General features: G+C 37.4%; 1 protein-coding gene and 1 long non-coding RNA gene across 5 annotated transcripts; one reads left to right on the forward strand and one right to left on the reverse strand.

Annotated features, from left to right (window-relative positions):
- The first annotated feature begins 8,706 nt into the window (after nucleotides 1-8,706).
- Nucleotides 8,707-239,251, forward strand: CTNNBL1 (catenin beta like 1). Of its 2 annotated transcripts, XM_007474362.3 has the most exons (17): nucleotides 8,821-8,916; nucleotides 54,253-54,314; nucleotides 58,230-58,418; nucleotides 64,052-64,158; nucleotides 66,663-66,802; nucleotides 81,325-81,422; nucleotides 88,575-88,668; nucleotides 90,964-91,055; nucleotides 122,425-122,497; nucleotides 122,757-122,815; nucleotides 123,896-124,044; nucleotides 143,197-143,378; nucleotides 194,602-194,699; nucleotides 196,165-196,245; nucleotides 225,135-225,272; nucleotides 225,375-225,447; nucleotides 239,030-239,251. In XM_007474362.3, the coding sequence occupies exons 2-17, from the start codon at nucleotides 54,312-54,314 to the stop codon at nucleotides 239,116-239,118; spliced, it is 1,665 nt and encodes a 554-aa protein (XP_007474424.1). In that variant the 5' UTR covers nucleotides 8,821-8,916; nucleotides 54,253-54,311; the 3' UTR covers nucleotides 239,119-239,251. The 2 variants fall into 2 exon arrangements, with proteins under 2 accessions (XP_007474423.1, XP_007474424.1); XM_007474361.2 differs by lacking the exon at nucleotides 54,253-54,314 and having other exon boundaries at nucleotides 8,707-8,916.
- Nucleotides 76,697-194,666, reverse strand: LOC103096362 (uncharacterized). Of its 3 annotated transcripts, XR_008915227.1 has the most exons (4): nucleotides 194,561-194,666; nucleotides 144,805-144,929; nucleotides 91,889-91,960; nucleotides 76,697-77,046 (listed from the first exon to the last, which is right to left on the reverse strand). It is a non-coding gene; the product is annotated as an uncharacterized LOC103096362 (long non-coding RNA). The 3 variants fall into 3 exon arrangements; XR_008915226.1 differs by lacking the exon at nucleotides 144,805-144,929; XR_458037.2 differs by lacking the exons at nucleotides 76,697-77,046; nucleotides 144,805-144,929 and adding an exon at nucleotides 83,154-83,720.
- Nucleotides 239,252-288,358: the final 49,107 nt, after the last annotated feature.

The raw sequence follows: 288,358 nt of genomic DNA on the forward strand, positions 1-288,358 counted from the left end.
CTAGATAAATTTTTAAGTCATGTTTCTCCTGCCATGACTTTTTGTGCCCCCCACCCCCACCCTACAGCAAACTCTCTAAGGAGTTGCTGCCCTACTTCTGCCAGGGTTTTTCCCTCCTACTGTTTGCTGGTCTCCTGCCCTACTGGCCCCAGCTGCTTTAGTTTGAGGGATGTACTTGGGGACTCTTGATGGAGAGGAGATGGGCCACTTCTCTTGCCCATTTGCTTGAGTCACAGTTCCTCAATGCTGTCTCTGGCATTTCTGCTGCTGATCCCACTTGTTCCCATTCCTGCTCCTGCTCCTGCTCCTGCTCTTGCTCCTGCTCCTGCTCTAGTTCCATCGCCAGCCCTGACCCCAGACCCAGCACTTGTTCTTGCTGCTGTTGCTGTACTTTTTGGTGCTACTGGTTGCTGCTGCCACATCTTTAGGAGTGCTTGGAGCTGCTCTCTGGGCAGCTGGTAAGAGCTGGGATGTGTTTTCTCAGGCAATAATCAGCCTCCTAACTCCCTGTTCATGTGGTAGGGGAAGCAAACTGCTCCCTAGGGTTTTACCCCGGGGGGAAGGAGAAGGAAGGTTATTCTTCCAAACAGGAAGTAAAATTGCAAGCATGGTACACTCTATGAAAGACCAATACCTTACCTATTTCAAACAGCTTCCAGTTTTAGGATGTTTTTTCTTCTTACCATTCCTTGGTGCACTGGTCCTTTCAATTATCTTGCCTGAGATTCAGAGGAAAAATTAATCTCCCTAAAACCCTTTGCCATTTGTGTCTTCCCAGTCTCTAAGATACATCCAATTTGGGATTCCTCCATACCATGTTCAGTTAGGAATTCCCCCTCACTACGACAAAAGGAATCTAAATGGATAGGGAAGGAACTTTAAAGAGTCTGGAGGTAACAGTTTTAAGCCTTTACAGACTCCATTGTTTTATAAATATCTCTGGATCTTATTGTATTTTACTGATGATTTGCTTTAAGATTTAATTTTGTTGTTTTAAGTTTATATATTAATCTGATCAATACTATTCTGTTACACTGAATCATTTTAATCTACTGTATTTTGGCTTTTAGATATATTCTGTTACCTTTCCCCTGTGACTACTGAACAAATATCATTATAAAAGCCCATAAATGGTATTTTCTTCCATTTTGCCTTTGTAAATTGTCACATAGATGATGATCATGGATGGACTTCATCAAAACTGGTTATAATTGTATACAACTTTTGGAGAATTTAATGAGCTAAATATCTCAAATTTTTTTAAGGTGTCTTTAGACATGATTTTTAGATTTTTTAAAAATAGCTTTGACTGATCATCTTGCCTGCTTCTGAGTTATTTGTAACAAGCGGTAAAGGGTCCATTTAGTAGCAGAAGTACAGCGCAATTATAATCCCCACCTCCACATTTGTAAAAATATAAATGGATGAGACATAAGAGTCTCATACTAGAGGAACTAGAAAGTTGTTCCTAGGGTGTGGTACCCCTGGATGACTCCCAAGAGGGAGCATCTCCCATTTGTAATTCTTCAGCTGACTCTACGCTTTCACCAGAATAATCTAGATTTTAGACCCAACACCAAAAGTACAGAGGTTTGGGTTTTTTCTAGATTCCTCTGCCCCATTTTATAATGATGGCAGTAATAGATTAAAAAAAATCACAGCCAAGGTTGAAAGATTTGCTACACCTATAAAACTTGTGACAAGTATCTATTAGCTTCTAAGGTTTTGTGTTTTTTTTAAAAATATCACACAGCAGATTCATATGAATTCTAATGATAGAGGTTTGTTTGCTATTGTAATTAACTGCGCTATTGTGAATTTTGGGGATTTTGGAACTTTGTGAATGTGCATTACTACTGTTCTTTATAAAAAACAGTTACTTTGTGCAAATCATTTGCACTCCCATCATGGATCATGGCCAAGTTAAAAAAGGAAATGGATCTCATTTTTGGGTGAGAAACCTTTATATTCTACCTTTCCTTGGCTGACATGGTGTGTTACTGATTGTAAGCTATATACTTTTTATTTAAAATTTTTTTATCATTATTGTTTTTCTTTGAATGTGCGATATAGTATTTGAGTTTTATTTTTCTCTCATTTTTATATTATTTGAAGCACATGTCACCAGTATTGAGAAGATTTTCTTTAATTTTTTTTGATTTTGCAATTATATAAGTATAAAATACACTTGCCCTAATGTCGATGCATACCCAAAAAGCTTTAGACTATAAAAATGATGCCATTGACCATTTAAAAATGATGGGACTGGGGGCAGCTGGGTGGCTCAGTGGATTGAGAGCCAAGCCTAGAGATGGGAGGTCCTAGGTTCAAATCTGGCCTCAGACACTTCCCAGCTGTGTGACCCTGGGCAAATCACTTAACCCCCATTGCCTAGCTATTACCACTCTTCTGCCTTGGAGCCAATACACAATATTGACTCCAAGATGGAAGGTAAGGGTTTAAAAAAAATGATGGGACTTTGCTTAATGATTCTGTCTGATTCCAGGAGAAGGGAATATTAAAAGAGCCCTTGCCTAGTGCCAAAGAAGCACAAAGCTACCTGCATAGTGCCAATCGAGCACAAGGTCAAAGAGACCAGACCAACCCTTTGTGGATTGATGACTCTCTGCTCAAAGAGTACAAGGACTTGATCATGTGTGAGACTCAATGTTGTGGCTGTTTTAACATGTGCTAAATGTAAGACTTCCTTGTACCACATACTCTATATCAAGTATATAACATCAATTATTCTGGCTCCATACTGGCTCTCATTTGCTGCTAAAATCTAGTCCCTTTTCTATCTTTCATAGTGTGGCAAACTTTCTGTAGTCCTGGCTTCTGATTGGGTAAATGCATAATTGCTTAAATCATTTTAATTGGGCCCTGGTTCAAGGACCTGTTATAGGTTTATTTTCCTTTACTTAGAATTTTTATACATACGACTTTTGATATTCTATATTTCATCCACAAGTTATTTTTTCTTTTTATTTGGATTTTTTGATGTTTTTTTTATTTCTCTTGCTAACTGATTCATATTCCTCATAACTCAGCCATACATCTCTAAGTGATCCCTGTGTTTTTCAACATCCTCCTCACGGAGGAATGTATTATTATTCTAAAATGCAAATTTAAATTCTTTGGAGATTTTTCAGGATAAGAAACATGCTACCTCTCCAAATCCAGCAAGTGAACTGTTTGGAGAAGGCGCCATGAAGATGCCTCCAGAGGCTACACACTGCACCAGAAGATCCAGAGTAAACTTTGGGAAGTGGTGATTTGAACTGTGGGGGGGTTGAATGCATTTGTTTTGTATGTATACTCTTATGCTAAAAGGGACTGCCCCCCAATTGGTTTTTTGTCACTGTGTCTCGCAATCATTAGTTTTGTTCTCTTTTCCTTTTAACCCCCTAATTATTGTCATTTAAAAGTTGGTTATGTTTACAAGATCTATTGGAGAGACCAGTCTTCCACATGGATCTCAGGGGGAATGTATATTTAGAAATCTGTTACCCTAAAAACTACATTTCCCAGGAGCCCGCTGACTTCCTGTTATTATGTACTTCCTGTAGACAGGGGATATTATGGAGTGGGGTTCCTGATCCCAGCTCTCTTTGCTTCCTGTCATGACTGTGGTGGTAATCTGGGGTTTTGAATAGGTTGATTAGCCATGGGCATATGGTTTTTTTATTTTGTTACCTTTTTATTCCTTTATTTCTAATGATCATTAATAAATCTCTTAAAATATTATATTTTTATTATTTGATATTAATTTTAATTTCTATACCTTTGTTTATGCAGTTGTTACTTTAATTGCACCAGGGCTGGCTTTCTTCTGCCACCAGCATGCCTGGGGTCCAGAATCAAGGAATTCCTCACATACTCTTTTTGACCCAGGATTCCTCTAGAGACATTGGGGTTCCCCAGGAGACGCTGCATTCCCATTCCAAGTGGATTGAGAGACAGCCAGATCTAGAGATGGGAAGTCCTGGCTTCAAATGTGGCCTCAGACACTTCCCAATTGTGTGACTCTGGGCAAATCACTTAACTCCCAATGCCTTAAACTTACTGCTCTTCTTCCCCCCCCCCCCCTTTGAACCAATGCTTATTATTGATTCTAAGACTTCTAGAATGTAAGGATTTTAAAAAGAAAAATGTATCATAAGTTTTTGGAGAGTAGGTTGCTAAACATTTAGTAGGGTTATCTTATCTAAACTTTGTATTTCCAGCACACACTCCACAATCTAGTTACACTGGCCTTTTCACTGTTCTTCAAACACAAACCTCCATCTTCTGATGGTACCTTCTTACTGGCCATCTCCTATGCCTGGAATGTTCTTCTTCTTTACTTCCATTTCTTAATTTCCTTTAAGACTTGGCTCAAATTTCCCCTTCTTTAAGAGTCCTTCCTTGATCCCTCCCTGCTACTAATATATTCTCTCTGATATTAAATTCCATTTTCTCTGCATATAGCTTATATGTAAACAGTTATTCATATCTCCTCCTTTAGAATGTGAGCTTTCTTTAGCTTTCTAGTACTTAGCACCATTCCTGGCATATAGTAACTATTGATAAATTGAATGACTGGGGTAGTGCTCTGCATACTGTAGTTGCTAAATTGATTTATTGAATGAAACAAGGAGAAGAGTAACTATGGTTCCAAAATATTCCCAAAATTATGGGAAAGAAAGTTATCTTACTTCATTACTGCTTGAAGACACAAGAAACTTTCTTGAGAACCTTCTGGATAATACCAGTGTTTTAGATGGAGGACTTTGCCCCCCAGGATGTTGCTAGTTGGAGGGAATAGTAACCAACAACAGTTGCTGCAACAAGTTTGCTTCCTTTCTTTTTGAAGATGGAAGCATTAAAATTCTGTAAGATTTCCTTTTTTTTTCTTTATATTGAGGACAAACCTATGGAAACTTTTTTTTTTTTAACTTTTACTTTTGTCTTAGAATGAATACTAAGTATTGCTTCTATGGCAGAAGAATGGTAAGGGCTAGGCAATGGGGGTTAAGTGACTTGCCTAGAGTCACACAACTAGGAAGTGTCTGGGGTCATATCTGAACCCAGAACCTTTCAACTCCAGACCTATAGCACTGTATACCTAACTGCCTCAGAAACTTCTTTAAAAAGGAACCTGCTTCCCACCTATAAAATGTTCATTCTGAGCTCTAATGGGCTCTGCCTATTGAATTGATATTCAATTCAATTTGGCCAACATTTATGAAGGTCTCAATATATGCAGTGAGAGCCCTATTCTCAACTCTGGGGGACAGAGGAAGTTTAGATAAGATAATACCTGCCCAACAGGGAGCTCATAATCCTGTTGAGAGAGGACACAAATAAAGGTAAATCTAATACATAATAGTACTCAAAATTGAACCTCAACTACAATTTAGTGCCTTATCTATCATCTCTGTCAAAAGCTACTAACTGTTCCCTTAACTCAACTTTGTATTTCTTCCCTCTGGCATTAGGTGAAATTATGCCCCATTTCTAGACTTGTACTACTTGCTCATTTCCATGTCTTCTTTTTCTTCTTTCAAGTCTCATTTCAGATGATAATTCTTCCATAAAACCTTCTCTACTCTTTGGTCAGGTCTTCCTTTCTTCCTTCCCAAAATTATAGCCCCCATAATGGAATATAACCTCCTAGAGTTCAGGGATTTTATTTTTATTTTCATAACCCTTTTGTGGGGGTCTATGTAGTACCTATAATAAATGCTTGTCAATTTGAACTTAATTGGATAGAATGCAGTTAGATCCAAAGGGAAACATGTTATTATCAAAATACATGTGTGGAATGAGCAAAAACATAATAAAGTAGAATTTTATTAGAATTTTTAAAGATAAATGGGGGGAGGAAGGACATTCTAGATGGAGGGACCAGTATTAATCAGAAAGGGAAGAGACTGGTAGCAATGAGATAGCAATAGGTTTGAAGCCAGAGGATTCTCTGCCATTAATTTACTATATGACCTGGGGAAGATGACTTCTACTCTGGACCTATGTTTCCTTATAACAATCACTACCATTTACATGGTATTCTAAGATTTCCAAAGTGGTTTACATCCCTGGTCTTATTGGATCCTCACAATAATCTTGTGAAGTAAGTACTACCCGTATTCTTTTTATTCCCATTTTTACAGATGGGAAATGGAGGCTCTGAGAGGATGTGACTGGTCACACAGCTAGTATCAGAGCAGAGATTCAAATCTTGACTCCTTGTTTAGTTCTTTTTTTCTGCTGCTTGATGGATGCTGTCCTCTATATGGTGAGGAGGTAGATTATCTCTGAGGTCTTTTCCAACTTTGACATCCTACATTATAAAATCTCTTTTAGGCAGGCAGCTAATGATATGGTTTGTCAAATGGGGGAAGGGGAAAGGAAGGACATAAGTATTTATTAAGCATCTTCTATGTACCACACGCTGTGCTAAGTGTAGTACAGATATTATCTCAGTTTTTCCTTCCAAGAACCCTGTGAGGTAGGTGCTATTATGATCTTATTTTAAAGTTGAGGAAATGGAGGCAGATAGTGGTAAATGACTTGTTTAGGGTCACACAGTAAGTATCTGAGATTGGATTTGAACTTATGTTTTTCTGACTCCAGGGAAAATGCTACTCTAAGAGCTGCAAATACAAACAGAAACAAGATAGACTTATTTCAAGGTGCTTATACTCTAAAAAGTAGAGTGATCATACATAGGAGATTCAGCAGCAAATCATATAAAAAGACCCCATGCTTTTTAGAAGTGCAGTGGCAAAACAGATGGTAATGCATTTTCTTTAATGCAATTTTAATTTTAAAATGTAGATTTTTTCTTTTCTTTTTTTTTAAATAATGTTGAACCATTTGAAAATGCTATGAACTTTGGTGAGCATTTTCTTTTCCCGATTTCCTTCAAGTGTCTGCTAAAATCCTATCTTTTTCAAGAAGCCTTTCTTGATCCCTCTTAATGTTATGCTAGTGCCTTCCCCCTAATATTATCTCCAATTTATCTGGTATATATTGTTGTTTGCATTCCATCTTCCCCATTAGACTGTAAGCTCCTTGAAAACAATGAGAATTTCTTTGTCTTTATATCTCTAGCTTTAGCACAGTGCCTGACAGATCTAGCATTAATAAATGCTTATTGACTTGACTCTAGGTTTTCAGTAGCTTGTGGCTGCTGGGGAGCAGGTTGCATTATTTCAAGAGGCATGCACTAGGTTCTATCTCCACAGAGATTGTTTCACTGGATGATATCTTCTGAAGCTGGGATGGGAGTCAGGCTGTTGGTCTAGGGACACTGCTAGTCCTGAGTCTCTAGGGTTCGAGGTCCTATGATGTCTCCACCAGAGTCTGAGAGAAAATGGTTATTTTTTTAAAAAGAACTATGCCTATCACTAAAGTAAGTGACAAGGATACAAAGACAAAAAATGAAAGTCTTTACCTTCATGGACTTTGCAATCTACAGAATAATGCAAAGAAGTGCTTTTTGTGGAAGCTAGGTATTCAAAAAGGCAGAGGTGAAGGTGAGCATGCAAGTAGGGGAGACAGCCTGTTCCAAGGTAGAAAGCAGGGAAATGGAACATCCTGTATGAGAAACAGGAAGAATGAATACATGAACAAATAAAGCTTTAAGTGTTTACTGTATACAAAGCACTGATCTCAATGCAAATAAAATCTCAATACAAATAAAAAGACAGAAAAACTTAGCTTTCAAGAATTCACATTCTAATAGGAAAGACAACACATAAGGGAAGTTTCAGCTCCAAGTTAGCTGGAAAAGTCTCATCATCCTTAGGGTGCAGTGTCAAAGCAGATGTAACTTTCTCCTTGAATGTTATTTTTGCTGATAAAAATAATATAATTTTCTGCTTAGCACAGTACCTGGTACATAGGAGGCACTTAATAAATGTTTACTGATTGACTGATGTTGAATTACATGACAGTAGACAAGAACTTTGGTGGTAATAACTTTTCTTTCCATCTTTAGTGACTGTAGCCCCTGCAGGAGCAGTTATCAGACAGCATCTCTGTCAGGGTTCTCAGTATAGTGTTTGAAGATTCAGAGGCAGAAGTAAAGGTGAGAATGCCCATTAAGGAGGCCTGCTTGTGTGAAGGCATGAAGTGGGGAAATGGAATTTCTGTTTGGCTATCCTTCCTATTCTATATTCTAAAATCTCTTTTAGGTCTGCAGCTAATACACTATGAACATTGCTGTTCCCAGAGGCTCTTGGGTTCAGAATCCTGAGCTGCCCATGAGGGTACAAAGGGAGAGAGATGGTGGTCAAGGTGATGTTGATGGTGGTTTGACTCCCCAGGCACATTCCGCCCCCCCCATCTCTTTTCACGGTGCTCTGCTGCTTCACCTAGGCTGGCTGGTTTGTCTTGTGTGAATGTCATATTACACATAGGATACATAATACGCCGCGGGGAGAAGTGTGAAGTAAGCCTGGAGGGAGGGATAGTTGGAGCCAGATGGAGAAGCTTTAGATGCACAAACAACTCTATTTAGCATTTTGAGCCCTTCATAATTAGGCCTTCAACAGAAATATCCATTTCTTATCGAACTTGGGAAAAGCAGCCATTGTTGTCCTCCAAGAGGTGGTGAGAGCCCTAAGACTTACCCTCTGGTGAGTCTCCCTTTCCCTTCCAGGGTGGTTTCAAGCAGGTCAAAACTTAGCAACGTTGGGTTGTCGTAAAGAAGGACACACTTTCCGGCTGGGCTCCTTTTTACTGCAGTGTGGCACACCTCCTTTCCCACTCTCCGGGCGGCGGCCCGCGATGCGCGGCGGCGGCGGTGTGCTTTGCGGCAGTGTGGCCCCAGGGGCAGCGGCGGAAGAGGAGAGGCAACGTTGAGCGTTGAAGCGGCGGCGGCGGCGGGTCTAGGAGACCATGGACGTAGGCGAGCTTCTGAATTACCAGGTGAGAGGTGGCCTCAGAGAGGACTTTGGGTGAGGGGCCGGCCGGTGGGTTTTCCTCTCTCGTCACAGAGGAGGCCTCCGCGGCCTGGCCCTTCCTCGGGGGGCCTGGGACCCGGTGCCTAACGCTCTCCTTTGCCATTCCCTACCCCAAGATCTGGCGCACGAGCAAAGGGGTCCTTACCCTGAGGTTTCTGGCCCACCAGCTCCATAGGCTCTTGGAGAACTGGCTCATCTCTTGCTCAGGACCTCCCCCTGAAGAGGCCATGCTGTCAGTAATTACGGAGTAGAAAGAGCCTTGGATTTAAAGCCAGAAGATGTGAACTCAAGTTTGTACAACTTTACCACATGTTTGACCTTGGGCAATTCATTTTCCCTCCTCCCCACTCCCCAGTAAAATGTGAAGATTGGACTAGGGGTTTTCTTCCTTTTTGTCTCACCGAGTCACTCAGAGCTTTGCCATCAAACCCTTTCAGCTCTCACTTCTACCTGGATATTTTGATCTCCACAAGTCCCAGACTCATTCCCCTATCAAACTAAAATTTCTGTTGAAAGCATCACCATCCTTTCAATCGCCCAGTTTTCAGCCTTGGAGGCATCCTTGACTCTTCTCATTCCTTCAGCCCCAGTATACTGGTCAGTTGGGGAAGTCTTGTCCATTCTACTCCCATTCCTACCATCTTAGTTTCAAGTCCTCATCACCTCTGCTCTGGACAATAAGAAGCTATTTTCTACAACTGCACCCAATCTTTCATCTGTTCAATCCATCCTCCACAAAACTGCCAGTGATAATCCTAAAGCATAGTGTAGCCTTGCCATACCCTTGTCAGGAAGCTTCAGTGGTTCTCTTGGCTTTAATAAAATACAAATGACTTGTTTTGGCATTTAAAGGCCTTCATAATCAGACTTTGGATCTACTTTTCCATAGTGTTATTATACATTATTTCCCTTTATGAACCTTATGTTGTCTGGAAATTGGCCTTTTTGTGGTTTGTCATAGGACAACTCCAGTTTTCCTATGTAGGTGCTTTTGTATTGGCTATTCCCCATGTTTGGAAGGTGCTGGGGAAGATACAATATTTAGATAAGATATAGTTTTTTGTCCTCATAGAGCTCACTGACAGGAGGGAGATAAGATATAACATATAGTTGATTCTGGTATACCACATTAAATGTTAAATGAACAAACATCCAGTAATATTTGTTTTAAAGCTCCTTTCTGCTCGAATATTTCATATTTTATGTCCTAAAGTTCTTTCCAGTTATAATCTAAACATCTGTGATATAGTCTGTGATATAGTCAAGAGTGCTTTGGTAATTCAGTTCATGCTCTTAAAGAATTTTATTTTGGTCCAAGCTATATTTGAGTAGGAATTCTAAGCAATAAGGATCATTCAGTCTCATCTTCAATGAAGTTTTTTTGTGAAAGGGAAGTAAACAACTCTTCATTGTCCTTTCTACTTTTAGATAGCTCTAATACATAGGAATTTCCCCCTAATTGATATTTGAACTAAGTTGAATTGAATTTGCCACTATTTTTTTTAAACCCTTACATCTTAGAATAAATCCTGTGTATTGGTTCCAAGGTAGAATTGTGGTAAGGGCTAGGCAATGGGGGTGACTTGCCCATAGTCACATAGCTAGGAAGTGTCTGAGGCCATATTTGAACCCAGGACCTCCCATCTCTGGGTCTGGCTCTCAATCCATTGAGCTACCCAGCTGCCTCTTCCTGAATTTGCCACTATTGAACTGAATAGAATATAAAATTGAATATAGACTATATATATTTGAATACTCTAAAGAATAGAAATCTGCCACTATTATTTCCAACCATGTGAAAGCTTCCTGAAGGCAAGGAGTATTTATTGTTTCTATTGTATCACCAGTGCCTAGTACAGTGACTTGGGCATAATAGACATTGACTAAATACTTGTTCAGTATCATATCAAGTTGTCATTTACATGGTGTGGCAATATAAGGTTTGCAAAATGGTTTAGAAGCATTACCTCTTTTGATCCTCACAACAATCCTATGAGGTAGATAGATGCATTAATATCATTTTGCAGATAAGGAAACTGAAGTTTAGTGAGGTCAGGTGACTTTCCTCTTGTCACACAGTAGGTCAGTGGTATGATCTAGGCTCAGGTCTCTCCTGATACCCAGGCTAGCACTCTTTCTAAACCACCACCACCACAGTGTGTTTACTTCTGTTATTTGAGGAAAAGTATTGTTTCAGGCATTTCTGATTCTGCATGACCCTGTTTAGAATTTTATTGACAAAGATACTGGAATGCTTTGTCATTTCCTTCTCTAGCTCATTTTATAGACGAAGAAACTGAGGCAAACGACTAGTTAGTGTCTGAGGCAAGATTTGAAATCAGGTTTTCCAGACTCAGGCCTAGCACTCTATCCACAGCTCAATGTAGCTGCCCCTAGAGGACAAGTAGAATAAACTAAATTCTCCTACATTACAACTCTTTATTTTATTATTATTTTTTAAAATTTGAATTAATTTATTTAGTCAATTTAGAACATTATTCCTTGGTTACAATAATCACATTATTTCCCTCTCTCCCCTCCACCCAATCTCATTGGGTATTATTACTTGTGTCCATGATCAGAACCTATTTCCATGTTGTTGGTGTTTGTATTAGGATATTCATTTAGAGTCTATATCCCCAGCCATTTCCCCTCTACCCATGTGATCAAGCAGTTGTTTTTCTTTTGTGTTTTTACTCCCACAGTTTTTCCTCTGAATGCAGATAGTGGTTTTTCTTGTAGATTCCTCCAACTTGTTCAGGATCGTTGCATTGCCACTAATGGAGAAGTCCATTACATTCGATTGTACCACAGTGTATTGGTCTCTGTGTACAATGTTCTCCTGGTTTTGCTCCTTTCACGCTGTATCAATTCCTGGAGGTCATTCCAGTTCCCATGGAATTCCTCCACTTTATTTATTCCTTTGAACACAATAGTATTCCATCACCAACATATACCACAATTTGTTCAGCCATTCCCCAATCGAAGGGCAGCCATTACAACTCTTTAGATACTTAAAGAGAGTTGAAATCTACATATAAATTTTTATTTTTTAAATTCATTTCACATTATTAAACTTTGATAAATAAGAGGCACTGTGGTACGTACTAGGAATAGAAAAACAGTAAAAACAGTTCCTTACCACTTTGGGTTATACTATATATAAATAATCAGGTATGTATATATGTGAGAATTGAAGGTAAGAGCACTTTAGGCTAATTAACACTAGTTTCTTCATTGGGTCTTTAATTAGCTAACATGAACCCAGGGACCCTGCTCTACTTTGACTCAGGTCCACTACCCACTTTTGAACTATCTTTAGGCCAGGATGTAGCTGTTTACGCACACCATTTAGGTAAGCAGGAAGTCATCCATTACAATCCTTTCAGTGATATGGGGAACTCCATCCTGCCATTATTCCTTATGGTTCACTGGACCTCCAGGCATGTTCACCTGACCCCACCTTTATTCCTAAGGTTTTCCTGGGCTTTGCTGTCTTTCCTATTGCTGTGACCCAAGGACCATCAGGATCACCAGATAAAGTAGTGATTAGTACAGGCAAGAGAAGTAACTTTTACTTGGTATGATCAGTGAAGGCTTTGTGGAAGAGTGGCACCAGAATTTGATTCGAAGAGATAGATTTTAAACAGGCAAGAATGAGGTATCCAGATATATGTATTACGATGTGAGATCCATGACCATTTTGCAGAGTGGGAATAGGAAACCAAGTATGGAGGGTAACACTACTATGTGGGATAGAGGTGGATAGTTTGGCTGATCTTTTGGATTGGAGGACAGTACAGTTGAGATGACTTATCCATAGATGGACTGGCAAGTCTGCTCAGATGTAGATTTGGTTTCAGGACCATCCTTCTTTATGTCAGTAATTGTTTTCAGAGTACATTGCTTTTATTTGAGAAACCTTTAGAGAATTTTTATCAAAGTAGTTTGTTGCCCATTCTTTTTTCACTTATATATAAAAGGAATGGTGAAAAAGGCCCAATTTAATGATAAGAGCATGGAAATCAAGCTGAGATCTTGTTGTGGAAGTATATCTGCAGTAAGTCCACCAGCTGGATGGTTATGGGTATGCTACTTAACTCTATGCCATTGTTTCATCTTCTGTAAAATGAAGCCAATAATTATTTATCATTTGAAATGGGATTCAAAGGAAGAAGGGAAGTTAGGTGGATATGAGGGTACTCTAGGTTCATCATCTAGGGTCTTTCCTTAAGGATAGATCTGATCAAGTCACTCCCCTACTCAATAAATTCCATTGGCTCTTCCTATTGCCTCTAGGATAAAATGTATACTCCTTTGTTTAGTTTTAAAAAGGGCTGCATAAACTGTCCCCAACTTGTCTTTCCAATCATAAGTCTTAATGAATATTCCTCCCCACATCCCCCACATGAATTGCCAAATTTGTGAAGTACTTAGCACAGTGTTTGGCACATAGTTGGTACTGTATAAATGCAAGCTGTCTTGATCATGATCCATCCAACTGGCCTTCTCTCTGTTTTTCACACGATATTCCATTTTTTGTCTTCATTCATTTACTATCTGGTGGGAAGGTGCTCCTTTACCTTAGTGTCATAGTAGCCTTTTCTTCAAGATACAGATATAGGCCAAGCATTGCCTTCTACATGAAGCCTTTCCTCAGCCCATAATAGCTAGTGTCCTCTTTCCCTAGCTACTTTGTATTTAGCTAATTTGTATTTTTTGTTTATTCTGTATATACATATATATTCTTGTTCTCTCCCCCCTTCCCCTGCATAAGAATGGATGCTCTATGAGAGTAGAAATTGAATTTTAAAATTTGTGTCCCATGTGTAGCACAGAGCCTGATATAGAACAGATGCTGAAGAAATGTTTGTAGATTGATGTGAGGTCACAGTTTTTTCATGAGTGCAAGATGGCCCCAAAGAGGTCCTTGTTTTTAGTGATCCTCTCATTTAAACTGTTAGTCTTTGTATATGTTATTTTATTGGATTTGCTTGTTTTACTCTGTACCACTTCATGTACATCTTAACATGTTTCTCTGAATTTCCAAAATTCTAAATTTAAATTTTCATTTAAAGTGTAATAAATTAAATTTCTTTTTTAATGAACAAAAATTGTTTTTCTTTCCTTCTCCCCCCATTGGTGTTTGTGTGGGAACTCCCAAAACCTTTTAAACAAAAATGCAGTTAATAAAAAAAAAAAACTTCTGCATTGGCTGTGTCCAAAAATATGTCTTATTCTGTACTTCTATTGGGAGGTAGGTAGCCTGCTTTATCTTTGGCCCTTTGAAATCATAAAATGGTCATTGCATTGATTAGAATTCTTATAATTTTCAGAGTTGTTTGTTTTTATAGTGCTAATTGGTATTTTATACATTTTTTTACTGGTTCTATTTCCTTTATTGTGCATCAGTTCATACAAGTCTCAGGTTTCTCTGAAATTGTCTCTTTCATAATTTCTTATGACATAATGGTATTTATAATTTCTTATGACATAATGTTATTCCTTTATATTCACATGCTATAATTTGTTCAGCCATTCCTCAATTAATGAGCACCCAGTTTCCAGTTCTTTGCTACTAAAAAAGGAGATGTTATAAGCTATTTTTGTAACTCTAAATCTTTTTCCTCATTCTTTATCTTTGGAGGGATTAGTATTCTTAGGATGCTTTCTGAATTCCATTTCAAGGCATTTACATTATGATGAAGCCTTCCTTTTACTATAAAGGTGTAATTCTTAGAGGAATCAAGAAAGAAACACTCCAAGGTTAGTATGGTATAACAGAAAGAGTATTGGATTTGAGAGCAGAATTATTAGTTTAAAATCTTGGTTCTGATGTACTTGATTCTGATGTGTACTGGATATGTTATCTTGTGTAAGTCTCTTAAACTTCTCTCAACCTCAGTTTCCTCATCTTTATTATTAGATGCTTTTTAAAATCCCATCGAACTCTTGACATTTTATTATTCTTCTATCTCTGACTTCTATTAATATTCTGTTGCAATAACTAGAATATGTAGCTTTGGAGCAATAATTTATCATCAGGAGGTAGTGGAAAGGACTTTCAAAAGAAGACTGTTCATTGTATGGAAATCTAACTTTTTGATGCCTTCAGGCTTAGACATCTCATCAAAAATGTGCCCAGCAATTTCTTGTTTGAAGAGTTTCTGCTGCATGTGCATGTTTATGAATTCCAGGGCAATCTCATTAATATCAGCTCCATAGAAGCAGGAAAAAGTTAGAACATATTGGATGAGTGGCCATTTCTTGATGTTTGACATTTGAGGAACAGTTGTTATGTTAGTTGAGCTTGTACTGATCTCTGGTTTTAGCTGTATATATAAATTCTCAGTCTGATAATGCCATTTATTAGTATTTTAAACTGGCAAGTTCATAGGAATTCTTCAGTCTTGATATGTAGTTATTGTCTTCTTTACTCTATCTGAACTGCCTGCCTCTTTTAAAAATACTACTAGATAAGACTCTTAAAGGAGTATCAGTGGGTCATTGATAACCGTAAGGAGTGGAATATTCTAATTGAATTCTCAAGGGGTATATCTTTGGCCCTGGGTTTTTCAACCTCAGTGACTTGAAGGCAACGATGATACTTCCCAGATTTGTAACTGACCCAAAATTGGAAAATATATTTAACATATATTGTTAGACAATAGATTCAAGATTCAAAACAGTTTTATAGTTTAGAACTATGAGCCGATTCTAATAAATTTAATAGAGATAAATGTGAAGTTCTATACTTGAGTCCAAAATATATTAATATAAAATATGGTGGACAGACTAGTCATGATGGTGTAGTAGAGGGAACTTATATAGCTGTTCTTTGCCCTTCATCTACTCCACAATGATGTAGAAAATATTTCAGACTGAGTCCTTATCAGAAATCCAAGAAAAAAAATCACAGGGAGTCATTTTTTCCAGTTTAGGTCAGCATAGAGAGACAGAGATATTTCTGGATACATCAAATGGGGTCTAGCCAGGAGTGCTTGTGTGGAACATTTATTTGCAGGAACTGAATGAAGACTTACTTGTGGCTACACACCAGGTTAAGAAAAGGACCTAGATCTGGCATAGAGGAGACTTCATACTATTTAGGGAGCAGAAATAAATCACAACTGGCAGTTCTGTTACTATCCACGATTTGGTCACAGATCCAGTTCTGACTGAGGATGGGACTTGTGCCTGTGGGTGGTGGTCCAGGGCAAGGATTGATCATGGGCTCTAGATTGAGTGATGAGTAAGTACAGAAGCAAGCAGCAACTGTGAGGCTCTGACTTTGAGAACATATTGAGGTCACATACCCATTCTGAAGTCTGCAGTGGAATAACTGGGGCAGGAATCCCAGATTAAGGGGAGCCTGTAGTTATATTACTCAACCAGAGAGCTTTTCAACTGGTTGAGTTCAGCAGTAGTCTCTTAGAGCTTCAGCCAGTGACACACTCATAGTTGTGTTGCTCAGACCCAAATCCAGCAAGTTGCACAGCTCAGACTAGGAAGGTAGGTCTCACACTTTGCTCCAGATCAGACTGCTTTGGGTACTCTAAAAACTTTTGGTTCCTTGCCCAAGTTATTCCCGAGATACTAGAATAACACAATATTTAATATCCCTTCGAAAGCTGCAGAAGTCAAGAGAACACAAAATAGGATCATGTATAATTTAGCCATTCCCTTCATTCTTCCAGAAGTGCTAGGCTTATAGCTTTCTCTTCCAGAGTCATCAAAGTCTAGTGGCAAGACAAAAGTCAAGATATCACCAATTGACTTTTGACTTGCCATCTGTGACTCTGGAAGAGAGAGTGAGGCTGATGATATTCTGTAACTTTGCCTCACTTAAAGCCAATTTACACACATCAAGATGTTACCTCATGATATCACTGGTCCTCTTTGAAAACAAAGGTTGAACAACAACAAAAAGTCCGAAGTCAGTTTTATTGGAGAGATAACAAAAACAATTATGGTACAAATAAGATATATATAGGACAAATTAGAGATAGAGAGGAAGATACTGACAAAGTAGTTCTAAAATTTTTTGGTCTTTTGACTTCTTTATACTCTCAAATTATTGATGGATTCTCCCTACCCCCATCAAGAACTTTGTTTATGTGGCATAGAAATGAAAACTTAGTATTATTATAAAAATAGTTTTGATACTGCAGATCCCCGAAATGGTCCTCCAACCATACATTTTTTAAAAAATTATTTATTTTTAACAGTTTTTTTTTTCAATTTTGAGTTTTAAATTCTCTTCCTCCCACTCACTGTGAAGGCAAGTAGTGATATTGATTACATATGTGAAATCCTGCAAAGCACATTTCCATTTTAGCCATATCACAAAAAATGCAAGAAAAACAAAGTGAAAAATTATACTTTAGTTTGCACTCAGAATTCATCAGTTCTTTCTCTGGAGGTAGATAACATTTTTTCATTCTGGATTCTTTGGAATTGCCTTGAATCATATTATTGATCAGAGCAACTAAGTCTTTACTGGTTTATCACCATTTCAGTATTACTGAAATGTACAATGGTCTCCAGGCTTCACTTTATGTCAGTCTGTACAGGTCCTCTCATGGTTTTCTAAAACCATCCTTTTCATCATTTCTTACAGCATGATAACACTCTCATCACAATCATATGAAAAAATCTTGTTCAGTCATTCTACTGATAAGGGATACATACTTCTATCAAATGAAATTAGGAAAGTAAAAATGCTTCGTAACTTCGTATGTATTATTATATACTAAATTACTTGCCCATAAATTGGACTTTTCATATTCCCTAACCTAGACCCAGATATTTTAGGATTAAAATGAAAAGGAAGGATTTAGCATGCAAGTCAGAGTAGGGAGATACAATATCTATCTATCTATCTATCTATCTATCTATCTATCTATCTATCTACCTATCTATCTATCTATCTATGTGTTTATGTCTGATTAAGATAAAAAGTAAGGCATAATTGATTTTTAAATTGTTTTTTCTTTATTCATATCCTTTATGCCTATTAATATAGCTAACTGAGAAATGAAATGAATTTTTTATTTTGTGTCGTTACCTCCCTTATTAAGGATCTTTGGGCTCATATATCCTCTCTTTTTACATCTTTAACATATTTTTTTTCCTCCTGCATTTTTTTTCCATTTGAATTAGTTTATTTAGTCCATTTAGAACATTATTCTTTGGTTACAATAATCACATTACTTTCCTCCCTCCCCTTCACCCACCCATCCCGCAGCCAACGCGTAATTTCATTGGATATTACTTGTGTCCTTAATCAGAATCTATTTCCATGTTTTTGATATTTGCATTAGGATGTTCATTTAGAGTCTGCATCCCCAACCATATCCCTTTGATCCATGTGTTCAAGGAGTTGTTTTTCTTAGGTGTTTCTACTACCACAGTTTTTCCTCTGAATGTGGATAGTGGGTTTTCTCATTGATCCCTCATCTTTAAGATATTTAGTATTGCTGGCACATCAATTTTGTTTATTGATGTAGAGCATGAAATGCTTCTCCTCCCCCTACCCTACGTTTTTAAGGTTCCTTAAAGCTTTTGATCAAAAAATCTATTGTAGCTACAGGTTGTCGTGCTATATTTAAGGTCTTCTGGTTACCTCTCTGAACATTAATGCTTCCATTGGGCCAGATAATAGCTTTTCAGAATGGATGACACCTTTGGAAGCTTCAAGGTTAGCTATTTATATATAGAGAAGCTGAGGTATGAGTGTGGGGGATGAGAGGGTAATTGGCCAGCAGGAGCTCAGTTAGACCTCACTAGGAAATCAACAAAATGCAAGAGCTTAGCAATAAATGAAGAAAGTACAGATTGAACCATTCATTTTATTGTGGTTGGATGAGGAAAGAAGTCTTTCAAAGAAGTTTCTTTAAAGGTAGTAAATTAAGGTAACATTTCATTGATCTGATATCATTGGAGAATGAGAGGTACAAAATGAATGAATTTTTAACTAATGAAAACTTTAAATCTCTTTTTATCTCTTTAAATACTAAAATTTTGTTTTATGTCAGCTTTATAGAATCATAGCATGTCAGAGGCAATATATGGCAAATGCAAAGAAAGGAACCAAGAGACTTGGGTTTAAGTCCTGATTCTGAAATTTGCAGGTAGATCATGTCACCCCTTCCTCACCTGTAAAATGGGGTTAGTATTAATTTCTTCCATTTATTTCACAGAATTCTTATGAGGAAAGTGCTTTGTAATCTCTTAAGTACTATGGAAATGTATGCTATTTTGGAAGGGACATTAAAAGATAGTGTGAGAGATGGAATGACCTTACAGATTACTTGGCTTACACTCCTTATTTTGTATTTCTAGGAGGAAACTGAGAGTCAGATAAGTTAGGTGACTTGCCTTAAATCTCATAACTAGCTAAGTTAGTGTTTGGACCCAAGTTTTAGAATCTTAGACTCCAAAAACTTGTGTTTCTCTACCATACATAATACCTTTAATTCTCAAATTTATCGTACTTTTTCATTTTTCCCTCCTCAAAATGGGTATGTTTTAAGGATTTCATTGATGTATGTTCCCCCCCCCGCCTTTTTTTTTACCATTATAGTTCACAATTTCTCTATAGAATATAGAAGACCTTACATATGATCTTAGAGAATGATTATGGATGGCTGAAAAATTTGTACCTATTTGCTAAACTTGTGGGAGCCTCCCTGATTTCAGTTAGGCTGATCCCTTAGATGATGGACATACAATTGAATGTTGGAACCATACAGAAACCTTTCCAACTTGGTGTAGGGTCTTGCTAAAGCCTGTATTCTGTTAGTGGAGAGGACTCAGGATTACCTTCTCTCTGTGATGAATATATTGAGTAATACTTAGTTTTTCATGATGTTTTGAATGCCAGTTATGAGGATAAGAAATTACATATGCACACCTTTCTGCTCAGTGTTTTGTTGAAACTTGTTCTCAGCTCAGCCTTGACAAACTTCTTGAGCATAATGTCAGATGGAAGGGTGGAAAGCAGGCCTAATTTGTCATAAATAATCCACAAAATAGATTAACCCATGTGTACATAAATGAGACTATAATACCACCTTAACTTTATCTAACACTTTATCTCCGTTATAAGCATGATGAAGTGTTGCCTTCAGGATTTATTGAGGTACGTGGGACTGTTTGTTCTTATGATAAATGACCTCATATTACTACTATGCTTTTTGGATTCTTCTGTCTGCTTTTTATAGTTTTTCTCTAATAATATTTTATAATACTTCTTTGTGTATCTGAGCAACATTCTTTTTCTCTTCTCATTTTATAACTTGATGGCTAGAATTCTTTAAAATAAGAATGAAAAACTCTTTGTGAAGGGACTCGCCTATGAGCCAAGTACATCAAGTTCAGAATGTAAATTTTGCTTTCTTCCCAGTTCTCAGTGGTGACCTGAATAATTTGTTATCAGATAAGTGATGTCTAAGTAGATGAGGTATTACCATATTTGAATAGTATTATTTTGGTCACTTTAGATGACTTTGAAATATAAAAATTTATTTGGCTAGCATGGTACTAATACTCATAACTAATACTAGTAACATGATACTGTCTGATGGGCCATTAACATAGGCTTTCCTTCCTTTAGTATATTTTTACCAGGAAGGATAGAATAGCTAGGTTAGGTGGCACAGTAGATAGAATACTGTGCATGTAGTCAGGAAGACCAGAGATAAAATTCAGAGTTAAACACTTTCTATCTGTGTAACTCTGGACAAGTCACTTAACCCCATTTGCCTGTTTCCTCATTGGTAAAATGAAATAGAGAAGAAAATGGCAAACTACTATAGCATCTTTGTCAAGAAAACCCCAAATAGGGTCACAAAGAGTTAGACACAACTGAACAACAAAAACTAGGGAGGATAAAGGAATTTCAGGGCTTCTTCATGTTTAGAATAGTACCACTGGAGGGAGCAGAGTTTTTCTGGCTTATTTAGTTTGTAACACAAAGCAGGAGACTACCTCCAACCCAGTGCCCTCTAAATTCAGAGCTTCTAAAGGAATGTAGCACTTCAGTAAAGAGGTATTTTCCCCTGACATCTCTGGAGTCATCCTATAGGGGAGATTTCTTAGAATCACCTAGGAAGAGAGGTCCTCATCTCTTACCCAGAAGTTTGCCAAAGCAGTTTCATGTTTCTAATCTTTTCTCCCTTTCCAATCACCTGTGCTTTTCTGGTCCTTTGCCAAATGCTGGCTAAGAACCATGGTGTACCGTTACTTCATAACCAGTATATATGTGCCACTATAGTAGGTACCCTCACAGCCCACTCCTCTTTTTTGACCTTTTAGCCAGTTCCAATTGTTGAGGTTAGTAAATTTAGAACATCCAGTTTAACCTGACAAATTAGAACTACCAAGAATTGTGATATGGAAAGTCAGATTAACTGCTGTTACTTGCTACCTGAAGTATGAATTGTATCAGGCTGCTTAATGTAGTTCCCTGGAAAGAAATAGTGAATCTATAATGGTGGTTATAAGTAGTATACATGACTCCTGAGTTAATCCTATGAAGATATATATGAATGATAGATAATCATTTGCAGGATTTTTTCCTGCCAATTTTTTTTCTTCAAAGGGATAGCTGTATTCCATTGACCAAAGGCCTGACTAACATAGTATATATTTATATATTTATGTGTGTGTATATATATATAAATAATATGAAGACATATTTGCAGGTATTAAAAGTTTGGAGGGGGCAGCTGGGTAGCTCAGTGAATTGAGAGCCAGCCCTAGAGACGGGAGGTCCTAGGTTCAAATCTGGCCTCAGACACTTCCCAGCTGTGTGACCCTGGGCAAGTCACTTGACCCCCATTGCCTAGCCCTTACCACTCTTCTGCCTTGGAGCCAATACACAGTATTGACTCCAAGACGGAAGGTAAGGGTTTAAAAAAAAAAAAGTTTGGAGCCAAAATTTACATAGAATTAAAATGGTAAAAGAAACCAGATCCAGATAAATGGTACAAAATCACTTTAATTCCCAGACCTTTGGTACACAGAACAAATTCTATAGTAGGACTCTTTATTTTGATTCTTGAAGATAGTGATATTCTTGATCTATTGTGAAGATATTTAGCATGTATGTGGAGAGGGAAAAAGAGACAGAGGAGTGAGACCTGTTTATCTGTTAACTCTGCCTGTATTTTGTTATTATTATAAGTCATTAAAAGTCAAGTTTCTAATGCAAAGTATTATTTGAATTCTCATTTTGTTGAATAATGATTTGCACACTTGCATGTGACATAAAATATGATCAGTTATTTTAATTATGGAAGTTTAATTTATAGTCCTATTTTCAAAGAAAGATTTACACAAATTATTGGGGATAGTCTTCAAACTATTTCTAAAGTCAGAATACCTCAAGTTTAAGACTATATATATATATATATAAGCAGCACATTCTTTTGAGAGGAATATTGCTAACTCTTGAAAAATTCGCTTTTCTCTGGACCTCAGTTTCTTTATCTGTAGAGTTTATGGGGTTGACCTAAATGATCTTGAAGGTCATGCCCAGCTATAAATCCTTTGATGGTATGGTGATAGTAACAATCTTAAGTACTTGGTAAATTATTACTACTATTCCTCTCACTTTTGAATAGTCACTTGACTGCTCAAAAGCCTTTGCTTATTGATCATAGAATCATAGGATTTAAAACTGAAAGGGACCTAAGGGCTGATCTAGTCCAGCCCCCTCTTTTTATAGATGAGGAAACTCAGATTCTGAGGACTTGTGTTCCTAGGATCACACAGATAATGAGAAGTAGAATCTGTATCTAATCAAGCTTTCTGATTTCAAATCCAGCTCTCATGGTGCTTTTCTGAATTAAATTGTAACCCCTCAGTTTAGGATTCCAGACCTTTCCTGATATAACTTCTGTTGTTCTTGATAGTTTTCCTTTTTTTTTCTTCCAAATACTTTAAAAATTCATATCCTTTCCTCTAACTAAACAGTGATAATCGCTGTTCTTCAAACTCTTTAGTTTCCCAGTTCTGTGTTTTGGCTTATTCTTTTTCCTTTGCCTATTCTGTTCTTCTTAATAATCAATCCTCCAAGGAGGTGGAGTTTGAAATAATCTTTCAAGACTTTATCTCCCATTGATGATTCATCTTCTTTGGAATTTAACTGATACTGTTTAGCCTTTACTAAGGCCCTTGTAGTCTGCTTTATATTAAGATTATTTCTATACTTTTATTTTTTCTTCCTTTTTCATCTGTCTTCTGCAAAATTGGAAGCTCTTGAAAGTAAGTATTATATCTTATCTTTGTAATTTTCTTTGTTTGCTGAACACCTGGCCTTAGCCTTAGTGGGTACTCAAATATTAATTGAATTGATTTGGATTTGGACCATGGTTATAGCTCTTATATAGATTCCATTATAGTAATCTATCTGAAACTTTTGGGTCATTGCAAAAATAACAGAATTCATCATAATCTGTGGTGCTGAAAAGCCTCATGGCTGAAGCCTGTGCTCTACCAGAGATAATTACTTTCCCACCTAGGTTGTTTTCAAAATCTCCCAGTTCTAAACATTTAATCTGTTTTTTGGCTTAATCAAGAAGCAGAGCTTCCTTAGTGCCAGAGTTGGCATAGGAAATGTGGGCATGGTGCCTCTCATTCTGTACCCTGGGCCTTGGAGAATGGAGAAAGCAACCCCTAGTGGCATAGGGAACAATGCAGCTGACCCCAGCACCTGGCAGTCTGTAAGGAGCTATGGAATCTGTAAACTTTCTGCACTACTGCCTAACAGTTGCAGATGGTCTGAACCGATGATTAAATATTGCTGCTGTTTTGCCCAGAACTGCTGTGGCCATACCCTCAGTGTCTGGTTTTACATTCCAGTGGGTAATTAAAGGGGCAGAGCCAACTCCTGTTACTTCCAGGACATCTCTTTCACTTGGCTTAGGAATGATTTTAGTTTTTGCCAATTGCAAATTCTACTGCAATGAGCAAGGGCTATGAATGACCACTTTTTGTTTTGAAAAGTTAAAAGCTGACTTAAAAAGAACAGTCCCTAATGAAAATGAATAATTGATATAGGTTGCTCTCTCAGGTTGGTGTTCTGTCTTCAGACTTGTCAAGGACATTTGGCAATGGATTTTTCTCTGTAGTTAGCACATGGCACTCTGAATGGACAGAGATAACATAAATTAGAGAATGTTACAATCATATCTGCTGAAGGATAGATTTCCTTTAGTCTAGGGATGACATATGTGGCTATCACTTTAATACTTGGTGGATCTCTTACAGGTAATGAGAGGGATTTTCAGAAAATAAGAATAATTCCTAAAGAATTACCTGAACTGTGTGTGTGTGTGTGTGTGTGTGTGTGTGTGTGTGTGTGTGTGTGTGTGTGTGTTTAAAGAGCCTCAGGCTATTAAGAAACCTGCTGGTAGTAAATGCCATGAAAATGATACCACATTAATTCTTCAATGTCATACCTCAGTTCCTTATACCTTAGCTAATATAATGACCTGAAGAAGCAGAAAATTCTGATTATTTTTGGCAACAAAGTTGTTGTCTACTCCAACAAAACCTGCAAAGGCACAGACACTCAAGAGAGTGAGTCATGTCAGTTTCCTACCTGACATGATTTGTGACAGTAGCCATATGGAAACCTGATAATGATGATTGCAATTCATCCTTGTAGACCCTATCTAATGATTAGAAGATTAAACGTTTTGTTTAAATTAGCAATGTTTTCCTCCCTCTTCTGAGTGTTAAACTACTATCAGTGCAGGATAGAATTTTCTTAACACTCCTTTATTGGACTCCCACTCTATGGTTGTGATTGTCAGCATGAGGTTAAGAAAGTCTCATTTTAATTAAAAAAGCAATTTTTAGCAATAGTTGAGATTATGTGTGTGTCAGAAGAGGCACTTCTGACCATGTGAACTCTGATTATGGAGCCTTAGTATAGCTTTCTTCTGGAGCATGACAATGAACCTAATAGGAAAATATTGTGATGTGTACATCTAGGCAAGAGACATTGCCAGTGCATTAATAACAAATTTTTAGACCTGTCCTTCAGTTGGTGGACTTTGCTTGTGTGTGGGTAGAAGGGGTTACAGAGATATGATCGTAGGTTACTTATGTGAAATCAAGGAGGAGGGAAATAATCTATAGTGTTTGTGATATATTACATATGTCTTATTCCTGATCAAAATACTACATTTAACTATTATTTAAATTATGATGCATTTATTTCAATTGAATTGAAATATTTCTTCCCTCAGAATAAAACCAATTAGGAGATGCTAGGCTAACTTCTAAAGGAAATAGCCTACCTTTTGTGCAGCAAGTTAAATGAATGTTTCAAATGAAAATCTAGGATTTGGGTTGATATTATGTTGTGTCTTTAAATCCCTGTTTACTCCTCTCCCCACCCCACCTCCATCTTATTCCCTTAGCAGTAGTTGCTTTGTTACAACAGAATCCCAGGCTGATGGGCTCAGGGGAGACTTAATTACCTTGGACTCCCTTAGGGGAGCCAGGTTGTTACTTGCTAGAATTTTAGAGCAGAAAGGACTCTAAAGATCATCTGACTCAAACTCCAGAAAGAGAAAGTGACTTGTCCTAGATCATACAGCAAGTAAATGACAGAACTGGGACCAGAACTTGTCCACTACCCCACACTGTTTCCATTGCTGACTAGACCCGATTTCTTTCTTTCTTTTTTTTAATTTGAAAAACTTTATTTAATTAATTAATTTAGAGTATTTTTCCATGGTTAAATGATTCATGGTCTTTCCCTCCCTTCTTCTCACCCCATCTCCTGTAGCCAAAGAACGACTCCACTGGGTTTTATATGTGTCATTGATCAAGATCTATTTGCACTAGGGTGATCGTTTAGAGTCTACATCCCCAGTCATATCCCCTTCGACCTATGTGATCAAGCAGTTGTTTTTCTTCTGTGGTTCTACTCCTGTAGAACTGTAGAAAGAACTACAGTTCTTTCTCTGGATGTGGATAGCACACTTTCTCATAAGTCCCTCAGAATTGTCCTGGATCATTGCATTGCTGCTAGTAGAGAAGTCCATTATGTTCAATTGTGCCACAGTATATCAATCTCTGTGTACAATATTCTCCTGGTTTTGCTTCTTTTACTCTGCATCAATTCCTGGAGGTCGTTCCAGTTCACATGGAATTCCTCCAGTTCATTATTCCTTTGAGCACAATAGTATTCCATCACCAACATATGTCACAATTTGTTCAGCCATTCTTCAATCAAAGGGCATCCCCTCATTTTCCAATTTTTTGTCACTGCAAAGAGGGCAGCTATAAATATTTTTGTACAAGTCTTTTTCTTTATTATCTCTTTGGGGTATAAACCCAGCCATGGTATGGCTGGATCAAAGTGCAGACAGTCTTTTAAAGCCCTTTGGGCATAGTTCCAAATTGCCATCCAGAATGGTTGGATCAATTCACAAGCAATGCATTAATTAGACCTGATTTCTTAAATTGATCTTAATCCAAATCCTGATTCCAATGCCACCTCCTCTAGTTATTATGGCCTACTGATTTTGTTTTCAAATATTACAAATAGTATTGCTTTGAGTATTTGTGTAAATGGCTTTTTTTAGAGTAACCAATAATGGAGTTGAAAATCTTGAGGATCTGGTCTCAGGCATTTCCTTTCTAACTGTGTGACCCTAGGCAGTCACTTAACCAAATTTACCTAGCCACTTGTCCTTCAGTCATAAGAGTTGTTATTAAGACAGAAAATAAGGGTTTAAAAAAAGAAAAGAACAGAAAGAAACTCAAGGAAATCACTGTGTCAAAGGATAGCAAGATTTTTATAAATTTTGTTGTATCATTCCAGAAATTTTTGCTCTGCACATTTATAGCCCATTTCTTTTAGGAATTTGAAGCTAACTAAGTCTCACTTGGGTTTTCTTAACTCACTTCCATCCTTGTGTTTTCTGACAACCCTTCATATTGGCATGTTTGGTCAGGTTTCATTGTTTTGTTTGGAGGTTATTTGTGCTTCTCTGTAGTCTCTGATTATGAGAAGTAAGGCTAACTTCCAAAGGAATTATCTTTCCTTTTATGTAACAAGTCAAATGAATGTTTCAGATGAAGGATTTAGGCTGATACTATATTGTGAATGAGAGGACAGTCATTTTCTTTTTCTGGAATCAAATGAGGAGATTGGGTCAGATGATCTTTAAAATCTTTAAAATTCCATGAAATGCCTGGTGAATTGATCCCAAAGATGAAACAATAACCAACAATGTAACACACAGAAGGGAGTTTTATTAACCAAACTGCAGTTTGGAGCTCAGCACTTAAAATGGCTGGCCCCGAGTCTGGGGCTTGCAGGCTTTTTATACACTTTTGGGGTAGAGGTAATGCAGAGGAATTCCTGGGGTGGGGGGGGAGTGAACAGGAACTCCTGGGGCTGGGGTCCTTATCAGTTCAGAAGGGGGTGGGACTCCTGGGGTTAGGGGTCAGGGAGGGGAAAGAAGGGGTTTGGGAGCTGGTTCTTCATCCATAACCCTGACAACCTTGAATTTTCCATGTCTGTTTTCATTGCCAGTTTGGTGGATGAGTAAGGTAATAACCTCAGATATGTTTTAATGGACATTTCTCTGCTTAATGAATTCTAGCAGGTGGTTCTCTTTTTAATAGCACTTTGCCTAGGCAAGGGATTATTCTTTTTTTTTGAAGCCTTTGGATTCAGAATAATGTTTTTAAATGTATAAATTAAAATAAATTAAATTAAAATACATAGAATCACAAAAGAAATCAATTATATATAGATAACCATCAAAATATTAAAAACAAAAAAGTTTATAATTCTTGGCTTAAAAACCTGGTCTAAGGGGGCAGCTGGGTGGCTCAGTGGATTGAGAATCAGGCCTAGACATGGGAGGTCCTAGGTTCAAATATGACCTCAGACACTTCCCAACTGTGTGACCCTGGACAAGTCACTTGACCCCCATTGCCTAACCCTTACCACTCTTCTGCCTTGGAGCCAATACACAGCATTGATTCCAAGATGGAAGGTAAGGGTTAAAAAAAAACAAACCAACAACAACAACAAAAAAAACTGGTCTAGACTTTTCTTTACCTCTAGTGCAAGGTCCCTTCCACTTCCAAATCCTATGATCCTATAAGTGATATGATTAATACCTTTTATTGTATTCACATACATGGTAGAGCACCTTATCTCCATTATACTGTAACTCAACTCCTTGGAGGCAGAGAGTATTTTTTTTTAAACCCTAACCTTCCTTCTTGGAGTCACTACTGTGTATTGCCCAGAGTCTATTTAAAAAAAAAAAAAACCCAAACACTTTGTTTTACCAGTGTCAAGCATATGGCTCCAAACAGGCAAGTAGTTCCTTAATAAATGTTTGTTGAAATGAATTAAACTGAGAAGCTACTGGGCCTGGATGGGACCTTCAGGTCATTAGTTCATTCCCCTGCATTAGTGCAAGATAATTTAGGAACTATTGGTAACTATTCATCTATCCTTGTCCCAAGACTATTTTTTTACTGAAATTGATTTATCTTTTTTTTTTAAATCCTTACCTTCTGTCTTAGAACCAATACTGTGTATTGGTTTTAAAGCAAAAGACCAGTAAGAGCTAGGCAATGGGGGTTAAGTGACTTGCTCAGGGTCACTGAGGCTAGATTTGAACCTAGGACCTCCTGTCTCTGGGTCTGGCTCTCAATCTACTGAGCCACCCAGCTGTCCCCTGAAACTGATTTATCTTAAAACAAGTTTAGTCCCCTTTCACTATTTCTACTTCACCAGACTGATAAAAAAAAAAAGCAGGCAACACAGAACCATCAACTCAATTTTTGTTCCTGTTTATTCTTGAATATTTCATTTTTATTCATTTGGCATGTCCGGATCCATTTGTTTATGTTTTAATATTGAAGTGGTAAACTCCTCATGCCTTTTAAAAATGTTTTATAAATTAACTGGGACATGAATTCTAAATCTTCCTAATGGGTTCTGTGATCTTTAAGGAACATCCAGGATATACTTAGGGCTGTGGCAAAGCCTTGGTACCAGGCAGGGCAAGGGCAGGATGGTATTAGGGCCCTTTTCTTAAGGAATTGAATGGAGATTGGACTTCTGATTTTCCTTATTTATGCTACCTGCTCTTCTAACCTGCCACTCAAAAGCAGAGGCAGTGAATTCTTTTGTGCAGAATGCTTTCAGTGTGTCTTGTGCATATTTACTAGGACTCTCAAATTCCTAAGCAATTTCAGCCTGAGATAGCTGTTGCAGTAGGATTCATGTCAGGCTGCTTTAACACAGGTGTTATAAATAAGATTAAGAGGTTGTTGAAAAGATATCCTGGAGCTCTGGGGCTGCTTTCTCAAGTCATTCTAAATTGACAGCTAATGGGTAGTTTGCCTTGATGACTCTTTCTAGTTGGTTGAAACTGACTTGAGATTCATCCACAGAGGAAACTGTTGCTTATGAAGTTTCACTTTTCATTCCTTTAACAGATAATGTCTGAGTCTTTTAGTAACAAGATTTTATTTCCTTTGTATCACAACATTTGCCTCTACTAGTGTTGGGCTATGCACCATTTTATAGGTTCACAGATTATTAGAACTGGAGGAGACTATCCAGATAAAGTCTTCATCTTACAGTTGAGGAAACTGTGACCCAAGTGTAAAGTGACTTATCCAGGTGATACAATAAGAAGCAGGTTTTAGTGTTTTTATTTTTTAAATTCTGTACCTAAAATTTTTCCCCCTCTTTCTACTCTTAAAATCTTGGGACAAGAATTTTTTTCATCTGTTTAATTTAGGGAGACATTTATAGACTGTAAACCATGTCAAACAGTAGAAATAGCCTTGAATTTGGAATCAGACCCTGAGTTCAAATCTTGCCTTTGTTGTTCTTAGTGCCTCTGTGATCTTGAATATGTAATCACTCTGAGCCTCAGTTTCTCATCTGTAAAATGAGGAGATTTTGAGATGGCTTCTAAGCTCTTCAGCTCTAAGCCTATTGTACTGGGACTTGAAAGTTATTTACACAGGCAGTTTCTTTGTTCTCTGTTAATGCCAGTTGTCATGCTGTTTTAAGGGCCTTGCCAAGCCTTTTCCTTGTGACATCAGGATATTACACAGCCCTTTCTAAGGTCACAATTGGCATTGGAACAATATTTTTCCAGGACTGTAGTTTGGCATTTTTACTTCACATCTAAGCATGACCACATTGTCTTCCTACTATCAGTAAATGTCATGACACCTAATGATTCACATTTAGGTGATGAAACTGAGTCACCTTAAGAGTTCCTTTCTTTAATGTGTGAAAATACTTTAAAAGGTGTAGCATTTGATACCTGCTCTATAAAATGAGTTGGAGAAAGTGAATTCTTCAAAGCACCTCCCTCAACTATTTTTCAGTTTTGTTCAAAGAACATTCTCATAATTGTGCTTGCTGATGCATTACACTGATGCTCTAGTAAAAAGTATTTGCGAACTCTTGGGCTGTGGAAGTGAAAAACCATTAGTCCAGAATCACTTCAAAATCACTTTATAGTTTCTTCCTGAGAAAGAATTGTAATTGTGACTGAATTGACTTTGTAGGTGGACAAGAAACATCTGCCTGGTAGTATCAGAGAATCTGTTTTGTTGATATTCTGAGTTGTATCTGCTGTCAGAGTTCCTTGGGGGATGGGAGATGTTCGTATTATGATTTTTTTGATCATAGTGTTTCTGATGCTGAATTTTCAAATTTGAGAGTGAAGCACTGGGTTAAGGATTTTTGTTTTTCTGACTGATAGAATTTGCATAAATTATAGAACCTTTGAATTGGGGAAAGTGACATTTGACTTGAGTTGACATGCAGTCATCTCTTTATTGTTATTGATAAAATACTAGACACTTATTTAGCTTAGCAAAATGTTGGTAAATTAGCTTGCATATATTGGAAATAAAATTAATGCAATCATTCTTACTTTTCAAATGCCAAAGAATTTTTTGTAGTATTTGAAAATATTATTTAAAAATGATGCTCAGTTAAATTTTCATATAATCAGTCCTTGGAAAAAAGAGCTGTTGCATCAAAATGTGAACTGCTTTTTATGTATTATTACATTTGATTAAAAAAAACTTTTACTTTCCATCTTATAATCAATACTCCATATTGGTTTTTAGGTTGAAAAATGATAAAGGCTATGTTTGAAGGTTAGACTTGCCTAAGGTCCCATAACTATGAAGTATCTGAGACTAGATTTGCACTCAGGATCTCCTTTCTCTAGGCCTGACTCTTAATCCACTGAGCCATACCAACCTTTGCAAATCAGTAGTATAATTATAATAATCCCCATTTTACAGATGTGGAAATTATGCCTTATGGAAGAATATGGATCCTGAGGATCTGAGTTTGAATAACAGTCCTGCCATATATTCTTCATAGATCAAAAAATTTATTACTGAGTTTTTAGGCACAAGCCTGCCAGGGATGAATTTACTAATTAAATTATTTTAATTCTAATTGTAAGAATCTTTGTTTTGAGAAACAAGAAAACATTCAAAGGGACAGAAATCTCTATGACATACATCTTTTTAAAGTCACAGTTGATATAGCCTCTCCCAACAAAACAAAATCTCACAGTAAGACAAAACAGAGTTTATCAAGTTCAGTGAGTCCAGTTACAGCTTTGTTTCATCCACCATGACATTTAACCACTTTAAGTTATCGGAATATTCTGGAATATTCTTAAACTAATCAATTAGATCTAGGGTAGAGATAGATGATAATTTTTATTAAAGTGTTTTCTCTCTCTCTAAAGTCTGCTTACTAATGCCCTAACCTAATCTAGGAGTTAAGAGAGCTGTAAGTAAGCTTTTATTCAGGTTTCTCTCAGAAAGCAGTTAGACCTTTGGTAAGGGGAAAGAAAAATTTTAGGATATTTGTTTTTTTCTTCCTTGAAGTCTTCTTCCTTTTGAAGTATGACTAGGTACTAATAAGGTTTTCTTCATTCAGGTAGGTCTAGAAAGGACTTTAGCCTGGGCTACTGAAAATATGATTTTTTAATGTTTCTCAAAAAAGGGCAGAAGTTAAGAGTGCCATGCCACGTGTATGACTTGCACAAGCCTTTACCTATCCTCTCTAGGCTCCAGTTTCCTTGTTCGTAAAATTATGACTTGGACTAGGTAATCTTCAAGGCCTCTCCCATTTTGCACATGTTCACATTAAAAATCTGATCTGAGACTTAAACCCAGGTCTTTTGACTCTGAGTGATCTTTTTATCATACCAAGTTGCCTCTGTGTGTGTGTGTATATGTATGTGTGCACATGTATATGCATGTATGTATGTGAGGGGGTATGTGGGTATATATATGTATTTGTGTGTATTTGTGCCCATGCATGTGGGTTAGGCCTTAGTTAGACAAGGATATCCACTGCATTTACTCTAAGTAGGGAAACTTAAACCATTAATGAATTTTATGAGTATTTGCAAAAGGCAAAGTTCTGAATTTCATTTAATCTCTAATGCTGAAATTTATGAAGGACCTTTCTCTGCCACATCATCTCTTGATCTCTACATTGGTTCTGAAGAAAGGCATTTTTTTGAGTCCTTGATAGGTTTTTGACTAACCTCAGAAAAAACCTTTGAAAAAAGTAATTAAAGGATTTCTTGCCTACCTTGTTAAAAATGAAATAATTCCTTGCTGGAGGCAATAATCCACTAGCTAGACTATCTTCTCTGAGTTATATATATATATATATATATATATATATATATATATATATATATATATATATATATATATATATGTGATGAAAAAATTTGGTAGTGTGCCTGCTGATTGCTGGATGCAGCAATCTTACTTAAGATATTCAGAGGAAACATGGAGTAAAAACCCAGAAGAAAAACAACTGCTTGAATACATGGGTCTCTTATTTACCTTTTCTTGTTTCTTTTGATTTTTGTGTTTGGTAAATTTTTGTGTTTGGATATCAAAGTTTTTCCACTTAGTTCTGGTCTTTTCTTTAGAAATACTTGGAAATCTTCTATTTTTTTTGAATGCTCATACTTTCCCCTGGAAGTATATAGTCAGTTTTGATGAATAGGTGATCCTTGTTTGAAGACCCAATTCTCTTGTCTTTCTGAATATCAGTTTCCAAGCTTTGTGGTCCTTTAGTGTCAACACTGCCAGGTCTTGTGTGATTCTGATTGGTGCTCCTTGGTATCTGAATTGTCTCTTTTTGGCTTCTTGTAGATTTTTCTCCTTAGCTTGAAAGCTCTTGAATTTGTCAGTTAGATTCCTGGGAGTTGTCTTTTGAAGATTTAGTGTAGAGGGTGTTCTATGAACTCTTTCAATGTCTATTTTGCCCCCTTGTTCAAGAACATCAGGGAAATTTTTTTGGATGATTTCTTGTAGTATGATGTCAAGATTTCTGTTTATTTCTGGCTTTTCAGGTAGACCAGTGATTCTCAGATTTTCTCTCCGTGCTCTGTTTTCCTGATCTATCATCTTGTCAGTGATGTATTTTATGTTTTCTTTTATTTTGTCAGTCTTTTGACTTTGTTTTATTAATTCTTGTTGTTTTGCAAGATCATTGTCTTCCAGTTGCCTAATTCTGATCTTTAAAGATTGGTTTTCCTTTTCAGTTTGGTGTGTCCTGCTTTTTGTGGCTTCCAGCTGTTTCTCCAATTGGGAGTTTTTGTCCTTTAAACTGTTATGTTCTCTTTGAACTATTTCCCACTTTTCTGGCCAGAAGGCTTCCATCTTTTTGATAAGCTCCAACTTAAATTCTTCAAGAGCTTGTGGACAATTTCCATTTTTTTAGGAAGGTTTTGGTGCATTCATTTGAATTTCCTCTGTAGCCTCGGTTTTTCCTCCATAAAAAATTTTCAGGGTCAATGCCTTCTTTTTGTTTTTCTTGGAGGGAGGTTGTTGCTCCTGGGAACAATTTGCCATAGCTGTGGAGGTTTTTCCTTCCCCCCTTTTTAGTCAGAAATCTGAGTGAGATGGGCAGGCTCTCTGTGTATAGAGTTAAGGAGAAAGGATTTTGCCTGAGGCAAGCTGTCAAATCTCTGCAGCTTCTGCCATTTGCTGCCTTCACTGTGCTATCTTCCCGCAAGCACCCACAGTCTGCACTCTTCAGCTTGTTGGGGTTTCAGGTGTAGCTTCTCTCAGGGGTAGGTCCTTGGTGGTCTTAGCCAGCTCCCAAGGACCTAGAGGTGCCCCTCGCTCACTCACTGATTCTGGCTTGCTCTGGCTCTGACTCTGGCTCCTTGGGTAGGGTGGGGGAGGGTAGATAATCTTGCGCTTTGGTGGGGGCTTTTTCACTCCCTTATAGTGTGCAAATGCCCAAATCTCATGTACCTTCAATGCTGTACCCTACTGTAGAGTCCCTCCGTTCTTAAGAATTTGGTTTTTTTTGGTCTTTTGATGTAGTCTGTATCGGTGGGTGCTGAAGAGAGGATGAGTCTTGAGTCTAGACTGCTGCCATGTTTACCCAGAAGGCTCCAAGGCTGTGGATTTAATTGCAGACCCTGCTCTAGTATCAGAGTTACAGAGTTGTAGGTTCACCTCTGTTCCACAGTCTTGTTTCCTTGAAACTTAATCATATTTCCTAGCCTTAATCTAAGCTAGATCTGCCCCAGCTCTTTCACAGTTGGAGCAACACCTCTGTGGACTCACTCCCCTTCCTTTTGTTTGTACATGTATGTAGGCCCCAGCATAGTCCCCATACTCAGGAAGACTTTGCTGATCTTCCTGGCTAGACACTTTCCCCAATTGCAGCATGTCTTTGGCTATGCCACTGCTGTATTGGTCTCAAAAATGACTCACTGTGGTTTTCCTCCTTGGATTTCCTGCTCAATACTTCATCTGCTATTCTTCTTCCAACTTTGTTGGAGTAGGTGACTGCATTCCTCCTGTGTCTTTCCAGTTTCTGATGTTGTTCAAGTTTTTAAATGCTTTGAGCATTCCTAGATGAGCTTACCTGTAACTTTTATGTTAGAGACCTGAATAATAGTTATGAAACAAGGACAAACAGGTGAAATATCAAGATGATTCTAGACCCAGCTTTTGTACCCAATAAGAAGTAGAATTTTTGATTGCTGACATGAATGTAATTCACCAATTAGAGATTCACCTGGTCAGTTATTCATACTTTAGTGAGAATTACTTTAATCAGTTGTATTAGATTCCTTTCCTGTTAACAAATCTGTGTATAAAAATTAATTTATTTCTTCACCTAGCATGCTGAAGAATAGGTTTCTTATTCCATTATGTAATGCAGCCATATATATATATATATAGTAGGGGTCATGGGGGTGGATCTTGGATTTTCCAAGGCTTTAATGAGAGGTTCGGACCACCAGACTGGTATTTTTGTCATCCAAGGACCACTGGCCTTACTAATCAAAGAGGCCTGTCATCAGGTTGCCTGTGTGGGGATGAATTTTTGATCCATAGCAATTTTCTGAGACCAGCTGCCAAGTTGTTGATGGGCTATGGTCTGTGTTAGTGGATGGAGTGCTCATCTTGATGAAGTACAGAGGAACTGGAAGTTTTTAAAGAAATGTTTGGGTGTTGGCTCCTTAACTGACTATAAAGAAATGCCAGAGACATATCTCTAATTTTTGAAGATGATGTCATGGAGGATAACTGGAGTTCTCCCACACAGTATCCTTTGGTTCTACCCTTCCATAGAGCAGCTATGCTGAGTGGCTCTTGGGTGTGACTCATAGTAGTGTTGCTTAGTTTCTTAATTTCTTCCTAATTTGCATAGCACTATTTTATGTTGCTGCATTGTTTATATGCTATATACTTTATACTAAGGGAGGACAAAATGGCAGACAATTCACAAGTTACTTATAGATGGTTATGGAATGTGTTTTGAGCTCACACACACACACACACACACACACACACATATATATATATATATATATATATATATGCTTAGTATTCTGGGAATCCACTTCAAACAGAATGATGAAGTCATTGTGTAAACCCTTGACTTAGGAAGTTAAGAGAGAAGTCCATTTTTTTCCATATTGCTTATGTGTTCAATATTAGTTATAAATATGATGAAACTGATACTATTAGAATATCATATCAAATAAAGATGGAGGAAATCATCCTTATATTAGGATTCATCAGAAATGATAATCAGTTTTGAATAATAGCCGTTTCAAAATAATTTTCTTAACCTTTGAGCTGATTTATCCTAAATTTAGGAATAATTTGGAAATCAAGAAAGCTTTTATCTTTTGCTATTCTCTCTCTATAATAATAAATAAGCTTTAAAAAATAATGGCTGTCAAATAACATGCCAAAAAAGTATTTTTTCAGTGATTGTCATAAACCAAGTAATACTAGAATATACAAATGAGGACAAAAACATCAGTTTTGTTCCTGCCCTCAACATGTGCACAGTAGATCAATGCAAAGATGGCAAATGGTATTTCATGTGAAAGAAATAGCCAGTAGCCTGGTACTGTTGGGTTGTAGAATGAATGGAGGGAATAAAGTATGATAAGACTGGAAAAAAGAAGGGGCCAGGTTGAGAAGTGCCTTAAATGCCAAGCAGACTATATATTTGGTTCTTCAAGTGATAGGGAGCCAGTAGAATTCATTTTTTGGGGGAGGGAAATAATATGATCTCACACTGAAGAAAAATTAGCTTGGCAGCTTTGTGGGGAGCATATTGGAATAGAAAGAGACTTAAGGCAGGGAGGAAAATAAGGCTATGGTAGAAATCTAGGTGAAGGGTAGTGGGTCCCTAAATTAGGGTAGTGGTTATATGAGGGGAGAGTCTGTCTGTCTGTCTGTCTGTCTCTCTTTCTCTCTCTTGCAATATATATGTATATATATATATATATAAACATCCATCTTTTTAAACTAAGGCTAGTGAAGGCTTCGCAAAAGAACTTGCAGTCATTTGGGACAAGTAGGTGATTTTATAAATTTGAAATAAAAAAAGACTTAAGACATAAAGAAATCCAGAAGTAGTAATGAAACAAAAAAGTGACCACAAGAATTATAAATATATTTAAATCTCGGACCTGGAGAATGGGCTGAAACCAGCCTTCTAGGGGAGAAGTGCAGAGCCTTTTATGTTCTGACAACACTTCACTTTGAAGGTAGAAATGACAGGATTTGACATTGGAGTGAGAATGAGGCATTGAGGGTGACACCAAGATTGTGAATCTGGGTGACTTGGGAGAATGATGGTGCCCTTGACAGTAATAGGCAAGTTTGGAATGAGGACATATTTTAATGTTCTTAAATGAATTCTGCTTTGGACATGTTGAATTTGAAACTCCTATATAGCATCAATTTCACAGGATGTCCAAGGTCAGTTAGAGATGCATAATTGTAGTTCAGAGCAGAGACTAGGGTCAGGTACTCAGATATCTGAGATGGTTGAACCCTTGGGAGCTGATGAGCTTGTCAAGTCAGGTAGTGTATATAGAAGTCCAGGACAGAGTAGGTAGTGGGAGGAGCACTCTGTACCTATAGTTAGGGGAGGGATAGTAAACAAAGGTAAGAGAAGAATTGAGAAGGCAAAACCATGAATACTAAAAGAAGAAAGTGTATCCAGTACATTATTAGTAGTGTCAGATACTGCAGAGAGATGAAGGATGAGAATTGGGAAAAGACCAGTATATTTGGCAATTAATAATCATTATTAACTTTGGAAAGTTATTTATTACAGTTGATTAAAAGAGGCCAGAAGCCAGATTGCAGAGGGTTTAGAAGAGAGTGGGAATAGTGCAGTGGAGATTACTTTTCCAGAGAGTTTGACAGAGAAGGAAGAGAGAGATAGAGTATGATAGTGAGGATGGCAGGATCAACTAAGGGCTTCAATTTATTTATTTATTTGTTTGTTTATTGACTAAGGGTTTCTTTTCTTTCTTTTTTTTTGAGGATGGAGGAGATATGGTGTTTCTGGTCAGGAGGAAAGAAGTCAGTAGGTTGAAAGTTTAAAAGATTGGGAATGATAAAAGAACAATTTGCTGGGGATATGGTCAGGGGCAAATGAAGAAGGATTGGCTTTGGAAAGAAGGGCTAATTCTTCATTAGAAACTGTACTAAAAGATGTTAGTTGGGGATGATGTCAGAGGGATTTGTCAGGAATCACAGTAAAAAATGTTAGTGGGGGATGATGTGAGAGGTATGTGAGATTAGGAGAATGAAAATTTGGAGTTTATGGCTTCAATTTTTTCACTGAAGTATGAGGCAAGGTCCTTAGCAGAGAGGGTGGGAGAAGAATGAATTCTGTGAGAGGGTTAAAGACTTGTCACTGTGATGACTGAGATTGAGAAACAATAGATTGCTTTGCTATTGTGGCAGTTAAAATAGTGGAGGCCTTTCACTGTAGTGATTAAAATAGTGGAAGACTTAAATTGTTGTAGATAAAAGAGTAGATGAGTAAATTGTGACCGCAGAAAATTTGTTTTCACTACGGTGTCTTGTTTTTAAATCAATATATAAGGTGGTCACCAGGGAAATATTCCCAATTATGAATATATACCCGAGTCAACTAGGTTTTATAGGGATTTTAATTAATTAATACAATGAGGAATTAAAGAAAGAGCAAGAAAGGAATAAGTATGAAGGGCCTTAAGCCAACATGGCCTAGACCTGAGTCTTAAGAGAGAGAAATCAGTCAGTCCTTAATCACTCACCACAAGATCTGTCCAAGCAAGGATTCTAGTGACACCAGGCCAGCATCATCTCAGCTGCCTCCACCAGCTCAATCCTGAATCTGAATCTGAATGTGAATCTGAATGTGAATGTGAACTCGAATGTCCCCGAAAGAGACCCTTCAAGGCAGCCTTTCCCAATTGACTGTCCTGAGGGAGACCCGAGAGAGACAGAGTCTCCTCAGAGGGAGTTCCAGCCAGAGTCCTCCTCAAAGGGAGTTCCAGCCAGAGACTGCCCCAAGAGCCTGTTTCCAGAGCTCTCTCCCAACAGCCTCCTTAGAGACTGTTTTTTTTTTTTCCTCAGATTTCTTATCTCCTTATATAGGGAATTTTCTCCTATGTCACCTCCCCTAAGTTCTTCCATCTACCAATCACAGTAGACATTTTTCAAAGGACAGACCATTCTTAGTCCACACCTAAGAAGGTGTAAATTTTGGAGTAATTCACACCAGGAAAGCTCTGAGTAAGTTTCTCAGCTCTTTGTTCCTTGTAAATTCACAAGTTGCTTGACCTTTATAGGTACTTATCTTAAGAACTTTTTGCCTTATTATAAGTATGGGTTTAAGTACTTTTCATTGTTCAGAAAAGAGTTTACAACTTTATCTTCCCCTAGGGCAGGCTTAATAGGTGAACTAGAGTTCTCACATTCCTGATCTAAGTAGAGTTCACTGCCCAAATGGGGAATGGTCTTAATCCAATCTTATAAAGTAGGGTCTGGGAATTTTTAAGGTTCACACTATCCAACTGAGAGATTAGATAGATTTTAGTAGGTCCAGGCAGTCTGGTTTCTTAGCTTCTAGAAGTATGTGTAGATGATTGAAGGAACATAACTGGAGTAATTGAGGTTTGAGTTTTGTTAAGGTGTGATCAGCCATAGAATAAGGGAGCAAGAAATTCTAGAGTAGGGAATTAGATAGAGCTTAATTTGTTTACCAAAAGGCAGAAATTGGAAATGAAGGAGAGTTAAAAGACTTTGAACCGATTAAAAGAACAAGCTTTAAGCACCTACTATGTGTCAGACATTGTGCTAAATGCTTTACAGATATTAATTTATTTGTTCCTTGAAATAACCCTGTGAAGTAGGTGATTTATGATCCCTATTTTATAGTAAGGGAAACTGAAGCAGAGGATAAGTGATTTGCCCAGAGTCACAAAGCTTGCAAGTATTTTAGGATGGATTTGAATTTGGTTCTTCCTTAGTGTAGGCCCAGTGCTGTGGCCATGGTTCCATTCAGTTGAAATGAATTTCAGAACTGGGAACATGGGACTAAAATATTTGCTAGTGATCCAGGTTGTGATAATTTCTGTGTAGCTGAAATGGAGTTGAGGAATAGGTCATGGGAAGTGAGTAGATTGAGCATAACCCATAATTTGATGTTTCTCATTGTTGATTTTACCTATATTAAATATTAAACCTTTAATAATTCACATTTGTAACTAGTTAAAATTCAAATATGTAATTATTCAATTTATTTGCTTATTGAAGGAAGAGTATGTAGAATTTAGGAGCTTTATTGTTTTAAACAGCTTATATTTCTTATTTTAGACATTTATTGATGAGACTGGTAATGCTTTTCTATTCATTTATGAAAAACACATTTTTAAAGCACCCCTTGTGTAGGGACATAAACCCATAGTCTCTGTCCTCAGGATACTTACAGTTTAGAATTTCAAATAACTTGAATGCCAATTAGGACCTGATATGTACTTTGGAGGTGTATAAAGTGTTATGAATTTAAAGGAAGGAGAGAACACTTTCGTCTGGGGACTAATCAAAGAAAGACTTACCTTGTACCTACAACAATAAGCAGTGGCTTATTAAAAACTTGTTGAATAAAAGATATTTGTATCCTGATACAGCTGGCAAAAACGTTCCCCAAAGTATCTATGATTACTTTTAGTGAAGACTTATTCTGATAGATCATGCTAATAAAGCACAAATTCTGACAGATCTTAACAAGGTGGAAAGGAGGGGTGATGAGCTGAATGTCTATTTCCTGAAGACTAGTCTAGCTAAGTCTGGAGAGTCACTTGCTTAGAGAGTTGGATACCTGGTCACCTATTTGGTCACAGCAACTTGTGATATATGAAATGTGGAGAAGGAATACTGAGGTGGCTCATAGATGTTAAAGTTCTTGTCATGGTTTATCTGCTAACTTTTTCTGTTTCATTTACTTTACTTTGGAATAATCAATCATTTGTGATTTCATCATGACTTTTCAGAACTTCATAGATAATCTTTATGAGTTGGCTATGATAAAAAATGTGTACATCCTCTCCTCATTATTCTTGGGTAGCCAGTGTTCAGGTGATGATCCTCTGAGCAGATAGGTTAATCTTCAAGGGACAGAAAGTACCAAGCCTGGGCCTCCATTGTAAACCTTTCTAGTTGGATTCCAACCCCAGCTTTGGCTTAATCTTCCAAGAATTCAGAATCCTTTCCATGCTTTGTTGAGGAATTAGAGAATAACCTTAGTGGAAGATAAGCCTCAGTTAGCTTCAATGCCAATTTGTCATTTCATTTTCTGATAAATCTACAAAATTAATCTAAAAACAAAGTAACTTCTTTACTAAATATAGTAAGTACCTTCTAAAAAAGAAAGATATAACTTTCTAGGAGTTGGGAAGAATATGGATTGTGGACTAAAATATACTTTTTGTAGGAAAAAATTGATAATGTTGTCTTTGTGATTAATGATTTGGATGATAAACCCCAATGATAAATGTTAGCCAATCATATTATAGATTTATCTAAATCTTTAATTTTGATTTTTGTTATAGCAGGTGTTTTCTGTATTGGTTTAGACGCTGATAAGTATCTTACCATGTGGGCAATCATGGCTCTCATATACATAAGACATAGGATTAATTATTTAAATAACTTTATTTTTACTTTAAAACTTATAGTGAGTTTGCTCTCTGGTTCTTTTTTGTGACAGAGCAAATGATAATTTGATTCTTTTTCCCTCTTTCTCTGTCATTTTTAAAAATTTCCCTATTCTTGGTAACTAGCACTAGGAGTGTTATGTAGATAGGTGCTTAACAAACAAAATAAATAAATAATTTTGAGTGTAAAAATTAAATTAGTCTCTATTGATAAAATATATTTTTTGAGGTTTATTAAAGATTATTAGAAATCAAGGATACAAAATAATAAACATGTGGCTAGGGCTGATTAGCCCATTCACATTTTACTTACTACATATTGCCATCACTGAGTAGAGGAAGAGAGAGGCCAAAGTAGGCGTTACAGCCAGTTTAAATACAAATTGTGATCTCCCCCAGGTGGTGACTCAGGTGATATTATAGGGAATTCTGGGAAATACCAAGGACTTCTGGGGATTGAAGTCTAGGGTTCAAATCTCCACTTTACAAATGGGATAGAAATGACTATAACTCATTGGGTTCTTGTGTATGTTTTTCATTTTTCTCCTTTAAAAATATGGATACTATACTATTTGGTGCATAAATGTTTAGCATTGATATTACTTCATTGTTTATAGTACCTTTTAGCAAGATGTAATTTCCTTCCTTATCTCTTTTAACCAAATCAATTTTTACTTTAGCCTTGTTTGATATTATGATTGCTACTCCTGCTTTTTTTTTTTACTTTAGATGATGCATAATAAATTCTGCTCCAGTCTTTTTCTTTTAATCTGTGTGTCACCCTGCCACAAATGTGTTTCTTGAAAATAATATATAGCAGGATTATGGTTTTTAATCCACTCTGCTATCCGCTTCAGTTTTATGAGTGAGTTCATTCCATTCATATTCACTGTTATGATTACTGTGTATTGCCCTCTGTCTTATTTTCCCCTTTTGATTTTACTTTATTCCCTTTCATTCCATTACTCCTCACCAGTGTTTTGCTTTTTATCACTCCCCACTTCCTACTCCCTCCATTTACCTCCCCCTTCCATTGTCTTATTCCCTTCCTACTTCTCTGTAGGGTAAGAGAGAATTTGATACCCCAGTGAGTATATTTGTTATTCCCTCTCCGAGTCTGTTACAATGAGAGTAAAGAAAAAGCATTGCCTGTCACCAGCTTCATCCTTCTCTCCCTGTAATAATTTTTCACACCTCATGTTATATACTTTACCCTATTCCATCTTTCCCTTCCCTTTTCTCTGAGTGCAATCCTCTACCTCTTAATTTTTTTTACATATCATATCATCATAATCAGTTTACTTTTCCACCCTCTTTCTAAGTATATTCCTTCTATCTGCTCTACTACTAAGAATGATGTTTAAGAATTACAGATAATTTCTCTTTCTTATTTACCTTTTTAGGCTTCTCTTGGGTCTCTTGTTTGGAATTCAGATTTTTTTGTTTAGGTCTGGGTTAGTCCTCAGGAATGTTTGGAAATCTTCTATCTTATTGAATGTTCATATTTTCCCCTGAAAGAATATACTCAGTTTTTTGGATAGGTGACTCTGGGTTACTGTGTATGTTTTTCAAATGTTTTAGATGAAGTACATTTGCATATTAATATATATGATATATAACAATGTACAGTGAGGCAGCCTTAAATATAAGATTAGTTTTTTCTTATTGTCTTTCACAGTTCTTATTTTTAATTTGGGTTTTGGGGCTCTGGTTGTGTTATATTAGGGATTTACAGTTGGTACTTTAAGCAGATTTGCAGTGGAACCCTAACTGTTAAATGTGGATGATTTTTTTTCTTTTAACAGCAAATATTGATGAAGACAAAAGTCCTAGTTGCAAGGTGTCATCAGTGAATACATACAGCAAAGGAAAGGGAAAAACTCATTATTGAAGATCACTTGCAACTTCTGGGTCAGGCCGTTCACTGCAGTCTGAAATGAATGCTTATAACCTCTACTTTAGTCTGACAAATGGTGATAGGAAAAATTAACAGTAAATGATTCTTGAGCATTTCAAATTTTGTTAGACCAGTGACTCTTAAACATTTATTTGTGACATTCTATGTAGCTTCATTTATTTCAAGGAGCATCTGGAAATTGAAAATAAAATTCCTCCAACCTCCTATCAAGTTTGATTTAAGTTTTTATGCCCTGTATGTATGTTTATTTTATGTATATGTATATAATGTGTTATGCCATTTGGCCCATTTCAGATGTTACAGTGATATCAGGAAATTAAATGATAAGGGGGTGTCACAAATGCAAACAAATTTTGAGATTCTCAATGAAAAACTCAAAAATTCATCTTCATTGCTCTCTCACGGGGATAGTAAACCTTATTTAAAGGGAAGAACCCAAATAATTATTTGTAGCTGTCTCTCCCTTTCCTCTCCTCTTTTCAATTTATTCCTCAGAGCATTAGCATGTCCTCTCAACATTTGTAACTTTAAATCTGTGATTTTTAGTTCATTTGTGTACTGCTCCCTTTTTACATGTCTTGAATTTTCAGCTTTTTTTCTTGAGGTAGTTTGGTGTAGTGGAAAGAATGTTTATAGAACTTGGGAGTCAGGAGACCAAGATTGTAGTCCTTGTGACACTGTTTATGACCATCTTTAGGCCTCTTTTTCCTAACTGCTAAAATGCAGAAGTTAAACTAGATAATTTCAAGGGTTCTTAATTATTTAAACAAAATAAATCTTATTACCTAGTATTTGGTTCTTTTTCTTTGACTTGTCTGAAGTTGTTTGATTTCCTATAAGACTGTGGGAACACTTTATGTCTTTAATCCCTCCCCGCCCCCCCAGTTTCTTCATATAATTTAGTTTATTTTCACATATAATTCTTTACTTTCAGAGTTTTAAGGGACCTTAGTAGTAATCTAACAGAATCCATTATGCATTCCCACTCCAGTTTTCTTTTATAGTCTATCTGACTAGTGGACAATCCATTGTTTTCTTTCCTTTCTCTGAGGAGGGAAACCCATTGCATCATAAAGCCTTTATTCTATTTCTGAATAGTTCCAGTTATTGGGACATTTTTCCTTTAATTAAGCCTAAATTTGCCTCTGCAATGCCCACCAATTCCTTCTAGTTCTTGCTAGGACCAAGCAGAAGTCTTCTTTCTTCCTCTTCCACAAAACAGTCCTTCAGATATTTGAACACCCCTATTGTTACCCTCGATTTTTCCCCCCCAAGTCAAACAGTCTGATGAATTGATTCTCATTAATGGCATGATTTGAGGTCCTTGGCCCACTTGATTGTGTTCCTTTGGATGCTTTCTAGTTTGTCTTTGTCCTTTTTAATACATGGTTCCTATAGTTGAATATGTTACTCTAGATAAAGTCTGATCAAGGAAAGGTATACAGGGATGATAGTCTTTTCCTTTTTCCTGCAAACAATACCTCTCTTAAGGTAACCTAAGAACACATTAGCTTTTTTTGGCTTCCATATTGCATTGTTGACTCAAGGTGAGGTTGCAGTCCACCAAAACTTCTATATAATTCTCAAACTGCTATCTAGCCCTCCCTCCTTCATTTTTTTATTTGTGAAATCAAGTTTTTGAACTCAAGTCTAAGACTTTACATTGATTCCAATGAAATTTCACTGGACTCAGTTCAATGTTCTAGTCTGTCAAGATGTTATTTTTCTTTTAAAAACATTTTGGTTCTGATTTTCTGTTTTTATTTCATTGTCATTTTTCAGTATAGTACATCTCTTCTCCTCACCCACCTAGAGAAAGAAATGACAATGAGAAAGAAAAAAACAAAAAACAGTTCAGCAAAATTAATGAACAGTCAAATCCAATAATATTCATGGTGTTCTATCCTGATATTTCTCTACTTTGCAAAGAAAGGAAGGAGGTACATTCTCATATGTTCTTTAGGACTAAATTAGGTCAATATAATTGCACAACATTCAGTTTTGGTTTTTCTTTGTTCTTTCCATTGACATTTTTATAGTCATGTATATTGTTTTCTTCATTCTGTTTATTTCACTTTTCATTAGTTCATAGCAGCTTTCTCATGTTCCTCTGTATTTTTTTTTTGTATCTTGCATTTCTTCTAGCTCAATTATATTCCATTGCATTAATATACCACAGTTTGACTGTTCCTTAGTCAGTGGGCATCTGTTTTGTTTTCAATTCTTTGTTATTACAAATAGTGTTGCTGTAAATATTTTAGAGTGGATAGAATCTTAAAATTTTTTTTTTAATTTCCTAGGGTGGTGGTGGTAGTGGTAGTATATGGACATTTTAATCACTTCTTTTTAGCATAATTCCAAACTGCTTTTCAGAATGGTTAGACCAACTTACCACCATCATTGTATTAATGTGCCTGTCTCTTGACCTAGTTCCAGTTTTTTGTCATCTTTGTCTGTCAATTTGTGGATATGAGGCAAAATTTCAGAGTTTAAAAAATTTTAATTTCCCTTTATTTTAATGATTGTGGAGCATTCTTTCATATGGTTGTTAATAGTTGGCATTTCTTTTGAGAACGTCTGTTCATTTCTGAACATTTTAAGAATGGAAGACTCCTATTCTTACCTATTTGCTTTACTTCTCTTTATGTTTTGGTAGTCAAATTCATTTTAGATCTGGCTTTGTTATTTAGTACATTATACCTTTATCTAAACTATTTTAAATAGCACAGAACCAGGCCTACGGTCTTGGGATACTCCACTGGAGACCTCCGTCCAAATTGACATGAAACTGTTAATGACTACTTTTTGAAACTGTGTTAATCCCTAACATGTTTAAATGTAGACTTTTCTACAATTAGTTTTAAAAGATTGACTTTATAACATAGGGGAAACATGGCTAGACAGTAGTTACAGAAGATCTGAGAGTTTTAATGGACTCCAGATTTAATTTGAATTAGCAGTGTAATCTGAGTGTAATTAAGAAAATAAGTACAATATTAGACTACATTAGAAAAATCCTAGCTTTCAGGAAAATGAGGTAATGAGTCCTACTATACTTCCCCCTAATCAGATTATGTCTGGATTATTCCATGCTCTGTTGGAAGAGTCCTGCTAAACTGGAGAACATCCAGAAGTAGACAACTAGGATGGTGAACTGTTTCATATTAACATATAGAATTAGTAGAATCACTTATTTAGAGTCAAGGTTTTTGAGGCCAACCTTCTCATTTATAAAGATGTGAAAACGGGCCCAGAGGGATTACATGATTTGCCCAGGGTCATACAGCTAGTTAGTACTTTGTGGCAGAACTTGAACACAACCCTTTCTGACTGACAGTGATCTCTCTGCTATACCATGCTTTCTTTCATATGAAGATTGATTAAAAGAACAAGATGAAGAAGATAAGCCAAGGAGACATGAGAACTCAAGCACTTGAAAGTTTGTTCTGCTTGCCCCAGTGGAAGTTGCAAAGAGGCAAATTGAGATTTAATATTAGAAAAACTTAATCAAACATTAGAGCTATCCTAGGGTAGAATGGGATACCTTGAGAGGTAGTTGGTCCCTCACTACCTACTTGAGAACTTTAACCAAAGATGTATCTGAGGATGTCATTCTTCTGGACCAAATGACTGCAACTTTCAAGGTCATTGAGGTGCTCTCTTATTCTGTCTGCACTCATTTGGAGCTTCAGCTCTCCATTAACTATTTTTGTTCTCTCAAATCCGAAAAACAGAAGCAAAATAAGAAATGAGCTACTCCACCTTCCCAAAATTGTCAGTTATCATCCTTTCTTCCATCCATCCAGAATAATAGTCCCGTCTCTCCTTTGGCCCTCCATGTTTTTCCTCTTATTTTATTCTTTTTGTGGTTCTTTGCTTTCCTCACCATATCATATGGCAAGTGAGGAGGAAAGTAATCAGCCAAGAAGTGACAGACTTCTTCATTGCTGGTAACAGGTCAATAAATATGTGTTATTGTATCCCTCAGTTATGAGTCAGTAACCACCACTAATTTTCTTTTCTTGCTTTGACCTTTCCTGGATGATCTCTTATTTGACAGAACATGTGGGTCTACTTTATCATTCCTTGAAGGACAAGTGAGACTCTCCTCAGAGAATCTATACAAAAGCCTAAATTTTATTGTTTTTAAGTTCCAAGTATTTAGTTTGTTTCTTTTTACAATTTCTTCCTCTTCTATTTGACATTTTTTCTGTATCCCAATCTGTGTTATACTCTTCTAATCTTTTATGATTTTTTTTCACATTGAAACCTCAATTCATTCCATGAAATACAGAGAACCTTCTCTTCTACGAAGGGTATACTTTGTTTTTATATCTCTTTTATTTCCAAATATGTCCTTCCTCTTTCCCTACTCAGAAAATCATCACTTTTAAATACACGTATAACCCAGTGGAATTGCTTGTTGGTTCTGGGAGGTGGGGGGAGGAAAGGGGAGGGAAAGTACATGAATCATGTAACCATAGAAAAATACTTAAAGAAAAATTAAAAAGAAAAAAAAATAATCACTTTTAGCAAATAATAAAAAAGGAAGGAGGAGGGGAAGCAGTTCAGCAAAACTAAAATATCAACTGAATCTGACAGTATATGTAATGTTGCATATCCATAATTTGCCTCCCAGCCCCTCATCCACCCCTAAAAAGAAAGGGAGGTGTATTTTTCCATTACTTTAATGAATTATAGGGGGCAACTAGATGACTCAGCAGATTGAGAACCAGTCCCAGCGATTGGAGGTCCTGGGTTCAAATATGATCTCAGACATTTCCTAGCTGGGTGACCCTGGGCAAGACACTTCACTCCCATTGCCTAGCTCTTACCACTCTTTTGCCTTGGAACCAATACACATTACTGATCTAAGATGGAAGGTAAGGGTTTAAAAAATATATACAAAAATAACATTCAGTTTTTCTCCATGTCCCTCCCCCCATTTGCATTGTTGTAGTCATGTATCTTTTCCAGTTCTATTTGTTCTATATCAGTTCATGTAGGTTTTCCCAGCAATCTGAGCCTCAGCTTGCCTGGGATCTCTATTCTAGCCTTGCCTAGGACTTAACCAGTTGAGCTGAAAAAATTGGTGTGAGCTCAGGAGATAATAAACTAAAGTTTAGAACCAAAAGAAGAAGAAATGTCTGTGCCTTTCTGAAAAATAACATGTACACACATAGCTGTGATTTCATCCACATAGGGAAATCCTATCACATGACACTCCATCCTCCAATTTTGTGTGTCATTTGATGGCCAGCTTCCAGATCTGGAATTCTTTCCTTCCTTGAGTGTCCAGCCTGCTCTGGCCTTCTTCAAAACTGTTCAAATTCCCAGCTTTTTCTCCTTCCTCTTCATGGTTTGCTTCCCCCTAGTGCCTTCCCTTTGAGATCACCTTAGAGATTTATATTTTATACATCTCCTACATACCTGTGATGCTTTTTAATCTTTCTTTATATACTCAGCACTTTACATAATGTCTGACATATTGTAAATGCTTACTAAATATTTATTGCTTGTTTGCTGTTTTTGCATTATCTTCTTCATTAGAATGTCTTCTTTGAGGGCAAAGACTGTGTTCTTGCATTTCTTTGAATCACAAGCCCTTCCTGCAGTGCTTGTTACATTGTAGATAGGGGAAAAGGACCTACTTGTACAAAAATACTTATAGCATCTCTTTTTGTAGTGGCATAGAATTGGAAACTGAGGAGTGTCCATCAATTGTGGAATGGCTGAACAAGTTGTGGTATATGTGGTTGTAAGGGAAAACTATTTTGCAATAAGAAATGACAAATAAGATGATCACAGAAAGCCCTGGAAAGGCTTGTATAAACTGATGCAAAGTGAAGTGAGCAGAACCAGAATTGTGTACAGTTACATATTTTGTACAGTGATCACCTATGAAGGACTGACTAAACTATTATAGCAAGGTGAGGTTCCAGAATATTCACAAGGGACTCATGATGAAAAATGCTCTTCACAGCCAAAGAAGGAATTGTTGGAGTCTGATGATAGATCAAAGCATGCCATCTTTCATTTTATTTCCTTCATGAATTTTTTATTGTATATGTGATATGTATCTTCTCTTACAACACGGGGGATATGTAAATATGTATTGCATGACAGCACTGGTATAACCTATATCAGATTATTTCCCCCTTTTTGTGGATGGGGGTGAAAAACCGAATCACAAAAGGTCAGAAAAAAATTGTCAAAAATCATTTGTACATGTAAATGAAAAAAAAAGTGAAAAAAGCTTGTTGTTTACTCCCATTCTTCTCATCTTTATATTTATAGTTTCTTTTGACATAGAAATATTTCAGTATATTCATGTACAAGAACTTGTTTAGATACTCCTCACATTGGTGGATGTTTGCTCAATTTCTAGTACTTCTCTATCAGAAAAAGTGTTACTGTGGATATTTTGTTGTATATCTTCTGTCTTTGACTTTTGTGAGAGGGGGGACTTAGCAGTGACCTCTTTGATAGACATTTTAGTCAGTTTTTTAAAAAAAGTGCAACTCCATATTGCTTTTCAAGATGTTTAGAGCATTCATAGCTCTTTTATTTTATTTTATTTTATTTTATTTAAAAAATTTTTAAGGGGGCAGCTGGGTAGCTCAGTGGATTGAGAGCCAGGCCTAGAGATGGGAGGTACTGGGTTCAAATCTGGCCTCAGACACTTCCCAGCTGTGTGACCCTGGGCAAGTCACTTGACCCCCATTGCCTACCCTTACCACTCTTCTGCCTTGTAGCCAATACACAGTATTGACTCCAAGACGGAAGAAACCCTTACCTTCCGTCTTGGAATCAATACTGTATATTGGTTTCAAGGCAGAAGAGTGGTAAGGGCTAGGCAGTTGGGCATTAAGTGACTTTCCCAGGGTCATACAGCTAAGATGTCTGAGGCCAGATTTGAATCTATGATCTACCTCTTGACCTGACTATTAATCCATTGAGCTATCTAGCTACCCCCTAAAAATGCTTTTTTAAAAAGAGGAAAAGGACCTATGTGTAGAAAAATATGCATAACAACTTTTTGTTGTTGTTCTAGCAAAGAACTGGAAACTCTTAAGGGGGGTGCCCAATGATTGTGGAATAGCTAAACAGATTATAGTACATGCATCTTACAGAACAATATGTTATCAGAGGTGTTTAAGGGGATGGTTTCATAAAAGCTTGGGAAGGCTTGTATAAACTGATGCAGAATAAAATGAGCAAAACTAGAAGAACAATTTATGCAGTAACAACTTTGTAAAGACAAACAACTTAAAAAGACTTAAAAATTCTTCTCAGTGTACTGTAGAACTATGATTCCAGAAGCCTGATAGTGAAGCTGCTCCTCACTTCCTGATTGAGAGTGGATGGACTTAAGATGAAGAATAAATCATATCTTTTCAGTTATGGCCAATATAGGGATTTTTTTTGCTTGGCTATGTATATTTGTTTCAAGGGATATTTTTTCTTTTTTCTTCCATTTCAGGGTGAGATTGGAGGCAGATGAGGAGAGAGGTATATTCTAATAAACAAAAAATGGGAAGAAAATAAATGGATTATGGAGGGATATTTTATTTATATATATATATATATATATATATATATATAATATACATACACAAACATACCTACATGTTCATATGTGTGTATATTTAAATGTGCAGAAAAGGATACAAGGAAGGCTAGATAGAATTATAGGCTAGAATGGATTTGGAAGTTGTATGTTGAATTTATTATTTATTTAAGAGACTGTACTAATAGAGATCCAGAGTATTATTATGTACAATCCCCTTGTTATATTTAGTATATGAAAATACCCATTTTATGTAGTATTAAAAATCAGAATAAAAAGTAAAAAATAACAAATTATTCCTGCCTTTTTGTGAAAATCAAAATGCCCTTGTAAGTATGCCTCTTCTTTAAAATACTTAGTTTACTTTTTTTAGAAGTCAGCATTTAAATAAAAATCAGCATTATATTAAGAATATTAGCAGAGATTCATTGATTTTTAAAAGTACCACATTGTCGATTAATACTGTATAAATATAAACACTTTTATTGGAGGAAGCCATAGAGATACAGAAGGGTTGGTAAAATTTTCTTCTGAGCTTGGACCCAGATTTTCCTCTTTACTTGTATAACTTTGTATTGTATTAATTTTAGACTTCTTTTCTATCTTTATTCCTCCATATTATTACTTACAAAGTTATATTCTGATACAAATGTGATCCTTGTATTAATAATTATGTTTTGTGTATTTTCATAATTTATCATAATGATATTATATATTCTAGAAATCTCCCTTTTCACACACCCCTTCCCCAAATTGTAAATGAGGTCGAAACAGATCATAAATGGGGATAATATAGATTGCGTACTCAGAGGAAATAGAGTTGGTTTCATAGTGAAGTTTTAATTTAGGATTCGTTCTGGTGATGTAGCCTCTTCCTATGGTACATTACTTTAAACCCAATATAACTGCATGCTCCTGTAGCCCCTCATTATCACTATAGCTTCTCACTGCTTTTTAATTAAAAAAAAAAAAAAGGGAAGAGACATAGAAATGAAAACCTGGTACTTAGGTTGGATATTGTGTGGGTATGCAGAGAGTAGCTTAGGCAAATAAATGCTTATTTATTTTTTAACTCTTTCAGAGCTTTATATGAGAAGTCTTGTTTCTGTTTCCTGTGGGAATATTTTTTATAAAATACTTTTAGTTTTCAGCAATTATGAAACCTCTCTTGAGCTTTATCCATTTGGGAATCTATATATCCTGGAAAGTAGACCCTCTGAGGTTGGAACCCAACAAATACTCGACAGATGTTATCACTCTATAATAGTTTTAAAATAGGGAGTTAAAGAATCCTGTATGTCTAGGCGTAATGTATATAGACATTAACAGTTAATTATTTTTCTAGTCTTGTGGGTAGTGGAAGTAAAAAGATGACTTTATTAAAAACAATTTCTCCTGACATTTCTTTATCTTGAAGATTTCCAATCACTTTGCAAAATACTAAAAATAAATCCTCAAAGGTGACTAGTATGAATCAATCAACCAGCATTTATTAAATACTTAGTCTGTACTAGACACTGTAATTGGAACTGGGGATATAAATATAAAGAATGAAAGTAGCTCTTCTCTCAGGGTCTTAAACTTTTTGGGGGTAGTTCTTGTAAAACAAAGTAAAGGGACAGATGGTAGAGCCATCGACCCTTCTTTGGCTCTTTTAGTGAGAAATAAAATAGTTTTGATATCTACTTCCTGCTACTCTTTAGTTTTTTTTTCCTTTTTCTTTTGGAACTGGTATTTCCCTTATGATGGCTTCTGGATATGTAGGATTTTAGAATATATTCTTGTGTAGATTGCTACTGTCGATGGCTGGGTTTTCTTTTTGGGGTGGCAGTGGGGATTGAACACAAAATGTTCTAGAGCTAGAATGAATCTTCAAGATTAAATCCAACCTTCTCTGTTTACATGTGAGAAATTATAGAAGAAAAGTAATAGATCTTAGAGTATAAAATTCTACTGTATTGTAAACTCATCAGAGCAGGAACTATGTTCTTTGTATATGATCTTTGTTCTGCACTGCCTAGTATAGTTCCATGTAGCTGCTTAATAAATGTGTATTAAATTGAATTGCTCCAAACTCTTCATGAAATGACTCGGGGTCTAATATCAAAGACTTTGGAGCTAGAGACTTTAGAGATCATCTATATTAGTCTCTCCATTTTATAGATAACTAGGACACAAAGAATTTTAATTGCAGGACTTAAAAGGTCTTAAAGTAGTAAGTGGAAGAACTAGATTCTAATTCAGTTCCTCTGACACCAATCTTTTCCTATGATTTAATGTTGAATGCTATCCTTAGCCCTGAGTTTTGGTTGAATCCCACTAATGGTCTGGTGGAATGGAGTGATACTTTACTTATTCTTATCATTGAATGGACACTTATTTCAAGAGCATCAAAAAGTTAATTCTTTTCTAGATGATTTATATATTGCTTGATAGGACTTAGGACTCTATCTTTTAAGGCTTCCTTTAGTTCTGACACTGATCTTTTGTTTAAATTGACCAGGTGATGACAGGGTTTATATTTCTATCACCCACAGGATGCTTTCCAAATCTTCTAGCAGTTAGTGCCCTCATTTCTCCTGATTGTTGTATTTATTGATATATGTATGTACATTTTGTATCTGTACTGACATATTTATGTCATTTCCCCTGATAAAATGGAAGTTCCTTGAGGGCACAGCCTATTTCAATGAGTTTGTCTTTGTATCCTGAACTTCTGGGACTTAATTGGGGATTAATAAATGCTTAATGATTGATTGATGTGTTTATGTTCTTTCCCCAAATCCCCTTACCTCTATTACTCTGCAGCTGGGTCTATTGGAGTATGGGTTATTGGAATCATTATTGATTGAGTCCTCACTAGAGAGGAGCTTCAGAAACTCCTCTCTTTTGAGGACCCATCAGATCAGGACAAAGTATAGTTAGGAACTGGAGACTTTTGGATCTTTGTAGTAGCCCTAACCATTTAATCTTGAATATGCTATTTCTCCATTTGTAAATAGAAATGGTGTTACCAACTCCAAGATTGTGGTAAAGATGAAAGGACCTACTTTAGATCCCTCAGAGGAAGTTGCTATTTCACTAGATGTTATTAGAGGTAAAAAATCTTTTCTAGGTATGACTATGAAGTATATTTCAAAGGAATGAATTTATATGTGTGTTGGGAGATAGGTCTAAAAGAGAGGTTGTCACTCGGCATCCATTTTGTATTTCATGATTATAGCACTATTTTCTTTTTTCTTTTAATAGTAGTCCACTGCCTTCTCCCTCTGCCCCCAGTGAATAAACAATCCTGAAATCTGCTTTTCATGGTGAGTCTGCCTAACTTGGCTTCTGCAGCAAGCTCATGCTAATCAGAATCACAGCAGGCTTGGTTTTATGAACCTAAAAGAATTAGTGCTCTCAAGGGGATGAAATTCTTACCTGCTGGGGAGCTGCAGGTTTCCAGTTTGAAGACTACACTATTGTGGGATCAAGCAAGTTTTCCCTCTTTTTTTCCCCCCCATATGGAAATTATTTCATACTTTTTTATAGTCTTAAATTATTGTCATGTTTTCAACAATTTTTTTTAGGGTCGATCTATAATGACAGTAGTGAATTTTTATACTTACAAAAATAGGTTGTGATCATATCAAATTATTATCTATTCCAGGGAGACTGGGAATAGAGTGAAGAAAAGCAGGTGGTGCCCTACAAACCAAATTGTATAATTTGAATTTGCTAAGAAATGTCATATGCTTAGGATAGCTGAAGCACCTGGTATGTGGAACTTCAAGAAGCTTAACTATAGAGGGGAATGGTCTTTTACCCCTAACATATTGGGGCCTGTCATTTGAATGCTCAGTTACAAGTCAGATATTTAATAACATATATAGTGGACATTTATCTATATTACCAAATCACTTACCTGCTCATCTGTTTAGTAGCAGTTTGCTTATAGTACTGGCACCCTCTTGTTGACGGTCATCTATAATGGCAAATATCAAAAGGAGGGAACTAATAAAAATTTTGTATCTTAGGGAAGATGGATGGTGCCATGTTAGTTTCCATGTGGAAGAAAATTTTTATGCCTTATTTAAAAATTTTTTTAATCTTCATTTTATTTCAATTACAAATTTACACATAAATTTTCCAGAATTACATGATTGTTGTTGTCTCCTGCCTCTCTTCCCTCCCTGCTCCTGGGGTTGACAAGCAATTCTATTTGGTTATGCATGTATTATCACTCAAAACATTTCCATATTATTCATTTTTGTAAGAGAATAGTCTTATAAAACCAAAACCCCAAGTCATATGCCCAGATAAACAGGTGATAAGTCATATGTTTTCATCTGCACTTCTATTCCAACAGTTCTTTCTCTGGAGATGGATAGCATTCTTTTTTCATAAGTCCCTCAGAATGGTCCTGGATCATTGCATTGCTGGTAGTAGCAAAATTTTATCACATTTGATTGTCCCACAATATTTCAGTTACTGTGTATAATGTTTCCCTGGTTCTGCTTATTTCACTCTGCATTATTTTGTGTCGTTCTTTCCAGTTTTTTTCTGAAATCATCCTATTCCTCATTCCTTATTCCATCACCATCATATACCACATTTTGTTCAGCCATTTCCCAATTGAAGGACATTCTTTTAGTTTCCAATTCTTTGCCATCACAAAAAGTGCAGCTATAAATATTTTTGTACAAATAGGTCCCCCTACCCCTTTTTAAAAAATATCTTTGGGATATTTTTTATCCTAGTACTGGTATTGCTGGAACAAAAGGTATGTGTATTCTTTCAAAGGCCCTTAGGCATAATTCCAATTGCCTTCCAGAATGGTTAAATCAATTCACAACTCTACCAGCATTGCATTAGTGCTTCAGTTTTACTACATCCTCTCCAATATTTATTCTTTTTCTTTACTGTCATATTGGCCAATCTGCTAGGTGTAAGGTGGTACATCAGAGTTGTTTTGATTTGCATTTCTCTAATCATGAAAGATTTAGAACATTTTTTCATATGATTATTGATAGTTTTGATTTTTTTCATCTGAAAACTGCTTATTTATATCCCTTGACCATTTGTCAATTGGGGAATGATGTGGCTTCTTATAAATTTGACTTAGTTCTTTATATATTTGGGAAATTAGACCTTTATCAGAGAAATCTATTATAAAAATTTCCCCAGTCTGTTGTTTTCTCTAATCTTGGTTGCATTGGTTTTGTTTGTAAGAAACCTTATTTTAATTTAATATAATCAAAATTATTAATTTTATATTTTGTAATGTTCTCTATCTCTTGTTTGCTCTTAAATTCTTTCCTTTTCCGTAAATCTGATAGGTAAACTATTCTATATTCACCTACTACACTTATAAAATTACTTATATCACTCTTTATGTTTAAATCTTATATCCATTTTTTTTGGACAATGATACTTGTATAACCCAGTGGAATTGCTTGTCAGCTCTAGGAGGGGGGAAGGAAAAGGGGAGGGAAAGAACATGAATCATGTAACCATGGAAAAATATTCTAAATAAATAAATTAATTAATTCTTAAAAATCCATATACCCATTTTGAACTTATCTTGGTATAGTATATGAGATATTAATCTCAACCTAATTTTTTCCATAATGTTTTCCAATTTTCCTAGCAGCTTCTGTCAAGTAGTTCTTATTGCCAAAGTTGGGATCTTTGGGTTGTGAGATTTAAAATAGTGAAGCCCATAAACTGTAGTGAGTTAAAATGGTGGAAGATATAAATTGTGATAGATATAAGAGAGGGTGAGTAAATTTGACTGCAGAAAATATGTTTCACTACAGTGTTTTGGTTTTAAATCAAATATAAGGTGGTCATCAGGGAAATATTCCCAATTATTCAAATATCCTAGTCAACTGGGTTTTATAGAGATTTTAATTAATACAAATATGGAATTAAAGAAAAGAGAGAAAGAGAGAAAAAGTAAATAAGTATGAAGGGCCTTAAGCCAACATGGCCTAGACCTGAGTCTTGAGAGAGATCAGTCAGTCAGTCTTTTAACACTCACCACAAGGTCTGCTTAAGCAAGGATTCTAGTGACACCAGGCCAGCATCATCTCAGCTGCTTTCACCAGCTCCCTCCTCCATCTGAATGTTTCAGAATCAGTCCTTCCTCAATCTGAATGTTTCAGAATCAGTCCTTCCTCAATCTGAATGTTTCAGAATGAACCTCCTCAATCTGAATGTTTCAGAAAGACTTCAGCTCTTCTCTGAGCTCTTCTTAAGGGCAAAATCTCCTATGTCACCTCCCCTAAGTTCTTCCATCTACCAATCACTATAGATGTTTTCCAAAAGACAGCCCATTTTGAATTCAGAGCTGAGTAGATTAATCTCTTTAGTAAGTCAGAAAAAAAATGCTGCTGTGTCCACTAATTTCATTAAGAAAAAACCTCTGAGTAAGTTTTCACCTTTTAGGTCTAAGTAGTTTACAAGTTGCCCCACCTTTATAGGCACCTAGCATCCCATTGTATCAATTCCAAAAACAGGCATGGCTCAAAGAACTCCTTTCCTTTATAAGTATGGTTTTCAAGTACTTTCATTATTTAGCAAGGAGTTTTCTGCCCTAAAGCATTCTTAAGTAAGGGTGGAATTGAGGTCCTCCCATAGCAAGGAGTTTTCTTACCTAACGCAGTCTTAAGTAGGGGTGGGGTAGGGATACTCCCATAGCAAGGAGTTTTTACATTCAAGTAGAGTTCTCACTATCTGGTAGGGAATTATTTCAAGTAGGGAATTGGAGGATTCCTCAATGTGGAGTAAAATTTTTAACATTCATAAGACTGTGAAATTTTAAGGTTTACAGGGTTTATCAAACACTAGATTGCTGAGGTCATTTACTCCATGTCTATTCCATTGATCCACCCTTCTATTTCTTAGCCAATACCAGATTGTTTTGATGGTTACTGCTTTATAGTATGAGACTCATTTTAATAAATGCTATTTATAAATTGCCATCTTCTGACTTTTAAAATGGAAAAAAAATCTGAATAGCCAATGTGAGGGTATAGAACCCAAAATCAAGTTTGGTTGTAATAGTGGAAAGTGCATTGACTCAAGAATCAAGAGCCCTGAGTTTAGTTTCAGGTCTACCACTAAATAGCTTTCAATGCTTTGTTGATCCGGTATTTCCTCATCAGTAAAATGAGGGGCTAGATTTGGAGATTATTAAGGTTCCCTCCAGCTTGATATGCAGTGATTCTGTTTTCTCTTAGCCAAACAGGGGCACAAAACGGCCCCGTGATGATGAAGAGGAGGAACTGAAGACTCGGCGTAAGCAAGCTGGAGCCCGAGAGCGAAGTCGTTATAGGGAAGAAGATGGGGCAGCAGTGGAAGAAGCTGATGATGACAAAAAGAAGCTTCTTCAGATGATTGACAAGGAGGGAGAGGAGGAAGAGGAAGAGGTGAGAGTGAGGGTTGTGGGAATTTGGAAAACCTTGTCTTCAGAATTGAATTGTGATGAAAGAATAGTATTTGTTACAATTCTTTTCTTGAGACAGATAGATGTGTTTGAATCTCTTAAAGTTCTTTGAAAATGTCAAACTTTTCCCCACCATAAGGGAATATAGTCTTAACAGAAATGCATCACTGAATTAAAAATGAGACAAAAACAAACCCTTTATCATTGCTATTTTAAAAACTTTATTTTTAGTTTATATGTTATTCCTCTGTGACATTTTTGCTCAATTGGGGGTTCTCATATACTTGAATTTAATTATTATTGAGCACCCACTATGTGTGAGGTACTGTGTTTTGGTAGGATACAAAGACATTTATTGCCTGAGACTGCACTTTAAATATAGTCATTTGGTGGGATACAAAGATACAATACCGGTCCTCAGAGAACTTATCAAAGGGAATAATGGCTTTCATTTTTACGTGCCTAAGGTAGGGAATGACCTTGAAGGGGCAGATATTTTTCTAGATCATAGAATGATCAGATCACAGATTTAAAGCTGGAAAAAATCTTAGAGAGCTTCTAGTTCAACTATCTCATTTTATGATTGAGGAAATTGAGGCACAGAGAGGTTAAATAACTGGTTTTATGTCACACAGCTAGCAAATATGAGATGAGATTTGAACCTAGATCTTCCTGACTTTCATGGCCAGGATCTACCTGTTAACTATGCTGTGCTGCTTTTTTCTCAGAAATGGAAGGTAATTTGTCCAGGGTCTTTTAGCCAGTAAGAGGCAGAGGTAGAATTGGAGCCTAGCTCTTCTCTCTCTAACATGTACAGTATGCAAGTATGACAGTACAGTATGCAAGAGAGTTTAAGGGCAAGGGCAACCACTCTGTATTGAGGTCTGTGTTGAGGCTATGGGTGGGGAGGGCATCAGAGATGGTCTTTGAAGTATGAATAGGATTTTAACTGTCTTGCTTTGTGATTTTAAGAACATAGAACATTCCAGTCATCTTTGTCTAAATGTGAACGAAACTAAAAACTAAGCTGCTGAAAGAGTTTTATTTTTGTTTGCCATCTCATAAAAACCTTTCATTAGCCCTAAATTTTGGGCCTGAATCTCCAGGGATGACATTCTGAAAATGTGTGGTGGGAAGTATTTTTTGGACTTCTCACAGTCCTTTCAAAATGTAGCAGCTCTGTCAGGGGTTAAGTGGCATGTAGTACTCTTCCCTCCTGCCTCCTTCTCAGTTCCTCTTCAATCTGTTAGCCCTGCAGCAACAGTTAATTGGCAGGAATAATTCCCATGTAGGGCAAGGCCCAGACTAAAGGATTAGGATAGTAGCTGTCATGGGTAAGTGGTTTCAAGGCTAGGAGACAGAAATCTAATGTGGGACTAGCCTTTCTGTTAAGGGACAGGGGAAAAGAGATCATTTTGTAAAAATGACACATGGATGGCTACAAGTTCAGGAGTTATTTTCTCCCTGCCACCAAAGTCCTATTTGTTGAAAAACAAGTGATATTTGCCACTGTGGAGTCATGTGACCTTGTAAAATATTATTGTCCTTTTTGTACTGCATCACCAACATTCATCTTTCTGAAATCTCCCTCTGGTTTCTGATGTTGAGCTATTGGTGATGCTGTTGTGGCTGATGGCAGAGACTGATAATTCACTATTCCCCTGCTGCTTGAGAGAAATTAAGGGAGGAAAACAAAAGCCTTGGAGAGTCTAGGAATTTGGGAGGCTTTTAAGCTGTCTATATTCTGGTGTGTTCTTCTCTTTGGGTTTGGCTTAGCTAATATTAAGCAAGATGAAGAAAGCCTATCTTTATCTGAGCCTCTTGAGAATGAACCTCCCTCAACAATCTGAATAATTTTAGTAATATTCAGTGGTGGTATTGGGACATCTCAGTGGCCAAATAATAGTTTGTTTTGGATATATAGGTAGTAGCAAATTACTTGAGACATTTAAGTAAACAATTGCTCACAAAATAGTTTTGTTAAAATGAGTGTATAGGTAGAGGTGTCCCCCCATTTTAAGAATAGCTAGCTAACCAGATCAGAATTGGAATTTACAAAATTGGAGAATGTGATGATTTGTTTTTTCAAAAAGACTACTCTCAGGGTTTTCTAAATAGCAATTCTTGTGCATTTAAGTATGTGCTATGGTCAGTATGCTGCTTGACAGTGAAACTTGAGGTTAAAAAACAGTAGGAGAGATAATGGGAAGGATTGGAGCAAATGAAACATGAACCTTATAGAATAGATATCTTCATAAAAAGCACAGTTCAGAAGCTGCCTTCTACATAGATCTTTCCTATATGCTGCCACCTGCCCCGAAGTATTTGGCATCCATTCCATCTTGACATTAATTTGTATTGCTACTTTGTATAAATTTTGCATTTACCTTTCTGTATTATATAGTTGCATCCCCAGCAGAATATAAGCTCCTTAAAAGGGACTGTTTTATTTTTGTCTTCATATTTCTAGAACTTTGCACAAAGTAGGTACTTAAATATTTATGGAATTGAATGTACATAGTAAGATGGAGGAGTAGACATTTTCTTTGATCCCTATGACCTTTCAGACCTCTCCAAAACAGATACTCTGTGTTAAAGATATAGCAAGTTCAGCTGTCTCCATACCCTAGGATAGTCTGAATCCAAAAGAATTTAAAAACCTTGGCACCTCTCCTCCACTTCCAACACTGCCTCCATCAGACTCAAGGTTTTGACATACAGGTCAGGGTTTGCAACAAAATCCAACCCCACATCCACGTTCCCCATCCCTCTTAGTGCCCTTTCTAGGCTATGGAAATTTGCTTCAATAGCCACAGAAAGCTAGCAAGGTAAGTGGCAACCCTTCAGGTGCAAGAACCTATTGGAGGCCGCAATGGTAATAGCAGTAGCCCAGAGCTAGCAGGACAGGACACTCTTTGTGTGTGTGTGTGGTGGGGGTATGGAGTAGTATTGATAGTAGTGATCACTACTTTTCAGCACTTGCTGAAGCCAGAGGGAAAGAGTATAGCATCCAGTTGAAGACATTTCTGACCACCCCAAAACCTTTCAAGCTAGAGAGACCTAGGCTGGTTAAAGTGAATTGCCCAGTGTGGGAGAAGACTAAGGTTTTGAAATCCAGCCAAGGAAAACACTATCAGAGGGGACAGAGTCAGAAAGTGAATAGGAGAAAATCAGAGAGGAAAAAAAGACTGAAATTACCTAAGATATCAGGAAAAAAGAAAACTCAAAGGCCCTAAACATAAGCAGATAAGCAATAGGGAAAACATTAACAAGGGAAGATAATATGGCCTCCTGATCTAGTAAATTGAGTCCAGGGCATCTGAAAAATAACTTCAATAATAAAGAGAAATGAACCAATACTTAATGAAATAAGAGGGTTCTATGGATTGTGAAGAGAAAATAGCACCAGAACACACTGTCCCCAAGTAGTTCAAAAGAGAAATGAGAATTATGAGAGGGGCCTGCATAGCAAAAATAATGGACGCAGTAGAGAAACTAGAATCCACAATGGCAAATCTCACCAAAGAAACAAAAGAGAGAACAATAAATTGAGAATGCAGATATACAGAAGTGAAGGATTTAGAAGTAGGGAAGCAAACCCCCCCCCCAAAATTTAAAAGGAACTGAATTAAAGTAAAATAAAAACTAAAGTGAAATGGTTGTTAGGAATCTCTGTAATAATTAAAATAGTTGAGGCCATAAACTGTAGTGATTAAAAGTGGAAGACTTAAATTGTAATAGATATAAGAGTGGATGAGTAAGTTGTGACATCAGGAAATATGTTTTCACTACAGTGTTTTGTTTTTAAATCAAATATAAGGTGGTCACCAGGGAAATATTCCCAATTATTCAAATATACCCAAGTCAGCTGGGTTTTATAGAGATTTTAATTAATACAAATGAGGAATTAAAGAAAAGGAGAGAAAGAGAGAAAAAGGGGAATAATGAGAAAAGGATAGGCCAGCTCAGGGTAGCCCTGGCCAACCCAGGCCTAAGCCCTTAAGAGAAAGATCAGTCAGTTCTTAATCACTCACCACAAGATCTGTCCAAGCAAGGATTCTAGTGACACCAGGCCAGCATCATCTTAGCTGCGTCCACCAGCTCAATCCTCAATCTGAATGAACCTCTGAATGAATCTGAGCTCCTATTTAAAGGGCAATTTCTCCCCTAAGCCCTTTATATCTACCAATCACAGTAGACGTTTTTCAAAGGACAGACCATTCTTAGTTCACACCTGAGTAGACTAATCTTTTGAGTAATTCACACCAGGACAGCTCTGAGTAAGTTTCTCACCTCTTTGTTCCTTGTAAATTCACAAGTTGCTTGACCTTTATAGGTACTTAGCACCCTTTTGTATTAGTTCTAAAATAGGCATGGCTTAAAGAACTTTTTGTCTTACTATAAGTATGGGTTTAAGTACTTTTCATTATTCAGCAAAGAGTTTACAACTTTATCTTCCTCTAGGGCAGACTTAAGTAAGGGTGGAGTAGAGGTCTCACATTCCTGATCTAAGTAGAGTTCTCACATTCCTGATCTAAGTACCTTCACTGCCCAAATGGCGAATGGTCCCAATGGGGAATTTTTTTAAGGTTTACAATCCTAACCTTATGAAGTAGGGTCTGAGAATTTTCAAGGTTCACATCTCTAAAACGTTTTTTTTTTTTTATCACTGAGAAAACGGTTCAATTTACATATATTTTATTGATCTACATCTTTAGAAACACATCTTTCTAGTGTCCCTTTGTTGGCTTTCAGCTGTTTCTGCTTTTGGGGCTGCTTTGAGGGGTAGGTGCCTACTTGGTTCTTGGCATTGTGACTAGCAGACAACTGGAAAACAGTGGACACATTTCTGATAAATCACCAGTAGTAACATTGAAGAAACAGTGACTTGAGCCAGTTTTATAATTATGTTTATTTTGAGTATAAAATTTGAATTACATCTTAGCTTTTACCTTTCATAATAGGAGACATATAGTAGGGCACCAGCAGGAGAATCAGACCTTATTGTTAAACTTAGCTTTGCTAATTATTATATGAATGACCTTAGACAAGTCACAAAACCTCAGTAACCCTCAGTTTCTTCACTTATGAAAAATTATCTCTTTTTCCTTCACATTCTCTGGTTCTGTGAATTTCACTGTTATAAATAAATAATTAGCTTACTGATTTGATTCCCATACTTCCTTTTTGAGCACTTACTTGCTTTAAGTGTTGGAGAGATTTAACTAAACAAGATGTGGTTTTCAACCTTCAATAACTTGAGTTGTTTGCTCATTATTATCTGGAGACTGGAATGGGGTTGTTCAAATCTTAAAGTTTCTTTTTCTTGTAATTCTTCTCTTTTAGTTAACATATTTGTACCTATAGAGGGTTTTTTTTGAGGTGCTTTAGGAAATTCAAGGGAGTTTAAAATCTGATTCTTGTCCTCCAGGACTTGCATTCTAGTTTCAGAGACAAGATATACACTTCACACTAGGCAGACAACAACTTAAGGCACGCTATAAGTTCCAAGTGAAGGACAGATAATAAATGAAAGCTAGTAGAGTTCAGAGAAGGAAGATATCAATGAGGGCTAAAGTTGTTGATATTTTTATATTTGATTTTTTTTTGAACCAGGATGAACCATTAGATGAAAGCTCAGTGAAGAAAATGATTCTTACATTTGAGAAGAGGTCCTATAAAAACCAAGAGCTACGGATCAAGTTTCCAGACAATCCTGAGAAGTAAGATATCTCTTACTTTACTGTTGCATATCGTACATTGTTTATTTCCTTCCAGGTGTTTGCTTCCCTGATTCATTTCTAAGTCTTTGTTTTCTAATAAAAGCGGTATTCCTGGTATTTTTTGATTTGAAGGTTGAATTTGAAAAAAAGTTTTATTTTAAAATTGATATTACCTATTAATGGTGGTGATGATATAATTCACAGCTGGAACTGTTAGAGACCCTTGAGGGTAGACCAGTCTTTCTTCCTTCCTCTTGCATTGATCTATTACCAGTGAGACATTTGAAAAACCTATCTGTTTTCTAAATTGCTTTTCCTACATTGGCAGTTCACCATAGCTTAACTTGTTAATAGGGTGGATTTTGATGTAATTGGGGTCTATTTTGGCCCTCATCTAAATCGATTTGCTTACTGAAAAGGCTTTAGTAGAGGCCCAGCAATAAATTGTCTCTTGTAGAGGACCCAGCTAGCTAAGTATAGAAGAATTTTGTCATCTTATGGTTGGTTACCAGGTAAGTAATTTTTCAGTGATAGCAGTTCATGAAACATGGAAGGATTGCAGTGTGCGTTATAGAAGGAATCAGTGAAATTTTTTTTTTCAGAGTTCAATGTAGTCAAGGAAACTAAGGTAGCAATTTAAAATTAACAGAATTAAAACTCACATTTTCTCATTCCCAGATCTGGGATCTCCCTGTCATATCAGATTGTCTTGAAATGTCTGGTTATAGTCCAGGCTTGCATATAATAAACTCAGTGATCACACATGAAAAGGTGAAATTAAAAGAGGCCTTCAGAATATGATCACTTTTGACTGACAAAACTGAAAGGCTTTCAAACTCCAACTTACTTATTCACCATTTCACTCACTAGTGTTGTTTTGAAGGTGAGTGCCCCTGTTGTATCTTATGTGATATGGGGGAGGGAGGGGTGGGAACTGCCTTTGTTGTGTATAACACTTAAGGGAAATTATTTCTAATGAAAAAGGTCTTTTAAAAAATCACACCCTTTCCCATTCATATAATATATTTCCTTTTTAGACATTTGAAGACCAAATTTAAATGCAAAAAATATTTTTTGATAAGTTAAATGCTGTTCAGAAACTCCATTGTGTTTTAACCTTGAGCTTTTGAATTCTTACTGGTGCAATGTCTTTGGTAATTCTGTCGTCTCAGTGAGGTGCAATTAAGATGAAAATTGCTTGAGCATATTTGAATGAGGCTCTCCGATCAAGATTGGAAACATTCAAATTTATTTTTCCATAGATGCAATTGTCATTTTGATCGCATACCCAGAAATGCCTCTTTTCATTTGGCTGCATTTAAAATACAATTGACAATTCTCTTTATGCAACCATCACTTTTCACTCTGTGCCCTTTCCACCCAATACCATCTTCCCCAAGGGTACATTATTTGCTGTTAAAACTTTGGGTAACTTTGTTCTTCCCATCGATGTATTGCTTGTCTTTTTCAAGGTTAGAGTTGGATTATTTTATTGGTTGCAGTGATTTCCAGTCTGTCAGAAGTTCTTGCAATGTTTTTTGTTTCTGTGGTTGGAGTTAGTACTTACCCATTGCAGTTGCTTTGCTGGTCACTACTGACACTTGAATTAAGAAGTGTTTTTAGGCATTTGGAAGAAAACCTATCGAAGCAGGCAGTTAATACAATCTCTGTCATACCAGACAGTCATTGACTCCTTCATGGCCTGTCTGACTATTGTAATATATAGCCCTATTGCTTTGCCATTGTCTTTTCATTTACCGTCTACTCATTGCTGGATGTGGACCTAATGCCCAGAAACAGTCTTCTTAGGAATAGGTTTGAGTTTTGTAGAAAATACTTTATCTAGGTATAACAAGATACTTGAGAACAAATAAGAATCACCACTAGTCATGGATTTGTAAACTTTATATTGTATTTACATTTTATTTTTCCAGGAGTTTGTTAAATTTCTAAGTTTTTAGTACTAGATCATATATTTAGGGAAGGAAGATATGACTTTTATTGTTCTGTGGGACTGCCCTTCTTTATGACCTCAGAGGTAGCTCCTCCATAAGACTATAAGATAGAGAACAGAAAGTTAGTGGGTAAGTCAGATAATTTATGTCCAAGATAATGGATCTGATTGCAGTCCTGGGGAGTAATGATATCTAGCTCACAGGACTGTTGTGAGGTTCATTTGATGTTGGAAAATGCTTTAAGATCCTTTGAAAGGTAGTTTGTGACTGTTGGAACAGAGGAATACAATGTAATGAGATCTGAATCCAGGATTGATTTTTGTAATGAGGAGATTGATTTTCCAATGGAATTGTGTGACAGTGTGATGTTTGAATATACTTCTTGGTTGGTCTGTTGTGGACACTTTGACAGATTCTCCTTTTAGGTCAGTGTAGATATTTCTTCTTCATTACTAAAAGATCTTTTGCTACATTAAAGGGTGATAGGATATGCTTTTTTTTTGCTGGGCCTTTCCACTAATGTTATACTTTTTTTATTTTCATCCACAGGTTTATGGAATCTGAACTGGATTTAAATGACATCATTCAGGAGATGCACGTGGTGGCAACTATGCCAGACCTGTATCACTTATTAGTGGAGCTGAATGCTGTGCAGTCTCTTCTCGGGTTGCTTGGACATGATAATACAGATATCCTAACATTTCTGTTGTTAATAGGAAACTGGCTACTTTTGAGGTGGCTACATTTAACTTCCTCTTTTGTCTATCTTATCTGATTTTTTACAATCTGATATTCTGAGCTCATACTAATTATCTCCTACCTTGGAATTTACATTGATCTTTGTTCATTTTTAGTCTATTAATAAATCTCAAATAGTCATTCTTTTTATACCCATTAACTCTTGGATTTTCTAACATCTTTTTTCATATGATAACTAGCTCTATTTTTCATTGTTACTATTTGGGGATTCTTAAGAGACAAGTGAGACAGACTTGTAGTTCTTTTTCTGCCCACCAGGATGCTGCCCTCCCCTTGACTGTCTGCTTTGCTGAGTCCTTGTATGTTTTGCCTCTCAGAGTGCCTGCCTTGTGAAACTCAGTTGTGTGCTTTTCATCTGCCTGTACAGAAGGGACTTGTAAATGTACAAAACCTTCAGGTAGTTAAAAAAAAATATGGACATGTGTTTGAGGATTAGATAAAGTTCATCAAATTGCATTGTCTCCCATTTATATTTGAATCTTGATTTTTAGAAGTGGGAAATGAGTAGTTAGCTTGCTTGAGTAATATTGTTGGGTGAATCTGCTGCTTCTGCAGCTTATGTTCATCTTTCTGGTAATCTCTCTCATGAGACCATGTCTAAGTAGATTCTTTCCTGAATGATTATTCTCATCAAAATTTAGATCAGTGGATACTCTTAATATAAGCTTCTTGGGAGAGCAATCTTAAGACATTCCCATTGCTTCATCTAGACTTTCAATATGACAGCATTAAGGATCATTTTACAGGTTATAGGATCACAGTATAATAGATTTTGAGATGTTAGGGGATTTGGAGGTATTCTAGTCAAAAGGTATCAAACATGCTGAATTGAGCCCTTAGCATTGTGGTATGGGGCCCAAACCATGTATAGAATATAGTTGGGAAACACATAACAAAATAAATACAAATGCAATAAAATCCTCATATGTTATTTTCTAAGTCTTTATACTGCTGCAGGGAGCCTTATGTATGGTTTAATGACTTCCATTTCTGTTAGAGTTTCATACCACTGTTCTAGTCCTACACAGTCATTTTACAGATTAGAAACTGAAGTCTAGGAAGAGAGGTCAAGCGACTTGACTAAGGTCTCTTTATGTAGTAAGTAGCAGAACCCAGGAATTGAACCCAATGTCTTTTGACTCTAAATCCAGGTCTATGTTCTTCATTATGAAATAGGTTTCTAGTTGATATCAATGTTAATATAATATGGCCTCTAAAGTATGGCCCTCAAATTAACCTATAGCTATTGAGTACATTGTTTGCAGCAATTTGGAGTAAGAGACATAGTTTAGAATCTACATTTGAGCGTTTTAAGTAGCCATTACAGTTTGGTGAGGGAAGGTTTCTGTTGTGAGCACCTGTTTCACACCCCAAAACTTATTTATTGTACTTTCTTGTCTGTAGGGGATAAATCGCTAGAAAATTCAGTGTATGCCCCAAAAGTCCTGTAGTTCTTTGGATGGCCTGTGTATTACCACAAATATTGCCAAAGTAATTCCTAGAAATACGGTTCTAAATGTTTTCCTTTCCCACTTTTGTGAACTCCAAATAATGGTAGCCGCTTTCTGATGACAATAACATTTTGCTGATTCACCAGCTTGGTTCCTGCTGGGAAGAAGACTGACATAGGAAATGCCATTCTATTTTGGCATATATAGGAAAGGCAAGGGCACAGATGTTCAAAGTTGTTAAGTTCTGGTCTTTAAAAAAGAAAAAAAAAAGTTATCCTGTAATAACTTTGATAGACTGCTGTTTTCCTCCTGCTTTCTGATAGCAGAGCTATTTTCCTCCCTGTGTTCTAACCTTCTCCCAACTGCCATAATAGTATTTTGTTTTTAAAAAAAAATCTGATTTTTAATTATTCTCTCCATCACATTTAAAGCTTGGTTGGATTTTTTAATTGCCTTAACCTTTATAATTAGACGCTGCAATTAGTATATATCTCATCCCAAAATGCAGTTTTTCTTTAAAACAGTTTCCGAAATGGATACCTCTCTTAACTTGCCTCTGACATAATCTTGATTGGCTGGAACAAGAATCTCCCAAACACAGCATACTCTGATTTCTTGTCTTAGCCATGATCTATAATGGAAATGATTTTCCAGGCAGCACTTGTTAACAATTTAATGTTGTACAGCTGTAACCGCCTGAAACACCTAGTATGAATAAACAATTTCATGGCAGTCATGACTTAATTTTTTTAACTCTTCATCTTTCAACTAGGACTGTACATGGCTGGTTATGTTCTCAGCAGGCACAGGTCATCTTGGTGTTGTCTTTTTCAGGGGAAACATAAACTGTGGGGATTTTAATTGGTATCAGAGGGCTGGTTTGTTGTGACCTTAAGAGCTAGAGAATATAGGAATACAGCTTGTGGCTTGTCCTTTCAACCATGAAATGCTGCTTCAGTGTATTCAGCTGTTTTACATCATTGCTGCTGCTGCTGCTGCTGCTGCTGAGGGCTTGTCAGCACTTCTGTTATTGGCCCCTCCCCTTGTAAGACTGGAGCTTAACCATCATTTTGCTTCAGGGTGGGTTTTTAAAATATATAGGATAACCCTGGAGGAGAGGGGAGGAGAGGAACACCCAAATTTTTTGGTGAATCTTTTTTTGGATGCTATGGCAACTTTGCACAAGGTAGAGCTGTGCATCTTTTTTTTTTTTTAATTTTGCTGATTTAAAACTATCAATTTCCCAATTTCTCTTTAAGATGTATCATTTAGATGCATCCCCTTTGTGTGAACTTTTGGGGATGCTTTTACCGAATGATAAAAACAAAGATACATTTTAAGATACTCTCATAAGGTAATACTAAACAAATAGTTATTCTTACTTAATGCAAGTAGAACTACCACAAGCACCTAATTTAGTGAGAGGGATGTGATAAGAGACAAAGAAATAGCAATGGCCCAGACAACATGGAAGAAAAATATATATGTGTGTTTTGTTCTCCTTGCATATTTTAGATTCAACTGTGCCAATCCTTGGTGTTGTATCAAGTTTTCTGTGTGGTGTCCTAAACTCCACATCTCTAATTTGCATTATAAAGAAATCCTAAGTTCAAGTAATTATTAACTGTAACTTTGGGCATATTTCTTAATTTCTGAGAGCTTCTTTTTCTTTACCTGTACAAGGGGGATAATCATACTTAAGACTCCCTGCTGCCATTGTGAAATAAGCACTTTGTAAACTCTAAATTGCAATATGAGGCAGGATGTCGGTAAGTATTATATAAGTGACACACACAAGGATTATAGGATTTCAGTAGAGGCAGTAGTCATTATGGCCTGGGGGTGATTAGTGAATGGTTCTGGTGAAATTTCAATTAAAACAGTGAATGGGGTTATAAGTGTAGAAAAGGTGCTAGTATTTGGCTTGGTCCTCTCTGAATTTGTCAAGAGATTGGTTCTTTGAAGGAACTGGACATTTCTCTCTTCTCTGAAATTGATGAATAAGCCAGGGAGGAACTATCTTTAGACTCTTCCTGGTTGTTTGTAAATGGCACAAACCCATTAAGCAGTCCACAGCTTTATTCAAAACAACAAAATTTGAAGATGTAATCTTTTCCACTTGACTAGGTGCCTGATTCTTTAATAAGAATATTGGGTAATTTAAACTTGGTTTAGGCAGTTTTTCTTTAGTCCATTGTGATTCAAATTAATGAGGCCTTATTTAATTTTAATCTCTGAAGGCAACCTGCACTTTTGAAAGTTGCATGATATTTAGGAGAAAACAATTTTGTTATATTTGTGGTACAGAGTGCAAAGTAGATAGATACCTCTTACTCTTTAGGGAGTCATTTGTTGTCTCTGATAATTAGGAAGTAAACTTTGGCTTTTATTTATTAGACTTTATGTTAATAAGTGGGGAAGCAGGATGTTATAGAAAGAATATTGATTTTGGAAACTGAAATCTTGGCTTCCACTCTTAATAATTTTATATTGGTTTATTGTAAGGAAAAACTATAATCTCTGTATTGACTTCTTATTTTTTTTTCAAACCCTTAACTTCTGCCTTCAAATCAATACTGTGTATTGGTTCCAAGGCAGAAGAGGGGTAAGGGCTGGGCAATGGGGATTAAATGACTTGCCCAGGGTCACACAGCTAGGGAGTGTCTTGAGGCCGTATCTGAACACAGAACCTCCTCTCTCTGGGCCTGGCTCTCAATCCACTCTGTATTGGCTTTTAAAATATAAGAAATGACTTGCCCAAAGAGTCAAGTGAAGTCTTGTATTGAAGGTTTAGTGAACTCCTATCAGTGATACTGTAGAAGAGAATCTCATTAAACTGGGGTTAGAATAGATGGGATCTTCTATTCCTTCCAACTCAGAGGAGATACTCTCTTTCTTGCAGTGTGATCTGGTGTAATCTTGTCATTTAACTTCCCAGAGTCTCAGTTTCCTCTCCTGTCAAAGAGGAATAATTATATTTTATGTGTTAACCATAGCGTTCTATTTAAATGTGAATTGTTTCCTAAATATACCAGACTAGAGAAAAAAAAGAGAGATTGATAGAGAAAGGATAGACAATGCTATCCAATTATGATCTACAATGAAGAACCTTAGCTATCAGAATACTTCGTAAATTTGACTTTCTCTCCTATACCTATGAGTATCAAGGAAGCTATGTTTATTATTCTTTTTTAATTCTGAGAATAATAAAAATGGATTTAGCAAGAAGGCATATATCTGACCTTTTGGGGGAAGGGGCAGGTATCTTGTGTTACCTTGTCCAGTGCTAATGACTGAGAATTGAACTGGCAATACTTCTCTGAAACCATCCCTTAATTGGACTGGAAAGGAAGTGGGCTATTACTCCAGTCATTTCCTACCACATGCACCCTTCTAACAAGGCTTATTATGAGCATTTGTACGCCCAGTTGCTATTTTCCAACTTAGTGTTTCCTGTTATCAACAGTGCATTGGAATAAAATGCTCTTTCACTCTTTACTCTTTTCCAGACAGCTGTTACACCCTGCATTGATAAGTAGCTCATTTTACTTGAGCAACTCATTAGCCAATTAAACATGCTATGATGAAAGGCAAGTGTCAATAGGAAACTGCAGAATGTTGGTGCAAGAAAACACATCTTAGTGTTGCAAATGTTTTGCATATAGGCATTTAATTGATTTTTAAATTAAAAAAATTTTTACCTGTTTATGAATTTCACTTGACTTTTGTGTCTTTGGGAGTTAGGGCTATTCATTTTGGCACACTGGGGATACATCTTCTGGGGACACCTTAATACTGCCTTAAATTTGTTCCTCCAGTTTCCTTTAGCAAAGGATTGCTTCACGCAGGGACAAAGATGGACAAAAATAGATTCCAAGTCCAGTCTGAATGGTTATATTGCTAAAGAGACTATCTTTACTTTCCAAAAGAAAGTATGCAGTCTATGTATTGATCTCCTACTAGGTGCCCAATGCTATACCATATTCAATGGAAATTGAAAACAGAAGATAATTTCCTGCAGTGGATCAGTTGTATCACCTTTGTATATATAGTGGTTCATTTTCCTGAAAGAAACCTCTTCATTATAACTGTACAAGTCACCTGTGTATTTCACCTTGTTTTTCTTTTTCTATCTTTTTTTTAAAAGACATTTTGTTACATTGATTATATTTTAACCCTTATTTTCCATCTTCGGTCTTATGTATTGGTTCTAAAGCAGAACAGGAAGGGTTAGGCAACGAGAGTTAAGCGACTTGCCCAAGACCACACAACTAGGAAATATCTTAGGCCAGATTCCTATCTCCAGGCTTGGCTCTCTATCCACTGAGCCACCTAGCTACCCCCTACATTGATATTTAATGAGATTAATGTTTAGTTTTTGTATAGAGGCTCTAAAGGGTATCATTCAGAGGAACAAATAACTAAAATAAAAACTTAAAAAATCCCTGCTATTTCCAAGAGATATTATGTAGGACATTCAGGTACAGCTTGTCTTTTCTTCCTTTCACTTATTATAATAGCTTATTGTCCCAGTGGTAGATAGTTAACAAGGGGAGTGAGTGGGATAGCCTTTTTACCTGACAAGACAAAATAGGTGATTCAAAGTGGTATTCTAGTAATTTGCTGGGAGACAAGCTGTTGTTTTCTATTTCTGACTGGAAGACCCTTTTACCTTGTGAAATAAAATAGTAAGTACAGTGGCAAAGCCTATTGCCCTTACCCACATCTACTTACAGAGAAATGCTAGATGATCAGTGGGCTGTAATGAACTTTCTCCTTAAACTTGAGAGCTTTTCAACCCTTTGTCTGATTTTTTTCACTTTTGTTTCTTGATTTTCTTCAAATGACTGTTGTTCTGGGTCCGATTTTATTATCCATGAATTGGTGATTGTGATTACTGACTAATTGCTACCTTCTTGAAGTTCTGTTTGGGGAGCTTAGGGAATTTATATGAGATTAGTTAGTGGAGGGATTGATTAGGAATCTTCTAGGCACAGTGGGTAGCTGATAGTTTGCTAGATTTTTTACTTGAGGTTAAGAAATTGGGTAGGAGACATACACTGGAGCATTCTAGGGAAAAAATATTACCTAGAAAAATTCACAAGTTCACCCTTGCCCTCTATACAGTGATGATAATGTTGGTGATGATGATGATGATGATGTTGATTATTATGATTGTCAAATGATGATTGCCTTGTTTGGCCAGGGGTGGTTTTTTAAAGTATCTACAATATGTTTCTTAACTATTATGTAGCACCAATGAGAGAAAGGCATGCTTTCCATAAAAAGATAATAAGGGCATATGGATTTAATTGATATTGATTTGTATATAGTTATGAGACTGACATGCGAAATTACAACTTCCAACCTGTTGTGTCCTAGAATGAAGAAATGTGGGGTAGTTTCCTAACTTACATTTTAGAATTCTGAGATTTAGAGGAAAATGAACAAAGTAGTAGACATTTTTACTTTTTAATTCTTAACTATTTAGGAAAAAGTTCAAGAACAGAAAAAGACAATTGTCAATTAGCATTACCAGCAACTCTAGACATCAATTAGCAGTATTAAGTATCTGAAGATGATGATATTTATAACATTGTAAGGAGGATAACAATGACATTTTAGTACCCAGTAGTTTGTTTCTGATTCTTACTTGCCTAGTGTGTATATTTTTCTCTTTAGTACAAAATGGTTTTGATAATTGATATTTTATTATAGTCTGAGGTCTGGAAATGCCATTCACATTCTTACTTTTTTATTACTTCCTTGATATTTTAGGTCTTTTTTTCCCCCTTCAGGTGAATTTCATAATCATTTCATTTAGCTCTGTAATATCTTTGTGGTTGTTTGATCTAACAATAGTTCCTGTATAAACTAACTTTGGTACTATTGTCATTTTTATTATATTGGGATTGCCTAGCCACTAGTACTGAATATTGGTCTACCTATTTAAATTGTTCAAGGAACTTTTTAAGGAAAATTTTGTAATTGAATCTCTATAAGTTTTGAGTATGCTTTGGTAGATACTCCCCCAAATTTATTCATTTTGTGGTTATTTTGAATGAGACTTCCTTTGCTATTATTATCTCTTGGATTTTGTTGTGGGTTTATTTTGTAGCCTGCAACTTTACTGACACTATTTTTTCAGTTTCCTTTCTCATTTCTTCAGATTTTCCAAGTAATCAATCATGTCATCAAGAGATTGGGATTATTTTGTCTCCTTTTTGCCAATTTTATTTCTTTGTTCATCTTTTTTGCTGTTGCCAGCATCTCTAGAACTATATCAAATAACAGTGGGAAAAGGGAGAATCCTTGCTTTACTCTTGTATTTATTGGGAGAGCTTCTATGTTTCCCCATTGCATATGCTATCTGCTTTTATTTTTTTATTTTAGATTTAATGTGATTAATTATATTGTTTTCCTTATGCTGAGCTGTCCTTGGTATAAATAAAACTCAATTATAACAGATTTTTTTCTTTATAATTTATTGTATTTTTTGGCATGGATTTTGTTTGAAAAATTTGAATTGATATTCATTAATGATATTTGTCTATAGTTCTCTTTCTTTGCTTTTCATTCTCTGGTTTAGGTATCAGAACTATATTTATCTCATAAAAGAAGATTCTCAATCCTGGAGAATAGTTTATGTATATTCTAGGTATTAACAGAATGCTCCTTTAAATTCATCAGGACCACAAGTTTTTTCTTTAGTAGTTCTTTAATAACTGGTTTTCTTTTCTTTTCTAAGGTAGGATTGTTTCTACTTGGTGTGTATTTTATATTTTGAAGGTAATCTTATTGCATGTGTACATATAGCATATGAATGTACATGGTATGTTGTAGTATTAAAACATTTTTTTCTTCTTTGTTTCTTTTGGTTTTGTTTTACCAATGATCTCTTAATTGCCAAATCAGAGAGGTTTTTTCTCAGTCTTCATTCTTGGCATATCTGCTGCTTTTGACAGTACTTTCTACCCTTTCCTCCTAGATACTTTTTCTTCTCTGTGTTTTTCTGACATTATTTTCTTCTTTTTTCTCCTAATACCTGTTTCATGGCTCCTCCTTATCTCCTTTATTTGTTCATCATTCATATTATAACTATTAACTGCAGATGTTGCCCAAGGGTCTGTCCTGAGCACTTTTCTCTCCTTACAGTCTCAGTGACTGCATAACCTTCCTTGGTTTTAATGATCATCTTCATTAATAGATTCCCAGGTCAATATAACTAGCCTCACTGTCCCTTGTAGTTTATTTTTATATTACTAGTTGCCTAATAGACATTTCATACAAGATGCCTAGGAGACATTTCAAACTTCATATATCTGGGGTAGCTAGGTAGCATAGTAGATAGTTACAGGTCTGGAATCAGAGGGATTAGGGTTCAAATCTGGCCTCATGTAACTTCCTAGCTATGTGACCCTGGGTAAATCACTTAACCCCAGTATCTAGCCCTTGTCCTCCTGTCTTAAGAGTTTTTACTAAAACAGAAAGTAAGGGTCTTAAAAAAAAAAAAACCCTTAATATGTCCAAAATGGAATTCAAGATTCTCTTCCCTTGCCTTATTGTACATTATTCCCACTCCCAATATTTTATTTTCTTTCTTTCATCTCTTTGCCTTTTCTCTGGTTATCTCTTGTGTCTGGTACTCAACTCTTCACCTACACTTCATTGAATGCATCTTTTCCTTTCTTGTGTAACTCAAATGCCTCTTCTTACCAATACCTTTCCTGATCAGCTCTCTACTTCCTACAAACTGCTAGTTCCCTTTCTCCTAATTAACCTTATTTTAACTTCTTTGTATTTATTCTCTCTGTGTTTTGTTTGTATGCATGTCTGTATAATACATCTATTTCTATATCAATATGCACAGTATGCAGAAGTTATATATCCTTGTAGAACCTAAGTTCATTGAGAGTTAGGGATAATTTCTTTCTTTGTATTATATGTGCAATAACTGGCATTTTGCCTAGCACTGAATATATATTCGACTGATACATCAGCTATGACATATGATGATGCATCACTGGGAAAATGTTGTCATTTAATAGATGGATCTTTGTTTCTGTGAGAAGCTTAGGGTAATGAAAAAACCTCTGTATCTCAAATGTAGTCTGGTCTGCTTGCCTCCTTCATTCTGGACATTATACTTGATTTCTTCAAGTCTGGCAGAACTTTCTAAATGTTTTCCATAATTTGTCCAAAGAATTTAGGGCACTAACTGACACAGGAGAAGCATAGTGGTTACAGAACACCCGGGGTACCAGCTTTGCTCTGTAATTGGATGCTGGTCTTTGAGTACAGGTATCTTGGTCACACACAACAGTTGAATAGTGAGCTAGATCCCAAATTGAATGAAAGGACAATGGACTCGATTGCATTTAGGAAGTTCAACAATATTTATTATTGGGGCTGTGCTGGTGAACCTATGGCATGTGTGCCAGAGAGGGCTGCTCCCTTTCCCCTTTCCACGAACAGCTGAAGATATTTCTCATATCACCCACCCCTTTGCCCAGCAGTCCAGTGGAAGCACTTCCTTCCTCCCCTGTCTGGGGTAAGGGGGTGGGGTGTCTCACATGTGGTATGAGGGTTGCAGTTGGGGCACTTAGTCTTTAAAAGGTTCGATATCACTGCCTTACAGTGTCCTCAGATGCCAAAACCCATCTTTTTTAGCACTGGTGATGCTCTGTGACTGCAAGTCAAACATGGACAGGTATATAAAAATCCTAGAAAAGCAAAAATTAAATATATATATGGGCAGTAAAGCATTTATTTTATATATATGTATGCTTACATACATACATATACATACATACATACATATATATGTCAAAGTGAGGAAAAGAAACAGTAGTTTAATAAATTAAAGTATGGTAAAAAGAAACATTAATTCTCAGTTTTCCCCTTGCAGGCCTAATAGTTTATCTTGGAAATAAGTGTCAGTTCAGGGTCATAGTAGGTCTGTATAGCTATCATTTGTCTGGATCTAGTCTAATTTAAGGCTTCTTAATTCTCCCTTTTTTGAGTTCTTTTAGAATCTGTGTCCAATCCATAATTTTCTTTTGGATTGCATGTGTTTGCTTTGCTTTCACTGTCCTCTTCTGTGTCTATACCTTGCTCTTTGTCTCTATAAGAAGTCTTTAGTTAGGTGCTTTTTTGTTGTTTGCTCATTTTTCCTATCTATTTTGTAGGTAGGCTCTGTTTTCTGGGAGGTTAAGTTGTCCTCGTCCTTAATGCTGCCCTTAGCTTATTTTTTTGGGTTTCTGCCTGTTTTAGTTCTTTCAGGGTGGTATGATGGCCTGAGGGCTGGGAGCCCTGAGGGCCTCCTCCCACTGCTGATTCAATTATCCCCTGAGGTGCTGATAGCTTAAAGACTTGGCTCAGTCTTAGGCATAATCTTTTGATCTCACTCTCAACTTGATGAGGTCAGGGGCTGATCAAATTCTAGCCAGTTGCTTAGGCACAAGTTTTTGGTCTCACTGTGTATTTGATCCAGTCAGGGACACAGTTGATTGCCTTGCCCTGGAGCTCCTCTCTGAGCCCCTGGCAAAAAGACCCTGATGACCCACCTTGGGTCAACCAACTACCCCAAGGGGGTCTGTTCTCATCATAGCCTCAGACTGGGACTCCTAGCTTCCTCTGAGCCTACACAGATAAGCCCACTGTAGCACAGACTGCCCTGGGCTGGGAGTCTGGATTTCACCACAGGTTTGAAACCTCAAGGGGTGCGAGTTGGCTTGGGTCTCTATTGCCTAGGCAGGGTCTCAGGATCTGAATGTTGTCTTGGGCTTAGGTTCCAAACCTGGGACAGCAGATGTAGGCAGAGGTGTGTAGCTTGTTCTTGACTTGCTCTTCACTCCTTGCTATAGTCTTGCCGACTGTGCTCCCCTCAGTGTCCCAGATGTTCTCTGCCTACCTTTTAAGTCTTTCTTTTCTTGAAAGTTGTTTCTGTCTGTCTCTTTGTTTATTCTTTCATTCCTGTATTCATTTTCTGGCATTTTAAAAATATTTATTGGAGGGGATTCTGATGGTAACCTTGAGCTGCTCTGCCTTACTCTGTCATCTTGGCCCTACCCTCACCCCCACCTAATTCTCCTTTTTTCGTCAATAATTTGAGTCTGAGAGTGGAAGAATTGTATATACTCACTTTTTATTCAGGAGTTGCCCTTAATTTCAGGGTTATGTGGCCCATTTGTAAGTGACTCAAGCAGTTTACATATTGTGGTTTATAAAATATCAGGTATGAACAGTCATCCTCAGTGTCAGCTACCTTTTGATTACTTTTTATGATAAGCACCACAGGCCTAGAAGAGATTTCATACTAAGATCTTCAAGCTCTTTGTATCCTGAATTTTAGGCATTTATTCCCATAATAATTTGGGAAATTTGGGCTACTTCATGTGTTGTAGAGAGCTTGCTGATACCTGGAACTTCATTAATCACCTCGCAATTTTACCTTCATATTATTTGTGACTTTTGTCTCTTCTGTTTTGACCTTTATTCACTTCATGCTTAGCCTTCTTACTGACCCCTCTTCTTTTTTCTGTCCAATCATCAGTCATGCCACTGTCAGAGTAATCTTTATAAAATTGTAATTTCATCTTGTTTCTGCTTAATCAGAAACATTCAATAGCTCCTCATTACTTATAGCATAAAGGCAAACTTCATTCATGGACCTCTTGATTTAATATAATTTTTCCTTTCTAACTTGTTATCAACTTTTTCTTTATCTAAAACCTAAGTTTACCTCTTTGTTACTACTACCTATTGTTTATAAATCTATCCTTTCAGGTCAAGTGAACAAGTTTGTTATTTCTTCCACAAAAGAACTCTTCTATTAATAGAAGACAATTCTCTCCCCTGTAAATCTTCTACAAGGGGTAACATAGCATAATGGATTAAGAGCTTGTTTAGGAATCAGAAAGACCTGAATTTGGGTCCTATCTCTGACACCTAATAGCTGTGGTACTGGGTGAGTTGCTTCACCTTTCAGTGCATCAGGCAACTCACTTAGACTATTAAGTTGCTGATTAAATGCCAATTTGTCTTTGGTAAAGGAAATTTCTCACCAGGAGCTTCTTATACCAATGAAATTATAGGACTAATCAGAAAACAAGAAAGACAAACTCCAGGTTCACCATCCCTACTTCCTTCAGCTGTTCCTGGTAATGGGACAGTTCCGGAGCCATTCATCAAGCTGGATGTCCTCCTTTGAATGTGCTGCAGCATAAGGAGCTGGATTTGGAATTAAGAATACCTGGGTTCAACTCCTTCCTCAGACATTAAATCTATGATCTAGGTCAAGTCACGTATCCTTGAGTTTCTTCATTTGTAAAATGAAGGGGTTGGACTCAGTAATCTCTAAGGTCCTTTTTCTAGCTCATGATAGGTATGTTCTCATAATTGCAAATTTGGTTGATTTTTGTCTGTATCATTTTTGTCTTCTGCATCATTTGGTACTATTGATCAATTTTTGGATACTTTCTTCTCTAGGTTTTCATAATGCTGCTTTTCTTTACTTGCTTAACTTTTCCCTGACTCTTTTGCTGCATCTTCATTCATGTCATACCCCTTACTTGTGGGTGTTTCTCATTGTCCTGAGCCATTTTCCTTACTCTCTTGATCTCATATACTTCTCTGGGGTCAGTAATCTTTGTGCATCAATCTTTGTGCAATCAATATATTAATTTTTAGGCTTTCTGCTGAGTTTCAGCCCCATAATATCAATTGTCTTTTGGACATTTCAAACTAGACAGTACCATAGGCATCTTAAACTCAATATGTCATTTACCTATTTATGTATATATTATTTCTCCCATTTGAAAATTACCTCTTTAAGGTCAGGGACTATTGTTCATTCTTTATATTCCTGGTGCCATTGCTTGGCACAAAGAGTAGGCACTTAAAACTAGCATTTTTTGTAGAGCTTTTTAAAATTTGCAAAATACATTATGTTTTGTCTTATTTGATCTTCATAATAATCATGGGAGGAAGATGCTATTATCCCTGTTTTATAGTTGCAGAAACTGAGTCTGAGAAAGGTCAAGGGATTTGTCCAGAAATCACATAGAATTGTCTAAGTCAGGGTTTGGACTCATGTCTTTCTGACTCCAGGTCTAAAATTTTATCTGTTGTACTACCTAATCACCATACATGTTTGCTTGTTTAATTAGGTGTCTTATGTCCTCAACTAAATTCTGAGCTTCTTGAAACTTCCTAAACTTTTTCTTTTATACAGAGCACTACAGTTTTTTGCATAGTAGTTTTGTAATTGTTTAGTAATTGTTGTTGAACAAGAGAAGCAGCGATTTTTCTCCATTTGATGATTTTAGCTATATGTTTCAAGTTCTGAGAAAGTTTAGATTGTGCTTTTTCTTTCTTCCTCTTTCTTCTCTACTTTTGCCCATTATTCCATTTTAGTCCAATTCTCTTTAATCCAAAGTGGTATGCTAGAAGGATAAGGTAGGGAGGGGGGTAGCTGGTATATCCAGGACTGATAGACTGCATGTATGATGGGGAGGAAGGCTCCAATTACTTTTTTCCCCATCCTAGTTTAACCTAAATCCATTCCATCCTACATGGACTTCGGTGAAATACTTTATGAAGCACCAGGCATCACATCACAGAAATCATTATTGCCTTTGAAGGTGAACTGTACAGAGTAGTTAAGATTATACTGAGTTTCAAGAATTTAAATTATGTGCCAAGGTTAAGGGTGTTGGCCTATTTCTCAGATCACTTTGAAAAGAGACTTCTGACTGATTTATTTGAAGTTATGAAATTTATGAAGGCATAGTGAACATATGCAATAAGTTACTAAGGAAGTTGGTGTAAAAAAAGAAAATGAGTCTGTCAGTTAACATTTATAGAACACCTACTGTGGACAAAGCACCATTGAAGATGGTGATGAAGTGATTAATTAGAATACAAAAAGGAGCCAGATTTTTAGAAATAAAAAGTCTGTAGGATTTTCATGTATAGTTAATGCCCTTAACATTTTTCACATGTGTCCATAGCTGTGGTTGATTTGCTGCAGGAATTAACAGATATTGATACACTCCATGAGAGTGAAGAAGGAGCTGAGGTTCTCATTGATGCTCTGGTAAGTTGCAGATTCACTCTGCCTTGGAATTCCTTTCATTTTTCATGAATTGGTAACTGTCACTGTCATTTTAATCAGTTAATTATTAAGTTGAATACTTGGGGATTTAAATCAACTTCAAGCTCAGGATGACTCAATACTGGGATATTGCAGAAATCTTGGGCTATTTCAAAAGAAATCTTGTTTCCAAAGTAGAGCTTGAAGAGTGGGCCAATTCTGAAATTATGGGACATTGGACTTAAGTCCATTCTATCATCATACTGGGTGCTATACTTTGGGTTTAGGCTATTCATCAGTATTAAATCTGACTGTAACCTCTGCTATAGTGGTGTCAAATTCAAATGGAAACAAGGACTGACCATTCCATTCATAAAGATCCTTGAAGGTACATGTTGACTTAGAAAACCACAGTGGTTTTCTATGTTTTTATTTATTTTGCTAAATATTTCTCAGTTGCATTTTAATCAGGTTTGAATATTCCTGGGGGAGTAGGTTATATGTTTAATACCTCTGTTCACTAAATATCAAGAGAATGAAAGTACAAATTATTGAGATTTCTATTTACTTAGCCATGCAAAAGACTTAGGTGTTTTCTCATTTGATCTTAGACAAGTAAGGACCTCTCACTAAAGCCTCTTTTAGTTCTAATGTCATTATTCTCTTGACACAGTGTGAGGTAAGGAATTTAGAGTCAGAGGACTTGGATTCCCATGCTTATGATTCCCCTGAATGACTTGGGGCAAGGCCCTTCACCTCCCTTAGCCTCATCTGAAAAATGAAGGAATCACACCTGACAGACTCTAAGGTTCCTTCTGGCTTTAACTATGTGATCATTTTTGTAGATAAAGAAGCTGAACTCAGAGAGGTTAAGTAATTTGTCTAGGGTCACACAGCTGGTTTTTAGTGGTAAAGATATCAGTATCCAGGTCTTAACTCCTGGCATAATATTCTTTCTCTTTTATAGGTTTTTCTGGTTAGTCTTTTTCTGAAAACTTCAAATTAATGGTAATTTGGTTGAAGCCCTTATCTCAGTGAGCTGGATCTTTGTCAGTTTCACTGACCCAATCCTTTTCTCTTCTGCTCTTTATACTAGACATTTCCAATGCACCCTTGTTCCTCTTGGTATTTGGAGTGAGTGGAAAGTTCATGAACTGAGTTGATATGAAGAATAGTATCTTAACATAGAAAAAGGTGTCCAGTAGAGCTGATAGCAATTGAGTATGATGAAAATTCCTATGGTGATTTTTCTTTTTAGGTTCTTCCTGGAGTGACTGGCCACTTTTGTAGAACACAGGATTAAAAAAAAAAAAATTTTTTTATTGGGGTTTGGAATGATTGTGTTGAGAGAAAAGAAATCGGGTGGGCTTTTGTTTGGAGGGTGTTAGGGGAAAGCAGTTGCACTTGCTTTTCCATCAAGTCCCTGTGGTGTCATCCACATAGGCTTACCTTCCAAAGGTTAATTGCAGTGGCCCGGAATGTATCTTTCTGTGTAGTCCCTGTGCTGTTTTTAATTACCATCCTTTTCCTAGAAGGTTGTTGCATGAAAAGGATTGAAGAGAAAGGAGCAGGTAGCCCGCCTGCTGCTTGTAAAAATGGACCTGGAAACAGCCATTTGAACAAAAGCCCCATTTTTGTTTTCAATGTTGCCAAAACCACCAACAAAAGCTGAATCTTGCAGATTTTATTGTTCATTTAGAAAGAAACAGTTCATCCACAGCCTGGGGAGTCATTAGGAAGTTCCTGCTTAGGGGCTTTTAATTTTTATTATTATTATTTTTAAGATTTTGGCACTAATCTCTTTATTCCAGTGGGATTTATAGGTTTCACAGGCAACTGAAAATTTCAGAATTAGGATAGATTATTTGCTTGTTTGTACAATGGAAAAGACTTGTTAAATACTAGGGGTTAGGGAAAGGTAGGCTTAAATTTATTTTTGTTTCCCCATTTTTACTCTTTAGTAGGAAACATAAGAATTCTTAATATTAAAAAGATTTCAATGTCTTTGTAGTTTTAATTTGGGGCCAATATCAAAGGCACGAAATGACACAAATATCAGCTAGAGGGCATCTGGTAGAATTTATTGTGAGATACAGTTTGTAGTTATTGCCTTTATCTTTTCCCCAGTTGGAAGTTATAAGCTTTAGAAAAGCCCTGTTGGGGGAAAGAGTGCAATATTGGCATTCTCAGGGTTCCTTTAGGTTTTTAATCTTGGTTACACAAAAGCAGAATTAAATAGCCATCTTTCGATATTTACAAGGCCACCATGAGTAAAAGATTTAGACTTGTTTTGCTTTGTATCTGGAAAAAAAAACAAACCTTAATGGGTAGAAGTTGTGGAGAGGAAGAGTTGAGTGTAAAGAAAAGCTTGCTAAAAAAATTAGTTATCTGCTATCCACCTCTAGAGAAAGAACTGATAGAATTTGAATACAGAGCAAATATGCCATTTTTCCACTCTATTTTCTTCATGTTTTTTTGGAGTGGAGGTAGTGTCTTCTTCCACAACATGATGAGAATATGGAAATATATTTTACATGATATCATATCTATAACCTATAGAATATTTCTTACTGTCTTAAGGAGGGAAAGAATTTGAAACTCAAAATGAATGTTAAAATTGTTTTAACATGTAATTGGGAAAAAAGAAAATATTCCTGAAATTTAAAAAAATTAAATTTAAGAATTAGTTATTTAGAAGTAAAACTTCATTCCTTGGGAGATGATGGGTTCCTCATTATTGGAAGTCTTTCAGTGGAAGACTGGATGAATGGTTTGTTGGGAATTTGTAGAGACAATTCTTTCTCTCAGGTATAGGTTGGAATAGATGGTCTTAAAAGTCTCTTTCAACATTCTAGTTCTACAAAGACTTTTCCAAGACTAGCAACAATGTAGGTAGGATACTTAAAAGTTCCTAAATTTTAAAAAAAGAGAGAAATTCTCACCCATACCATGTTTTTCAGACTGTGTTCTGAGAAAAACTAGTGTTTTGGAAACTTGTCAATGTGTCATAGGAACATCTTACAAGTTGTTAGTGTTAAATTCATTTAGTAAAAAATATTTATAAACCTATTAATTGTTAGAGCTGAAAATGATTACTTAATCTAAGCCCTGAATTAAAAAAAAAATCAACCACTACTGCTACTGCTATTGTTATTTTACTTTAAGGAATATAAAGTGCTTCCTTCATAACCTTCATGAAGGAAGGTAATATCAGTATTATCAGATGGGAAAAGTGATACCTTGCCAACTTTGATGACTGGTATAATAGTCACAGGGCAATCTAAAATCTTAGATGCTTGTTGAACCCAGTATTAATGATTATTCCTGCAGTGTTTTATTATATCTCACTACCCCTCCTATTAGGAGATTTAGGTATTTTTGTGGCATGATTGAATTTCCCCCCTTTATTTAGACAGTGTGAGGATGTTATTCTAAATCCAGTTCCTTCAATATTTATTTATTTTTAACCCCTTACCTTCCCTAGGCAGTGGGGGTTAAGTGACTTGCCCAGGGTCACACAGCTAGGAAATATCTGAGGCCACAATTGAACCCAGGACCTTTTGGATTTAGGCTCAGCTCTCAATCTACTATGTCACCTTGCTACCCACTTCTTTAATATTTAAAAGTTCATGGGATCGTATACTTAGTGCCTAAAGAACATTTAATGGTTACTTGGATGACTGACACCCTCATTTTGCAAATGGAGAACTGAGGAGATAGAGGTAAAGCGACTTGATCAACTTCTTCTGTGGGTATATATTAGTTCCAAATGAAATCTAAAACTATTTCTAAAAGCAAACAGGTACAAATATTTCTTCTCATAGCCAGGAATTGGCTATTACATTTGTTTTTCCTAGAATTGGAATAAGCAATATAAAAAGAAAAGAGAAATTTTCTTAGAATTTCTGCTCCCTTCTCTGATGCTGCTACTGAATGATACATTTATTTATTTATTTATTTGTTTATTTATTTATTTATTATTTTAAACAGCCTCTTTCCCCTTAAATATTTGTTTCTTTGTTTTAAACCCTATCAGATTTGAACCCAGAACCTCCCAATTTTTGCCCCCAGCTTTTTAATCCGCTGAGCCACCTAGTTGCCTTCTTACATTTTTAAGTGGCTACAGTATATATTTAAAATTATAATTACTATTGCTCTAATTTATAAACATTTTATAGATTGCTTTGTAACCTTGGGCAAGAGATTTTTCCCTCATAGGCTCACCCTCTTTATCTGAAAAAATCTGAGCATTGGTCTGCATGTTCTTTGAATGTCCCTCTCCAGCTCTTTTGTTCTATGATTCTAGCTTCTAAGACTCCAGAAATTGTACTTTCTTGGTCTAGATAGGAAAGAGAAAGTATGAAAGCTCATTGGAAGGTTATCCATCCTTCATAGGAGAAGCCCTTCCATTTCCTTTATCTTTTTCTTATCTCACCCTTTTTGGACAAATAGAAAAGGTCTTCTGACTTATATCCTTGTCTCTGTGGAGGCTGCTGGAGTGTCATTTGGGAGACCTATTAACAAGTGGAGATAACCAGTAAACTTATCTGAATACTTCAGGCTGAATTCATCCTGATTTTACAAACCAGAATTATTCCCTTCTCCTCTGTGATTGAATTCCCAGGTTTCATTTGTTTTTAGTATCAGACTTAGCCACAGCCCCTGAAAATAGGGATTAAGAGAGATGGGAAAAATACCAATTTATGCTGCTTACCAATAGATTTATAGGACTAAACCAAAAATAATTATTTTTTCCAATAGTTCTTTTAAGCTAAATCCATTTTGATTTTGTTTTTGGTCCCATCACAGTTAGGTAAAATTGCATTTAATTCAGCTAAACTTAAAAGTTTTACTCATTGCAAGTACAGAAAAGCAGACTGCTCTACAAGAAATAAGATTTTTCTTTGGTGTGACTCCCATCATATATATAAATATAGTGCAGCTCTTGGATTTTCACTTATTCTTCACAGTAGCTGTCACTGCCACTTTTTAGACAGTAGAGATGGAAGACATAACTAAGAATCAAGGGGGAGGAAACAATGCAGATAAAATAGCAATGAGGAATTGAAAACTCTAGTGAGGTGACTTGCAGAACTGCAAAGTGAGTGATGCCTGGTGGAACTGGGATGTTTGCTACTTCAAACTTCAGGGAGATTATAAATCAAGGTGCTTTAGGGAAAAGAAAAGAGTCATTTTCCCCTTTTTCCTCTCCTTAAAGTTTTTCTGTTTTGTCCCACTTATCAAAACTGTCCAATTAATTAAAAACATTTTGATAGGTTTGCTTTGTGAATGAAGCCTTTGTTGGTGATGAAATTCGAGAGTAGGCTTAATATCTTAGTCAGAGGTAGAAACCACCCAAATATCTAGTGGAACAATCACTATATGTAGGGCCAAAATGAACCTAAGTTTGAATCTTAGCCCTTCTACTTACCATCTTACTCTTACTACCTGTGATCTTTGGCAAATCACTTAACATTTCTGATCCTATCTCTAAAAATGAGGATTTTAGATTAGATGACCCAGTGAGTTGTCCCTTGCAGCTCTAAATCTAGATGATCCCATAATCTTTATTTGTTGTGTTTGAACACTCATACTTTCATTTCAATGTTATCTGGGAATGTCATATGGGAAAAAAGGAAAATCAAAGATAAATTTTACTCATTCACCAGTAACATTTATTAGTAGCTTCAGCTTCATCTCTTTTTTGTTGTCTTTCTTAATCTCTAAGAAATACAAAACTAACTAATTTAAGCCCCTTTCTAGCAAATGCTGGACCATGGAAATCACCAAAAATCAATCAATTCAATTCAGCAAACAGCAGTAAGCACCCATTACCCAGGGCACAAAGTATTGTAGACTATTTGTATTTCTGGGAACATGAAATAAAAGAAGGACCCTACTCATATGTAGCTTACAATCTATAGCTTCTAGAAATTCATAGACTCTTTAAGGTAGTTAAGCAACTATTCATTTGCTTCTGTATCAAGTGAGATAAATGGCAGTTTTGCTGAATCAAGGAGAGATTGAACAGGGGAGGCAGGCACCCGGGTATAGGGGGAAAGGGAAAGCATTGCACTAAGAATCACGTGGATTCTAGTCTTAACTCTAATTAGCTGTGTGACTTAATGGTCTATTACTTTACCTGTCCAAGCCATAATTTTCTTGACTATAAAATGAAGGCAGTACCATATCTTCTCTCCTACCCATGTGGAAGGGTTGTTTTGAGGGTGAAATGTGACAATAGATATGAAGGTAGTTTGCTAAATAAAAAAGTTCCATTCACTAACATCATATGTTCCATGTTCAATTAACAGATGAATAGGGCTCTTAAAATACAGTTAAGTTTAAGAAGGATTTACATATATGGTTATGATTAAGTTATAGAGGTAGGAATATTTCCACTATAACCCTAGGCTTTTGAGGTCAGTGTTTGGAGAAGACCTTACTATACGTTTCCATCAAACATCTTTTGATGTTGCTCCCAGAGAAGGAACCTTGGACCTGTTGAACAGTTGAGGTGATCCTGTGTGAGCTTTCTCATCTTCTTAAGTACTGTAATAATTTATGATACCAAGTGGTAAAGTATAGCAGTTTATAGACTCTCAGAGCAAGAAGGGATCTCAAATATCATCCTGTCCAATACCTTCATTTTATAGGTAAGTAAACAGGTTCAAGAAAGAGAAATTACTTGTTCAGGGTTACCCTACCTAATTAGGAGCAAAGTAATGATTCACACCTAGATTGCTGAACTCTTGGTCTCCACTCTTTCCAAGACATTCTTTTTCTGTTGAGGGAGCTTAGCACATTTGGAAGAATAAGAGGAACGTGGTTCACATTCCCTTCCTGGGCATATCACTTAACCTAACTAATTTTCTCATCTGCAAAATGAGAGGGTTAGACTCCATGACCTCAAAGATTCCTTTCTTGTCCTGCTTTATATTTATTACTAGGCCATCTCAAAAGTCTCTTCCTGCTGATTGGTTTTTCTCTTTCTGGAGGTTTCTCCTTAGAGAAAAGGCAGGGATATGAGAGTGGGGAGGGGATTCCTTTAGGTTACATAGGAAACAGCAAGGGGGAGGTGGTGGTAGTTCACGTGAGGGATGGTTCAGAGCCTTTTCCATCTCTTATGTTTTGCTTCCTTTCTGGATCTTGCAGGTAGATGGTCAGGTGGCAGCTTTGCTTGTTCAGAATTTAGAGCGACTGGATGAATCTGTGAAAGAAGAGGCGGATGGAGTCCATAACACACTGGGTAAGGGGATGCACACATATTATCTCTTCGCTCTTTGTTTGTTTTCTCAATAATAGAGTCAACAGCTGGATGTTTTTTCTTCCTGCTCCCAAACTGCCTCTTCAGAAATAAAGGCCCTTGTGTAAATTTCATATAACTGCAGCTTGGATTCAGCTTGCAGGTAATAAAGCAGAAATCCACTAAATAGGTAACCTTCTTACACTGAAATCATAGATTCTTTTTAGTAGGCCTGCACCAGGAAAATTCCAATTATGATGGAAGAACTCTACTGGGTGACATTTTGGGATTTGGAAAGTATTCATTTTGTGATTTTATTCCCTTAATACATTAGTTTTCCTTCTGACTTTCTTTCACTAGAATGGCAAACTTTTGAGCAATTGTGCTCTTTTATAGGACATTTTATTTAGAGAAGCTTCAGTATTTCTTTCTTTATGTAGTTTACTGTACAAACTTGGAATTGAAATATTATTTTTAACTTGTCTGCCTCTTTCTTTTTATGTCCATTTAAAGAGATTCCTTTTCAGTCTGTATCCTCATTTTCCTTCAATTTGCCGCATCCTTCCTCCTTGCAAAGATGTTGAAATTAAAGGCTACTTAACACAGTGCTTTCAAGTATTCCTCTTGATCACTATAGGTTGTCTTATAAAAACAAAGCTTACCCATACCCAGAGCCTGAGAAATGAATGAGACTCCTAGAATTAGGTTTTTATATTCCTTCTCTTTGCTTATAACTGATTTCTCACCTAGTTTCAGAGTCTGTTCATAGGGATTATTATAAGGGAGTTGCAGAAGTTAGAGAGTAAATGAAAGGAGAATAAAACAAGATGGATATATAGGGGTTTGCTGTCATTATTTCTAGAAAAAAATAATTTTTGGTTTGGACATTTTCTACCCCCATGGAGAATTTACCAGGATAGCAATCCTAAAATAATCCTGTCAGTAAAAATTAGGCAGTGCTATGAAAAGAGCAGGGTGATGATATTCAGAACCCTGGGTTTCCTGGGTCCCAGTGCTGTTACTAACTGTGTGATTGTGGGCAAGTCACTTCCCCTTTGGGGGCCTTAGTTTACTCATTTGTAAAATAAGGTAACTGTATTAGATGATCTTTTTGGTTCCTTGTTCTAGTTTCCTGAGAATTTAATCTAAAATTACATACTAATAAGTAGCTTTGGCTAGAGTAGACTCACTGGAAATGGAAATGAGTTTCTACAGAAATAGTTTAAACAGTGAATAGGACAAAGTATTTTCATAACCAAAAAAAAAAAAGTCATGGAAACTGTATTTAATTGAATTGTCCTTTTCCCCCCCTGTTCATTGAGAAAGGAGGAGAAAACAGAAAAACTAGCACCAAAAATCATTTTTTGGAGCCACATTCCCTGACTGGAGAAATTGTGGCTGGAGCCTTCCTGATGGGAATATTCTGGCCCAAGGTTACATAGCTAGGGATTAAATGAATTTTCTAAGTCTTCTCTTGTCTTGCCTTATTTCTGTCTCATAATTCAAAACTTCCTCCATTCCCCAATCTACTGCATTCTCTTCCCCCACTTCCAAAGCCCCAGGCTTTATTTTTACCTCTTTTTGCTCTTCCATAGTTTAATGTCTGATAGGTAGGGATTCAGATAGATGCCTCACCATTGCCTCAGCAGTCTTTGAGATACCCATCACATAAATGTAAAAATAAGACTTTTAAAGTGGCACTTTCGAGATAGTGGACCTATTAATATTTACAGTTGTATACCAGATATTTACTTCAACTGACTAAATTCTGTTCTTCCTCTTATGCAAAAATTGTTTTAGTTAGTTAGGAAAATCATATTTTCCTTTAATGTAATGTATTCTTCTTAGTGATCTATATATAAAGAGAATGAGAAAGGGACCAGACATGTATGGAAGGAAGGCTCTGTTAACCTACTCTTAGACTCTTACTCTTAACTATTAAATTCCTGGTGCCCCAGTATTAATCTGAAGGTCTGGAAGAGAAGAAAGTCTTAGGACAGCTGTCTTTCATTTTGTTTTTTCTAAGGCCATGCTGTGTTAGCACAAAGAAACCCTCAATATTTACTACCAACTTAATTCTTTTTGACTTCTATTACTTCCAGTTTTGTGAGATTTAGCCACAAATGTAACTTAAAAAAAAAAAAAGCCTTAGGAATACCATAGATCAGGTAAAAATGCTTATAGCATCTGACTGGGGAACTAGTGAAAGAAAGATATGAATATTGCAGTGAGTTAGTATACTTAATAGTAGAAATAGAATTACTATTGTACATAATTGATTTTTTTTTCTTCCTTCAGCCATTGTAGAAAATATGGCTGAGTTCCGACCAGAAATGTGTACAGAAGCTGCCCAACAGGGCCTCATGCAGTGGTTGCTGAAGAGACTGAAGGTGAGTTTTTGAGTATTGGTATAACTTCTGAAAGGCTTTGTTGAACATTATCCCTTCTTCAGGCATTGTGGCATCAAGAATATTTTACATTTGGTTAGTCAGTGAAAATATAGCTATCTTTCACTGATTCATCAGCTATTTATTCAGTTCGCAGCTCTTAGTTTTTGCTTTCTTGTTTAGACCTTTGAACCATTTTACTGTACTTTAGTGCCTCTTTCAGAGGATGAACAAGGGGAGATGAAATTAAAATCTGTTTCTATTGCTGGTTCAAAATGACTAGCTAAAAGTTTGAGGCAACTAGGTGACACATCTTTCTGAATTCAAATCTGGCCCTCATGTAAATGAGCTAGAGAAGGAAATGACAAATCATCCCAGTGTCTGCCAAGAAAATTCCAAATGGGGTCAGGAAGAGTTGGTCATGACTGATTGTGACTAAAAACCAAAAAGTTTGAGGGAGTTCAAATTGATGCCATATATCACTTAGAGTTCTTAGAGGAGGGGCCCAAAACTTTTTGAGAATGGGAACCTACTTTTTAGTTTTCTAGAGCCTTGAGATCTTTGGGTGTGGAAATTGTTGATGGTAGGGAAGAGGGAGGAAGAAAGGGCTAAAGGCAGAATCTATGCTGAGAGTAGAGATCTTGTTGAACTGCCTAGAGATCCCTGCCTGAGGTTAATATAGTGCTAGACCCAAGGGAAAGCTGGAACAAAGTGGAAAGGGCATTTGATTTGGAGTTCTGATTCTGCTGCTTATGAGCTACCTGATCTTGGGTTCATAACTTATTCACTTAGCCTCAGTTTCCTCTTCCATAAAATAAGCATAATATTTTGCCTACCTCATAGGGATGACAATAATTTCTCTCCACTGCTACAGACTGTCACTCCTCACATTTCTCGTGTTGCCATGCCTAAAATATAAGACAGGTGGTGAAACTTTATAGTCAATCTTCTTACAATGATTATTTTTGTTCTTAGCAATCCTACTTCTCAGAAAGCAAGCACATTGAGTCCAGCTTGATTTCCAGCTTGGGAGAAACTTAAGAGTTTGCATTCTGCTGAAATAGCCTTTGAGAATCCAGAATCACCTTAATCTAATATTGTGTATCCTCCAGGGATGGGGCATTATTATCCCACACTGCCTAGAATGATTTTACAGGAAGGAAGTTCTTCCTTAAAAGAGCTTTTTGAGGAGTGTAGTGGTCTTTTGAATGAACAGTAGTAACATTATTCACATAGGAGGGTGAAACTCTGCATTCACAGAATGAACCTGGCTAATTTATCCATTGCGGCCAGATTCACTTAGTGAGCAGATAATATCATTTAAATGGAACCAAAGAAATGTCATCACTATAGTATGTGCTTGTGTCTGTGTGCATGCATGTGTATGTTTTAAAGTAGCTAGTGATCCAGTACATTGACTCTGTAACTATGAAATATTGTCTTTAATAATAAATTTTGCTTACAAAAGTAGATAATTTTTCTTTTTAAAGATATAAAATCAGTATTATCTGTCATTAAATTGGTTCTTGACAAGAAATTGAGATCATGGAGCATATGGGTTAGTGAATTGAAAATTAGCTAGGTTGTAATGTATGTATGACATAGTGATTGTAAGTCATATGTTCTTATCCTCCTGATACGGGAAATTGTTTTTTTACAGAGTAAAATCTGTTTTAGCAGTTGCACAGGGCTGTAGATATGTCTGAACAGGTCCTTTGTGCTCTAAGTAACCAAGAGTTTCTGAGGAAGTGGTAGCATTATTCTTGTGTCTCTTTCTTCCAAAATCACATTTTCTTTTCTTTCCCTTTTTCTGGGGAAAATAAGGATGAAATTTAATTTATTCTATTCAAGTATATGCTCAGTGCAAATCCACTCTCTGCTGTTTATTTCCTATGATACCTATAATATTTTGAATTCCAAGAAGTAAAGGGAATTGGGGAGGAACCAGATAAAATCCATTTCATTCAAAATTCCATTGGTAAATATGGAAAAACCCAAGCTGTTGTGACCAAGTCCCTCTGTTTCTTATTTCTGACACAATATCTTCATGGTTTGGGAATTGGGGTTAGGTGTTGAGTACATTGAATTATAAATTATATATATGTATACATAAATAGCATAAATTATCTCTAACTATAATATAGGCATAATAAAATCTTTGTCAACTTTTGCATTTTGCAGATCCAGAAAGGTGATCTTTTTCTACTTTATATATTTTCCTTTTTCTACCCACTAGCTAGAAATAATTGGTGGAAGAGAAGGATAATGATTTATCATCCTTATCTTTAGTTATTCCCTCTTCAGATGCAAACTTCACGCTTATTATCCACAGTGGTAATTCCCAGCCATTTTGGTGTTGAAGAACCTTGTTATTGTTGAATTTCATGATGGCTTTTTATACTTCACTCACTACTTTGATAAGTATATATTTAAAAAAAAGTAGATGGACATAGAATTTTTTTCAATATTTTAAAACTGTAGCATCATGGTTAACATATAACCAACAAATTAAAGAGATTAGACATTTTTCTTCATGTCTCATGAACTCTCAGGAGTTATATGCAAGAGATAAAGCAAGAGATAAAGCAATTTCAGCTATCTCCACAGTCTAGGAAACTATTAACCTTAATAAGGTAGCAAATCCATGAGCTAACAGCAGAGTGGCTAATTCCCAACCTCCTAACATGTTCACTTTTCACCCTCTTCTTCTACCATCCACAATGCTGTCAGTAGGACGGTACCTGACTTCTAGATTTGCAACAGAAATCAGCCCTTCCCCTTGCCCAATGCTCTGCCAGTGGTAGCTGTCCCAGACTGAGGCAGCAGTATGATGGTGCTTGTACTTCATCAAAACTCAGCCAAAGAACTGAGGAACTGAGAGAATAAACTAGAAATAATCAATAGGGGAAAAAAAGCACTAGAGGATCTTTCTGTACAAGGTAGAATTTTAGCTGAGATTTGAAAGAAACCAGGAAGGGAGGGGATTCCAGGCATGAAGCCTCACCAGGGATAAGACCCAGACTTGGGAGATAGAACATCTTGTTTGAGTAACAATAAAGACTTCCTTCTCACTGAATCAAAGAGTGTGTGGCCAGGGGTGGAGGTCATGATGTCTAGGAAGACTGGAAAGGTGTGTATGAGGTGAGCAGGTTATAAAGGACTTTGGAAGTCACCCAGAATTTGATATTTGATTATGGATGTGATTAAGAATTACTAAAGTTCACTGAATAGGGGAATGACATTGTCATACCTGTCCTTTTGGAATATCACTTCAACAATTGAGTGGAAGATTGATTGGAGTGGGGTGGGATTTGTGGCAGGCAGACCAGGAGGTGATTGAAGTAGAGTTCAGATGTAAGGTGATGAGGGCCTGCACCCTGGTTGTAGTGGACAGATGTGTGTGTGTGTGTGTGTGTGTGTGTGGACAGATGGGGATAAATGCCAGAGATATAATAACTGTAAAATGGAGAGACCATGGCAAAAGACTGGAAATGGAGGGGTAAGAGTGAAGAGACAGAGATGAATAGATACTAGTAGAAGGCTTATGGGAAATGTGAGATGAGGAACAAGAAAGAAGAGGGAACTCTCTGAATAGTCTCTTTTTTCAGTGGAATATGAAGTAAGGTTCTCAGCTGGCAGATTGTGGAAGAAGGAGCTTTGGGAGTTTGGAGAAAGGATCAAAAGCTTTAGAAAGATCACTGTGGTGAGTGGTTTAGTTAATCAGTTAGTGAAAGGATTGCTATGCAATAATGAGGGCTCATTTTAAAAAATATTTTTTATTTTTAAAAATATTTTTCCATATTTCCATGATTCATTTTCTTTCCCTCCCTTTTCCCCTCCCCCATCCAGAACTGACAAACAATACCACTGGGTTATACATGTATTACCACTCAAAACCCATTTCTACATTATTTTTGCAATAGAGTAATCTTTTAAAATCAACCCCCCAAATCATATGCCCATATAAACAAGGGATAAGTCATATGTTTTTCTTCTGTGTTTCTATTTCCACATTTCTTTCAACATGGATAGCATTCTTTCTCATAAGTCCCTTGGGATTGTCCTGGCCTATTGCATTGCTACTAGTAGTAAATTCCATTACATTAGATAGTTCCACAATGTTTCACTTTCTGTGTACAGTGTTCTCTTGGTTCTGCTCATTTCACTCTGCATCAGTTCATGGAGGTTCTTCCAGGTCATGTGGAAATCCTATAGTTAATCATTCCTTATAGCACAATAGTATTCCATCACCAGTATATACCACAATTTGTTCATCCATTCCTGAATTGAGGGAAGGCTCTTCATTTTCCAATTTTTTGCCACCACAAAGAGTGCAGCTATGAATATTTTTGTACAACCCTTTTAAAAATTATCTCTTTGGGGGTACAACCCTAGTGGTGGTATTGCTAGATCAAAGGGAAGGCATTCTTTTAAGGTCCTTTGGGCATAATTCCAAATTGACTTTCAGAATGGTTACATCAATTCACAACTCCCAACAATGCCTTAGTGTCCCAATTTTGCCACATCCCCATGAACATGTATTATTATCCTTTACTGTCATGTTGACTAATCTGCTACATGTGAAGTGGTACTTCAGAGTTGTTTTGATTTGTATTTCTCTAATCAAGAGGGATTTAGAACATTTTTTCATGTGATTTTGATAGTTATGATTTCTTTATCTGAAAACTGTCTCTTCATGTCCCTTGACCATTTGTCAGTTGGGGAATGTCTTGATTTCTTGTACATGCCTTATAAATTTGAGAAAATAGACCTTTGTCAGGGCTTTTTGTTATAAATTTGCTTCCCTTCTCATTTTGGTTGCATTGATTGTACAAAACCTTATTAATTTAATATAATCTAAATTATTCATTTTACATTTTGTAATGTTTTCTATCTCTTGCTTGGTCTTAAATTCTTTCCCTTCCCATAGATCTGACAGGTATATTATTCTATGTTCACCTAATTTACTTATAATTTTACTCTTTATATTTAAGTCACTTACCCATTTTGAATTTATCTGTTAATCTCAACCTAATTTTTCCCATACTATTTTCTAATTTTCCCAATAGTTTTTGTCAAACAGTGGGTTATTGTCCCAAAAGCTGGGATCTTTGGATTTATCAAACACAAGTCTGTTCCATTGATCCACCCTTCTATCTCTTAGCCAGTACCATATTGTTTTGATGATCATTGCTTTATAGTACAGTTTATGATCTGGTACTGCTAGGCCTCTATCCCAACATTTGGTTTCTATTAGTTCCCTTGATATTCTTGATCTTTTTGCTCTTCCAGATGAATTTTGTTATAATTTTTTCTAATTCTATAAAAAAGATTTTTGGTAGTTTGATGGGTATGATACTGAATAAGTAAATTAATTTAGTTAGGATTGTCATTTTTATTTTATTAGTTTGTCCTATCCATGAGCAATTAGTTTTTCCAGTTGTTTAGATCTAGTTTCATTTGTGTGAAAAGTGTTTTATAGTTGTGTTCCCATAATACCGGAGTTTCTTGGCAAACAGATTCCCAAATATTTTATATTTTCTAGAGCGATTTTAAATGAAGTTTCTCTTTCTAACTCTTGCTGCTTATTTTTGTTGGAAAAATATAGAAATGCTGCTTATTTATATGGGTTTATTTTGTAGCCTGCCACTTTACTAAAATTATTATTTCCATTATCTTTTTAGTTGATTTTCTAGGATTCTCTAGGTATACCATAATCTCTGGAAAGAGTGATAATTTAGTTTCCTCATTGCCTACTTTGATCCCTTCAATTTCTTTTTTCTTCTGTAATAGCTATTGCTATATTTTCTAGTACAATATTAAATGGCATTGGTGATAGTGGACATCACTGCTTCACTTCTGATCTTACTGGGAATGCTTTTAATTTATCCCCATTGCAGATGATACTTGTTTATGGTTTTAAATAAATTCTGCTTGTTATTTTGAGGAAAGATCCTTTTATTCCTATAATTTCTAGTGTTTTCAATAGGGTGTTGTATTTTGACAAAGGCCTTTTCTTCATCTATTGAGATAATCAGGTGATTTCTATTAATTTGGTTGTTGATATGGTCAGTTGTGCTGATGGTTTTCCAAATATCAAACTAGCCTTGCATTGCTAGTATAAAGCCCACCTGATCATAGTGAATAATCCTTGTGATAACTTGTTGTAGTCTTTTAGTTAGTGTTTTATTTTAGGCTTTTCCATCTATATTCATTAAGGAGATTGATCTATAGGGTTTTTTGGGTTTTTTTTGTCTGTTTCTGGTCTTCCTGGGTTGGGGGAATCAGTACCATATTTATGTGATAAAAAGAATTTGGTAAGACTCCGTTGCTTATTTTGTCAAATAGTTTGTAGAGTATTGGGATTAGTTGTTCTTTAAATGTTTGATAGAATTCACTTGTGATTCCATCTGGCCCTGGGGACTTTTTTCTTAGGGAGTTCCTTGATGGCTTGTTCAATTTCTTTTTCTGATATGGGATTATTTAGGTATTCTATTTCTTCTTTTGTTAATCTAGGCAATTTCTATTTTTGTAAGTATCCATTTTGCCTAGATTATCTTATTGTCATATAATTGGGTGATATAGTTCATAATAATTGCTTTAATTTCCTCTTCATTAGAGGTGAGGTATTTTTTATTCATGATACTGTTAACTTAATTCTCTTCTTTCTTTTTAAAATTAGATTAACCAATGCTTTATCTATCTTATTTCCTTTTCAAAATTCCAGCTTCTAGCCTTATTTATTAGTCCAATAGTTTTTTAATTTCAATTTTATTAATTTCTCCTTTGATTTTTAGGATTTTCAATTTGGTCTCTCTCGGTTTTAAATTTGTTCTTTTTCTAGTTTTTTAGTTGTATGCCCAATTTGTGGATGTCCTCTTTCTGTTTTTTGTTAATAAAGGCACTCAGGGATATAAATTTTCCCCTGAGTACTGCTTTGTATCCCATAAATTTTGATATGTTGTCTTCTCATTGCCATTCTCTTTAATGAAATCAGTATTTGCTTCTATGATTTGTTCTTTAACCCACCAGTTTTAGAAAATTAGATTATTTAATTTTCAATTAATTTTAATTTGCTTCTTCATGCACCCTTGCTAATTATAATTTTTATCACATTATAATCTAAAAAAGCTGCATTTATTGTTTTTGCTTTTCTGAATTTGTTTGCAATGTTATGCCATAGTGCGTGGTCAGTCTTTGTATATGTATCATGTTCTACTGAAAGGAAGGCATTCCTTTTTATTCCTATTCATTTTTCTCCAGATATCGATTAAATTTTCTAAAATTTTATTCACTTCCCTAACTTCTTTCTTATTTCTTTTTTGGTTCAATTTATCTAGATCTGATAGGGGAAGGTTGAGGTCCCCAACTAGTATAGTTTTACTATTTTCTCCTAAAGTTCCAATAGTTTCTCCTTTAAAAATCTAGATGCTATACCATTTGGTGCATATATATTGAGTACTGATATCTCTTCACTCTCTATGCTGCCTGTTATCAGGATGTAATTACCTTCCTTATCTCTTTGAATAAGATCTATTTTTGCTTTAGCTTTGTCAGATATCATGATTGCTACTACTGTCTACTTTTTCTCATTTGATGCCCAATAATTTCTACTACAGCCTCTTACCCTGTGTATGTCTACTTGCCTCATGTGTGTTTCTTTTTTTTTTTTTAAACCCTTACCTTCTGTCTTGGAGTCAATACTGTGTATTGGCTCCAAGGCAGAAGAGTGGTAACGGCTAGGCAGTGGGGGTCAGGTGACTTGCCCAGGGTCTCATGTGTGTTTCTTATAAACCACATATGGTGGGATTTTGTTTTTTAATCCACTCTTCTCTCTACTTCCATTTTATGGGTGAGTTCATCCCATTCACATTCAGAGGTATGATTACCATCTGTATATTCCCTGTCATTTTGATTTCCTCTTTTAATCCTGCCCTTTCCCTTTTCACTATTTCCTGCCACACCACTGTTTTGCTTTTAATCAGTTTCCCTTTTTCCCACCCTTATTTTACTCTCCTTCCCATCCCCTCCCTTCTTATTCCCCATCTATTTTCTTTAGGGTCTTTTACACTTGCCCCCCCTCCCACTTTTCCCTTTTTTATATTACTCCCCACACCCCTCTTCCTTATTATTCTCCACTACTTCTCTATAGATAAGATAGGATTCTATACCATAATAAATCTAGCTGTTCTTCATTCTCTGAATTGATTCCAATGAGAATAAGGTTTAAGTATTATATGTCACCATCCCCTTCTTGTAACCATATTCTCCTCCCCTCTATGCACCTCTTTATTGTTATAATTTATCCCCATTTTACCTCTTCCTTTGCATTTCTCTTAGTACAATTCCCTTTTTCCCCCGATTTAATTTTTTTTACATATAATCCTAAATATCTTAATACCACGTCCTCTGCCTTTGTATTTTTATTCTCATATACTATAATAATGAAAATGATTTTTAAGAGTTACAGATATCAATTTTTTCATACAGGAAGTAATTTAATTTGACCTTATTGAAGCCTTTACATTTTTTCTTTCTTATTTACCTTTTCATGATTCTCTTGAAATTTGTATTTGGACATCTAATTTTCTGTTTATTTCTGGTCTTTTCTTTTGGAATGCTTGGAAATCTTCTATTTTATTAAATGTCCAGACTTTTCTCCATGAAAGTATATAGTCAGTTTTGATGGATAGGTGATTCTTGGTTGTAAACCCAGTTCTCTTGCCTTCTGGAATATAATGTTCCAAGCCTTGCGGTCCTTCAATGTGGAGGCTGCCAGATCCCGCTTAATCCTGACTGAGATTTCATGATACTTAATTGTTTACTTCTGGCTGCTTGCAGTATTTTCTCCATGGCCTAGAAGCTCTTGAATTTGGCTATAACATTCCTGGGAGTTATCATTTGGGGATTTAATGTGTCAGGTGATCTGTGGATTCTATCAATGTCTGTTTTGTCCTCTTGTTCAAGAATATCAGGCAGTTTTCTTGGATATTTTCTTTTTTCTTTCTTTTTTTTAAATTATTAAGTCAATTTAGAACATTATTCCTTGGTTATAAGAATCATATTATTTCCCTCCCTCCCATCTCCCCACCCTTTTCGTAGCTGATGTTTAATTTCACTGGGTATTACATGTGTCCTTGATCAAAACCTATTTCCATGTTGTTGGTGTTTTCATTAGGAAGTTCATTTAGAGTCTACATCCCCAACCAAATCCCCATCGACCAATGTAATCAAGCAGTTGTTTTTCTTCTGTGTTTCTATTCCCACAGTTTTCCCTCTGAATATGGATAGTGTTTTTTCTCATAAATCCCTCCAAGTTGTTCATTATCACTGCATTGCCACTAATGGAGAAGTCCATTACATTCGATTGTACCACAGTGTATTGGTCTCTGTGTACAATGTTCTCCTGGTTCTTCTCCTTTCACTCTGCATTACTTCCTGGAGTTCCAGTTCACATGGAATTCCACCACTTTATTATTCCTTTGAGCACAGTAGTATCCCATCACCAAGAGATACCACAATTTGTTCAGCCATTCCCCAATTGAAGGACATCCCCATATTTTCCAATTTTTTGTTACCACAAAGATCACAGCTACAAATATTGAATATTTTCTTGTAATATGATGTCTACACTTTTTTTTTCCATCATGGCATTCAGATAGTGCAATAATTCTCATAGTGTCTGTCCTGGATCTATTTTCCATGTCATGTGTTTTTTCCAATAAGAAATTTCATGTTTCCTTTTTCTTCATTCCTTTGATTTTGTTTTATTATTTCTTGATTTCTCGTGAAATCATTAGTTTCTACTTTTCCAGTTTTAGTCTTTAAAGATTGATTTTCAGCCATGATCTTTTGATTCTCCTTTTTGATTTGGTCTCTTCTGGTTCTTATGACTCCCTTTACATCATTGGAGTTTTTTGCCTGTTCTTCCAGCAGGTCAATTCTGGTTTTTAATCTTATTATTTTATTTGCTTTCTGTGTCTTTCCATTTGGCTCCTTTCACCTTTTAAGCTATTATTTTCTTTTTGTATTACTTACTTTTCCCTACTTTTTTTTATTTTTCTTATGTCTTACTTGGTTCTTCAACTCTTTTGAATTCTTCCACAGCTTGTGACCAGTTTCCTTTTTTTTTTCTAGAAGTTTGCCTATGCTTGCTTGTGTTTCACACTCTCCTGTTGCTTCTGTTTTTTGTTCTTTTTCTCTTTAGAAATTTTCCAGTGTCAAGAGCTTTTTTTGCTGTTATTTACTCATTTTCACATGCTAGGACTGGGAGTCCTGCATGTTGCTGGTCATTTCTATCTTAGCTTTTGTCTCACAAGGCTTTGCCTTGGTGCTATCTTAACTTCACTGTCAGAGGCTTGAGTGAATCTGGTATTATAGAGCTCTGATATTCACCTCCAGAGCCTAGTATTTCCAAAGTTAGGTCTGAAGTGTTTTTTTTGGTAGATGTATCACATTTTGAGGTGTTTTGCCCTGAGGATATCTTCCCTGCCCCTGCTGTTACCTCTACTGCTGTACTGCTTCCTCAGCTACCACTTCGAATTTCACTGCCAGGGCCTAGAGCAGCCTCCAGGGGGTAAGTCTGAGGTGATTTTTCTTCAGAGACTGGCCCAGTCCTGGCTCTGACTCTGTTGCAGTCGGTAGTGGGGAAGGAGTATTCAGCTTACATTTTCCCTACAAATTTTTGCTCCCCTATAACATGGAAATCCCTCTTTCACACTGTGTCCAGTGAAAGAGCCCCTTTGCTAGTCCTGCTTTGACTTCTGTCCTTTTTAGATGCTTTGTAATGGTTGGTTTGGAAGGAAATTCAGGGTGGTTCCAAGATTTTCCTGCTACTATGCTACCATCTTGGCTCTGCCCCCCAATGAATGTACCCATTTAAGGTTTGTAATGAACCCATTCAGAACAGTTTGTGATTTTATTAAAAGGCATGAAGCTGAGGAGGAGATTTCTGAGAATATTGGGGGGAAATGATTATGGACAAGACAAAAGTTAATAGCAAAATACATAGTCAGTGACATAAGAAAATCCCAATAGTGGGGCAATATTCTCTATAACCTGCAAGAGTTTTTTTCCTAAGAATTTCTAAGAATGAGGCACAACAGAAGAAGTTAGCAGGGGACACAATCTAGAAAGCTATGTTTTAATAAAATTAGGACTCTGGTCCTTAGACTTTAGTAAAATTTATTAATAGTATTTGGATAGGTAGAAGATGTGAGAGAGAGAATTGGGGGCCCAGATAAATTCCTTGGCAGTACACCAGAGACCAAGAGAGAGAGAGAACTTCCTCCTTAACGTTTTTTATAACCTTCTGGCTCCCCTTTGTTCTGTCCTTGCCTCTAGGTCAAGTTCAGGTGCATGTATGCTGGTCGAATTCACCTGTGCAACCCCAGAAAGGGGAAGGGGGTGGGTAAATTTCCTTTACCCACTATAATACAGAAATTATTTAGAATAAAGAAACCAAAAGATCTACTTAGATGTTTTAATTCTATTACAACCACAAAGACTAAAAAGCACTAAATAAATATAAGCACCAGCAGCCAAAGATAAGTCTAGAATAGAAAAATAATGAAGTTGAATGAGGGAAAGGAATGTTTTAAAAATAAAGGTGCAGAAAAGAAAATTAAAAAAACTAACAAGTAAAATTAATTGAAAGGAAGAGAAGGGGGAATTTATTTTAATACTTGTTTAAGAGAAAAAAAGGGCAAGAATTAAATAACTAGATGAAAAAGAAAGAAAAAAGTGTAAATAAGTTAAGCAAAATTTCAAAACTAGAGAAAGGGCTAACAAAGAAATGAGGTGGGACATAAAGGTAAAGAGAACAGAGCCAATGGGAATAGTTTGCTTTAAACTAGATTAAGCAGAATAATTTAAGAGCCATAGTACTGTCTTTACAAAGGAAGAGAGGAGAAAAATACTAAATGGGAAAAAAACCAAAACCCTAATAAGAGACAAACAGAAGAAAAGAGAGGTAGCCGTTTCATATTGCAGGGGATAAGGGTATCATACTTCCATGATCTGGAAAATTCTTGTAAAATTTTTTTGGCCCTGTCTTCATACTGAGAAGTCTGAATTTTTTTTTTCTTTTATGGAAAGTTTAAAATATCTTAATGTAAAATTTGGGTTATGTTTTTGGCAATAGGTCAATGTTGAGTAAAAACGTTGTATGAAAAAGAAAATTTAAAACATGAAATATTTATTAAAATTTTTACTTTAAAAATCCTGTATATTTATGGCATTGAAAGGCAAAATATTTTGATATCTAATAATACTTTAAATATATTTTATGACATTTCTGGGTTTTAAAATGTTTTCTCTCTTGCCTTCTCATATCATTTTCAGCTTTTACAGAACTCCCACAAAATTCCCACTTAATTTCTTATGCCAGCCCAAAGATATGTCAAAACTACAATAAGGATAGTCACTATGAAAGGGATGCCTGTATAAACCTACATAATTTTAAATGTGAATGGTTTAAACAATACAACAAAATGAATAAGAGCAAGAGATCAGATAAGAGAAAAAACATCTATCAACTTACAAAAAATACATTTTAAAACAGAAAGACATAAAATTATTCTTAAAAACAAGTAACTGGAAAAAAATTACTCCCAACATAGAAATGATAAATTAAACTAAAATCTGGTTCATAGGACAGACTAATAAAATTGATAAACATTTAGCCAACCTGGAAGGCTAAATAGAGATCTTAAGTAACTCAGTTTCAGAAAAGATTAGAACTGTACTAAGTGAATCCAAAATGGGGGGGGGGGAGGGGTTGCAATCATATTATCAGATAAAAGCAAATATTTACAACCCAAAAAGGGCGAAACAAGGAAATTATGTTTTGCTGAAAAGAACCAAATGAAAAAAATTCATAAAGGAAAAATTAACACATACAAGAAGGAATTAATAGTATTATAACAGTGGCAGTAAATTAATGTCAATTTTTTATAAATATAATGAAGAGATAAACAGTTGGGAAACTATAGAACTGAACGAATTCCTGGAGATACTGTAACTAAAAGAAGCTCTGGGATATAGCTGAAAACAGTCCTCAGAGGGAAAATTATATCCCTATAAAAATACATTTAACAAAATAGAAAAAAGAGATTAATGAACTGAATAGGCATAAAAATGTGAAAGCTAACAAATAAGCTCCATAGTAGTAGATACTGAAAATTAAAAAGCATAAATAGATAAGCTGGAATACCCCCTCACCCCAGAAAGAAACTCCAACATAGAAATAATAAATAAAACTAAAATCGGGTTCTTAGGAAAGACTAATAAAATTGATAAACATTTAGCCAGTCTGAAAGACCAAATAGAGATCTTACATAGCCCAATCTTGGAAAAGAAAGTAGAACTAGTTATAAAAGAACTAATAAAGAAAAGAATCCTGATCCTAATAGAATCCCACGAGAAATCTGTTAAACTTGTAAAGAACAATTAATACCCATACTAGTACCATAGTACACAAATTACTGTCAGAAACTGACAGAGTACCCTACCAGAATACTTTCCTGTAATAAATATGGTTCTAATAACTAGAAAAGGATAAAGCATAGGAGGAAAACTATAGGCCCATATCATTATTGATTTTTGATTAAATATTTCAAAATAGAATTCTGTCTCAAACAGGCTACTGTGGTTTATCTAAGAAATCATTCATTGTGACCATGTTGGATTCATACCAGACATGAAAAACCCTTCAGCTTTAAGGAAACAATCAGCACAATCATATTAAAAATGAAAGCATCTCAAAATCACATGATTATCTTAATAGATGTGAAGGAAAAGCCTTTGACAAAGTACAACACCCACTCGTTCTAAAAACAAGTAAATTAATCCTAAAAAGCGTGCACATAGAAGCATAAATATCTGTGTAATATTGTATAATATAATCATAAAATGAATCAATCAGTAAACATTAAGTGCCTTCTGTGGCCAGGCATTTTGCTAAGCTCAGGGAGTAAAAAAAAAGAGGCAAAATATAGTCCCTACCATCAAGGAGCTCAGTGTAATAAGGGAATCAACATGTAATCAATACAAAGTAAGCTATCTATAGGATAAATAATAAATAATTAACAGAGGGAAAGCACTGGGATTAAGATGGTTTGGGGAAGACATCCTGTCAAAGGTGGAATTTTTTTGGAATTTGAAGGAAGCCAGTGAGGTCAGTGAGAACTGAGGAAGGAGAACATTCCAAGCATGGGGACAGCAAGCGAAAATACCTGTAGGTAAGAACTGAAATGTTGTTTTTTGGAATAGCCAGGTGACCATTTCTGGATCAAAGAGTAAATGTTGGGGAGTCAGGCATGGAAGATTGGAAAGGTAAGAAGCGGCTAGATTATGAAGGACTTTGAATGCCAAAGAGAGCATTTTTTTTTTTTATTTGCCCCTCCTCTAGGCAATAGGAAGCTACTGGAGTTTTTTGAATGGGAATAAGAATATGAAGGAAGGTGTGACATGATCAGATCTATGTTTTATGAACATAACTTTAGTGGCTGAATAGAGGATGGATTGGTGTGGGGAGAAAAGATTTGAGGAAGTCAGATCCACTAGCAGGCCATCGCATTAATCCAGGTGGGAGATTATGAGGGTCTATAGTAGAGTGGTGTCAGTGTCAGAGGAGAGAAGGGAATGTATTCAAAAGATGTTACAGAAATAAAATTAACTGGCTTTACCAATACCTTTGATGTGGGGGGTGAGATATTGTGAGGAATCTAGGATGACCCCTACTAGGTTGTGAGGCTGAGGGACTGAGAAGATGATAGTGCCCGCTCTTAGGGAAGGTGGGAGATAGGATGGTTTTAGTTAGAAAGAATGAATTTTGTTCAAGACCTAGAGTTTTAGATGCCTACTGGACATTGAGTTTGAGATGTGTAAAAAGGTAATTAGACATACAAGATTGGATGTCAGCAGAGATATTGAATCAGCAAAGGTAGATTTGAGAGTTATCAGTTAGACATGGTAACTAAATCCATGAGAGTTGATACAATCACCAAGTGAAGTAGTATAAAATGAGAAGAGGTTCTAGGAGAGAACACTGAGGGTCACCTCTGGTTAGAGGGCATGGTTTGGAGGAGCATTCAGGAAAAGAGACAGAGAAGGAATAGTTAGATAAAGGTAAGAGGAGAACCATGAGAGTGTGATATCCTGAAAACCCAGAAAGAAGAGTGTCAATGAGGAGAGAGTGATGACTAGTATTAAAGACTGAAGATAGATCAAGAAGAATGAGGAAAGACCATTAATATGGCAAGTAAGAAAGATCAACAATAACTGTAGAGAGAGCAGTTTCAATGGAATGATGCAATCAGAAGCCACATTGAAGGAGATAGTGATAAGAGAGAAAGTAGAGTCTCCTATTGCAGATGGCTTTTCCAAGGAATCTACAAAGGACAGTGAAGATATAGGACAATAGTTAGCAGAGTTGAAATGATTGAGTGAGAGGTTTTTCAAAGTAGGAGAGATATGGGCATGCTTGTAAGCAGTAGGAAATGAGTCAGTAGAGAGAGATTGAAAAAAAGTGAAAGTATAGATGACATATAGGAACAGTGTATTAGAGGATATAGGATGGAATAGGATCACTTAAATAAGTGGCGGTATTAACCTTGATAAGTAATAAAGTCATTTTATCATGTGAGATAGGAATGAAGGACGAGATAGTGAAAGAAAGTGCCTGAGTGATAAATGAGAAAGAGGGGAGAAAGTTCCCAGGTAATGGCCTCAGTTTCTTTCTGTAAAATAGAAGGCAAAGTTCTCAGCTGAGAGAGTAGAACAGTTAGTGAGCCATGAGAGGTGAAGTAGTAGTGCCACTCTGGAATGTGGGATAGTAAGTTGATAAGAGAGGTATAGTAGGATTGTCCAGCAGCAGTGAGAGCCCATTGAAGTTATGTAACATAAATTTATAGTGAATTGAACCAGAATGACTACATGATTTTCTCTACTTTTGTTCAGTAGGACATGTGTAGGCATGAATATGACACATGGTGGGAATGATTCAAGGCCGAGGTTTGACTGGGCGTATTCAGCAATACAATAAAAGGGGTGGAGATTCACAAGAGGAGGACAGTCTTATGCAGTGGAGAAACATTAGAACCTTTCCTAATCCTGGAACAAAATAATGATAAAAAAAAGAGGAGCTAAAACTATACCTATTCACTGATGATACTTAGATACTTAGTTTTACTTAGAAAATCCTAGGTTATCAGCAAAGATACTAATTAGGGAAATAGCTTCAGCAAAGTTTTAGGTTGTATAATCCTCAAAAACTAACACATGTCTATATTACAATAATAAGGCAATAATGGAAAGAGAAATCCCATTCTAGATAACTATAAAATATCTGGAGATCAAAATATTTGGGAAAACACAGAAAATACATATTTTGATTCTATTATGAAGTGCTCTTTTAAAAAAAAAAAGCAATTTAAAAAGCTGGAAGAATATTCAGTGCTCATGGCTAGGCCATACCAATATTATAAAAATTACAATACTTTAAATTTATTTTTAATAATAATAATAATTTAAATAATACATTAATTAGTTAATTTTTACTTTTAATGCTATAACAATCAAATTACCAAAAGAATACTTCACAGAACTCAGTAAAATATCTAAATTCGTTTAGAAAAATAAAAGTTCTAGAGTAATCTAAGGAAGTAATGAAAAGAGGTAAGGACAAAGGGGAGAAAGCACTTTGAGATCTCAAACTCTATTATAAAGCAGATGTCCATCTGGTATTAGTTTTAAAAATTTAGAGGTAGATCAATAGAAAAGACTAGATAAGGGAAGGGACTATTTAAGATAGATAAATTACTTTAATATTAACAATAGAAGAACTAGCCATTAATTGATGCAAAAATTTAATTCTAGTTTTACTTTAAATATTTTCATCCTATTTTCTTTGACTTAATAAAAAATGTAGTATCACTCAACACAGCTTTGATCTTCAAGGTATTCTTCTATTTTAGTCCTTCTAGTATTTATGGATTAGATTATAAAATAATTAAAAGGAAATCAGATCATATGCTTCTCATAGATTTGGGTAAGAAATGCTATTCTTAATCAAATATGAGGTAGTAAAAGATACAAAGATAAAATAGATAACTTAGATCATATGAAACCTGAAAAGCTTCCATAAGAACAAAATTAATGTACCTAGAGAAGAAGAGTGTGACAAGGAAATCACTTTAAAAGACTGATATATATTAATTTAAGGTCACCAAGGAATTCAGCTATGTAATTCCTAAATGAAAACTCAAGTCAGCCGTCAGCGTTTTATAGAGTTCAATTACAAACAGGACGAAGAAAGGAATTAGAGAGAGAGAGAGACAGAGAGAGAGAGAGAGAGAGAGAGAGAGAGAGAGAGAGAGAGAGAGAGAGAAAGGGGAGAGAAGGGAATAGGGCTTAAATACCCCTTCTGTTTAGGCTGGGCCAAAAGGCCCAAGCCCTTAGATAGCTGGGGCAAAGAAAAGAGATCAGTCCCTATTACTCACGTGACCAAAATGGAGAAACAGTCTCAAAGGCCCCCACCTTCAGCTTCCTTCAGAGCAAGCTTCTCAGAGCACACTCCAACCACTCAGACCAACTCCTCAAACCCCCCCTGAGTCTTCAGACCCCTCTATCTTTAAGGAAACCATCCAAGTTCCCTCCCCTCAGTTCTCACATCTACCAATCACTGTCCATCAATTTCCCTGTGCCAATGGAGGCTTTAGCTTAACCCAGGACCGCCCAGAGGTCTCTGGCTTTGCACATGTCTGTTGAAGGTCATATTCTCCAATAATTAAATCTTTGATCCTTTGCTACAGCCCTTCCTAAATCCTGTTAACCTGAGTAGGGTAGAGATTAGAATAATTAAATTTTGATCTATGCTGCAGCCCTTCCTCAATCCTGTTAGGACTGAGTAGGGTGGAGATTGATTCCAAGTATCTCCATTGTATCAATTCTAAAATCAATCATGACTCAAAGAAATTCCTGTTCTATGCTTAAGCATAGGTCAAAGTCCTTTCCATTGTTCAGCAAAAGGTTTCTGTCCTAAAGTAATCTTAAGAAGGGAGGAGGAGGAACCTCCCATGCCAATGGGGTTCACATTCCAATAGACTATCAGTAAGAAATTTTCCAAGTATGAAATTTCCCAATGGTGAAATTTCCAACATTTATAAGTCTAAGGAATTTTAAGGTTTACAAGAGAAATGGTGAAATGGGGTGGGGGTGGGGAAATCTTTTATCAAAGTGCTTTCATAAGAGTTTATTGTCTAAAACATATAAATAACAGTTATTTAAATAGTATTACAAACATCTTAGTGACTTTAATCTTTAGTGGCTCATATGTAAAAATTCAGTAAACATTTATTAACCACCTGTGCCAGCTACTGTAATAAGCCCAGGGAATACAAATATGAGCAAAAAAGAAAAACAGTCTGTGCCCTCAAGAAACAGACATTCTAATGGGGAACACAACTCAGAAAAAGAAGCAGGGAGGGAGAAAGTCCTGGAAAGGGAAGCATTATGGAAAAGTCCAGAGGAGTACTATAACCTGTTAAGAAATTAAGAGATGGCTGAACTGGTCTCCTTTCTCACTAAATGGAGATTTTTGGAGGATCCTTCTGTAAGAATGAGATTAGTATATACATATATTTGATAAAAAATAGTTTGATAAATTAAGAAATCTGGAATGTTGTCTCAAGGACTGCAGAGAGGCTTATGCAAGGAATTCTGTGGAAGGTTTTAGAATGTAAGAAGGAAGGGGAAGAGAGAGGAGAGTAGTAGCAGTTAGCCCTGGATAAAGAAAGGGTTAGCTGTCAGTTTTTTCTCTTTTTCTTACCACAGACTTGGGTTTGAGAGGAAAGAAGTATAAAAATTTAAATTATATCTCACTAATAAAAGATATATTTTAGGAGGTTTATTAAATGATCATTAGAAATCAAGGAATGACAAGGATACAAAATAAAAACCTTGTGCCCATGGCTGATTAGCCATTTCAAAATCCCCACCTTACCACCATCACCACTGTTTGCATGCCAAAAGAGAGGCAGAGCCTCAACGCCCACTCACTTTATCCTTTGTCTATAGGAAGTACATAATGACAGGAAGTCAGTGGGCTCTCAGGATATTTTCTTTTTTAAGATAACAGATTTTTAATTATACAGGAGGAAAACCTTGCTGTATCATAGCAATTTTCCTTCAAACACTTTGGAAAACACTAGGAAGAGGAATTTGTTACCATCTACTAGTGACACAATGGTTGATTTGAAGAAGACCAAGGAGATCCATTAACATATGGGTAAGTTTCCTATACAAAATGTGATAGACTCAAAAACAGGCGATGGCCGCAGTGACTACCAAAAGGCCAAAAAAACCAAATTCATATGAACTAGGGGACTCTACAGTAGGATGCAGAATTGAAGGTATGTAGGATTTGGGCATTTCCCCACTATAAGGGGTTGAAAAAGCTTCCACCAAAATGTGAGTTGATCTGCCCTCCCCCACCCCACCTATGGAGACAGAATCAGAGCCAGTGTGTGCTAGAGTCAGTGAGTGAACGAGGGGCACCTCTAGATCCTTGGTAGCTGACTAAGACCATCAAAGACTTACCCTTGAGAGCAGCTAGACCTGAAAGCCCAGCAGGCTGAAGAGCGCAGACCTTGGACTCAAGGAGATAGCACAGAGAAAGGCAGCAAATAGTAGAAGCTGCAGAGACTTGAGAGGTGGCCTCAGGCAAAAACCTTGCTCCTTAGCTCCATACACAGAGAGCCTGCCCTCCTCATTCAGATTTCTGACTGGAAAGGGAAGGAAAAACCATCATGGTGATGGCAAACAATGCCCAGGAACAACTTCCCAATACGAAGAAAAACAAGAAGGGTTTGACCTTGGGTAATTTTTACGGAGGAAAAATCCAGACTACAGAGGTGGGATTTGCAAAATCCATATCTACCCTTTGCTCTACAGTTGGCCAGCTAGTCACATTGCTGTCAGATCTTGTCTTCTCCAGAAATTGCCTCTGTTCATGGGGGCTGAACAGTTCTGACAATAGGAACTCTACATCTTCGAAATCCAGATCAAAGATCCTGAAAGCCCATTTAAGCGCCTTCTGAGATTTGAAGGGATTCTCTACAAATTTAGGGAAATGGCGCTTTATGGATTCAAGTTCCTGTGTGGAGAATTGTCTATGGGCTTTGGAGTGTATCACACCAGCATTACTAGTTAGCTTAGTGACCTCTTTCAAAGGACAGATTTTTTCATGTTCACCAGCAGCCATGTTCTCATTGTCACCTTCATTTTCCTGAGGTACATACTCTGTTTGCCCATTGTCCTTGCCCTTAACCAGATCTAACCTTAACCTTTTTTCCTTAATCCATTGTTCAAACACAGCCTTAATTATGCTCTCTAGGTTGGTATCCATGGCCATAATCTTCTCTGCCTTGAGGGGAACCACAAATCTAAAGATCTTTTTATGTTGGGTTAGAGTCTACAGGATAACCATAAAGAGTACATACACTTGACCCAGACTTGCCAGAGTACCAGTTCATTTTGGAATGGCAACTGCAAAACAGACATTGTAATGTTGCCAACATAATCCAGAATTTCCATTAACATATGGGTAAGTTTCCTATACAAAATGTGATAGACTCAAAAACAGGCGATGGCCGCAATGACCACCACTCCAAAAACAACTTGTCTGAACATTGTTTCCTTCTTATTCTACTCTGCTTGTAAAAGGATTGTGGGGTTCACTCAAACTTTAGGTGCCAGTTGTAATAGAAAAGATAATCTATGTGGAACTATTTCTGGTTGTAATAACTGGATACTCTGGCTTGAGACTAGAGAGCTGCTAGGGGACACCTGAGGCTGTCTATTTTAATGGAGATAGAAGTACTTCTGAGAGATGGAGAGATATAGAGAGATGTTGCTAGAGGGGTTGCTCTGGGGTTGTCTATAGATCACTAATGGCTTATAAATCAAGCTACTTCCTGCCTTCCACCCTTTACCTCCCAGTCTTCTATCCGAAGCCCTCCTGCCATACATGTTATTCATACATATTATGTAATAATTATTAAATTATAAAATAAGTAATTCAAGTCCAGACTCTGTCAAAACCCACAAAGGTTTCTCTCCCTGCCTAAGTCAGGAAATCCAGCCTCTTTTGATCAGGAACCCAGAGAAGAGATTTCTCCCCTGGTCAGTCACCCCCAGAGAGAGCCAAAAGATCCAATTCCTCTCCTCTGGGCAGGCCTCCTCCTGGGAACATTCTGTTTGGAATCTTCACCTTGATTTTGGAGATCAGGTTCCAACTTAGTCTGCATGCCTGGCTTGTCCTGCAAATCCTCTTTTTCTTCATGCCTCTTCCACAAAGGGAAAAATCTTTTTTATTTAAACTTTTTTCTTTAAGGGCTTCAATTAGATCAAATTGTTTATATTAATATATGGGGAAAATGTTATTTGTAACTGTCAAAAAATATATTCACTATTATAGTAATTAGAAGAATCATTCAGAGGAAGAGATTGGGCTAAAAATAGTATAAGATGATATGCAAAAATAGAAAAAGGGAGGAGGGAATAGAAGAAGAAGAAACTTGAAGAAATAAGATAAATAGGATAATCTATATCACACAAAGAGGCACATGGGAAGGGGAGAGGAAGAATACTCTTATAAGAAGGAGAGGAGGAGTGTGCTAATAGATAATACTTAAACCTTACTCTCAATGAAATCAATTCTGAGAGGGAAGAGCATCTAGATCCATTGGGGTATTGAATTCTATCTTACCCTACAGGGAAAGTGAGAAGGGAAAACTAAGGGGGGTAGAGTGGGGAGTACAAAAAGGGAGGAAAAGAGAGGGGAGAGGGAACTTAACAGACCCTAAAAAAAAATAAGAAGAAGGGAACAAAAAGGGAGGAGGCAGAAAGGGAAGCATATTAAGGGTGAGGATTAGGGGGACTGATTAAAAGCAAACAACTGGTTTAAAAGGATATAGCAAAAGAAGAAAGGATTGAACTAGGAGAGGATATCAAAATGTTGGGGAATTACAAGTAGCAATCATAACTTTGAATGTGAATGGGATGAACTCGCCCAGAAAACAAATAGCAGAGTGTTTCAGAAACGAAAATCCTACCATATGTTGTCTATAAGGAAACATGCAGGAGGCAGGTAGAAACTCACAAGTTTAGAATTAAGGGTTGGAGCAAAATCTGTTGGACCTCAACTGAGAGAAAGAAGGCAGGAGTTGCAATCATGATACCTGACAAAGCCAAAGTAAAAATAAATCTGATTAAAAGAGTTAGGGAAGGAAACTACATCTTGATAAAAGGCAGTATAGACAAGAGGAAATATCAGTAATCAACATGTATGCACCAAATGGCATCCAAATTTCTAAAGGAGAAACTAGTGCAGTTGAAGGAGGAAATAGATAGTAAAACTATACTAGTGGGAGGCCTGAACTTACCACTATCAAATCTAAATAAATCAAAAATGAAAAAATAAATAAGAAAGAGGTAAGAGATGTGAATGAACATAGATGCAAAAATCTTAAATAGAATACTAGCAAAAAGACTCCAGCATGTGATCATGAGGGTTATTCATTATGATCAGGTGGGATTTATACCAGGAATGCAAGGATGGTTCAATATTAGGAAAACCATTCACATAATTGACCATATCAACAAGCAAACAACAAAAATCTAATGATTATTTCTATAGATGCAGAAAAAGCATTTTCTCCCAAAACTCTTTTTGGTCTGTTTTCCTATTTCTTTTTTTTTTTTTAATTTAATGAAAAATTTTTTTCAGTTACATATAGAAACTATTTTTAACAATTATTTTTTGACATTTTGCAATTCAGATTCTCTTTCTCCCTCCTTTCCTCCTCAAGGTGGTAAATAGTCTGTTATAGATTATACCCATGCTTGCATGCAATACATATTTCCTTATTCTCTATTCCCTATTCTGTGGAAGAAGACATATCACACATAGAGTAAAAAACTCACAAAGTAAATAAAGTGAAAGATGAGCTGCTTTGATCTGCATTCAGATTTCAACAATTCTTTCTTTGGCTGTGGATATCATTTTTTATTATGAGTCCCTTGGAGTTATTTAGGAACCTTGTTTTTCTGATAATAGTCTAGTCCTTCACAATTGATCATCGTGAAATATTTCTGTTACTGTTCTCTTGATTTTGCTTAATTCACTTTACGTCAGTTCATATAAGTCTTTCTAGGTTTTTCTGAAATCATTCTGTTCATTATTTCTTATGGCACAATAGTAATCCATTACAACTATATACCACAACCTGTTCAGTCATTCCCCAATTGATGGGCAACGACCTCAGTTTCCAATTTTTTGCCACCACAAAAAGAGCTGCTAAAAATATTTTTGTGAAGTGTTCTAAATCTGTCCTGATTAGAGAAATGCAAATCAAAGTAACTCTGAAGTACCACCCCACACCTAGCAGATTGGCCAATATGATAGTAAAGGAAAATAATACATTTTGGAGGGACTGTGACAAAATTGGGAGTCTAATGCATTGCTGGTAGAGTTCTGAATTGATGCAACCATTCTGGAGGGCAATTTGGAATTATGCCCAAAGGGCTTTAAAAGAAAGCCTGTTCTTTGATTCATCATACCACTACTAGGGTTGTACCCTAAAGAGATAATAAAAAGGGTTATACAAAAATATTCATAGCTGCACTCTTTGTTGTGGTAAAAAATTTGGAACATGAGGGGTTGTCTCTTTATTAGGGAATGGCTGAACAAATTGTGATATATGATGGTGATGGAATACTATTGTGCTATAAGGAATGAGGAACTGCTTGATTTCTATATGAACTGGCCATGAACTGATATGGAATGAAATGAGCAGAACCAGGAGAACATTGAACATAGAAACTGAAACATTGTGGAATGATCAAATGAAATTGACTTTACTACTAATAGCAATGCAGTGATCCAGGACAATCCCAAGGGACTTATGAGAAAAAATACCATTCACGTTGAGAGAAAGAACTGTGGGAGTAAAAACATAGAAGCAAAATATGATTCATCACTTGTTCATATGTATATATGATTTAGGGTTTTGATTTTAAAAGATTACTCTTATAAAAGTGAATAATATGAAAATATCAAGTGATGACATTTATAACCCAGTGGAATTTCTTGTCAGTTCCAGGAGTGGGGCGGGAGAAAAAATGAATCATATAACCATGGAAAAATATTAAAAATTTTTTTTGTACAAATAGGTCTTTTTGCCCTGATCCTCTGGGGATGCAGACTCATTGGTGGCTTTGTTGGGTCAAAGGATATGCATAGTTTTATGGCCCTTTTGTCATGGTTCCATATTGCTCTTCAGAATCATCTTATCAGTTCACCATTCCTCCAATAGTGTATTAGCATCCCAATTGTCCCATGTCCTTCCAACATTTATCATTTTCCTTTTTGGTCATATTAGCCAATCTGATAGGTGTGAGGTGATATCTCAAGAATTGTTTTAATTTACATTTCTCTAATCAATAGTGATTGGAGCATTTATTCTAGTTTTAACTTCTTCATCTGAGAACTCTCTGTTCATATCCTTTAATCATTTCGGGGTCTCTCTTTCTTTTGATGATACTATCATCCTCATAGTAATTGAAAATATAAATCTATTTGATTTTTTTCTGCTCTCTTCACTAAGGTGACTTATATAAACAATTAGTCTTTTGGATTCTACCTCTATAAAATCTCTCCCATCCATCTATTCTTAATCATTGTCACCTTTTTTTTTGAAGACTTTTATTCTTTCCTCAGGACTATGGCCTCTTAACTAATTGGTCTTCCTGTCTCTAGTATATTAGAAAAGTACCAAAATATTTTTCCCAAAGCATAGTGACCACGTCAGAATCCTGCTTAAAAATTAGTGGTCTCTCCCAGTTGCTTGTAAAGTATATCCAAACTCTGTAGTCTGGTACCTGAAACCCTTTTACAAGCTTTTTCTAACTTATCGCTTTATTTTACATTATTCTCCTTTAAGTACTCTGTGTTTTTGTCAAAATAAACCTCAAATTATTTCTGGAATTTTTCATACTACCCTCTTCTGTGCATTTGTGTCTAGAGAGCCTGGAATAGACTTCTTCCTCATTTCTGCCTTCTCAGAATACTTTTCTTTTTTTAAGTCTCTAATTAAATACTACCTTTGTGGATAGCCTTCCCTCATTCTAGTTTCCTACCTTGCCCTGCCCTCTCATGAAAGGGTTCTCCCTCTCTGTATTCTATAGAGCATTGGCGTATCTGTGTGTCAGTTAAAGAGGTAGTAATTTAATGCACAGCTTTGAACCTATCTCTTCTAACTCCAAGTTAACCCTCATTGTACAATACCAAATCGCCCATTAATTATATAGCCATTGCTTTAGAGAAGGTTATGGTCTAAACTCTAGTTGGGGAAATTAAATTTGTATACAAGATATAGCGTTCATAGAAAGGCAAGATCATTTCTGGCTTGGGGAATAAAGGAAGACTTCTTGCTGGATGTAGAATTTGGACTAGGTCCAAAAATATGAGTTATATTTCAGTAGTCTGAGGTGCTGGGAAGAGTATTCCTGGAATAGGGAACAGAAAATGAGCCACAGTTTAAGGGGGCGAGAACTCATGGCATGGTCTGTGTTCAAGAAATTGTGAATAGTTCAGCTTTAATAAGTTTGAACTTTCTGTTAGAAATCAGGTTTTCTTTGAAGGCATGCCTCAAGTTGAATTTAGCTTTTAAAAAATTACCTAGTGCAAATTATGAGCTCATCTAGGCATATACCCTGAGTCAGTGCACATCAGCTTTCAGTTTGTAGATCTCATAAGTTAATCTGGATCATACCTGGCCAGAATTCTGAAAACTCAATGGGTTATGTCTATATTTAATATAGAAAATATACTAAAGAGGTATTGCATGTGGAATTTGTGGTGTAGGGGCACAGAGGGAACTTTTTTACTTAATATAAAATTAGTGATTGAACCTTGAGTTTTAAACATTAAGCTTGTAGATAGATGGGCAGTTTGGTGGATTAGAGTGCAATTGGTAGAGTATCAGACCTGGCATCAAGAAGACCCGAGTTCAAATTGAGCCTAACTGGTTTATACTTACTGGCTATATGACCCTGGGCAAATAATTTAATCCTGATTGCCTCAGTTTCCCTATTTGTAAAGTGAGCTGGGGAAAGAAATGGCAAACCACTCCAGGATCTTTGCCAAGAAGACCCTAAATGGGGTCACAAAGATAGACACTACTGGAAAATGATTGAACAAGCTTGTAGAAGCTCCAGCTCTAAGGTGATCACTTCCCTCATCATTTTCACTTCCAGAAATTAGTTTTCCTTTTGAAAACTGGAAAGGGAGGGACTTGAGTTTGCTCTAGTTTAGCTGACATGTCCTATTCCAGAGATTGCCTCATTTAAAAGACCATAGGTAGTAGTAGTAGTAGTAGTAGTAGTAGTAGTAGTAGTAGTAGTAGTAGTAGTAGTAGTCTCTCGGTAACCGAGGATGACGATTGTCTTTGTGTGTTTTTGTGCACAAAGACACTTGTGCATGAAGATTTAAGTGGAAAAGTCAATGCACAGAGACAGTCCCACTCTTTCGGCGTTGGAAGCCTGGGTCCATTGGCACGAAAAGTCATTATATCTGGAGACTTCCTCAGCTGCATTGGATGGCTGTGTTGTCTTTTGTGCTCCAACACGCCCTAAGCACTCCACAGTGCTTTACTGCGTCGCCCTCTCAGCCATTGAACCTTCTTATTGGGTTCTTCCGCCTGTTCCGCCGAAGCAGTCTTCACATGCTAGGTGAGCAAAGCCCTGGTTCACCAGGGGTCTATGACCCAATGGCTACCCTCACAAGGTTTAGCCGGCCTGTCGACGCCGTTGCCCGGGGTGTGGCCGCTGCCGCATGCTAGCAGCTACTAGGAGCCACAAGTGAGATCTGGGTGTCAGGTGAGGGTCAGAAGCTGGAGAGCTTCCCTAGGAGGGCACAACAAGCCTTCCATACCAAAGATAATATTCCTCCCTGAGCACCCCATACACCCCATAGGTTCTAGAAATAATAGAACATTGATGAAACTCACTCAGTTCTCCACACCTAATAAACAAGGGTTTATTAGTTGTTTGTTTGTTTTTTTTTAATAATAGTGAGCAGTTTAGTTCTTGGTAGCATAGTAACAGTATAGATCAAAGTAATTTCAAAACATAGATGAATCCTCATCGTCATTGTTATCTCCTCTAGGCCTGGCTCTCAATCCACTGAGCAACCCAGCTTCTCCCCAATAGGTTTATATTTTAAAATTAAATTCTGAGCAATTAAAATATTTTCCCCCAAAAGGAATAGTTTTTTCCTTTATAAGTATTTTTGATGAAACTCATCAAACTAATTAGAATAATTTTCTTTCAACATAACTAACCTGTTAATTAATTTGTAGTCTAGTTTTATGCTTTCTTTCTTGACTTAATTTCATACTTGACTTGAAGAAGCCTTAGACTTTGTTAGCCATTTTTGCTACCTTCTTTTTTATGTTTTCACAAGAGAAAATACCAACTTGAATTTTTTCAGTCATCTCCTCCCCCTTTAATCTTTAGTTTCTCACTCTCTCTGATCATCTATAACAGCACTGGCAAACCTTTTAGAAAAACGTGCCCAAACTTCACCTTCAAGCTGCTTATGAGTGGCAATACACCCCCCCCCCCCAACCCCTTACCCCCACAAACACACCCGGGTATTATCCCAGACAGCAGAGGGAGGAAGTGCTCACATTGGGCTCCTGGGTGGAGGGGCAGGGCATGTGAAAATTGTCCTCACGCATAGTGAAGAGGGTGAGGGGAGCAGCCCCCCTCCCTGCTGCCAGGGCATGTGTGCCACGCCTTCAACAACACAGACCTCACAGGGACTTCCTTACCCTCTCCTAGACCCACTACATAGTCACATGCTGTTCTTCCCCATTCTCCCTCCAATTTACTGGTTGTTCTGGTAGAGTTGGATTACTTTTGCCACTGTGAGGCTCATCCTTTATCACTGTCATTCAGTATCCTCTCCTTTGAAATTCATTTAATTCATGTTTATCACCTAGTTAGGATTATGGCAGCTGTTTTTCCTAGATCTCCAGGACTTTTTTCAATGAGTTCAGTATCTGACTCATAATGTTCTATCCTTCCCTAATACTAGGGATCTTCAACTGCATGAAATATGCAAAAACGTGTTACTATTTTAAAAGCCAAATGGCTATCCACTGTTTTTCCCCTGAAACAACTCTATACTGTCCTCTTTTTGCTAGTCCTTTGGCCCTTTGTCCTATTGAAGGTCTTGCCTTTCTAAACCCTTGTCTTGGATTACTCTTAACATCTGCTGCCTTTACTCCTGATTTTCTATTGAATGAAGTTGGAGAAAAACCACAAAAGTGTGCTGACTGGTTCCATTTCTAATTTATGCTACATAATCTCAAGTGGGCCCTCGCTGCAGTACAGCAATCTTTGAACACCTTTTACATTTCCTTAATTGATTCAAGGTTGGGGAGGGAAGGGGAAAGAGAGAGAGTAAGTATATTACTGAGGCTATTCTCAGAGAGATCCCTCTCCTTTCCTGTTCCTTATCACTTAGATGCTTTTTGCCACTATCCCATTCACCCTGTTTCACTCACACTAAAGGGTGGCTCTTCTCTTTGCCAAGACAAACCCTTCTAACCTACACAAATGATTCCATTCCATCTTCTCTAATAGATTGCCTCCTCTGTCATCTACATTCTGTCACTTATTTTCAATCACTGACTGTTGGCTACTTCACTGCTATCTGATCACATGCCCATATCTCCTCACCCTAAAAAACTCATTACATGATCCATGTCTCCCTGTTAGCTATAATCTTATATCTCTTCTCTCTTTTATGACCAAACCCCTCAAGAAGGCTGACTACAATAGTGCTTCCACCCTCTTCACTCTTTGTACTTTGCAGTTTGACTTCTAAACGTATAAATTAACCCAAACTGTCTTCTCCAAAGTTCTTAAATTGCTAAATTGATATGGCCTTTTTTCCTGTCCATATCCTTCTTGACCTTTCTATAGCTTTTGATATTGTTGATCTCTTTTCTTCCTAAGTCACATTGTCACTCTTGGTTCTTCTCTTACCAGTCTTGCCACTACTCTGTCTCCTCTGCCAGATCTATATCCTAATCATGCTCACTAACTGTGAATGTTCTCCAGGCTCTCTCCAGGGTCCTCTATACTGTTTTATTTAGTGATCTCATCAGGTCTTAAAGTTACAGTTATCACCCCAATGTAGCTAACGTTTAGATATATTCATTTAAGCCTTAATCTCTCTAACATTCTTACATCTCCAGCTGCTTATTAGACATCTCAAACTAGATGTCCTATAGCTTTCTTAAAATCAACATGGCTAAAACAGAACTTATCTTTTCCTCTTAATACCTCTCTTCTTTCTAACATTGTACTTTTGGTAGAAGATACCACTATCTTCTCAGTTAATAACTCAGGCTATCATTAAATCCCTATCTTTCTCCTTACATTCAAGCCAAACTGGCATTCTTTTTGTTCTTTACGTTTGGTGTTCCATCTCTCATCTCATATCTTTGCATTAGCTGTCTCTCATACCTGGAATGGACTTCCTCTTAACCTCCACTTCATACTAACCTTCAAAACACTCCACAAATATGTCTTAATCAATACCTTTTCTCCTTCTCACACTAAAAGGTGGCTCTTTAGTGCTATTGCCCCCCCCCCATTTATTTTGATTTTTTCTTAACCCTTACTTTCTGTCTTAGTAACAACTCTAAGACATAGAGATGAAGATTAAGTAGTTGGGGTTAAATGACTTGCCCAGGATCACCCAGCTAGGCATATGTGTTGGAATCCAGGCCCTTCTGACTCCATGCCTGGTTCCCTATACACTGAGCCACCTAGCTACCTTTATTTCATATTTTTTTTATTAAGGTTTATTTTTTCATGAACAAAAATCCTTTTTTTTTCTCCATCCTACCTCCCTACTTCATGAAAAAAATAGACAAATTTATTTCTTGTCCCTGTTCAAAAAATGTATGTCTCATCTGCACTTTTGAGTCCATCTCACGTCTCTATTAAAAGATGAACAGCATTGGTCCTCTGGAATCATGGATGGTCATTGCATTAATTATAGTTCTTTCAGCTTTCATAGTTATTCGTTTTTGCAGTGTTGTTTTTAAAATTGTTCATTTTTAGAATATTGATGTTAGAAACTAAGTTGTTTTTCTATTTCTTTATGGTTCATTCATACAGGTCTTTTTGTGACTCTTTGAAGTTATTTTTCTCATTTCTTATACCACATCATATTTGTATGCCATAATTTGTTTTACCATTTTTATACTTAGTATATTCCTTATTCTGTATATACTTTATGTGCCTGTTTTTTTCCCTATAGAATGTGAACTCCTTGAGTGGAAGGATGGTTCCATTTTTTACCTTTAGATCACTAGGATCTAGCATAGAGCCTGGTACATAGTAATGAAATGCTCATTGATTGATTAGCTAATAAGGTTATTGTTTTGGTTTATGGTTTCCCTAAATCCTTCCTGATCTGTAAGAATGAATACTTCTCTGCTCACCCCAAAACTGTGGTATTAGTTATATGAGGGTCAAATATATGCCTAGTAGAATGAATGAATGAATAAAAAGTATTTTTCTTTGCTCGCAATATCAAATGTATGGTGTATTGTTGATACAACATTCTTCTGCTACAGTGCTATGAAAATTTATTGTCATTTGGGAATAACCCTGTGTTGCTGAGAGCAAACAAAAGGACTCCAGATGGGCTGTGTGTCTCTAACCTAAAGAGTCTAGCTTACTAAATGCAGGGAACCTCATCCCAAGAAAGGTAGATGGCTGCTAGGTGATAATTTTTTTTGGTCTTTACAGTTAATCAAGATTACTTCTTAGGATATGGAAGAGGGAACACCTATACTAATGAAAGTGCCTGAGCTTTTTAAGCACTTGAGTCACATGGACATTAGTCATCTTAAAGAGCTCCAGTCTGCCCAGAAAGGAGTCATATCTGAGCCTCACTGCTTTTTAGTGTCTAATGTTATCTTCATTTTGGCCTATCAGGTGCCATTCTCTCTCCCCGTCCCCCCAACCCTTACCCCATGATCACCAAATTCCCTTTGAAGCAGATAACTTTTATTCTGGCATATTCATCTCTTAATCATTCTTTGATTTATCATCTAGCATTGGATGCATAGTGGAAGGTAATTCAGTGGTTACCAGTTCTTCAACCCTTAAATAACTCCTCCTTTTCTCATTCCAAGCATTGATTTTGGCAACTGTGAAAAAACTTGTCCTGTTGCCTTGATATCCCAGTTATGATTTTCTTATTTCTCATATTTCCGAACAGGCAAAAATGCCTTTTGATGCCAACAAGCTTTACTGCAGTGAGGTGCTAGCCATTCTGCTACAAGATAATGATGGTAAGATATCCCACCCCTCTCCAACTCTCCACCCCCTACCGTATTGATATTCTGTTAGATTAGGAGCAAGACTTGTTTCAGATCATGACTGTGCTTGCCTGTCTTTGGTGTCCCCTTTGCTTTTTCTCTTGCTCTCTCTGCCACTTTGTACTCTGTCAGGCTGTATTGATTTTGTTTGCTGATGTATCAGTGTTAGATGGCTGTAAAATCTGACAGTTAGCTTCATTTTTTTTCTCCCAATATTTTTTTTTCTTTTTAGACAACAGGGAATTGCTTGGGGAACTGGATGGAATCGATGTGCTTCTTCAGCAGTTATCTGTGAGTAATTCTCATGTTTCCTGCCTGCCATTAAGATACACAGCCTAGTTTAAATGGGAGGTGGGGCCAGAAATAGTGGCAGGAGATTTATGACATGTGATATAAGCAGGTTTTGAGATGTGTTTAATAGACTGAAGATTGTTTCCTGCAATCTCATTGGAGCCTCATGCTTTGCCACTACTTCTGAGCTATTCGCTCTATAAGCTATACTTGCTTCCCTGTATTTTGTTTTGACTATGATATTCTAGTTAGTATATGCACAAAAAAGAGGTGTGTCTCAGCCCACAGAAGATCAGCTGAAATACCACATTGTTTTATTTATTGTGGGCCTGCTTTTTATATTTACATCCCTTCTTTCTTACCAAGATGAATTGCATTGATGCAAGTTAGTAAAGGTTTTTTTCTGGCAAGAGGAATGTTTTAAATTCTTTGAAATGGACTGAGTTGGGTGTAGGGAAAGAGTGATATTTGGAAAATGGTTATAGTAAGTTGGTGATTGCCACCTGTAAACAGTGAGACAAGAAAAGGAAGGATATTTAAAACATTGGTACTCTGATAGCCTCAAACCCAGTAGTTTCCAAATACTGGCAAGATTTCTTCTGGCAGGTCTCATTTGAACTACTCTGAAAACAGAACTGAAAAAGATCTTTTGGATGAAATATTGTGGTTCTTGGGGATTTGCTGGGTTTCCTTTGGGAGTTTGCATACAGCTCCATTCTTGGTGCTGGCAGAATAAATGACTTGGCTTTACTCTAGGAAAGATCTGCTAAATATCCATAAATTTAACAATTTTGGAAGATGCTTAGTCATATTCTTGACAGATTAGATTTATCTGTAGTAGATCATGTTAAGTGTTCATATATTACTGCATCATTTTCCCCCTAGTTATTATTTCTAACCAGTGGGCAAAACCAAATAAGGATCAGTTTGACTGAAATGGAAATTAGCTCATAGCAGGTAGTACATTCAGATGATCATACTGTGGAACCATGTAAGACTAACTTGAAGAAGCTTTCAAGGTTATTTACTGAAAGAACTTCTCTTTATGAACATGAAGTCTGCTTCTGTTTGGAATTGCAGGTATTTAAGAGACACAATCCTGGTACAACAGAAGAGCAAGAAATGATGGAGAACTTGTTTGATTCACTCTGTTCCTGTTTAATGCTTAGTTCCAATCGTGAGCGTTTCTTGAAGGGAGAAGGTCTCCAGCTGATGAATCTCATGCTCAGGTGTGTTGGGATGATCATCTGGCTTGCATCTTTCCTGCCCTCTTCCCAATAGTTCTCTCAGGGTAAAACAGCCAAGGACTGTGACTAAAGACTAAAAGTCCCATGAGCTTCTTCACCTTGTAACATGCTACATTATTTCTTTATCCTTTCGCCTCCCTTTTCACTCCTAGCTCCCACCAGGATGGTTGAATTTCTTTTAACAGCTTCTAAAAGGCAGACATTTTGAGCTGTTTATCACTCATCACTACATCTTACTCTTATTAATCCTTTATCAGCTTTGTTGATACTTGGTGTCTTTCTTTTCTTGAATATAATAGTGTTTGGAAATTCAATAACTGATCTGCTTTCTTAAAGTTAGATCACCCTCTCCCTATAGTGTTCACATCTATTTTTGTATTTTTGCCACTAATAATATATTATGCCAAGCAAGGTGGTACAGTGGATAGAATATTACATTTGGATGAGGAAGACCTGAGTTCAAATCCAGCCTCAGAAACTTACTAGTTCTATGACTTCTCTTCTTGAGTTTCCTCTTGTTCAAAAAGGGGATGATAATAATGGCACTTTCCTCCCAACGTAGTTGTGAGGATCAAATGAGAGGATATTTGTAAAGTGCTTTGTAAATCTTAAAGCATTATTTGAATGCTAGATGCTACTGCTATTACCACCATCACCACTACCACTACTATTTTAATTACATTTAACTATATTTTGCAAGGTTGTAGGATGTTAAAGTTGAAAAGGGCCGTATTGATCATCTCTTCCAATACATCTAATCAGGAATCCCATGTGCAAAAGTCCTTGGCAGTGATTAGCTTACTTCTATTCAATGACTTTTACTGCCATGATTCTCACAACTTGAGTGATTGATTTCCCCAAATGCCTCATTTTCCAGATGGATGAGAACAAGAGAGAGGAAGCTACTTACCCAAAATGCAATAGTAAGAGACAATGCTAGGACTTAAATCCAGAACTCTGCTTCGTGCCCTTTCCATTGTGCTACTGTGTTTTCCAATTGTTAGATAGCAGTGATTGTTAGTTCTTCATATCCAGTCATGTAATAAGCTTCCTTGTGACTTTAACCCTGAGGTCTTCTTTAAAGGAAAGCATTTCTGGAATCTTTCTTATAAAGTATATTTGTCCAAAGTAGACCAGGTCTGGTCCCATGCTCAATTAGTTAAGTTTATTGTGGGAAAAGACTTTTTTTTTTTAATGGTATGAGGGGTAAGAGGGATTACAAGATTGCCATTAAAGATACTGTCACATTTTTAGTAGATCATGAGCAAGGAGTCATATAGGATGGGAAGGAGTATATAGGTTGTGATTTTTGCTATTGGAGGAAGCACCCTCATGATGAATTAATATAAAAAGTGAGTGGTAATAAGCACATGAAAAAGTGTTCTAAATCTCTTATAATCAGAGAAATGCAAATCAAAACAACTCTGAGGTATCACCTCACACCTAGCAAATTAGCTAACATGACAGCAAAGGAAAGTAATGAATGTTGGAGGGGATGTGGCAAAGTTGGGACATTAATGCATTGCTGGTGGAGTTGTGAATTGATCCAACCATTCTGGAGGGCAATCTGGAACTATGCCCAAAGGGCACTAAAAGATTGTCTTCCCTTTGATCCAGCCATAGAATTGCTGGGTTTGTACCCCAAAGAGATAATAAGGAAAAAGACATATACAAGAATATTCATATCTTTGCTCTTTGTGGTGGCAAAAAATTGGAAAATGAGGGGATGCTCTTCAATTGGGGAATGGATGAACAAATTGTGGTATCTCTTGGTGATGGAATAATATTGTGCTCAAAGGAATAATAAAGTGGTGGAATTCCATGTGAACTGGAACTCCAGGAAGTGATGCAGAGGGAAAGGAGCAGAACCAGGAGAACATTGTACACAGAGACCGATACACTGTGGTACAGTCCAATGTAATGGACTACTCCATTAGTGGCAATGCAGTGTTCTTGAACAACCCAGAGGGACCTATGAGAAAAACCACTATCCACATTCAGAGGAAAAACTGTGGGAGTAGAAACACAGAAGAAAAACAAGTGCTTGAATACATGGGTCGAGGGGATATGGCTGGGGAGGTAGACTCTAAATGAACATCCTAATGCAAACAACAACATGGAAATAGGTTCTGATCAAGGACACGTGTAATACCCAGTGGAATTGCACATTGGCTATGGGAGGGTAGGGGTAGGGGAGGGAGGAATAGAAAATGGTTTTTGTAATCAAGGAATAATGTTTGAAATTGACCAAATTAAAAAAAAAGTGAGTGGTAAAAATGTAACTCCAAGGATTCCAGTGTTTGAGTAATTCTTTTTCTGATGACATGCTGCTAAAACCTCTGTATGATTCATTGCCATTAGCACTAATTTCCTGTCCTTTTGTTGAAATGACCACACAAAACAAATTAAAAAGATGCTTTCTCTTTCTTGGGTCTTCTGACCTTAAAACTACATTCTTTGGGGACCTTTCCATATTCTCTGTAATGTGCTAAGTTGTCACTGTCTTCCAACTGTTGTGTGCAAATATGAAATGAAGCATTCCTGTAGCAGATGGCTTTGTAATGTGCACCAGTGGGAAGCTGAATAAATAACCAGAAATAGATATTATTCAAAGAAGAATGTTGAGATTCCTTAAAGATAATAATAAAGAAGAGCTCCAAATCAAAAGGATGAGGGACTCTACTTCTCAAAGATCTTTGAACTTTTTAATTTTAAATGCTAAAGTGGCTAGTGAGGTTTGTCTTGAAACTATAATTAGCTGAATTGCCTGGTTCAGCAATTCCTTTTTCTTCTCTCTTTTGGTGTTGTTTGTTTTTCTTCTGCAGCATTTGAAATGGAAGGTTTAATTGGGAAAGGTGTTTTTTTTTGGGGGGGGGGGGCTACACCATGCCCGACTAGAGAGAGTCACTAACTTGTTTTCAGAGAATCTAGAGCTTCACCAATTGCATTAATTTTTAGAGATTAGGAAACTGAGGCCTAGAGAGGGAGACTTGTCCAAAGTCAGAACTTGCCAATTTGAGGAGCTGAATTGTCTCTAAATCCAGGGCACTTTCCTCTATACCACATTGCTCACCACATATTTCAGAAAGTTCTTTTTGATAGTGTATGTTATTAAGGGAAATGTGATTGAAATGGGCCCTACCATCCAGAAATTATTTTGCATTCACATTTCCTAATGCCAGCTTCTGTGCAGCTAGAGAATTGATAGTGATGTTGCCTTTCCTTTTCTTACAGTGATTTTTACATATACTAGCACATGGCCTAGAAACAATGACTTGTGTAGGATTCAATGACCTAGCCTTTAAATTTGTTGGTGACCTCAGATCTCAGTGAAATTTGAGCTATTAAGACAGCTGGGCAAGCAGCGGGGCAAGTTGATAGTGCTGGGACCAAAGTTAAGAAGATCAGAGTTCAAGGTCAGCCTTAGATACTAGCTGTGTGGACCTGACACTTAAGGTTTGCCTCAGTCTTCTTACCTCTAAAATAGAGATAGTAGGAGTATTTGCCTTTCAGAGTAGTTGTGAGGCTTAAATGAGATATTTTTAAAGTGCTTAAGCACAGTTCTTGGCACATAATTCTCCCTCCCTCTTTCTCTCCCTACCTGTTGTCCTTCCCACTCCCCCCATTCCCTTTAACAACCCTTGTTGTTTGCACCTGAACTACTATGTTGACTATTATTACTAAATGTGAAGACTAGGGAACTAGAGGCCTTTTCTATTACTTTTTCCCTTCTTAGTAAAAACAAAACAAACAACCCATTTTTCTGACACTCAAGGCATGATTGTCTCAGTGAAAGAAAGCTGAGTATTTTGTAACTAGAACAATCAATCTCAGCTTCCAAGAAGAGATATGGAAATGCATCTCTTTCCTTTTCACTGAAGAAGTGGGAAGACCTTGGATGTACAGTATTGCATATGCTGTCAGATGTGATTGCTGTGGGGTTGGTTTTTCTGACCTGCTTTTTTCAAATTTTCAATTTGAACATTATTTTATTTGGTCATTTTCAAACATTATTCCTTGAAAAAAAGAGATCATTTTCTTCCCCCCCTCCCCCCCCCCCAACTCCTCCCATAGCTGATGCTCAATTCCACTGGGTATCACATCTGTCCTTGATTCGAACCCATTTCCATGTTGTTGGTATTTGTATTAGGCTGTTGATTTAGAGTCTCTCCTCAATCATGTCCCCTCAACCCCTGTAGTCAAACAGTTGCTTTTCTTCAGTGTTTTTAGTCCCACGGTTTGCCCTTTGCTTGTGGATAGTGTTTTTTTCTCCTAGATCCCTGCAGAATGTTCAGGGACATTGTATTGACACTAATGGAGAAGTCCATTACGTTCGATTATACCACAGTGTATTAGTCTTTGTGTACAATGTTCTCCTGGTTCTGCTCCTTTCACTCTGCATCACTTTCTGGAGGTTGTTCCAGTCTCCATGGAATTCCTCCACTTTATTATTCCTTTGAGCACAATAGTATTCCATCACCAACCTGACCTGCTTTTTTGTTGTTGCAAGGAATGGCTCGTTGCAGGAGTGGAGTGGGCAGTTGTTATACTTAGAAATGACTATTATATGAAACCAGGAGCCATCAATAAGATATTTTTATGAGAGCAAGATCTTCAAAGATTAAATTTTAACCTATTTTAAGAAAGTGTTCTGGTTTGTCTGTTTTAATTACTTTTAAATTTTTTATACTGGTTCCCTAAGGCATTTTAAAGAAAGGCATTTTTTTTTAAACCCTTACCTTCCATCTTGGAGTCAATACTGTGTATTGGCTCCAAGGCAGAAGAGTGGTAAGGGCTAGGCAATGGGGGTCAAGTGACTTACCCAGGGTCACACAGCTGGGAAGTGTCTGAGGTCAGATAAGAAAGGCATATTTTAAAATAAAACTTTTTAAAAGAGAAACATCATAGAACATATGATCAGATTTAGATGCCTTCATGGAGCTTAAAATTTAGTTGAGGAATGAAACAACATACACAGGTAATTATAATACACATCAATACATACATGAAAAGTATATTAGAGAGGTGCAAATTTTAGTCTTAACACTTAATGAATCAGTTCTCACACTGTCATAGGATCAAAATACTTGCAAATAACACCTTTTATGCTAATTGTATTGTAGTTATTTTCAAGTGTTATTTTCAAGAAAACAATTTAGAAACAAAAGTTGCAAAGGGACCTTGGTCATCATCCGAATGAACTTTCTATCTTAAATATAGGAAACTGAAGCCAAGAGAATCTGGAGACCTCCCATAGAATGAGATGTACCAAATATTTTCTTAAATAAATGGGCATATGAAAAACTGAAGAGCAATTCGTAGTGGGGCTCTTGGTGGATTGTATGTTGTTGTCACTTTTGCAGCCTGGAAGAGGAGATTACTTCCAGATCCCGTATGGTGTGTTAGGACATGTGCTGCTTTTAGAGTCAGGTCCAAAGACATCTCTGGCATTTAGAAGCAGAGTACAGACTGTGGACAATTCTTGGGCATTCTGACCAGCTAGTCATCTGTAAAAACAATATCTACACCTACCTCACAAGGTTGTTGTAAGGGTTAAGTGGGAAAATAATGCAAATAAAGTGCTTTAGAATTTGCAAAATATTATACAAACATCACTTGTTAATAAGCCATCATGCATAGGACTTTACAAGAAGTCTTGTGCCCCTAATTTACTAGCAGCTTTAATCCTAAGATATTTTCTTACTCTTTGGGGGGATGGTTACCTATTTAGAAAAGGCTTTGGGCTTGAAAATAGATTCCTTCTTTCAATCAGTCTTTTTAATGTCTAGCTTGTGTTTAGCACTGTCTGTGCTAGGCACTTTGAGGGTATAGAGTAAGGTGTGGCAGGCAGAATATGAAAGTTAATATATCTTCCATATTCCCAATATTCTCATTGTTGAGGGAAGATTTGTAAATTAATGTATGTTGGCAGCTGTACCTGAAAAAAGGAATCTCTAATTAAAGTGTACAATCCTGTTTCCATATGCTGGGATCTTTCCAATTGTATTTCAATAATACTTCATGGATCTGTGATTTAATTAGTATGGGTACTCTCTGTCAGATTTTTTATAAGTATTCCATACTTTTTATGGCTGAAAAAAGTAATCTTTTGGTGGCCAGTGATTGTTGTTTTGTTAATAAACCTTTCTGCACTCAGGCAAGCTGATCTTGGAGTCATCTCTAATGCTGGCTTGAGATTATTTTGGATTCTCAAAGGTTATCCCAGGCAAATACAAAATGCTGGATTTACCCATTCCCTTCATCTCTACCTCCACAAATTTTCATTTGTTGAAGCTGAATCTTTAAAAACTATGGTCAAATACTGTTTTCTTCAAGGACTCTTCCCTGATGTCCCTTCCACAGTTTTTTTTTTGAAAATTTTATTTAATTACTCAATTTAGAATATTTTTCCTAGGTTACAAGAATCATGTTCTTTCCCTCCCCTCCCCCACACCTTCCCATAGCCTCAATTTTACATGTGTTGTTGATCAAAACCTATTTCCATATTATTGATGTTTGCACTAGGATGATCATTTAGTCTACATCCCCAGTCATATCCCCATTGACTGTGTGATCAAGCCATTTTTTTTCTTCTGTTTCTGTTCCCACAGTTCTTCCTCTGAATGTGGATAGTGTTCTTTCACATAAATCCCTCCGAATTATTTACATTTGAGACAAATACAATGTGGTACAATCAATTGACCACAGTGTATTGGTCTCTGTGTACAATGTTCTCCTGGTTCTGCTCCTCTCACTCTGCATCACTTCCTGGAGGTTGTTCCAGTTCACATGGAATTCCTTCAGTTCATTATTTCATTGAGCACAGTAGTATTCCATCACCAACATATACCACAATTTGTTCAGCCATTCCCAATAGAAGGGCATCCCCTCATTTTCCAATTTTTTGCCACCACAAAGAGTACAACTATGAATATTCTTGTACATGTCTTTTTTTTTTTTTATTAATTCTTTGGGGTATAAACCCAGCAGTGCTATGGCTGGATCAAAGGGCTAGCAATCTTTTAGCGTCCTTTGGGCATAATTCCAAATTGGCCTCCAGAATGGTTGGGCCAATTCACAACTCCACCAGCAATGCATTAATGTCCCAATTTTGCCACATCCCCTCCAGCATTCTTGACTTTCCTTTGCTGTCATGTTAGCCTATCTGTTAGGTCTGAGGAGGTGGTACCTCAGAGTTGTTTTGATTTGCATTTTCTGATTATAAGAAATGTAGAACACTTTTTCATGTGCTTATTAATAGTTTTGATTTCTTTATCTGAAAATTGCCTATTCATGTCCCTTGACCATTTATCAATTAGAGAATGGCTTAATTTTTTGTATAATTGATTTATCTCTTTATAAATTTGAGTAATTAGACCTCTGTCACAGGTTTTTGTTATGAAGATTTTTTTCCCCAACTTGTTGCTTCTTCTTATTTTGGGTGCATTGGTTTTGTTTGTACAAAAACTTTTTAATTTAATGTAATCAAAATTATTTATTTTATTTTTGTAATTTTTTTCTAACTCTTCCTTGGTTTTAAAGTCTTTTCCTTTTCCAAAGATCTGACAAGTATACTATTCTGTGTTTACCTAGTTTCCTTATAGTTTCCTTCTTTATATTTAAGTCATTCCACCATTCTGAGTTCATCTTGGTGTAGGGTGTAAGATGTTGATCCAAACCTAATCTCTCCCATGCTGTCTTCCAATTTTCCCAGCAGTTTTTGTCAAATAGTGGATTTTTGTCCCCAAAGCTGTGATCTTTGGGTTTATCATAGACTGTCTTGCTGAGGTCACTTTTCCACTGATCCTCCTTTCTGTCTCTTAGCCAATACAATATTGTTTTGATGTTGATGACCACTGCTTTATAGTATAGTTTGAGATGTGGTACTGCTAGACCACCTTCCTTCACATTTTTTTTATTATTTCCCTGAATATCTTTGATCTTTTGTTCTTCCAAATGAACTTTATTATGTTTTTTTCTAATTCAGCAAAAATGTTTTTTTGTAGTTTGATAACTACCAAATAAGTAAATGAGTTTGGGTAGGATTGTCATTTTTGTTATGTCAGTTCGTCCTACCCTGAATAATTAATGTTTTTCCAGTTATTTAGATCTAGTTTTAATTGTGTGGAGAGTGTTTTATAGTTTTGTTCCTATAGTTCCTGTGTTTGTCTCAGCAGATAGATTCCTAAGTATTTTATATATTCTAGGATGATTTTAAATGTATTTTCTCTTTCTAATTCTTGCTGCTGAGATGTGTTGGAAATATTTAGAAATGCTGATGACTTATGTGGGTTTATTTTGTATCCTGCAACTTTGCTAAAGTTGTTGATTATTTCCACTAGCTTTTTAGTTGATTCTCTAGGATTCTTTAAGTAGACCATCATATCATCTGCAAAGAGAGAAGGCTTGGTCTCCTCATTGCCTATTTTTCTTTTTCTTCTCTAATTGCTACAGCTAGTGTTTCTAGTACAATGTTAAATAATAAAGGTGAAAATGGACATTCTTGTTTCACTCCTGATCTTATTGAGAATGCTTCTAGTTTATCCCCATTGCAGATGATGTTTGCTTATGGTTTTAGATACATACTATTCATTATTTTTAGGAAAGGCCCTTCTATTCCTATACTTTGCAGTGTTTTTAATAGGAATGAGTGTTGTATTTTGTCAAAGGCTTTTCCTGTATCTTTTAAGATACTCATGTGATTTTTGTTGTTTTACTTATTGATATGGTCAATTATGTGAAAAGTTTTCCTAATATTGAACCATCCTTGCATTCCTGGTATAAATCCTACCTGATCATAATGAATAACCCTCGTGATCATTTGCAGGAGTCTTTTTTGCTAGTATTCTCCCCATCTCAATTAATAAGATCATTGTAGTCACACCTCACCTAGCATTTTGTTTCAAAGCTGAATTATTCACCTAACATTGATTATTGTGTAGTTTTATATTTATGTGTGTTGTCTTCTTCTACTAGACTTTAAGCCCCTGAGAGTAATAATTGTGTCTTGCCTAAATTTAATATTCTCTTAAAGTACCCAATATCATTTAATGTTTGTTGAATTGAAGCTCTGGCAGGTCCTACTGAGTTGGAAAGACTTCAAGTATAGGTACAGTAATAAACTGCCTATTTACCTCCTAAGTATCTTCGTTACAGTTAGAAAATATGTTACTATGTGCTCCTTTCTAAGTTCAAGTTTGTTGTCTGTCTGTCTCGACTTTTTCAGTTCAACAATTATTTATTAACTTGTTATGTGCAAGGTTCTGTCCTAGGATATTCAGCCCAGACCCCACTCTCTAGGAGCTTATACTCTAATAGGGCAGATAGGGGGAATGACAAGGGAGATGGATGCAAATCATCATGATATTGTTTAGTACAAAGGAAAAGGCCAAGCAAGCAATGTACTTTTGAGAAATTTGATGGGGAGAGAATAGAAAGGCGAAGGCCAGCACATTGATGGTGTTTGGAGAGTAATGATGATAAAAAAAATAGCCAACATTTATATAATCCTTACTGTATACTGGCACTGTTCTAAGCTAAGTGCTTTTTTTTTTTTTAACCAATATCTTATTTGATCCACACAGCAATATTGGGTGGTAGCTGATAGTATTATCCCCATTTTACAGATTAGGAAACTGAAGCAAACAAATAAAGTGACTTGCCTGAGGCTACGTAGCTGGAAAATGTCTAAGGCTGCAGTTGAACTCAGGTCTTCCCGAGTCCAGGCATAGAACTTTGACCACTGTGCCACTTTAGCTGGCCCAAGTAATATGATATGAAAGTATGAAAAAGGGATGCACAAGTAGGTGGGCTGACAGATGGTGATAGAAGTCTTTGAATGCAAACAGATTATATGTATTCAGAGAGGGAAGAGTTAAAGAGGACTGTGGTTTCAATCCTGTATGTCTGGGAATGGGACAGAATCATCAAAAGTGACAGCTGTTGGAGGGAGGGGCAGTTTTTGGTAGGAATTGAGAGAGATGATGAATTTAGTTTTGGATGTGTTGAGCTGGAATTTTAAGCAGCACAACTGGATGAAGATATTCTATAGGCATTTCAGTTCTAGGATGAGGTCAAAGGTGAAGCTGTGATAATTGAAGCCATGGAAGCAGAAGAGATTTAATGTAGAAAGAACACAGAACCAAGGGCAGAACCTTAGGGGGCTGCCATATGTAATCAATGGAAAGATATTTCTACTTTGTAGTTTTAGGTATTTACTTCCTATAACTTTTATATACATAAGTTTGGTGGTTTTAAAGCATTTTTTTTTTCCTTTCAGGGATCCTTTTTCTGAGTTGTTGTTGGGGTTATTACAGGGCCCTTCTCTTTACACCACCATTTTTGAAATCTGCCTTCCTCCCTGGGTGCTATTTTAGTTGTCAGACTGCTTATTTTCATTCATCTGTTAGATTATCTGGATTTCAGAATCCTTGATAGGATCAATACTAAGAAAGCTAGCTTTTTTGTTTGTTTTATTTTGTTTTTAAAGACGGAAGGAGAGATGAAGAGATCTAGGAAAAGCACAAAGGTTTGCTGAGGTGATATTTTAAAATGAAGGTAGTGCAGCCAAAAAAAAAATTGTGGTTGGGGTCCTAGAGATTAAGAACCATTGAAAGAAGAAAACCATTGTATAAGGAAGCCAGAGAATCAAGTAGAATAGGGTGGGAGACTAGAAATAATTCTAGGGTACATGCACATATAAATAACTGAGAGGAGTCTGGAAACATTGCCTTGGAAAGTGTGTGTCTTAAGATGTTGCAATATGCACTAGAAATGAAATGAGAATCTTATGCTCTATATTGGTTCAAATATACATATAGTGTTTTCCCAAATCTGATTTATACGAAACCTGTGAACTCTAATTATTTTCTGATTGGTTTTGATTTGCACAGGTTCTAGTCTTCCCTAGCACAGTGCTTTATTTACAGGCAGTGCTTAATAAAAACTTTTGACTTCATTCATTAATTCTTTCATCTTACAATTTATCTTCACTCCTTAATAGGGCTGAGATCTTTTTTTCTATGTGGTTGGGCTATTTCTGGACAGACAGACATATTCTGTGCATATGTTTATTTATATATATATATATATATATATATATATATATATATATATATATATATATATATATATATATATATATACACACAGCAATCCTCTAACAGTTTTCTTTCTCCCTGTCTGCTGCCCTTCCTTTTTCATTTTTTCCTTCCTCTCCAATTGTGTTTCCCAGAAAGTACATATGTTTTATACAGCAATTTTCTGTAATTCCATTAACAGCATCTCCAGGTGCTTTATGGTGACATAGAGAAATTGGTAGGCATTCAGAAACTATAATAGCAAAGTATAAGCCCTGGCTGGTCCTACCAAGGTAGAGAGGTTTCAAGTATAGTTTCAGTGCCAAAATCATTCTCTAAAAGATAAGTAGTTAAAAGATATAAGCAAACAGTTCTAAAAAGAATTGCAAATTATTAACAGCCATGTGAAAGAATATTCCAGATCACTGATAATAAAAGAAATGGAAATCACAATATGTCCTAGGTTTTACTTCACAACCTGCAAATTGTCAGATATAACAAAAGATAGGAATAGTAAATTTTGGACTTGTGATTAGCACCACTAGTGCATTGTTGGTGGATTAGTACAACCATTTTGAAAAGCAATTTGGAATTATGCAAGTAAAATGACCAAAATATCCATGTGCTTTGATCCAGATATTCTGTTATTAGATCTCAAGGTAGCTATTGATAAGAAAATTCCCACATACCAAAATATTTCTAGCAACACTTTTTGTGAAACAAGTAGAAACAAAAGTAGATAGCCATCAGTTGAGGAATAGCTTTGTGGCACATGTGAATAAATGTGGTACATGAATGTAATAGAATATTACTGTGCTGCAAGAAATGGTGGAGAGATCTAGTTGAACTGATGGAGAGTGAAGTAAGCAATTAAAAAACCCAATAAAAACAATGACTTACAGTGATATGAATGGAAAGGCAAAGCATACAACACACACACACACACACACACACACACACACACAAATAAAAAGTGAATGTTTCAAAACTAAAGAATGATTATGATTAGTAAGAATAGATATAGAAAGACATATGTAGCTATGTCTTTCTATATATAGATATAGATAGTACCAAGTCCTTTGAAGAGGGAAAAGGCCACAAGTGTTGTACTTTGGACATATTTTCTTTCTTCTTGCATGTATCAATAAGTTATTGTTAAGTCTTTAAAAATGTTATTTGTTATATGGGATGGCTCTCTGGCATGGAAGCAGGGAAGGATACTAGAAAATCATAATGTAATGATGCAAAAACACACACAAAAAAATACTTATTTTTTCAAAAAGTGCCATTTCAGTGATACTCTGTATATGTCTTTAGAAGATAGCATGGCTTAGTTCAGAGTCTCACTACCAGGTGCCTGTTTTTAGATACAGTAACTCATGTAGCCAGTCTTCTAAGGAGTAGATCTGTGTTGATGAAGTGGATAGATGGATAACAAAATAATTGCTCTTTTTTGAAGCACTGATTTTGAAGCACTGAAGTAATTTTTGTATAGCTAATTTTTTCACTGTCTGCCTGCATTATTAGTTTTCCTTCCAAATATATTTATATATGTTTATATATATGTATATAAATATATATATATATATGCTCTTTTGTGTGTATAAGGTTACTCAGTTATTTTTTCTTTGTCTTTGGAGATTTGAGAGTTAGTCTGAGTAAAGACCAAGGAATGCCTTCACAGAGTGGGGAAGGGTTTAGTGATACCTTTGTGGGTGAGAGATTGGGGGAGAATATTTATATATAGGAAAATTAAGATTGTATAATTTTTTTAAAGTTCCCCAGTCACTTAACAACGAATGAAACAAAAATGCACTTATAGACAAAGAAGGGAAATAGTGGCATCAGGTGCATCAGGGGATCTGGTACTAGAAGATGTTACTCATTGCCACTGATTGAAACAAGGTTGTAGCTACTTTTTTTCCCCATAAAAAACATTTATTCAATACCTTACAGATATCTCATGTAATTCTCACAGCAAATTTTTAAGTACTTGCTACTGTGTAAATGGAACTATCCTCCTTTGTTTATTTTAACTTAATCAAGAACTTGGAGTGTCCCTCCTTTCACACTTAGTCAAACACTTGAAGAACCTTTAACTAGAAAAGGAAATTAACACCCTCAAAGACTGGATCCCACAAGCCCTGCTCCCCTGGGCAGTGCCAGGCAAATTAAGTAACTATGATTGGTTCCTGAGATGTGATAGACGAACCCACAATGATAGGAAGTAGAAACCAGAGAGATAGGAAGTGATGTGAGAAAAGGGCTATAAAAGGGGAGACTGTCCTGGGTTGGAGGGATTCTCCTGCATTGGTGTCTCTGCAGTGTATTTCATTCTGTGTAGGAGATTCTGCATTGGTGACTTAGGGTATTTAGCATAGGGTATTTAGCTAGGCAATGTTTTCTACTTCCTACATTTCCCCTTTACTATCTCTACTTTGCTGCAATAAAGCTACTAAAGCTACTAAAGTCTCATGACTTGAGTTAATTTTTATAAATGGCAACCACAACAACTTTTTTTTAATAATATTTTATTTGATCATTTCCAAGCATTATTCATTAAATACAAAGATCATTTTCTTTTCCTCCCCCCCACCCCCCATAGCCGACGCGTGATTCCACTGGGTATCACATGTGTTCTTGATTCGAACCCATTGTCATGCACAACAACTTTTAATAACTCTTATATTTGACCAAAACCAATTTTAACTCTTATAGTACTATTATCTTCATTTTACACAGTTGAAGGAAACTGAAGCAGAAGGAGTTTGTGACTTGCCCAGAGTCACACAGATCATGTGTCTAAGGATGAATTTGAACCCAGGAACTTTTTAATTCAGTTCTTCCTGTCTCCAAGTGTAACATACTACTTGCAGATATCAGTTTTTCTTAAACTTTTTATTTATTTAAAAACTTATTTCCTGGCTTAGTAATTTTTCTAAGACAAAAGGGGAAGGGTTAGGCAAATGGGGTTAAATGACTTATCTAGGTACTAATGCATTGCTGGTAGATTTGTGAATTAATTCAGCCATTCTGGAAGGTAATATGGAATTATGCTCAAAGGGTTTTTAAAAGAATGCATACCCTTTGATCCAGCAATACCACTACTAGGTTGTACCCCCAAAGAGATAAGGAAAAATATTTGTACAAAAATATTCACAGCCACACTCTTTGTGGTGGCAAAAAATTGGAAAATGAAGGGTTGTCCTTCGATTGGGGAATGGCTGAACAAATTGTGATATCTGATGGTTATGGAATACTATTGTGCTGTAAGGAATAATGATCTGGAGGATTTCTGTATGAACTGGGAGAATCTCAGTGAACTGATGCAGAGTGAAATGAGCAGAACCAGGAGAACATTGTACACAGAAAGTAAAACATTGTGAAACAATCCAATGTAATGGACTGTACTACTAGTAGCAATGCAACAGGCCAGGACATTCCTGAAGGACTTAAGGGAAAGAATGCTAACCACATTGAGAGAAAGAACCATGGGAGTAGAAATGCAAAAGCAAAACATATAACATCACTTATCACATGTATATATGGGTATGTGGCTTGGGGCTTAGGCTTTAAAAATTGCTCTATAACAAAAATGAATAATATGGAAATAGGTTTCAAGTGATAGCATTTGTATAACCCAGTAGAATTGCTAGTTGGATCTGGGAGGGGAGAGGGAAGAGAAGAGAGAAAGAAAACAAATCATGTAAACATGGAAAAATACTTAAAAATTAAAATAAAAAATGACTTTTCCAGGATCACATGACTAGGAAATGTCTGAAGTCAGATTTGAATTCATGTCCTCCTGACTCCAGGCCTGGCACTGAGCCATCTAACTGCCCCAGATCTCAGTATTCTTTAAGATAGCTGCCACAAAAAAGAAGGTTCAGAAATGCTGGGTTTAATTAAAATTTGTTCCCTCAAGTCTTACCCCAATGCAAAGCACTTAAAAAAAGAAAAGTGTCCTTGGAGCAAAATAGGTATAGTGTTGTGTTTTGTTTTGTTTTTTAAAGAACAAAGGAGAAGGAAAACAGAAGAATTACATTGTCAGTTTCCTTGAAAATGTTGACATGAGGCTTATTACTTTTGCTGTAAAACCCTGTTCCAGTTAGAGAGAGAAGAAACTACTGTGCTCCCGAGGGATGTGTTACAGAGGCATCTTTTGGTTGTGTAGCAAAAATGTAGTGAACCTGTCTCAGTTATTAACTGAAAGCAAAAAAGGCAAAGAGAACTCAGCCCTTCCATTCTCAGCATTACAAAGGTTTTGTTGTTGTTGTTCTGAAATGATTGTATTGTTTTTGTTAACCTGCAAAAATCTCTGATAGAAAAAACTAATAAAGTAGATATGTTATACATAAAGTAAATCTTTCCTATCATCTTGAATTGTCAGAGCACATAGGTTAATGTTGAGAAGTCCTTTTTAACCTGGGTTGTATATTTCTTGTTTGATTTTTTTTTGTGGAGTCTTATTTTGAATAAGGCACAAACAAGCCAGGTTGCTGTATTGAATTTTTTTGTCATGTTTTCCTTTAAAAAAAAAATATATATATATATATGTATATCAGGGGTCTCTTCATTTCTAGGCCCCCATCCCCCAGGATTCAGGTGCACAAGGAAAATAGTAATCCAAACTCTTTGTAGTGAGTCATTTTTCCTGATGGGACTGTATACAATTTTGTGCTCCAAGCTGTGCACACAGGTCTGTTTGTTGTTCCAACAACAACAAATGTTGCCTTTCTTCTAACTTCCCCTCCCCCCAAGCTGAATAGCTCTCTTCTCTTCTGGATGGATAGTAATAGTTTGCACCTGTTAGCTAGGAATCAGGAAAACCCTTCATAAACACAAAGTAATCCTTCCAACAGCCCTCAAGGTTGGCTTAGCCATTTCACAAATGGGAAACTGTGATGGCTGTGAGGCAGAGTTACTGAATCCAGATTTCATGGAAAGTAGATGATTTAAGGTGTATTCGTTTGGACCTAACTATTTTTCTTGACAAGGAACCTTAATTCCCAGTAAAGGTTTATAGGAGGCAAATCAAGTTAATGGAGAACCCACTGGTAGAGTGGGTCAGAAGCTGGAGTATTTTTCCAGCTCTACTTGTAGATATCTGTGGTTCAGTCCAACTGAACTTCTTGTGTCACCTACCTGGGAAATGTTGTGTTTTGAAATCCTAAAATGAAAGGTACCTTTTATTTGTAAACTTTAAAAGATGCATGTTGTGCATTGAATAAGGCTCATCTCAGGTTGTTATCTCTACTTCTTGAATATTAGTCAACTGTGAGACATGGTAACTTCATAGTAATGGATATAAAAAACAAAGTTGTGATTCATTGCAGACTATGGTATACTTAGAACTAACTAGTTAGAAAAGAAATGAACTTTTTCTCCTTCCAAAAGTATACTAGGAAAGAAAATGGGCATCTGTGAAATGTTTCCCTGAGATATTTTTCTAATCACCACAAGTCATATATATAGGCTGGTATCTGAAATGGTAATTGAATGAAAGACAGCTTGACTTAGACTAGACAAGACTAAGATAAACTGCTTGTCCTCTAGTAGAATAAATATTTCAGATAAAGTCAACCCCTGATAGCCCAGCCAAACAGCTATTGATCCCTAAAAGCCTGAACTTAAGTCTAATAAATATTCCAGAGTTCACTTCTCTGCAGGTTGTCTAAATTATGATCAATATGCAATTATTGCTCCCTTAAATGTTCCTTATATTGCCCCCTTAAATGTTCCTTATATTGCTTCCTTGGAAAAGGGCTTTTTAAAGATGTTTTATTTTTTTGCAGATTTACTTTGGCCAGAAAAATGACAGAAACTATGCTAGATGAGTAGTTTTCATTTTAGTACATACAATAATTTTATGTTGTTCATAGAGTGTGGTCTGAATGCATGGGGAACATGTAACTAAAACTATCCTATTTGTGATAGATACTCATTTCAAGTGGTTTCTGGCCACACAGAAGAACAGTGAGGACAGTGGGGATAGAGTATACCAATTTCTCAATTTTTGTTCATATGATTATTATCTCCCTTCAATAATTACCTGAGGGAAATGATAGTATTTTAGCTCATATCAAGTTAAATGCTAAAGCATAGTTGCATATGGGACACATTAATATATCTAGCTTCAAGTTGGGGTTTTAGTTGTATTGTATCTTGGAGCCTGTAGTTTTTTTTTTTCCTAGATCAGAACTTGGTTCCGTCCTATACTAAAGTTTGGAAGCTCAAGAATTCATATAATAGTGGTCTTGAAAGAATCCTGGAGATCTTCTAATTTAACTCCTATATAAAATTTCATAGAAAGGGAAGTTACTTATTCAATGTAACAAATATAGTTTGTGGCAATTCTGTGATCTAGTGCTCTTTTCACTATATACAGCTGCTTTCTCACTGCTGATGGTGATATGAGGGTGTTGGCTGATGATTTTAATCAATCCATTTTGGATTAATAAGGGGAAATTAGGTCCATTCTTTAGATGGGGCAGGGGGTGGGGTCAACTATCATGACCTCTCACAAATTGCCTTGTTGACTCACCTCCTGAGACAGAATATTCTATGTCCTGGCCTTGTTTGGCATGTGTCAAAAAGAGCAATTTTGCCATTCTGGAAGACAATTTGGAGCTATGCCCAAAGGGCTATAAAACTTTGCATACCCTTTGATCTAGTAATGCCACTACTGGGTCTATATCTCAGAGAGAGAATAAAAATGGGGAAAGGACCTACTTATACAAAAGTACATATAGCAGCTCTTTTTGTGGTGGCAAAGAATTGGAAACTGAGATGTCCATCAATTAGGGAATGACTGAACAAATTGTGGGACATGTTAGTGATGGAATACTATTGTGCTATAAGAAATGTTAAGCAAGATGATTTCAGAAAAGGCTGGAAAGATCTGCAGGAACTGATGCAGAGTGAAATAAACAGAACTGGGGAAACATTGTACACAATAACAGCAATATTAGACAGTGGTTATCTATGAAAACTTGGCTACTCTCAGCAGTGTGATGATCTAGGACAATCCTGAAAGACTTATGATGGAGAATGCTATCCACCTCCAGGGAAAGAACTGTTGGAATTGTCTTTCACATCAGTGTTTTTATTTTGGGGTTTTGGTTATGTATAAATTTAGTCTTGCAACAGTGACAAATATTGAAGTATGTTTTGCATGACAATAAAAATAGGATTAAAAAGCATAAAAATAAAAGGAAGAAAAAAGAGCCGTTTTGTAGTAGAAAAACCTTGGACTACATTCCAGTTTTGCCACATGGTGGCTGCTTGATTTTAGAATCTGGCATTGATGAGCTTAGTTTTCTGATTGGTAAAATAATTATTATAATATATGTCGCCTGTAGGGCTATTGAAAAGAAGAAATGAAATATTTGTAAACTTTGAAATGGCAGCATGCTGTATCAGCATTGTTACAAGAGACTAGGTCCTAAAGGTAGGTTGAACCTTCCTTAACTAAGTTTTCTCTCTGACTACTCCAACTCCTCCTGTGAGTTAGATCATTTAACGTTTAAATGTGTGCTTCACTACATGGATGAGCTTGTGATTTCCTGGATATAGATATTTGCTCCAGCAGTACAGATCATGACCTAAACACATCTTCTTAAACTGTGGGGCTCTTATCGATGGAGCCACTTGTTTTCTTGAATGTTATGTGAGTATTGTGGAGTGTGTGTTATCTCTCAGTTACTCCTCAGTCCACATGACTGGCTCCTCTTGTTTTCCAGCTCTCCTATATCCTTTTCTTAACTAATCATAATTCCTTGTTGGTCAAGTGTTACTGACCACCTATACCCTTTACTTTTTGAGTTGCTTTCAACTTAGTCCTTCAAAGATGGTAGCATTCTTTCAGTCATCTTCCTGGTTTGCTGGAAGGTCAGATGATTTGCAGAATCATTCTGTGAACCTTGTTGAGGCCACTGTCACTTTGATTAGAGGATGAAGTAAGTGCTGTTAAATAACCTTCTTTAAGCCATTTTTATATGGTCTCTTCAGACTGATTTCTTTTTCCTTGCCTTACAAGAACCCTTTCTTTTTCTAGGGAAAAGAAGATTTCTCGAAGTAGTGCCCTGAAGGTATTGGATCATGCCATGATTGGACCTGAGGGTACTGACAACTGCCATAAATTTGTTGACATCTTAGGTTTGCGAACCATCTTCCCTCTCTTTATGAAATCTCCCAAGAAAATCAAGAAAGTAGGAACTACAGAAAAGGAACATGAAGGTAAGATAAGGCTAGAGCCTATGATAATAGTGTGGAGAACATGACATCCTTAATAGCAGAAACATTTTCATTCTATCTTTGTATTTATAGTGTCTAACACAGTACTTTATACATAGTAAAACTTAATAAGTGCTCATTGAATGGGTTTGGGTTAAAATGGGTTAAAAACAAATGGACTTTTATTTGAGCGAAGGAAAGTTAACAGTGAAGCAGTCTGATTTTTGACTACCCATTCAATGTGCATGAAAAATCCACCCAGAAGCATAATTCAATGAAGAACATTGTCTTCAAGTCAAGAAATGTAAAGTTTCATCTCAATTTCTCTCCTACCTGACTGCGTAGCCTCTAGCATGGTACATCACCTCTCTGTGCCTCACTTTCCTTATCTGTAAAATTAGGGAGTTGAGACTAGATGTATGATGTATCGATAGTTGAGATAACAACTATTTCATACTTGCCTGAGGCCTGATGGTTTTCCTTGTGGCCTGTTAATAAGTCTGTGTCTGGGAGTTTTGTTTTCTTAGCTATAATTTGTACCTGGGTGTCTGTCTGATGGAAGACCCTTTTGAAAAGAGTTATGAGGTGGTAACAAATGTCACCTCCAAAGTGGTACTTTCATGGATTTCTACATTGAAGTATGATTCAACTAACATCAGGAATTGAAGGAATAAACTATTTATAGCCTAAGTTCTCCTTTTTATGGTTCTCTTCCCCAATGGAACACACTCCTTGCAAAATGCTTCCATGAATTGCAGTCATGCTCTGAGACACCACTACTAGAGTACTTACTGTAGGGCCAGTCCCTTTCTGCCACAATCTATAAGGATAAAAATTTAAAAGCATTGGCAGTAGTATTTGAAGCCTGTGCCAAATGACTCTAGGACATTTTGGTTATTGGTACAGTGAAATGAATGGAAGGGTGGAGGCAGGGATAAACATGACAGTAGGGATTATGGCATTAAAATATAAATTGTGGCCATTGGACCTTTTTAAAACAAGGAGATCATGAGAATCTGAAATTCTTAGACATAAGTATAGGATTTTAAAAGATAGAAGAAACCTAGTCATCATCTATTCAAATTTTATCTCTTTACAGAGAAGGAAATTGAGGCCTAAAGAGTTTTATTGATTTACCCAAGAAATGTCAGAATCAGAATTTCTCCTCAGGTCTTTTTGACTCTAAATACTTTGCTTTTTTCACTGTTCTTTGTTGTATCACATAATGTAAAGATGTTTGAATTATATTGATGAGTCCTGTAGCACAATGAGAAGTCTTAGGGTCTTTAATTACAATATTTGTGAAAGTGACCATTAAGGAGTATGTTCTAGGTTAATGGAGTTGATCTTTTATAATAATTTCTTTTTACTGACAATGATTCAAGGATGTTTTGATTAATAGAAAATTGTTTTAAGTGCACATACTCACATCCAAAGTAGACAAAAATACATCATATTAACTGGTTTCTGTTGCTTTGAGTTGGAAGTCAGTCCAGAATTGGTACCCTTTTCTATCCCAGCACCTCATTAGCATCGACATTCTTCAAGTGCCTACTGTGTAAAAGTCTCTGTATAAGCATTAGGTAAGGGTACAAAGGAAAAAGACAGATAAGACAGGGTCCCTATCCTCAGTGGTTTTATAGAATGTGAATAAGAAAACATACACAAAGGGTAGCTAGGTCACTCAGTGACTCAACTAGGATTGGAGAAGGGAGATTCTGGGTTCAAATATGGCCTTTGATACTTCCTAACTGTGTGACCCTAGGCCTATCACTTAACTCCAATTGCCTAGCCCTTACTGCTGCCCTGCCTTGGAACTAATACTTAGTTTTTTAGAAAAAATAAGCATAAACAAAGGGATAGAAAGATCTAGATGATGGAAAATATCCTGGGATATAATGGAACAGGTACTGTGTTTGAGAATCAGAGGATTTGATTTGGCTCGGCTAATTAATTTCACCTTAGGCAAGTCAACTGCGCTCTTCAAATCTATTTCCTTCTGACTAAAGTGAGGGAATTAGACTAGAAAATTGACTACAAAATGGTGAATTTCTTTTGACCACTGCAACTCATGAAATTGTTTAATAAAATATGAAGGAGTCATTGATGGAAGCATCCACCTGGATAAACTAGAGATTTTAGAAAGTATTTGATGTTGAAGTAATAGGTTTGACACTATAAGGATGGGGGACAGGGCAGGGGTATTCAAGTAGACATAAAAGATATATAGACCTCAAGGAATATATAGAAACATATATGAAAGAGAGGATAATAAAATAATGCAGTTCATGTATAATCAAGGAGTGGCTTGTGTGGCACAGACAATCTATATTCTAGAAATTTAGAAAAGATACTGGTAGGGGACTTCCGGGTAAACATGGCGGCAATCTAGACGTGAATTGCTTCCTCTCCCCCACACCAAACGAAATAGACTACCTCAAAAGAGCATAAAAATCATCTTTAAAAGATCGGAGGGACTCTCCCGCAGGCCACAGCAACAAAGGTATGTAGGGTTTGAACATTTCCCACAGTAAGAGGGAGAGAAAGCTCGCAGCCAAGCGTGAGCTGAGCTACCCTCCCCCCACCTCACCTATGGAACCGGAGTAGGAACCAGCTCACTCACTGGAGATGGCGAGTGAGTGAGGAAAGTCTCTGCAGTGAGTGGGGAGCACTCCAGGGTCCTTGGGATCTAACGAGGACTCCCAGGGAACTACCCTTTAGAGCGGTTTCACTGGAGAACGCGCAGACCGCTGGGGCTCTTGCAAATTGCGAATTCTAGAAACGGGCTGAGGCAAAATCTCCGCTCCTCATGGGGGGGGGGGGGAGGTGTGGTCCTCAGGAACTGACAAGATCTACCAGGGAACCACCCCGTGGAGTGGTTTTACAGGAGAAGTCTGCGTGCATGGGAGAGAAGAGACCACAGACCACGTGGGCAGGCGCGCAAACAAACTGCAGAGGCTGGGAAGAACTATCCTGAGACAAAAACATCAAAATCTGCCCATCTCACTCAGATTTCTGACTAAAAAAGAAAGGGAAAACCACCAAAGGGATGGCCCAGAGTGCCCAAGATAAACCCTCCAAGAAGAAAGGGAAAAAAGTGACTATTGAAAATATTTCTGGAGGGAAAACGCAGGCTACAGAGGGAAAAGAGGATGAAATGCAAACAAAATCAAAATACGTCCCCCAAAATGGAAATTATCCAAAAGCTCTGGAAGAACTCAAAATGGAGCTTATCCAAAAGATGAAAACCTTCTGGCTAGAAAAATGGGAACAAATTCAGAAAGAGATCTTCAACCTGACAGACAAAAACTCACAATTGGAGAAACAGCTGGAAGCCTCAAACCGAAGGGCAGACCAAACTGAAAAGCAAAACCAGTCCTTAAAGACCAGAATTAAGCAACTGGAAGACAATGATCTTGCAAAAGAGCATGAATTAATAAAGCAAAGTCAAAAAAATTAATGAATTAGAAGAAAACATAAAATATCTCTCTGACAAGGTGACAGATTAGGAAAACAGAGGAGGGAGAGACAATTTGAGAATCATTGGTCTACCTGAAAAACCAGAGATCAACAAAAACCTCAATGCCATACTACAAGAAATCATCAAAGAGAATTGCCCTGATGTTCTCAAATAAGGGGGCAAAATAGAAATCGAAAGAGTTCATAGAACACCATCTATACTAAATCCCCCAAAGACAACCCCCAGGAATGTAATCGCCAAATTCAAGAGCTTCCAAGCTAAGGAGAAAATATTACAAGAAGCTAGGAAGAGAAATTTCAGATACAGAGGAGCATCAATAAGGATCACACAAGACCTAGCAGTGGCCACGCTAAGAAACCATAAAGCCTGGAACACGATATTCAGAAAGGCAAGAGAACTGGGTCTTCAACCAAGAATCAGCTACCCATTAAAACTGACTATATACTTCCAGGGGAAATTATGGGCATTCGACAAACTAGAAGATTTCCAAATATTCATGAAGAAAAGATCAGAACTCAGTGGAAAATTTGACATCCAAACACAAAGAGCAAGAGAAACATGAAAAGGTAAATGTGAAAGAAAGAGAAAAGTGCTTTTTTTTTTCCTTTTATTCAAACTCTCTTCTATAAGGACCACAATTGCATCAAATTATATATACTAACATATGGGGGAAATGTTATTTGCAATTTTCAAAACTTGTATGCATTAATAGAGTAATCAGAAGAATTACTCATAGGGAAAGATTGGGGCGTTAACATGAATAGGAGAGGGATAAACAAAAAGATAAAGGAAGGGAGGAATCAATGATAGTACTAAGATATACTTGAAGAAATAGAAATAAATAGAACAATCTTTGTCACACAAAGATACACACGGGAAGTGGAGGGGAAGAATTCTCTTATAAGAAGAAGAGGAAAAGAGTGCTAATTGGTATTACTTAAACCTTACTCTCAGTGAAACCAACTTTGAGAGGGAAGAGCGTCTAGATCCATTGGGTTCTTGAAATCTATCTTATCCAACAGGGTAAAGGAGAAGGGAAAACCAAGGGGGGAGGGAACATAAAAAGGGAGGGAAGGAGAGGGGGGAGGGGAAGGGAACAAAAAGGGAGGGGCTAGAAAGGGACTCATAATAAGGGAGGGGACTAGGGGGACTGATTTTAAATAAACTACTGGTTTAAAAGGTAATAGCAAAAGAAGAAAGGCCAGAATTAGGGGAGGATATCAAAATGCTAGGGAATTCACAAATGATAATCATAACATTGAAATCACCCATAAAATGTAGACAAATAGCAGAATGGATTAGAATCCAAAACCCTACCATATGTTGTCTTCAGGAAACACACATGAGGTGGGTAGAAACTCACAAGGTCAGAATTAAAGGTTGGAGTAAGACGTCAACTGACAGAAAGAAGGCAGGAGTAGCAATCATGATATCTGACAAAGCCAAAGCAAAAATAGACCTGAGTAAAAGGGATAGGAAGGTAAATATATTTTGTTAAAAGGGAGTATAGACAACGAGGAAATATCACTAATCAACAGGTATGCACCAAATGGTATAGCATCCAAATTTCTAATGGAAAAACTAGGAGAATGAAAGGAGGAAATAGATTTAATAACAATAAAACAATCTAGTGGGAGATCTGAACCAACCACTTTCAAATTTAGATAAATCAAATCAAATAATAAATAAAAAAGAAGTAAATGAAATCTTAGAAAAATTAGAGTTGATAGATATATGGAGAAAAATAAATAGGGACAAAAAGGAATATACCTTTTTTTTAGCAGCACATGGCACATTCACAAAGATTGAACATATACTAAGTCATAAAAATATGGCATACGAATGTAGAAAAGCAGAAATAATTAATGCAACCTTTTCGTGACATTAGGCAATAAAAATAATGATCAGTAAGGGTACATGGATAGCAAAATAAAAAATCAATTGGAAATTAAATAATATGATGCTCCAAAATTAGTTAGAGAACAAATCATAGAAACAATTAATAATTTCATTGAAGAAAATGACAACAGTGACACATCCTTTCAAACCTAATGGGATGCAGCCAACGCAGTACTCAGAGGAAAATTCATATCCCTAAGTGTATATATTAACAAATTAGGGAGGGCAGAGATCAGTGAATTGGACATACAAATCAAAAAACTTGAAAGCAAATAAATTAAAAACCCCCAAAAGAAAACCAAATTAGAAATCCTAAAAATTAAGGGGGAAATTAATAAAATTGAAAGTGATAGAACTATTGAACTAATAAATAAAACAAGAAGCTGGTACTTTGAAAAAACAAACAAAATAGACAAAGTACTGGTCAATCTAATCAAAAAAAGGAGAGAAGAAAAGCAAATTAATTGTATCATAGATGAAAAGGGGGACCTTACCTCCAATTAAAAGGGAATTAAGGCAATCATTAAAAACTTCTTTGCCAATTATAGTGGTAGTCTATCAGTGACCGAGAATGACTATTGTCTTTGTGCATTATCATCTATTGATGTACCCTCATGTGGCTTTGAAGTCCAAAGATTGAGGCGCAAAGTTTGTGGCAAATGGAGCATGGGACGCCAGTTGTTACGGGAGGTGCGGTTGTGGCCTGGTGTCGGCGTTTACACGCCCCGGCAAAACGTCGATGTCGCTCATCTTCAAAGGTGGTGGCGGCATGGTTAATGTGGGTTCTCCAGCTGCTTCTGTAAGAGGCAGCAAGTTCTAGTTGCTTTGGTGTAATGCCAGCCCACTTCAAGTTGGACTTTAGCTGATCCTTGAATCTTTTCTTTGGTCGACCTTGTTTCCTGAGTCCAGCTGACAGTTCACCATAGAATACCTGTCTTGGTATTTGCTGTGGGTCCATGCGGATGAAGTGTCCAGACCATCGTAGCTGGGTTTTGAGGACCATGACTTCGATGCTGGTGGAGTTGGCTCTGTCGAGGACTTCCTGATTGGTGATTCGGTCCTGCCATCGGATCCTCATGATTGACTCGAGACAGCTTTGGTGGAATTGTTCCAGCTGTTTCATGTGTTTCTGGTACAGTGTCCATGTCTCGCAACCTTACAGGAGCGAGCTGAGAACTACTGAATTATACATTTTGAGCTTTCTCCCAGTGCTTACATTGCTGTGTTGGAGGACTTTACTGCATAGCCGACCTACTGCCTGGCTGGCCTTTTGGATCCTGACATTGATCTCATGGTCTAGGGACCCGTGGTTGGCGATGGTGCTGCCCAGGTACTTGAAAGTATTGCCGTTAGAAAGCTGCGTTCCGTCGATTGTAATGCACGGCTGGCTAGTTGGCCTCCCTGGTACAGGTTGGAACAGCACCTCTGTTTTGCTGAGGCTGATAGTCAGGCCAAACAGTTTTGTTGTGGTGGAGAACCTGTCCACAATGATTTGAAGATGATTTTCTTGGTGGGCCATGAGAGCACAGTCATCTGCAAAGAGCTTCCAGGATGAGTCTCTCTGTTGTCTTTGTTTTTGCAGTCAGGCGGCGAAGGTCGAATAGTGAGCCATCCAGCCGGTATTTGATATAGACGCCCAGGTCTAGATCCATCAAAGCATGCCATAATACTTGGGTGAAAAATAGGTTGAATAGTACCGGAGAGAGGACACAGCCTTGTTTCACGCCATTGGAGATGTTGAAGCGATCTGAAGTCTCTTCACCAGATAGGACTTCCCCTGTCATGTCGACATGAAAGAGCTGGATCAGTTTGACCAATTTTGCTGGGCAACAGAGCTTGCTGAGTATCACCCACAATGCGTTCCTGTTCACTGTGTTGAATGCCTTTGTCAGGTCTATGAAGACAATGTAGAGACTTAGGTTCTGCTCAAGGCATTTTTCTTGCATTTGCCTCACCGTGAAGACCATGTCAATGGAGCTGCGATCTGGTCGGAAGCCACATTGTGATTCAGGCAGGTTCTGCTCTGAAACAGATGACAGGAGTCTATTGAGTATAACACGGGCGAGGACCTTTCCAGCAGTGGAGAGTAGTGAGATGCCTCTGTAGTTGTCACAGTCTGCTCGTGAGCCTTTGTTCCTGTATAGGGCAATGATGGAGGCATCTCTGAGTTCTGGGGGCATGTCTTCCTCTTCCCATATGCTGGTCAGCATTATGTGGAATGCCTGGAGTGCTGCTCCATTTAAGGCCTTGTACACCTCAGTTGGAATCCCGTCTTTACCGGGTACCTTGCCTGCACTCATTTATTTAATGGCTTTTTGGATTTCCTCTATTGAAGGAGGGATGTCAAGTTGTTCAATGGTGCTGTTTTGGGGGATCTGGTCAAGGGTGCTTTGGTCAACTGAAGAGGGTCGGTTGAGAAGCTGACTGAAGTGTTACTGATGCCTTTTTTATCTTTTATGAGAGTGTCACCTTCAGAGAATAGCAAGGGAATGGAGGTGGGTTTTAATGACCCATAGACAGTCTTGAAGGCACTGAAAAATTGTTTGTAGTTTTTCGTATCAGCAAAACGCTGGATTTCTTTTGCCTTTTTTCCCACCATTGGTCTTGCATCTTCCTGATCTCAAGCTGCACCATGGCTTGGAGAGACTTGAATCTATCCTTTTTAGGAGCAGATTTTGGGTTATTTTGCCACTCCATAAAGGCTTTGTTCTTTTTGCTCAATAGCTCTTCAATGGCAGTGTTGTTCTCGTCGAACCAGTCCTGGTGGTTGTGTTGTTTGGGGCCTAGGACTGCCTTTGATGTTTCCTTCACTGCATCTCTGAACTGGTTCCATTTCTCGGTTGAGCTTCCAGTGAGTGGTCCCTTGGCAGACAGCTTGTCATCCAGGCAGGACTGGAATGTTTGCAAATAAGATAGATCTCTAAGACGACTCATGTTGTAAAATGTGTGAACTATCTGGGCACGTTTTGGATGGCGAGGCGCAATGCGCATTTGAAGAGTCTCTCTAACCAATCGGTGGTCTGTCCAGCATTCAGCTCCTCTCATGGCTCTGGTGATCTGTACATCCTGGATGTCTTGCCGACGTACAATGATGTGGTCAATGAGATGCCACTGTTTGGATCTTGGGTGCATCCACATTGTTTTATATTTGTTCTCCATTCTGCTCATGATGGTGAGTTCGAACTCTGAGCAATAGCAGTAGGCCGTTGTTGTTCATTTTTCCCACACCGTGTTTGCCGAGTACTCCTTTCCATCTTTCATGGTCCTGGCCAATGCGGGCATTGAAGTCCCAGTAGTATCAGCTTGTCATTTGTGAGCACTGAGTGCAGGACGGCACTCAGGTCAGAGTAGAACTGCTCGATGGTCTCCTCTGTGCTGGTCAGTTTTGGGGCATATGTGCTGATGACTGTGGCATACCGGTCTTTGCTGAGAGTTAAATGTATCTTCATGAGCCTCTTGCTGATGCCCACAGGCAAGTCTGGCAGCTGTTTGAGCAAATTGGTCTTGATAACCAGGCCAACACCGTGGATTCTGTCTTCATTTGAGGCTCTACCTTTCCAGAAGAAGGTGTATCCAGTGGTGGGTTCACTGAGCGATCCCTATTCTGGTAAGCGTGTTTCACTTAATGCTGCTATGTCGATGTTATATGGCGCCAGTTCTTTACCGATTAGAGCTGTTCTTCTCTCAGGTCTTGGGGTATTCTCTCTATCAAATAGTGTTCTGATGTTCCATGCTCCTAGTAGGAGTTTCTTTGTATTTTGTTTCTTTTGATTTCGACCTCTTAAAGGGATGACCCGCCAGCCGCGGTGTGCTGACCGGGTGTTTGTAGGGCAGGCAATGTTTTGGACAACTTTTCTAGTCCCTTCCCTTGATTAGGGTGAGCAGTACTGTCCTAGAGAGGGCTGCTCAGTCGCCCAGGATGCTGCCGAACGTCCCTGCTGCCCTACAAGGCTGAGAGACCACTGGTCTGTGGGCCGCCTACGTGCAGGATCGTGATTACAACTGCCAGTGGTCACCTCCACCTGTTGCGTCTCCACTCCCCCATCGCCACAGGTCTTGAAGAGGGTGGACGGGGTTAGGATAGATGAGTGTGCACAAAAATACTTGTGTGTGAAAGAGATTTAAGTGGAAAAGTCGATGCACAGAAACAGTCCCACTCTCTCGGCGTTGGAAGCCTGGGTTCATTGGCACTAAAAATTGTTACGTCTGGAGATTTCCTAAGCTGCATTGGATAGCTGTGTTGTCTTTTGTGCTTCAACACGCCCTAAGCACTCCACAGTGCTTTGCTGCGTCACCATCTCAGCCGCTGAACCTTCTTATTGGTTTCTTCCGCCTGTTCCGCCGAAGCAGTCTTCACATGCTGGGTGAGCAAAACCCTGGTTCACCAGGGGTCGATGACCCGATGGCTACCCTCACAAGGTTTAGCCGGCCTGTCGAAGCCGTTGCCCGGGGTATGGCCGCTGCCGCATGCTAGCAGCTACTTGGAGCCATAAGTGAGAGCTCGGTGTCAGGTGGGGGTCAGAGGCTGGAGAGCTGCCCTAGGAGGGCACGACGAGCCCTCCATACCAGAGATACTACCCCTCCCTGAGCACCCCATACACCCCAATTATATGGCAATAAAAATGCCAATCTAGGCAATATGGACGAATACCTACAAAAATACAAATTGCCTAGACTAACAGAAGAATACATAGAATTCTTAAATTATCCCATATCAGAAAAAGAAATCCAACAGGCCATCAAAGAACTCCCTAAGAAAAAATCCCCTGGGCCAGATGGATTCACAAGTGAATTCTATCAAACATTCAAAGAACAGCTAATCCCAATACTATGCAAACTCTTTGACATAATAATCAAAGAGGGAGTTCTACCAAATTTCTTTTATGACACAAATATGGTACTGATTCCAAAGCCAGGTAGGTCAAAAATGGAGAATGAAAACTATAGGCCAATCTCCCTAATGAACATTGATGCAAAAATCTTAAATAGGATACTAGCAAAAAGACTTCAGCAAGTGATAAGGAGGATTATTCACTATGATCAGGTAGGATTTTATACCAGGAATGCAAGGATGGTTCAATATTAGGAAAACCATCTACATAATTGACCATATCAACATGCAAATCAACAAAAATCACATGATTATCTCAATAGACCCAGAAAAAGCCTTTGACAAAATACAACACCCATTCCTATTGAAAACACTAGAAAGCATAGGAATAGAAGGGTCTTTATTAAAAATAATAAACAGCATCTATCTAAAACCATCAGCAAATATCATCTGCAATGGGGATAAACTAGATGCATTTCCAATAAGATCAGGAGTGAAATAAGGATGCGCCTTATCACCTCTATTATTTAACATTTTACTAGAAACACGAGCAGTAGCAATTAGAGAAGAAAAAGAAATTGAAGGCATCAAATTAGGCAATGAGGAGACCAAGTTATCACTCTTTGCAGATGACATGATGGTCTACTTAAAGAATCCTAGAGATTCAACCAAAAAGCTAATCAAAATAATCAACAACTTTAGCAAAGTTGCAGGATACAAAATAAACCCACATAAGTCATCAGCATTTGTATATATCTCCAACACATCTCAGCAGCAAGAATTAGAAAGAGAAATCCCATTCAAAATTACCTTGGACAAAATAAAATACTTAGGAATTTATCTGCTGAGTCAAACACAGGAACTATATGAACACAACTACAAAACACTCTCCACACAATTAAAACTAGACTTGAGCAATTGGAAAAACATTATTTGCTCATTGGTAGGATGAGCCAATATAATAAAAATGAACATCCTACCCAAACTTATCTATCTCTTTAGTGCCATACCCATTGAACTTCCCCCCCCCAAATTTTTTTTTACTGAATTAGAAAAAAAACATAACAAATTTCATTTGGAAGGACAACGGATCAAGAATATCCAGGGAAATAATGGGGAAAAAATACAAAGGATGGTGGCCTTGCAGTCCTACATCTCAATCTATACTATAAAGCAGTGGTCATCAAAACAATTTGGTACTGGCTAAGAGACAGAAAGGAGGACCAGTGGAATAGACTTGGGGTAAGGGATCTCAGGAAGACAGTCTATGACAAACCCAAAGACCTCAGCTTTTGGGACACAAATCCACTATTTGACAAAAACTGCTGGGAAGAGTGGAAGACAGTGTGGGAGAGATTAGGCCTGGATCAACACCTCACACCCTACACCAAGGTAAACCCAGAATGGGTAAATGACTTGAACATAAAGAAGGAAACTATAAGTAAATTAGGTGAACACAGAATAGTATACCTGTCAGAACTTTGGGAAGGGAAAGACTTTAAAACCAAGCAAGACATAGAAAGAGTCACAAAATATAAAATAAATAATTTTGATTACATCAAATTAAAAACGTTTTGTACAAACAAAACCAATGTAACCAAAATTAGAAGGGAAGCAACAAATTGGGAAACAATCTTCATAACAAAAACCTCTGACAAAGGTCTAATTACTCAAATTTATAAAGAGGTAAAGTAATTGTACAAAAAAATCAAGCCATTCTCCAATTGATAAATGGGCAAGGGACATGAATAGGCAGTTTTCAGCCAAAGAAATCAAAAGTATTAATAAGCACATGAAAAAGTGTTCTAAATCTCTGATAATCAGAGAGATGCAAATCAAAACAACTCTGAGGTAGCACCTCACACCTAGCAGGTTGGCTAACATGACAGTGAAGGAAAGATCCAACCATTCTGGAGGGCAATTTGGAACTTGGAGAAGAGTATTTATAGCTGCACTCCTTGTGGTGGCAAAAAACTGGAAAATGAGGGGTTATCCTTCAATTGGGGAATGGTTGAACAAATTGTGGTATTTGTTGGTGATGGAATACTATTGTGCTCAAAGGAATAATAAAGTTGAGGAATTCCATGTGAACTGGAACAACCTCCAGGAATTGATGCAGACCGAAAGGAGCATAACTAGGAGAACATTGTACACAGAGACTGATATACTGTTGTACAATCGAAAGTAATGGACTTCTCCATTAGTCTCAATGCAATGTCCCTGAATAACCGGCAGGGATCAAAGAGAAAAAAAAAACCACTACCCACAAGCAGAGGACAAATGGTGGGAGTAAAAACACCAAGGAAGGACAACAGCTTGACTTCAGTGCTGGAGGGGATATGATCGAGGAGAGACTCTGAATGAACCCCCTAATAGGGAAACTAATAGCATGGAAATGGGCTCGGGTTGACGACGCATGTGATACCCAGAGGAATCACGCATCACCAATGGGAGGAGTGGGGAGAGAGGTGGGAGGGGAAAAAAAGGTGATTTTTGTTTCTAATGAATAATGTTTGAAAATGACCAAATAGAATAATGTTTAATAAAAAAAAGAAAAGGGATAGTTGGAGAAATGGAATAAAGGTTGGCCTAGAAAGATAACAAGGATTCTAGGATTTGGTTGGAGGGAGGGAAAGTATATTCTAGCTGGATAGAAGAACAGGTAGAAGTAAAGAAGCAGAAAGACAGCCTAATAGAGAGCATGTGTTGAATTTCCGCCCCTCCTGTGTATTGTTCCTGGAGTACTATCTAAGCAAGTAACCTAGTCTTCATGGGCTTCATATGAAAAATGAAAGTGGTTGACTAGGGCCGAGGTGTCAAACCCTGGATACAGTCTTAACCAGATGAAAATGTAATTTGGAAATATTTAACTAAATAAATAACAGTATAAAAAAGCATTGGTAAGACCACATTTTTAAACTAAGTTGATATGCAGATTAGTGGCCCCCATTTTTAAGTTTGACCATACTGGAGTAGATATCCTCTGAAGTCCTATGATCGTCACTACTTAGAGACCCCAAGTCCTCTGATCATCACTAGTTAGAAGGGCCAGAGAGGGCTGTGTATAAAAGATGAAACATATCTTAATTGGTAGTAACGTGGATGTATAAGGTCTAGGGTGGTATTTTAGTCGTAAGAAGTTGTGAGCTGAAGCAGGGAATGAAGAGATGCGCCTTTTCAGGAAAGCATGAAATTGAGTAGAGCATAGAACACATGAAAGGGGAGAACATGTATTAGGGAAATATAGGTTGGAGCCAGATTGTGGAGAAAATTTTTGTATTTATTCACACCAGGTAGAAAGGGACTACAGTCTCTGTACATTATTTTTTGAAAAATTGCCACATTCTGATATATACCATACTTGGATGACCAGTTTTCAGGCAATTAGTCTTGATATTAAAACTATACTGAAGGTAATTTAATCATTGGTAATTTACAGAGTTCTTCAACGTCATATAATACGTCAGTCATCATTTTGAACAGCAGTTATTGCAGATATTAAAGATTTATGATGAGTCATATTATCATAGAATCTGATATGCCTTAAAATTTATTTTTTTAAAAATAATTTGATATCAGATATTTACTTTTTAATATTTTTGTCACAGAAGTAGAAAATGGGGGGCACGCGGGAATTCTGGCTATTTGTGTTTCCCAGTCATTTGGATTCTAGGTAAACTCTTATTTACTGTGTTAAGAATTTCATCTGAAAGAACAAAAGATAAAAAATATTAAGGTAATTGATGAAAAAATATTTGAAAATAGATGGTCTCAGAGTAGCATATACCAAACTATCACAAAGCTGTAATCATTGAAGCAATCTGGTTTTGTGTATGAAATAGAGTAGCAGATCTACATGACCATCATTATGTAGTGTTTAGTAAACTCAAAGATTCAAGCTTTGGGGATAGTATATCACTATTTGACTAAAATTGCTAGGAAAACTGGGAAAAGGTATGGCAGAGACTGGGTATAGAACAGCATCTCACATCCTATACCAAGACAGGGTCAAAATGGATACATGATTTAGGTATAAAGGGTACTACCATTAACAGAGTAGAGGAGAATACAGTAGTCCACCTGGGTACAATTGAACCTAATGGACTTCTCTACGAGTAGCAATGCAATGATCCAGGACAATTCTGAAGGACTTATGAGAAAGAACACTATCCACATTCAGAGAAAAATCTGTGGGAGTAGAAACACAGAAGAAAAACAACTACTTGATCACATGGGTCAATGGAGATATGATTGGGGTTATAAATTCTAAATGATCACCCTAGTGCAAATATCAATAATGTGAAAATAGGTCTTGACCAACGACACATGTAAAAACCCAGTGGAATTGTGCATTGAGTATGGGAGGGAGTTGGGGGGGGGAGGGGAAGGAAAGAACATCATTTTTGTAATCCTCGAAAAATACTCTAAATTAATCAATTAAATTTAAAAAAAAAAAGAATAACCCACCTGTCAGACCTTTGGATAAGTGAAGAATTTATGACCAAATGAGATAGAAAGCATTCTAGGATGTAAAATGGTGACTGTAAAAATATGGTTTTCAAGACTGTGAATTGTCAAAACTGTAAAGATAATTTTTACTGTCTCGATTTAAATAAAAAATTAGTGGTCGCCATGGGAAAGATTCCCAAATATGAAAATACCCAAGTCAGCTGGGTTTTATGGAGATTTTAATTAATACAAATGAAGGAATTAAGGAAAGGGAGAGAGAGAGAGAATAATAGAAAATATTCTGAAGGACCTAGGCCAAATGGCTAGTCAGTCTTTTATCACACACAAGATTTCTTCCAAGACAGTGAACTCCCAAACTGAACTACGAACTCCAACTAGTCCGCCCTCCAACTAAAAAACTCCAACTAAAATAAACCCTCCACCTCAAGCTCGTTCCTTTTAAAGAAAATTTTCTCTTGTGTAACCTCCCCTAAATTTTCACATCTACCAATCACAGTAGATGCTTTTCCTAGGACTGCCAGTTCTTAGTTCTCACCACTCTTTAGTTCTCACCTTCTCTGGGTAGACTAAAACTTCATACCTCTTTTGTTAAGTTTGCCTTTTGTAAGTTGCTTGACCTTTTTAGTGATTAATTTTACCTTTATAGGTACTTAGCACCCTTTTGTATTAGATCTAAAAATAGTCCTAACTTAAGGTTTTTGCTTCACTATAAGTATGAGTTGGGAACTTTTCATCATTTAGTAAGGAACTTTACAACTTTATCTTTCCCTAAAGTATGCCTAAGTATGGGTGGAGTAATGTTAAAATTCCCAATACATTCCTGATCAAGTACCTCCATTTGTTACAATAAGGGAATAGCCTTAACCAAATCTTCTAAGGTATAGTCTGAGCAATTTTAAGATTCACAAAATGGATAACTTTGATTTATAATAAACTAAAAAATTTTGCCACAAACAAAACCAATGTAACCAAGATTATAAGAAAAGAAGAAAGCTGGGAAACATTTTTTATAGCAAATATCTCTGATAAAGACCTTACTTCTCATGTATAAAGAACTGAGTTAAATTTATAAGACTACAGATCACTCCCCAATTGATAAATTGTCATAGGATATGAATAGGCAATTTTTAGATGAAGAAATCAAGGCTATATGTAATCACATGAAAAAATGCTTTAAATCACTTTTTTAAAAAAACCCTTACCATCTGTCTTAGAATCAATACTATATATTGGTTCTAAGGCAGAAGAATGGTAAGGATTAGGCAATGGGGGTTAAGTGACTTGTCCAGGGTCACAGAGCTAGGAAGTGTCAGAGGCTAGATTTGAACCTAGGACCTCCCATCTCTTGGCCTGACTCCACTGAGCCACTTAGCTGCCCCCTTTAAAACACTCTTGTTTAGAGAATGCAAATTAAAACAACACTCAGGTACCATCTCACATCTATCAGATTGGCTAATATGATGGAAAAGGAAAATAATAAATGCTAGAGGGCTTGTGGCAAAATTGAGACACTAATGCACTACTGGTAGAGTTGTGAACTGATCCAACCATTCTGGAGAACAATTTGGAACTATGCTTAAAGAACTTTAAAATTGTACCTCTCTTTTGACCCAGCAACACCACTACCAGGTCTGTATCCCAAAGAGAATAAAAACAAATAAAGAAATCTCTAAATGTACAAGAATATTTAAAACAGCTCTTTTTTTGGTGGCAAAAATTTGGAAATTGAGAAGATATCCATTAAATGGGAAATGACTGAACAAAGTGTGGTATATAAATGTAATGGAATACTACTGTGCTATAAGAAATGGTGTGAAGGATGATTTGAGAAAGACCTGGAAAGACCTTTATAAACTGATGCAAAGTGAAGTGAGTAGAACCAGAAGAACATTGTACCCAGTAACAGCAGTGTTATGTGATGAACATTTATCATTGGTTTAGCTATTCCTAAGAATACAGTGATCCAAGAAAATCCTCAAGGATTCATGATGTAAAATGCCATCTGCCTCCAGAGAAAGAACTGATGGAGTCTGAATAAAGTCTCTGATATATTTTATTTTCCTTCATTTCTTCTCTTCTCTTTCATTTGTTGAGCTTTCTTTCACAAAAGGACTAATATGGAAAGATGTTTTACACTATTGCACATGTAAAATCTATATCAGATTGTTTGCCATCTCAGGAAGGGGAAAAGGGAGAGAGTAGAATTTGACTCAAACTTAAAGGAAATGAAGATTAAAAATTGTTTTTTCAGGTATTGAATTAAAAATAAAATATTAGTAAATTATCTACTTTGTTATAGAGGTAGTATTCTACTTTTATATTTGTTTTAAATTCTTAGTATTTAATGTCCTTCAGTTCTCATTTTAAAATGGGATGCTTTTTAAAAAGCATCCACTACATGCTAAGCCTAGGTAACCCAGAAATACAAAGACAAAAAGGGAAACAGTTCTTGTTCTCAAAGAACTTATACCTTTATTAGCATTTTTTCCAAGATAGCACCATTCTTCCCATTAATTCCCTCTTAATTAGGTCTGGTTTTGCTTTTGCTTTTTCATGATCTTGATTGTTATCCCTGCCTTTTTTATTTTAGCTGAAACCTAATAGCTTTTTCACTACCCCCATATTTTAACTTTTGTGTCTTTCTTTTTCAAGCATCTCTTGGTAAGCAATGTATTGTTGCATTCTGGTTTCTATCCTTTCTACTATCTTTTGTTTTATGAGTGAGTTTATCCTATTTGCATTCATAGTTATGATTAAGTGTTATGCATTTCCCTCCATCCTATTCATCTTTCTTTTTTTTAAGCTTGTAAGCTCTTTAAAAGACTATTTTGCTTCTGACTACTGTCTCCTTTAATCAAGTTTCCCTCTTATAATCCTCTTCCTCCTTCCCCTCCTACTTCTCAATTGTATTTCTCTCTTTGAACCAGGTCTAAGAGTGGAGTTTGAGTGTTTCCTGCTGCCCTTATCCCATTATCCTTTCCATTGTAAAAACTCCTCCTTGTGTGCCTCTTATGGGAGATAACATTCCCCTATTTTCTCTCCCAACATAATAAGATTCACTTATACCCATGCTTTTTTAGAAGACTTCTTCAAACTGCCTTAATGATGATATGTTCTTAGAGGTTTCATGTATTATATTCCTATATGGGAATGTAAATAGCTTTACCTTATTTAATCCCTAAAGATTTCTCACTCATGGTTATTATTTTTATATTTCTCTTAAGTCATATGGTTGGATGTCAAATTTTTTATTCAGCTTTGGTCTTTTCATCGGGAATACTTGTAATTCCTCCATGTCATTAAATGTAAATTTCCCCCCCTGTAGAATTATACTGTTTTGCTAAATACCTTCTGGAAAATAATTTTCTAAACACTCCACTCTTTTGTAGAGGTAGTTACTTAATCTTATGTGATGTTGATTGGTTTCAAAATATTTGAACTGTTTCTTTCTGTATGCTTTAGGTATTTTCTTCTTGACCTAGGAACTTTGGATTTTGCCTAGAGTATTCTTGGGAGTTTTCATTTTGTAAATAATGAGTGGATTTTCTCACTTTCTATTTTGCCCACTGGTTCTAAAATATCTGGGCAGTTTCCCTGTAGAATTTCTTGAAATATGATGTCTAGGCTCCTCTTTTTGATTGTGACTTTCAGGTGATTCAACAATTTTTTAAATAAAAATTTTTTCCATGGTTACATGATTCATGTTGTCTCCCTCCCCACTCCCGAAGTTGACAAGAAATTCCACAGGGTTATACATATATTACCACTCAAAACCCATTTCCATAGTATTCATTTTTGTAATAAATTGATCTTTTAAAAGCCACACCCCAAATTATATACCCCTATAAATAAGTGATAAATCATATGTTTTCTTCTCCATTACTACTCCAACAATTATTTCTCTAGATGTAGATAGTATTCTGGATCAATGTATGGCTATTTGTAGCAAGTCTATTACATTTGATCATCCCACAATGTTTCAGTTACTGTATATACTGTTCTGGTTTTGCTTATTTCACTCCACATCAGTTCATGTAGGTCTTTCCAGTAGTTAAATAAATCATCCAGTTCTGAATTCCTTATAGCTCAATAGTATTCCATCACCACCATATACCATAATTTGTTTAGCCATTTCCCAATCAAGGGACATCTATTCATTTTCCAATTTTTTGCTACCACAAAAAGTGTAGCTATAAATATTTTTGTAAAAACAGGTCCATCCCTATTTTTTTAATTTCCTTGTGATCAAATCTAGTTAGTGGTATTCCTAAATCAAAGGACATACATTCTTTTAAAGTCCTTTGGGCATAATTCCAAGTTGCCTTCCAGAGTGGTTGGATCACTTCACAACTCCACCAGCACTGCATTAGTGTCTCCATTTATTTGACTTAGTTCTTTGTATATTTGAGAAATTAGACCTTTGTCAGAGAAATTTGTTACAATTTCTCTCCCTCCACCCGCAGTTTGTTGCTTCCTTTCTAATTTTGGTTGCATTTGTTTTGTTTGTACAAAGCCTTTTAAATTTAATATAATCAGAATTATTCATTTTTCATCTCGTAATGTTCTCTGTCTCTTGTTTGGTCTTAAATTCTTCCCTTCTTCATAGATGACAAGTGTGCTATTCTATATTCACCTAATTTATTTATATCTCTCTTCATGTTTAAGTCATATACCATTTTGAACTTATTTTTATATAGGATATGAAATTATGATCTAAATCTAATTTTTTGCCATGCTGTTTCCCAATTTTCCCAGCAGCTTTTGTCAAATAGTGGATTTTTGTCCCCAAAGCTGTGATCTTTGGGTTTATGATAGTCAGTCTTGCTGAGGTCACTTACCCCAAGTCTATTCCATTGATCCACCCTTCTATCTCTTAGTCAGTACCAGATTGTTCTGATGATCACTGCTCTATAGTACAGTTTAAGATCTTGTACTGCTCTGCCTCCATCCTTCACTTTTTTTTATTAGTTCCCTTGATATTCTTGATCTTTTCTTCTTCCAGATGAGTTTTGTTATTTTTTCTAGTTCTATAAAATGGTTCTTTGTTGTTTTTTGTTTTTTGGGTTTTTTTGTTTGTTTGTTTGTTTTTTGGTAGTTTGATAGGTAGGGCACTGAATGAGTAAATTACTTTATTTAGGATTGTCATTTTTATTATATTAGCTCATTCTACCCATAAGCAATTAACAACGTTTTTCCAGTTGTTTAGATCTAGTTTTATTTGCTTAAACCATGTTTTGTTGTTATGTTCATATAATTCCTGTATTTGTTTTGACAGATAGATTCCTAAATATTTTATATTCTCTAGAGTAATTTTATTTTATTATTATTTTTTTTAAACCCTTCCATCTTGGAATCAATACTGTGTACTGGTTCCAAGGCATAAGAGTGGTAAGGGCTAGGCAGTGGGGGTTAAGTGACTTGCCCAGGGTCACACAGCTGTGAAGTGTCTGAGGTAAAATTTCAACCTAGGACCTCCCATCTCTAGACCTGGCTCTTAAGCCACTGAGCTACCCACCTGCCCCCTCTAGAGTGATTTTAAATGGAGTTTCTCTAATTCTTGCTGATGATTTTTGTTGGAAATACATAGAATTGCTGATGATTTATGTGAGTTTAATTTGTAGCCTGCAACTTTGCTAGTTATTAATTATTTTCACTAGCTTTTTAGTTGATTTTATTGGATTCTCTGGGTCAGTGATGGGCAACCTTTTGAGCTTGGTATGTCAAAATTCACCAAAATCCCAAGCATAACTCGGGTGGTGTGTCACTTTGAGGAAAAAGCCATAATTTTGTGATATTTATAGTTTAAATAACAAAAATGTATAATTATAATATGTACCTATTTAATAAACTAAAACCTAATTATTTAACTTACTTGCTTAGTGACTTCTTCATTCATCTGTCAGTCATTTTCTTTTGTTGGTCTTGATATTATTTAATTTGTGTGGGGTGTCATGAGCTAAGATAAGTGAGAGGGAGGGGGGATTCTTTAACTAACCTGCCTATTAGTATCTTTTTTGTTGCTGAATTTCATTGGCTAAATCTTCAATTGAAGGTTGTTATTTTGTACACTTCAAGACCAAGCAAGAGCTACTAACTTTATCTGTCAATCTGTTTCTTTTGTTGGTTTTGATATTATTTGATATTATTTAATGCTGAGAATAAGGTCTCACAAAAGTACGTAGAGGGCAAAATTATGAGTAAAGCCATTGCTTTATTTTTCTGGGTGCTAAAAGTGTCTGGTAATGGGCTCCAGGCACTCCTCAGTGGCATATGGGCCAGAGTCCTGCCCACTCTTCCACCTGCCCTGCCCCGCCCCACCATGCCTCTCCCCAGTCGGCTGTCCCTGGGGCACTGTGCGAGCAGTGGCTGCCATTCCCCAGCCTAACTGCCTGCATGAGCTCTTCTCCTCCCTGCGCCCACAGGAGCCCCATGAGCCCCAGCCACCTGGCACTCACCTCCTGCTGCTCACCCCCCACCCCCGTGACCAGCATGTAGTGCAGTCCTTCCCCGCCCCCTGGCCTGGGCCGGGGCATTATGGCTGTGGGTATGCAGCTACCCAGGTGACTCCTGGCCCCGAGGCACACTGAGTCCACATGAGGTTGTGTGTCATCAAAAATGGCTACGTGTTTCAGTGCTGACACACATGTCATAGGGTTGCCATCATGGCTCTAGGTATACTATCATATCATCTACAAAGAGTGATAGTTTAGTTTCCACATTGCCTATTTTAATTCCTTCAATTTCTTTTTTTTCTGTAATTGCTATAGCTAGCATCTCTTGTACAAAACTAAATAATAGTGCTGATAATGGGCATTTATACTTCACTACTGAGCTAATTGGGAAGGCTTCTAACTTGTCCTCATTGCAGGTGATTTTAAATAAATACTACTTATTATTTTGAGGGAAGGCCCTTTTATTCCTATGCTTTCTAGTGCTTTCAATAGGAATGAGTGTTGTATTTTTTCAAAGGCTTTTTCTGCATCTATTGAGATAATCATGTGATATGGTCAATTATGCAGTTAGTTTTCCTAATATTAAGCCAGTCTTGCATTCCTGGTATAAATCCCACCTGTTCATAGTGAATAATCCTCATGATAACTTGTTGTAGTCTTTTAGATAGTATTTTATATAAGATTTTTACATCTATGTTCATTAAGAAGATTGATTTATAATTTTCTTTCTCTGTTTTTGGTTTTCCTGGTTTGGATATCAGTACCATATTTATGTCATAAAAAGAATTTGGTAGGACTCCTTCTTTGCTTATTTTGCCAAATACATTGTATAGTGTTATGTTTAATTGTTCTTTAAGTGTTTTATAGAATTCACTTGAGAATCCATCTGGCTGTGTGGATTGTTTCCTGGGGAGTTCTTTGATGGCTTGTTCAATTTCTTTTTCTGAGATGAGATTATTTAAGTATTTTATTCCCCCTTTTGTTAATATAGGCAATTTGTAGTTTTGTAAATATTCATCAATTTCACGTAAATTGACATTTATTATCATATAATTGGACGAAATATCTCCTAATTGCCTTAATTTCCTTTTCATTAGAGGTGAAATCACCCTTTTTATTTTTGATACTGGTAATGTGATTCTCATCTTTCTTTATTAAAAATCAAATTAACCAATACTTTATTTTATTTGTTGTTTTTCTCCCATGGAACTAGTGCCTAGTCTTATTTATTAGTTCAATAATTCTTTTACTTTCAATTTTATCCATTTCTCCTTTGAATTTTTGGATTTCCAATTTAGTCTTTATCTGGGGATTTTCAATTTGATCTTTTTCTATTCCCAATTTATTGATCTCCTTTATCTCTATTTTGTTGAGATGAGCACTCAAGGATATGAATTTTCTCCCTGAATAATGCTTTGGGTGTATCCCATAATTTTGATATGTTGTCTCCTCATTGTCATTTTCTTCAATGAAATCACTTATTGTTTCTGTGATTTGTTCTATGACCCACCAGTTTTGAAGAATTAGATCATTTGGTTTCCAATTAACCTTTAACTTGCCTATGCATAAACTTTTATTTGTTTGTTTGTTTGTTTGTTTTATTGGGGGGGGGTCAAAATAGGGCCATTGGCTTTATTATTTTTTTTATCAAATTTTTTAGTCAATTTAGAACATTATTTCTTGGTTACTAGAATCATATTATTCCCCTCATTCCCCTCCCCCACCCTTCTCGTACCTGACGCACAATTTCACTGGGTATTACGTGTGTCCTTGATCAAAACCTATTTCCATGTTGTTGGTGTTTGCATTAGGATGTTCATTTAGTGTCTATATCCCCAACCATATCCCCTCGACCCATGTATTCAAACAGTTGTTTTTTCTTCTGTGTTTCTATTCCCACAGTTTTTCCTCTGAATGTGGATAGTGTTTTTTCTCATATATCCCTCCGAGTTGTTCAGAATCACTACATTGCCACTAATGGGGAAGTCCATTACATTTGTTTGTACCACAGTGTATTGGTCTCTGTGTACAATGTTCTCCAGTGAACCCTTATTTATTATAGTTTTTATTGCATTATGATCTGAAAAAGCTACATTTATTATTTCTGCTTTTTTAAAATTTGTTTGTGAAGTTTTCACGCCCTAGTACATGGTGTATCTTTGTATATGTATCATGTGCTGCTGAAAAGTAACTATATTTCTTTTTATCCCTATTCATTTATCTCCAGATACCTGTTAATTCTAATTTTTCTAAAATTTTATTCACTTCTTTTTCTTCTTTCTTCTTTATTTTTTGGTTCATTTTGTTTAGTTCTGAAAGGGGAATGTTCAGATCCCCCACTAGTATAATTTTACTATCTTTTTCCTCATTAAGCTCCTTTAGTTTCTCCTTTAAAAATCTCAATGCTGTACCATTTGGTGCATATATGTTGAGTACTGATATTTCTTCATTATTTATACTGCAGCCTCTTATTTTTACCCTGTGTATATCTTCCAACTTCAAATGTGTTTCTTGTCAACAACATATGGTAGGATTCTAGTTTTTAATCCACTTTAATATCTGCTTCCATTTTATGGGTGAGTTAATCCCATTCACATTCACAGTTATGATTGCCATCTGTGTATTCCCCTCCATTTTGGCTTCCTTTTTTTATCCTAGCCTTTCTCCTTTCACTCTTTCCCTCCTCTCCAGTGTTTTGCTTTTAATCAGTCCCACTCTTTTATTAAGTGGAAAATAGATTTGGGGCTTTAATTAAAAGATTGATAAGTTAGTGACAGGAATGAGTCCTGAAAGAAGGTCAGACTGCCTTGGTTAGAACCTGGAGCCCGGTTCCTGATGGAATTCTCTGATGGTGATAGGAGTTGGAGCTTTCCAACTGTCACTTGGTCTCTGGAGCTAAGAGAGGTCCTAGAGGCTGCCTTTCTGTCTCTCTGCTAGTGTTCCTTGCCCAGAGAGGTGGTTAAACTTTGATTCTTGGAAAATCCTTGAACCAGTGTGACAGTTGTGGAAAGAGGAGGAAGTTGGAACTTTTGGGAAGCTCTGTGAAAGGAAGATCTACAGGTAAGCAAATAAAATCTGTTTTTTGCTCCTCTGTGGTCACAGAGTTGATTAGGCTAGGCTTGGCCTTTTCAGGCCTGGACTGACTGGAGTTTGGAAACCTAACTGAACAACTACAAGGAGGCAGTATTGAATTATATATAATAATAGCAATTAGACAGACTTAGATAGTTAGGAATTTGAGTAAGTTAGTAATAAGAAGAGAGAACGGGTCTGGTTTTTATCAGCCAGAAGAGGATCCTGTGAGGGACGATGAGTTTGGGTGGTTGGAGGAAGTAACTCATTATTTGTTAGAGATCTTTCCTGCTTTTACCTTTTAATCCTCATAAACTTAATAAACAATGGCTTTGTTTTTAACTACTGCCTCCACATTTTTGTCAGTCTAAATCCATCCAGGAGGCCTTACTAGTAAAAGGCCTACTGTTCTTCACAGACTGTATCATCTTTGATACAAAGTTAAACCAACTGGCCCTTCTTACTATCAAACAGATGCAATCCCAAAATATCAACCATAGTTATGGTGAGCTAAAATGACAATCCTGTTACAATTTAACCTTTTAAAAGAGCAGTTTTTTCTCAAACAGGCCACAGACATTTTGACAAGTCCTCAGATTTCCAAAGGAGAGAACTTTTACTCTGCAGCTGCAGTGCATTGGTCCTTAGAAGGTGCTGTGTGGTAACATAGGCACAGCTAGTGCAACTGTTTCCAGTAGAGTAAAAGGTTTTTAGAGGAAAATATTGCTCAATTATCTCATATTGGGAGATATTCCAACTTTTCTCCTATACTCTATCCCACTCTACAACCAGGGACTAAGGTTACCTTAGTGGGTAATGGCTCTGCTGTCTATTACTTTCTTTACTTGAGGTAATATCATATACACCACTGTTTATAACTGTCCTGATACTAATAATTATAATGAAGAAAATGATTATATTGATGTGTAGACAATGGATGGGAGCAATGATTAGACAAATGGCATTAAATGAACTAAATTTAATGTCACCTCTCTGGAAAACACATTGAAGAGACTGCAAGTAGGCAAGGATAACATGACAAAACTAGACAGAGAAATCAAGGCACTCGAAGTAAACCCAACAAAACTCTTTCCCCCAAGAGAGGTGCCAGTGTATTCCCCATAGCATGAAATTGTGAATCTGAGGTTACACAAGGGATTTAACCAAGCAGACATAGATTCTTTTAAGAAGGGAACTCCAAGCTTCGAGGATGATCCAATAGCTGTGGTCAAAAAGTTCTAGAAAATTATTAAACAATACAACCCGACTTACATGGACTTTGACATTCTCTTCGATGAACTTTTGACCAAAAGAGAGAAGCAAAAGAGTATCACAGAAGCAAATCAGAACCCCAAAATAGCTGACTGGCTGGAACAGGATCCAAATCAGAAGGTAAATTCTTTTGTGGAGTACAGAAAATTGGTTAGGGCATGAGAAGCAGTCATCCAAACAATGAAGGCCAGTTCCCACAGACCAAGAACATGGTCAAAATTTGAAAGAATCAAGCAAGAAGTGGGGGAGACACCATTCATGTTTCTAGATAGGGTTATTTAGCAGAACATTGGATAGATTTGGACATATGCAGAGACAGGGATGTTAGTCACATCAGAAGACAGTTCATAAAAAATGCATGCCCTGTAGTCCGGGATTATTTTAGGTCTAACTGTACAAACTGGGATGAGAAGCTTGATGAACTTAAATGTATGGCTAATTATTTTTATCTAAATCATAAAGACAAACAAGATGATGAAAAGAATGAAATAATCCAAGAGCTGAAAAGAGAAGTGAAAGAACTGAAACAAAAACTGAACAAAAATGACTTGCAGGAAAAAACAGTAGAGGTATTCAGGGAATTTAGACTATCCAGATCAGGTTTCACCTCGAAGGTTCAGCAACCAGGCCACTCATTGCTATTTATGTGGAAGGCCTGGTCACATGATGAGAGATTGTCGCTCCTGGGGACAGGTGTTTCGGCAGAATTTTAGACACTTTGGTGGCAATTATAGAGGAAACTGAGGCAGAGGTTTCAATGACGATGGTGATAATAGCTATAGAAACTTTGACATCAATAACAACTATTACACTTCTCTCTCCCTCATATTACTCCTCTTCTTACCACCTACCTTCTTATTTCCCTCCTACTTTTCTATAAGGGCTTTTATCATCACCCCCCAGCCTCTCCCTCCCTTATATTACTCCCCTCCCCACCACTGCCTTTCTTATTCCCCTTCTACTTCTCTACAGGGCAAGATAGGATTCTATACCCCATTTATTCTGACTGTTCTTCCCTCTCTGAGCTGATTCCAATAAGAATATGGTTTAAATATTACCCATCACTGCCCTCTTCCTCCCTTCCATTGTATTAGCCTCCTCCCCCCCCCCCATTCCCTTCCCTCTTTATGTGGTATGATTTTCCCTATTTTACTTCTCTCTTCACATTTCTCTTATTACTATCATCTTTTTAACCCCTAGATTTATTTTTTAATATATCCTAAACAGCTTACTACCATTCATTTTATGTATATTTCTGACTATTATGATAATGATAACAATTTTAAGAGTTATAGATGTCATCCTTCCTCATTGGAATATAAACAATTTGACCTTATTGATGCATATAAAATTTTTCTCTTTCTTATTTACCTTTTTATGCTTCTTTTGAATTTTGTATTTGGACATCAAATTTTTTGTTTAAGACTAGTCTTCAGGAATGCTTTGGAATTTTCTATTTTGTTAAATTTGAGTATACTTTCCCCTGAAAAATATATGTTGAGTGTGCTCTATGCTCTTACTGTTGCTGCAGCTGCCTCCTTGAAGACCCATTGTCAGCATTGTTTTTGCCACTCTTATTCTATAGGAGAGGTTTTAGAGGAAGTTTGACAGTTGTGACCCTTCACTATGCTTTGTTTTTTTCTCCCCACCATCAATTCTTATTAATATTTAGAATTAGAATAGTGGCCTAAGGAGACTTCTGTATTCTCTACAGATAACTCCTCCAGAATATGAGGACCATTGATCTCTTCATATACAATCTGACATGGTTTTATTATTGACCAAACTTTTTTAATCTGCCTAGGCTTATAGTAGCTAAAAGCTATCGGGAGATATTGAAGAGAATATGTGAAATTATTTTCCTCAGCTGTCATCTCCCATAATTGTATTTATGTTGAAATAGAAATCCTGGAAAAGACAGGAAATATGGCAGAGATAAAAGGAGAGTTATACCCAGTGCTCTCTGAGAAACTGACAGTAAATAAGGACTATGTGTTGGTCAGCTATACTTTAGTCAAAAACTCAGGCTTTAATACTGAGTGGAATTGTGGCAAGTATGAAGAACCGTAGTCTTCAACAGGATCTTATTTTGTATGTGTTCTTGAGAAGGGGAAAAAGTGACAGATTCAGTGAGCAGCTGTTTTCCTTCTGAAAAATGTGTCAGTGGTGTGCCGGTAACAGTACATTTGCTTTAGAGCACTCGCATTAGAAATTGGATAACATTATATTAGTGAGGGCAATGGCTTGGTAAGACAGCCCCTGCAAGGCATGTTTGGGCTCTGATAGCTCTTGAAGATGAGTTGTAAATCTTGAATATCACAGAATGGAGAGAGGCAGATGTTGGCTTTCTCTGTGGCTGCACTGGTCAAGTTATTGACCAGGCATGAATGGAAATACATGTTGCACAATATTCCTTTATCTACTCTTTTCTTTTCTACAATTTTGTGAATCCTAGGGGAAATTTCTCTCTACCCACCCTGATAAAGCCTTCTTAACCTGAACCAGATTCATTTCTTTTGAATTCACCAAACACTTTCTTCATACCTGCTGTGAACCAAGTATTGTGCTGTAGATAAAAGCATTTTGTAATAAATATTTTGATAACTTACCTCCTCATCAAGAGTAACAAATGGGAAACCATTTTTGTTTTGTCTTGGTTTTTTTCCTAGTAATTTTCAGGTCCTGTTTTTCAAAACATTGTCTCTCTTGGCCACCTTAGGTCCTTCCCTACACAATGCTACAACCTTAATCATTTTTTGAGGCTGATCTTACTCTGATCTGGGACCTCACCAAAGATAGGGTTTAGTACCTTTCAGTGTTGTTCTCCATATTTTTCCTCATCCTGTATCTATTACTATCCAGAAATATGGACTTTCAGGAAAGGCCTGCATAGATAGGAATCTTCCATGCTTAGACTTCTACCTACAAGTATGGTAGAACAGATTTAGATGGCCCTGGAGGCCTTCCTTGTATGAGGTTGAGGGGAAGATAGATTCCAGTTCCCTTCTCCAAAATTGTTTTCTTTCATTCTTTCATAATCTTGTAATACCAAGGACAAACCATTTCCTGTTGGATGGGATTGGTCTGAAAACTTTGTGCTGTATTTTAGAGTAGTAAGAAATAGTGGTTCTGAAACTAGAAAGGCAGGTTACAGAAGGAGATAACTTAGAGTGTGTTGAGGTATATCTGAAGGGGAAAGGAGAAGAAAAAAAAGAAAGCTCACATACTTTATTTATGAATGAGTCCCTGTTTTGGGAGTTGGTTATGAGAAGAATGGTTGAAATTTAAATCCATTCTAGTTTGCATAATAAAACTGTTAGAAATAGATCAAAAGAGGCACTTGGCTTGGGGATGGGTTAGAGAAAAATAATTTGCCCTTGGATGTGGTATTATGATTGACTATTTCCTTGGTTTTATAAAGAAGAGTACAATATATTGTCTTTTGGTGTTAAGTACTTCAGAATAGGAGGGAAGAGAAGAGATAGTATCTAGAAATGGTATTTGACCTTTATTTTTTGTCTCTCCTAAAAAATATTCTTATTAAAATAAGTCCAGTTTTCTTTGTATTGCTTCATTAGGTAGGTGAGTTATTGAACTTGTAGCAGTTCAAGTTATTTGAGCTGTTTTAACATAGTTTCCCTAGAGCAGTGGTTCTCAACTTTTCTAATGCCGTGACCCCACAATACAGTTCCTCATGTTGCAGTGACCCCAAACCAAAAAATTATTTTGGTGGCTACTTAAAAACTGTAATTTTGTTACAGTTATGATTCGGAATGTAAATACCTGATATGCATTATATATTCTCATTGCTACAAATTGAGAGGTTGAGAACTGCTGCCCTAGAGGATGTTAAAAGCTTTAACTCTCTAAGTGACAAAGCTGAGAACAGTTTGCAAATGCATGTGGTTGCACACTCACCCTCTGTCTTGCTAAAAATATTGTGAGAAGATACTGGCTAGATGACCATAGTGAGTTCTTACTGTAGAAGTCTAATTTCTTGCTGTCTTAAGGAAACTTTTAAATGGTAGTTCTGGTAACTGTGTCTTAAGGAGAGCGATACCTCCTTTGGTTGCTCCATCACCAAATAGTGCCTAGAAAACTAATCAGTGCCCCTTTACTACTCACTGAGAGCATGAGAAGGAAACTCTACCTTTTTCCAAGCAGGAAAGGGAAGGATGGAAAATAAGAAATGATAATGGTTTTTGTTTCTTGAACTTCAGAAGTTGCATTGACTTAAAACAGTTTATTAGAAACTCAGAAACATTTGCTGGGCACATTGCTGTTTAGGAGGTAATCATGTTCCAGACACTTGGAGGACATCTGAAAGACCAAGATTCCTGCCCTAAGAAACATATGTTCCACCTAGGAGTATCAAACACATATGAATGAAAGCAACTTGAAAATACGTAAGAGAAATGTTGCAATTGTAAAACTATATCAATCAAATTAAGGATTCAGGTGAAATGAAAGAGATAGAATAAATGAGTTCTCAGTGGCTTTTAGTAAAAGACTTGTTGGAGGCAGCCAGTGGTGCAGTGGATAGAGAACCAGGCCTGGAGATCAGAAGACCTGGGTTCAAAACTTCCTGGCTACATGGCCCAGGGCATGATCCTGTTTGCCTGGCTTGTCTGTCTTCGAATTGTTACTAAGACAGAAAATAAGGGTTTAAGAGGAGGGGGGAAAATACTTATTGAAGGAGGTGAAATGATGATTCCACTTTTAAAATTGTCTCTGCTCATCCACTTTTTAGGGGGCAATGAAAAGGGGCCCTGGAAGGACCTAAATTTTAGACCCAACTATTTCACTTGCTGGGCAACTGGGACTTTTGCTTCATTCTTCTGAGCTTGTTTATTCACATTTAAAATAGGGATATTAACATGTTTACTTCAGTTCTGTTGCCAAGATGAAATAAGATCATATTTGTATACAAAAGGATTTGAGAATGTATCACGTATTCCATGAGGCACCATTATTGCTGATAGGTGTCCCCCAGTACTGGTTATCCAAAGCATCTTTATTGTGTTATTGTCAGTCAACTAGTTACTCTGCTAGCACTTATTAAACTCCCATTTTACTCTAGGCACTGTATTAAGTGTTAGTATTTTGCTATATATTTTTACCATAAGGCCTAATTTTTTAAGATGACTAAAAAAAGGTTAACTAAAGGAATTAATAATGTGTTTGACAAGAATTGAACTAGTGTGGCTGGGATAATAATAAAAATAATTTGTCATAAACACAATATAAAGTTATTGGATATGGTCCTAATATTTTCCTCTTTGCATTGTATGATCTTTAAGTTCAGTAAATCAAAGCTTTGCTGTCTCAAGCAATAGTGAATTGTTGAGGTGCTTTATTCCCTGCTTTCCCAGGAAGGGACATTCTTTTAGTGCAAAGAATTGATCACCCTGGTGTCTTCCAATTGTAGAATAAATATTTCAAGGTTCTTTTCCAATATATATTTCTCTAGCTACAAGTAAAAGCCTTCCTTAGGTAGTGAGGAGCCCTTGACTGTCTGTGCTACCCTACTCCATGTTATCCTACCCTACCCAAGAATACCAAAGATGCCTTTTCTCAAAATTGCAGAGGAGATTTTTCCAGTGGAAGCTGTAACAATGAACTATGTGAAGAGTAAACGGTATTTAATTTTAAGAATAGCATTAAGCCATTTACAAACAGGCACTTTATGTTAAACAAGGATTAAAATGCCATGCTGTTGTTTTTTGTTGCTATTTGAAAACCTTATAAATGAACAGTTTCTGGATCAATTCCCTTTCAGCTGGCTGTCTCACTTTTGACCTGGGATAATAGAAATACAAGGATACTGAAATGCACAATGTGTTTGATTTGGGGACTTTCCTCAAAATTCAGACTAGAGGGAATGATTTTTGAGCACTGCACATCTGGTTTGCTAACTGGTTAAAGCCTTGAAAAGGATTAATCCACATATATTTCCCAGGGAGAAAGTTCTTTTTCAGTGTTGTTTATTTCTCAATGAGTAAAACATTTCAACAGAGGGACTATTTGTTGTCAAGAAGGCAGATGCTTTTCAGAAAGTTACTACAGTTACTCCTTTTACCTTCCATAGTCATAGAATGATTGAGCTGGAAGAGACTTTAGAGATCATCTGGTGCCAGATGATAATTTTGCAAAAAAGCAAACAGAAACCCAGGGAGGATTTTGTCCTTTCCTTATGGCATTTTTACATTCTGCCTTGGATATGCATGTTTTATGGCCCCTATTAATGTGGAATCTCTCTGAAGGCAGGGATTGTATTTGTTATAACTTCTGATCCTTTAATATGGTAGACACTCAATAAATATTTGTTAAATCAATAGATTAAATGTCTTTCCCAATTCATATGGGCAGCCAGGGGCAGACACCAATGTTAGAACCCAGAACTTCCAACTCCCAGGCTATTGTCTTTTCTGTTCTGCCATGCTTTCAGTAACCAGCTATTCCACATGCAACAGGAATCTTTTGATGTTACAAGACCAATCTTTTAAGTGTGAAATATTAATTTCTTTCCCCTTTTATGTTTGTGAAATTAGGTGATGGAGTATGACCTCATTGGACTACTAGGCCAGTAGATCAAAACAATAGTCATCAAATGAAGGGCTATCCTTTATCTTAATGGTCTGTTAACTTTGAAGCTTAATCACAACCACTTAAATAACAACCTTCACTGTTTGAATGATGTCCTAAATCCCCTCTAATTTTTAAAAATTTCTTCCTGCTGACAACTTTGTCATAGTCTAATCACTTTATATGCTTCAAAAGAAGGACCAACTAGGTTACCAGAGTTTTTCATAAATCATTTCCACAGTTCCAGTTTTACTTATTTAAATATTTCAGTTAGTGAAGCCTGATTCTTATTTTTCTATTGAGAAGCTGTGGGGGAAAAGAGAAGGAAGCACTGGGTGTTTGCGGTTGCTCCTTGTGTGAGTCATGTTCTGTTCTTCATAAATTTAAAATTTTTATTTTGACTTACATTTTCCACTAGTGATTTTATTAGGATTACTACTTTTAAGTTGTAATTTATATTAAATTTTTGGAAATATTTTGTGTAATATGGGAAACATGTACGTGTGTGTGTGTGTTTGTTCTAAGCTGTGCTGGAACTGTATCCATATAGCTTTAAATAATGTATCCCTTGGTTTATCCGTATATTATTATCTTTTCATTTTATGTAGTGAGAAAAGTTTAGGGTTTTATATTGGGCATGATAAGAAGTGAGAGATTAACCTCTTAGGACTTCAATATCTTTAACTATAAGATCAGGTAGGTAGTCTTCATTAAGACCTTTTAGCTTAAAATTTTGGATCGCATTGGTGCAATACCTTGTACATAGTAGATATTTAATGAATATTTGTTTAATTTGGTAGATGAAGGCAGAGTATATATGAGGTAGAAAGAAAAGAATAAGGAGAACAAAATTGTCTATTATTTACTGCCTTCAAATAGTATAATTAAATATTAGAAACATTCTCTTCTACCCTTTTGGGCTATATTATAGGATATTACAGAAGTGCTGTATATAATCATTCATTGTGAAGTTATTTATATTTTAATGGCATATAAGTATGCCCATACATATGGTATATATGTATATACACATATATGTACACATTCACACTTCTCTCCTTCTTTCCTTCCCTTGCATTTAGAGTAAGATTGATTTTGCTTCTGGCAATCCAGATATTGATAGTCTTAAATAGCATAATGATGGAAAGAAATTGAACAATCTTTCCAAATAGTGAAAGAATCTTCACATAAAAATCATTCTTGGATGTCATGATTTTTTTAAAAAAACTTTGAAAGTGCCATGTTGAGTTTTGTTACTTAAAAAGAAAGTCAAACATTTTATATTGTTTCATATACAATCCTTTTTTTTTTCTTCTATTTTATGGTGAATATAAAATGTTTCATTTCACCTTAATGAATCTCAAGATTTAACAAAATCAAATATTGGTGGTTTCCTTTTTGTCATTTTTACCTATTTGGAAGGCAAGACCATAAATGGCAGTTGTTTTCATGTGACTTTCTCTTATGACCAGTGCTTCGGACTATGTTTTCAGTGTCATTTATGGATGTCAAGATGTGAGAAAGCTTCCTGTCTTCTCAGCACTCATCTGTATGGCTCCTTGGTCCACATGGTTGTCATTTCTCTTTGTTATCTTGAATATAAATGATTCTTTGGTCATTTTTTCTTATAATAATTGATATATTCTCTACTTTGTAATGTCCCCTTAAATTTCATCTTCATTTATTTTATTCAAACATTTAAATTTTATGTGGTTAGAATTATCTATTGTTTAATAAAAATCTATAATTTGGATCAAGAATTCTAGCCATAGTTGTGAAAAGTATGTGAATGTTTTCTTTTATAAATTTTTTTTTAAATCAGGAAAAATTCCTTTTGCCTATCTCATTGACCTCAAATTGAGAAAGAAAGTAAAGCACCATTACAAATATGCTATCATTTCTTGCCTCTCTTCTCTAAATGGGTTTTCATATTTTTGTATTTGCATGCCCAAACAATTGTCCTCTCTTTTTTCTTTGGTGAGACTTGCCACAATGGATTGTTGTTGTTGTTTTATTATTTTGCCATTATTTTTGCTATGTAATCCATAACTTCTGCTATTATGATTCTTATTTATCTCTTAAATCATTGAAGAATAAGTCACTTACCTTCCCTGAGCTTCAACTTCTTCATTTATAAAATGAGGGATTTAGATTTGATGGCTTTGTTAGATCTCTTTTATTGTAGATTCTTGATACTCTGACCATAATAACTTTCTGCATAATTAAACACCAGGTAGCAAACCTGAACCTGCATAGAATTTAGGGAGTATAGGAAAAGGGGCTTGCCTGCTCATGGGCAACTCCACTCCTTTATTCCTTTTCTAAGCCTATATTTCCAAAAAAGGGTCAGTTACATTAAACTTCCTTTTTTAAAAAACTAAATTAACTTTTTTTTTGCCAATTACATGTAATAAATTTCTACATAAAGTTTTCTGAAGTTATATGATCCAAAACATACTAAATTTTCTAAGTTTAAATTTTCATTATTCTCGACTTGTAATTTTTTCCCTCCAGTTATGTTTTATTTGTTCCCACTTAAGTGTAAAATCAATTTTTGGCATTTATTTTCTAATATTTCAGGTTCCACATTCTCTTCCTCTGTCCACTCCTCCTTCTTGAGATAGTGAGCAACTTAATATTGGTTATACGTGTCTTATCATACAATTGTATGCGGTGAAATTGTACATTACTCCCCAGCATACAGTGATTAGTATTAGTAATCATAGATTGGCAAATTACTATAGAAAATTATTGAAAGTTAGGTGTTCTTCACTAGGGAGATACCAGTATTCTTATGAAGAGTAGAGAAATCCCCCTCCCCAAACAGCTTCATATTTATTAATACATAAATATAGGTCTTTAATATGCTCTTTTTTAATGTGGCTACGAGATGCCTCCCTGCCCCTTTCTTTTGGTTCTAATGGGAAAGATTTTGGGTGTCTTAATTTTCCAGTGCCGTGATTTAAAAGGAATGGGCTTTTTTTTTTTTTACACAGCTAACCATCTTATATGTTGGCTTGTTCAAAGATTTGTGTAAATCCTCATTTAAAAAGATGCTTTGGAGGAGTCAGAGCGTGTGAGTTGCATCTCAACAACTGTGTTTCTGATTCTGTTACCCATATTCTCTTTGTTAAATCTCTCTTAATCAATACTTCCATTTTGGCCCCTGCTTCTACTTGTTTCTCTCATTTAAAATTAAACATGGATTCAAATTATGTTTTCCAATAAGTATGCAGCTGTTTCTCTTCCCTTGACCAGAAAGTAGAAAGAAAAGGATTAATAATTTTGTAAGGCAAAAGCTTGAAATCAAATTAATTAAGTGTATCCTTTTGATAATTACTAAAAAATGCCTGTAACTTTCTTAAATGTATCGATTATTAATAAATCATGTCTCATAAATATGCCTAGGGGCAAGTAAATCTAGAAAACAATATTCACAAACCTACTTAGCAGCCTTCTGGAAGATAAATCATCTGAAATTTGATGAGAAAGACCATATATCTAATTAGTTTCAACTATTGGAAAAAAACACTAGAATTCAGTAACTTGGTATATCTGATGAAGCATGAAATTGATGCTGGGAGAAAACTAACACTCGCCTTATGTGGAAACTGCATCATGTCTTTTTTTCTGGTATGTAGTTATATAAAATATTTTAGGTGATATATTTTTTATATGAATGTATAGAAGAATAGGTCATACTATATCACGATTTTTTGTGTTTATTTTATCCATACTTAATTGCCATACTTAAATGCTGAGTTTTTGCTTATTGGCTATATCTGTCTAAGTTGGGTATCTGATATAGTACTTTATTTACTCTTTTCCTCCAACAATTTCTTTGCCTAAATGATATTTCTTACATATGTTATCTCTCCCAAATGGGTTCAGAAGCTTATTATTTTCAGCAAGAAATAAGTTTATTTTAAATCTAGTCTTCAGAAAGTTGTTTAGTTATTAAATAATAATTGAGATATTAATATAAGTACCCCAATTTTCACAATGCCCCAATTTTGCCGGTAGTAAAGAAGGCTTGAAGGACTTATGAGCCCAGCATTAGGCTTTAAAATGAGTTAGGACACATCTTACAATCATTTAGAGGGTTTAATTGGAGAAAATAGATGCCCCAGAGGCTTCCTAGTTGTGGATACAACCTGTGGAATCCTAAATCCTATAGTGTGAAATCTTAGAGGCAGCCTAGCACTCAGCAAAAAGAACTTGTAGTAAATGAATGATGAGAGGACCCCCCCAAAAAGAGTAATATTAAAGATTTCAAGGGGAAAATATCACAAAATACTAGAGAATATAGAAAGGAGATCTTAAATGTAGAAGCAAAGATGAGTATTCAATCCTTAAACATTATTCAAAAGTTCTTGTAAATATTATAAGACAGAGAAATTGTTAACAGCCTGATGAAATGCAGAATCCTGTGGTATCCCAGGAGAAAGGGGAGCAACAAGAAACTTTGGTGCTGTTCAAAAGAGTGATTAAGAACAAATATAGGTCAAAATTTATAGCTCTCGGTGTAGAATTAAATGCTCAATTAGCAAATGATTAAAAATTTAATACGTAATGAAGAATTTCTCTGAAGAATCAAAAGGAAGATTAACAGATTTAGAACAGAAAAATGCAGAAGAAAATCTGGCAAAGAAGCAAAAGATAACAGTGTTAAAAGAACACATGCAATTTATACAAGCCAAAGCAGTTGACCTCAAAGACAGAATATGGAGATAGTTTAAGAATCCTAGGTTCTCTTATAAGATTATGCAAAATTTCTAAAAAACCAAGATACCATAATTCAGGAAATCATACAAGAAAATTTCTTAGAGATTATTTCAGAAAAATATTGGAAGACAGTGAACTGAAACAAAGTGAAGGGAACAGATTGAGGAGAACATTGTATACAGTAACAGCAATATTGTAATGATGGTCAACTGTGAGAGATTTAACTCCTGATGAGGACAATGATTTGAGATAGTTGCTAAGGACCTGTGATGAAAAAATGCCATCCATCTCTACAGAGAGAATTGATGAACTCTTGAGTGCAGAATGAAGCATACTTTCTTTGGTTTTCTTGTTGTTTTTGCAACATTGCCAATATAGAAGTATGTTTTGTATGTCTTTACATGTATAGTTGATATATTGCTTGCCTTCTCAATGGGTGGGGAAGGGATAGGAAGGAGGGAAGAAAATTTGGAATTCACAGTTTTAAAAATGAATATTAAAAAGGCAAAAGGTTAAAGGGAAAAAAGAAAACTGCTCAGAACTACAGAAAAAATCGATATGAGAGAATTTGCAGATCATACCTCCAGAAAACAAATGAACAAAAAACAAAAACAAAGCCTCTGCCCTTAGTTTTAGAAACAAATTCTACAAAGGATCAGAAGAAAGACCTTCAAATATAAAGAAATGGAAGTTCAAGATTATTTTACATCTCTGAGAAACTGCAGAAGAGAATATAATTATATATTTTAAAAAGTAAGGGAGCTCAAGCTGTGACCCAAAATGATATATCTTGCATACCTGAGTCTAGTCATTAGCTCCTCCCCCCACCCCAAATTCAATAATTTAGAGACATTGGAGGCATTCCTGAAAGAGAAAAATCTGACATTAACTTCTTCCACGCTTAGTTTCCTTAACTTCCCTGCCTACTTCAGAGTCATTATGAGGATTAAATAAGATGACACATGTAAAAATACCTTTTGAACTTTAAATGTCAGCTAGTATTATTATTATAGGCCAAGGAAAGAAGGAATTCCTATTTTAAAGTATCAGGCCATTGCTGCAGAAAGGAAAAAAGGTAGGCTAGGCCTCCTATAGCTCCTAAAGATGCTTCTTTTATCCCATATTCTCCTCCCATTCCCTATTTTGGGGGGCTCTTGTTGCTGCTCTCTGGCAGTTGGAAGGTAGAGAATGAGGGGAGTTATCTATTTAATTCATTGTAGATGGAAGGAAGGAGAAGCAGATCAGAAGATATATCCTGGCATTCCACACTAGCCTTTTGATAGTTATGCCCTTGAGCAGTGGTTCTCTTCTGATTCCATCCCCCAAGGCCCTCTGCCTTTCTAGTAACTAACTGGCAGGTAATGGTGTGTGTGCCCATGGAGAGGTCTCTGCATGCCATCTTTGGCACTGTGCCATGGGTTCGCCATCATGGGGTCGAGACTAATGAGGATTTTGTGAGCTGGCCCATATATTGTCTATATGAAAAGTTATTTCAAGTTTCAAATCACCCATTACAGAAGAATTTTTGTGATTTGATAATTGCCTTCTACACCATATATACATGAGTATAACATTGAGCTCCCTTGATTCTATGATATTTCTGGCCTTTATAGAGCAGATGAAAGGAATTCAGCAACTAAAGAGATGTGAAAAGGCTTCATGGAGCAGTTTTCACTTGAGAAGAGTTTTGAAAGAAATGAGGGATTCTAGAAATGGAGGTGAATTAGTTCATTCCGGGTATGAAGGACAGACAATGTAAAATTACAGAGAAGGGAGATGAAGTTTTGTGGGTAAAAAACATAGGAAGGCCAGTTTGGGTGAGAGAGACAAACAGACAGACATAGAGAGAACAAACTCAGGTTTTAGAGTAGAAGAATGACATAGTCAGATCTGAACTTTTGGAATGTGAATGACCTGGGTGCTAGTCCTGGTTTTATCACTAACAATATGACTGTATACATTATTTCCTCTTTGTTCCTTAATGTGAAGAAAATGAAGATATGGGCCCAACCAACCTCCAAGGATGTTTGTGAAAATAAAACATAATAATAGATGGGAAAACTCTAGCAATATCTTATACTCTTGATTCTTTTCCTTGGGTTTTCATTACTTTAATAAGCACTGATTCTCTTTTTCTTTTGCATTTTCCTCTACTTTGGCTTCAGCTTTCATCTCTGCTGTATACTGTCCCTTGCCAATATGATCCACTCATTGAGTTTTACCTTAATATGGATTTGGTTCAATTCAATACATATTTATTAAGTACTTCTTTGTGCAAGACACTGTTCTGAGGTGCTGAGGTTATAAAGGTAGAAAATAAACTGTCTTTGCCTTCAAAGGGTTTATATTTTACTGGAATGACTCCTCTAAATTTCTATTTTTAGTCTGATTCTCTGTCCTAAGCTATAGTATTTGTAATTGTCCGTTGGACTTTTCCACTTATATGTTCTACCCACATCTCAAACTAAGTATATTTAAAATTAAATTCTTTATCTTTCTTCCCCAAACCTGTTCTTTTTCACATCTTTCCCCCTTTCTGTTAATGGTATCCACAAATCATTCAGGTGTAATTAATTCTTTATTACCATCTTTTCTACCCTCAGTTACTAAAACCGGTTGATCCTGTTTTTGTAATACCTCTCACAAATATCCTCTCCTTACTATAATTACTGCTATGGACCTAGTTCAGGTCGTTATTATCTCTCACTTGGATTAGTATAATAGTTTCCTACCAGTTTCTCCACATCCCTGTAATCCATCTTGTACAGCACTGTCATATACATTTCTTAGCATATTACCTGTTACTCAAAATTTTTTAATAGTTCCCTATTATCTAGTGAACAAAATCCAGATTCCTGAGCCTGGTGTGTCAGATCTCAGTCACACTCTGGCATCAGTTATCTTTTCTAGCCTCATTTCCCACTACTTCTCTTCATGGACTTCACATGCTGGTCAGATTTGACTATTCATTATTACCTGGGATTGCTCATTCCTCAAAATTCAGCCTGTAGAAAATCCTTCTCATCTTCCAAGGACTACCTCAGATATCATCTCTATTAAGCGTTCCTTGCACCTTCCCTGACCAAAGGTGTTTTCTTTTTCCTTTTAACTCTTACAGCAATAGTTTGCGTTTTATCTCCTCTATTAGACCATGGCCTCATTTCTAGCTCCCTTAACCCCTTACATATAGTAAATATTTTATAAATGTTTATTAAATTGACTTGAATTTGAAAAATGGTAAAGCACCAGGTGCATATAAGGTGCTATTTATAGTGTTGTTATGCTGTGGGGCATATACTTTGATTCATGGCTTATCAAAAACCTAGTATGTTATTATAAGCAGAGCACTATATGCTTCCTGCTTCATAATATGGTTATAAAAATACAAAGAATTAAGCAATAGAAATTGTTTTGAAAAGTAAAATTTTTGTTGATTTGGCATCTAAATATTTTCTTGAAAGAACTTTGCAGTTTTCCAAATTCCTCTTGCTCTCTGTAAGACATACTGAACAACAGTAGAGCCTTTTGAAATGAATTTCTATTAAAGGAATTCCCGTGGCACCTGGAAATGATGTTCTGTAGGAAACTAACCTGTGAACCAACCATATTGTGTCGTAAAACTGTCCTCTTCAATGAGTACTTACTAAAGAAATCAATCTAGCAAAAGTCAAAAAACCTTTTTCCATATTTCCTGACATTTGTTCTTCACAGCCCCTTAGAGAATTCCTTAGGTGCTCACTTTCAGTAGTTTAATGATGAAGTCAGAGATGGCATAACCTCCTACTTTACTTCCTTCATTCTTTAATCTCAAAGCTCTTCACAGGTTAATTTTTGCCATTGTGCAGAGGCAAGTTAATAAATATCAGTAACTCCTCAAGTTACATATATTCATCAGCAACATTGACTAGGCTATATCAGTTCTTCCTTCCTCTCTTTCCCCACTACCCTAGAAAGAATGAAATATTTTCTGGGCCCCAGTTTTGAGAGAACACATTTTTCCAGTATGGCTTTTCAGTATCATAAATGAGAACTTAGTTCCTAGCCTAGCCTACAAATCCATAATAGAACTAGAGTATTAAATGCAAGAGGAAGAAAATGACCCTGTTAGGTCAATGATAGTAGATAGGTCAAATCAAAGGCAACAGAGCTTTGAGCATAGCAGATGTTCATTTATTTTTAACATATATTTATTTTCCCAATTATGCACAAAAACAATTTCCAACATACATTTTCTGAAATTATAAGATCCATATTGTCTGCCTCCTTCCTTTTACCCTTCCCAGTAAGCAATTTGATCTGGTTTATAGATGTATATATTATCACTGCAAAACTTACTTCCATATTGGTCATTATTGCAAGGGAATACTCACATAAAACCAAAACCCCAAAATAAAAGCACAAATAAACTAATGTGAAAAATAGTATGCTTTGATCTGCGATTCCAACAGAACTTTCTCTGAAGGTAGATAGCATTCTTTGTCTTAAGTCCTTCAGAATTGTTGTGGATCATTGTATTGCTGAGAATAGCTAAGTCTTTCACAGTTTATCATAGTACAATATTGCTGTTACTATATACAGTGTTTCTACTTGTTTACACTCTTTATGAGTTCATGTAGTTCTTTACAGCTTGTTCTGAAATCCTCTTGCTCATCATTTATTATATAGCACAATGGTATTCCATCACCATTACATATCACAGTTTGTTCAGCCATTCCCCAATTAATGGACATTCTCCCAATGTCCAATTCTTTACTACCACAAAAAGAGCAAGTATTCAATAAAAGTTTGTTGAATGGAAGAGAGAGGATACTTTTAAAATCTATGTTAAAACCTTCACTCTAATACCTCATAGTAATAACCTTCAGTACTTTGTCAATTTTTATCTAATAACTTCGAAAAGCATATTTTGTGGTGAACTATATGTTTGTCATCTGAAAACCAGCCTAGAGGCTAATCTTTGTGCCAGAGGTTAATCTCTGGTTGACCAGTAGCAAAAGAATATTTTTTACTGTGACAACTTTTTAAGAGATTAGATGGGGTTGTAATTTATGTCACTGGAAGTCACATCATTCATTGACACAAAGGTTAAATGGATTTTTATGAGTTAATGTGGAACCTAATTTAGATTGTAACATGGAAGCATAACACCTGAGATTGAAAGAAACTTTTGGAACATAACCCATTGACTAGTTGAAGATTCTCTGTATGCCTAAAATCCCAACTTGGCATAATGGCTGAGCCTTCAATTCAGATGCTTGCTTGACTCATGTTGTTAAGAAAGGAACAAATGAAGTTCTTATTGAAGGATCATTAACTTTTTCAAGTTACTTAGGAATAATTTAGAATCCTGACAGTATCCAAGGTACTCATTGCCATTACTTCAAGGATTTATTAGTGTAGACATTCTTTTCCCAAATGTCTATCAATCACAAGTCTACTCTACTCCTGAGTTAGAGGATGTCCAAGTTTTCTGTGGCTTTAAAAACATACAAACTATAAGAATTTAAAATTTAGGTTTTTATGTTAATATGAGAATTCTAAAGTAATATTATGGTCACCAATTTTAAAATATTAACTCTTTACATCATGAGTCTGTTAGCCGTTCTTAACAATTTAGTTTAATAGAGATATAGTAAAAGAGAGAAATGTAGGAAGGAAGTAGAAAGTATTGCTTAGCTAGCTACTCTATAATTTCTGTCCGAAGAAGTCCCAGCAAGGGCTCTCAAGTCCCAATCTCTACCTGGAGTCGCCAGGAGCCCCAGTGGTGTCTTCAGCAAGGGTTCCACCAATGCAGCCTCCTCCAGGAAAGGAAGGCCTCTCCAGAAGCCAACGCAGGATCCAGGGAAAGAGTCTCCTCCTTCAGTTCAGTTCACTGACACACAAAGTGTCCAAAGATGAACTTCAAAGGAGAAGTCCCTTGGATAGGAAGTTTAGGACTTTTTATAGTCCTTTTTCCAGGTCACTTCCTGTCCCTTCCCCACTTTATGGGAACCAATCACAGTCTTTCAATTTGCCTAGCATTGCCCAAGGGCGGGGAAGTGGCCTCTGGAGTTGTCATCCACTCTAGCAAGTGACTTGTGAACTCTCATACTTAGTGATTGGAAAGGTATTAAGTAGGGGTACTTAAGTATTTGATTGACTAACTTAAAAGTTGATAATTAGTAGACAAAGAGAGTTTGATTCACTCTTCACAAAACAAGCAAACTACCTAGTAGCCAACCCTTTGATGATAAATATCTCTGAGCTTAGAAGCCATTCTTCATCTCTGGTCCTGATTTGGAAGCTTCTCTAGCTTGACAGGACCTGCCAGAACTTGGGTTCCAATGGCAAAAGCTTTCAGGTTTAGTATAACCCCAGTGACATGATAAACCATCAGAAGACTTTCAAGATAGAGCCCAAAGCTTTGAGTATAGCAGGTGTTCATTTATTTATTTCTAGTATATGTTGAGATAGAAATATACATGCACATATATGTGCCAATATGTATGAGCATGAGTGCTGACATGTGTACCCACATATTAACATGTACAGCAATACATATGAGACAGTATTTGTGTGTGAGAGGCAATAGATACATGGATAGGGAGCAGGTGTTAGTGCCAAACGACCTAGATTCGAGTTCTCCCTCTGACCACATACCAGCTGTTTGCCTCTGGAAGTCTCTTAACCTTTCCAGCCCCAAGCAACTCCCAAAGCCTATACGTTGCAGAATGAGTGTTGATCTGCACTGGTAGGAGGTTTTTATTGGCTCCTCCATATGAAGAAAGAGACGCGTAGATATAGATAGATATAAATATAGCTATAGATAGATATGTGTCTCTCTATGTATGTATTCAATTATAAAAATTATAGTTCAATCAGAAACAAAACACACATATACAAAATCTTCCTTTAGGACAGTATTTGGTTTGACTTGCATCAGTATTCACCTAGAGTGCTAGCACTCACATGTGTGACTCTGCCTGGGTTACTACATCCCCTGCTAGGCAGATGTCCATTATAATGAAATGTAAAAAAGAGGAAAAAATAATAAAAAAGGCAGAGGAGTGTAATGTTATGGCTTGATTTGACAGGACCTCCTGCTGCTACAGCTGCCAGTGCCAGGCACGGAACAGATTAATCTGTATTCCAACACGCCACTGCTGAAGTCAAGATCGATCTAATTAGGGTATTTTAAACACCCTGTTTGCATCCAAAAGTCTTCCCAGAAACCAGGATGTCTGTCCATCTGGGGAAGCAGTGGGAGAGACAGCAAGATTCAGAAGTAGTACATAGATTGCTTAAATTTGGGGAATGAAAAGTATTGGTGCAAGAACTATATGTATGATTTCCTTAGAAAAAAAGAGCTAATGGCTTGAATGTTCACTGGAAACAAAGACAGTTTTGCAGCTTCACTTTGAATTTTAAAGTGGATGCATTCTTGCTTGCCAAAATGATAGAGTTGATTGCTATGCAAAGATTGGAGCCTTTGTTGACCTTTTCTGCTACCCCCATTACCTTGACCATCCTAACATTTGGAGGCTGACAACTCCATTATGTACTACAGACAACTGAGGAGGAGTTAGCTGAAGTTTGCTTTACTAACTCATTTGTTTACACTACCTTCACAAAACAGGTTCTCAAAATGGCAGACCACTAGCTAGGTATTTCAGGGCATAGGACTTATTGATTCTTTCTTAATTCACTTCCACCCACTTGGAAAAGTATAGGTCATCCCAGTCACCAGATAATGATCTATTCAACTCTGCCATATGGATCATTTCTCCTTTTGTCAGGATGCCCCAGTAATTTCTACCATAATTCCTTCCCCAGAAATTTAGTTTTTATATTACATTGTGACTTTGAAAATTCATTCATTGATGAAAAATAGAAGAGTAGCCCTCTTCAAAGTTTAGAAGACATGATGTTGGCATGTTGGGCTGAGAAAAACATGGCAAGGATTTAGATAATAACTCTGAAAGGGGAAAAAGATTGTCTTTTCTAAAGTTTTCATCTTCCCAGATATAAATTCTTAGGAAGCATGCTTGTATCCTTTCCATAAGGACTTATTGACCCTTCCATCATATTAGACTCATCTGGCATTCTAAATGCAAAAACAATGGCATAATCTGTGCCATTAAAGAGCTGGCATTCCTCTGGTAGAGGTGAAAAGGAAAGCCATATATTCATAGAGTAGTATAATAAAAGGTAGGGCATTTGGGACAAAGGAGAAATTCAGGCAAAATGTTCAAGGAAAATTTCAGTTGGTGAGAAGAGAGAAGGCTTCATAGAGGAGGTGGTATCTAAGCTGGTTAAGGGTGGTTAATGTTTGCTGTTTAAAGAGCTATTGTTTTACTGCAGTATGCTTTATTAGAAAGAGCATTAGAGTGTTTATTGAAAGGTTTTGTATCAAAACAGTGTATTTTTAGGAAAGTATTCTACTCAGAGGAAGAACATGGTTTGAATTTTAGCCCCAGTACTTAACTAGTTGAGAGCCTATGGGCAAGTCAGTTAATCACTTAAAAGTTGTTAACCTTTTTTGTGACCTGGACCCTGCTGGCAGTGTGGTGAAACCAACCTTTCTCAAAATAATGTTTTTAAATGCATAAAATAAAAATACATAGAAATCAGAGGAAACTAATTATATTGAAATAGTTATCAGAATATTTCTTAGGTTCAGAAGACATTCATTTAGATTTAGATTTGGAAGATTTAGAACTTCTTTATAAAAAAGAAATCTGTAAAATGAGAATAATACTTGCACTGTCTTTCTTACAAGGTTGTTAAGAAGAAAGAGCTTTGTAAACCTTAAAGTGCTATGGAAATGTGAACTATTTTAGGCTCTGTTAATGGGTCTGGATTTTATGCCCATGGACTTTACATTTTAGGATTATGTATGAGACCCATATATCAAGAGCCAGTTATGCCCTCAGGCCCCCAGATTGTGACCTAGGGCAGTAATGGCAAACCTCTTAGGGATTGTGTTCTGTACCCCACCCTCAGAGACAGCATGCCATACCTTCCCCCCCTCCCAGCATGCTGGGCATGCCTGGTCCCCCCCTTACCCCACATGGAGGGAGAAAGAACTCCCACTGGGCTGCTGGGCTCAGAGATGGGTAAAATGAGAAATGTCCTCTGAGTGTAGACAGGGGGAGGTGAGTGGCCTGAGTGCTCTGCTTCCCTGCAGCTCTGCTGCCTATGAGCCACCCACCTTCTCCCCCCAGCACTCCTATTGGGCTGCTGGGCAGAGGGGTGGGGATGTGAAAAAAATGTCCTCAGGAGCAATGTAGAGGGGTAGGAGAGCAGCTCTCCCCAGTCCCTCTGTCTGCCTGTCTAGTAATGAACTGGGGGGACGGGGAAGTGCACATGCCCACAGAGAATGCTCTGCATGCCATCTTTGGCATGTGTGCCATAGGTTCATCATCACTGGCCTAGGGTTATTCTGGTTCTATTATTGACAAGGTAATATTCTAGCTGCTTTTTTCCCCTCTACTGATCATAAAGTACAGCTTCTGTTTTGTTGCAGGATCAAAAGGCAAGTAATTATCATGGCCAACTATACTTTTTGAAAAAAAATTTAAATAATAGGGCTCTTTCTGGGTAGATTGGCATTGACCCTCCTGGCTACTAATAAATTGCCACCCCCATTACCCCCAGAGCTGACTGATGTGAGTCTAGTATCTTCTGGTTTTATTGGCAGTCACATAGGCCCTTTAATTTATTAGGTGATTAAATAGAGTAAGAACAGAATTGGCCTTGCTCTTTCTTAGGGTAACAAATCCCCAGTGATAAAAAGTTAGCCCACCAGCTGAGAATATCTAAGAGTCTGAGCACCACTTTTTATCTGTTAGTGCTAGTTAGAATAGCATAAGCAGACTTAAAAGATTTAATAGGAATATGTGCTTAATAGAGTTATTTAATAGAAAATGAATCAAATAGTTGAGAAATGACCTAGTGGATGATTTCAAATATATTTGTGAGAATATCAGTGAAGGCACTCTTTGTTTATGCAGAAAATGTTTTTTTTTCCTCTAGCCATTAGTGTTTATGGAACAGATGCTAAAAGATAGCCAAGTCTAGCCTCTCTCTACCTGAAAGACTAATGTTCTTTCATAATTAAAAACAACGACAAAAACCTTAAAGTCTAATGTTACTTAAGTGTTTATTGAATAGTGGGGATAGGTTATATTGATCTAAATACACTTTCTTCCTCCCTTGTACATCCCTACCCCTCCAAAAAAGCATAGTTTTGTAAGAGGTCAGCCCAAGTTTGGGAGTACTCTCTGTGATGATGAAAGAGAGCAGGGCTAACTGGGAATAAGAATGATGTCTCATTTAAGACAACTGCCAACATCGGACACATAGTAGGTACTTTAGTGTTTGTTGAACATATCAGTCCAGTGGGCTTCTTCTTTGTACTGTGCTTCTGCCCAGTGAGCTAATACCTTATATCTGAAATAAACCTGAAAGAGAAGTCTGCTTCAAAGGCTTAAGCATCCATTAATCCTCTTTTTTGATCAGGCTGTCCTTTCAGACAACTTTCAGTTATTAGTCTGAAATAGCCAGCAATCTGACAGCTAAGCTGGACATAGCACAGGCTTGCATTGGCACAGTGAAAATAACTTAGCATACTGAAATTCTAGTGACTGGCACGTGTAGATTTGATTTGATTTCACTTCTCTGAAACCATGTTAATTCCTTAACATTGTCTCTTTGTAATGAAAGGGAGGGAAACTGTTTATGTAGATGCTGTCACTCTTAGAGGTACAGTGCAAATCATATCCACCTAGTCTTCACTGACGCATCCATAACCATCCTTCACCTCCATTTTATCCTGTTGAAATGACAAAGCAGCTGAATGGTGTTGGCCACCAGATAAACCTGTTATCTCCCTTGCTCTCCCTGCCAGCAGCTCTCCCCATCTTTTCGGTGCATGAAAAATTGACACCACCTTGGGCTGAAAATCTGTTCCTGAGGAAACTACATTTATTAGTAGCTAATGAAACTCAGAGAAAGAGAGAAAGAATTGTGTGTATGTGTGTGTTTGTATGTTATTTGGACAGTTAAAATAGCCTCCTTTCTGTTTGGCAGACAGGTAACCTATAGTCAAAAAGGAATAACATCCCAGGTAGAATATGTGACCAATATATAGGTAGCTTCAGCATACTATAAAATGACGAACTGTCCTCTACTTAAAGTCCGAAATAAATAGGTAAATGTCATTTGTTCTTAGAACACCACTGCAATTGATCAAGGTGTCTCATGCCCGAGGCTAGGAGGAGCTGAGGAAGTGCATGCTAATCTAGTTTGATGCCAGAAAAGATGATTCTTCTATATATTACATTTTCTTTAGTGACAGTAACAGATTCTGACACCTTTTCTCCTTTGCCCTATTTCCACCACTCCTTTTTGAGGTATAGGAGGAGAGCTTTATTGCAGCTTTTTGTCATCAATCTTAATCAACAAGATTAGTGGAAAGAAATCATTGAGAAGTTCCAGCCTCCTGGAATCTGGAGTCTTCCTAATTTGGAAAAGATGATTCTATAAAAGGGGAAAGCTAATATACAATTTCTTTCCATACGGCTTTTTTTAATTGCTTCACTTAAAATCTTATTAAAACTATTATTCTTTAATAAAATGTACATTTATACCTGACCTTTTTTGGGTATGCTTTTCTTCCATATTCAAACCTTTTATAATTCTATTTTGCTCTTCCTCCATCTTTAACAGCTTCACAGGATCTTATATTTAGGGCTAGAAGAAACCTCAGATTATCTGATCTAACCTAACTTTACTGCTAAGAAAACTGACTTGCAGAGAAAAGGTAGTATCTTGCCTAGGATCATTTGCGTAATAATTAGAAAAGCTAAGAGTTTGAACCCTGGTCCTCTCTCTTTCTACAATGCCCCCTACCTCATACTTAATGATTTGATCATTATCTGGTTTTAAATGGAAACATCAAGACAAACTCAAGATTTGAAAAGCTAGGAGTGGGAGTGGGGGGCCTAGGGTTACACAGTAGATATGGAGCCAAGAGGACCTGCGTTCACATCTGGCCTCAGACACTTCCTAGCAATGTGACCCTGGGCAAGTCACTTAACCTGCACTACCTATCCCTTATTGCCCTTCTTCCTTGGAACCAATACTGATTCTAAGATAGAAGGTAAGGGTTTTAAGAAAAAAGAAAAGCCCAGATGCGCGCGCGCGCACACACACACACACACAGACACACACACACACACACACACACACACACAGAGTCTTTATAGCAAGAAGTGACTCACATCACGATCTTGTGTATTTTTCTAGAATTTAAGTGAAAAATATTGGTTTCCATATGATACCTTGGTTTACATCTGAATTATTTGCTTAGAGGTCTACCTTGGAATACAACACATATCCTGCAAAAAAATGTCACATTTCCCTTGTTCTATCTGTAATAGCCTGTTGAAGAAAACAAATTGGTTAGCATCTAAACCTCTTTGTCAGGGTATAAGTTGTCCCATTTGCACCCTGACGACTTATCCACCTTGCCTGCTTTTATGAAATTACAGTTAACAAAATGATACTACCCAGTAGAAGGTCCTTGTGAGAGCATCATGGCTTTGAATTAGGCAGAGAAGAGGAAAAGTAGAGAAAACTATTTTTACTGAGTCCAGGAAATTGTGTTTTTGTTTTTGTTTTTTTTTTTAAGTCAGAACTGATCATCTTAATAGTTCTTAGTCACATGTGCATGGGGCTAATCAATCCATTTATGAATAGACGCATCTTTGTCAGGAAGGGTTTGTGGTAGAAAGAGCCATAGATCTGCAGTCAGAACATCTTGGTTTAAATTCTAGCTTAGCTCCTTATTACCTACAAGAGTAAACTTGACCAAGTTCTTTCCCTTTTATGGTCTTCAGTTATATTATCTTTAAAATATAGAGATTGGACTGATGATCTAAGGCCCTTCCCAGCTCTGTGATTCCATACCCTATCTGCAGATTATAGGCCTATTTCTGTAACCTACTACTCAAAATTTTGAAAGTTCCTTGTGCCTGCTCAATGAAATCATATAGTTCTCAAAAATGGATTTGGTTCCCTTGTCTAGTAGAGCAAAGTTGTTACATATGATGTATGTTTTCATTTTACAAAACAAAACTATGCAAAAATGAAAAAAAGGAGCCATTTAGATTCTTTATTAGAGGAAGAAAGGTTGCCTAATTGTGAATTCCTTAGGACTGTTGAATGAATGACTATAAAGGAAACCAAAAATGACATTGGAATATAGTGACATTCTTAGGTAACATATTTAAAGCCGTTACCCTATTGCATATTTTAAAATAAACTTTGTTCTCATTTGTCACATTGACAGTCTTCTGCCACCTCTTTTACAAAGCTTTTCTTGATTCTTTTAAAAAATGGGGAAAAAAGAAATTTCAGATAACACTTATATATTACTTTAGCCCTGTGGGACTTGGGTGCTATTATTATCTCCATTTATAGATGAGAAAACTCAGACCCAGAGATTAAGTGGCATGCCCAGAGTCACATAGCTAGTAAGTGTTGGAGGTAGGATTCAAACTTAGATCTCCCTGATTCCAAATCCAGCTCTTTATGTATTGTGCCACTAAGCTGCTTAAAAGAAAGTTAATGATTCACTCTCAAATACCAGTTGGTATGACTGATGCATTAGTGAGGCAGCTTGGCATAGTGGATGGAGAGCTAGCCTCAGTGTCAAGAAGAACTAGGTTCATCTTTGCTTTTGACTCATCCTTTCTTGGTGCTCTGGACAAGTAATTTTAATTTCTCATTTCTCTAAAATTATAAATTTCAGAAAAGGTGCTGATCTGATTTGGTAGAGGAAGTTTTCTCATCTGAGAGCCCTGTACTAGTGAATCCACAGATATAATCCCTATTCCTGTTATTTTTAAGTTTATGAATGGTTCAGATGCTTTCAAACTGGGAACTGGGATTTGAGCTGTGTATTAATGATCATTCTAATATGTGGAGATGATGGTCTGTCATGTTTGTTTTTCAATACTTAGATATTTACTTTAAAAGGTTCTAAGATGAATTGAGAATTTGGTAGAATCAATCTTATTTATTCATTATTTTCATATTTAATGGATGGGATTAATAGTCTATTCACAGATCATTTCTGTAAATAAGAGTTTTATTTGAAGTTGTGCTGTAGGAAAATTGCTCATCAATTAATGTGAGGCAGAATTGAGATTCTAATTCATTTTGATTCTGAAGGTGTCTTTGAAGAGAACATTCTTTTGGAATTAGTATTTCTTGCTACCTAAATAAAGATCCTTGGTTTCCAGATGATACAATTCGAGTCCTTGCTTAGTTAATCAATAATACCAATCAAAGAAGGCTTCTTATTTTTCCATTTGTAGGATCAGGTCAAAATTAAAGGGAGTAATAATCTTACCTCTGAACTCAGTGTGTCCTTTTTCACTTTCCCAACCCCAGAACATGTCTGCTCAATCCTGGCCTCCCTGCTGCGGAATCTAAGAGGGCAGCAACGAACTCGACTGCTAAACAAATTCACAGAAAATGATAGTGAAAAGGCAAGTATTATAATATTTTGGGGCTGTAATTATAGGACAGGGGTCTAGACTGGTACCCAGAATGGAGTTCAGTCCTTTTGTGGATAAGGAGATGCTAAACAAGGTGGTAACCATAGATTGCCTAGTTCTTGAAATTCCATAAGCAGTTCTTTCTTTATGAAGGAATCAAAAAGTTTTGTGGAATTATTATATGGGAGCTTTGAGAGAGAAGAACAACCAGGATGAAGATGGTAACCAGGACCAGGGAACATAGCCGTTGATAAAAGATTATCACCAGCTACTTCACAATTTTGCCCAGGGACAGCTACTTATGAGCCATGATATTAGACATAGTGGAACATGGGGTCAAACATATTTTCTTATCTGAAAAGCAGAATAGGAGAATTATGTAGAATAATTAGAAGCAGCTTTAGCAATGACTTTTTTGTATTTCACTCAGGGCCAAAGCATCCCAGGTTAGCCAACTGGGATTATATTTTCGGCCTATGATGTGGCAGAATGTATAGTTGTGCCATTTGTCCCTGTCATGCAGAGAGATATGAGTTCCTTTGTTTTGACCACTATTTTGTCACATGTGGCCATAACTTAGACACAGACTGTACCTCTTTAAACAGCTAGAGGTTCCCAGAGGCTATATGTAGGTGTTTTAAAAGCCACATCCAAAATTAGTCTTATTCTGTCCATTCTTGAATAAATACTAGGTCTGCCAAGAGTCTGATGATACTAGCCTGATAAACACATAAGTCAGTATTCTGGACATACTTCAAAATGATCTTTCAATCAATTCACTTAGATGTCTTAAAGAAAATGAAGCTTTTTTTCTTTTTCAAACCTACAGAGAGTTCCTTAGAACCAAGTTTAAAGCATTACTTTTCTAAGTTTGAAACTGATGTTTGAGTTATTGCTAAGCAAAAGTCGAGGTTCTTTTTTTTTTTTTTGGCTGCTGAACTTCTTATGACTCAAAAATCAAGGAAAGAAATTTTTCTCATACCTTAAAAAAAATCAGCTTTTGGGCAAATTCCAAACATGAAAGGTTTCCATTTGAAAAGAGAAACCTCAGGAAAGTTCTAAGTGAATATCAAGTATGTGACTTCAAGCCTCACTTCTTTGCAAAGAGGAGTAGTGGGGTTTGTTTGTTTGTTTGTTTGTTCTTAACTTGAAACCATAGTAGGTCTGTGAAGACTGGAATGTGTGATATCCTTTTGGGAACAGGCTGAAATTTAAGAAGCCCCCATCCTAAGTGCTCATTTTGTCCTTCATTGTCTTTTTTCTTTTAATTTTCCCCTAAGCTGTTTCCAAGCAGAGAATCTTTTGAATGTGGGGAGTTGAGGTATGTGGTTCCCTATGTGAGAATAGGCCTTCTGGGATGCAAGAAATGGCCAACAGATGAATAGGCAATGGATTGCCCCTTTCTCTTGGTGTTTTCTTTTCCTTTCACTCATGTTTGTGTATCTTTCTCTCATAGGTTGACAGACTAATGGAGTTGCATTTTAAATATCTGGATGCAATGCAGGTGGCTGACAAGAAAATTGAAGGGGAAAAACATGTAAGCATCTTTCACTGCCTTTTCACAGCTTTCGATTCCAACTCTTCTCCATACCTTGGGATAGATAGGGCAGAGGTACTTTGGGTGTGAGATTAGGGGCACTTAATGGATTTTTGTGGTTATAATTGTTCTTCTGATAGAAATGTCAGTTCTTTGGGAGGAAGTCTCTGTGATATTGATCTGGGCCACATGGGAATCTATAAATGACAAAAATGGAATCTCATCTTAGAAAAATTTGGTCAAAATGGAGTGAAATGTAAGTGTCTTAGTACCATTATAAAAGTACTTGTGCCATGTATTAATGAATATCAGAATAATAAAACATTGGAACCAATTAAATACCCAATTGGATCTATTTTCTCATCATTGTGGATGTTCCATCAAATGGTTCAAGTCACAATGTATTTCTAACTCTTCATTTCCCCAAAGGTTTATAACCTAATATGTTAGAGGCCTTCCTCCTGTCCTCATATCACAAGGAAACCTGTTGAACACACAGACTGTACCTCTCTTCACGTGATCACCTTTTTTGATCATGTATTTCACTGAGGACATCCTTACTGTAGCTCTTCTTTGTAGTTCCTTATTTGTATGTGTTGCAGTTTGTTTACATCCACCATGTATCTCTCTCCTGAAGCCATGGAGAACTTAAAGATCTAGACCATTCCTTCATTTTACCCAGAAGAAAATTCAGTAACAGAGGAAAAAGTGAGCTCAAGGCCACACAGCTTAAATGACAGATTTGTTTAGTGGCTGCAAGGTATAGATTGTTTTGAGAAAGGTAAGATCTGTCTGGTTTCCTTTCTTGGCTAAATCCTCATGACTTGCAAGTCTGTATTTCATGTATTTAGGTCTTATTCATTACTGACCTCTGCCACTTCTCTAGTTGTAAAAAGGGGTATATTTTTTTCATCTATTGTGTTTCATGTAGAGTATGTCTTCTGAGGGAGAGGGAGAGAGGGACACACACATAAGGAAGAAGGGAGGCAGGGAGTGAAGGAGGAAGGGGGAGGAGGGTTAATTAAAGAGATAGAAGGGGGGGGGGATAACACATGTCCAGCAATAAATGGATAATCTGAGCCATTTTGTATGCTGTACTTGATTAAACAGTCATTCAGTGATTTCACAACCATTTATTAAGCACATACCATGTGCAAAGCACTGTGTAAGTACTTAGGGAGCTAGAAAGATAATTAAGAAATAATCCCTGCCTTAATGGAGCTTATAGTCTATGAGGAAATAACTATAACTATAGTTATATAGTGTAGAATAGACTTAATAGCAAAGTGGAGGTACACAAGTCACTACATAGGCAGGTGATCAGACATTTGGGGTAGACAACTGTTTCTTCTAATTGAGACTAACTATCTCAATTGTCTTTTGGTATGTCTTACCATAACCTGCCTTGTGGCTTGGAATATCTATAGATAATTATATTCTTTTCATTATGATTATAATCATAGTATTTTACATTTAATAAATTAAAATAATAGAATTGTAGAGTTGGAATGGGCCTCAAAGGTCCCTAATTGAACCCTAACCTTAATCATAAATTTTATCTTTAGCATTCAGACAGGTGGTGCCTGGAGATAGAGCACTGGGCCTGGAGTCAAGAAGACTTGATTTTAAATCTAGCCTCAAACACTTCCTAGCTATGTGTCCATGGGCAAGTCACTCAACTTCATCTTGCCTCAGTTTCTTTAACTGTAAAATGGAGATAATAAAAGCTCCTACCTCCCAGTGTTGTAAAGATCAAATAAGATTATATAAAGTGCTTAACCCAGTGCCTGGCACCTAGTAGGTGCTATGTAGATGTTATCTTTATCATCATTACTATTACTGTCAGCATCATCCCTCATGACTTGCCTCTAAAGACCTCCAGTCACAGGAGACTCACTATATTGGGGCACCTCATTCCATTTTTGAACAGCTCTAATCATTAGATAGTATTTCCTCATATTGACCAAACTTTACTTCCCCATAACTAACTTCCAGTTCTACCCATCAGGGTGAAATAAAAGACGTCTAATTCCTCTTCTGTTTGACCACCTTTCATATAGTTGAATACAGTTATCATGATCCTACCCTGTTCCCCAAGACTTCTCTTCTTCAAGCTAAGAATTCCCAGCTCCTCCAATTGATCTTCATTAAACATGATTTTGGAACCTATTAATCATCCCAGTTACCCTCTTTCTGGATGTGTTTTAGCTTGTCAAGACCTTTTAAAAATGCAGCGTCCAAAGTTGAGCATAGCATTTCATATGTGGTTTAACTAAGGGAAAGTACAGTGGAACAGTCAACTTATTGGTCTGAAACTAATATTAATGCATTATAAGATTGGATTAGTTAAGGAGATTTCTTTATCAAACATATGATTCATTGAACTTGCTTTCTAGTAATAATCTTGAAGGATTTTCATCATATATATTCTTTTTCGGACACATTTTTTTTTGATACTGTATTTATACAATTGATTTTTTAGAAATCTGGATGTATAACTACTTTTTTCCCTGTTTAATTCCATCCTTTAATTTTCAGCTGACTGTCTTGTTAAAATTCTTTTTGCTCCTATTACTAATCATCCAAATATCCTTATAGAAGTCATACCTCGCAAGTCAAGTGTTTGTTTATTGTTTTTTTGACTAACAATGATTTTTTTTAATACCCTGGGTTTTTTCTTTCTTCTTTCATTCATTTATATTTGTCAGTATTAATTCTTCAAACTATTTTCTTGTTCTACAGAATTTTTGGACTCCCTGTTGACTGTTTATGATTTTATGATCATCATTGCCTTCTCATTTACTCATAATTCCAGGCTCTTTTCTTGAATTTGAACATTGTACGTTTTCAGAAGAAATATTTGCCTTATTTGGTCCTGATACATGTGTCTTCTTCCTCTGGGTACTGAGTATGGTATTCTTAAAGGAGTTAAGTTGCAGCTCAGGTCACTGAGCAATAGACTTTCAGAACTCTAAGGCTCAATCTGATCTACGGCACTTTCTGATAATTGCCCCCCAAGGCTGAGCTTTGCAGTCTCCTAAACACCATCCAGTGTCAGTGCAACACAGCTGCAGATTTAAGGTTTCTTTCATCTCTGGTCTGGGCTCCTAGCTTCCTTCCAGATATATAGCCAAAGGCTCTAAGTGTTGTTGCTTATACTCCTTCTCTAGTGCAGCTTTCTAGTTGTCTTTTTGTGTAAATCTGGGCTAGAAAAAAGGCACTTAAAATTGTTTCTCCTTGGATTTCTTGATTATTACTCTTTATGGTATTCTTTCTTGATCCTTGTTGTAGTTGTTTAAGAGTCGATCGGTTCCACTGCCTTTCATTCCATTATCTTAGCTATAAATCTCAAATTCATTTTTCTCATTTTTTATTGTTATTGTATAGTGCCTAATACATGAAATACTTAAAGATTGCCTAAATTTGAAATTACATATTTCATCTTTTTTTCTTAATGAAAATTATTACCATAGTTGGATCATACCTAAAGTATTGTATTCATTTTTGGGCACTGTATTTTAAGGATAATATTGGCAAATTGGAGCACATTCCAGATAAGGAAACTAGAAGAATAAGGAGCTGATGTCATATGAGGCATGACTGAAGGAACTAGAGATAGTTAACCTGGAGAAGGGTTGGGAGTAGAGAAAGATGCAGTTATTATCTTCAAATATCTAAATAACTATTATGTGAAAGAGGGATTATATTTTCAGAATCATACCTGTTTACCTAACTCATATATTGGAGAGGATATTTTTTTTTTTTGAGGGAAGAGGGTAGACTTGATGTCTTTTCTGCTCCCTTCCTGCTCTCAAGTTCTGTGATTCCATAATTAGAAACAAATTAAATTGTCCATTGAATTATGAAAGATTCTAGCAGTAAGCTTAATGATACTAGCACCACTGACACTTTCTGTTGGATGAAACTGTATTTGGCCTTTGAAAAAATTTTCTTTTGTCATTTTTCTGAACTTTGTCAAGGAACATGAAAATAATATAACATTCAGTAATTTGTGGCAGTTGGTGGTTGCCTTCTAATCTTTTCCACCTTCCTTTGGAAGTCCTCTGCATTGAAAGAAAGACAGTTTTCAGATTAACTAAGTAATATTGAATCCAGAGTTGAGCTCCTACACAGTATAATCCTGAAATTCAAGTTTGGGAGGCTTGAGTCCTGTTCCCAACTAACATTTTCTTTGAGGTGAAACTGGAACAGAGTTTTGAGGAGAGAACAAGTAAGCTGTTGGGAATCAGGAAGCAGCTTGCAGAACTGTTTGTAAGCTTGGCCTGCTTCCCACAAGATTATCTGTATCAGCATTGAAGAGGGTGTGAAATTGATTAGCACTGACGGAGAGTAATCACTACAGCCACTCTCCCCAGCATACAAGGAGCCCCTATGTGCCATGGGCTCCAATGCCCCTGCCATTTTCCAGCAACATCTGTCTCTTTGATGCCAAGGCCATTTTGCTGGGCACTGGCAAACATTCCAAGACCATTAGTACTCAGCAGCTTCACTGCTGCTCAAAGAGACACAAGGGTGAGGGATGAATTTGTGAGTTGGGTTCGCCGCCAGCATTCAGACTCCATATGGATGTCTGCTGCTTCACAAATGTAGCATGGCTTAGAGCAAAACGGCTTTACCCTGCTGTTTTTTTCTCCACCCTTATCCCCTTTTGATTATAATTTTTCCCATTATATTTAGATTTGTATATATGTTAACTATTTGTATAAGAATGGGTAAGATTAACTATAAAACCAGTTATTTCTCTCTCAAACCCTTACCAAATTTTCAGTGTAAGTAAACTATGATCAGACTCAAATCAATCAGTGCCAGAGTCTTTCCAGAGTTAAGTTTCATTGAATTATACATCATCATCCGTTTTTATATCATCACAAATATGATACAAGTACCCATATTTTGAGGTTGATAAAAATTTATGGTAGAAAACATGAGAGAGATTGTCATCAATCATTCAACAAATATTTATTGAAGGTCCCTGGACTTGGCTTTGTAAGGAACACAATCCCTCCAGTAGCTTATGGCCTAGATGTGTAAGGCATGGAGAAAGGAATCAATGCCATCTGAGAGGTATAAGCTTCAAGTAGGAAATGGGAAGGGATTAAGCATTTATGTAGCACCTAACAGTTGCCAGACACTTTGTCAAATGCTTTACAAGACGTATTCTATTTATTGTCATAATTGTCTGGTGAGGTATATCCTGTTATTATACTCATTTTTCAGTTGAGGAAACTGAGGCAAATAAAGTTAGATGTCTTGCCCAGGGTCATACAGCTAATACGTGTCAGAAGCTGGATTTGATCTCAGGTTTTATTGACTAAGGCCCATAGCACTATCTACCACCTAACTGTTAAGCTAATATTCAACTGAAAATCTTAAGCGTAGGGTTTGAAGGAAGGTTTTATGAAGTAGATAGGATCTAAACCAGTGATGATAGACCTATATAGCATTGGTGCCAAAGATGGCACACAGAGCACTCTGTGGGGCACTCACCCTCCACCCCTGTTTGTTACTAGAAAGGCAAAGGGACTTAGGTGGAGGTGCTCTCCTCCCCCTCTACACTGCTCCTGATGACATCTTTTTACATCCTCTGCCCAGCAGCCCAATGGGGAGCACACAGAGGCAGAAGGTGGGTGGCTCACAAGGGCAGAGTTGGAGGGGAGTGGAGCCTTTGGGTCACTCCCCTCCCCCTGTCTACTCTCCCTAAGGACTTTCCTCACTTCATCTGCCCAGCAGCCCAATGGGAGCTTTTTCTCCCTCCCCTGTGTGGGAAAGGGGGAGAAAGGGCACACCTGGCTCTCAGTGAGGCTAGGCGCATGTCACAAAGTCTCTTGGAGGGGGGCAGCACTCAGTGAAGGGTGGGGATGGGACCTAGCACTCCAACTCTAAAAGATTCATCATCACTGATCTGGATGAGAAGAAAAGGATTTTGAGGTTAGAGTCAGTCAGTCAGTCAGTCAGTCAGTCAGTCAGTCAGTCAGTCAGTCAGTGGGAGTTTATTAAGTGCTTACCAGATGTGAGTTACTGGTCTAAGTCCTGGGAACAAGCTGAAATAGAGATAGTGTCTGCCCTCAAGGAGCTTACATTCTAATGAGGGAAGACAAAACATGAGGAAGCTGTAGGGGAAGAGGAAGGAATTCAGAATACCTAGCTTATGGGGCAATCCTAGAGAGAAATGAGACATGGCTGGCCCTGGTGCCCTCCTTAAATTGACATTATGGGAAGAGCCATCCAATAATAGGGAGAGATTACATGGTAGAAGATACTTGCAATTTGTGATTTGAAGGGCTGGAGTGAACTTTGATAAAGAAGTTTCTGGGGCATTGTAGAGATAGAGAATAAGGAAAGATGGCCAATTTTGGCATTTGCAGCTAGGGCACAAAGATGGGAAAGTAGAAAGTTTGGAGCATTGCAAATAGATCATGTTAGCTAGAGCAGAAAAATGTTTATCTTCATGCTTGTAGTTCTTTTAAATTTAAGTCATTCATAGAAGTTAGATATTTGTACTGGACTAGGAGTGGAGGATTAATGTATATGAATTGGTGGCTATGGATACTTGGTGCTTAGCTCTGTTTTCCATTATGGTAATTGACATCATCAAAAAATACAACATAATCCTGGCCTACACAGATAAATTTCTGTAAGAATACATGTTAAGGAGAAAAATCCAACATAACCTTGAGTTTATAAAACAAAATTGTAAGATCATTTTATATAGCCAGGTCAAATCTCATTATTGACTAACAAAGATTTCCTTGTCACAACTAATAACCCACTTATTTTCAAGCAAATTTAGAGACATTTCATCTCAGTCAAAGCCTGATGCCACAAAGGAATCTGGACAAGTCCCTTGGGCTGTTTTGTTAACAGTACTTGACCTGAACTTTTAAAAGACTTGTATTTCTTAAGACTCTTGTACTGAATGGTGATTCTCTTTCAATCTGTAAATATCCAAGGGTGCTTGTCTCAGCAGATTTCATCCAAATGCTCAGCAAAATGAAGCTCCTAACATATAGCCCTACACTATAGGAAAGATGTTTTGCCCTTAATGCTCCTTTTAGGCAGAGGTGCAGATCACCCCTGGCTCCAAACTGTCTGAAAGGAGACATAATTATAGAGGTACTGGCAGCAATTTCTAAAAAGGGGGAGGAAAGGCCAAGAGAAAGGTTTTACTTTTTTTAGTTCCTGAGAAAATTATGCTCAGCAGGTTTATTCAATAAAGTGTTCTCACCACATACTTTGCACTGTAATGACTTACAAATTACATGCTAATTGTGCTACAGTTAAATCGTTTCAGGCTTTATCCTTGAAAGGGAAAGATGGACTCCTTGAATTGAAATGGTGTCCACAGAATTTGATGTCTTAAACAGGCTTTTAATATTTTCCTGGCATTTGAAACTGGTTTAAAATGGCTTGATTTATATGAAAGAAGGTGGAGCAAGAGAATTAATGTGTGGAGAGACTGATTTGGAAGCACTCAGATAGTATGTAGACCGATATAAGTATGAGGCTGTCATTGATTCTTTTGCTAACTGTGCTCAGTGCTTCTGGAGCTGACTTTTAAAAGAACATCCTGCTGATAGTGAAATCCATCCATTCCTTAACCCAGTGTTTCCCAGTGGATTTCACTCAGGAGTGTAACCTTACAAGGGCACACATGGCCAGGTCACTAGCAGCCTTTTCCCTGGCCATAAGCCCAGGTTTGTCTTCCTTTCCTAACTTACATGCACATACCTGTACCAATACCATGTCTATCCATACAAATAAAAAGGAACATACACCAAGGATATGATGATAACAATACTAATGTTCATCACATAGCATTTTACATGAAAAACTTTCATATTTTATTTGATTTTTAAAATATACCATGGTGGACCTTGACACTGGTTAGGAAACAGTTGTGAACTCCTGAGAGAATAAAAGAAATAGAAAAATTTTTTTAAAAACCCTAAAGCTCTCCTTCTTTCCTATTTATCCTCACCCTGGAGAATACTTCATTAAAACAGTTCTTCCTTTAGTAACACTGACTTGGTTTAGCCCATCTGCCAAGATGGTTTTACCAGCTATGGCTGCTGGGCATTCTACAGCAGATAAGAGTTGAGTGATAAGTGGATGCCGAAGGTGGATGAACAGCCCTGACCAAGTTTTGACCCAGAATTTCTTGATCAATTTCCTCCTTCACATTTATGACGGACATTGGACATCATGGCAAACCATAAATTTAACAGTCACAGATTTGTCTCCTTGATAACAAAGGCATAAGTCTGTCTGAACATCTAGGAAACAGACAATTATTTATACAGAATAACTGGATCATTTTTGTCTTTTGTATACCTTTGAGCATCGAGCTGCTATGTTACTGTGACCCAGATGTAGCCCTGCTGTTTTGGCTGGAGTGGGACATCTTGATCCTTCTTAGTCTTTTCCCCATTTGTCCATAGTTTCTCTGATAACACATGGCATGATGTGTATCTGTTGTGTCAGCCTAACTCTGAAAGGCTTCTCAAAAAAAGGGCATCTCCTCATTTTGTCCATGTGCTCAACCTCTGTACATCTTGTCATATCCTCAGAGCATCATGGTTTCAATTAAGTAGGAGTTGTCACGTTTTTCCTAATAACACCATATGGGGTCTAATGCCCCCTTTTTGGCCTCAACATGAATTTGCCAGAGCTTTCCTTATGGTTTAGAGAAATCCTTTTGGAACTCTGCTTCTGTGATATAAGAGATTTTGCTAATTCATTCCATTAATTCTCTTTTTACCTCCTTTATACCTCCCAAACCATCATTTTGCTGTCTATTAAGAAAGTAGGATTTTCATAATGTAACAGAATTCTTCATTTATACCACCTTGAGTTTTAGTCTTTGAACTTAGTAGTAACAATGCCCTGTCATTATTATAGCCTACCTCCTTATGGCTTTAAAGAATGATCGTGATTGGGTTTTAAATCACCTTGTGCTTATTTAGGATTTGAAACAGAAATTGATTATTGTCTCATTTTTAATTTCAATATTTCCTTGGTATCTCCCTCATTCCATATCTTTTCTCCATCCCTGATAGTATAGTGAATAAAATTGTATACTTGCTCTACCTTATCAGTTGAATTAGGATGTAAGAGTCATAGTTTATACTTTCTTTTAGTTATTGATTCATTTCAAGACCACATGACTTTCTAGGATTCCTGATCTTTTTCTATTGCAAGTCAACAAACATTTATTAAGCTTATGCTTTATGCAGAACACTGTATTGAGTCCAGAGAATACAAAAATAAATACAAAACAGTCTTCAAGATTCCTATATTCTACTGGGAAAGGAAATATTATTGCTAAGTAAATAGATAATTTAAGAAGGAGAAACCATAAACAAATAAAGGATAACTTGTATAACCAGTGATACCTGTGCTCTCTAAGCTTTGTATTAAGAGAGGAAATCAGAGAGGTGAGGGTTAAGAGGATAATCTACTTTAGGAATGAGAGTTAGGCTGCATGGAAGCACATGGGATGGGAGGTAGAACACTGAGTTTGAGGAATAGCTAATCATTCAATTTCGCTGAAATAGCGATTAAATGAAGGGGAATAATATGAAATTAGCTGTGGGATTTAGGATAGATCCAAACTATGAAGGGCTTTCAGTGTCAAATTCATTTGTTTATATTTTGTCCTGGCAACATGACATAAGAAGTAGATGGCTATACTTTGAATCAGGAGAGCTGGGTTCAAATTCTGTTCAAGACACTTAGTAGCTTAATTTTCACAGGAAAGTCACTACCAAAAGCTTCATTTTTCTTTCTGTCTCATTTATCCAGCTCCCCAAGGGCATAGCTATCTCCTTTTAGTAATGTTGTCTAAATTTAGGTTTATAAGCCCTATGCCTTCCCTTTTTCCCTCATTAAGGTGCCTTCCTAAAAGAAAGATAACAAAATTTTGCATCCATATAGATCTACATTGTTAGAATAAAGATGGCAGTACTTAAAGGGCTGGAGCCATGTCTTTATTGGGTTTCAAACATGACACTTGTGACTATGTTGGGCCTTATGTTTATGAGACTGACTGTTTTAGGTCTGGATCACATGATGGTAAACCAATCAGTAAAGTCAGTATATACCTATTCCTTCTATTGTTGTTAATTGGTTATTTCAGAATGCTGCTTCAGGCAAACTGATTTCACAATGAGCATTTAGTTTCATAGGAACAATTTTAATATGAATATGTGATCTAGCAGGGATTGGTTACAATTCATTATCATTTTAAAAATTTTAACATTAATCTGTTTACAACTGAAGACATTTAGAAAATTTAGGAGGTAGTTTTTATGTTTAGGGGAATGGGTTTTAGGACTCATGTTTGACATCAAACTGTACACATGAGTTAAACTGATTACCTTTCATAACTTTCACAAGTTGTATCAGTTTCCCTCTGGGAAAGAGGAGACCAGTCGTTTTCAAAATGTTGGAGAATATAGGCAATAAATGTTATTTTCTTACATGATACCCCAGATTGGTCTTCATTTTTAGCTTCTGAGTCATGTTCCATTTTATGAATGCAAGGGAAATTCATATTACTTACCTTCATAACAGCCTGGGTTGTAGTTGTTTCCTTAAGGGGGCAGCACAGTGTGCCAGTGACATATTAAAAATGGCATTTGAATGCTCATTTGGAATGTTGGCAGCTTGGCAGTTTAGAGACAAAGGCAAGCATAAAGGTGATTTTTTTGGTAGCACTTCAGAAGACATTTTAACATTTCAAGTGTGGATATGATTGGGGAGCATGGATGGGAGAGGTCCACTGTAAAAATGGCGCCTTGGTGTTACACATATCTTGTCCTTATATATCTTTGGAACTCTGTTTATTTTACAGTCCAAACTGGCTTCTGTTGTTCTGAATTGCAGTCTGCTTACCATCATATAATTATAAGTTACAGTGTTTTTCAATTCTTTCTTCTTGTGGAATAGCAAAACCAAATCTATCATGAGTGTTTATCCTTTTGCTTTCCCCTGCCACCAAGACTACATGTTGGATTTTCACATCCTGTACTAGATTTTCATTTTAGATTTAAAAAAAAATTAATTCATAGGTAAGAATATAAAGTGAAATATAGATGACTTTACATTTTATGCTGTTGGTTTGCATCAGCTCACAGTTGTATAAGCAATGGGGAAATCTCATCTTTATTTTCATAATCCTCAAGAATATAAATGAAAGGATCATATTAAAGGAAAAAGCTAATACCTTCCCAAGAGTTTGCACTTTTATCCCCTTCCCACTGCCTCTGAAATGAGTGCTTCCTAAATGTTTCTTTAAAATAATAGAGTGGCAGCAGGCTACTCCCTGGTTTTTTAGTTTTATTTAGTTTTATTCTCGCTACCAATTCTTAGGAGAGCCTTATACAAACCCAAGTACATCCAGAGGAAGATGACTTGGGATGTTCAAAACACTGGAGGCCATACCATGCATGTTTTACTTGAAGGAACTAACCATGTTTAGCCTCAAGAACTGTCATTTGGAAGAAGGATTCTGGTGACCTCAAACTACAGAACATGAACAATAACAGGAAGAGGTGGTAAATAAGTCAGATTTCATCTTGCCATAAGGAAAAATATAATAAAATGAGAATAATCTAAAAGTGGAATGAGCTCTCTGGAAAATACTGGATTTACTTTCAGTGAAGTTCTCCAGTTGGAGATTGAATGACTCTTTGTCTAGTGGTATTATAGATAATAATGATTTACATTTACATAGTACTTTATAACAACATTTTGAAGTAGTATATTATGACCTCATTTTAAGGATGAGTAAACTGAGCCTCTAAACATTTAAGTTGCATAGGATCACACAGATAGGGTAAGATTTGGGAGGTTAAAGACAGGTCTTCCTAAATCCCAAACTCTTTCTGCTATACCACATTACCTTGCTCTACCTTGCCTCTAGCAAGTCCCTTTCTCCTCTAAGATTCTGTGAGCCTTGGCAGATTAAAAGGTTGAGATAGGATAGTATAGTGAAAAAAACCATTAGACTGGCCAACAATAAGTCTATATTTAGATTCTAGTGATTCATAGTGTGATTTCAATTCAGTAACCAAAGTTCATTGCATCTTAGTTCCTCTATCTGTAAGATGAAAGTAATGGTGATTGCTTGTATTTGCCTCAACCAGGATTTTTGAGATACAGATGAAATTACTACATAGGAAAAAAGTGAAAAGTAAAATCTAGTACATAAAGTAATTGTTGCATGATATAAAGACAACTGTTCAGCTTCACTCTACTCAAAGGAATTTACAACTTTGTTGTTGCATTCAGCATGTGACTCCTTGTGCATATAAGTTTTCATGGCAACTTGATTTAAACAAAAGCATACGTGAATTATAAGAAGTGCTCATTTGGCTCTTGGACTTTGTTTTACTTATGGTCATCTCTATTCTTGGTACAATGAGGTTGATTTAGATTCTCAGGTCCTTTTGAAACATCAAGGATGGTGAAAGAGATCCAGAGCTTGTCTTCTTGCCAAAGGGAAATTCAGTTTTTTGATGAGAAGGTAAATTGACTGGCAGTGTGGCCTACAGATTTCTAGTGTGACATCTGTGAGCAGCTCTAGGCTGGAATTGTTTTCACATCAAAAAAGCAATCCTTTTGATTTATCAGGAAATAGCTTAGACCATACATATAGTATAAGTACTTGGAAAAAATGTTATCATTGGGATGCAGTGACAGAAACTAGTTATAGTATTTAAGGCCATGAGTTTGGTTGTTTATGAATTAGCTCTAGCTCATGAGAGCCATGTCTACAATATTTAACTGAAATTGGTGATGTTGATATCTAAATGCAATTTTTTAATTTTATTTTTTACCAGTTGCATGTAATAACAAATTTCCACACAAGTTTTTCTAAGTTATATGATTAAATTTATCTTCCTCCCTTCCCTTCTTCTTCCTAGAGCTGGCAGGTGATTCAGCCTGTTATATGTGTTTGATCACACAAAACATATTTCCATATTGTTAATTTTTGGAAATAAGTAATCTCTAATTTCAATTTTTGAGGTTTCTTAAGAATCACTAAAGAACACTGCACCCAATACCAGGGGCAGGATGTAAGTTAATATATTTATTAGCCTTTGTTTCTCATAAGACAATGATCTTTGTACCTTGGACACGTATAGCAGAAACAAAGGAAGCTCTAATTCTTTTTTTTTCTTCCAATTTTGAACTTAGACATTTAAAAAAAAACTATTAAAATAACATTTCCATACCCATAGCAAAACGCAAGAAGAAAATTGATTCTACATGAAACCATGAATCTCCCTTTCAGGAGCAGAATTTGGAAACTTTTTCCTTCCCCATTAATAGGGAGAAATAACTTTAGAACTAATATTAATAGGGAAGAAAAACTTTTGCTTCAAAGTATAGTTAGGCAAAGGGAACCCACACTAAAGGCCATATTTTTAAAAAGTCTCTAAAATCTGTTCCTCTTATCTCTCAGGAAATGGGTTATATGCTTCTTCACAGGTATTCTGAATACGTTTGGTTAATTGCATTGATCAGAGTTCTTAAGTCTTTCAAAGTTGTTTGTTTTTATAATGTTTTTATATAAATTGTCCTCTCAATTCTCCTTACTTCTCTCTGTTCATATTCCCTATGATTCTCTGAAATCATCTCTTTTATCATTCCTCATGGTGCAATAATATTCCATTACATTCACATACCACAATTTGTTCAGACATTCCTCAGTTGCCTAAGAGGCAATCCAAGATTGCCCCCCTTGATTCTATTTCCTTTCCTTTACTACCCTTTTTAATTCCTTTCAAGATCAGAAAGTTTGTTCTTCTCTTAACCCTGTCTCCCATTCCCATTTTTTCCTGTTGATTTGGTATCTTCCTCTCACTCTCGCTCTCGTCCTCGTTCTCTCTTGCTCTCTTTTCCTCCCTCCCTCCCCCTATCTTCCCTTTCCCTCTCCCTTTCCACCCCCTCCATCTCTCTGTTCTAAGATAGAAGAGCAGTAAAGGCTAAGCATTTGGGATTAAATGACTGGACCAGAGACACACAGTTAGGAAGTATCTGAGTTCAGGTTTGAACTCAGGGCCTGGCATTCCTATCCCCTATGCTACCTAGCTGCTCAATTTAATATATTTCTATACAAAATTCTGTGTATGTATTTTCAACCTAACTTTGTTCATGTCAAATAATAAGAACAATGATCTGATGTCAGCTTTTCCAGCTCCTTTAATGTTTGTATAGTCTCAATATGGGAAACTCCCAATTATGAGAAATAGCAAGTTCCATTCCAACTTTTACTATATACTATCATATTTTTCCCATTACCACCAACTCCTTGCCCCCTTAACATCCTCAGAACAGAACTCCATTTCATGCCAAGGACTTCTGTTTTTCATATTTTAGATTCAGTATCCTTTCTTCTGAAGACTTTTTGGTTTTAAAGAGATACTTATTTCTTCCAATTGCTCAAATAGGTTTCTTTGGACTCTTTTTTATTTGTATTTCAAAATACCTACTTGACCTAGTCTCTTAATCAGAAATAGTTGAAGGACCCCTATTCCATTAAAGGTCTACCTTTTCCCCTATTACTTTATATTCAGCTTTTTAGATTAAGTTATTCATGGTTATAAGTCCTTTGTGCTTTGCCTTTTAAATATTTCATTCTAAGATGTCCTTTCATTTATAGTGGAAGCTGCCAAGTCTTATATGATCCTGATGATAGTTTTTAGTATTTGAACTGCTTCCTTCTGGATGCTTGCAATATTTTCCTTTATTCTGGAAGCTCTGAACTTTGGTTATAATGTTGCAGTTTTTCCTTTTGGGATTTCTTTTAGAAAATGACTAGTGGATTATTTCTTTATTCACTCTGCCCTCTAGTTCTAGTAGATCTGAGCATTTTTCGTTTATAATTTTTTGAAATAGTATCCAGATATTTTTGTTATTGTTATGGTTTGAGGGGAATTCAATAATGCTTTTTTTTCTATTTTATTTTTTTAGCAAAGTTCTACTATTTCTTGCTCTCTCAAGAAGTGATTGATTTCTATTTCTCTTCCAATTTTTAGGGATTCCATTACTGGGGTAAGATTCAGCACTTTCTCTTCCAAACTACTTATTCTCCTTTAATTCTTTGCTCCAGCGTTTTGTTTTTTTTTAAGTTATTTAATTTCTTCTAGTTATTAATGTAGTCCTTGTGGAAAATCCATTTTTTCAATTGGATCTTTGCTTATAGATCTTAGAGAGTAAGATTTGTAATAATTTTTGATACCTGTCAGTGTTTTCTTTGATTTTACTCATCATTTCAGTTTTTGTTCCTGGGATGAAGCGTTGCACTAGGGCTGAGTTCTGCTGTCTGCTGAACTTTTTTGGGTAGGGGTGGTTGGCCCTCCTAGGTCTCACCCTCAATTACTTGGTTTCTTGCACAGACCTCTACTTCCTAAGGTTCTGTCTTTCTGGAATTTTAAGAATCAGAGTTAGCTAGATTTTAAGGAACCTCTTAGGTGATTCAGGAAAGGGCCTGAAGGACCTCAGAATCCCTGGGCCTAGGTTATACCACCCTGCTTGCTGCCTGCTACCTCCTAGGGACTTCTAGGCTCCCTACTCAAGGGCTTTCTAAGATCCTTGGTGTTTTCTCAAGGCATTTCTCTGTTCTTACTATCTCTGGATGTAGAACTTTTACACTATCCATGTCCCTGGTCATCTCTAACCAGAATGGCTTTGCTTGAGTAGCACCGTTTCCTATTATCCTTAGACTCCTGGCTGGCTTTCAGGATTGAAGAAGTCATTTATTATAGTTTAGATTTCTTATGTCTGTTACAAAAGTTAGAACTTTACAGGATTAGGTATATGGGAGCAAGGTAGCCAATCTCCCATTCGGGCAAACATCTTGGGAGAAGTACATATAGTTCTAATTTTTAGGAAGTTTTTTCTTCCATTGTACCTAAAGCTGCCTTTCTACAACTTTCATTAGCTGCTCATAGTTTTGCCATCTGGATCCAAACAGAATCCCAATCCTTATTCTTCCATATTACAGCCCTGAAGATAGATATGCCCCTCCTAAATCTTCTTTTCTCCAAGTTTTACATCCTTTAACTGTGATAGCTATCCTTTCACACCATCAACTCATCCTTTAAACTCAAAAGTTCTTTTCCATATTGGTTTCCCTCCTTTGGGCACTCATCATTATCCTTCCTGAGGTGTGCACAGAATTGAAAAATTAAAAACAGTATTTTATTTTTTAATATTTTTAATTTTTTTCATGGTTACATGATTCATGTTTTCTCCCTCCTTCCCTCTGCCTGGAACTGGCAAGCACTGGGTTTTACATGTATTTTCACTCAAAACCTATTTCCATATTATTCATTTTTGTAATAAAGTAATCATGTAAAACCAAAACCGCAAATCATATACCCATATAAACAAGTGATAAATAATATGTTTTCTTCTGTATTTCTACTCCAACAGTTCTTTCTCTAGCTTGAAAACAGTATTTTAGTGTGGCCTGACTAGGGGAAGAGTAAAATAGGACTCTCACTTCCTTAATCCTGGACACTATGACTGAAGACAACCTAAGATTATATGAACTTTTCTTGACTTCTTTCCCACACTGTTGATTCATTGAGCCTGTAGTTTACCAAAATTTCCAGTTCTTTTTCAGATGAACTGTTATCTAGCAGCACCCCCTCCAGTTTTTTACTTATGGAGTTTGTTTTTTTAACTCAAATGTGTGACTTGACATTGATTCTTGTTAAATTTTATCTTATTAGGTTTAACTCAATGTTTTAGTCTGTCAAGGTGTTTCTGTTTTTATTATTTTTACAGATGTCTTTATTTTTAACCTCTGTGAAGGCTCTGAAACTGCTCTCTCCAAATTTCTTAAATTTTTTAAATTGCTACATCTGATGGCCTTTTCCTAATCCTCCTCTGTAAGATAACAGTTTAGTCACCTCCTTGAAGCTCTCTTCTCTCAAGGTTTTAGTAATACCACTCTCTGGGGGGCAGTGCATTGAGATCCAGGCCCAGAGATGGGAGGTCCTGAGTTCAGATTTAACCTCAGTCACTTCCTAGCTATGTGACCCTGGGCAAGTCACTTAACCCCCATTGCCTAGCCCTTACCACTCTTCTGCCTTGGAACCAGTATTGATTCTAAGATGGAAGGTAAAGGTTTAAAAAATGAAAAACAAAAACCTTCTCTTCTGGTTCTCTTGCCACTTATCTAACCACTCTTCAGTCCTTTGTTTGATCTTCATCCAGGTTTTACCCACTAATTGTTAGTGTACCACCTTCTCTTCTCTTTCTATACAGTTTTAATTAGTGATCTATCAGTTCCCATTGATTCATTTATCATCTATATGCTGATGATTTCCAAATCTACTAATGCATTCCTAACCCCTCAGCTGACTTCCAAACTTGAATTTCCAACTGCCTATTGAACATTTCAAGCTTGATGTTCCATAGGCATTTTAAACTCAATATGTCTAAAACTGAATTCATTATCAAACTAAACCCTGCCCCATTTCAAACCTCCATATTACTATTGAATTTACCATCATCCTCCCAGTCACCCAACCCTCTCTTATTCTCCACATCCAGTCACTAGTCAGATACTGTCATTTCTGTTTTCATAACATATCTTATATATGCTTCCCTCTGGAATAGTTGTTACTCTAGCACAGACTCTCCTCACTTTATTTCTGAACTATTGCAATAGCCTGCTGGTGGTTCTTCCTGCCACAAGCCTCTCCCCACTCCAAGCCATTCTTTACTCACCTAGCAAATCGATCTTTACAAAATGTATGTCTGACTATGTCATCACCCTATTCACTCTCTTACCTCTAGGATCGAATATGAAATCCTCCGGCTTTCATAACCCAGTCCCTTCTAAACTTCCTGGGCTTCATATACCTTATTTCCCCTCCATCTGTTCTTCGATCTGTTGGCACTGGCCTTTATACACAGTACTTTATGTTCTGACTCTATGCATTTTCTCTGGTCTGTGTGAATTTCAAAACTACTCAACAAACATTCTGTCTCTTCTTCTTTGCCTCCTGGCTTCATTGGCATCCTACCTTCTCAAGAAGCCTTTCCAAGGCCTTCTTAATCTCAGTGTGTTGCCTCTGAAATAACCACCAGATCATCCTGAATCCATCTTGTTCCTATATAGTTGTTTACATATTGACTCCTCCCTCAGACTGAGCTCTTCAGCTCTTTTTTTAACCTTTCATTATATTCTCAGTACTTAGCATAGTGCCTTGTACATTGTAGACACTTAATAAATGCTGTTTTGTTGGCATAATTTCTGAATTTCAAGTTCTTTTTGAATCTCAGCTCTATTACTCTATGTTAGATAACTCTCATTAATAGTTGTTAGGCACACCTTTGATAAATGTGGTCTTTAAGTCATTGATAAAAATATTAACTGGCACAGGGCTAAACAGATCTTTAAAGTATTCTACTTGAAACTTCTTTCCCCATTGATAGCAAAGTGTTAAACTATTTTGGGGGTTCAGCCATTCAACGAGCTCTAAATCCATTCATTGTACTGCTGTCTCTCCATCTATCCCACATCTTTGCATCTTTTCCACAGAGGTAACATGAGAGTTTTTTTGCGACATACTTTATGAAAATCTAGATTAACTATATCTATGGCATTCCCTTGATTTCCAAGTGTAGCAAGCTGGGGAAAGAAAGAAATGAGATAGACTGGCATGACCTTTTCTTGATGAAGCCAAGCTTGTTCAACTCTCTGATCTTTTTAAAAATGAAGTGAGATGCTGTCTCATTTTTTTTTTAAGTATTTGAAACCATCAAGTTATAATAGCAAAATTTCTGGACCTGAAGTTAGAAAGGCTCCCTAGATTTGAGTCTAAAGTATCCTGTTTATCAACCATTTGTGACCTTAGATCAGTTAACTCACCTCTTTTTAATTCATCTTCTTCAACTATAAAATGGAAATAAAAATACCTTCCCTATTTTCCACCCAGAGTTGTTGTGAGCATCAAATGAGAAAGTAAACATAAATACTGCATAAATGTTAAAATGCTATATAAATATGACCTGTTATTGTCATCGTTATCCCTCCCTTTCCTTTTGAGAAATCGCTGAAAATGACTGTGTAAACCTTCCTACTTGTCTCTCATTGAATAATACATAAACCATCCCACTTCTTTTTTTTTTCCTTTCACTTCAAGTACTCAGTATAGTTATGGGCTCAACACTCTTGAGACCCTTCAACAATAAGCATCCTAAGCTGTGGAGTTATAACAGGGTAGATAAGTTGCTTTTGTGACAATAGCAGGTTGTATTTCATGTCAGTTTCTGTGGCTCCTCTGGAAGTGTTGGCATAGAATTTGAGCTGTCAGCAGCCAATATCTGTTTCATCTTTCTCTGTGCTTAATGCGCCTCCAGTGATCTTTTTCTTGATGATGATTTGTAGTCAGAGCTGAGATATGCATTTTAAAATGTAGCTTTTGAATATACACTCACCACCATGTGTCTAAAAGCAGTATGGCTGTTTGTGCTTTGTCAGTTTAGAAGTTATAAAGAAAAAGCTAGTATAGTCTGGCCCTTCACTTCTGACTTTACCCTATCGATTCACAAGAGCCATATTTAGAAAGATCCTAGAAAACAGTGTGCAGTCGCCTTGTTGTAAGAAAGATCAAATTGTGTGAAAGAAAAAGCCACTGGGGACACTTTTGACCTAATTGAAGAAACTTAATTTAATTTAGCTAGGCTTAGTCCCTTGTTCTTCCCTTCTTAATTCCCTTGGTGGACTTAGACATTCACAACTTCCATTACTAATTCATGTTATCCAATGTCAACTGGGCACTCATTACAGCAAGGTAGTCCTTTTATTCCTCCCTAATTGTGTGTCTCACTCAGTCTTCAACCCTCTCATACCCTCCCTTTATCCCTAGCTGAGGAACTGGACTATTATTATACTGAGAAATTTGAGACTGTTTTGACATGAGCACCCTTCTCTTCCATTCTCTTCATCTCTGAAATCCTTCATACCACCTTCCACTCTTTTTTCCTCTTTCCCATTCTCTGATGCAGAAGTGGCTCTTCTCATTGCCTAATCTAGTTCCTATACATGTGTTTTCTATCTCATCTCCTCCTGTTTTTTTCTTGAAGATTACAACTTCACTCATGCCATCTGGGAAGTTTTCTTCCTTTTACTACCTAATGATTTTTTCTATTGCTTTCAAGCAATTCTTAAAATTCTTTTAAAACTTCTAAACCCCATTCTTTAAAAAATGCCCAAACTCTACCTATAAGCTGTAAAAAGGAATTCTTTAATTTCTTTAATTTAATAGGGGCCATAGAGATGTGTAGGGATTAGCCAGCCCACAGTGATAGGAAGTAAGAACTGGGGTGCTGTCAGTTGCTGACAGGGCTGGCAGTTGCAGGGAAGTTGGCATTTAGTTGCGGGAATATAAAGGCAGGCCTAAGCTTACTGAGAGGGCTTTTGGCTTTAGCCCTTTAAAGGGCTTTTTGCCTCTGGGATCTCTAGAGAGCTGGTCTATCTCATAGGCAAGGATCTGCTGTCAGTTGGCTACTGACAGTTTGAGCTGCTATAGAAAACTGATTGAAGGAGTGAGTGAATGGTAACTGTCTATTATTTTAGGGAGTTAGGTAGTTAGTGAATCATTTATAGATAGTATAGGTTAGATAGGCCTGGTATTTGCCAGAAGACAGTTAGAGGTAGTTATTAGGAATTTTAGGTAGTATTAGGAATTTTAGGAATAGTTATAGGGTATAAGATTAGTAAATCTCTTTTTCATCTTCTCTCTCTTTCTATCTGTTGTTACAATTAAATTAATATATCTATCCAGCTTTTAAATTTTATGAAGTTTATTAGAAAGGGTAGACAATCATAGTTTTAAATCTCATTCTTACTCTAAATTCAGACCACATTTTTTCCTAGCTTCTATTAATTTTTCTCTTCCCCCTTACCTGTCTCCTCTTTCCCAGAGTTCGTTCAAAAGTCCCATTCAGTCCCTGCCTCCTCTCTTTTATTGACATTGGCAGTTTACTTTTGAGGAATCTTGATGGACAGGAGGGGGAGGGAATGAACGTCCCTGACACACTGTACTTCTTTCTTAAATTAAACAAAGTTTTTTAATTAAACTATTCTCCTCACTTTGTCAAAGCCCTTATTTTAACCCTTACAAGGCTTTTTCTGTATAGCTCTCTTCTCAGCCAAACTTCTTAGGGGAAAAAAAATCTGTACTTGCTGCCTCCACTCCTCTTTTAGTCTACTTCTTAACCCTTTATAATCTGCCTTTCTTCTTATCACTCAATTGAAACTGCCCTCTCCAGTGTTTATGATTGACATCTTAATTGCAAAATCTGATTATCTTTTTTCAGTCTTCATCCTTTTCCTCCTCCTTCATATTCTTTCTGAGTTTTCATGACATAATTTTCTACTGGTTTGTCTCTTTAACTCTGACTGCTCCTTTGTCTCCTGCTTTCTAGCTAATTTCCCTACTTCTGTTTGTTTCCAACTCCAGAGCAGCTATATAACAAAAATGTCCTTGCTCTAACAATGTTTTCATTATGATTTCACTTCTACCTCCCCAACCTACTGTGTTTTCCTATAGCTGATTATTTCAAATATAAGCTCCTCAGAGCACTCCTATCAATTGTCCCCTCTTCACTTCTCAGACGTTGTCTTTCATTAATCCTCAGTGTGGCACTTCTGTCCCAACCAAACTAATTTAAACACAGCTTATTAATTTCTTGTCCCAAAACTATAAAATACTAGATCAATACCTAAATCAAAGCATTTCTTCCCAAAAGCCCTCCAAGACTTAATTCATACTGGCTTCATAATTTCTTGCATCCTCTGAGACCTAGGGAGCTCATTTTTACTTAAGGATATTTGATCTTTTATTCTTCCAATATTATATGTGTTTGCATGGGCACCCTAGATAGATTGCAAACTCCTTAAAGACAATTTTCCATTTCTTTGACATACTTCCTCTTGTGCTTCCCCCAAACTCCTATTATACCATTATGTTAACAGGTTCTCAGAAACACTCAGAGTGGGATATTTTCCTTTTGATTCCTCATACTTATGAACTCTTAGGAGTCCTGCTTTAGGAAGCTATGATTATGCATAAATTAAATTTTTTGGATATTGTGCTTTGTTCATAGCTTAAACTACAAGATTACTATGTGAACATTAATGCTATTACAAAATGACCATATGATTTGCTACTAAATGAAGCTGGGAATTAGTGTTGGTAATGTGTAGGACAGTACAAGACTCAGAGCTTGGCAGGGCTTTTGCTTTTTTAAACTAGCTAGTAGCTAAGTAGAATCCTTTAGGATGGAGAAGTAAAGAGACAACTTGTATTGCTATGGGCTGGTCCCCTGGGCAAATAAAGGGCAGCACTGTCTGCTTCTAAACAGCCTCCCAGAGCTCTTTGCTGATGACTGATGGCCATGATAATAGCGCCTAGGAATGTTTGGAAAAATAGGAAGCAAAGAGAAATAATAGGATCCCCAGGGGAGGTTTATTCATAAAAGGCTGCATTGAATAAGAGGGAAGAAAAACAGCCTAGAATTAAGAAATGAATGGCTATACATTCCTCAAACTTGATTTACCCTATCCCAGTTGTATGTATTTGTTCCTTATGCTTATATTGTTATCCTCCTAACCCCTACTTCTGCTGATTGGTGTCTTCTTTCCTCCTATGGCCTTGACTCGTGTGCCAGTTGCTCAGGCAAAATTTCCCTGATTTCCTTCCTTACCTTTAAGCCATAAGTTATTTCTTCTCCCTTAGATCTCTTGTGGCACTTTGTACTGCTTCTACATATTTATTATTGATTATGTTAATTATTTGACAATAAAATGTTTTGTCTCCCTTGACTATACTGGTGTCCTTATAATGTAGGGAGAAACAGTTCTTATTTATCTTTGTATATTCCTATACTCAATAGAGCCTTGCACATAGTAGACAACAAATAAGAATTGAATTGAATTCTTGTCAGATAGTATTTATTAAGAGCCCACCTTCTGAGTCCACTGTGTTGATTGCTATACAAAATAAAATAAAATATAATATTTCCTTCCCTCAAGGAGCTTTTACTCTGGTGAGGAAGAAGAGGCACATTATTTCAATACAGTATAGTGTGCATTAAGTAGTACAATGAAGCTAGAAAAAAATAGTTGCAAGAATTCATAAGAGTGAGGGATTGTAGGGGTATAGGGAAGGTTGTATGGATGAGGGGAGAGAGAGAGAGAGAGAGAGAGAGAGAGAGAGAGAGAGAGAGAGAGAGAGAGAGAGAGAGAGAGAGAGAATGAGAGAGAGAATGAGAGAGAGAGAGAATGAGAGAGAGAGAGAGAATGAGAATGAGAGAGAGAGAGAATGAATGTCCTATCTGGGTCCTGGTTTAAAGAGGAAAGGACTAATTTTGTACAGTCTTAAGAAAGACTCCACAGGGTATGTGGAACTTAGAAAGAAACAGATATAGGCTCAATTTTGGAAGAACCCAAAATAATTAGAACTATTAAAAAATGAACTGGGTTGCCCTTCCTCAGAGGTCAATAAGCAGAGACTGGTTACTCATCTGTTGAAAATTTTGTGGAAAGCAATCCTGTTCAAGGACAGATTGTCTTGATCTTCCCTTTGAGATTCTGTGATTTCTTTAACCAAACTTTGAGCATCTACTAATGCTTATCTTAGTTGACAGAAATTTTAGATTAAACAGTTTCTTGCCTTCATGGTAGTTATAGTCTAGTAGTGCACAAATACAAGTTACTTTATACATAGTATCACATGATAAACACATTAGAGAAGTACAAATCAAAGTACTATGTGAGGTCAAAGAATAAGGCAATCATCAACCAGTGAAGGAGGTAATATTTCATTTCCTTTATACAATAAGTGAAAATTCAGTAGGTAAAAGAGAGAGGATATTTCAAGGGATAGACAAAAGTATGAACAAAGGCACTTAGACAGGGGGTTATATTCTCAAGAACATAAAGTAACCCATTTTTATTAGAATGTCATTATGTGGGGGGCAGCTAGTTGGCCCAGTGGATTGAGAATCAGGCTAGAGAAAGGAGGTCCTGGATACAAATCTGGGCCCAGATACTTCCTAGCTGTGTGACTCTGGGCAAACCACTTAACCCCTATTACCTAGCCCTTATTGAGTTTCTCCTTGGAACCAATACATAGTATTGATTCTAAGATGGAAGGTAAAGGTGGGGTTTTTTTTAATGTCATTTATGTGGATAATATACGTCCAATATTAGTTCAATCTAGAAAATGTGTCTTTAATTTGTGTAGGATCCTGATTCTATGAAGATTTTTGCAGATGAACAAATATATATAGCAATAAAATATTTTGACAAGTCAGAGTTCACTGATTTTGCTTGTAAAGAGAGTTGGGATCAGATGGTGTCACTGCTATGTATAATTCAAGTGGAATAGTCAGCGATACAGCCAGACTATTGTGCCATACCAACGCATTCCATCCTCATCATAGTCTCTTAAGATAAAAAAGGAACTTAGAATAATCCTAGATTTATCCATATAGTTTGTTGAGCCCACATAGCTCCAGCTAATATGTATGGAGTTTTCTGTGCATGGATAGTTGAATGTTCCTCCTCTCCTAGATATATGCCCTTCTATATGCCTTATCCATGAAACTGCTACCTCTCATTCACTGGTCTCATTTTATTAGAAGCTGTCATTCCTTGATCACAAAAGATAGAATAGAAAATTTCAAATATGTGAAATTGAAAAATTTTTCATATGAACATTAAATATCTCTGATGACTGTCTAATGCCCAGTATGTACATAGAAAATTAACATAAATCTGGCAGACCAAGAGCCATTCCCAAAGAATAAGTGGTCAGAGGATAAAGAATTACAAACCATAAATAATCATATAAGATTACTCCAAGTCACTGATAATAAGAACAACATTGAAGTTTTGTTGCAGAGCCAGCAAATTAACAAAGAGGACAAAATATGAAAATAGTTTTAGAGGGGCTATAAGAATATGGGTAAATGAATGCATTATTGATAGAGATATATGAATTTGTCCAACCCTCCTGGGGAAACAATTTGAAATTTATGCTTAAAAATTCCCCTTTGACTCAGAAATCCCACTGCTAGGTGTGTCCTAAGGAAGTAGAACAGAATGTTGAAACATTCTCATATACACCAAAATATTCACAGCAAGATTTTTGTGGTAGCAAAGAACTTAAAAAAAAAAGTAAGGGGTCATGGATTGGGAAATGGTTAAATAAAGTGAGATGTATAAAGATAGAATATTACTGTTTTGAGAAAAATATGGAGATTTTTGTGAACTGATACATCCTAAAATAATCAGAACCAGAAAAACAAGCAAAACAGAAAAATAATACTGAACATTTTATAATTATAATGGCCTTGGGGATGAGTTGAGATTATGTACCTTCTTCCCCTCAGTGCAGAAATAGGGCACCATAATAAGTTTGAAATATTCAGGTCCCTGAACATTTATTGAGTCCACAGTATGTGCCAGATATTTGCTAAGCACTGGGTATTCAAAGAAAGTCCCTGCCCTCAAGGAACTCACATTCTAATGAGGGGAGATGGCATGCAATCACCTATGCATAAACCAGGGGTTATGGAGGAGGTGAATGAACCCAATTACTGTGAGTGTAGAAATAAAACATGTTTTTCTTGGGTAAAGTAACAGAACTCTAGGGTTTATGCTTGACTTTCCTCCTTTTGGCAATAATAGGATGAACAGAATATTTTTAAAGAGCCCTCACCATATTAGAGATTTTTCTGTCCATATAGGGATATCTGATAAAATATGTATTTCCCAAAGGAATAAACTTGACCATTACCAACTTCTGTGGCTCCAAGAGTCAGACATTAAAGCAAGCCTAAAAAAGCTGTAACAATCCAATCTGTGCTATAAGAAGTTAAAGCTGCAACCAGCCCAAGCCAACTTCCTTAGTGCACTAATACATTTCTTTTCTTTTCAGTTTGACTACTTACTTTGGACCCCTAGTTTTATAGATTGGATAGTGGGTAAGATTCACCCTGGACTTTCAAGAAACAAGGCTGGGAAACTCTTAAACGATATATATGAGCTAAATTGGAGATGGTTCAAAAAGGATAACACTAATATTAAAGAGAACTGAGAAAGGCTCCTTGCAAAAGGTGGGAATTTAGTTCAGATTTGAAGGAAGCCAGTAAGTTGAGAGGAGGAGACAGTGAATGTTAAGCATGGAATGTTGTATATAGTCAGACTTTCACCCTCTTTTTTTATCTTTATTACAAGGGATACCTCACTGAGTTATTTGGTATTGAGAAAAGATATATATTTGGAAATGCATAAAACCCAGAAAGTATCATTTTAAAAAGTCACTCCTCCCTCTCCTCTTCTCTGTTGCCATTCCAACCTCAGCCTTCTATCAGCCCCTTTCTTTATTGTTTACTTCATTTGCACAGCTCCGATTTCTGTTTGTGATCCATTGTCTTTGTAATCTTCCTATGTGTACCTAATGTACCTCTGTAGTCAACAAACATTTATTAAGTAACTCCTGAGCTTAAGGCACTGTGAGATACAATATGCCAGGGATACAAAGACAAATCATAAAGCAATCCCTCCTTGCAGGAAATTTCTATACTATTGAATGAGAAGACATGTGTATAAGTAGAGACATAATAAATACAAGTATTTTGGATTTGGTAATTAGAGAAAAGAGGCAGTAGCAGTTAAGGATTATAGAAAAGCCTTCATGTAAAAGGTGATACTTGAGCTATCTCAAAGAAAAAAGATTCTATGAGGTAGAGATAAGGAGAGAGTCATTTCTAGATATCAGGGATGGTTAGGGCAAAGGCCCAAAGATAACCAACAGCACAGTGTCAGAAAATAATGATAATTAGATTAAAAAGGTTAAATTTTAAAAATCTTCAAAATCTCCAAAAAAAGAGTTTATATTTGGTCCTAAAAGCAGTAGGGAGGGGCAGCTGGGTGGCTCAATGAATAGAGAGCAGGGCCTATAGACAGGAGGTCCTGGGTCAAACTCTGACTAAAGATACTTCCTAGCTGTGTGACCCTGGACAAGTCACTTAACCTCAATCACCTAGCCTTCTGTCTTGGAACCAATATTTAGTAAAGGTTTTAAAAAAAGGCAAATAAGGAACCACTGAAATTTGAAGAGAGCAATGACTTGGCCAGATTTTGCACTTAAGGAAAATCATTTTCATAGCTCTGTAAAGGATGAATTAGAATGGAAAAGACTTGACACAGCCAGGCTAATTAGGAAGTTATTGTAATAGTCTAGGAGAGAGGTGGTGTCAACATGGAATCTTTAGAAACCCCCCAAGTTTTAGAACTAGCCGATAAAATGGAGACTCCAAAGCTTGTCCTGGTTCCCTGTTCCCATGAGAATCCACCCTGAAGGGAATCTCAGGCTAGCAGTTTCAGACTGAATAATGGACCCTAAGGTAAGTGACAATCCCAGTTAGGTGGGGCTAAGCAAAATCTGAGTGCCTCTTTTTGCCTCCAGAAGCTTCTCCCATTGTACCACAGCCCCCTTTGAGAATCAAACTTAGGACCCTCAGCTTATGAGACTGACTGACCCTTTGCCTACTGCACTAAGAAGGTGCTTTGGTGGTGTAAGGATGATATTAAAAATTAAGTCTTCTTACATTAGTTTAGAGGTAAGAAGTGGAAAAGCTGGCTTGAGAAAGAATTGGAGTTTGAAACAGATCTAGAGCAGAGTGTCAGTTTCAAATGTTGACAGCGTGTGGAGGAGGTGTAATGGTTTTTCTGTGGCAATTACTCTTGTGGAGGGGGAGTTGCTCTCTCTCTCTCTCCAAGTGCTGGGTACAGTTGACATCTTCTTTTCCCTCTCTTCACTGTCTGAAGGTAGAAGAAAAGGGGGGGAGGTGAAGCTTGAAGGAGCTAAGTGATTTCCTTTTCCAACTTGGGAAACACTAGTGATTGTCTATTGCTGTTTCATAGATGGGTTTGGTTTGGACTCTTGAATCTGCTAAGGCTCAGAGTCCTAACTTGGTTCTTGCTGAGGCTCAACCAACTAGCCTTTGTTATTTTATAACTTGAGAATTATATACTTCTTATAAGAGATAATAGTGTTAGTTTATTGTAGAATCAAGAAAATTTTGGTTAGTCAGATCAGAAAGGATCAGTGTAGCCGGTGAAAACAGGAGAAGTGGTTCCTTATTTTGGGTGGAGTTAGAATCCCTTAGAGTTAGAAATCCTTTTATACCCTTATATTCTCAATAAATAGTTTATTTTTGTATAACAAGAGTCTCCTTAGTGTCCTTGAGCCTGGCCCTGAAGAGAAGTTCATGTATGCGCTTCACTTCACTTATATAAACTGAAGATACTTTGTAAACACAGCAAGCAAAGTATCTAATCAGTTTATATCCATAATCAATTCATTGAGTGATTATTTTTACACTAAGTACTAGGGACACCAATACAATGCTAATAACAATAAGTACTTAAAGGTTTATTGTGAGGATTAAATGAGATAATATGTTTAAAGCACTTGACAAACATGAAAATGCTAAATAAATGTGAGCTATAACCATCTCTTCTCCCTTTATAGCTTAAGGACAATACATATATTTTGAACATGAAACTAGCCTAAATAGACATTCCTTAAGGGACTGATTTTCTTCCATCTTAAACCTAAACTTTTTGATAAGTCGTTTTCATGTCTGACTTTAACCAGTTTTCTTTTAACCACCATCATACAGCAGTAAAGGAACATCTTAAATGATCAAAAGGCCTCCTAGTTTAGTGAGGTGAAGATGGAATGGATTGAGTTTGTGAGAGAATTGCCTATTGTTCTTGTCTCCATCCCTAAGCTTATTCTTGGACTTTAATTCATTTTTAGGATATGGTACGGCGAGGAGAGATCATCGATGATGACATAGAAGATGAATTCTATCTCCGCCGCTTAGATGCTGGTCTCTTTGTCCTGCAGCACATCTGTTACATCATGGCAGAGATCTGTAATGCTAGTGTCCCCCAGGTAGAGACCCTTCCATGCTTCTTCCTTCATGACATGTATGGATCATCTCTAGAGAATAATCTTGAGACTGATTTCATCCTTGTACTGCCCTTACTTTCCCAGATTCGTCAAAGAGTACATCAGATCCTGAATATGCGTGGAAGCTCTATCAAGATTGTCCGACACATCATCAAAGGTAAGCTCTTTACCATCAGCTGTGGAGAACAAGGCTGCACTTCCTCTATTTGAACCCTTAACATTAGAACTCTTCATTTTCCATTTTGCTACATGTCCAGATCATCTTGTCTATTTTAGATTGTCTCTCCTCTACATTCCTACCTGTGTTCATGAGTTCAAGACATTAGCATTTACAAAAATAGTGCCCTCCAATATATCACCAATGTTAACCCTTCATCACCTCTCACCTGGAATATCCTAAGAGCCTCCTACTTGGTAACCTTGCCTCCAGACTTTCCGGGTTCTAAGCCCTTCTTCATACCCCTGGCAGAGTACAAAGTGAAGTTTGTCTAAATGTAGGCCACACCCTTTGAATTCAATCTCCTTTGTAAGGAACAAATAGATATATACTGAAAAGTGACACCTATATAGTTCACATAAAACAGTTTTGGGTGATATAAACCTATCTGGTCTTTCAGCATCATAACCTGGCACAAGGCCACTGATAGCACATTAGCTTCTGCTGGAATTCATCCTTCTAGACCAGATTAACAGAGATTACTGCATTGGAATATAACTCTTCAGTTTAAAGATGTAGTAGTTGTGATTTTCAGTTTTATCTTTTAAATGGCATTTACCTTTAACGCCCACACCTTCAATTAGAATTTTTATTATTCTCAGCTCTCCTTTCTTGCAGCCCTTCTTTTCCCTGCACCTCCACCCCTGTAGTCAAAATAATGAGTGGATTTGATGATCTGCAGGGAAGGAAATGAGTATGTTTATATGGAGTTATCACAAAGTAGGCAGGATGTTTTTCCCTTTCTGAAATCCTCCTTCCCATCATTGGATAGTTAACCTTAACTGATTGCCAGTACATTTTAGATTATTCAGAGTTTTAAACCAGTCTATTGGACCCTCCCTCTTCGCTAGCATCAGCTTGGCTTCCACTGCCTCATAGACATGCCCAAGTTGTTTTCATTTTTGCCTGTTCCTTTTGCCCTGGACATCCCTCCCAATCCCCTGTTGTCATCCAAATGCTTTCACATAGACTTCAAGGCTGTACTCCAGTTTTATCTCCTCCATGCAGCCTCTATAGATCTCTGTCTTTTCTGAATTCCTAGACTAAAACTAGACCATCCACCTAGCTATTATGAATTTGGGTATATTCCTGGATTAATGGAACTGACTTTCCCCAACCAGATTGTTCCTATAAGGAATTTGCTATAAGGCAATAGCTGTCTTATACCTCTATATTCCATAATCTGAAGTCCTCAGTTCCTCATCTGGGCCAATTTTCTGGTGCTCTAGGTATCCTAGGATAGTAAGCTAAAAGCATTAAAGAAGGCCATATCTGATGTTAAAGGCCTGGCCTAATGACTTCAGGCAGTATGTATAATAGAGGGGAAAAAATGCTTGTTCTTGGTGATGGATGAGTGAAGAAGCCTAGTCATCCATACTCCGAACAATGGTCATCTTTGACTCTTCTTTATCCTTCATCCTCACCAACTTTCTACTTTCGCTACAAAGCACTTCATCTCCTGCTTCACCAAGAGCTGCATCTTCTCCTCTCCACATCATATTACATCACTCAGAAATTTTTTCCTACTGTTTCTTCTTTCACCTTCCTGTCTCATACCTTCCTCTTGGAAAACAAACTCTTCTACTTGCATAAGTGATCCCATCCCATCTTTTCTTTTACTATCTCTTGTAAGGACCAGAATGTAAAGGGTTAAAATTAAAGGGTTAACTAAATTTATAAGAATGTCACCAGAGACCAATTCCAAATGATCTTTATGGTAATTTATTTACAAAAAGAGAAAGAATGAAAGTAAGAAAATCAGAGAGAGCAGATATTTACTCCAGCCTGGTCTGAACCAGGCAGGGCTTTAAGAGGCCCAGCAAAGGGGGCCCAGAGGTAAAGTAAATAAGGGTTCTAGCCACAAGGCCTCCTCCAAGACAAGGGGCCTTTCTAGAAGGTTAGTATCTCCAGAACAAGCCAGGGAAAGGAGTCAGCCTTTTTCACTCACCCACGTGGTAGTTCTAATAGAAAAAAAGAAAAGCAATCTGAAGTCCTCAGCCGGCACTCCTCCAGCATCGAGTTGAAGGTGCAAGACCTTTCTCAGGGAAGTTCTTTTCACTTTTAAAAATGATTTCTTTCATCACTTCCTGTGCCTTCCTTCTACTTTTATGTGGACCAATTATAGGGATAGTTTTGTTTAGGACTGCCCAGGGGGCAGTCAGTGGGTTCTTATTCATCACCCACTTTCACAAACATGGGTCACAGACCTCCCCCACTTAAGAATAAGTGGGATGTATATGCTTCTGGTGATTAAATCTAAAAATGGGCAGGGGAGAGTTAATCCTATCTTCACACTCTAGATCCTAATCATTAAGATTATTTTTGGAATCTTTGGTTCCAAACTAACTTCCATCCCATCCTGTATTTTCCTGTATCTACTCTCTTCCATTCCCCTTTTCCTAATCATCCCACTTTCTCTCAAATCTTCAGTCTCTTTTTACTGACTGTTTTACTGCTTTTTTTTTTAACCCTTACCTTAGAGTCAGTAATATGTATTGATTCCAAAGCAGAAGAGTGGTAAGGAGTAGGCAATAGGGGTTAAGTGATTTGTCCAGGTTCACACAGCTAGGAAGTGTCTAACTGACCCAGAATTCATTATCTTTCTTACCAAACCCTATCCTTTTTCTGGTTTCCCTATTACTATCAAGAGGCTCAATTTGTAGCTTTAGTGTCATTCTTGGCTCCTCACTTACACTCACCCCACCCTGCCACTCCAGTTTTTTGCCAAGTTTTATTATTTCTGTCTTCACAGTATCCTCCATATATGTTTGCTTTTCTGAACTGGACCTTTCATCTACTGACTCCATGCTTTTGCCTCCCTTATCTGGAATGCTCTTCCTCTTTAACTCTGCTTCCTGACTTCTCCTTTTCTTTAAGATTCAGCTTGAATCCCTCTTTTTACAAGAGGTCTTTCCACAATTCTGAGGGACTTATGAGAAAGAATGCTATCCACATCCAGAGAAAGAACTGTGAGAGCAGAAACAAGGAAGAAAAACATATGATTGATCACATAGTTCATTGGGAATATGATTGGGGATGTAGACTCTAAACAATCACCTTAGTGCAAATATTAATAATATGGAAATAGATCTTGATCAATGATACACATAAAACCCAGTGGACTTGCTTGTTGGCTACTGGAAGGGGGAGATAGGAGGAAGGGAGGGAAAGAACATGAATCATGTAACCATGGAAACATACTCTTAATTAATTAACTGATTAAATTATTAAATAATTATAGGTATTTAAATAATTAAATTCTAAGTTAATTTTTAAAAGACCAACATGAAAAAAAGAGGTCTTTCCAGGAACCCATTTCCTCCCACTCACTGCTAATGCCTTCTCTTTAAGATCATATCTCTTTTACAATGTATATATCTTGTGTATAGTCATTTACATGTTATCTCTCCCATTAGAATATAACTTCCTTGAAGATCATTCTTTGCCCAGAGCTAAGTATAGAACCTGGCACATAGTCAATGCTTAAAGAATGTTTGCTGATTGACTGTTGATAGACATTGAAAATATAATTTGAGTGAATATATAGGTGTGGGAGACAGTGTGTTAAGTTCAAAGAAAAGCTCACAGTTCAGTTTGGCTGGCAACTAGAATTCACACATGGGAGACATATTTGGGAGCTATATTTTACGGAACCTAAAATGTCAAATTGAGGAATAGAAGGAAAAACCTTGAAGGTTTTTGATCAGAGAAGTAATAGTACTGTGTCTTGAAAAGATTATTACAACAGCTCTTTGGAAGAGGGCGGATAGGAGAGGGAAGAGACTAGATGAAGGCTGTTACTAGAATCCAGATGAAGAGGACCCAAATTAAACTGTTCTATCTGAGTAGGAAGGAGATGCATGTGAAAGATGATGTAGAGGTAGAATTATCAAGATAATCCATTGGCTGTGGGAGGGTGGTGATGGTAAAAAGTCAAAGATGACTAGTTAGAAACCTGAATGCCTAGGAAGATGATAGTATCCTCAACAGAAATAGAATTATTTGGAGGGAACCATGTTTAAGGGACCAGGTTGAACATAGTGATTTTGAGATGACTATAGGACATCCAGGAGGAGATATCCAGCAGGTATTTGTTGACTTAAGGCTAGACTCTAGGAGAGAGATTATGTTTATAAGTTTCGGAATCTCTGTGTAGAGTCATTTGAACCCATGGGAGCGGAAGATAGCCAAGGGTGGAAATATGTAGATAGAAAAGGGCCCAAGAATAAAATTAGGGGCTATTCATGTTAAGAGAGCAGGAGATAGATAATGATTCCAGAAAGAAGTCTGAAAACAGTCAGATGGTAGGAGGAAAATTGGAGAAACTGATGTTATGGAAGCCAGGGAAGAAGAAACTGTCCAGGAGAAGAGTGTGGTCAACAGCATCAGAAGCTGCCCAGAGATAGAAACAAGACAGGAACTGTGAAAAGGCCATTGGATTTATCAGCTAAATCATTGTTAACCTCATAGAGATCATTCAAGTAGAGTGGTGAGGGTTAGAAGCCAAAATGCAGAGTTGGAAAGTGAGTACATGATGAAGAAGTAGAAGCAACAAGTGCAGATTGTTCTTTCTACAAGCTTGTCAGTGAAAGGGAGAGTATAGAACAGATTTGAACATGCTTGAATATGAGAGAGAGGAAATGATCAATGGCTTCAGCTACTAGAGGAGAAGAGAGGAGATGGAGTTGAGGATACAAGAAGAGTCACTGGCCATGGCAAGTAGAACAACCATCTCTTCTCAGAGGTTAGAATAAAGGAGGCTCTCTCACCTAGATTATTATAATAGGATTAATTCTTCTGCCTGGTGTCTTATTCCTTCAGTCCACCTGTACAGAGGTCCCTCCTAATGCATGATATCACACCATTCTGCTCAAAAGAGCCCTTACCACCCTAGCCCTTATAGAGCTCTTCTGCCTTAGAACCAATATACAATATTGATTCTAAAATGGGAGGTAAGAATTTATATTTAAACTAGACTATTCACCAAATATTTCCTATACTTTCCTGCTTTTTCTCCACACTATTACTTCTGCCTGGCAAACCCTACTTCACTTCCTCTTCCTGAGCTGAATATCTTCTAGGAAGACTTCCCTCATTCTTCCCAACAAACTTATACTCCTTTTATGTACTTAACCTCATTTATATTATAGTTATCCAATTCTTGTTCTCTTCCTCCTAGATGGTTTGTACATTAAGGAATATTTAATAACTGTTTATTGATGCATGAATGTTTGAAGTAGGTATTAGAAATATCACACTGCCGGTATTCCAACCTCAACCATTCTCAAGATGAGTCTTAGAATTTTCTTTTTTCAAGGCCAATTAGGTGGTTTGATGGATTGAGAGCCAGACCTAGAGATGGGAGGTCCTGGGTACAAATCTGGTGTCAGATACTTCCTAATCAAGTGATGTGGACAAGTCACTTAACCCCTATTACCCAGCCCCTGCTGTACTTCTGCTTTGGAACCAACACAATATTTATTCTAAGATGGCAGGTAGGGTTTTTATTTAAAAGTATTTTCCTTTTTTCTGTGAGGTAATAAGTGGCAGGTACAGATTCACTGAGCACAGTGAAGGCTTACACTGAAGCATAAATGAATGCTCTTCTTGGCCACCTTGGTGGGTGATGCCAGTTGCCTACAGTCTCTAACCACCCAGTCCAAAGCAGGACATATCTGGACAGCTTGGTATATTTGCATAGATACTGCCAGGAGACAAATGTAAATGTGATGGGATTGAGTGGGTGTACTGAGGTGGTAAATAAAACGTGATTGTGATATACTCGGGGAATGTGGGGCCTTAGCAGCATGCCTTGTCTCCAGGAGTGTAGCACCCATCTGTTTTTCCTTCCCTCCCAAAAAAATCCAACTGAAAACAAAAGCTCATAAAGAGAACCAGCTCATCAGTCTGTCCTTCAAATTTAATTTTGTTTTCAGTTCGGGTTGCTTTCTTATTTCATTTTGTTTGCATACTAATTAGATGTGAGCTTTTGACTTTGATTTTATGGCCTACATATTTTCTAAGGTTTGCTGGCAGCATGACAGCTGATGTATCCCTTGAGGTCTCAGAAAAGCACTGATGATGCAAGCACAGCAGGGTCTTTTTTTTCCTTTATTTTTTGGTTTCCTCCCTCCCTAAATCGAGTTGCCAAGCAAACTGGGAATAATTGATGTCTCATTAAAGTCCCTTCCTGCAGACGGCTTCTCAGTGTTCCCAAAGTACAGCTTCCCTTGTTGCTGACTGCCTGGTAGGTTCTAAGGGATGAGTAGTACTTACAAAGACTTGAGAATTAGCACTAGTTTTCTTGCCCATCTTAATCAAGGGCCAGGTTCTGACAGAATGGCATCTTTGTACACATTCACAATGTTTAAGTAATAGTGGATAAAGAGAACCATGCATGTTGTCATGTTTAATCCTCATCTTGAAACAAGGAAAGTCATTTTGATTGGTTATTTCATCTTCCCAATCCATAAGGGGAAAAAAGAAAGGAGACTCCCCAGATTTATGGAAAAAGAAAATTGTTTAAGAGAACAATTTCTTTGGGGTTCAGTTTATGAAGGGCCATCACATCAAGGAAGGTTGAGGCTTACTGTGTTTGGGCCCATATGGAAAAATAGTTGGAAGGGACAGATTATAAGGAAATTATAAGGAAAAGATTCTGAACAATTAGAGCTGTTGAAAAGAAGAATAGGCTACCTTGAAAGCTGTTGACTTCCTTGGGTTTCTTAACTCTGGAGAAGCTATAACTGCCTTTTGCCCACTCCTCATTCTGCCTTTAGCTGATCATATCCCTTCCTTCCAGCTGGGACTGTCATGATACTTTATTTTCACCCCTCACTCCATTAATGATTCTTCAAGCATATATCTCATCCTCCTTGCCAAAATTCCTCAAGGGCAGCCTCACCCCCCCCCACTTTCTCTCTCCCCCCCACCCATTCTCTCCCTTTCTCTCTCTCTCTCCTCCTCTCCCTCTCTCTCTCTCCCTCTCTCTCTCCCTCTCTCTCTCTCTCCCCCTCTCTCTCTCCCCCTCTCTCTCTCCCTTTGTCTCTCCTCTCTCCCTCTCTCTGCCTCTCTCTCTCTCTCTGTCTCTCTCTCTCTCTCTTCCTCCTCTCCTCTCCTCTCCTCTCTTCTCCCCTCTTCTCCCCCCCCCCCCCCGCAATGCTAAAGCAATACTTCATGCATAGTAGGTATAGTTATGAGATGTTCTCCATTGCAATGCTCACAGCTAGATCTATTATCCCCGCTTTACAGATGAGGAAGATCAGACTCAGTAGATTAAGTGTCTTGGCCAAGTCTATACAGCAGAAACTTGGGGGTGGGGGGGTGGGGTTTTTTTGCTCTTTCCACTGTACTGCTCTGTAAGAATTTAAAATTTAGGTGTTATGCTAAATATGAGAATTCTAAAGTAATATTGTGATCACCAATTTAAAAATAGTTAAAAATATTACAGCTTAAGTCAAAATGATTTTTAGCAGCTTCATTTACAAAGAGGTGGAAAGAGTGAAAGTGGAAAAATGTAGATAAAGAGACAGAAAATACTACCTAGCTACAAATACCCTAAATTTAATCCTAATGTCTTCAGATTGAAAATGTGGATCCAAAAGTGAATCTCACCAGAATCCAAAGTCCTAATTAGGAAGCCGAAATCCAAAAAACCAGGAGATGCTGAAGAATCTGCCAAGAACCTTCAGTGCCCCCAAGGCTAAGACCGCCAAAAATATCACCAGAACTCAGGCTGAAGGGAGTGTCCCACTGAAGCACCAATGAGCAGGGAGGATCTCCTCCCCAGAGAACCAAGGAAGGAATCACTCCACTCACCACTGCAAGTGGATGATCCAGGGAAAGAGTCTTCTCCTCCAATCCAGCTCACCAACACAGAGAGAACTCATCAGTCCTCAGGCTGGCCTTTTTAAAGCAGTTTTCTCAACATCACTTCCTGTCACTCCCCCACTTTACAGGAACCAGTTGCAGTCTTTCAATTTGCCCAGCAGTTCCCAAGGGGGGTGGCAGTAACTTTTGGAAGTGTGAGCTGACTATAGTAAGTGACTCCTAAATTCTCTTACTTAGTGTTAAGTAGGGGTGCTTTGAGTTCTTGATTTGTTTAGCTAAAAATAGACAAGGGAAAAGTTAATCCTATCTTCACAGATCTGACATGGAAGACATGAAGACATTTAAATCTCAGGTGAAAATTGCTAAAAAATATTACCCCAGATAATAGGAGGAAACAGCCCTTGTAATGTGCCATGCCAGGGTGATTTTACAGAGAAAAAAAATGAAGATTTTTGAAACGAATATAATCAGTAGTGAGCCAGAAAGACATAAGGACTGTAAAATTATTTTTAAAATTGGCCCTTGGCCCTTTAATTTGCTTGTGTTCTTTGTGGTTTGAAATATCCTCTTAGATCCTGGTAAACAAGCATTTTCATATTGATTTTTGTCCACTTGGTAACCAGTGCATTTCCTCTGGGTTTTTAATGCCACAGAAGCCAATAGGTTTATCCTTTGTTGTGTACGCAACATACACAGCTTTGGGAGTTGCAAGGAACAGCTGCTTCAGGCAAACTACTCACTTGAATATTTGGCCACTGAAAAGGAGCCAGGAAAGAGAAAAAGGCAGCCAGTTAGAATCCTAACTCATCTCAAGCCTGAAGATGACACCACTGTAGTACCGGGGCTCTTCTAGAAGCTTGAGAGAAAGAAATGCTCACATCTGGATTTGGAGGCAGCCAGGATTTCAGGCAGGTCAGGGGAGCTGTCAGCTTCCACCCTAGACCTCAATCCAGCAGTTAGCACACAGGCAAGGGTCTGTGTTTACTTGGGTTATCTCCCTAATCAAACCAATAGCAGAAAATCATTTGGCTTTATTTGTGAAATGCTTTGCCACAGACTAAATTCCTTACCCTCACACCCTAAAAAACAACCCCAAAACAAACCTTCAGGATTGTGTTTTGCTGCCATGGCAAAGCACCACATGCATAAGCATAGGAGTAGCCATAATTCTATTTGCAATAGGTGGTTATTTTTTAGTTGGATTTTCATGAAATCCCCAATAAATTTTCATTCTGTTCCTCACTATTTCACTATTCTGGCTAAAATTTCCTCTTCTTTCTTAAGGAATGTAATTTTTAGAAGTTCTAAGTTGGTATTTTTTCTTTTTTTTTTTAAGGTAATTTCCATTTGGCAAAAACCTTTAAGATTTCATTTCCCATTTGAACTTTGTATCTGTTCAGTAGAAATTTCTCTTAACTTTCCTTAAGGTTAGAGTGTCTTCTCCACAGCCTTGGGAGAAGGATAACATTAGCTCCCTCAGGGTTCCTCCATAATCATTAGTAGTTTGTAGGCAAAAATATTATTGCTTTCTTTCCCCACTGTGCCCCTTTTAAAGGATAGGAATTTGGATCTAGCAGTCCCAAGGATCTGAAGATTTGTGAGATCCATTGGTAAATGCCTGCTTGAGAAGATAACACTTTCCCATCCACCATCTTCATCTCTCCCTCCTCCCTCTTTCTTAACATAAACAGAACAGCTTGTATTCAGTGTCTGAATAGTAAACCTGCTGTCGAAAGTTTGCTTTAATATTTATGCGTTCAGCACTGCTACATGTTTTGAGCTCCATCAAAGCTTTTATTATAAGAGCATTTGAAAAGGCTGGGGAAGTAGAGAAGCTGCTGATGTGTGTGCTATCTCTTATGCTCTCTCCACCCAACTCATCCTCCCTCACTCCCTCCTTCTTTCCTCTTCCCCCTTCCCAGAGTGCATCCCTCTCCTCTCTTTGGACCCCTAGCCCCAATACACAAGAAGGCAAGGAGAACTCTTTCCCTCAAGACCTCTGGGATAAATCTGTTTAATATTTATAAACTGCTACTGTAGCTATAATAACCAGAGGTAGCTGGCACCACCAAGATTTGCTGCAAATAGGACTGTACTGTGGAAACAAGGGTGATGATGTATAAAATGAAAAACTGGTACCCCTCTCCTGTTTTCATTGGGAAAGAAATATATATGGCATAGATTGATCATAGAAGGACTAAGTCTGATCAGTGTAGACTTGAGAACTCACCAGCCATCTGTGCAGTGACCAAAGGATAAAGATACTTTGATTCAACAAGCATTTACTGAGTCCTTGCTATAGGTATCTTGGTGGATAGAGGATTGGGCCTGAAGTCTGAAAGACCTGAGTTGAAATCCAGACTCAGACACTTAGTAGCTGTGGAACCTGAATAAGTATATTTTAACTTATGCTTGCCTGAGTTTCCTCATCTGTAAAGTGGGAATATTAACAACCCTTACTTCCCAGTGTTGTTTTGAGGCTCAAATGAGATAATAATTGTAAAGCACTTACCACAGTATGTGACACATAGAGCTTTATGGATGTTAGCTGTTATTATTAAAACATCTTTGTTTAAAGATGAATAAGCTCCATCTAAGTTTTGGCAAGGAATTTAGAATGAGAGTGAAAATGAAGTATATTCAAATAATTATGTCAAAAAGCATATATTAATTGCTTATGAGGTACAAATAATGCTCTGGAATTCAGAGGTGAGAGAAGTCACTTCTAGGTGTAAGGGATGCCATTTGAAGAAGCAGTATCTTTATGTGAATACTTACAAATCTCCAACCTTGACCTCTCCAAAACTTCAGACTTTACACTTTCAACAGATATCTCTGCCCAGATGTCCCACTAGCACCTCAAGTTCAGTATATCTGTGGCTAAACTTCTCCAAACTTGTCCCTCCTTTTGACTTCTTATTTCTCTTATTGGACACCACTGATCTCCTAGTCACCTGTGCACAAAACCTCAGAGTTTTCTTTGACTCTTCTGTTTCCCCCTTCACTGGGTATCCCACAGGGTTCTGTCCTGGGCCATTTTCTCTTCTCCCTCTATACTCTCTCACCTTATGATTTCATCAACTCTTATGGATTCAGACATCTTATATGCTGATGATGAATTTCAGATCTTTTTATCCAGCCCTAACCTTTCTACTGACTGTCAGGCTCATGCTTCCAGCTACCCATTGGATATCTTGAATTCAATAGTCTATAGACTCTTAACATGTCTAAAACTGCACTCATTACCTTTCTACCAACCTACCCCCACTTCCTAACTTTGATACCACTGTTGAGGCCTCAATCATGCTCCTGTTCACCCAGGCTCACAACCTAGGTGTCATCCTTGACTTTTTGGTCTCTCTCACTCTCTATATTTAACGTCTTGCTAAGGCCTATTGATTTTACCATTGTAACATTTCTTGTATATATATTCTCCCTCCTCTGACACTACCACCAGCCTGATGCAGGTGCTTCTCACTTCAAGCCTGTATCATCTCTTTGCCGCCAGGCTCTTCCTAGTCCAATCTATCCTTCCTGCAGCTGCCAAAGAGATTTTACTAAAGCGAGGGTGTTAACGTGTCACCTCCCTCCCCAGTTAACTGATTAACTCTGGTAGCTTCCTATTGCCTCTAGGACCTTATATGAAAATCCTCTGCTTGGTATTTAAAGCCCCCCTACTAACAGGGTTCCAGTCTTCTTATACTTTATACCACACCAACCACTTCATGCTCTTTATTCCATCAACACTGACTTCCATGCTGTTCCTTGAACAAGATACTGTCTCTGAGCTCCAAGTATTTTCACTGGTTGTCCCTCAATGCCTGGAATGCTCTCCTTCATCTCCACCTGCTGGCTTCCCTGGCTTCCTTCAAGTCCCAGCTAAAGAATCATCTTTTATAGGAATCCTTTCCCAATTATCCTTAATTCTAGTGCCTTCACTCTATTGATTTATTTCTAGTTTCTCCTTCTTTCTCTCTGCATGTTGTCTTCCCCATTAAACAATAAGATCCTTGAGAGCAAGAGCTATCTTTTCCTCTCTTTTTATTCCACAGTGCTTAGCCCAGTGCCTAGTGCATAATAGGTGCTTAATTAATGTTTATTGACTGCTTTAGGAAAGCTTACTCTAGAAAGCCTTTCAGACTGTATTGGATAGTGATAGGAGGCTTTTCTAGTATACTAGGAAAGAAAGCAAAGAGGCCTTGAATCAGGGCAGTGAGACAGGACTAGACAGGATAGGGCTTGTTGGAGAGAGATTGCCATGATAGAATTGATAGGAGTTGGCAACTCAGAACTACCTTGGTACTTGAAGCAACTTTACTCAAAGGTATTCCTGTTACATACTTGCCTCTTGTAAGGTCATTGCATCCAGGTGCCCCGCAAGAGTTTTGCTTCTTTTAAACACTCAGTGTACTTTATAAATAACAGTCTTAGCCAAGAGAGCCTAAGAGGCCCCTCTTGAAAGATGACTATCAGACTGAAGAGCTTTCATTTGTGAGAGGTAGTGCTTTACAGGGCTCACCAGTGTAGCCACATAGAATCATCGAGGAAAGGGCAGTTTTCTTCTCACCTTAAAAATAAAAAACCCATTAAAAGTGATTTTTCTTTTCAGTAATATTTTACAGTAGTGTTCTTAAGACAAAATAGAATCTTCTAGCTTTGGAGGCCTCTTCAGGGGAAAGATGGTATATTCTGGGCCTTTGTACAAAACAGCCTACTTGTCAAAATGCACAAACCCTACAATCATTGTCTTCTCAGAAGGCATCTTCGATTTTGAGCAGGTCTAGGTCTGCCTGGTTTTTCTGTTTCCTCTCCTATTTGAGTGCTCAGTGTTTGTCTAAATACCTTAGCAGAGATAATTCAGCAAGTAGATTGCTTCAGACCCTGGTTTTTCTTCTTGTTTGCACTTAGCCTGGAAGTGATTAGAATGCCCCTCCCCCCAACTTTATCCCAAAGTGGCAGTCTCTTCTCACTCCCTTCTCTCATAGGTCACAAAGCATTAGAGTAACAAAGTGTTAGTTCATTAAGACTCTTTCCAAAGAAGGTACCTCCAAGGGTATTAAACACCACCCTGTTTCATAATGGTTCTTTCTCTATCTATCCTGGGGATGTGACAGCATTCCTGGCAGATGAGGATGATATATCACTCGCTGATCCTCTCTTCCAGCCATTTCATTCCTGGTTTCCAATTGCCTCTTTAGTTCTTGAAGGTTCTTTAATATCAAGCATCACATTTGTTTGCCATTGAGGTGACGGAAGTCTGTAATAATGGATGATGGTTTCAGGTGGGAAATGCACAGCTGGACCATGTCTGCAGCCCAGATCGTGTTTTCCTACAGATGTCTGTAGTAATAAAGAGTAAGAGGAGGAATTACAGAAAGTGGCAGGAGCAAAATTGTTTCCAAATTGTAATAAGGTTATTTTTTCTCTTTTCTCCTTCCCAAGTGCTTTTCCACTGAGGATCAGTAGATGCTTTCATAGTGCAAAAGCTTTTCAACACCTGAGAGAACACCTGAGAAAGAGAAATCCATTGTTCACTTTTTAGATATATCCCAGTCAGGGGTGAAATGAAACACAACCAATACCCCACCCAGCTCAAGTTAAGTTACACACACACACAAACACACATGGCGCACGCACATGCAATCAGGTTCATCATGTTCTGATCATTATTCTTCTACCTTTATTTCCTCAGAATATGCAGAAAACATTGGTGATGGGAAGAACCAGGAATTCCGGGAGAATGAACAGAAACGTATTCTGGAGCTGCTGGAGAATTTTTAGTCTCATTCTGCCTTTCCTTTCACCCCTCATTCTGTGAGCTCCATGTCTGCTTCTGGGCTCTTGAACCTGAAATGCCTTTTTTAGAATGCAAATTTTAATTTGGTTTTTGGACGCATTAAAGTTAGTTTTGGTATTCCTGGCCTTATGTTTTTTATATATGTGCATGAATACCTTTCATAAAAAGAATGGCGAGTTTATGCTGCCTCACACATAGTACTATCAGTGTTCTCATCTGTAAAATGAGAAAATTGGACTAGACCTCAAAGCTTACAGTCCCTTACAACTCTAACCATCTGATTCTTGTAATATTCAGCATACAGAATGTGACTAGGAAGTACTGAGACTAATTTCATAAGAAAATAAGAAATGAGGCTTTTAACTAACTGTTGTCAATCAAAATAATCACCCTGAGTTACTTCATGCTTATTTTAGTATGATTGTAATTTCTCAGAAATATTTTTGGAAATTAGCTTAAGAACCCATTTATGACTTATGTAAGAAAATTAGCCTCCAAGATTTATAGTCATACCTTGTTCTTCACCAGAAATAAGCCCCAATTTCACTACTTTCCTTATTCACTAGCTAAGACTGAATATCTAATAGTTCCAAAAATTAAATCCATCATCTTCAAAAGATTTTTTAAAACTCGCTATTGAGTTTAAAAATAATGTTCTATAGGCTCTGAAGACAGTTTCAAAATGAAGATGCAAACAGTATTTTCAGTAAGAGTACTATCCCTTAGGATAAGTGAATAATTGGAGATTATTCTATGCATAACTTCAAATCAGGTATGGTCAAATGTACTTTATATTTTGGGATGGTCAAAAAGAGAAGATGTACCTGATGGGCAGGGAGGGTGAAGAACTAGAGGCATTTCTCAAATACAGTACTCTTTTGTGTAATAGCTTAATATGATTGTCTGCCTGAAACTATGGAAGAATTTTTGGAGGTGAATGACATTCTTCCAGCTTCAGTTCTTTCTGGGACATTTATCTTTGCCTTTAAAAAAAAAAAATTTTTTTTTAAAGGGGGTTTGAGATGTTTTTTTTTTTTTTAAGCAAGTACATGTTGTTTGGACTCTTACTATTGAATTTTAAAAATAGGAGAGGAAAAGTTAGAAGCAAAGAAATAGAAACACCTAAGTACAAATTAAGTATCCTTGTCATTAAATTTTAATCAACATTTTTCTACCACTTTCCTTCTTAGGATTTCAAGTTTAAAGCTACTATTTGTGTTCATAGCTGCTCATAGTAAGAGAAATGCTAATTATCTCATTAACACTTCCTTTCCCATCCTGTGAGCACTTCCTTTTATAATTACCTCTTTTGTCAGGGAAAGAGTGCTTATTGATTTTTTTCCAACAAAGGTCATCCATGCAGTATTTTCTGAGTTCTCCATTAGATCACTCATCTCAAAATGGAAACACTTAATGCCTTGCACATAGTAAACCCTTGATAAACATTTGTTGAATTGAGTTAATGTCTTAGTGTCCATGACCTGCTAGAAACTCACTTAGCCAGCACCTCTCTTTTTTAGTGAATGATACCTTCATTTTGCTGCGTAGCTTCTCTCTAAGGGATCAGTCCTTTTTTTTTTTAATGGTGTTCTGAGAATTCTGACAGCCCAAAACATACATGGCTTTCCAACAGTGTTGTGTGATGACTTCACAGAGGTAATAAAAAATGGTTATCACCAGATCTTCCAGGTTCAGTAGCAATAAGCCCACCCTGCCTAACATAGTAGCAGCAAGATCTCCTTGTCTCATTTATACAGATTTGCATGCAGGTCAGGTTTGTGCTTTTTATCTCTGAGAAAAATGCATCATCAGGGGAGCTTAAAGGCTTCATTCAAATAGTACATAAGTAGGCACCAGTGTCCTGGGTGGCATTTTCTCCTGTTAGGAGACCAACTTCATGTCAGCTTGTTAACATTCTTTTAAGGCCAAAACCCCTAACCAGATTTTCTTACTCTGCTTAATCCTTGAACCAGGTAGTGATATATTAAGAAAAAAATCCCTACTGCTACAACTATTAGATATGTGACTAGGCAGATTGCTTATGGATGGTGACTAATTCAATCTGAAAAAGCTTTATCCACCTATTATGTGCAAATATGTCATAGGATTCTTTTTTTTTAAAATCCTTTCCCTTCAAATTTGAACCCAGGACCTCCCGTCTCTAGGCCTAGTTCTCAATCCACTGAGCCACCTTGCTGCCCCTGTCATTAGGATTCTTATGAGTAAAGCATTTACATAGGTCTTACTACATAGAAGGCAAGGAGTGTTTTTTAATTGAAATTGAATTTTATAAGGGGTAAACTTTTCTAAATCCCCTCTAAGGAGAGGAAATGTAAGTTGCTATTTATTATCATTTCAAGGCTCTCCTGACCTTCAGCCCAGGACCTCAACTTTAGGAAGCTTTTTGCATGAGCACAGAATAAGAAAAACCTTTCTATTATAAGGCCTTCAGTTCTCAAATCTGTCTCACAGGAAGGAAGCCCTGGTTGTAATAATGACTATAGCTTCCCTCCACAGGGTAGTCCATCATTGCACAGACCCAGAAACATAGCCCTCCTGAATTGGATGGTTGCTACTATACCCTAGGAAGTGCTTCACACACTGGGGCACGCCAATTGAAAAACAGCTTCAGCCCAGTCCTGAATGTAAGATGGGTTTCCAAAAGGCCCCATTTATAGAGGATAGGGAAATCTCTACATAGTTCTTTTGTCTCTAGAAGGCTTCAAATGTTAGTTAGATGTTCATTATGCAAAGGGTACTGTTTGTTTGATAGACATATTGTTGGACTTTTTTTGCAGTTAAATTTGGTAGAAGGGGCAGCTGGGTGGCTCAGTGGATTGAGTCAGGCCTAGAGACAGGAGGCCCTGGGTTTAAATCTGGCCTCAGACACTTCCTAGCTATGTGACCTTGAGCAAGTCACTTAACCTCCATTGCCTAGCCCTTACCTCTCTTCTGCCTTGGAATCAATACATAGTATTGAGTCTTAGGTGGAAGGTAAGGGTTAAAAAAAAAAAGTCTGTCATAAGTCATATTACTGGGATCCTAATGCATTTATGTTGAAAAGATGGGTGGCATTCCCCCCCACCCCCCATGGGCAGGGAAGGAGGGAAAGAATTGACCAAAGAATTGAGTAAAAAAATTGAGTTCTATGAACACAGATTCCTTGTACCTTTCAGCACTAAACCACAAAGTAGCCATTTATTAAGCACTTATGGTATGCAGAACACTCCTTGTGCTTGGACTCCAACAGAGATATAAAATTTAGATAGGACAAGACACACAGATAACTGTAATTCTCAGTGTATCAACAACATCTTAGAGCAATTGTTGTACTTCTGTTCTATATAAATATTTCCATTATTGTTGTAATTATTTTTATGAACAGAAGAGGAGGAGATAGAATTGGACCACAAACAAACACAGTTGTAATAAATCCTCCTGCCCCATTTCATTGTTTCCCAACCAGTGTGACACAAAGATACCTCCGTGCATGGTGCTTTTGAGAATTTCTTTTCTCCTCTTTAGAAAATTGAACCCTTTCAAAGGGTAATATTTTGGAGAAATATACTTCTATATTAAGCTTACTTTAAATGGCAGGAAGTAAATAAATCAAATGACCTACCCCAGGGTAGGGTTCAGGTTAAACTGAAGCAGTTTCAAAAACAAAATCTTAAGTGTCCTCACCAGTGCTGGGGGGCCAAGCAAAGAACTCCCAGAGCCTCCATTTAAAGAGGACTTCTAGATCAACCAGCTCTTCATTTCCCACTGGCTTGTACCTGTAGACTAGATTCCACCATCCTCAGATACCTTCTTCCCAAACCCAATTTCCCCTTACCTCCTTGCTGGCTTTTTCAGCCTCCTTTGGTATTTGTCTTTCCTTGTTAGAGTATAAGCTTCTTGGGGGCAGGAACTAATTTTTTTTCTTTTCTTATTTGTATCTTAAATGCTTTGCATAATACCTGGCAAATAGTTGACACTTTAATAATTTTTTATTGACAGGCCTTTAAAGTTGACAACCAAAGTGAGCAAGGATAGGATCCTGTGACATATTTCCTTTAGGCAAAATCCTGACCATGAGGGACCTCCAGGCTAGCTCAGTCTAGCAGATTTTCAATTCTATCCAATATCTGTGTAGGGAAGAAGCGGAAATGGTCACCTGGTGGGGATCATAGATCATAGAGCTTGTGGGATAGAGGCTAAATGACCATCTTGTCCTACCCTCTCACTTTAAAAATTAGAAAATTGAGGCCCAGGGACTTGCCCAAGGGCACAGGTAGCAAGGGCATCAAAAATGTTTTTTTTTCCACTGCCACTCAGAAAGGAGGTTGCATGGCATTGGTTGTGCAGTTAGATGGGAAACATGAATAGGCAGAGAGTACTGAAGACAGGATTCTGGGTTTTGTTGTGTGCTGGCCTTGTGAGAGGGAGTAAGACACCTATCTGATATGCCTCTCTCAAGAAGTTCCCAGGTATGACAGGCTGGAGAAAAATAAATTGTCACTAAGCAGAGGCCTCAGAAGTAGCTCTCTGCTCAGTACACGGCAGAGAGTGTGTCTGGGCACCTTACTTTAGGTTTAGCCATCTCCCCTTCCTCTTCCCCTTGCTGCTGTTGCAAGTTGGTAGTTAGTTCCCTAGGCTCCACTGACAGGCCTGGCCCGAGAAGCTTGTAGTATATAAATATCTTTAATGAAGAAATAGAAGGGTTTTTAGGGCATGGAAGTACCTTCAATTCTGTCTGCAATAAAATTTCATTAAGAAAAGGCACTGTAGGGCTGCCAGAATGATAGCTATAAATCATACTTGTGTAGGGGCCCTACCCTAATACCCAGGGACTCTGTGCCCTCATCTGGGCCTGCAAGAGAAGTATCCCTCTAACTAGGGTCTGAATGTAGGCTGGGGTGCCTAGGCCTGGGAAAGAGAGGGGGCTCTGGGCTATCTTGCCAAGGCCCTCTGGCTAGCTGCCCACCTGGGCCCTCTGTTATTAATTAAGCTAATTATGCAGCTTTTATGGGCTGTTGCTAAGGGCCAACTTGTTTTTTTTTCCTACTGATGTCTCTGCACCCGGCAGTCTGGGAGGCCCAAGGAGAAGTGCAATGGGTTCTGCCAGCTGCAAGTAAACATCATTATTGTAATTGGGGAAGGATTAAAAGGGCCTTGATAATTAGCTTCCTAACGAAGCCTTTTAGCTGGTGAGCTGTGGCCTCTGACTGGTCAGCCTAACCACTTTAACTTGGTTCCTGGACTGGAAGAGACTACCGCCCAAGGTAAGTAGATAGAAAATCCCCATGTGGAATGAACCTTTAAGAGCAGAAGGTTATACATGTAGGCAGTGAAAGCTGGAATTGAAAGAAGCCAAGAGACAGGCTGTCCTGTTTCCCTTGCACCGCCAAAAGAGGAAAAATCATGGCACTTAATTGTTTTTATACCGAACCTTAACAAAATAGTAATTTTCATATATATTAAAGAACATAAAAAGAGGACTATATTTAGATGAAAATTTATATACCGTTTGCTTTCCTTTTAAAATATATAACAAATATAAAATGTTTCATGTTGGTGGGGATGTGGCAAAATAGGGACATTACTGCATTGCTGGTGGAGTTGTAAATTGATCCAACCATTCTGGAGGACAATTTGGAACTATGCCCAAAGGGTGCTAAAGACTGTCTGCCTTTTGATCCAGCCATAGCATTGATGGGTTTGTACCCCAAAGAGATAATAAGGAAAAAGATGTGTACCAAAATATTCATACCCGTGCTATTTGTGGTGGCAAAAAATTAGAAAATGAGGGGATGCCCTTCAATTGGGGAATAGCTGAACAAATTGTGGTATATGTTGGTGATGGAATACTATTGTGTAAAAGGACTAATAAAGTGGAGAAATTCCATGGAGACTGAAACAACCTCCAGGAATTAATGCAGAGTGTAAGGAGCAGAACCAGGAAAACATGGTACACAGAGACTGATACACTGTGGTGTGATACAATCGAATGTAATGGACTTCTCCATTAGTGTCAATGCAGTGATCCTGAACAACTTGGAGGAATCTACAAGAAAGAAGACTATCCACATTCAGAGGAAACACTGTGAGTGTAGAAACCCAGAAGAAAAACGACTGCTTGATTACATGGGTCAATGGGGATATGATTGGGAATGTAGACTCTAAGTGATCACCCTAGTGCAAATATTAATAATTTGGAAATAGGTCTTGATCAATGACACGTGTTAAACCCAGTAGAATTGCACATCAGCCATGGGAGGGGGGTGGGTGAAGGGGAGGGAAAGAACATGAATCATATAATCATAGAAAGATATTCTAAATTAATTAAATAAAATTTAAAAAATATATATAACTTTCAAAATGCTCTAGGGTCAGTGCTAGAGCACCAGGCAACAAGTAAACAAAAACCACCTCTCCAGCTTGTCTCTTTCCTCCCTTCTTTGTTGAATTTTTTAAAAATGCTTCCCTCACCTTCCATTTTACATTTTCCCCCCTTTTTTGCAGGGGGAGGTAGGGTGACAATACTATTCCTTGGCTTCTTTTCCTTTTCTATCAAAGGAGTTTTTTTAAGGTGATCAGCCCAGTAACTAATATGGAATAAAAATGGAGGTAAAAACACTAATAAATATACATGGTCAAACAAAAATTTCACATTAGCTGCATACAAAACTGTGTATCTCATTCTGCACCTTCTTTTATTGGGAGGGGGAGCAATGCTTCATCCTTAGTACTTGGAAGGAGTGATTCATTATTGAATTCATCAAAGTTCTTAAATTTTTTTAGTTTTTCTTGTGTTCTTATCATAAATTGTTCTCCAGGTTCTGCTCACTTCATTCTAGATCAGTTCATGCAGGTCTTCCCAGGTTTCTCTGAAATCATCCCAGTCATTTTTTTTTTTACAGGACAAGACATGAAATTACACTTTCCCTTTTCCTATATTTGAAGTCTGAAATATAGACCTATTAGTAGTGGTATTGTTGAGTCAGTGGGTAGGTACATATACATGATTTAATGATTTGTAGGGATTTGGATCTGAATTCCTTTCCAGAATAGCTAGACTTATTCATAGGCATACCAACAGTGCTTTTAGTGTGCCTGTTTTCATTTTTTTTTTCATTTTCATTTTTTGTCATCTTTGCCAATCTGATAGGTAGGCATGGAACACCAAAGCTGCGCATTTGTATTTCTCTTAAGTATTAGTGATTGGGAGCATTTTTTTTCCATATTGTTGCTGATAGCTTTGATTTCTTTCTTCAGGACCTTGTTCAAATCCTTAAACTATATATCTATATCTATAGATATATCAAAGAAAGAGGAGGATCTACATGTACCAAAGTATTTATAGAAGCAAAGAACTAGAATATTAGTTGGGGAATTGGGAATAGCTGAACAAATTATGTCACATGAATGGAATGGAATGTTATTGCACCACAAAAAAAATGACAGAAGGGACAATTCTGGAGAAACTTGGGAGGACTTGTACAAATTGATGTAGAATAAAGAATGTACGTGGAGAACAATTTATATGAAAACACTATGAAGAAAAACAACTAAGAAAAATTTCAGAACTTCTCTTTCATTTAATTAAGGAAGATTGGGGAAAGAAAAGGGGGCTTGTATTACAGAGTTACTAGAATAAAGAAAGGTGGGCATTGAAGCATTGTAAAAAATACTCAGAAGTCATTAGAGGGTGCCAGCTCTGGGCTTCTTATCAGGGTCCAAATGCTGAAATGAATCAGTCTTGGGGCCAGGCTCCAATTTATTATGCTCATGTAAACAGATCCAGCTTTGTACCTGACTTTTGGCAGTATAAGGAAGTGTCTGTCTGAGATTTATTCATGGTTCCTTCCTCACTAGGTCAGATTGACCCCAACAGAGGGAAGTTCAGTAGGAAACAGACATGCAAAATAGCTTTGAAAAAAGATGTTGAATTTATATACTTCAGAAAAGTGAGCTTCACATATCTCCTGGTCTACTTTGTATATTGAAATATCTTACTTGGTGTTTAAGTTCATAATTTTTTAAAAGTAACCCCTATGGACTATATCTAATGCTAGACTTGGAAAAATGAATTGTTCATCAAAGGATCACTTAATACCCAATATGATAAAAGTATGGTTTTATGATGAAGAATTAAATGTTAAAAAATTTTGTGAATTTAATGTCAAATCATACAAAACAAGTGATTGCAACAATGACATACTGACTATAAAAGTTTTTTTTTAAGATATGAAGGATTATAAGATTTATTTCATGTCAACAAATTTATTTTCTTTTGTTCTTTTCCAAAATGAAATTGTTTTTTTTTTTTGTTTTTTGGATTTTTTGGAAAAAAAGGCCAGTTACAATCAGAGAGTGGGCAACATGTCCAAGGTCTGTAAATCTGTGTCTTCAATTATGAAACATTGGAACACTTGTTAACTCATTCAATAAACGTTGCCTACTATGTTGCAGACACTATGCTAAGAAGAAAAATTGATAGACATAATAAGAGGACCAACAAGTGGCTCAGAACCTAGTATCTATCTCAAAATTATTTAAAGTCATTTAATGCATATGCTTTCCAAGTCAATTAACTCAGTTGTGTAATTATGCCTTATAAGACCTAGAACTTGGGCCTGATCCTGCCACTAGCACAGATTTTATGCTAAGGCTTCAGCTCTGGACACTTCCCAACTCCTGTTCCTACATAGCTACCATCACTCAACAGCATACACTGTCCTTCCTTTAATCCTAGGAAAGGCGTTGGCAACTTTTGAAGTGTGGCCTGCCAAGATCCTGAGTCTTGTGCTTTGGGGGAGTTATAGGGAAAGCCAGGGTGGCCAGCAAGATGTGCCAGTGACAAGCAGCCTAAATGTCATATTTTATTATAGTTTGTAGAATTATAGATTTAGGACCAGAAAAGAACTTGGAGGCCATCAGATCCACACTATGTCCCTCCCCTGCATCATTGTACAAAGAAACAATCCTAGAGAAGCCAAATGACTGCCCCAAGGTCACATTAGGGATTAAATGGCAGAGGGTGAACTTAAACCCGAGACTTTCAGCCCCAAACCCACTTTCTTTTCACTGTACCATGTTGCCAACTCCTGTCCCAGAATCAAAATTAGCAATGGAAGGGACCTTAGAGATGATCTCAAAGCTCCACGCTTGCCAAAGGAGAAACCTTAGGCCTAGAGAGGGCATAGGGACTTCATTCCACAAGCATTTATAAAGTACCTTCTCTGTGCTCAAGTATTGTGCTTGGCACTGGAGATGCAAAGACAAAAGAAGAAACCATTACTGCCCTTAAAAAGCTTACAGTCTTTTGGGGAAAGAACATAGCAATCAAGTGGCAAACATAAACCAAGGTTTTCTCGTTCCAATTAGTTTTCTTTTTGCTATACCACACTGTCTCCTTGAAACAATAGAAGTTGTGACATTCGCAGTCTCTTCCTCTGGTGCATGGATATCATTGGGACTAGCTAAGCAGGCTGGGGGAAAAAAAGGCAAATGTCTCTGAAATCTATCTCATCCTGCTAACTTGGAAGCATAAAGGGGGAGAACAGCCAGGCTGAGTGGGCCCAGGGGGAACAGAGCACCAGGGAGAGCAGAGAAAGCAACCATTTAGTTGGTATTCGGCGTGATCCCATCTGTAACCAATCTACTTTCTTGGAGGTTAACCAGAAAAAAATTGCACTGCAGGGAAGACACAGATAAGGTCACCACACTCGGGAGGCAGAGACTGTTAATTGAGCATAGACAAAGCAGTGGTGGGGAGAGCCAGGATGGGTGCCTGCCCGTTGGCAGCCCCAGCCTGAGTAATCCTGCACCTGATGCAAGACCCTGGGACCCTCAAGCTGGCCCATAGAGCCGAGAGAGTGAACAGAGCCGGGGGCAAAAGGCACAATGGAAAACTGGAATAAGCACAAGCTTGGCTGGGGCTTTTCTGTCCCTGGCTCTTACGCAAATACCATTTTCCATCCAACCTAATACTCTTTATAGCACTTTTATCTATCTCATCTCCCTTGATCTTCGTGATTATCCATGAGACAAGGAACTATGTAATATACCTATTTGACAAATAAGAAAACACAGGCTTGGAGAGTGAAAACAAATTGCTCAATGTGGACCAGTAAGTCAGTGGGAAAGGCAGAACTAGAACCTGGGTCTTTCAACTTCAATTTAGTGTAGCCTTTGCTGTGGATTGGGCACTGAACTCAGCATTTGGAAAATCTGGAATTAAGTATAGACTTTAATATTTGCTAGTCCTATCTTGGGGGGGGGGGGGGCGAATCACTTAAGTGTGTTTCCTTGTCTATAAAATGAGGATGATAACATTTGACTGCTTATCTCATGATCAAAACTCTATAAGCCTTAAATTAACATGGAACTTAGGCACTATTATTACAGTTAACTAGATTTCATTTTTTTGATCTGAGTTTTCTCATTCCCTCCTTTTCTGGTTGCCTCCAACCCTACCCCAGAATCCAATACTGATACCTCAAAAAAGACAAATTAAGATGGCCTACCCAAAATCCCAGAGGGAGAAGGCACAGAGAGGAGGGCACAAGCTACTGAACAGGGACAATATCTGCCTTTTCCTGTGATGTGTTTGGAAACTTCATGAATCACAAGGAACAGACTCTATTGCCTATGGAATGCCCAAGTTATAACTCCATTTATGTCCATGATTAGCACCTTCCTATGGCTATTCTTGTTCTGAATGCCTTCTCCATCCAAGACCTTCCCCTCCCTCCAAACCTGGTTCCAAACCCATGTCTTCCAGGAAGACTATCTTGATTGCCTCTGCCTTGACTTAATTACCGAAGATGGTGTAACCATGGCTTTTGTGCATCCAGTGACCATCATCTCCTTCTGCTGCTTAATTGGGAAATTGCTAGTGTGTTCTTTTCTGTGGTTGCATTTTGCCTTTCAAACTGGATTGTAAATATCACAAAGGCAGGGACCAGCTTTTGTGTATTTTTTATCCCCTGACTCTTCTCCACTTGTCCTGATATGTATCTAGTAAAGCTCTCTGGGAACATCTGATGATGATAGGAAGCATTCTTTCTGGGGTGATTGTAGTGCAATTTGTAACAGATATGATGATTACCTGCCCTTCTAGCTCAAATCCTAGCCCTTTGCCCCAAAGCACTGGTATATACACCATCTCTATATACACAGTGGTATATACACTAGCACATCATCACCATTGTATTTTTTTTAACTCACCTTCTGTCTTGGAATCAGTACTGTGTATTGGTTTCAAGGCAGAAGAGTGGTAAGGGCTAGGCAGTGGAGGTCAAGTGACTTGTCCAGGGTCACACAGCTAGGAAGTATCTGAGGTCACATTTGAACCCAGGACCTCCCATCTCTAGGTCTGACTCTCAATTCACTGAGCCACCCAGCTGCCCCCGATTGTATTTTTAAACTCTGTTCTATCTCTTCCACCATATATCTTCAATATCTTATTTTTGTCAGCAGATATCTTCATGGTGGGGACAGATTTTACACTTACGGACAGTGCAACACTTGCACTTTACTTTTTTCCTCCAACTGTTTAAAAATAGAACAAATCCTTTGGCAATACAGCTGCTTTTGCTCTGAGCTACAATCGTGGCTTTTCATGTTACTTAACAAGTGGTTACTCTTGGAAGTACTCTCCAAGTACTTTTGGAGCACTCTCCCCCCCACTCCCCCCCCCATACATCTCCCTCCTCTGAGCAAGTCTGTTTGGGGCCACACACCTGGGACAGTTAGTGCCATTTGCCAATTGTGTCTCTCCCGGATAGATTGTGAGCTCCCTCGAGGCAGAGAGTCTTTTTAAAACTCTTTGGGTTCCTGCATACAGTAAGTACTCAAATATATTGATCATGTCAAAGGTAATAAGATTTAACACCCTAAGTTGGGATGGAGAAGTTATTCTGCTTGTTTGGGAGTGAAGAAACTGTCCAACAGCACCCACTTTCCTTGATCAAGTTCAAGTTTTCAGTTCTAAATGAATTATATCTAAGGTATATTAGCAGGTGTGATCACCAAGATGTTTTCACTGTTTGGATAATCTTGAAAAACAAGAGATGTCTCAGAATAGAAAGGTGAAAATGTCCCAGCTTTTAATTTTTATTTATTAATTTTTTAAATTCTTCCTTCTGTCTTAGAATCAATACTTTGTTATTGGCTCCAAGGCAGAAGAGTGATAAAGGCTAGACAGTGGGGGTTAAGTGACTTGCCCAGGGTAGATTTGGACCCAGGACTTCTCATCTGGCTCTCTTACCACTGGGCCACCCAGCCGCCCCTGGTCCCAGTTTTGTAAAAGATAGATAAAAGCCTGTTGACTAGAAATTAGTGAGCTTCACCCTACACCAAGATAAATTCAAAATGGGTGAGTGATTTAAACATAAAGAAGAAAACCATAAGTAAATTGGGTAAACACAGAATAGTATACATGTCAGACCTTTGGGAGGGGAAAGGCTTTAAAACCAAGCAAGACATAGAAAGAATCACAAAATGTAAAATAAATAATTTTGACTACATCAAACTAAAAAGCTTTTGTACAAACAAAACCAATGTAACTAAAATCAGAAGGGAAACAATAAATTGGGAAAAAATCTTCATAGAAACCTCTGACAAAGGTTTAATTACTCATATTTATAAAGAGCTAAATCAATTGTACAAAAAACCAAGCCATTCTCCAATTGATAAATGGGCAAGGGACATGGATAGGCAGTTTTCAGATAAAGAAATCAAAACTATTAATAAGCACATGAAAAAGTGTTCTAAATCTCTTATAATCAGAGAGATGCAAATAAAAACAACTCTGAGGTATCACCTCACACCTAGCAGATTGGCTAACATAACAGCAAAGGAAAGTAATGAATGCTGGAGGGGATGTGGCAAAGTAGGGACATTAGTTCATTGCTGGTGGAGTTGTGAACTGATCCAACCATTCTGGAGGGCAATTTGGAACTATGCCCAAAGGGCGACAAAAGAATATCTACCCTTTGATCCAGCCATAGCACTGCTGGATCTGTACCCCAAAGAGATAATGGACAAAAAGACTTGTACAAAAATATTCATAGCTGCGCTCTTTGTGGTGGCCAAAAATTGGAAAACGAGGGGATGCCCTTCAATTGGGGAATGGCTGAGCAAATTGTGGTATATGTTGCTGATGGAATACTATTGTGCTAAAAGGAATAATAAAGTGGAGGAATTCCATGGAGACTGGAACAACCTCCAGGAAGTGATGCAGAGCGAGAGGAGCAGAACCAGGAGAACATTGTACACAGAGACTGATACACTGTGGTATAATCGAATGTAATGGACTTCTCCATTAGTGGCGGTGTAATGTCCCTGAACAACTTGCAGGGATCCAGGAGAAAAAAACACTATTCATAAGCAAAGGATAAACTATGGGAGTGGAAACACCGAGGAAAAGCAACTGCCTGAACACAGCAGTTGAGGGGACATGACAGAGGAGAGACTCTAAATGAACACTCTAATGCAAATATTATCAACATAGCAATGGGTTCAAATCAAGAAAACATATAATGCCCAGTGGATTTATGCATCGGCTATGGGGGGTGGGGGGGAGGAAAAGAAAATGATCTATGTCTTTAATGAATAATGCTTGGAAATGATCAAATAAAATATATTTTAAAAAAACAAAAAAAAGAGAAAAGTATAGATGTTTTAAGATGCATATAATAAAATATATATAAAGTTATTAAAATCAAAATATACTGAAAAAAAAAGAAAAAAGAAATTAGTGAGCTTGACTTGCATTACTGGAAAAGTTCACAAGTTCACAGGGCAACAGTGATGAAGAAAACCCAGAATGACTTCATCAAGGACAGTTCATACCAGATTTCATTTCCTTTTTTGACAACCTAACTAGAAGAGTAGAATGGAAGAAAGGAGGAGACTTAGATTTCTGCAAAGCCTGTGACAGACTCTCTCATGCTGACCTGGTAGGAAAGATGATAAGAGATAGGTTAAATGATAGTATAATCATCTAATTCAGGGACTGGACTCAATGTATCAGTAATGGATTGATTTCAACTAGGAGGGAGGTCCATCATGGACTTCCTCAGGAACCTCTCCTTAGCCTCATATTTATTCAACATCTTTTTTCATAACCTGGATGAAAGAGACAGGGATATGCTTGTGAAATTTACAGATGACGTGCCGTGTTAGCCCAGACGATGTGCCGTATTAGCCCGAATACAGTGCAAAGCCCCCCCCCCCCAACACGTACCTTTGAAAGTCGCCTTCGCAGTATATTTGAGCACTTCCAGCTTTGAAACTGTAAGTTGTGTATTGTGTGTCTCAGCATGCATTTTAGCATCCATAATCACTACTTCGTAAATGTATAGAGAATTATAAACTTATGTAAAAAGCATGGCTATCTCCTGGGGCAGATGGGAAATGCCGACCAGACGCCTGTTTGTTTTGCTATTCCATCAAGTGTCACTGTTAATACTAAAGGCACCAAATCAGTGTTAATTAAAACTACTGTAAATGAGACAACTAGAATAAATGTGATGCTTGAAGTCACAGCTGATGGTTGAAAACTGACTCCTTACAGAATTTTAAGGCGTAAAACATCACTTCAAGAACAGTTACCATCAGGAGTGATCTTTTGTGTGCAGGAAAAGGGATGGATGAATGAAGAACTTGTGTTAGAATGTGGTCTGGGGTAGGCATCTGGGTACATTTCCTCATCAGAGAGGAATGCTAGTTCTTGAGGCATTCAAGGGTCACCTGACCGAAAAAGTGAAGATGAGAATTTCTAAAATGTTCTCGGACCTAGTTGTTATTCCAGGAGGAATGACGTCGCAATTTACAAGTATTGGATGTAGTAACTAATAAGCCACTCAAAGATCATTTGAGGAAAAAATATAACAAGTAGTTGTTGGCCAGAAACCATGAATTTCCTCTATCAGGAAAAAATAAAGAAACTCCCATCAGTCAGTGTATTAGGGAACTGGATCAAAATTGTTTGGGACAAAATCTCCACTGAGTCCATTGTGCTTGGATTTAAAAAATACTGTATATCAAACAGTATGGATGGTAGTGAAGATGGTGTTTGTGTGAAGACGAGAGTGATAGTGATGACTCGAATGATGTTTCTACTTCGGGAGATGAGGAAATAGAAGAGAAAGGAGAACATGATTAAATATTGGAAGGTAGTTTCTCACAAATATCTATGAAAGTAATACATATTTAATAAAAGTTTTGTCATTAAAACTTCTTTAACTTGTTTTCAGGACTTTGAAATAACTTCAAATATAAAGTGCCTGCATTATTCACAAGTTAAGAGAAATTTGTAGTTTAAAAGGAAAAAATAAAATAGGTGTTTCCTCTGAGTTACCCTTCAAAATATGTGGGATCACATTATATTTAGGGTTGTATTATATTCAGGCTTATATGGTAAAGCTTGGAGGAACAGTGAATGTATTAGTGGATATAGACCAAATTCAACAAAGATCTAAAGCTAAAGCAATAAGCTAGGCTGAATAAAATGGAATCTAATTAGGTTAAATGTAAAGTTCTGCACATAGGTCCAAGCAGTCTCTCAACTCAACCTATGTCTATAATGTGGCATAACAGCCAAAAAAATGTAACACTGTTCTGGATTGCAGTGAGAAGCAGAATGACTGGAATGAGGGAGGTAAAGTTAGGTAAAGGTCTCCCATCTTCTGCCTTGGACAGTTCCCATCTGGAATACTATACCCAATTCTGGGTGCCACATTTTAAGAAAGGTAGGGACAAACTGGAGCATTTCCAGCAAAGGATGACCAAGGTAATGAGAGAACTTAGAAAACACACCTAAAAAGATAGATTGAAGGAATTCTGTATGTTTAGCCATGTGAACAGAAAACTCAGGGGAGAGGTAGAGAAGATAGTGGTTACCAAGTATTTGAAGAGCTGTCACATGGAAGAAGAAATAGATTTATTCTTGGTGGCAGTTGGGTGGCTCAGTGGATAAAGAGCCAGACCTGGAGATGGGAAGTGCTGGGTTCAAATATAGCATCAGACACTTCCTAGCTGGGTGACTGGGAAAATCACTTAACCCCCATTTAATCCCACTCATATCTGAACAAGTTTCCGACTTTAACCACCCTAACAAGTGATCAATCTTCTAGCCATCAAGTCTCTAGTTGATGACTTCCAAATATGGAGAACTCACTACTTCTTGAAGTAGCCTATTCAACTTTTTTTAGATAGCTCTGATTGGGAGGAATCAAGCCAAAAATCTGACCTTGCACTTTTTAACCACTGTTCTGACCCTGGGGCCTCTTGTTCTTAAAAAAATTTGTTTTTTATTTAATTTATTTTTAAAATTTATCAAATTTATTTCTTATTCAATTTAAAAATTATTTATTAAAATTTATTCATTTATTAAATTTATTTATTTATTAAATTTATTTTTAAAAAAACATTACCTTCCATCATAGAATCAGTATTGTATTTTGGTTCCAAGATAGAAAAGCAGTAAGGGCTAGGCAATGGGGGATAAGTGATTTTCCCAGTCACCCAGCTAGGAAGTGTCTGATGCTATATTTGAACCCAGCACCTCCCATCTCCAGGTCTGGCTCTTTATCCACTGAGCCACCCAACTGCCACCAAGAATAAATCTATTTCTTCTTCCATGTGACAGCTCTTCAAATATTTGGTAACCACTATCTTCTCTACCTCTCCCCTGAGTTTTCTGTTCACATGGCTAAACATACAGAATTCCTTCAATCTATCTTTTTAGGTGTGTTTTCTAAGTTCTCTCATTACCTTGGTCATCCTTTGCTGGAAATGCTCCAGTGGGTAAAAAGTGCAAGGTCAGATTTTTGGCTTGATTCCTCCCAATCAGAGCTATCTGAAAAAAGTTGAATAGGCTACTTCAAGAAGTAGTGAGTTCTCCATATTTGGAAGTCATCAACTAGAGACTTGATGGCTAGAAGATTGATCACTTGTTAGGGTGGTTAAAGTCGGAAACTTGTTCAGATATGAGTGGGATTAGATGGCCTCTGATGGACCCTTTTAACTTTGAGTGATTTGTTTGTGCACAGGAGTTCCCTTGTTCTTTAACCTGATTCCCTGAAAAGTTCTCTAATTTGAATTTCTCCCCTAGGAAGTTTGGAATTCAGGCTTCAGTAACTTTGAAAGGAGTCTTCTTCCCAGCTGTAAGATTTAAATTGGGTTTGACTAAATATGAGAATTATCAAAGTGGTCTCCGTTTATAAAATCTTAGCCCCTAAGTCAAGATGACTGTTAGCAGCTTTTATTTACAAGTTAGAGATAGTGAAAGTGAAAAATAAAGGAAGGAGACAAAGCCTGATCTAGCCTACCAGCCCTAAGTGCTGCTCCTGTGAAGTCCAGCTCAGCTCCCAGCAAGGGCTTCCCCAAGTCCTGATCCTCATGAGGATTTCCCAGTAGTCCTCAGCCAGAAGTCCCAGTGAGGGCTTCAGCCAGAGTTCCACCAACACAGAATGACTTCAAGGAAAAGCGTGTCTCTTCAGCTCTATTCACTGACACGGAATCCAGGGGAAGAATCTCTCCAAGGAACCAGCCTCTCTAAAACCAAGGAAGCAAAGAGAGCCCAGACCATGTTGATCTCTTCTTTTATACCCCTTTTTTCCCAAGTCATTTCCTGTCTCTCCCCCTCTTCACAGAAACCAATTGTAGTCTTTCAATTTGCCTAGCACTGCCCAAGAGGGGCCAGTGCTTGTGACCTAACGGTTAGCTAGCTACTAAGTAGGGGTACTTTAAGTTCTTGATTTGATTAACTAAAAATAGACAAAAGGAGACTTCATTCTATCTTCAAACAGCTCTAGAGCCTTTTCCTACCTTTTTCACTGCAGCCATCCAGGCTGAATTAGGCTGAGAGGGATCTAATCAGATTGATCTCACTGAATCAACTAATCTCACTGAAACTTTCAGTGAGAGAAGTTTGTTGGTTTTTTTTCCTTATAAAATCTCTCTGGACACACCAAATTTACTGTGACCCAACCAGAGCCATCCCATCCTCTCCTTGCTGACTGTCCAGATTCTATCAGCCTCCTCTACTCAAGCCCCACTGACTTCTCTGACCATCCACAGAATATACAGTTTCAGAGTTTGGAGAGGCTTAGAACATAGAATGTCAAAATTGGTAGAAAATTTGGATATGCCGGAATAAAGTTAGAGAGTTAGAAGACCTGAAAGTCAGACCCAGAAAGAATTTTACTTAGAACATAGAATTTTAAATCCTAGAACTGGAAAGGAGATGTCCAGAATGGATGGGTCCATGATCAAATTACAGAAACAATAAGTACACAAGGCCTTCCAAAAATCTTTTGTAGTTTTAAGTTTTATCATCTTAAATAACTTTAACAACTTCAAATTTCACCAAGCTTTTCTGAATAGCTGTAAAACAATGAAGAATAATGGTGAGACAACACACAAAAGTTATATGAACTTGTCTGAAGCAATTCTTAGAGGAGAGACTATATCTGAAAATATGAATTGAGAAAATTAAGAAAAAGAAAAGATTAATAAATTGAATATACAATTTTAAAAGTTAAAATTGACAAAGTAAAGTCTAGATTATCACAAAAGAAGAAAAAATTAAAACCAGAGTAGAAATGCAAAAAGAACCTACAAATATCACTAAAAAGTTGTCCTGGCGGTAAGTGAAGAGAACTAGAACCCTTGACCCCTAACCCTTTTAAGTAAGATCTCTGATGACAGAATTAACCAGTACTTAGTCAAAGGAAGTGATTAATCTGGGATGATGATTGATTTGTGATTAATAGAATTATTGTAAATACGTTGTATAAGGATATTAAGCAGGATTAATGCATTAGTAAGCTGTAGTTATTTTTCTCTTTATGCTGTAGCTTTTTAGAAGCCAGTATTTTTGCAATGAGTGGCTCAGAGGCCTGGGCCTTCTAAGCAGAAGGTGGTGCCTTCTGAGCAGAAGGCTTGACCATATATGGTACACAGAGATATTCTGAGCAGAAAGATGCCCTTGTAGAGATATCTCTCATTTTTCAACTCTCCTAGCATTGGTGGCTGACTTGGGGTAGGATCTTGAATGATGTAATATTCAGACATTTAAAAAAAAAAGGAGAAAACTCCCATTAAAATTGTCTTTGGCTATGAGGTAACCTAAAGACCCTATTTTGCAGAGAGACACCAGTCTCTCTCAATAAACCTGTTTTTTGGCATGGAGCTTTGCCTCTTTGGTGTTTTTTGTTTTTTGTTTTTTCAGATTGGCTGAAAAATATTCATTGGGAGTGGGGTGAGATGACTAACAATACCAATAAACCCTTAGCTATTCTGGGGGGTGGGTGGAGATTGAGAGAATAAAAAATGAGCAAGATGAAATCATAGCTATTTTCTCAATAGCCTCATCAACTACTGGGATGCCCACACAAAGGATTATACCCAACAGGGTTAAATCCTCTTATCTCTAGAACTTCTGCCCTGAAGGCTGTCCTGACTGATCATTTATTTATTCTCTCAAACCATTATTTCAGAAAGGGCCCACCATTTTCAGTCTCACTCCTACCTTCAATCCTCACCCTCCCATTCTCTGCTCATCATTTTTCAGCTCTCCCACCCTTTCCTATTCTGGAATTCTGATAAAAATCAACTTTGCTTTGTTCCTAGAAGAGTTGGGCCAATTTATTTCGCCACCTCCTCATCATCTCTGAAATTTCAGGACCAAAGTTCCCCTTTCTAGCCATGGTCTGTTATGTGAATTTTTTCTCCCCTATTAGAATGTAAGTTCCTTGTGTGCAGGGACTATTATCTTGTTATATTTGTACCTGCAGTGCTTGGCAGGCAGATAGAGTTTAACAAATGTTTTTTTATTTATGCATTCAAAAAATAAAAAGATCATAAGAACTCTAGCAAAACCAAGAATTATTGAAGAAAATTGCAAAAAGAAATTAATTTGGACAAACCATATAGGAACTACCAAGGAGGGAAAAAGGGATTTCCCTACCCCTAGATGGAATGTTTATTCTTTCAGACTTCTTTGTATTAAACAAAAATGGTGCTAATACCTACACTATGGAAAGATCAAAGAAAGAGAACTATAGACAAACATCACTAATGAATATTAATGTAAAATTATGAATAAATACTAGAAAAAAGATTATCCATTGTGACCAAGTTGGATTAATACCAGAAATTCAAGGATGGTCTGACATTAAGAAAACAACATAATGATTGAAAGCAAAAACAACCCAAACCACATGATTAGATGTAGCAGAAGTCTTTAACAAAATATAACACTCACTTCTGCTTAAAAGGCCTAGACGTGATAAAACATATACCCAAAATCAAAATCTAGTATGATCTGCAATCTGTAAAGTCAGAAATAAAGCAAAGATGCCTGCTCACACTATTATTTGACATGGTTAAAAACACTAACAATGTCAGTAAACACATGAGAAAGAAAAAGATAGAACATTGGCCAACATTCATCTCTAGAATGGATTAAATTATTTCTCAACATAGTCAGTTAACAATAAGCATTTATTTATTTTAAAACTTCTAACCTGTCTAAGAATAAATTCTGAGTATTAGTTCCAAGGCAGAAGAGTGGTAAGGGCTAGGCAATGGGGGTTAAGTGACTTGCCCAGGGTCACACAGCTGGGAAGTGTCTGAGGTTAGATTTCAACCTAGGATCTCCTCTCTCTAGACCTGACTTTCAATCCACTGAGCTACTCAGCTTCCCCAAGATTTTCAAAAAAAGATCAAACTCACAAATGTGAAGTTTTATAAACTCGAAAACAAAAACTACTTTGAGAGATAATTCTCTTTTTGAAAAAGCTCCTAGGAAGACTGGAAAACAATTTGGGAAAAAGCTAGGTTTAGACTAGCATCAGCACCACAATAAGTTCCAAATGGATACTTAAATATAAAAGGTCATACCATTAAAAAATAAAGTAAAATAATGTAGTTATCTGTTACAATTACAGCTAAGGGAGAATTTCTTCTTAACCAAAAAGGAATACAGAAGACATCAAAAGACAAAATAGATAATTTCAGGTATGTGAAATTGAAAAGCTGTTGCATAAATTCATTGCAACTACAATGAGGAGAGAAACTGTGAAGTGGGAAAAATCATTAATTCAAATACCTCTGATAAGGGCTTCCAACCCAAGATTTACAGGGAATTAACATAAATATCTAGGAGCAAGGGATGCTCCCCAAAGAGTAAATGGACAAAAGAGATGAAGTGGGTTCTCAAAAGAATAATTTCAAAACTATTAACAATTATATGACATTTTGCACCAAATTACTAATAAAAAGAGAAATGCCAAACAAAACAACTCTGAGGTTTCACATTGCATCCAGCAAATTGTCAAAGATGACAAAAGATGAGCATAGGCAGTGTTTGAGGGTCATGGAAAGCAATTTGGAATTATATTTAGAAAAAATAACCAAGATGTTCATACTCTTTGATACACAAGTCCTAATGTGATTCATATGGCCCAAGGAAGTCAAAGATAAAAAAAGAAAGGTCCAATATACAGCAAAATATTTCTATCAATAATTTTTGTAGTAGCAAAGAACAGGAAACAAAACAGATGCTTATAAGTTGGGTAATAGCTAAACAAATTGTTGTAAATGAATGTGATAGAATATAACTATACCATAAGAAATGATGAATATGAAAAATACAGGAAGCAACGGCTTCTGAAATAACACAAAGGGAAGTAAACAGAACCGGGGGAAAATATGCACCATGAGTACAGCAATGTAAATATAACCACGACAACAAAAATTGAAATAGAATATTATGTAATTATAATGACCAAGTTTGACCCCAATAAAGGGAAGGAGGATCGCACCTCCTTCCCTTCTTTGCAGGGAGCAGAAGGGTTGGAAGAGGACACATTTGTGTTGGGGAACATCACATATCCTGTCAGATTTGACTGATGTGTTGATTAGTTTTGCTGAACTCTAAGTTCCCTTTGTAACATCCACACCTTGGCTCTGCTTCTTCCTTTTGGAGCTATACAGACAGTTCTAATCCCACTTCTGCTAGCCTTCAAATATCTGAAAGGATGATGATAACAACAACAATGACAACAATATTTGGAGAAATCAGTCATATTTCCCATAAGCCTTATTGCAGTCACAGGCACAGATGTGTAAAATACATTGGAGCTCTGCTGCAAGCTTGCTTTACTTTCATAAATGATAAGGAGGGAAATGGACATCTGGGGATCCCTTGCTATAACCTGCTGCTGCTACTCCAAGCTCCCCACCTGAAATAGCCCCATCAGGACCAGAGACCAGGCATACCTGTCTGGCTGCGTTAATCCACTTAGTTGGAAACACTGCACCAGGGATGAGTTTTATTGGCCAGTCAAGGAGTGCAAACTTGTCAAAAGGATGATGTCTAGCTGGTCCCCACCATACTTTGCATCAATCTACCTTGGACAGCATGCTTATACACCTTATTTCCCCTCTCTTTTTCTCTCTTGGTCTAGGAGCAGTCATCAAATTAATATGATATTGTCTCTAGAAAAGCTGTTCTAGGGGAAGGAAACAAAATAGAGAAGTTACTGATCTCTAGCAAATTATCCTCCAAAAAACTATGATAAAATGCCTCAAAATGAATTATATAGCAGCATAATCCACAAAAAAAGGCAAGGTGAAGTAATTTTTCAGCTCATAATTACTTAAAAGGTTGGCAGGCAGGATCTAGAGCAGTGGGATGGGAGATGGAACCCAATGTGCCAGGGCAGACCCCACTTTGGCATTAGGCCTTGGGCACAGCTAAAGCAGCAGCAAAGGCTTCTGGAACTCTCAGCTCAAGATGGTAACAGGGATTCAGACAACTGCTCAGAAGGAGATCATAGGGGTCACTTTGCTGGCTCTTGTCACATCAGCCATACGTAGAACCAGATCTCAGTTTGAGAGCAAGATCTCAGGGTAAGGAGGAACTCCAGTGCACACACTTGCAGCTACAGGGGAACAGGGGACCCTAGTCATTGCTCCAAAGGGAGAAAGAGTATTTGAGGTCATTCATAGATAGGAGCACAAGCTGGAAAAATATTAAACACACCTTTCCTTAATCATACCACCTTGGAAGAACTGAAATTAGATAGGTCTCCCTTCTATATAGCCCAACTTTAACAGTTTTTTTTTCATTAAAAGAAAAGAAAAAGACAGGAAAATGAGCAAAAAATAAAAAGAAACAATATAGAAAGTTATTTTGGAGACAGAAAAGACCAAAATGAAAATTTAGAAGATAATAAAGTCAATATTGCTGCATCTAAAACCTCCCAGAAAAATATTAATTGCTCTCAAACCCCAAAAAGATTAACGAAGTAGTTCAAAAACAATTTAAAAAGAGAGGCAGAAGAAAAATTAGGAAAAGAAATGAAAATATAGGAAAATCATTTAAAAAAAGAAGTCAACAACTTGGTAAAGAAGGCACACACATATACAAAAATTGAAGAAATTAATACCTTAAAAAACTGAACATGGGGTCAGCTGGGTAGCTCAGTGGATTGAGAGCCAGGAGATGGAAGGTGCTAGGCTCAAATCTGGCCTCAGACACTTCTGAGCTGTGTGACCCTAGGCAAGTCACTTAACTCCATTGCCTAGCCCTTATCACACAATACACAGTATTGATTCCAAGAGGGATGGTAAGGGTTTTAAAAAACAAGCAAACTGAACAGGTCAATTAGCAAAAGATGCACAAAAATCCAACAAAGAAAAGAACTTTTTAAAAAGCAGAATTGACCAAATGGGAAAAAAAGATATACAAAAATTCACTGAAGAGAAAAACTTCTTGAAAGGCAGAATTGACCCTATTAAAAAAGAGGTACAAAAATTCATTGAGGAAAAGAACTTTTTATAAAGTGGAATTGGCCAACTGGAAAAGGTATAAAAGCTTACTCAAGAAAATCATGTCTTAAAAAATTGAATTGGACAAGTAGAAGATATGACTTCATGAGACATCAAGAAATAATTGAGGTGAAAAGAATAAAAAAAAATAGGTGAAAATGTGAAATATCTTATTGGAAAAACAACTGACCTCCTAAAAGCCATGTTCAAAAAAAGAGCTAACATTATCTTTCAAGAAATTATTAAGAAGAAGCCACTAAATGGCTCAGTGGAGTGAGAGCCAGGCCTAGAGATAGGAGGTCCTAGATTCAAATTTGACTTCAGACCCTTCCTAACTGTGTGATCCTGGGCAAGTCACAACCTCCATTGCCTAGCCCTTGCTACTCTTCTGCCTTGGAATTGTTAAATTTATTTCTGGTTAGACTTAATATTTAATTGGTTATTGCCAGGGATTTAATTTCTAAATCCCAAAGTGAATTACTAAAGTAGAATGGAATTTATGGTAGTTTTATTTACAATAGAGGGAAGATATTAAGGAATGACGGAGAGAGAGAGTAAATTCCAACTTCCTCTGAGCCAGGTAGAAATTCTAAGGCCCTCATCAGGGAAAGGCTCAAGATTATGGGCCTTTCTTGGAGGTTCATACCTCCAGAAAGGGCAAGGAACTAAGTCAGCCTTTACACTCACCACAATGACTGTCTAAAAGGAAAGCAGTCTGAGGTCTCCTGTACGAATTCCTCCTGGGGTTCAGTTCCACAACCAAGTGTCTTCACTCCAAGTCTGAGTGTCTGTCTTCTAGTCTCTCCTCAAGTATCTGTCTTACAGTCCAACCCCAAGTGACTGATTTTCCAGTCTCTCCTCCGACTGACTGAATCCTCCTTTTTTCTCTGTGGGCCTCTGTTTCCTCTATTTAAAGATCTTTTTCTCTTGTATTACCTCCCCTAAATTTTATCTCTACCAATCATAGCAGATGCTCCTCTCCAGGACTGCCCACTCAATGTATGAAATGGGTGTTCACACCTTCTGTGGTTAGTTCATACCTTTTTGTAGTTAGTTTATACCTTTTGTGGTTAAAATGGGTACATCTACTTTAAATATTGGGTTAACACTTTTGGGGATTAAAATCTAAAAATGGAGGATTACAATTCAATCTTCACAATAAAGGAAGAGCTAAGTACCTTCATTGTTACAAACAGGAGATAGCCAAATCCAATCTTCACAGAATTAGTTCATAGTATTGACTCTAAGATGGTAGGTATGAGTTTAAAAAAAAAAAGAAAGAAAGAAAATTTATCGAGAAAAACTGCCCAGACATTTTAGAACCAGAGGACAGAATAGAAATTAAAAGCATCCACTGACCATCTTCTGAAAGAGATCTCAAAAGGATAATTCCTAGAAATATTATAGCCAAATTTCAGAATTTCCAAGTGAAGTAGAATATATTTCAAGCTGTCAAAAAGAAGTCTGTCAAATATCATGGAACCACAGTCAGTATAACACAAGATTTAGCAGCATCTACATTAAAGGATCAGAAAGCCTGGAATATTATATTCCAGAGGGCAAAGGAGTTAGGACTTCAACCAAGAACCACTTGCCCAGGAAAATTGAGCATATACCTTCCTAGGGAAAAATGGATATTCAATGAAACAGAGGACTTTCAAACATTCCTGATGAAGAGATCAGAGCTGAATAGAAAATTTTACTCTTAAATACAAGACTCAAGACAAACATAAAAAGGTAAATAAGAAAGAAAAATTAAAAGACAGACAATAAGGTTAAACTGTGTCTATCCCTACAGGGTAAGATGATTATTGTAACTCCAAAGAACTTTGTCATTATTAGGCAGTTAGATGGAAAAAAGATAGATAGATAGATAGATAGATAGATAGATAGATAGATAGATAGATAGACAATGAGGGTGTGAGTTAAATATAATGAGATGGAAAAAAAAAAACAAAAATTAAGGCATGAGAAAGAGAAATGCATTGGGAGGAAGGGGAAAGAGGAAAAACAAAATGGGCTAAGATCGAGGAGGTGGGGAGATGAGCATGTGGAACCTTAATCTCACTGGAATTGCCTCAGTGATGAAGAACATACACAATCAATTGGGTATAGAAATCTATCTTACCCTACAGGAAAGTAGGTAGGGAAGGAATGTTTGAAAGTTCTCTGTTTCACTGAATATCCATTTTTCCTTTGGAAGGATTATGCTCAAATTTGCTGGACAAAGGATGAGGCTGATAGAGGGAAAATTTGGGGAGGTGGAAGTCAGGAGGAAATAGGATGGAGAGTAATATACAGTAATCATAATGGTACGAATTTTTTTTACAAATCTCTAATGAAGACTTTATTTCTCAACTTCATAGAGAATATGATAGTCTCTATATACGAATACAAATCATTCCCCAACTGGTAAATAGTCCAAGGATTTGAACAATCAGTTCTCAGAAAAAGTAACTAAAGATCTCTATAGTCATGCAAAACAATGCTCTAAATCACTTTTAATTAGAGAAATTAAAGCAACTCTGAGGTACCTCCCCATACCTTATTAGACTGGCTATTATGACCAAAAAAGAAAATGGAAAAACTTGGAGGGAATGTGGGAAATTTGAGACATGAATGCATTATTGGGGGAGTTGTGAAATGATTTAGTCATTTTGGAGAGCAATTTGGACCTATGTCCAAAGGACTACAAAACATCCAGCAAAACTATTACTCAGCTTCTCTGCCAAAGAGATTTTTTAAAAAAGAGAATGACCTATATGTACAAAAATATTTAAAGTAGCTCTTCTTGAGGGGACAAGGAATTGGAAAGTGAGAGGATGCCCATCAATTGAGGAATGGCTGATTAATTTATAGTATATGATTGTAATAGGACAATATTGTGCTATAAGAAATGACAAGCAGGAGGAGCTCAGAAAAACTAGAAAGACCTACGTGAACTGAAGCAGAGTGCAATAAGCAGAACCAGGAGAACCTCATACCATGACAAGAATATATGACAATGAACAATTGTGAATAGCAGCTCAACAATACAATGATCCAAAATTATCCCAAAGAGCTCATGATAAAAAAAAAAGCCATCTGCTTCCAAGAGAAAAGAACTGATAGAGTCTGAATTCAGACCAAAGCAAACTTTTTTCACCTTCTTTCTTAATTTTCTTCTATTTGAGTTTCCTTCCACAAAGAGATAAATATGGGAAAATGTTTCATGTGATTGTACATGTAAAATCTATAAGAGATTGTTTATCATCTCAATGGGGGTAGAGGGGTGAGGGGAGGGAAGACGAAAGAGAATTCAATACTCAATATTCTTTGAAAAATGTTGGAAACATTTTACAGGTGATTGGGGGAAAATAATTTTTTTTTTAAAAGGCCGGGCCAAAAGACTCCTATGACTCCTCCTACCATTCCTTTGACTCCTCAGACAAAGACTCCCTTCTTCTGCCCACCACTTCTCTCTATATGTTACCTCTCCTTATGAGAATGCAAGCAACTCACAGGTAAGAACTGTTTCAGTTTGTGATCTTCTGTCTCCAGGGCCTGGTGTATTGTTGGTGTTTAATAAATACTTGTTCATTCGGATGTATAAGGAAATGAATGTTGAAAAAATGAAAGCTATTGATAAAAATGAATATAAAAATCCAAGAGGCTAAAAATGCCAACAGACTTTGACTCAGAAATTCCACTGGTAGGCATTTCACCAAATATCAAAGTCAAAAAGAAAGGTCCCATATACATTAAAGTACTCATGTGGAGTAGACAAAGTCCTGGAAACAAAGTAGGTGCCAATGGATTAAGGGAATGAGTAAGCAAACAGTAGAACATGAATATTATTCTACTATAAGAAATAAATGTGAAGAAGTCAGAGAAACCTGTGAAAACTAATGTTAACTGATTAAGAGTAATCAGGGACAAGTAGGTAGCTCAGTGGATAGAAAGCCAGGCTTGGGTTCAAATCTGGCCTCAGATATTTCATTATTGTGTGACCCTGGCCAAGTCATTTAACTTCTGTTGTCTAACCCCTTACTGCCCTTCTGCCTTGGAACTGACACTTAGTGTTGATTCTAAGGGTTAAAAAAAAAAGTGAAATAAGCAGAACCAGGAAAACAATATACCCAATAACTACAACAATGTAAAGAGAAACACCCTAAAAATGTAACTTAATAACTCATAATTATAATGAGAAAATTTGGCAATGGAGAAAAATTGAGAAAAAGTATCTCTGTCCTTTCAGAAGTAGAGAAGGAAGGAAACAAATGTTTATTAAATATCTACTATGTGCCAGGCACTTTCCAAACATCTCATTTGACCCTTACAATAAATCTGGGAAATGGATGCCACATTTTACAGTTAGGTACACTGGGGGAGATAGAGGTTAAGTGACTTGCCAAGGATGATACAGTTCCTATATGAGGCTAGATTTTTAACTCTGGTCTTTCTGACTCCAGTCCCAGCAGTCTCTCCACTAAGTCACCAAGTTGTCTAACCCTCATTCCACAATCATCAGCAGAGGATTCGGAGTCTGGATTGTTGCACATGCTGTCAAGTTTGGTCTGTGTATTCTTTAATCTTGATGAATGACTTTTTTCTTCCTTAATCTTTGGTATAAAGAAAGGTAGTGATAGGCTACTAACTAGGTGGTGTAGTAGATAGAGTGCTGGGTTTGGAATCAAGAAGACTCATCTTTCTGAGTTCAAATCTGGTCACAGGTACTTACTAACTAGGTGACAAGTTATTTAACCCTGTTTGCCTCAATTTCCTCATCTATAAAATGAGATGGAGAATGAAATGTCAAACTACTTCAGAATCTTCCCCAAGAAAATCCCAAGTGGATTTATAAATAATTGGCATGACTGAATAACAAAGTAATATATTTGAACATAAATTGATATATTTTTAAAAAGGCAACAATAAGAGTTTTTAAAAGATTAAAGGAGATAATAGGGAACTTAGAAGTGATCTGGTCCAATACCCTCATTTTACAGAGGAGAAAACCAAATCACAGGATTGGCAGTGGCTTTCCTAATGTCAGAGTAATTTAGAATTGGAATCCAGGTCCCTTGACTCCCAGGGCCTTGGTTACTCTTTCAGTTATCTGAATGTAGTCAGTGACTAGGCATGCCACCCTTTCTTTTTCCAGGGCTGGGTCTCTGACCAAAGCCTCTCCTCATATCTAATAAAACTGGAGAGAACAGATTTCTCTAATTTGAGGCCCATCAGGATGGTTCTGGGTGTGATGAGTTGGTTATATTATTGCTGGACCAACACTGGACTGAGTGGGTATCATTTATATTGAAGCTGATCTTATTTATGGTGCAAAATGGGATGTCTTGTCTGGGGAGTAGAGCAGAGATGACAGGTTCTGGGGATGACAATGATTCCTTGGTCATTCTGCCACTTGTACAGTTGTTTATCTATATTTCTATTTCCTCTGCTTATGATCCTTGGTCCAGACTGTGTAATTAGGTGTCCAGGGGTGTCTATGACTCCGTCCTGATAGAATTTGTCTTGCTTAATCTGTAAAAGGATGGCTGAGTCTGACAGCTGTTTTCCCTGAAAATTGGCTGTTTTCAAGAAAGGCATTTCTTTTGAAGTTTATTAGGATGGCTCAGAGGAGGATGGGAGCATTTCGGTTGGCTGGGGGAGTTGGACAAATGCTGCCAATTGTCTGATTTCTCCTGATCTGGTGAAGAGAGGATTGGTCTAGATGTCAGGTAACTTTTGAAAGCCCTTTCATTCTTCAAGGTCTCCATGAAGCTTCCTCTGATCCCTTAGGTTAGAAATCATCATTCTTTCCTCTGATTCTACATGGCATTTTGTACCCCTCTCATTGTCTTTTAATTAAAAAAAAAAGCTACATATCCACATATATACATACATATATTTTAATATATAATGTATTCTTTTTTTAATATTCTTTTTAAATTTTGAGTTCCAAAGTCTCCCTTTCCCTCACAGCTTCTCCTCACCCCCTGGGAAGGCAGGCAATTATCCATATGAAATCATGCAAAACATATTTTCCATATTAGCCATATTTTTTTAAACACAAATAAATAAAAGTAAGACATCACTTTGCATTGAGTTCATCAATTCTCTCTGTGGAGGTAGATAGCATTTTTTTTTATCATGAGCCTTTTGGAATTGTCTTGGATCATTTTATTGATCAGAGTAACCAAGCCTTTCACAGTTGATCATCATTAACATTGCTATTGGGGCAGCAAGGTAGCTTAGTGGATAGAAAATCAGGCCTAGAGACAGGAGTTTCTGGGGTCAAATCTGGCTTCAGACACTTCCTATCTGTATTACCCTGGGCAAGTCACTTAACCCTCATTACTAAGGCTTTACCACTCTTTTACCTGGGACCTGGGACCAATATGTAGTATTGATTTTAAGACAGAAGGTGAAGGTGTTTTTTTTTTAATTGCTGTTATTATATACAATAATCTCCTACTTCTTCTGACTGCACTTTGCATCAGTTATATAGGTCTTGCCAAACTTTTCTGAAATTATCCTGCTTGCTATTTCCACAGTATAATACATATTCTACCACAATCATATACCACAACTTGTTCCTCCATTCCCCAATTGATGAGCATCCCTGTAATTTCCAATTCTTGCCACCAGAAAAAAAAAATTTGCTATAAATATTTTTAATATCTAGGTCCTTTTCTTTTTTCTTTGATCTATTTGGGTTACAGACTTAGTAGTAATATTTCTGAGACAAGTGGTATGCATAGTTTTATAGTTCTTTGAACATATCAAATTGTTCTCCAGAATAGTTGAACCAGTCCATTACTCCACCAGTAGTTTATTTTTCTCTCAGACCCTCCAACATTTGTCATTTCTGATAGGTGTGAGGTGGTATCTCAGAGTTATTTTAATTTACCTTTCTTTAATCAATAGTGATTTAGAACATTTTTATGTGACTAAAAATAGCTTTGATTTCTTCTGAAAACTGCCTTTGACCATTTATCAATTGAAAAATGGCTGGTATTTTTATAAACTTGACTCAGTTCTAACAATCTGATAAATAAGGCCTTTAACAGAGAAACTTGCTATAAATTATTTTAAAAATCCCTTTAAATTAAAGGGATACATTAAATTAAATTACAATTTTGCTTTTAGGGGCAGCTCGGTATAGCAATGGATAGAGTTTTGAGTCTGATGTCAGGAAAACTCCTCTTCTGGCCTCAGACACTTACTAGCAATGTGAACCTTGTATGCCTCTGTAAAATGAGCTGGAGAAATAGCAAATCACTCTAGTTATCTTTGCCAAGAAAATACCAAATGGGCTCACAAAGGGTCAGACAAGTCTGAAACAACTGAACACACAATTGTTGTTTTTGTTTTGTCTGAGTTCACAATGGTTACTCCTGCCTGCTTTTTAGTTTAGCTGAAGTATAATAGATTCTACTCTAGCCTCTGATTTTAACTCTATGTGTGTCTTTCGGTTTTGTGTGTCTCTTGTAATGAACATATTGTTGGAGTCTGGTTTGTAATCCATTCTGCTATCTACTTTCATTTTATGGATGAGAATGAGGTTCAAACACTGCCTGCTATTTTCCTTTCTACTGCAAAAGCTCTTTTTTTGCATGCTTCTTTTATGTGACAGAATTTTTCCCATTCTCCCTCTCCCTTCTCCCTTTCTACCAGTGCATCCCTCGTTCTCACCCCTTCATTTGGGGGGGGGGGGTCATTCCAACATAATCAACTCATATTCATGCCCTCTCTCTATGTAAATTCCTATGTAAACTGCTCTGACAATAATAAAGTTCTTAGTTACATGTATCTTTTTCCCATATAGAAATGTAAACAGTTTAAATTTATTGAGATCCTTATGATTACTCTTTCATGTTTCCATTTTTATGCTTCTTTTGAGTCTTGTGTTTGAATGTCAATCTTTCTATTCCACTCTGGTCTTTTCATTAGGTATTCTTGAAAGTCCTTTGTTTCATTAAATATTCAATTTCACCCCTGAAGAACTATACTTAGTTTTTCTAGGTTGTTATTCTTATTTGTGATCCTAGTTCTTTTGCCTTCTAGAATATTATATTTTAAATTCTCCACTCTTTTAATGTAAAATCTGCTAAATGTTATATAATCCTGGCTGTGGCTCCACAATATTTGAATTATTTCTTCTTGTTGCTTGAAGTATTTTTCTCTTTGACCTGGGAGTGCTGGGATTTGACTATAATATTCCTGGGAGTTTTCTTTAAGGGATCCCTTCCAGAAAACGATAGGTAGATTCTCTCAATTTCTATTTTGCCCTCTGGGTCTAAGACATCAGGGCAGTTTTCCTTGATAATTTCTTGAAAGACGATGTTTACCATCTTTTTATGATCATAACTTTCAGGTAGTTCAGCAATTTTTAAATTATCACTCCTTGATCAATTCTCTAGCTCAGTTTTTTTTCCAGTAAGATATTTTACATTTTCTTCTATTTTTTTATTCTCTTGACTTTGTTATTTTTTTTTATGTCTCATGGAGACAATATCTTTCACTTGTCCAATTCTAATTTTTAAGATATTATTTTCTTTAGTGAGTTTTTGGGTCTTGTTCCTCCCCCCTCCCCCAATTTGACCTATTTTCCTTTTGAAGAGTTCTTTCTTCAGTGAATTTTTATGCCTCTGTTACCAAGCCATTAATTCTCTTTTCATAATTTTCTTGCATCAATCATCCCTCCCCCTCAATTTTTCCTTTACCACTCATAATTTTTAATGATTTCCAGGAATTCTTGTTGGGCTTGGATCCAATTAGTATTTTTCCTTGTAAATCTTGAAATCTCTCAGACTTGTGAATGTTAAAAATTTCCCCATCAGGGAATTCTTAATTGGAACAAATTCCCTACTGAGAAACATTCCCCATTTTGATGTGAGAACTCGCCAGGATCAGAAATGGGAGGACCTCTACTCCAACCGTACTTAAGACTGCTTTAGGGGAAAAAAACTCCTTGCTAAACAAAGAAAGTACTTGGATCCATGCTTATGGTGGGGCAAGGAGTTCTTTGAGCCAGGCCTGTTTTTAGAATTGATACAATGAGATGCTAGGTACCTAAAAGGGTTGGGCAAGTTTTGTCTTAATAAGATTAGTTGACTCAGCTGTGTTTTCACTGGTTCAGACTTACTGAGGAGATTGGTCGACACAGCAGCATTTTTTCTGATTCAGACTTACTGAGGAGATTGGTCGACTTAGCAGGAATTTAGATGGGCAGTCCTTTGGAAAGCGTCTACAGTGATTGGTAGATGTAGGGACTTAGGGGAGGTAACATGGGAGAAAAACCCCTATATAAGAAAAAGCAGAATCTCTTGAGGATATATATATCCTTTTGGAGGAATTCCTTTTGGAGGATTTCTGATGAGGATCGCTTGGGAAGAATCTCTTGAGAGAGGCTCTGGAGAAGGGAAGCTCTTGGAGGACAATCTCTAAGGAGGTCTCGCTAGAGCTCCTCTGAGGGGACTCTGTACCTCTGGAGGCTCTGGAGAGAGGCCTTTTGGAACAGTCTCTGGCTGGAAGGCTCTCTGGTGAAGTCAGCTGAGATGATGCTGGCCTGGTGTCACCAGAATCCTTGTTTAGGCAGACCTTGTGGTGAGTGTTAAAAAACGGACTGACTGATTCTCTCTCTTAAGACTCAGGTCTAGGCCATATTGGCTTGAGGCCCTTCATAATTATTCCTTTCCTACTCTTTCTCTAATTCCTCATTATATTATTAATTAAAAATCTCTATAAAACCCAGTTGACTTGGGTATTTGAATAATTGGGAATATTTCCCTGGCAACCACCTTATATTTGATTTAAAACCAAGAAACTGTAGTGAAACATATTTTCTGCGGTCAAATTTACTCACCCTCTCTTATATCTATCACAATTTATATCTTCCACCATTTTAACTCACTACAGTTTATGGGCTTCACTATTTTAAATCTCACAACCATGAGGCTTTATTTTCAGCTGCTTTTGCGTTATTGTCTTCTTCTGGGTTTGTCTTGGTCTTCCCTGCCACCATAATCACCTTTTATAGTCAAATTAATTTTTTGTTGTTTGCTCATATTTCTAGCCTTTTTATTGACCTTGAACTTGGTTAAAATTGGGCTCTGTTCACTTGGAGGTAGGGAATCATAGTCCCAAGATTTAGGCTTTTTAGTGCTGCTATTTTCAGAGATAGTCTTGGAAATCTATACGTTTGTGGTGCTTCCAAGATGATATCCTGGGTGAGGTGTGATCACTACTCTCCTAGTCTGTGCTCTAGTCTTTACCCAGGAAGGGTTCCTGGAACTCCATAGTTCTTGGCCCTGGAACTATGACCAGGTCCTCTGCTTTTCTGCATCCACAAGTGCTAGTTCTCCTTTTTGCCTTGGCACTGTGACTAGGACTCCTCCCTTGTGACCAACCACTATCATTCTCCTCTGCCTTAGAATTGTGACCCAGAATTGCATATGGGTAATAGAGCCAACTGCACCCACTGCCAGTGAAGGGTCCCTGTAAATCTCTTTCTGACCAGGCTAAGAGCTTCCTGAAGCTACTACTACTGTTCATTACCACCTCATGTGAGGGCTCTAGCCAGATCTCCACCCCTGGTGTAACAAACTTCTCTAGGCTGCCTCCTAAATTTTCTTAGGACAGAAAAATGTCTCATCCTGACCTTTGGTTTGACTCTGCCACTCCAAAATATAATTTGAAGCATTTTCTTATAGTTGTTTGGAGGAGAATGTTAGGAGAATTCATCTGTGTTGCCTCTAATCCTCCCTCTTAGATCCATGTCCCCCTCTCATTTCCAATTCAATTAAATTCAACAAGCACTTATTAAACCCTTTAAATATTCTAGGTATTGTTCTAGGAATAGGGGTACAAAACCGAAAATAATATAGCATATAGACATTGCCCTCAAAGGACTTGCATTCCACTTAGAGGAAACAATAGGTAACAACTAAGTAAATTTTAAACATACACAAATTAATCTGGGGACAGGGAAGGTTGTTGTTGTTCCTCCCTCATTTTCTACGATGATTAATGGCATTATTGAGTGATATCTTGACTTGTGCATGAATTAGATTTAAGTGAGGCAGAGTTATAGAAAGTCATCAGTCTAAATCTCATTCCCAGAGTCACTGAAATGCAGTGGCAACATAAAGGTGAGAATGCCTGGAGATGGCCAGCTATGCAGTGGAGGCATCTTATCATCTTCAATGTCTGACCAAGCTCTAAGTGCTCTGCAGAGCCTACAGTCAGCTGCCATCATGACATTGTTCTTATCTGCCCCTAAGCCACAGGCTTAGTTCAGACATCCTTCTACCTCACCAATGGGGAGGGAAAGTGCTAATAACTCCAGGAGGAATTTTCATCATTTTTAAGTTGTGTCTGCCTCTCCATGACCCCATTTGGAGTTTTCTTGGCAAAATATTAGAGTAATTTGACATTTACTTCTCCGGTTCATTAAAAAAAAACAAAAAAAAAAAAACCTCTTACTTTCTGTCCTAGTAATAACTCTAAGACAGAAGGTGATGGGCTAGGCAAATGGAGTTAAGTGACCTGTCCAGGGTCACACAGCTAGAGGAAGTCTGAGGCCACATTTGAATATAGGTCCTCCCAACTCCAGGCCATGTGTTCTCTCTACTGTGCCACCTAGCTGCCCCCTTCTCTAGCTCATTTTACAGATGAGGAAAGTGCTGCAAACAGGGTTATGTGACTTGCCCAGGTGTCTGAGACTGGATTTGAACTCAGAAAAATGAATCTTCCTTATTTAAAGTCCCGTGCTCTATCCACTGAGCAGTCTAGCTGCCTGGAAGACTGATTAGGAAAGTCCTTTTCAGGAAAATGGGAATCTTGAGTGTTTCCTTTTGAATGAAGTCAACTAGCACTTATTAAGTGCCTCCTCTATGCCACCCCCACCCCCCTTTAAGCCCTCACATGTTGACTTGGAATTGATATTGAGAATCCTTTCTAAATCAGCAGAGCAGTGAGGGCTAAGAAATTGGCGTTGAGTGGCCTGCCCAGAGTCACCCAGCTAGGAAGTATCTGATACCAGATTTGAATCCTGAACCTCCTGAACCTGATGCTCAATACACTGAACCGCCTGCTTTAATGGTGACGGGAGCTAAGGGTTTTTTTAACCCAGTGGAATCAAGAAAGGAGTACAGCATGAAGGAGAATGGATCCAAAAGCCCAGAGATGAAAGATCTAATGCCATGCAAGGCAGAGCAAGTAGATTTAATGGGAGACAGGCTGGAGTCAGTTTATGAAAGGCTTCAAAGTTCAAGTAGAAAGTTTCTATTTCATCCCAGAGGTAGCAGGGACTCCCTGAAGCTTCTTGAGCAGGAGCGAAACATGGCCAGACCTGTGTTTTATGATTCCTTGGTCATTCTACCATTTGTCCAGCTGTCGATCCTCTGCCTTTCCCCCTTGGTCCAGACTCTGTAATTCGGTGCCCACGGCTGTCTGTGACTCTGTCCTGACAGAATTTGTCTTGCTTAATCTGCAAAAAGATGGCTGAGTCCGACAGACTCAAGATTTAAGAGTATCAGTGTGGAAGCTGTGAAAAGCTGGAAGGGGAAGGACTTGGGGCAGAAAATCTGGTTAGGAGCCTATTGCAATAGTTCAAGAAGCAATAAGGTGTGTGTGTGTGGGGGGCATGCAGAGGAGACAGGACAGATAGGAGAGGGTGTGAAGGGGCATTAGCAGGACCTTGCCACCGGTTTAGCAGAGGGGAGTGAGAGTGAGGGTGAGGAGCCCACACTTGAATGACTGAATGGTGGAGCCTTCATCAGAAGCAAGGAAGTGAGGAGGAGGAGGAGGAGGAGGAAGAGCCGTGTGGTACTGCGTAGTACGGTCACAATACAAGTATTGCGGAGCTACCAAGATATAGCTAGATACAGAGTGTTGCATACTTGTGTCCAAAGATCTGGCAGGATGGTTGAAGGATCTCTCATAAGGGATTAGCTGGTAATTAAATAGTGAGAGAGAATGCGCAAGCCTGAGACATGGGGCAGTACGGACCCAAGTGTATTTCAGGTCTGTAGTCCCCCTAACTGTGAGCCATCCCAGAATAGCCCTTATGACAGCAAGAGAGGCAAGGCAGGGATTACTGTCCCCATTTTAGTGATTAAATCACTGAGGCTCAGTGAGTTGAAATGACGTGCCCAAATTCACAACTACTAAGTGTTAGAGTTAGGATTTGGACCCCTTGCTCCAGATTCCTAGCACCGGTACCTCCCACTGTACTACACAGGATCCAGTTAAAATTATATCGCATGGGGGCAGCTGGGCCTAGCGATGGGAGGTCCTGGGTTCAAATGTGACCTCAGGCAAGTCACTTCACCCCTGTTGCCTAGCCCTTACTGCTTTTCTGCCTTAGAACCAATACCGAATATTAATTTAAGATGGAAGGGAAAGGTTTAAAAGGAAAAGATGATGAAACAAATTGGTAGTGGTCCAGTCAGCACAGTTTTGTGTTTTCTCCAGCTTTGTTTGGTGGGATGTAAATAGGAGTGAAGGCAGTAGAGGGTGGAACTAATCCCGAGCTGATTGGGCATCGCTGCTTGCTTGGCAGGACTGGCACTAGGACTAGGGGGCAAGGGCCTCGAGCAGAGGACATGGGCAGCTGGACTGGCTCATTACGAGGTCGAGATGGGGATGGAGGAGAGTGTGTCCGGTGCAGAGATGATGGTGAGACAAAGTGAAGGGAAAAAACCCATTTTTGAGGTTGTAAGACAGAGGGAGAAGTGGCATGGCAAGAGCTTGTGATCAGAGAAGGGAATTTCAGGGTTCATAAGGATGGAAGTGGAGGGTCAGCAGGAGACGGCAAGAAGTAGGAGCGCTTCTGGGTGGAGGAGCCGAGGACCAGGGAGGGAGTGTGCGTGGTCCGTCCGTGTCCCCTGGTAGGAGGTTAGCAAGTGGAGAGGAAAGAGACTCTGAGCCGGCAGACTCCGGAGTGTTCTGGAGTCGATAGACAACAGCTACCAGGATGTTCATTCAAAGGCAGATCCGGATGGAGTGGACTTTGAGAAAGGCGTTGCTGCCTGATGGCGGTAGAGGAGAACCTACAAATGCCAGCGGGTACAAGGCAGGGTACACTCCTCCGCCTCAAACGATGACTTGAGGAAATGGATGACGATGCCACAGTGCCAGCAGGGGTGACCGGAGAGGCTGTGGTGCCGGGAGGGAGCCAGCTCTCAGGGCAGAAAGAGGTGGAAGGAGTGAGAAAGGAAAAGACTTAAGATTACTGTTAGCTTCAGCATTGACTGTGTGCCAGGCACTGTGCTAAGTGAGTTAAAAATATTTCATTTTAAAAAATGTAACCCTTATTTCCCATCTTGGAATCAATCCTGTATATTGTTCCAAGGTAGAAGGGCGGTAAGGACCAGGCCATGGGGGTTAAGTGACTTGCCCAGGGTCACACAGCTGGGAAGTGTCTGAGGCCACATTTGAACCCAGGACTCCTGTCTCTAGGTCTGGCTTTCAACCCACTGAGCCACTTAGCTGCTCCCAAACATTATCTCAAACACAACAATCCTGGGATGTAGGTACTATTATCACCTCCATTTTATGTTGAGGAAACTGAGGCAAACACAAGGTAAGTGACTGGTCCAGGATCATAAAACTAGGACGTGTCTGAGGACAGATTTTTAGTTCACACCTTCCTGATTCACAGCACACTAGCCACTGAGCCAGCTAACTGCCTTATGAAGGTTTGTTACCTGCTGAGCACCATATTCCAAAGAAAATATTTAAAAAAAAAAAACAGCTTCGGTGGGGCTGGACTGAGGGAGAGGAGAGAGCAGAGGGGGCAGAATGGAGTGTGTTGAATGACAGCCGGGCTCAGTATGGCTGAGTGGGAGTTCCATAATCTTTGCCCCAAATATCCTGTTTCCCCTCCATCAAGAGCCAGAGGCAGGCATCCGAGCTGAGAGGACCTCCGAGGCCAGCCTCCTCTTCTGGCAGAGGAGGACCCTGAAACCCAGACTTGGCTAAGGCCACAAAGTGAGACAAGCCTAGAACCCAGCTCTCTGGACTCTTAGTCCAGGGTTTAGGGGAGCATGCCACCTTGCCACCATGGCCAGCCAGCTCTGGGGAAATGCCTCGAGTTTCTTGTTCTATTTTAGAATTAATGCTAATTATTGGTTTCAAGGCAGAAGAGGGGTGAGGGCTAGGGTTAAGGGACTTGCCCAGGGTCACACAGCTGAGGCCACATTTGAATCCAGGACCTCCTGAGCCACCTAGCCTCCCCACAGCAAGGAGGCCAGGCTAGGTGACTGTCCTGGAGGCGCTGCCTCATCCTTCCAGGCCCCACTGGCTTGGACCTTGAGCCTGAAGATGTCTGGATCCTGGCTTCTTCCCATAGCTATTCTCCAGTGTGGAGAGCAGGGTAGGGAGGAGGGTCTGCCTGAAGGAGACAGTCCAGGCAGGGGACAGAGCCTCCAGGCCTGCGGCTGAGAGCCCCAGCCCGGACACGACCCACGCAACCCGGAAGAAGCCGGGCATTTCGATCCATGCTTGCCAGGGCGCTGAGGCTTGATTTCGTTTGCCCTTTTCTTCCCAGTTGCTTAGCCCCGGCGGCCTCCGCCTGGAGAAGCAAGGAGCAATGAGGGCTTTGGCAAAGACACTGAGAAGGAGACAGGGCGTTAGCCTGGAAGGTCTCCCCTCCGCGCCCGTCCTGACCCCCGGCTGACCGCACTGCCGTAAAGCTGGAGTCGCGAGGCTGAGCCGAGTTCCTCCTCCCAGGCACATCGCCGGGTCCTGAAGACTCACTGGTCTGCTGGGGCTGGGCGGCTGGCTGACAACACCTACTGTGTGCCAGGGGCTGTGCTACAAAGACAAAGGATGGTCCTTACCCTCTAGGAACAGTTTCATGGGAAAGAAGAGATGCCAACGATGATATACAAAGATAGAGGCAACGGTGCAGCGGGGTGGCTCAGTGGATTGAGAGCCAGGCCTAGAGATGGGAGGTCCTGGGTTCAAATCTGGCCTCAGACACTTCCCAGCTGTGTGACCCTGGGCAAGTCTCTTAACCCCCATTGCCTAGTCCTTACCACTCTCCTGCCTTGGAGACAATACACAGGATTGATTCTAAGGTGGAAGGTAAAGTTTAAAAAAAAAATAGAGAGGCAAGATAAATAGGAAATAATCCTTAGGAAAGCATTAGCATGGAGGGATCAGGGGGCAGCTGGATGCTCAGTGGATGGAGTCAAGCCTAGACATGGAAGGTCTTGGGTTCAAATGCGGCCTCAGACACTTCCTAGCTGTGTGTTCCTGGACAAGTCACTTGACCCCCATTGCCTAGCCCTTGCCACTCTTCTGCCTTGGAACTAACACATAGTATTGATTCTAAGGTGGAAGGTGAGGGTTTTAAAATGATAATAATAATAATTTGAAAAATAGAATAATAAAAGTATAGGATGTTATAGCCAGAAGGTAAGGCAAAAATGAAGTGAAAAAGTATCTGAGTAATAGGGAATGCAGCCCCTCTCCTAATTTGGGCTGGAGGTGGGCCACCTGTTAGCCACAAGGCAATTCATTTCCCTACTCCAATGCTAAGTTTCAAGATCTTTAAAATGGGGATAATAATAATTTTTTAAACCCTTACCTTCCATCTTAGACTCAATACTGGGTATTGGCTCCAAGGCAGAAGAGTGGTAAGGGCTAGGCAATGGGGGTCAAGTGACTTGTCCAGGGTCACACAGCTAGGAAGTGGCTGAGGTCAGATTTGAACCCAGGACTCTCGATCCACTGAGCCACCCGGCTGCCCGGCTAATAATAATTTAAAAATATATTGCCATATTTTATTTTTAGATCACCTTCATTTCCAAATATGCCCTTCCTCCCTCCCTTTTCCTCTCTGGAGAGCCATCCCTTGCAATAAAGAATTATAAAGAAGATAAAAAGGCAGGAGTCATTTAGAAGACTAACGTTGGCCGAAGATGACAGTACATTCTGTGTTCCCTAACAGGAGTCCTCCATTTCGGCAAAAATGGGAGGGAAGTGCCTGCTCTCCTCTCCTCCTGGGCCACCATTGGACGTTAACCAGATTCCATTCCTCGGGTGTCGCGTGTTCCTTTCACCTTGTTGTGGCTCTTGCTTACATCCGGGTCTCCTACATGTTGTATCAGTGTACAAGTCTTCTCGGGCTTCTCTGCATTCTGCATATTCACCATTTCTTAAGGCACGATGATCTTCCATTATAATTATATCTCCCAATTTGTTTAGCTCCCAGGATAATTCTATTTGTATCACGTGCCTCCCAGGTTTGCTCTAAGAAGAGCATTTTCTAAACCTTCAATCACCATGGAAATGGGAGCTCTTCTATTCCCTGTGGCTCCTGGGGCGTGGCTTGGAAAGAACCGTACAAAGGATAGGGTGAAGGCTGGTGGTCTGAAGGTCAGGGTGCCCTCTGGGAAAGATAGTTGAGCCAGAATGCGGTGCCCATCCCGTCCCCCTGGCTAGCTCCCCCATCCACATCCCAACAGCTCATTTAGTGGCCAGCAGGCCTCGAACCCCAGCTGGGTCCTGATGATAATGGGGAGGCACCAGAGCGTGTGGGGAGCTCTGGTACCCGGGCTATTGCATCTCACGCATCCGCCGTGTTTTCTTGTCTCTGATTGTAAACAGATTTGACTAAAGAGGTAAATTAGAAGTTAATTAGAGGGAACATGATTGATGAGGTACTTTGCTGTGATTGGGAGGCATGGAAAGCCCGGCTCCCAGCACAGAAAGAGAGGGTGCAGATCCAGTGAGTGAGGTGTGCTACATCCTTAATTGGACAGGACCCCAAGCTTTCTGGGTCTGCGATCCCCAGTCACCGGCGGGCTGAAACCACCAGAGGAGAGGCATCAGAGTGGTGGCTGGAAGAAGCTTTGTTGGGGTAGTTTTCCATCAATGGACTCCATGGTTGGATCTTCCAGCTCTACTGAGCCTCTGTGATCAGTTTATCTAGGAGTGACAATGGGAAATCCAGCACTCTCTGCCCACCCGACACTCCTGGAGCCTGTTTAGCAGCAGAAAGCTAGCTTTGTGAGTGACAACAGGAAATACATCTATGGATATCAATCTCATGCAGTCAGTACATTCTCTACCCAGGGCATGGAAGGCAGTGAGATACTTGGGGGTGGGGGGGGCAACCCTTATTCTCCTAATAACAATAAAACTAATAATTTATATTTTACAGCACTTTGAAATTACCATGTGCTTCGCATGCACACTTTCATTTGATCCAAAATAGATCCTCTGACAGAGGGAGGTAGGGATTATTATTCCTATTTTTCAAAGTGGGGTCAGAAGACCAGAGAGGGTACTAATAGATGTAAGAGCTTTCATATGAACCCAGATCTTTTGATTTCCAGGTATCATAATATGAAATGTGAGAATAAATATTGTCAGAGCTAGGCAGGCCTTTTGAACATAAAATGGTAAAGCTGGGAGGTATGTTAGAACAAAGAAAAATATCAGATCTGGGACCTTAATATAGTGGAAAGACTCTAGAGGACTTTGGTTCAAATCCCATCTCTGACACTTATTGCCTGTGGGACCCTGGGTCTATTGTTTAACTTCTTCAGGCCTCAGTTTCTATAAAATGACCTCTGAGGATCACTTCCTTCCTTCCTTCCTTCCTTTCCTCCTTCCTTTCCTCCTTCCCTCCTTCCCTCCTTCCCTCCTTCCTTCCCTCCTTCCCTCCTTCCCTCCTTCCTTCCCTCCTTCCTTCCTTCCTTCCTTCCTTCCTTCCTTCCTTCCTTCCTTCCTTCCTTCCTTCCTTCCTTCCTTCCTTCCTTCCTTCCTTCCTTCCTTCCTTCCTTCCTTCCTTTCTTCCTTCCTTCCTTCCCTCCCTCCCTCCTTTCCTCCTTCCTTCCTTCCTTCCTTCCTTCCTTCCTTCCTTCCTTCCTTCCTTCCTTCCTTCCTTCCTTCCTTCCTTCCTTCCTTCCTTCCTTCCTTCCTTCCTCTCTTTCTAAATTTGGAGCTGGAATAAACCTTAAAGATAGTAGCCAATGCTCATCTTTTATAGAAAAGTAAAGAATTTCCCCCTAGTTGTGTGGCCCTGGGCAAGTCAATTAATTCCCATTGCCCAGCCTTTACTTCTCTTCTGCCTTAGAACCAATACACTGTATTGTGTCTAAGACAGAAGGTAAGGGTTTAAAGAAGAAAGAATTGATAGTAGGAGAAAAGGTAAAGTTAAAAATAATAATATAACTCCCCCAGATCCATCCCAATTCTGCTTTATCTGCAATGGCATATTCCTTGGCCCCTGACCTGCCAAGAGACACCATGATACCACTGGCTGCAAATGACTTTTGAAGGGAGAATGGAGGGGAGGAAGCTGTTTAGGAAGAGAACACTGGGGCTGTTTAGAATTGAGTGCAGCCAAATTTTCTCTCATTGCTGCTTGCACTGGGGACCTAGGGAAGCACATGAAGAATTATGGAATATTTGATAGAAGTCTTCTCAGAGAATTGGTAGCCTAACTGAAGCCCTCGGCAGTAAATAAACTTGACTTGTGTCTGGAAAGGGGGTCTTCAGGAAAAGGGGAAAGAGCTTTAGCCAGAGAAAGAACACATTCTTCTCCCAGTGTGGGCAAGGATAAGCCCTTATTGCTCAAATGGTTGATCAAGAGAATTCATATTTACAGATTAATTTTTGTTTGTTAGCTTCTGTTAGAAGTGGGTCCAACCTGGTCTTCTCTTATTTCTGCTGCTATCTGCACTGGGGACCAGGCTGTCAGCTTTGGGGGAGAACAATCTCTGAGTCTATCAAACAACATTGGAAAGGGGCAGGATGGGCAGTGGAAAGGGTCCTGGGAGTCAGGAGACCTCTATTCCCATCCCAGTTCTGCTACTAATTCAGGGTATTAATGTAGGCAAATCATTTCTTCTCTCTGGGCTTTAATATTCCTGGTTTATAAAAGAAGCACTTTGGGCTTCCACTCCCTGGGCACCACTCTGTGGCCTGTCTAGCTCTTATTTTCCCCTGGTTCTGGATTGGCATAGGGAGAGATGGGACAAGAGAAGACCACCTTCAGTCTCTAAATTAAAGCCAACATACCCCTTGATGTTCCCTGCACTGGGAAAGGGATCTGGTCCTATATGGCAAGGGTGAGACTCATGGAATGTCAGAGCTCGAAGGGGCACAAGTTAGATAGATCAGACTGTCAGAACTCCAAAGGACTTCAGAGAGTTATAATCTACTCCCTTCATTTTACAAATGAGAAAAATGAGTCCAAAAGAGAAGATTCACAGAAAGGGGCTGGGACTTAGCCTTTCACTCCTGTGTTGCAGGAGACTTTCCCTTGCTCCATATTGTCTCCCTATTAATCAAGAGGCAGGACAAGAGAAGAACTGGCATAGGACAAGTCTAAGACCTACGTTTAAGGGAAGAACTCTTTACCAAGCCCGAGCCAAAGGTGATCATGAAAGATTAATTAAATTGCATAAAATTAAACTGCTTTTGCACAAACAATACCAATGCACCCAGAATAGGAAAGGAAAATGCCCTTGGGTGGGTGGGTGGAGGATCTTTGCATCAAATAACTCTGATAAAAATAGTCCTTTAAATCTAAGAGTCAAAATACATCTGGAATTAAGAGAAATATCTGACAAGACCCATTTCTCTACAAATAAATATGCAGTTTTAGAAAAAAATGAATGTTATTAAGAACTATGTTTAAAAGGTTCTAAATTCACTAATAATAAGGGAAATTTAAATGAAAGCATATATTCATATTCATAAAGTAGGAAAGATGATTAGAAAATAGAAATAGTGTAGGAGAAGTTGTGGGAAGACAGTCACACTAATACAATGCTGGTAGAGATGTGAATTGATCAGGTAGTCCTGGAAAACAATTTCAAATTGTTCTAGAAAAGTCACTAAGCCATTGAAACCCTTTCACTTAGCAATTCCACGACTCAGCTTTTCAGTTGTGTCCAGCTCTTCATGACCCCATTTGGAGTTTTCTTAGCAAAGATACTGGACTAGTTTGCCATTTCCTTCTCTGGCTCATTTTACAGATGAAGAAACTGAGACAGATAGGGTTAAGTGACTTTCCCAGGGTCACACAGCTAGCAAGTGTCTGAGACAACTTGAACTCGGAGAGTCTTCTTGATTCCAAGCCGAGCACTCTATTTGACTATACCACCTAGTTAGTCCTGAGGAAGTCTATGACAGAAAGAAAAGTCTCATTAATTATAAAATATTCATAGCAACACTATGTGATAAGAAAAAATTAGAAATAAAATGGACACTCATCAAGTGGGAAATGTCTACACAAAATCATGGTATTTTATTGCAATGGAATATAATTGTGTCATGAGAAATATCCAATATGAGGAATTCATATTTCTTATCTGATAGTACTCTTCCTTCTTGATCTTTCTCCCATTGACACTGACATCCAACTTGTCCTTCTCTGGGTTTTTGTGGCACTGCTCTCTCTTGGTTCTCCTCTGACTTGTCTGACCACTACTTCTCCATCTTCCTTGCCAGATAATTATCCATGTTATGCACATTAATTGTGAGTGTATCTCAGGAGTTTGTCCTGGGTCCCCTTTTCTTTTCTCTCTACACACTTTCTGTGTGACATCATTTCAAAGCAGATGGCTTCCCAATCTAGCCCTAGTCTCTTTCCTGAGGTCTAGTTGCATTATCGCCAACTGCCTATTGAGCATTTCAAACTTGATATCCCATCTCACACTGAACATGTCAAAAGCGGAACACATTACCTTTCCCCCCAACACTTACCCATTTCCCAAACTGCTCTGTTTCTGTCGAGGATACCACTATCCTTCAGTCACATAGGTTTGCAGTCTTACAATCAACCTTCTTCACCTTCACTCACTCTCGACATCCAATCACTCGCCAAATTTTGTTGATTCTAACTCCCCAATAGCTTGGACATCCATCCCCTTCTCTCCATTCACATAGCTACCACCCTAATTCTGGCCTTATAACCTAAATTGTACTATTGCAATAGACTCTTTAAAATGTTTAATTTAATTAAAAATTTAAAAACCCTTACCTTCCATCTTGGAATCATTACTAACTAAGTACTGGTTTCCAAGACAGAAGAGCACTAAGGGTTAGCCAATTGGGATTAAATGACTTGCCCAGGGTCATATAGCTAGGAAGGGTCTGAGGTCATATTTGAACCCAGCATCTCCTGTTTCTAGGCACTAACTGTCCCACAATATCTGTTTAAATGGTCTCCCTGCCTCAGGTCTTTTGCTACTCCAATCTGATTTCCAAAGAGTTGCCAAAAGATTTCCTAAACACAGGTCTGACCAGTTATTCAAGGCAGGACTCACTATTCAACAAAAATTGCTGGGAAAATTGGAAATCAATCTAGCAGAAATTGGATTTAGACCAACATGTCACAGCATATACCAAACTAACCTCTAAATGAAAACATGAACTAGGTGTGAAAGATCACATCATAAATAATTTAGAGGAGCAGACAAGGATAAGCTTTTAAAAACCATGTACCCATGGGCAAAAGAGGGATTAAGAGAATCACAAGATATCAGATGGACAATTTTGATTGGGTAAAATTAAAATACTTTTTGCACAATTAAATTCAAAGCTGCTAAAATTAAAAGAGAAATAGTTAATTAAAAGGAAAAGAGCTTTGCAGCCAGTTCTCCAACAAAGATCTCATATCCAAGGGCCATTCTCCAAGAAATTATGAACAAGAAGTTCTTAAAAGAAGGGAGAAAAAAACAAATTGTCAACAATCATGGGAGAAATGTTCCAAATCACTAATAGGAAAAATGAAAATGAAAATAAATTCTGAGGTTTTACCTCACATCAACCAAGTCAGCAAAGATGAAAAATAAGAAAATGACACTTGTTAGAGAGGATGGTTCTGGAAGGATTTTGGAACTATATCCTCTCCCCCATCCATTAAATTATGTCTGCCCTGTGTATGAATCAGTGGTGTCACTTGGTTTATACTCCAAAGAGACAAAAGAAAGAGGGAAAGGACCCATATGTATGGCACTTTTTGTTGTAGCAAAGAACTGGAAGCTAGAGGGATATCCATCAGTTGGGGAATGACTGAATAAACCATGGTATGTGAATGGATTATAATACTATTGCACTGTAAAATGGCATAAGGGATAATTTCAAAGAAACTTGGTAGGGCTTGGATAAACTGATTCAGGATGAAGTGAACAGAAACATAACTGTAATTTATTTAATTATTCCAGCACTGCAAATGTAAGAGGGCTTTGTTGGAATCCTTTTGCAAATTGTGTTCATGGTTCTGTTCATTTCATTCTACGTCAATTCATACAAATCCTACCATTCTTTGTGCATGCTCAGATCTTCTAAGATGGAAGGACCTGCTTCTAGGAGAAGGCATTCTGGATTCCTCTACCACATGGTAGAGTTTCTTTCCATTGTCTGTGTAGTCAGAACCAGCTGCATCTTTAAAACTATCAGACTGGGATGGTCTTAATCTCTGTCTCTCTGTCTCCCTGTTTCTGTCTCTGTCTCTGTCTCTCTCCTTCTCCCTCCCTCCCTCCCTCCCTCCTCCAGCTGTGTTCAGAGGGATGAAAGGTCTTGCTCATACACAGCATAGGCATCACGAACTGAGCTGGGAGAGAATAAAGACTGTCTCCCCTTCCTACCTTCCTTCCCCTTTTAGATCTTCTGACCCCAAGAAACCAGCTTGAAATTTTGGTCTGTTTTATTTGTTTGTCCTTTTTAGTTTGAGGTGTGCATGGCAAGATTTCTAGGCCAGATGTTGCTGCCAGTCTAGCAGGGAAACCCTGAGAAGCCGAAGTGCCCGAGTCTCAAACTCAAGGGGGAAAGGGGAGGTTGGATTTGAAATGTGTGAGACTGCTATTTCAGAACTAAACTAAACTGTGAGCCTAATTCCCCTCTCTTTCCCAGAGAATGAGGCGGCATGGGAGGGGGATTATACTTTCAGATACTGGAGGAGAGAATATTTGTTCTTGTTATGCCTTTGGAGTAAATATTGCTTTGTGAAAGCTAATCCAAACATTAAGTGGTTACATGGAACTGAGATGCAGGAGACTCCCCTAAAATGAGGGGGAGCTTCATTGATGAGCACTGGGATCAATGGTACAGAGACGAGACATCCCCCAAACTCCCTTAAGGGTACCAGAGAACCCTGAGTGAGGGATGAAAAATAGCATTTATGGCTTTTAGGCAGAGGGTGCCACAAGAAGCCCTGTCACATAAAAGACTTTGAAAGACTTACGAACCGTAATCAAGGTAAAAACCAACCCCAAATCTAAGGACTGATGATGAAGCAGAGTTCCCACCTGCTGACAGGGTGGTGATGGATTAGAGGTGCTGAATGAAACATGTATTTTCAGACAAGGCCAAAGTGGGGATTTATCTTGCTTGACTACACATATTGATTACAAAGGAGGATTTTTTTTTAGGGGGAGGGGACAAATGGAGCAGGGAGAAGATGTGGAAAGAAAGGGATAAGAGGGACCGTGAGAAGTGTTTTTAAAAGGGGGGAATGCAGAGGAGATGAGGAAGTTTGGAGAGAAACACAGATGAGATAGCAGAACTTTGGAACCAATGTGCTAATGTATTGTATTCTTTCAAGAAAAAAAAAAAAGAAAAGAGGCCAACAATGGGGGTGGGGGGAATATTTGTGACTTCATGTGCAATCTTCTTCTGACGTTCTTCCTTGGGAAAGACTTCATATTTACTGGTGTTTGTCACGTTCCAAATAGGAAAATTAAAAAACAAAAACAAAAACAACCCAAGGTGCAGACCTCACTATGATTCCCCACTGCTGTGTTCCTACTCAACAAACCAAGACTTACTGACTGCCCTGTTACCTCAAGGATTGAATATAAACTCCTCTCTTTGCCCTTTACAAGCTGGTGCCCATTTAGCTTTATTATTCATGACTTCCCTTCCCAAGCCCTATGGTCCAGCCAAATGGTTTTCTTGCTATCCCTTACATACAACATCTCATTCCCCATCTCCTCACCTTTGTACTGGCTGTGTCTCATGCTTGGAACACACTCCCTCCTTGCCTCCATCTCTTAGAATCCCTAGTTTCTTTCAAGGCTCACCTCAGTGCCATTTTCTTTATGAAGCCTTCCTTGTGCCCTTCCACAGAGGGGGATTCCTTCCTTCCTTCTGAAATGCACTTTTACATATTTTACTATGCCAATATAAGTATATGTCACTCCCAGCTTGACTATAAGTTCCTTGAAGGCAGGGACATTTTCACTTCTGGCTTTGTATCCCCAGGTTCAAGCATCATTCCTGGCACATAGCAAGAACTTAAGAAATGTTGGTTGGTTGACTGAATTCAGAGACATATGAGAAGACTAGTATGAAGTAAATGCATAATGAAGAAAATAGAACCAAGAGAATAACAAATATAATGACTACAATAAATGTAAATTAAAACATTAAAAGCCA

This window comes from Monodelphis domestica, chromosome 1, assembly GCF_027887165.1.
Source record: "Monodelphis domestica isolate mMonDom1 chromosome 1, mMonDom1.pri, whole genome shotgun sequence".
Taxonomy (NCBI): Eukaryota; Metazoa; Chordata; class Mammalia; order Didelphimorphia; family Didelphidae; genus Monodelphis; species Monodelphis domestica.

What these genes read in the sequence shown, in the direction of transcription:
- CTNNBL1 (XM_007474361.2), top strand. Translation starts at nt 8,887, where the DNA reads ATGGACGTAGGCGAGCTTCTGAATTACCAG. An exon ending in AGGTTCTCATTGATGCTCTG is followed by an intron (nt 81,423 to 88,574) that starts GTAAGTTGCAGA and finishes TGGATCTTGCAG; the next exon opens with GTAGATGGTCAGGTGGCAGC. An exon ending in TACAGAAAAGGAACATGAAG is followed by an intron (nt 143,379 to 194,601) that starts GTAAGATAAGGC and finishes TCCCAACCCCAG; the next exon opens with AACATGTCTGCTCAATCCTG.